Here is a 214,718-nt window from a genome sequence, read left to right as displayed (position 1 = left end):
CGGCTTTATTATTTACATCGAGGGTGCAGATATCGTACCTACTATCAACCTTTGATTAAAACACATTTTATACCTGGAAGCCAGCGGAGGAGCACAAGCGTGCGACTGTAAATGTGACAGGTTCGATTTCTACACGGGAGAATTAAATATTTAATATTTTCCTTTTCGCTATGATGAAGAAAAAAGCAAAGCGCGGTATTGACTTCCGCCACTCAACACACATTGCCTGCAGAATTGGGTAAAAACTGTCTTAACATTAGGTTCTTAGGTTCCCTCTAATTACTCAGCGTGAAGCTACAATAAAAAAAGGAAACTTTAAAGAACCTCGATCTGGTAAAACCAAACTTCACAATGAGTTCCGCTACACGTAATTCTTGAATTTAGGCGTCCACCTAAACTGAGTGTCTTGCCACTAGGTTCTCTCTGCGAACCCAATTTTGCGGGAACAGCGTGAAGCTGAATAACAATTAAATACGAAGTAAGGTTAAAACAATAATTTTCAACAAAGGCCATCGACCGCGACTCCGCAGTCGTGACAACCTCACGTGCCTGAGCCTAGCCTAATGTTATACAACCAAGAATACCGATAATAAAAGTTTAGAAATAAAAAAACTTCGCAATTTGCTTTCTTATTACTTTATTGTTCATTTAAAATTATAATGAACTGATATTCAAATAAAAGCCTTATTACATTAATTTGATTTTTTTAAGGCTATTTCCAATTTTTTTATTTTTAATTTAAACAGAACAGATGTATATTTTATGTATTTTTTAAACAATTACTATTTTAACTATTTGTTTTAGTCTTGTCATATTATTTTATGTCTCATTATTTAAAAAGTTTAGTACAATCTTTTTAATATTTTTTTACATTATATTTATTTGATGTAGGCCGTCGTGGCCAGAGTTTAACTACAATCGACGGTTATAGGTTCGATCTCATTATTTAAAATTATTTCTATAACTTCGCTCTGGTGACGACGTAGCGCGATCAAATAAGATTCACCACTTAACAAGCAACATCTTGAAAATTTGGCGGGAAGTGGAGAACGGAGTATCTGAATTCTAGTTTCCTATTACGCTATATGAGATGAAGCTTAAAGAAAAATAAATGAATAATTATTTGATTTCACCGAAACAGCAGTTATAAGGATTTGTAATTTAACTTATGGATTTTGAATAGAATATTAAAAAGAAGGCAGACATCTTAATAGAAATAAAATAAAATATTTCAAATATACCGCTCATAATATTATTATTTATACGTTATATCTAATACCGTAATAAAATTCACCCCGAAGCAAAACAGATTTACTAATTTGTTCTTTCTCCGCTTTACCTCAATCATTATCGGCGCAAGTCTTGTCATTATTTTTTAACGTGTAACGCTTTTATCAAAACCAGAAAAAATACGGAAAAATATGAATGAAAACAGTGTTGGGAAAAACATTTTCGTCACACATGAAATGAGTCACATTAAATTGAAGAGTACGAGTATGTAGACGCGCGCGTTTCTCCCCTTTGTGTCTCATTTGGGACTTGTCGAGGTTCAAATATAAATGATTCATGTTTGAACTCTTGCTGCTGTCACTTGTTAGATTTTATTCAATCTTTCTTTCTTTTCTAGGATTGTGAACAATGTAGTGATGTTTTATTCTGTTTTCTATTTTCGTATAAATTAAGCCTTTAAGTACCTTCTATAAAAATATGACCTATAATTAGAATATTTTTTTAAAATTAAAAATTAACATAAAATAAAACATAAAACCTGCTTGTGCAATACTCTGCTAAAACATAAATATTAAAAAAAAATAAACATCCGTCAAATTTTGTCAAATTTTTGTATACCCTTCCGAATGAAACGAAGTATTCGTTGTTATTTTTGTTTGTTCATATAACTAACCTCATCATCATGTCATCAGCAAAAACCTCAGATGCAGAGGTCGATGAATTAGAAGATATAAATATAACATTATTAACGCTTAGAAAACCAACGGAACTGAAGAAAGTGATCGACTCTATACCCAAACCGTCTCGGGCCGTACCAAAGAATGGCTTACCACTCTGGTACAGACTTGGCTTGGAATGTAAATTGCCAGTGCCGAAAATGCCGGAGGGAAAGATCGTGTTTTCACGCGGAAAAATCGGCGAAGATGTAAGTTTACTTATTTTTAGACTTTATCATAACATATTTGACAGCAAGAGTCCATTATCGTTAGGTACAAATTATGCTACAGATATTCTATTTAATCCAGCACAGTTATTTTCAAGCGACATCGATAGGAAATTTAACGTAAGAATCTTATTTTAGTTACCTTAATTGTTAAATTAAATATAGTGAGACATACAAAGTCTACTTACATATATAAGAGAACTGACTTAACCTTTAACTATGGACGTGATTTTTTTATAACACAAATATGGACGTCGGGTCTGTCAGACCAGTGTATTTATTGGTCATATTCCGTCTGTTTTTTAAAGGAAGAAGACAATTTTATGTTTTAGTTTACATGAATAGCCTCAAATCAAGCAAAATCAATATAAATAAAATCGCTTTTTATTAAAGTTTACGCATCACAACGATTTAAGTAACTCAAAGTCACAATTTCAGTCTTTGGCCACATGGGATGACTCTTAAGAAAATAATACTATAAAAAAAGACAGATAATAAAATAAATATTTTTTTAACAAAATATAAAGTCTAACAAATATAAAAAATAAAAAAATTACATCTTATGTTATAAAATAAAAATTTTGACAACACCTCAAGATAAGGTATTATTGAACATCGATACACAATGGCTTTCAACATTGTTGGCTAACAGGACGATTGCAGTCAACATAAGTATGTGTTGTCTTTTTATATATCTTATGGGGGCAAAGTATACATGTTTTTCAAGAACCCAAAACTATTTTTTTAGCTTCATGTTCAATAAATGATAGATCAGATCGCGAAACGCGAGTCAAAGTCATTCTCAATTTTTAGAGTAGTTTAGTATACGAAACGCGTCTTTTTATTTGATAAAGTGTTATTTTCTTTATAAAATGTCGTCGTCCAATTCTTTTGATTGATGTTGATTATAAAGTACCGATATATTTGTCCCTGACGTGCTTGGTCGATCATTTTTTTCCATTTTATCATAAAAACTAAAAAAATTGAATCTTTTTTTAGGTAAATAATATTTATATTACTAAAATATATGACAAACAATGCAAAATAATATATGATATATAACAATAAAAACATTTGAATACAAATAATACAATTAAAATATTAAAGTATATTTTGTAATATTATAAAAATATATGGTGTTTTCAAATCATTATGTATGGGAAACATGGACGTCGGGTCTGACAGACCCAAGCCCCGTTTAGAAAGTTAAATACTCACGTGTTTTGGACCCAGAGACACAACCACTGCTATCTACATTCATTTTGGCATTAATACGAAAGGTACTGAGCGACTCAGTGGCGGAGGTCACCGAGAAGTGGCCGATTTGTAGAATTCGTAGACCTAGATGGGTCTGTGAGACCCGACGTCCATACTTAAAGGTTAATTTAGATGCTTCATATTTAATATTTTGAAATTAAGATATAATATAATGGCGTTTTTTAATTTGCTTTTTAATATTATTAGAATAAATTTTATACAATATAATTTATACAGTTGTATACAATATAATTAAATTGTATACAGTTAGTATATTGTATACAGTTGTATACAATATAATATGTTAAACTCTATACAATTCACCGTGGTCTAATCTGTAGCAAGGCCCTTCCCTACGTAGCAAGCTGCTACGTCTCATTTTCATATATTCTAATTGATTACACGAGACGTTTATGTGAGTCGACCTCAACCTTTCAACCTCTATATGTTAGAAAATATAGTTCATCATTTTAAAATTCACTTCACATACATTTTCTGATAAACGACTATTAATATATAAAATCTTCAATTTTTAACAAGCATACCAAATATTTAGTTACGTTTATATTTCCATTTCTTCGCTCTGGTATCGAGGCAAAGCGCGGCGTTGAGTAATGCCACTCAACACGCCATGCTTCCAGAATTCGGTAGAAAGTGGGGAACGGAGTGTCTTAACACTGGGATCCCTATGCCTACCCTGATGTGTGCAGGATACAGCGTGAAGCTGATTTATTTTTGATTTATTTAACACGCTCTTAATTTGCCGAGCTGTAACTAAGTAGAAATGTATAGAAATCTAAGAATATGTATTATCATCATAAAACTTGGCAACTATATGTAGATTAGATGACAATACAATATTAGGGTATCAACCAACTGGTCTGAACAAATTTGAAGATGGTTGACGGAACTCTGGACTACCTGTCAGTAAACATACCGAGTTTGGGCTCATTACATTCGTCTTATTAATGTGTTTTGTTGAAAAACATATTTTTAGTTTTTAACGTATTAAATAATTTATACGTTACTATGAAAATGACTAAATCATACATACGTTTTTCTAACTATATTATATTAAAACGAAATTTTTAAGCTACAATAGAACAAAGTATTAAAGGAACATTCTCTACAGCATACACGAAATTTATACTAAAATTATTTCATATATTTGCTAATGTTGAATTTATGGATATTCAAGAAGACTAAATCTATGTAAGCTCTACGCCGTTGAATACATATAACTTTGGCTTTCATCTAATGCCTCTGCTTTAAATACTGAGCTCGTGAAAACAACGTGTGATGACTGAGGCTATGGTAGATTATATTTTACGAATAATATTATTTCATGTTAATAATGGTTTTATTAATGGTGGTGGTGTTAATAATGGTGTCGTAAATGAGTGTTAATATTGTTGTTATTATAAATGTATTTATAATAACTACTATAAGTATACATTTTACATCGTTTAGATAAATACAAAACGCTGTACAAAATACAAAACCTGTAGCTTCTCTGGTGCTGCACGGGGTCGTGGGCGGCGATGATCACCATCAGGTTACCCGAACGCCCGTTTGCCTTGTCCTTTTTCCATAAAAAAAAATATTATTCTCAAACACGTTTTTCATTTATGATAATTATAGAAAATATAGCATATATTTTCTTGTAATGTTGATTCTAAAGGGATATTGAAGTATGTATTTATTATAAAAGCAATAGTTATATGTATATTTAGATTAGGGGTTGGTAAAGAAAGTGACGCGTACAGTGAACCTTATATACAATTTCTTACTTTATATACTTGCTATAGTGACATTGACGACTATGAAACGATTTTCATAAGACAATCGTTCAGTTGATCGTGCTATTTGCAAGAAGAACAGTCGGTACATTTATAAAAGTCTCGAAACATTTTTGGTAATAAATGGCTATTTCCAAATTACAGTTAATATACCAGGAACATGACCTTTTCATAATTAATGAATAACCACTAAAAGCTATTTCGTTGATGGGAAAATAAATTATCACAGCAAACGCTTCTTCTGCATTTTCACCGTCGGTCGGCGTCGCTTAAAGAAAATAACACCGGATATTGTTGGTTTCAACTTGAGTGACGCTTTTTACGTTACTTAAGGGACTTCCGCTCAAAAGTATCCAGATTTATTTTCACGTATTTTTTTAGGTGGTACTAGAAATATAGTTAATTGTATTTATCTAAAGACCAATGACATAGCATAGTAAAAGAATTGTTCATTGTGTTATATTATTTCCAAACTATTATCACGATTTATATATTTTTAAAAAGCCAGCCAGCAAAATACGTAGTAAATATAGCAAAAAGATAAACATACAAAAACTTTTACTAAACATAAAACATTTTTTTTATATGTCAATTATAACAAAATAAAATGCATATAGCGTTTTATATTAGCACTTAGAAAAAAACAATTTGTTTCATGAATACTAGTTAAATTCTTCCCCGCAACGGCCTAGATGTGGTTCCCGCGGGCTCTCAAAGAGTGTCACTTACGGCATATTTGATGTCAGCGTTAAACTAGATTTTCATTTTTAGTTTTTCCAGTTATGCTGTTTAAAATGCTTTTTTAATGGTAAAACATTCTTTTGTTTTACAATGGTTTTTTTATGTTTTTGTTTTTTTTTTTCGAAGGTTCGCAACCGTGACTATATACATTTATATATTTATAATTTTTTAATGCCAGTCTTATAACACAACCTAAAATATGAGTAAAACAATAAAAGAATAAAACAAAAACAAATCTAAAACAAGTCGTATTCAAAAAAAAGAAAACAATACTAAGTATTTCATTTGAACTGGAAAACAAAAGGAACTTTTCACTAGTTTCTTAAGTTTCTAAATACCTGAGACAGCTTTCACACGGATAAAAAGCTGCAAGCTTCCCTTTGTTCCAGGTGCGTCGCCTTGGCTTGGGTGATGGACCGCGTCCTACATTCGACTTAACCGACCCCTATTGCAACAATGTGTCCTACGACTACGTGCCCATGCACGATCCGCACTTAGCTCATCATTTCGCGCAGAAACCAGCAAGAAATAGAATGAAAGTTCTTGGTTATATTACGAAAGACAATCGAGCGGTTTGCTCTTTGAAGGAGTTCAATCAGTATAGAAAATATTTGTACAATCAGTTCATGGACCGTATTCATATGGAGATGCAGCGTTTGGTAATTACTTATATACAATTTTGAATATTTTATATAGTATTTTCTTTTTTATTTTCTAATTATTTTGCTTATTTATCGTTAAGTTACGGTTTTACTCCTTTTGGCTTTTTTAGTAAGGCCAGGGTTTGAGAACATCTTGTAACGTCGTAGTTTTAAGTAGATAGTGGTCAGAATAATAAACTTCCACAATTGTGACATACCGCCTGTAGTTAGTAAGTTTGTTGCAACTCACACGAGAATAATTTATATTTTAATTAAACATCTCCCATAGAGAAGTACGAACCACAGTCGTACAATGTTGCCTCATATCCTTCAATTGTTCGACATTGGCGTCTACTTTGTTTAAGTTATTTATATATTTTTTTTTGGCTTCACGCAGGCAGAGGGCGTCTAGTGTTAAGACACTCCGCCCCCCCCACTTACTGTCGAATTCTGAAGGCCTTGCGAGTTGAGAGGCGGAACTCAACGCCGCTGTTTGATACCAGAACGAAGAAAATAAAAATATAAAATATTTTATTTCCTCGAGTTGGAATCGAATCCACAATTTGTCGAGCTTACAGTCACGACTGGCCTCATATTTATATGTATATTGTATTTATTAATTTTAACACAACGTTAGGATGAAAGGGCTAAAGACGACTTAACTCTGAAACGCGTAGACGTGGACGTAGCGCGGCGACTACAAGTGTTTACAAAGGCGGAACGCGCGCGAGAACATTTAGAGAGAGTTGCCCAAGAACACGCTGATGAATGGGAGGAGAAGAAAAGACTGTACGTACTTATATTGGTTCTATTTGTAGACAGTTCCTGGTGGAGCTTGGTATATTGTAGAAAAAATGTGTTTAAGAAATTTTAACATATAACTAAATTGCAATTTAGTTTTTTGTGATGGAACATGGATCAACAAACGTAAGTACTAACTAAAAAACATACCTTGCCAGAAAATGAAAGTAGATAAACTATGACAATTACTTTTCATGTTAAACTGCCACGATGGTTTTATAGTTTAACTATACTAAATACAATTAGCTTTCAACTTTACTTTTTAAGCTTTTCTTTATAAAAAGAAGAGTGATAAGTTGAGTGCTTAATCACTTCTCAACTTATCACTTCTTCTGCTTCTTAATCACTTCACTAACAGATATTCTGAATAATGCTTGAAAATAAAACAATATACATATATTACCTAAAACATGAACGACTGAACTTTAATCGCATAACATCCTCCATAACTTGTCACTTCCTGTGAAATTATCAACGTGAATCGAATTTTACCGAGAGCTTCCTCAAAGTTGTGCTCGTTACTGTACGGAGAATAGAATCTAATTAAGCCACCAGCTGACCGGGCGAGATAGCGGGGCACGTTGCTTGCTTATAAAATATTGGACGCGCAGGTCGCTTATAAAATAGTTATCACCCTGTATATGATGGAGAGAGAATAGAGATGTAATTATTGTCTTGTTTCGTTTTATTACGTGGACTTGTAACATAGCTATGTTACTATGTCACTATACAATATAAGAAACAATTACTTGGCAGTTATTGATAGCTTAGCTGACAATATAATAATGTTATGGCATCTTCGAGCAAGTGTGATGATAAGACCAAAACCAGAATAGTGGAATTCTCCATAATTTCGTAAGCCACTCGTTTAGGTTTATATAATTTGAAGCACCGAATACTTAATAATATTAAAAAAAACTAATAGAATTAATAACTTAGTTTGAAGGATAATATCTTTCAACTGAACTTTCTAAGATAATGTCAGCTTTTTAACTGTTGACTTGTGATGTAAAAACTTAGAACTCTTGAACCAACTTCTGTTGTCACATTGTCGATATTTGGGACTTACTGACGTCAATTAGCTGTTAACTGATTTTAAAACGTTATATTTGTTAAGCGTCGTTCATTAAATACAGTTTTCAGAATATAACTACTAAAACTATTATTTAAATTTTCTTGAATATTTACGACAGCATTAAAACTAATAATAAAGGCATGACAAAAATGAAATATTTGTAAGTAGTGGTCTCCTTACGCTAGTTAACTTTGATGTTGGGTCCTTACAGAATTTGACCTTTTGGGAGGTTGCGTTAACAATAGGCTTTTATGTTATGTACTCAATTTGCTTTCACTAAACTTGTTCCTAATATTCTTTGGAGAATTCGTTAGTTTCTTCTTATTTTTTTTTGTTACTTAAATGGAAATATATAGCTTAATATTTTTAGGTATAAATTATTGAATACTTAAAAAATGTTAGAAAGGCCCAGATCCATTTACAATGTATATATTTTTTATACTATTTTATATATTTTTTAGCTTCACATTGGGTTTACTCACATAGAACAGGGTAGAGAGCGTAGTGTCAAATTCCTCCATTCTTTGCTTTTCTCTCTATTTTGAGACATTATCTCACTCTTTCGTTGGCAAAGCGATGTAATGGACTAATTCTTTTCCTCCGTGGGAATAGAACCGACAACCATCACGCTTACATTTAGACGACCTTATAAGTTATTGTATAAATGATTGGACAAACCCTACTGTTAGGTTCCGCCTTCCAAAGTTTTATTACTTTGTTTGAATGAAAAACGGAGAATGACGGAAATGAATGTATTATTTACTTACCTATGTAGCTCAAGATGCGAGAAGATTTTTGTGTAATAAATGATGCTCAAAAAGTTCTTTGATTTTCACGATTATTACACATTTTAAATAAAACTCTTTTAACCGAATTAATCGCGTACATTTAAGATTATACATTTTTGGAAAGCCGACGATTCGAACACTTTGCCGTCGGAGAAGTCCGCGGTCACGTGTAGACTGAGGTGAGGTGGCATTCGTCTGTCAGTTGACATAATTATTATATCAAACTACCGTCAAAGATTTCTTAATTGCCTCGCGTGCTGCCATGGATTCCTGCAGAATGAGCTGACTGTATCTTGTCCTCTGGTATCGTGAGTTGGAGACTTCTATGATTTTATGAGTGGGTACCAGATGGTAGAAAGTTTCCAGCCGTCTTTTCTATTGAAATTGGGATGTTTTTGTTCATTCTTGATATCGGAGATGTGTTCCTTCACCCTAGCACCGATGTTATTTCTAAGCGTTTCTAACATTTAGTTATTTCTAAGCAAACACGCACGAAAACGGAGCTGCGGGTAACAGTTAGTATCTCTACAGAACATAAATGAGCAAAACAATTATTCATCATTAATCTTTCATTCGAATTCACGTACATTCTCGTACAATAGGATCTAAGCTTAAATAATATTTGGGCAAGCCGCTACGTGAGCGGCGGTAAAGTGATTAATTGTTGCCGTTTGTGTTTGTTTATTTTCTACGGTATATTTTTAAAAATTACTGTAATAAGGTTCCCAACCTTAGTAGGTGCCCAGGTTTTGTTTTATAGGTCCCTTAATAAATAAGTACTAATAAATGTTGCAAGTATATTATATGTTCACTTTTATTATTTCTAATCGTTTTCATTTATTTTACTTTTTTGGAGAGAATGTTGTTGTTCTGAAAAAAAGAAACGGTAAGTGGGTACTGTCGCTTACTAATTAAGTAATAATTTAATTTCCTATGTAAAACGTAGCATAACTGAAAAAGTATTTTTTTATAATTCACCAGGCACTTTTACTGTTAAACGACACTTCGCGTGAAATAGGTTGGGTTAAATAAATCCCTCAAAGGTGCAGCGAGCGTTGAGCCTCTGTGGAAAAGCGAGACCAAAATTTTCCCAGCAAACACTTATCCATGTAATTTAAAGCTCAGAGCGGAAACAGTTTCACATAAGCCACCTGTATGTGTGTGTGTGTAGTCAACATGTGGAAAAATAAAATGAGCTTTTAAACGTTCCCTTTGGCCTTTTACTTTTCTTTATTGTTTTATAAAAAAATAAATGTTCACGCTGTATCACGCCGGTCAGAGCATTGCTGACAGAGGCAAAGAGAACTTAGTGTTAAGACACTCCGTTCTCCATTTTCCGATGAATTCCGGACGCATTGCGAGTTGCGTGGCGGAGCTCAACGCCGCACTTTGCCTCGACACCAGAGTGAAGAATTGAAAATATAAATTTAAATAAATATTCCATTTCCTCGAATAGGGATCGTACCCACAACCAGGCGTCTACCTCAGTCTGGTCTTTACTGTTTCATGTTGATTATTAAGTTGAAGATAAACAGTTTTATCATTGTTTTGTCTGAAATGGTTTTGCATATTATAAGGGTTTTCAAAAGGGATGTAAGAGGGAATTATACAGACCTCGGTATATAGCCACGTAAGCTGAACAATATTAATGATAAGTAAACAGTGTTATTTATTGCCGGTACCAAAATGCTTTGTTTTCAATAATTATTGACTTTTTATTTCATGTTGAATATATAATTATTTAGGAACTAATTTGAACTAAGCCATCGCCATCGAATCATAGCTGGAAAGTATTGGAATGTCCATATAGTATATGGGTTTCGTTCTGTGGATGTATTTTTACGCAAAGTGTCTTTTGCCCAAATGTCAATTGAAGACAAGAAAACGGAGATTGCAATATTACGTACTTATGTAGATATAAAATATTATCGTATATTCTCGAGACATCAAGTTTAAAATAGAAATAAATTAGATACATTTCTTGGAAAAGTTATTTTATCGTAGAATTGATCAGACAACCTCCAAGATAAAATAAATAAGCTTTCGTGGTATCGTTTTACCAATGCTGATATTTATTTTTTCTGAATACATTATAATGATGAAACACTGTTTTATTTGTGGGTTAGAATTCTATTCTAAGGGTATGTTTAAATATGTTTAATTAAGAAAAAAGAGTAAATATAAAATATATTAAATAGATCTAATGTTTGGTTATGAAATATTTGTTAAAAAAATAACATTAAAATATTAATTGTATTAGTACTACAAGTCTTTGAAATAGTGTTAATAATTTTATTATTGAATCCTAATAGCTTCACATTATACAATACTGTTTCCCTTCTATATGCAGGATAGCAGGGTATATAGCAGGGTAGGCAGAGGGAACCTATTGTTAAGACACTCCGTTCCTCACTTTCCATCGAATTTTCGAAGCATTGCGTGTAATGTGGCAGTATTCAACGCTCTTGCCATGGTACCAGCGCCAAGAAATGAAAAATATAATAAATAATAATTCATTTCTTCGAGTGAGAATCGAACACACACCGGTCGCGCGTTACAGTCACACGCTTAAGCCCGTGCGCCAAGACGGTCTAATGGTAGAACCACAACCATCCCGTTTACAGTCCCCCTGCACTAGAATGGCCTCGTTATTAGTAGTTAGTAAAGCTCAGTCAGTGTGTTTGCCTTTGTAGCTTAATTGAGTGCTCTATTGATCAGAGAGCATCTGTCGAGGCCCGCACGCTGATTGTCTAAGATTTCCATACATGTGTGTATTATGTGCATAAATTGTAAGTATACAAAGGAGTCTTGTGTAGTTAATTAAAGTGAATTATGTGTCGTCTGTACGTATTAATATTGCTTAGATCGACTGAAACTGAAAACGGAATCCTTACTTAGATTAACTTTGCCAGTTTTTATCTCGGGAAAGCGGAATTTTAAATGTTTTGAGTAAAAAATCGAGATTGTTTTGCGGAACAAAAAGAAATTGAAAATTGGAAAAACATCACTCACCACATTTAAACAGTAAATGTTTTGGTTTATTCTGTACGGATGCTGGTCTGTCTGTGTCGAACGGGACTATTCATTTTATTTGTTTATTATTCATTTATTTTAAACTAAAAATCGGAATGTCCCGCCAAAATCGGGGAAGACAGACTGACTTAGATAATTTTTTTTATTTTATACAGGTTTGTTGAATACTGGGTGGGCAGAGACACAAGCAATTGTTAAATCATTTCGTCTTAGAGACACTATATGTTGCATTAAAAGTGACTGAACGAAATTATATTTTTAAGCACAATGTATAAATAACAGATAAACAATAAACAGTACCCAACTGCCACGATAGCATTCTTTACTAATACCAATATATAAATAATTTATAATATACTAAGCCATTTCTTTAATATTATATGCATAAACTGCTTCAGTAATTAGGAACACGACATTTAAATGTACACCTATAGCAAAAACATAATTCAACTAGCACGCTTTTTTATTTACCGTAGCCCGCACTGGCGTAGAGCCAGTTTTTCCTACAAATCTACGGGCGCGCGGCGGCGACACTAAGAACGGCGACAATAATTTATATCCATGTGATTATGAACGTATATATAAACTAAAGAATTTGAGATATATGTATTTAATAAACTGTAAATAGCTTTGGATTAGTATATATGATAATAGGAATAGTGAATGATTAAAAAATTTAACTTAAATTTAAGCAATTAACTTTTAATTTCAAAAATTCTGTAAAGCGGTGGAGAAATTAATTCTATTATATACGACGTTTGCTAAGAAATGGAACATATTACAAAATTTCGTTATTTTAATAGTTTTTTACAACAAAATATAAACGAAATACGTGCCATATAAAAGAATATCCAAAGCGAATTCAACATTGTTTTTGAAATTCAATATCGTGTTATGTAACGCGAAGTATCGGGATTTAGGAAACAATCGTAGAACTCTCATCAATTTGCCATTACTTGGCGTTGTGGACGCTTGATATCCTCTAGGGGGTGGCAAATTTAAGAAAAAAAATTGATAAACATTAAAGCTGAAAAATAAAACCTGTGAAGGCTAAGGAATAAGCTATTTATTTATTTATTTATATATATAAACCTTAACCTATTACAATAAATGGCGTATAATTAACAGTAATACAAATACAAAAATCAACACGTAGAAATAAAAATATTACATTACATTTAAGTAAATAAAAAACTATATGATGCATTTATTTTATAAAAATAATATATTTACAGTGCCCGAGGGTTAAGCTTAACATCACAATGACGAATCAAAATAGCAAACGCTACAGCAAGTGTCCCAACACCTACATTTAAATACTGCCGAGGGGGAAATCCATTATCATTTGGATGTTTATTTTTCGCTTAGAATTAATATACAAATGTATCTAGATTGTCCCAACTCGTGCAGCGCAATCTAGGTTTAAAGCTTTCACGAAACTTGTAAACTCGGCTCCCATTTGCATAACCCATTTAAACGAGTCATTCGTCAAGCGCCGTCGGCACAACATTCACTTGTGTTAGATACTCGTAGTGCCTGCATTTTACACTGTTATTGTCGAGTTTGATTGCATCAATGCCGATTGGCTTTTGTTTCTGATGGACTGCTCTGTCGGTTGTAATTATTATTCTTGTAATTCTTCTGTCATTCTGAACTGATGTTTTACGTAGTAGTTAATTTTAATTGCGAACCTAAGTTTTGAACTACTAGCTTTATACTAGCGGACGCGCGCAGCTTCGGCTGCCTATTTGCGCCCTTAGGGGTGAACTCTATTAAATCATGAAACACGTGTCAATGAAATATTTTTAAGAGTATAAATTTCAATTTTTTACCGTCTGTACCGATATTTTGTAATCCTTTTATATTCCAAATATATACACACCCACATCTTCCAAACTACTTCACTATGAAACCTTTTCTTGTGTTAAATAATATTTTCAGCACCATTTGAACTTGCAAGTGACAGTGTCTTATTGCAATTTAGAATTTTCATCTGTAAATAATATACAAAAATCAAAGCAGCTGAGTCTCTAAGGCTTTAATTAATAAAACGAGTGCAACGTGACGTTACATCTGTGGGGAGTATAACCTTTTGCAGTTGTTAGGTTTTCACGTTTTCTATCATTTTGTTACGTGAAAAGCTTTTCAATTTTTTCTCAGTGTTAACAATTTTATGCCAGCATTTTATTTGTTCAAGTTTTTTCCCGAATATAACATACAAAAGGGAGCCCCCATTTTTTTATATTCCTAAAAAATAAAACATACATTTTTCAGAGCGAAAGAACAAGAAAATAAAATCCAGGCCAGAATGACGTATCTGGCGGAGTTCAATGAGAAACAGCGAAAAGACAGAGCTGCTCGAGCACACGAGAAAGAGAATAGAATAAAACAGAGAGTTCAAGCCGCCGCCGAAATGGAACTTCGCCGTAAAATAACTATGGTGCGACAGTGGCGAGCAAACGAAAAGAAAAGATTAAATAGACTCAAGCAAGAACGGGATGCGAAACAAAAGCGTTTAGAAGAGGATGTAAGTATTTAGTACATGTTGTTAATTATGCATTTATTTTATCAAATTTTATATAATTGTATTTTATATAAGACTAGCGGACGCGCGCAGCTTCGCTTGCTTATTTAGGGGTGAATTCTAATAAACCATGAAACATGTGTTCAATGAAATATTTTTAAGAGTCTAAAAGAGTCGAGAGAGGTTTAAGAGTCGGTGGCAATTTAAAGATTTTTCCATACAAACTTTCAACCCCTTATTTGCACCCGTAGGAATGTACATAATTAACAATAGAAAACCATGAAACATATGTTCAATTAAATATTTTAAAGAGTCTAAATTTCAAATTTTATAAAAATCGGTGCCGATTTAAATATTTTTCCATACAACCTTCAACCCCTATTTCACCCCTTTAGGGTTAAAATTTTTCAAAATCCCTTCTTAGTGGATGTCCAGATTACGAAAGTAAACATATGTAGAAATTTAACGTTTCTACGTACAGCGGTTACGGCTGTGCGTGCGTCTCACCTCAGTCAGTGAGGACAAGTCCTTTTATATATATAGATTTAGGCGGAACACGATTGAACTCGCCCTTCAAAATATTGTTCAATTTGTGTTTTTTTTATTTTATTTATTAAAATTTCCAACAAATTATTAATATAAAACGTCATTAGCTTATCAACAATTTATTGATATTAATTTAAGTTTGTTAATATTTTTTTATTACTTCATGACTTTTTTAAAATTATCTTACATAATCTATTCTGCGTAAATTAAGCTGAGAAACTTAAATGTCATACATTAATTTATTTTTAAATAAATAACCAGGCAAATAACAAATGGAAGGCGCGCGTTGATGCCCAGAATCAGAAGATCCAAGAAGAGGCGCTTCTTCTCAAGTTATACACTGATGACATGAGCGCCGCCGCCTGGAGGAGGACTAAGTAACAATACTACTCTTTTTATTCTTTTTTCATTTCTCTGTCTCAATCTTGTTTTGGCAAAGTGCAGAGTTAGATTCTTCGTATAATTAAAAGTCAGCGAATAATCTTATACTTATTATAGAAGTTAGTGGCCGTCGTGGCGCGCAGGAGCACAAAGGTGTGACTTTAACGTGATGGTTGTGGGTTCGATACCCACTCGAGGAAACGAAATATTTATTTAAATTTTGTTTTCCGTTTCTTGGTCTGGTATCGAGGTAAAAGCACGGCGTTGAATTCCGCCACTCAACATGCAATGCCTCCAGAATTGGGCGGAAAGTGGAGAACGGAGTGTGTTAACACTAGGTTCCCTCTGCCTACCTTGCTGTGTGCGGGATACAGCGTAAAGCTGATTTATTTATTTATTTATTTATACAGCTAACGTATACGAGTACATGTATGATAAACATTTAGGAAAGCGGAGGTGTACGCATACAACACCGACTTGAAATTGCAGCGCATTAGATTAGCTAATTATAAACTAATGCACGGCGGCACTGCGAAAGCTGCGAAGCTCGTCCGCAAAATGGGAATTGAATTTGAGAAGGTAATAACAAGTAAATTAAACGTGTATTTATTAAACTAATATGCTCGTATTTTGCCTTTTTTCTTGTTTGAAATATATACAGGTGGGTATTTATTTAATTTCTACTAAAATATTACGGCATAGAAATTAGATATATTACGCCATGTTTTAAATTTCGATTCCCATTCCTTAATTTATGTATACTCGATCTAGCGTTTGGTGGCGGAACTAAACGCCGCGCCTCGACTCGTTACCAGAGCGAGGGAATGAAAATATTGAATAATTAATTCCCCGAGTGGGAATTAATTATTCACACACCACGACGGCTTCAAACATAAATATTTATATATTTACATAGTCTAAACGTGGCGCCAAAGGCATGAGCCCAGAGCTAGCCCAGCGTTTGGCGGCTGAAGCTATGGCGTCAGCGGTGTCTACACAAGGAGATGCATTGATGACTTTGGGACAAGCACGAGCGAGAATGGATATAGAAACTGTGTTACCAACTCCGCCCATTAAATTGTTGGATGAGGTAATTTTATTAATATAGCTAAAAAATAAATAATGAGAGTAAAGTGAAAATAATGTTTATTTTATGAAGTTTATTGAATATATTGAAATTCCACATATATGGAACGCGTAATGACTCCAGAATTCGGCGGAAAGTGGGGAACGGAGTGTCTTAGCACTAGGTTTCCTCTGCCTACCCTGCTGTGTGAGCGTGATGCTGATTTGATTTGCTTTTTTTAAACAATACTTACCATTATCCACTCTTCACAATCTTACAAATATTGTTTTTAATATTCACTAAAAAGTTCTTTAATTTAATGAAAAATGACGTAACACTTAATCAGCATTAACGAATTTCACGAAAGGAAGTTTTTCGTTTTATTATGTTGTATTTTGCTGAGAAATAAATATTCATTAACCAAGTTATTCAGAAGTTAACAAGGCTTCGTGTCTCTGTCGCGTCAGGCAATTTATAAAATACTACAAACAGTTTTTCAACGTTATGCCTACTGATCATAAACTTAAACTATACTAAATAAATAATATATTTTTATTTAAAACGAAACTCTTTAACAGGATTGATCGCGTTTATTTAGTATTATACATTTTTTTGAATCTGAACACTTTGCAGTAATCCGTGGACGCGGGTAGACTGAGATGGCATTCGTCTATTTGTTAACATACTTATTATATCATACTACCGCCAACGATTTTCTAGATTTTTGCATCGTGACCTGACTGTATTTTACCCTGTGGTGGGTGGTGGGTTTGAAACTTCAAAGTTTTTACTTAGTAGCTGTAGCTTATACTTAGTAATTCTTTTTAGGTTGTAGAAGCTGCTATTATGGTATTTGCAAAACGACGAGTGGACCGTCTTCTTCAAGATATCCAAGAAATGGTTCACTCGAGAGCTGCAATTGTATTTTTCCAAACTATTCGACCCATTTCGACGAAAAAACGGTAATGTGTTTATATGCACTATTCCAATATATAAGCTGAATTAAATATGAAATATTGTAGTAAAATATTTATGTTGATTTATTAACAAACGATGAAAAAACGACATATAAACTTATACTGGTCCCGTGGTGTTGCTGTTCCGCTATAGAACAAAATAATTATATATTTTAACGATAAATATGTTGTACTATGTACAAATAATTACAAAATCAAGATTTTTTATAATCTGCTAAGCATGTTTAACCTGCATACTGACTCTTAGACTCATTATTTAAGCTATATCTGTAGAGATATAGCTTAAATAATAGTTATATAGCTAATAATAGCTATATATAAGCTACGTAGGTAGCTTGTAATTATCTCTAAAAAAACGGGAATATGCGAAGCTATAGTCATACATTTTAATGTATATCTAGTTAAGCAGCTATGGGAATCTATTATTAAGATTTTCGGCGCTGAATTCCACCATTCCACATGCAATGCCTCCAGAATTCAGCAGAAAATAGCAGTGGTAACGGAATGTCTTAACGCTATGGTCCTTTTGCCTACCCTGATATGTGCGGAATTTAGCGTGAAGATATTAAAAAAATATAATTAAGATTATTAGCGTTTTTCAATACCAGTGCAACAAAAGCACCGCGGTGGTCCATGCAAGTGGCCGCTGAGATGGCGCGCCAATACGCTAACATACGAGGCGCGGCCATAGAGTTTGGCGATATTGTGAATATACCAGCCGACTCTACCACCGACGTGGACATGAGAAGCGTGAAGGATCGACCGCCTACGCCTGTGGTGAGAATTAATTGTTTATTTATTAGATTTTTCTTTTATTTTTGTGCAGTTAATTATTAATTATTGTTTTTTTTTCTATGTTCAATCTAACTAAAAATGGTGGTAAATTAATTATTTATAATTTTCTCACTCCGTTGTTAAACAACACACACAATGTCTCGAAAATTAGACGGAAAATGGGAACGGAGTGTTTTAACTCTAGGTCCCTAGGTATGTATATAGGTCGTTCCGTTTTTATTTTTGAGGTATGGAACCCTGAAATATTATTCATTAAAGTGTATAAGGTATGTATTTATTTACGTTATACATCACACAAATAAGCATAACTTAAACTTAATAAAATTGGCTCATAAAGTTACATTAATTGGCAAATAGTCCTATGAATGTTTTCCTTGTATACTGTTACTCAAGTAAATCGAGAACTTTCATTAATTACAACTACCTATTTCCTCCATAAAAGCAAAATATTTTATGAAAGTTGTAGTACTTATAACTTTGTTGTTTTAACTTCGTATAATATCAACATATTGTATAAATCGTTATAGATAATATATAAGTAAAGTAAATATAGATAAATGTGTAACTACTGTTATAAATTAAAATAGCACATAAATATGTTAAAACATTTTTTTAAAAACAAAGCATTTTGATTAAGTAAAATTTTTGATTAAATAAATTAAAATATTATTTTGTCATCTATCACACAAACAATAAATAGATAACTAAAAAAAGCTGCTGGGGACAGAATCCTCCTTTTACTTAATACGTAATTTATAATAATGTATGTAAGTATATGTAATAAGTATCTATTTGTTACATCGTATATGTGAACAGTACTTTAGTATATGGGTGTAGTAAATAACTCTGTAAACATTTTACAAGTATGGGGTGGTTCGTGAACTAGGATATAGTGGGTCACACTAGTCACTTTAAACATTGAATATAAGCTACTCGTATCCACATACCACATATTGAATCTAGAGCACGCTCTAATGCAGTACACATAGGAGATATCAAGTGTACAAAAATTTTGTCATTTGTCTTTAATGTTACTTAAAAGGGGTGGTTGAATTCATCTTTCCCTCACTATTTGTTTTTTTTTTGCTCAAACTCTTTCCGTGCAGTAAGGTAGAAAGGTCATAGCGAAGTGGCACAAGCGTGTGACTGTAAACGCGACAGGTTATTAGTTCGATTTCCACTCGATGAAATGAAATATTCAATATTTTCATATCTTCGCTCTGGTTTTGAGGCAAAAGTACGGCGTTGAGTTTTGCCTGCCTGCAGGCAATGAGGCAGGCAGGGATACAATAAAAAAGATAGATGGGAAATACCTAATGTGAAAAAGCTGTTTCTTAACTATACCTTTAAATTCGGATCTCAACTGTCTGTCATAAAAATAAATCACTCAAAATGGACTCGAAGAAATAATATATTTTACTATTAACAATTACAAATGACTAAAGCTAAGGAAAAGTTGGGAAACAACTGGAGTATTACTATTTATCAAAAGAAGTAACTTGAAAGTAAATTAATGTAATAGTTTGTCAAAGTTATATGAATTGTGGGAAATATGCAACGCAATATATAATTTTCTCACTTTACTGGCGCAATCGCAACATAGATGACTGTATCCAGTGTTTGTGAGTTCAAATCCATTTATTTGTTCCATAGGCATGCAAAATAAAAATTAGTGGAAAATATATTATATAGGGGCGTACGCTAGAAAGAAAACATACTACAAATATATATCCTGAATTTTGGATGTCAATATTCACCCCTATATACTTTAATCATATGTATGAGTTTGTTTGAAACTACTACCATAATAAAATATTTTACCCTACAAACAGCCCTCTAAAACCAAACTGGCCGAAGTTACTTTCTCGGACCGCATAGAAGATTTGCCCGACCCAGTGTCTCTGGGAACTTATTTGCCTGAAAGGAGAAAATTGCTCGAGGTATTTCACGCGTATGGAATTTAAAGTAGTTTACATCACATCTTTTCTTTTGCTTTCATCATTTCAGTAAAGTATTTTAATAGGTTGCATTGTTTATAAGACATTTAGACTCGTGTTTATAAACCGCTCTCAACTCTGAGATCGATTTTGAGACTTATAATTTAAAATGGCAACTCAAGATCGATGTATTAATACTTGAGAGCGGTTTATAGCTATTAGTATTTAATTCTCTACAATCTTTTAGTACGTAGGTACATTTGTTATAAATGTTGCGTAGTATGTGGCAGAAAAATATTTGTGTATGGAAATATTTTTACTTATTCATAATATTCAAATTCCAACTATTTTAATTTATATCGGTTAATGGCCACGGTTATCAGCAGAATTTAAAGAGTTAACTGTAGCTATTAGTAGTGATTAATCGCCTATTGGAACTAACTTTTGCTTCCTTTTTGAACCCAACGCTTTAATTAACAGAAAAGGATGAAACCTGCAATTATCACAGAGCAAATTACTTTGCTAGTAAACGAATTAAATCTATCATTATTATCTATAGAATATTATAGTATTTTATGGATATTTTTTTAAATACTAATCTTCTAGTTCCGTTCTAATATATTGTATTTATAGGTGTGTATATGACAATGCCATTTAAATAAACACTGTTTAGCATTTAATATCATATTGTCTAATATTTATATCTTTAGTTATGAAAGAATTATTTTTAAAGTATAAAAAACCTGAAAAATAGAAAATATGAATTTTAACTAATTCACTCAATATTTACAGATGATAAATGTGGCAGCGAAATTGATATCTCGCTCTGTAAGTCAGAGAGTGCAGAAGGGCATGGATCCAATAGTGGGAAAAGTCACTTTGCCTCATATGAGACATCCGAGTTTGTATTAATAATAATTAAAATTCTTCAAACTTAATAAAATATAAATTTTATTAAATTTATAAAGAATTTTAATACTCTTTCCAAGAATTTCGAAATCCAAAATTTTATTAAGAAATAAATTTAAAGTGTTTATAAGCAGGTATATAGATATACGAGTACATACATTTATACCAGTGGCAAACTCAACAAGTTGTGGAGTTGATTCCCACTTGAGGAAATTAAATGTTTAATATTTTCATCTTGCTTGCGTTGGTAGCAAGGCAAGGCGCGCCGTTGAGTTCCACCACTCAACACGCAATGCCTCAAGAATTCGGCGGAAAGTGGGAACGGAGTGTCTCAACGTTAGATTCCCTGTGCCTGCCTCTGATGAAAAATAGGCTTCACTGCTATTTTGTGAATTTTATGTTTAAAATATGAAGATATATTAGATATTTTCTTATAAATCATTTATTATCAATTAAAAATATGGACATATAAGTTCATATATTATGAGTAGGTAATAGTAAATCCTGCCATCACAATTATTCGCTGAATGTGGTCGTGGGCGCTATTCTAGTCTAATGAGGGAAAACCGCCAAAGCCTTCAAATAGGCAGAGAGTTGTTTTTTGTAAGCCTATATTAGTTCTTTTATACAATACACTATTGTATCTATTTTTGGATATCTATACGCTATGTTCTAAGACCTATATATAGGCCATATTACCAATAATATTTATTCTACAGTGGATTGGGATGAAGCGGTGGAAGGCCTGTCGGGTGCGGTGGTGGACAACAGAGTGAACGTGGAGTGCGCGGACGTGCGACGTACCTGCGAGTACCTGGCGCACCGTGTATTGCGGGCGTTGCTCATTGAAATGCGACGACTGAAACACAGGGTTGGTTTGAATTGAGAGTCTCTTTTCGACTGAACACGTAGAGTTTAGACTTTCATTGGATCTGCATATTCTTCTGGTTCATGATTTTATATTAATTTCCTATTTTATTATATTTATTGTAAACAATTTATTATCCTTTTACCGATATTTAAAAAAAACATATCAAATAGTTAAAGTTGTGAGTGATAAATAATTTTTGCAAATATTGTGATTTAAAAATTTTAAATAGCGGCCAAGAGGTTACTTACTTTTCTTATCCATCGTCGAACGTTCGGTCACCTTTGTTTTTCACGCCAATTTCACGACAAATAAAGTGTTATTCCGTCGTTCAGAAATTGATGCATAACAAAAACAAACAAAAAAGATAATTTAAATTATGTTACTTGCATGTTATTTTTTAGTAAGATTTATTTTAAAAAATCATAATCCATTCAAAACTTATTATATTATTAGTATATTACCATGAATTATTATTGTAATTAAGAATAATCCCAATTATTATTTTAATTTAAAATTATCCAAAACCACCTTAATTATACATAAAATTAAACTTATTAATTTGCATACTTTTATCTCATCACAAAATGTTCTCAAATTTTCAGTGCGGAGATGCTCTCTCGTTTCGCTAAGTTTGTTTCACTCAGTTTATACATACTACAAATGTTTTCGACATGTGCAATTACGAATTCAATTGAAACTAATGGAATATTTAGTTAGCTTACGAGTAAAACCCGTTTCAAGATTAAAAATTTAAGCGAATTCGAATTTAGGAATAGATTATAAAATAAAATAAAATAAAATAAATCAGCTTGACGCTATCAGGCACGCACACATCAGGGTCAGCAGAGGGAACCCAGTGTTAAGACACTCCGTTCCCCACTTTCTGGCGAATTCTGGAGTGGCAGAACTTAACGCCGCGCTTTACCTCGACACCAGAGCGAAGAAATGTAAATATAAATAAATATTTTATTTCTTCGAATGGGGATCGAATCCACAGCCGTCGCGTTACAGTCACACCCTAGTGCTGCTGTACTCTAAAAATATAATAATATACATATACATTTATTGGTCTAGATGTCTTCCTAAGGGAATTAATCTTTTTACACAACATCGGTACAAGGGTACCATAACGATATAAAGTTCATCAGTTTGGAAGAATTGAGTATTTAGCTTAAAGGATTGTTAGTTCGCAATCTACTTATCGGCATATTTCGGCTAGGAATAGTATATTGTCCCAATCCTAAACATCATATACCTAATTTAAACCTGAACAGGATTTGGGTAGCCTATGAGTTACGTCCTAAATGAACAGACGAGGGAAAACAATGTTATATTGTTTATGTCCTATAATTGATTTTTTTTTCCAGAAAGTGACCATAATGACGGATGAACAAAAGGACTTTTATGTTCCTGGTCAAGTCTCTGCAGGTTAAAGAAGGAGAGAGATAAAATGAAAACGTGTAACTAACATAGATTGTACCGTCTATTTTGTTTAAAAATTTAATAAAATGTATTTGATTTTTATTATTGTTCATTTGTTAGAAATTCTTTAAATATTTTAATAAATTGTTTTTCCAAAAGTTTCTTTTCTTTTTTGATTACTTTGAATAATACAAGTTATTTAATTATTTTTTAACAAGACGACACGACGACTAAGATGTTTTCTCGCAACTATTACGAGAACGAGAAAACAGGATATTTCTTATTTTTTATAAACGGTTAGTATTATATGAAAAAACTAAACATCTCCATGGAAAAACTTAACGTAGCAGTGACATAATGACGTGTTTCCGCCAAGTTACAGCGTGGCCAAGGAAAAAGGCTGTAAGTGGGCACTCATTGTCAGCTTCAAAGTACTTTCACCCTAAGAGTTTGACTGAAGTATCGCTACGTGATCCGCATTTGATATCTGCCTCTTAATAACTTTTTACTTATATATAAATTATGTGTAGGTATAGGTAGGTCAGTGCTTACATGAATATGGTGCGTCTTTAGCTTTTTTTAGTAGTAGCTGAAAAGCCGCACTTTGCCTCGACACAAGATCGAAGAAATAAATGCCCCTGCACCATGACTGGCTTCTAGCTTTTAGGATTTTGGTTTTAAGTTTTGTTATTTACTTAAAATGTAAATGCCTTTAAGTGGAATTATTTACATTGAAAATTATATGTAGTATCAAGATTTTAAAATTTAACTATCTCTTTAATAGAAATTAGGTAGGTAGGTGTAAATTTTACAATTTAATTTGAATTTGTACAAAACCCGGGTTTAACACTAAAGAACATGATCTACTGTAGCCAACCAAAATTGCGAATACGGATGTTTATATTAACTAAAACCTTCTTGCCTTAATATCAAAAAGTTATATCAATCAAAATAATATCATTTTCAAATAAAGAAATGTCAGACAAGCGTTAAAAATTCCGTGAACTGTCGGACCCAAACAAACGAGGCCAGACAAAATTTTACATAATTTCTATAAAAATGCAGCTATTACATGAACTTTCCCCCGTAGTGACCGTTAACAATATGAATATGAGAGACGTGTCATCAAATAATTTTGACATTAAAGAAAAAAGATCTTCAGAACGATCGTCAGATTCCCTTTTCATGATGAACCCAGTCGCGAGTGGGGACAATGTGGCCGTAGATCTAAATGCAAATCAAAAGCATAAAGAGGAAATATCTTCGTTGCCACCCCTTATTCCGTGTTGTGAAGGGAAAGAATTACAGGTAATTTATTTTTAATCTTAATTATAAATTAAAAAAAAATATTTAATATAATATAATTATTTTAAAAAATATATATATTATTTTCTTATAAATAATATGAGTTACGTAGGATAAGACTCGACCAGTTAAGAAAATTTGATGATATGGCAAAATAATAAGCAAGACAGTTTATGGAGCCAACCTGTCATGCGCAATCCTTGTAATGTAATATTAATGAAAACTTAGGCCTAATAACCTTCTCCAGACTAACGCCGATAGATGTTCAACTAAAGCGTTTATCTAAAACATTCTCAAAGCCGTCAATCACGTAGAAAAGGAACTTCTTATCAAGCCTCCATTTTTTCCATTTTATACAATCTTCGATCTTTCATTGTATTTGAATGAATGAAAACACGGAAATAAGCTTTCTTTATGTTAAAGGAAATTCAATTATGTTACAGTTGTTGTAAAAATAAACTTTTAAAAAAATTGTTTTACAATATAACATTAGCCAAATAAATTAACGAATTATTTATTCTACGTAAAATTTTACACATTACAGAATACATATAAAATATTGTTTGGATTCGGCCGCTTTCAAGAAATTCCCACGTAGATTCTTATAACAAACATTGTAAAAATCGTAAAATAAATGTCACAAAATGACTCAATAATACATTCTTACTTGAATACAATATTTAAAAAAAATACTAAAGTTACAATAACTGTCACTTGATTTATATAGATTAAGGAAGATTTAGTCCACAGCGGCTTATCGGCGATCTCTGTAAGGCACGACGGTGTAATACATTGCCTAAGTATGTCGTCTGCTTCTGAAAGACCGCCGGCACCGCCTGGACTTATAAAGGTATTATTTGTATTAAAAAAACGAAAGAAACGAAGAGAAACTAGGAGTACTAAAATACTAAAATAAATGCTCCATAAATCTTTAATTTTCCATTTCCCTTAAGACGAACATCTTTGACACTCTCCCAAAACTCCTCAGTTCGCCTGAACAACGCTGTGAACAACTTTTATAAAATATACTTCCTGTTGACCCACAACCAAGAAATTGATACGGAACCCTTGGTGGGCGAGACCGACTCGCAATTGATCGGTTTCTTAACAATAATATTACTAGCAGTTTAAGCACTAAAATATTCATCTTTTGTTTAGCACCGAAACTCGTTTCGATCCCTTCATCGTCCAGATCTCAAGCGAGTGCCGTATTTACGGCGCTTGACACCCGACGAGCTCGAACTACTATTTCGCGGGTATGCTGATATTCCTGCGAAGACAAAAAATGGTAAGCAAAATGGCTTAAAAGATCAAGAATTTAAAGTTTATTTATAAATATATTATTCATACAGCAATAATAATCGTTATTTTAATGTGGATTAAGTAATCAACTTCACGCTGTATCCCCCATATGGGTAGGCAGAGGCAACCTAGTGTTAGGACACTCCGTTCCCCACTTTCTGCCATGCAATATGCATGTAATCCTCAATTAATTGTGGATTAAGTAATTTTTTGAAAAGCGATTATCATCATGCGCCTTTGACGCCTGCTCGATGAGGTTCCAAGAGTTCCAAGGCTTCCTACAGTTGCGGCTACGAGCCACTCTACGTTCATATTTTTTTACTTTTCTATAAATGTATGTAATGTACGAGTATATGTATTTTTTTTTATATTAATCATTTTCATAAATTTAGGAGCTCCGACAAACAATCAAGATTTAAGAAACTTTCATGAAAAAAATGCAGTCGACCTAAATGATGGTAAACTATTGTTATTTGCTTGCCGTCCTCGATCAGACCGCTGCTCTAGGCCTATGTGGCACGGTAGAATAGCACGGTTGTGGGTTTGATCCCCTCTCTCAAGGGAATATTTAAATTATATATATACCCGGTCTGGTAAAAAAAAGCGCGGCGAAAAATGGAGAAAACATTTCATAAGACTAAAGTCTTATCACTAAGATTCTTCTGCATACAACGCTATATAGAAAAAAATGTGAATCCAATTTATTTTTTTATACTTAAAAGAAGCTCCTTTCTTATTAAGTTTAAGTATTCTTAATAATTGATTTTTATTTGCTTTTCATGCTTCCGTATCGCAGCTTACGAACCCAGACCTCTATTTATAAATAGATGATTAACTACTACAAAGATTACAATTTTTAAAGAAAAACGTTATTATCACAATATTAATAATCATGTTTACATATAAAATATATAATACATAGGCAACGGTGCTATATTACATCCTATCCCAGAAGCTATATCCGGGACGGAAGACATACCGGCCGGCATGAGGCTGCACGGCACACGAGCTAGACTTTACACATCCGTGCTGGCTGGAGTGAAAACTGGGGATCAGTTAGAGTGAGTTTTAAAACAAGATTTTGTTAAATTCGCAATTCATATTGTTCCATCCATCAGTCTTTTCAGGTCCACTGCTGGACATAGGCCTCCCCCAATGCTCGCCACTCCGTCCCTTTGAATCCAGCGGGTTCCCGCTGTCTTCTTAAGGTCGTCGGTCCACCTGGTTGGAGGGCGGCCTGTACTCCTTTGTATTCATATTGTTATTGAGTACTAATTGGTGTTTATTTTCTGGATATTTTCTTTATTTGCAGCAACGCTTCAGTAAATGAGAATTTTGAAACCCACATCTCAGAAATTATACCAGATGAAGAAATCCAACTTCATGAAGAATTGCAGATCTTACTGCCGCCTCGATGTGATGATACTGTTGGGGAAACTTCAAAATCGAACTAGGAGACCTTCACCTAAAAAATAATATATTAACTATTGCAGAAATTTAATATAAGTTATAAAAATATCAATAAAATTATGTAAATAGATGCATATTTGTAGAAATTATTAATGAAGATCTATCTGACCATAATCCATGTTTTTTTTAAAATGTTAAATGAAGATGTATGACTACGATAAAAAAATAATAATTTCCTTAATAGCATGAAATTTAAAGTATTCTTACGTTTAAAAATGACTAAGGTTATTAACGAATCAAAAAATAAATTTGGAAAAATTGCAATGTACCTCCATTGGATATTATATGATTTGGTTTACTGAAACATGTTGTATTCATTAAAATGTACACTAAATTACGAAACAAATATTATTACAAGAATCGTTTTATTTGTTCGCACCTTATTTATTCGAAGCACCACTTGTTTCATTTCTTTTATTATACTTCTTTTTCATTGTGCCTTTTGATAGAAAAGTGTAACAGTGGAGTTTGTTGCCTGCTTTGTCAGTAGCTTTATGTTCATTTGACAACTCAAAAGTTCTTGCATAAGTATTTAAAATAAAAAATATATCGAATTTGGTATTTAATTGCGGAGGTCAACGCCGTCCATTATCCAGACATAAAAAACAAAAGAAAAAAAATAGGTTTAGAAATAGTAAAACCAGCATTATAAGTGTGAATTTATATTGAATAACGTTTCTACAATATTATACAGCAGACTGTAACTCAACCACGCGTCCACGAGATAATTTACAACCAAGCGACAAAACGATCCAAATCAAATAATACATTATCATCATATTCTTGATATTTAAGCGCTTTACATCTAATACAGTAGAAATACAACTAAAATATATAATTTTTGCGAATTTTTATATTTTTTTACACACGCCGCTTTCTATTATTCATATATTTATAAAAAAAATCTAAACTGATAGTGAAGTAGCTTAACGTTTATATAGAAAAATATATGTTGTGGTTTTGAGCACATTTAATTCTACATATAATAGCAGTAAGTTTTTAAAATTAACGCTTACACAATATTATATAAAAGTATATTGACCCAATTATTGAAACACAGAAAACAAAGAAAGGCAAGACATGTTCGATCTATTACGCTATGTAAGTCAGTCTTTTATCAGACCACTTTTTATCTATAGTGTGTAAGTCGTGTTCAATAAAAAAATTAAATATGTTACCATTCGAATCCAGTAATTTTAATAAAGTATTTAATATGTAAATATAATTATGCACATTTTTTTATTCCACCAATTGCTCGATATTAATTAAGCTTTTAGGACAGTACTGAAATTTTCAAAACAATAAAAATATTATATTATACAAGTATCAAACAGTAAAAATTAAATGTGCCCAACCAATAAATAAAATTTCAATCTTTCTTCATATACAATTCAAAATCTATTTATGATTTACAAAAATAAAATTAATATACATCCAACTTACAAATGTTACATAATGGAAGAAACAAATTTTAACTTATGTATAAAATAACAAAATAAATCGACATACAAAAATAAGAAAAAAATAATGTTTTACGTACGTAATACAAATAAGTATTAATAAGCAAAGGCATTTTTAACCAAATTTATATTTATATTTATTAAAGCAAATTAATGTTATGGAGTGACTATTATTATATTAATATTAAATCATTTAAAGTGTGAGAACCTATAGTACAGACGTGGGCGGATCTAGACATATTTTCCAAGGGACCTAGCCTTCAGTAGTCACGTTTTAACATATGGAATGAAAATCTTCACATGAATCGTTTTACTATACAACAAAAAAAGGAACATTTAGATGTGTGGTTGACACATTGTTGAATTTTACAAAGTACTAAGAAGTTTTATTTATTACAGAAAAAATGTCCACATTTGGAATAACATTTAATGGTATAGAAAATCAATCAAGAACATAAATAATTTATCATGTCAAAGCGGCTTTCATATTTAATTTTTTTTCCTTTTAAATTATGTTTTTTACGACATGACATTTTGAGTTGTGTTTATAGAATTTTATATTCTACTAACTATTAAAGTTTTGATTTTTTGCTAAGAAATACAGTAATTTTACAATGGATGTAAAGATTTTTTTTTTAATTTCTTCCTTAAGATCTATAATAGGTTCCCAGGCTTTACTTTTAATATCTTTCATTTTCGCGATTAATACATCCTTTAAATGAAACTCGGCTTAATCACATGTTTTAATATTATACATTTTTTAAAACGGAACGAACGATAGTTTGCGACCATGGATTGCAGACCACATACTTGAACAACTGCAGTATTCGAAAAATCTGGTTTCCAAAATTTTATAATACTAAAATAAAGATGATTAATGCGGTTACAGTTGTGCTTAAAATTTATTTTAAATTATTGGCAAATAAAATTGTGATTGCTCAAAAAAAAGCCATACTGTTGCCATTTCAATTACACTTGGAATGAAATATAAATAATGAGTACAAATAAACACTAGCCCAAAATTGTAAAGAGGGATTTATGATTAAACATACTTTCAAATAAATATTATTTGACAACAAAATAGACATTTTATATGGAATATTATAAATTTCAATTTAAATGTGAGTCCATCGTGGCACAGCGGCACAAAGGGTTCAATTCCAATTTGGGGGAATTAATTATTTTCATTTCCGCTCTGGAAAGAAGACGCAGCACACTCTTCCTTCTGCATATCCTGATTTACGCGGGATACAGTGTGAAGCTTAAAAAAATATTTAATTGTTATGTAAAAACCTCTACAGTATATTATAGTAACTTGACAACTCGATGGAACAATTTCAATTGTATGGTCCCATATAAATCTATTAATGAAAAATCAAGCCAAGGTCTAAAGCAAAGCTATTATAAAACAAATTTGTTTTAATACTATAATAATATTTATTTTACAAAAGCAACATCTACTATCAAAATCAACACACATAAAGTCATATATATATCTAATTAAATTTTGTATTTTTTTTTTTCAATTTAAAGAATGGGAAGAAAATTAATAACATATATTTATAATATTGCAATTAGGACTGAAGCAAAAAAGGTATACGTCATAATTTTAATATTTTATTAATCAGTAATAATGTCGCACTTTTACAATTTTAAGTTGACAGTTAGTTTTGTCCAAAGAGACAAAATTTTATGTCAATGCATTGTGTCTAACAATGACAAGTATAAATAAACAAAACATATTGATTAGTTTATTTGAATAATTAATGAATACCTAATATTTCGATATAAATTTGAAATAAATTATTTTATTTTAATGCATTGACATAAAACTAGTCAAATTAAGAAATCTAAAGTAGTGTAGGTGTGTAGTATATACGGCATAACGTGTTTCTCTTTAATTTACTCTATTTTATCCAACATTTTTTCACAATTTAGTACTAAATTCATTAATAATACTAACAATGCCATAAATTTCAGTCTGTCTCGAGTCACACTGTATACGCATACCAATTTAGATAAGCTACTGTACAATATTCTATATAACGCAGGCGTGCTCGTATTGCTTTACAAATACTCGTATCCACTCGTTTATAACTATAATGTTATCTCATACTACTACTTACTATCATACAAAAAAATGGAGGTAAATTATAATAATTAAAAAAAAATCATTTACTCTATGTAATTCCTTTTAAATAAACAATAAAAAAATAATCAAAATATTTCGATACAACAAAGCTCTAATTTTCATTTAAATAATGGAATAATTGATTTATCATTTGTGTGAGACAATTTGTTCACGTACTAACTAGTATAGTCCACTCGGCACAGTTTGTTCACTCGCGTATTATCGCATATTATCGCGTATTATCGTGTATTATCGCACGTAGTCGTACATTGTCGTGTGTAGGGGGCTTATGGGCGCGTATAGTCCGATCGACACTGGTTCACATTGGTTTCTATATCCGACAGGCACGGACGCAGCTTACTTATTATAAATGGCATCGAAATCGTCACCTGGAAAAATAATAAATCATAAAATATTATTCACATTACATTTTCATATATTTAACATTCATTTTGTATGGTTAATAGTGCTACTAAGTCCTTAATAACTCTGTATATATATTTATTTATTTAAGACTTTATTACACCAACAAGTATTTATGTGTGTATTGTGTAAATATAACTGTGTACCAATGTACACAGTTATATTTACAGTTACAGTTACAGTTATATATAACACAATTGTTTTAAGAGTTAGTGACTTACTTGACAATATCATACAACTCTGTGTATAAAATAAGTATTAAAATACACGTTATTTAAAAATTAATATACATATTCATTACATTCAATTATTTATAATTCTCAGTTAAATATAAAATTCAGTTATCAGTACCCACCGTGCACTCAACAGACGGCGCTCAACGCCGCCTACTCCGCAGCTCATAATTTGTGGTTGGTGGTGAGCCACGTGAGCCCCTCGTACAGGCCGTCGCCGGACGTTGCGCACGACGGCTGCACGTACCAGTTGCGGTCGCGGATGCGCGTCAGCCCGAGCTTCTCTTGGATCTCGTGGGGTTTCATTGCTGATTAGAAAAGAGATTTAAGATTAAAATAAACTAATATTTTAATATTTTTTCCTTTCTTTTATTTATAGCACAACATTAAAGTAGTGTTAACATGAATATTTCACATTTAACAGTATTACAATATATTCAATCTGATCTGCTTTACTAAGTGTTAAAAAGACTTACCGTCTGGCAAATCCTGTTTATTAGCAAATATGAGTATGATAGCATCACGCATCTCCCTATCGTTGATGATCCGGTGGAGCTCCTGCCGCGCCTCGTCGATGCGGTCGCGGTCTGCGCAGTCCACCACGAAGATTAGACCTTGAGTGCCTGGAATTTCAAATACATACATATGTATTTATCTAAGCAGTAGCAACAAAAATATTTGTTTGGCATATCAAATAATTATTATATCAAAACGTGGCGGCGAACTACCTGTACCTTATTTTTTACTTTTTAAGAATAATTCAGAAGTCAAAAGTATTTTAAAATAAAGAACACCTCTACTGCCTATTTAATAGCTATAAATATCTTAATCCATTCAGTAGAAGACGTTAAAGATCAAGAAATTCATGCTGTCTTACTGTATTGTATTATAATTTTTCAAAGTTTTTTTATTATTGTTAATTTTCTTGACTTATATCAATAGAACAATTAGATACGATAAGTTATAATTAAGAAACCACATTGAGGAAAATACATATGTTGCAAATTAAAATATAAAAAAATAAACTATTTATACCTGAAAGGCATATATGTGTGTATAATCAACACTTGGTTTAAACATGGAAGCTTATTAACGTAAACCACCATCTATATTACCTACTATAAAATAAGCAATATTAGAATACAGAATTTAATCATAGCATTGTGTAAAATTCATCAACAGGAAACATTTACCGTAATATAAACTTTAGGTACATTATATATACATCTTCTATATATACATTTGAATAAGTAAACCAATAAGTTATTTTGCTATTTTATACAATGGAAGATATTTCCTTACTTCCTCAATATTTATTACAATAAACCAACATGACGTTGCGAACCTCTCAAATTATAGATGTTAAAAAAAAACGCAAAGGTATCTCACGGACTATTAATCTTACCTGTATAATAATGCCTCCAAAGTGGTCGTATTTTGTCCTGCCCGCCGACGTCCCAAACGTTAAATTTGACATTTTTATACGTCACGGTTTCCACGTTGAAACCGACCGTAGGTATCGTTGTGACTGACTGACCTAATTTTAATTTATATAAAATAGCTGGAACATCTTGATAAGAAAATATCATGTAGTTTTTTTTGCGGCCCTTTTTTTGGGGTTACCTGAGCGCATAAAATGTCGGTGTAGTAAAGTCATGCTTTACAAAGATAACACAATAATGTATGGTAATTTCTTTTTGTTTATTTTTAAACTGAATTCGCTAAGATTTACTACTAGTATATTAAAATATTCATTTAAGTAATATATGTAGCAGAGTATATTTATTTTTTCTTATACTTAATTCTCAGTGAAATAACTGTTAAGTATAATATAAGATGTTATGTTTTAAAGGATACTAGTCTTTCCAGCAGCATCAAGACCCAGCATCAATATCCTCATCTCCTTGTTGCCGAAGATCTTCGACAGCAGCTTCCCCATGTTGCTGAGCTCGCCTCAACCGCACAACTGAAAATTTATTAGAGAGTAGATTAGTATAAAAGTAGTATTTACGGCAATCTATACTGTTTTTTGATACATGAGCTCTCGAACATATTGATATATAAGCACGATTTAACCTTTAATATAAAATTGTACTTAGTTCATTTATTACCATAGACAAGCAATCTGTAATTGTTTAATTTTATTGTTATTATCAACAGTTATTAATCATAGAGATACTTCATTTTATTATTGATATTTCATATTATTACAATTTCAACATAATACATAGTTCATTTCCTTGAACTACTTGGTCATCTAGGTATTAGGTAATACTTAGGTATTTTATTAAATCATCTCTCACGGATTTATTGTGGTGAACATACATTCCAGATGGAATACAACAACAGCATAATTTGATCGAGAAATAAAATGTAATATTGCATATATATATATATATCACAGGTATAACTTCTACCTATAATCATTGCGTTTAGCCAAACATGTTTCGCTTAAGCCATGATGACGTCTATATACACAAAAAAAATAAAATATGTAAAAGGTACATAATACGTTTAGTCTCTTCACTTTCTCATGTTATATTTAATTTTAGTCCTATTTTAAATGGCTCTACCATCAGAGGCCAAGTAACTTTCGAGAATAATTTCTAGTTGTGCTAACTTTCTCTTTCTTGCAAGTTTGTTTGAATAAACACCGATTTTGGTCATAAAACTCTTAACATTTCTATTTATTATACCTTTATAAATAAAAAGTATACTATAATATGTAAGTATTATCGTGACATTTGGGAATCTAAAAGGGGTTTGCCCCTTGCCCTTTGTCACGCGCCGTCGACCTGCTGATTAAATAACTAACGGTTTTGCAAAAAGTCGAAATACATAATTACATTGATAAATTATAGCCACACACATGTTAGCACGTGGACTCAGCCGTATTTGAGCTCGACTACATAAGAGACATGTATATTATTATTTATACTTTATTGCAAAAATTTCTAAACGATAACAATCGAGAAAATTTATAATTTTATTTATTTAATATACATAAGATCGTCATGACGCTGGCGCATATGCGTGCGACTGCAAATTTGACGATTATGGGTTCGATTCCCTCTAGGGAGAAAGAAATACTTAATATTTTCATTTTCTCCCTCTGGTAACGGGGCAAAGCGCGGCGTTTCACATCACAATACGCAATCCCTCCAGAATTCAGCAGAAAGTGGGAAACGGAAATGTACTTAACATTAGGTTCCCAGGTTCCTTCTACCTATTCTGCTCTGTATGGGATACAGCGTGAAGTAAAAAAAATATGCCTAAATGTTTAACACATAAAATAGTTCACACACAGTAAATAAAAAAAAAGATACAAACAAAAAAGCTCACACTTTCATAGCGTACAAAGAATAAAATATATATAAGTGCACCTATATGGGCCCCATTATCATATGTACGACACAACCCCAAATGGACAATGGGGGCTTAAGTCACAATCTATAAGGAAATCTCGCTACGTCGGCATCCCACAAGAAACCTTCCGCCGGCCTAGATTCCGTCGCGCTAAATATAGGAGACAAGAGCCCTCGGTGAATTCTTCTGTCGCTCAATACAGGCCCGACACTAAAACTTATTTTGTCGCACGTAAAATTCACACGAGACCGCGACATTTCACACGCAAGGGAAAAGAGAAAACAAATATTCGTACTGCGTACATTTTATAAGCAACTCTTACATTTAATTAGCTAGTTATGTTCATTTCAAGAGCCTCTCGAATGCGTACGCGAATAAAGCAATGTAGGACGATCACATTGTTAAGTTTACTTATCAATATATGAACAATTTCAATGAAGGCATAAAGTTATCTACACATTTTTTCATACATGCATGTAATAATTTTTTTTTAACCTTTGCAGGAAAAGTAGAATGAACTAGATAAATAAATTTTAAATTTTTTTAAAATGTTATTCTGGATAGGAAATAAAAAATATGATTTTAGAAAACGTGTCAAAATTTGCACGAAGCGATATTTGAATTTTCAAGAGCTCGGGAGATACCGAAGAACACTGGTTCGCATCTCTCGCTACATTCAAACTTTAAATGTTTTGTAAAAAAGATAAAATACTTTATCAATTATTTATGTTATAAACATATAGCATAAGTAATAGCAAAACACTAACTGGGCCAATAGTCTACTTCGAACAAGAAGATTATATGCAAGTGATTGCATTGGAAATACATATAGTGCCTATCAAACGATATATTTTTATACCAATACAACTTAAATGCAGAAAACTAGTCTCTCCGTTAATACACATCCGTTCTCCGCTTTCGTCCAAATTCTAGAGGCATCACGTGTTGCGTGGTGAAACTCAACACATAGCTTTGCCTCGTTAGTGGCACATCCTCGTTCGAGCGAGGAAGTGGAAATATTAAATATTTAATTTCCTCGAGTGGAAATCGGACCCACAATTTGCCGTTCATAGGCACTCGCTTAAGCCTTTACGCCAAGACTGACCTGCAAAATAGCCTCTTATGTAAAATAAACTCGAATAAATTATGTTATAAGAAAGATCAATGACACAATTCCCTATGAAACGATGTTGGGTCGATTACATTTAGAAGTTAACAGCGTGTACTGCTCCCATAAAAGTTAGAACGAGGCAGTATTGTACTTGTACACGGAACCCTAAATTGGGTCGCCGTATAACCAAACATATTTCGTGGGACACATGGAAGCAATTATTAGGGAACGTGGATGAACTTCGGAATAAGCTTGTAAATAAAATGAGGTTATATGGAAATTTCTACAGCTTTAGAAGAGTATGAGGTCTACTGAAAAACATGATATTTTATCAAAATTGTTATATTATATTAGTAGGTAATACGAAAACCACTTTTCCTTTGCGAAGTTTATTTTAATGAACATAGCCTATACAAACCACATCACCAAGGGCACGTTACGTTTCTAAATATAAAGAAGAAAAATCAAAAGAAATAGCTACGTACTTTTTAAATATTTACGAATTCTTCGTAAATGAAAGGAAACCGCTGTAAAATCCAGCCTAGCAACGATTAATAAAGCAAACATTACTAGTGTAACAAATGACGTAAGCCATTGAAGTCCAAGTCGAATGACTACAACGAGGAAGCGGCCCTCGCACTATTAGAGACCTTATACAATAACTAGAATGTGCTCGGGACTTGCCTCAGATATAGAATGTGCCAATTGAATTTGACCTTAATATGTTCTATCGCCTCTGAAGATAAACTAATGTTATTCTTAAAATCCACAGCAAGCCGAATAAGCCTAATAAACGACAAGATTGAGTTATAATAAACCTATATTTATATAAGCCGTCGTGGCGCAGTTCCTCGTGGCTCGCTCCGGTAACAAGACATAGCGCGGCGTTAAGATCTGCCACACAAAACGCAATGATTCAAGAATGCGGCGAAAAGTGAGGAGTGGATGTGTCCAAATGGAAACGGAGTGTGATAACACTAGGTAATTAGGCCCCGTCTACCGGATTACCATCCTTGTATATGTATGAAGATAACAAAATTCTCCTTTAATTAGTGTGTAGCATTACGATTTACATAGAATCCTTATTTAACCTCTTACTTTATACACATACGAGTACAGTATTATAAGAAACAATCTGTGACAACAAGTTCAAACAATCTCCTATACAATTTGGAATTAATTACGAATTAAATCACCAAGAGTGCCTATCCCGTATAGTGACATGGCGTGAATAGCTAATTGTAACGAAATTGCTTTTCATATCTCGACGTCTCAAGGACCCCATATAAAATACTCAAGATGTTAATTAATACGTAACGCCGTTAATGATATTGTTTGGTCCCTTTTAAACATTAAGTAACAAGGATTCAGGCTTTATGTAGTGTAGTATAATTCAATAATTAAAAATAATAATATATTTTTTTAAAGTAAATTTGGGGCGTTAGCACTTGAGAGAGGCGTTAATTGAAAATCTATTACGTTATAAAACAATAATTTGTTCCTGTCGTAAAATAATACTTATTTAAAAATTCTTATATTACGTATAATAGAAACCAGAAAACAAAAGCATATTAAAGCGAACTCTTTCATAATTTATAACTGAAACGTCTTCATCTTTCAATATGTAGTACGTAGGTACATATATATGACGGACGTGAAGAGGCCGGACATTCAATACAAGTAATTATAAAACATTATGACGTCGGCCACTTCATTACAGTTAGTTTTATTGTAGTAGATAGGTACTTTATCGCTTTAAGCATGAATGATGAACATACAACTATATTAAAAATGGCTTATACTAACGAGAGTACATTTAAATGTTGATAGATTAAAAGAAAGATACATAATGGCAGATGATAACCAAATACAGGATTGTACAGCCTGCCTTTATTCGTTTAGGAAAAAGTTCAATTACAAATTTAAAAATTAAATGAGTATATCCCATACAAGCAAAAACACTAACCTAAATTCTTTTTAAAAGTTTTTATTGAACTTGCAATGTATGTATGTTAGTTCCGGTGGAATCTTCGAACTCAATTTTGAAAAAGACATGTTTTTAAGTAAAATTAATGATATTAAAACTAGAGCACAACCACGAGTGATTCTTTATCGATGTTTCTTTTGAACTACAATTCTAAGATTATTCTCTAATACGACTAGAGCTCTAAACGAAAGCATCAAACTTTTGTATTGTAATCGAAGTTACGTACTATTATATGACATTACAAACATAAGTAGAAGCATATTAAATTAATTATATTAATCTTAAACCACGATAGAGTAAAAATGAACATAAAAAACACAAAAAAAGTCACTGAACAAAAGTGTGAAAGCGCATATACAACAGCATTTGTTCCATTTCGTTTAAGTTCACCCTTCCATTTCCGGCGGGTCCAGTAAAGGGCGTTACACGATTTCCGCACCATTTCCTTATCCTAGCTAATTTGCGTTTTTTTCCACTATTATTACTATTTTTTTTGTTTGTAAACAGCATAAAAAATCGTAGTGTACGAGTGGTAAAAATCAAGAAAAATAAATTCATTTTTAAATTAAGTAATTATTCAATAAATAATTTATATGATATTTAAATATTTACCTATTTATATGCTAATGTATAATACATACCTACAATATAAAACTTTATGGATCGATGATTCGGCTCGTGATTGAGACGAGCAAAGAACAGTAACTATTCCAATTAAACGGAATGGAAACGGTCCGTTGCCAAAAAAACAAACGTAGTAGTTTATTCTGTAAAATGTTACCATTACTAGCAAAGTACTTTCTACTTATATAAATTTGACTTGATGGTAGGAAATTGAAATTTAAAGAATATAACGATTATACTGACGTACTATTTATTTCACGTATTCGATATATTAATTTTATTGAAGCAATTGCCGTAATCAAAAATATTATTAAATCTGTGCATGATGGATGTGTGTTCAAGTCCCACATTCGGAGTATCATACATCGTACTCGGCACAAGTTGTGACGGTAAACTTGATGATGTACTCGTAGGTTAGATTTCCAACCGAGGATAAAAAAACTATTTTCATTGTCTCATTCTGAAAGCAGTCCGACATTATGTTCCGCCACTTAAGAGGCAATGTCTCAAAAATTAGGCAATATCTTTGAAAAATTAAAGTGGATGCTAACTTTTAGCTAAGTAATTTATAACTAGAATATCTCGGCCTACCACACGTAGTATGGACAAGTGTACCTAACACCAGATTTTACAAAATAATATAATATAATTAATTTATGAAAATATTATAAAATTTTATGAATATAAATAAATTACGAACGTTATCACGGTTAAAGTCCCGAGTAACTACAGAACCTGTTCGCTAATTCGTGTTTCTTAGTGGGTTAGCAAAGAAAAAAGAGCACTGGCAGGCCGTGACCGCAGACGCCGACTGGGGCCAGTCTTTTAACGGTAATGGAATTTTCGCTTCTTAAACTGAAGAATACTTTTAATAGATTTAACTTTGTAGGGAACTTGGTGCAATTAAGTACGAGGTTGACATTTTCTAAGAAAATGGTAATTAAAAATATGTTATAAAAGATTTTAAAAGTATCTGACTAAATATATCAACTTCCAATAGCCATACCTATAATTTTATTATAGATGTTTTTATATACCTATATAGATATTTAGTGTACGTCTTAAGAAAACTCGTATGAAATATAAGCTACGTCCGCGATTTGGTCTACTGACTGTTGAGCGTTTCGCCTATAACTATGATGGTTCCATTAAGCTTCAAGTTGATGTTATCTTGATATACTTTACAAAACTCTCACGATATCATTTAATACTAAAATGCAATTCGTTTTATTTCCTTTTTGTGTGGTTTCGAAAATTGGTAAGATATATTTCTTCTAACAATAATACTTATTTTTAACCTTTCTGGTAAGAAGAAAGAACTTACCTCATTTATGCCTCATATTTTCAGTAAAACTTAGTTAAATGTAAAATAACTTCGTTCAATACTTTCTACTTGCTCACAATTCGTGTGCCGAGTCCATTGCCCCATTTTGCGTAAGCGGAAAAGCGCCCACTTAAAATAAAAATATACACTTGAAATAAAGTTATTGGCCTAAGCCCGATTTCTAGTTGTATCTACAGCCAGACAAATACCACGAAAACGTTATATATTTAACGAATATAATAAAATATTATTCACGAATACGAGTATATTTCTGTCGACAATAAAGAAGTAATTGATGACAGGAGGGTATTTGCTGCTTCCCTTGAATTACACCGGAAACGGGACAAACATTGACTATTCAACGCTTATTATAAAAGCATCATAATCGAGCTTTTTATGACTCACTAGTAAATACTGGTGTTGAAGGCGTGAGCGGTCATGTTTTTAAACTCCATACTGTTGCAATTTAAAAATAAAGAAAATGTAAAAATATAAATGATATAATCCACTTCTAGAGCTCAAATACCTAATTAAGTTTTCAATATAAAACATTTACAAAAAAATATTTTACCATATATTGTGCAAATTCTCACCCCGCTATAAAATGGTAATAACTTAAAAGAATCCCGAATAATAGTAATAACTTAAAAGAGCCGAACATAACATAACAACAAATTTAAATCCGCATTTACATCCGTTCAGAAAGGAAAGCATTCAGCGTCTCAGTTATGGTTTACGCTGCACAAGCACTAATGCTATCTTTGGACGACTGTCTTTTATGGCATCGTTTCCCCTCTACGTCCCAATAGTTAGAAAGATTTAGGTATAGCGCGCACTAGTGATTTTTGTCACCGTGACTGTTGCGTGACTGTCACCGTGTACATTACACTTAATGAAGGTGCGCGCATTTGGATACGTGACAATTGGGTGACTTTTTGTCCGCGGAGGACGGCGACACGCCGGTGACGCAACTGTCACCGCGTCCATAGATTTGTATGCCCGTGCGCGCATTAGCAACTATTTGTCACCTCCCCCTTGCGGTTTCCATACTAGTCGTCTTCCGCATAAACATGAAACAGCAGCGTGTTGCATTGCAGCACAGAATTTTTATTTCAAGAATGGCGTCAAGTTCATCACCAAGGCAAAACGTGTGTTTTCATGAAGATGAAATAGACAATGACAATACTGATTGACGAAATTGAGTTGAGGCCATTGCTCTAAGACAAATGAAAAGTTGAAAGCCAATATTTTCTACATTTGCTTTTTTTTCTATTTCTTAATATAAGTGCACAGACAACCATCTCTTCGAGATCCATTTTATCAAATGTAAAAAATTTCGTCACTGTCATCGCAAGTGCGCGCAGTGGCGAAAAGTATGGTGACATGTCAGTGACAAAAAGTTTATTGTCACCGTGACAAAAGTTACCAGTGCGCGCTAAGCCTTATAGAGCAAGGGAAGCCGTGTAGGGGACCATGCATCTAACGCGGCTTAGCTTCGTATCAAAACATGTACAGTACGGTTAACAAGTCGTGGCCACCCTGAAATAGGGTTTTCTGAACTTTTTTGCGCATTGTTCACTCGAGAACAAAATAATCAAAACTAAGGGGAATCCTAAAATCAAATCTGCGTAGCCATCTACAGCAAACTTCAAGACGGCCATATACTGAAAAGTTCATTGGCCAAAATTTAAATATTAATGCACTTACTTATTACAAAATTTATTTTGAAATATTCATGTTTATTTTTCACCGCAGTTGGTCATTCTATCTGATTTTAGGATCATGTTTCCATGTTTAATTTTGTGTATAATTAAAAACTCAATGAATTTGCTATATCAAGTGTCTGGTAGAAGTCTGTTGTATGATATAAAATAAGACCTTCTCAACTTCTCATATGAATAGGTACCTACTAAAATCGGTCGGATTAATTTAAAGTATTATGTACATAATATTAACAATTTACATATTTAAAAAAATACTAACTATTGAGACTCATTTAGTTTTCTGGCACTCGAAGATAGCACACTCGCGCTGCCATTTAAGGATTTACGTAACGTGGCAAATTAAGCTTTGTCGTTTATAGAAGCGCTCGAGAACTCGGCCAAAAGCTCTTTAAATTTCACCGAACCCCGCAACAAAGATAACTATGGTTCAGTGGCTATAGTATCAGTTTTAATCAAGTTAAAGTTAACACATTTATGGAGCACAGTGAGTTAGCTTTGCACATTTATGGTTCTAACTTTTGTAATGGAAATGTTTAGTGTTTCCTAACTTAGAAATAACTAATAACATTATAGTGTATTTATAATATATAAAAATGAAAAGATCATGAAAATAACAGTACAGAAATGCATAAAATTTCATTCTGACCAAGAGCCAAATGTCAAATATAAAACCTCTAGCATTGCATAACATGCACCTATGCCGCCGCGTATTCGCCATCTTGGAACATTTTACAAACAGAAGACTGCGGACATGAGTCCGTACGAATAATGCATTATGGTCGACAGGTACTTGACGATGCTGAAACTTGATACAATGTTTAAGTGTTGTTAGGACTATCCTAATAGTGACGAAGGCTTGACGGCAAGAATCCCTAAAAATACATAAAATATTCAAGTTACTCTTGGTGTATCAGTTCCTTTGAGTTTGGATGTATAAAATCAATACATAAAATTATTTTTCATTCATAGATGTAGAATTTTCAACAAACAAATATATAAAAAATTGCGATAAGTCCGCCCATTTGTACATTTTTATAGATCAAATTTTGTGCAATAAATAATTTAAAAATATATATAGTGTGCATAAATAAATATTAAAAATATGTCTAAAATTCAAATGAACTATAGACATTCAAGTGTTATCTAAAATTTTGCATGGCAGTATCCGTTTTAGATAATACATAATATAATATGTAAGTATATATAATTTATAAACGTTTTTCATTCACATATCAAAATAAATATTATTACATACCTACATAGTTTATATGTACAATAATAAACTACAGAGAGCTAGTACTTTCATGAAACACTTTTAGCTTGTATCTTTTGCCAAATATGAGTTTGAAATATTGCCAATTTTTATTTCATAAGGACTTTTTTAACATTGAGAATGGCAACTAAAATATTAATACTTATTTAAATAAAATCAGACACAATTAAATAAAGCAGAATAAAATCATTTAAAATTCTAGGTCAATAATCACTTTCTGTTCATTGTATCTAACAAGTTCAATTAATAGGTCAGATACACCTTGTCAGTTCAAGATATAACGTTTACTGAACCCCGATACGATATGTTTAATTAAGCTTGTTTGTATTATAACGGAAATTATCTTTGTTCTAATACTTTGTGTTAAGAAACAAAGCCAGCGTATTCATTTTTATGATAAGAAATTACCTACTTTTTCTACAATAATATAATTTAAATCACATTTACTGTACATTTAAATCTTTATAGAAATATGTAAGAAACTTATAAATTGTAATTTATACTAGATATTTATTATAAACAAACACCTTAAACTTCACTACAAGAAGATACAGTTTCGAAGATTAAGGTGGTGCATGGCAACAAGAAATCCACACGGCGGAAACCATATCGAAACGTAGCTCTAAGCCGACGAGGGGCTGATGGAATTCGTGTCGTAACCGCTCAATCAATGTGGACCGCAAAATGGATTCCAACCCGAGACTCAAGAAACCCAATATGACGGACAATTTAACACAAATTTTATTGAAATTAAAGTTACAATTGCACCTTCTCTGGATAATATAAGAAAAATAATGATTAATGAATATTTTAATTTAAATACACTAGCGCCCCAAACACTAAAAGTTATTGTGATATTGTAGCCAAATTATACAAAAACTTATCATTAATTTTACCCTATGTGTTATTCTGATGTATAAGCTATATTACTGTAAAGTTTCATCTAAATCTATTCAGTATTTTTGCGTGAAATTGGAAGAAATATCCACCCATCCTCACAAACTTTCACATTTATAATACCAGTGAGAAATAAGATTTTATATGTGTTTGCCCTGATTTAAAACAAGATAAGTTTTTGAAATGCCTCACGCAGTCTTGGTACGATCACAACAATGATATGGGTACAGGTACTGACAATCTCTGCAACTATTATCGAAAGGTAAATTTCAATAATGGCCTTAAACTCCTTTCAACTTTGAGCTTACGTCACAAACACTGTATAAACTGGCTCGATAGTTTACCTAAATTAATTAAAACTTTAGAGTAATAGTTAATTGAATAGAATATCAAGTACATAATTACCTATGTTATATTCAATAGTAGCCTAATTTATAACGTGAGTTTGGCTACACATCAAATTTCACAACTATACATTCGGCGGTACGTTTTTATATCGTCGTAAATAAATATGAGTACGCCAAAAATATATTAAAGAGCAGCTAATACTAGTTAAGCTCCTAGAATAAACAGGTACAAAATGCATAAGATTAATATGCATATATGTAGATCAAGAGGCCAGTCGTGGCGACCGTGGCCAGGGGCATAAGTGTGCGTGATTGTAAGCGCGACAGATTTTGTTGGTTCAATTATCCGAGATTTTACTCGAGAAAATGCAATATTTAATATTTTCATTTCTTCGCTCTGGTATCATGGCAAAGAGCGGCGTTGAGCTCCGCCGCTCAACACGAAACAAACAAAAACAAAATAAAAATTAAGTTAATTTATTTTTTTTGTACACCCAAATCAGACTTTACAGAGCTAAAATAAGCTATTTTAGGCACTAAAAGTTACAAATGTTTGTCTATTAAATTTAGTTTGGCACGAGCAAGGTGAACAAACTTTACTGTAAACGTCCCCTCGGAGCTCGTTCAGCTGGTGTAAACACCACTTGTCCAGGCAGGGTTGACGCTTTAAATATATTTTAGACGCGCGTAACACCGTAACGTGAAAGTGGCTATTTATGGTTTATCGCTGCAATATATTCGATAACACTGCGCACGCGCACACGATTGCCTTTTTTGAAATATCCATTCAGCATGCAGTTTAATTACATTTCCATTACGGAATGTATCTAATTATAAGAATAATTTATCGTATCTTAGTAAGAGCGCCAAGAATATTTCAACTTAGTTGTGCTGTATTTTTAGAATTACTTATTGTATGGACTATTAGTTGTGTTATTTATGATATAGCTACAACGTTAATAACAAGTTATGAACACTTTGGCGTCATTGTAAATGTGATGATTGTGGTTTTAGAACTTCTTTATTTTATAACGAATAACATAAGTAAGAAAAACTGTAATCAAAGTGACTTAGCATTACCAATGATTCATTATATTTATCTTAAAAGCGATAAATACGAGAACAATCAAATGACATTAATCATTCTACCATCACCCACAGGTCCACACAAAGCCCAGTTCACGGTCCGGTGCACCATGTAGGCCAATCACACCTAACTTCATTAACCCTGCCCCTGCGAGCAGACAACAGAGAATGTGGACGCGCATTGTCATAATGGGATACTAATCATATCTCTGAAAACACAATGGCCGTAATTATGTTATCTAAACACGTGTGTAACGAGATAAGTATCGTTGCTTTCTTAACGACGCCGCTACACCGTTTCCTTGGAGAAAACGTAACGAATGCAACGGAAACATCTTTAACATGAAAGTACTACAATATTTAGTCTATTTAAAATTATTATATATAATTAAAACGGCACGCGACTTATGACAAGCGCAACCACTTTCGTGACATAGATAGTATAAGAAATAATCAACAATTCTTATCATTTTAATTGATCTGATAATCGAGTGTCATAATAATTTCTCGATTGAGGAATCGATTTCTAATCGATGGCAATTAATTACAATTTCTCCACAAGCTTTCGTTTAGAAACCTTAAAAGTACTTTAGATATAATTTTCCTTGTACGATTACAAACTATCTAATAAAATAACAGATAAAGATGAACAATCATTACCAAATCACCACCAAATTACCACTAGAATAACATCATTAAATATTATTTTAACAACAACAAATCTAAGCATACATCATGTAATGATACCTCATTACAACCAATTAAAACTGCACTAAGACCTCAACATTCATGCAAGTAGCCTCTAAGCGCACGTACTTAAGATCGACTTGACGCGTACCATGTGAATGTCTACAACTATAGAATGAACAGTGTAATGGTGGTCCACAAGCACCTACAACGTAAACTAGCAAGACAACACGCCGTCAGCGAGTGTGACCGGTCACCAGCGCGATGAATACTAATTAGATTTAACGGGCTTGTAGTGAAATATTTATGTCATTTCGATTAAAGCGTATTTCGAGTAAAGATTTATGTTGTTCAAGTGTTTTATTTCTAGTTTGATAATACTTACTTTTAAAAAAATCATATACAAGGTAATTTTCATCTTTAGAATTATTTCTGTAGCCCGCACATAGGTAGAGGCAGAGGGAATCTGGGATATTTTGTTCCCATTAAAATTTTCGTGACCCAACTTCCGCCAAATTCTGAAGGTTTTGCGTGTTGATTGATGGAATTCAACGCCGCGATTTGCCTTCCTTACCAAAGCGAGGAAATGAAAATATTATTTTTTTGTTTTGTGTGATAAAAACTCCAGAATCCAGAATTCCACGCTTTTAAATACAAACTGTCAGCCAATAAATATTCAATACACATCACAAAGGTAATAGACAAGTAATTGGATTCAGTTTACACTCCAAGGTAAAGTGTGTGATTGCACACGGAGCGAGCCGCGAGCCGCGAGCCCGCCCTGTCTAAATTAAATTGAAATTACAGTACCAATTTTATTGCGGCATAATAAAATTCTTATGGCTCCGCTGAGATTCGAGATTCCTTCGCCAGCTTATTTAAGATACGACATATGAGTTAATAATATATTTAATATTGATCAGAAAACAAAATGGAATAAATGAAACAACGTAATGAATAACAGAAATTCTAATATTAAAATAGGTAAAGAATAGTTCAATCCCGTTCACGATTGAAGTGTAAATCTATATTCCGTTCCGTTCACCGTTACTTAACGTATTTGTAACAAAAACAAAAGCCTTTGAGGTTACATTTTTTGTGGTTTAAAATTGAAAGACCCGATATCCAAAGTTGTGTTTTACCTTTACAACGGTCTTGTACAAAATAATAGTTATTACATAATATTCGTAATATATCATATCATAATATTCGATAAATTAAATTAGTTACAGTAGTAATTAAAAAATAATAGGGATTCTCCTCCAATGTACAATTGTGCTAAATAAGCCAGAAACGAGAAATCGAATGTCACAAGATATTTAAGATAGCAAATACAGTCAGTTTATCTGACCGATCATGAAATACACGTTTCATTTTCATCACATTGTATCAACAGCGGAACAGTTGAGAAAACCGCGAGAAATTATACTTTACATAACAAATCTGAGAACAGTCTTGGCGCAGAGGCACAAGTGTGTAACTGTAAAAGCGATAAGTTGTGGGTTCGATTTCCACGAGAGGAAATTAAATAGTTAATATTTTCAATTCTTCGCTTCGGTATCGAGGAAAAAGCGCGGCGTTGAGCACCGCTACTCAATACGCAATGTCTCCAGAATTAGGCGGAATGTGGGGTAAGAAGTGTCTTAACTACTAAGCTCCCTCTGCCTACCCTGCTTCATGTGGTATACAGCTTGAAGCTGAAGAAAAAACAAATCTGTGCAGCTGGTGTTATAATTGAGACTACCTTTTTCTCAGTAGCCGTGCAACACAGCACAGAACAATAGCGTTTAATTAACCATCTTTATAATTAAGGTGATAAACTCGACTTTACCTCAATGGTATCATATTTAATTAAATTATGTATTTCGTTTAGATAAATTTAGTATTGTATTATTTATAGTGTTCAAAAAATTTAAAGTGCGACGCGATCTTATCTATGTAATTTTATTGTTTATATTTATAATTCTTTGTTTGTGACATAATATATAATTAGTGCAGTTAAAAATAGTTTAAATTTCATTTGAATAAACCTACATTGATTCGACAGGAAATTGCATGTTACTTAAAGTAGATTGTGTATTTAACATAATAAAAAAAGTAAAATAGATTCTAAAGCCATAAGATTAGCCATTTACAAGATTTTGAATATTGTGAAGATTAATGTGTGCAATAATTGAATTATTTTCTAAAAATTTTATAAACAAAAATAGAAAATGACGCATACAAGACAGCCTGAACGTGAGCGACTATACAATTGCAAATATAGGATAACTTTTGTAAGCCCAAATCTCTCTATTTATATTTGTTAAATTATAGCTAATTTCTTTGACTTGATATATAATAATACGTAATGTCTCGATTGGAAAAGAGGAGGGCCGAAGAATAATAAGTCACTAACTTCTATTACCCATCTAAATAATACCTACATAAATATTAAATATAACTAACTAACTACTGACATATCTGACATATAGTATTTTAAAAAAATAATCATCACATATATATATTTTATATATGAAGTATATTTATCCACTTACATCGACAAGACACCGCCGACACACCGGAACCATTCCACTCTGTTAGCTTCAGAATTCTATCACAGCACTACTTATCTAAAGATACGCACACATAACCTGCAACAATAGAACACGCTATGTTAATTGTATATAATATGTTATAGTACCAATCCACAAAGGTACATTTTCAATAATTAACAAAAATAATTAAAGATTGCCTGTAAAACAATGAATACGGGGCACATGATGTAAATTGAAATTACAAATTTTGATGTTCGTTAAAGGTATTTAAATTAAACACAATTATTTTAAAGTATATACTTTAAAAAAACTACACTTATGAACATATAACAAGATAACAAGAATGTAGATATTTTAGTACGCAAGCTATTTGCATTGCCAAATGTTCAAGAACGACTTTGACCATTAATTAATAACGTTCGACATATTGTGAGAGCATTTTGGTGCTAATTCCATCTAGCTAAAGTGATTAGGGTTACCATTAAGCCATAATAGTACCTTCGATGTACGGTAAACGTGATTTTAATCCTTATTTAAAGAGATGTCATGTGAAAATTGTAAATTTAATTGTGTGAGGCCGTCGTCGCACAGCGGCACATATGCACGACTGTAAACGCGGTGGTGGTGGGTTCTACTTCTACTAGGGGAATTACTACATTAAATATTTTCATTACCTCGCTCCGGTAAAAAGGCTAAGCGCAGCCTGGAGTTCCGCTACCCAACATGCAATGTCTTTGGAAATTGAAGAAAAGTGGACAACGGAGTGTCTTAACTCTAAGTTTCCTAGGTTTATTTTGTCGGACGCTATTCCATTGCGCAACGACGACATCGTCTAAATTTACGTAATTAGGTATATTATAAAAAAATCAAAAATGGTCAATCAAATAGCCATTTTTAATGATATTTGGCTAAATAGTGTATTTTTTGTCACGTAAAAACATAGAAATCAAAACAGTCAATATTAACATGACAGTGGTCAGTCGAGTGAACATGTGGGTTACTATGATATTCACATGACCGTGTCAATTGAATTGAAATTTCACAGTACGCGGTCAAGTTAGGTCATCCAAATAAACATACAAATAATGAAAACATTGTATGAACAAAATATTGACACATGGATAATATTCTTTTATGAACAGATTTTTTTATATTATAATTAACTATCATTAATAAAATAACTAGAAATAATAATAATTCATTCATTCAATTAATGTTGGAACTATATTCTTTCAAAGAAAAAAATCAATTGATATATAATTAAGTACCTATAATCGCAATAATTAACTCAATCTATTTTCAATGAATCGCACATTTTATACAACGCTCGATGGTTATACATTAACTCGTTAAAAGAAACCTTTCATTATTATCATATTAAATATCAAAGATTAAGTTGAACTAAATCATTGAATAGTTTAATTATAAAGTTAACTGTTATACTCGATGTGCAAATAACATAATTATGTAGGAGTACACAAATACACAGTACGTGGCTTTATGAACATTCGTAACCCTTTATGAAATAAATACACTAATTTCATAAATGACGTTAAGCCACTTTACAATAGATCTTTATAGATTTTTTTTAACAAGACAACATACCCACAAAATGTGGATAACTAATCTATTCTATGTTTGTATTTTTTATCAGAGCTGGCGTATGAGCGGGCGTAACACGCCCGCAGCCTCGCTGATAAGGAATTTAGCTTCCGATCATCACGCGTTAGGAACGCATCGATAAATTTCATACTATTTTAAGATTAAACATAGAAATTTTGCGAAGTCAAAAATACGGCAGATACATCCTATTATACAGATTATTTTTACATTTTGAGTTATGAGGGACATAAAAATACAAACATTATAGTCGATCTCGTTTCGAGGAAAAAGTCTCCATCGGCGATATGAGGAAAAAATTGTTTAAAATATCTCTAAGCTAAATTTTTGAACAAAATTCATTAAAACGTGAAATATTTTCGAATATTATATTCATAAATAAAAAAAAGTTAATTTATACTGGCATGGGTTATAAAGGTCATATTTAAGTGGACGGTATCGTTAATCATTATAGGCAACATCCGATCTAGGCATCTAATTTAAATAGAAGGGGAGGAGACGAGAGCCCCTTTTTATATATTAAAAGTGCTATTAAAAATAAGCATTATGACTATAGATATTTTTTTAACTTCTCTCATGTTCCGCATTTAGCAGAGTAGAATATAACTTTGAGGACCTTTTGAGTTAGGTAAGCTAACCCAACGCCGCGCTATCTTTTACCAGGATAAAAAATAAACAGAAAAATGGTAGCAATGGTACAGTAGCGCCATGCGACTGTAAATGCAAAGGGGTTATGGGTTCGATTCTCATTCAGGGGAATTAAATATTTAACATTTCCTCTCTCTGGTGACAAGAAAAAGCGCATATTGCCTGTCGCCTACCATGCTAGAAGTGAAAGACAGCGGTCAACTAAAAAAAAGAGAAAACAACAAAAAAAAATATAGTATTTCTACAGTCATTCAATAAAAAAGATGTTTAATCGCATCTATTCGTAACTCGCATCGAATTCCGTGAATCAGTCGCCATCCGCTGCGAGCATCGTCGCGCATGACAAACGAGCACGACGCATGTAACCGAAACAAAATGTACTCAATGATCTGTACTCGTAATATTATGCTAAATTGCCAGTATTTTTTTTTATAACGTGTACATAATATTACAATACCGTATGTCCTACAATGAAAGATAAAAAAAATGTAGTCTTTTTGCGCTTCTGCGTTGAAAAAATATAGGGTATTGTTAGGTGACGAAGCTAAAGCGTAATAAGATTTATTGAGGCCAGTCGTGGCGAAGGGTCATAAACGTGCGACTGTTAACGCGACAGGTTGTGGGTTCCATTCCCCCTCGAGGAAATGCAACATTTGGTATTTCGTCGCTCTGGTAACGAGGTAAAGCACGCCGTTCAGTTCCGCCAATCAACACGCAATGTCCCCAATTTTAACACTATCTTCCCAGGTTCCCTCTGCCTACCCTGTTATAAGCAGGATACAGTGTGAAACTAAAAAAAGACACTTTAGTTTTTAGTACTTGAATGGAAATAAATAAGTAAAATATTCAGAATAGCTCACATTCAGTCTGCTTTACCGTCCATTCATGTGCTATTCTCACACTTTATTAAGAAGAGTGAAAGTGTACATAGCTAAGCAAGATTACAGCACTAAAGGAAAAGTAAAAATATAGTAACAGTTGAAATATTGATAAAGAAACTTGGGTGAAGGGTACTAAAGTACTTTAATTATGTTTTTAAAATACAGAAAATTCAATCCACTAATTATATTTTTTTATCCATTGACAATTAATCTTGGTTTTTCATAAAAAAAAATATTTTTCTTCTCATAATTTAAAAATTTATAGAAAATATGTCCTATTTCTGATTATTAATAAACATGGCAGTAATTATTTAATGTCAGACATGTACTTATATAGATATATATTTATGATATATATACTGCGAAACTTTTTATCAGACATGATTACAAGCAATTGAGTAGTAGAGTTCAACAAATTCTATTGAAGGCCTTCATAATAGACTAAATTGGTAAATGATTATAACCTCGCAGACCTTTGCAATATAGACTTTAAGTTTGTCATTTTATTTGAAAGTGACTTCATTATACAGATATTTCTTCTACCAACCTAACTTTTCAGCTTCACACTTTCTTTATATGGTAGGGCAGGCAGAGAACCTATTTTCAAAACACTGCCAATCATTTTCCACCCTATTGAGATAATATATCTTATTTATAATGATTTATGATATATAATCTTTATATCATGCAATGTTTTATGTCTTCACAAATAGAATAGATCCTAGCTTTTTCCCCATATCTTTGTAGGATTATCAATATTTTATTTTTACCTTTGATAAATATTGCACTAATATACCTAATACTGAAAATAAACATACATTTTAATAAAAAAAAAATGAATTCAAAAATAAGTAAATGTTTTGATATTTCATTACAATTTAAATTCTTAAAAAAACATATTGGTTAAAACTAGTAGAATTTTAAAGTTGATATTTCTAAATCTAACATTTCCTGCCATTAATTTACATAGATTCAACATTAATACAATAATAAGCAGATTAAGTGCTTTGCAACTGAAATTCTAATTGGTCTAATTATACATGGGAATGACTAATACACCTATGCAATTGTATTAAATTGTAGTATGTTACATAAAATATTATGTATAAACAATAAATACGTGTGGTAAAATATCTACAAAAAATTTTTTATTATATTTTACTATATTTTGTACAAAGAGAGAACTATTTTGAAGTATTTAGCTTTTTATATCAACATGCAAATATGTGCTAACACTAAAGTCATTTTTTTTAACTATTAAAGTAACATTAAGCAATTTTAATTACAAGAGTCAATTAAAAATTATCACGTGTCCAATGCACTATCAATTATTACAGAAATTACCTAATCTATTGATTGCACGATAAAGTTTTGAAACATTAAACGTCATGATTCATCGGCGCGAAGGCGGTAACTAAAGTATTAGACATGGGCGTTACGTAGCGTCACTAGTTTCAGAAACTGCTTACAAGCCAAATCACGGCATAACTAGTTTCGGGCTGTCCTCGAAACTAGTGATTGTGATGATTCGGAGCTACGCGGTGATTGTGAGCTACGCGGTTATTCGAAACTACATACATGTTGCGTTGTGGTTATGTGTCTGTACACATAGCCATTATTTCACATACGTAGTTTCATGAGAGTAAGCAGTAACCACTAATCAAGTTACATCGACACTAGCACGGTTGTATCTCGCTCTATTATAGTACGTACCGCAACAAAAATAGAGACGAGAATAGGCGAATTTGATTGAAAAGCTACAAACATCGTACTTTTTTGTATTATACACCCAATGAAACGAAAAAGCGATTCTAAACTGTAAACGCAGAAGTTAAGCTATATTATTTATAGTTTTATGAAAATTCCAAGAAAAAACCATATTATTTTTATTAGCTACATTGACACTTATGTAGTTGCATCTTGCTCTATTTTAGTACGTTCCGCAAGAAAAAAAGAGACGACAGTAGTTTAATATGTATGCATTAATGCAATTTGATCGATTATTATTTTATATCGATAATTAAAAAATAAATTCTGCCTCGCCACCAGTGCGAAGAAATGAAAAAATAAATGTAAATAAATATTTAATTTCCTCGATTGGGGCTCGAACCCGCAACCGTCGCGTTACAGCCACGCCCTTGTGCCGCTGCGCCACGACGGTGGATTTTAACCAATTCCGAGTTTTTTTTGTTTAGCGTGACGTAGCTTTCCTAATGTTTATTATTTATTAAAAGAGGTTCGGTTACAATGGCTTGCGACGTTCACTTCACACTTGTATATCTTAAGCACATTGGGATTTTTTATGCGATCTACTAAGACTTTTAAGAATTCCGAGAAACGAGGTTCGCTACAAAAAATTGAGGCCTACACCCATCACTTAATAGAACTTTGAATGTTGATAATAAATTAGCGCAAAAATCTGAATTTGATGATTTTAATGATTCCTTACGTTTGTATAAAGCTCAACAGAAAAAATATTTTATATACGTAATAAAGAATCCATAACTGAGCTTACAATTTTTATAACTTTTTTTAAGATCTTAATTTTGGTTTTGTATTTTGTTATTTTTTTTTGTTTTATGTTTAGCTATATAGCAATAATGCAGGCTGCTAAAATTAATTACTTTTTAAATGTTTTTAATTTTAAGTCTTTTAAATTTTTATTGTATACTTTATTTTAATTATGCAAACAAAAATTCTGAAATGGTCAGCGAATAAAGGCTTTATTTATTTATATTCAGTAGTAAAATTTTAAAATTTAATTTTAATTTAAATACTAGATAAATAAATCAACTTCACGCTGTTTCCCACACACAGCAGGGTAGGCAGAGGGAACCTAGTGTAACACTCTGTTACACTAGGTTCCCCACTTTCTGCCGAATTCTGGAGGCATTGCGTGTTGAGTGGCAGAACTCAACTCCGCGCTTTACCTCGACACCAGAGCGAAGAAATGAAAATATTAATTTAAATAAATATTTCATCTCCTCGAGTGGGGATTGAACCCATAACCATCTGGTTTTTACCTCAAGTTTGGTCTCAAGTTTCATCCAATTTTAAACCATAATATTTTGCTATTACGTGTCAGTTTCGCGTTTATGTTTTATTTTTTGTATTTTTAAATTTCTTTTTCCATTCTGTAAGTGTAAAATTACTCTTTTTGAATGTATTTTGTGTGTAAATTTTTTGTTTTCACTTAATTTGGAATTTTAATTTCACTCCGTAATGAAATATATCAAATATTATTAAAAAACGATCAGCGAAAAAACTATATAAAATTCTATATATTAAGAATATATAATATAATAAAGTGTATATAAAAAAAATATATAAAAATAATTGTATATAAAATAAATTAATAAATAATTACATTTTAGTAGCAAGATATTGTAATTTAACCTAAAACGTTTTCAATCATAACTATAAAAGTAATCGTATTAAACTTCCAACTGCTTATGAAACATTTGTAACTAGTTACAGAAATAACTAGTTTCTGAAACTAGCTACGCGTAACCCCGAAACTAGTGATCACCGGTTATGCTTAAAAGACGTTATGGCCCATGTCTATAAAGTATTAACAAATCTAGTTTCTATGGAACGACTTCTAAGGAGGTAGACGTGATCGGGTTATAGCGTCACTTTTTATATCAAATCAACCCCATTTTAATAACGTCATATACTTTATAATTATAGATTAATCTGAAATTCAGTTATAGTTGAAAGGTGGAGCCGCTCGTCAGTCGTCAGCAGGCTTGGGCGATGGCGGTCAAATAACGGCCGGGTAGGCAGCCAAACTAAAATTTGTTCTCATACAAGCTTATTTAGTAATTAAATTTAAAAATTTAGTATTTAAATAGTAATAAAATAAATCTAGCTTACCACATGACAAATAATATAGCGACAATTCCTATAAGTTAGCATTCACTCACAACACAAAACATTCCACATACACGATTGACAATCACAGTCACACTATGACGGAGAACACTAGCGCCACGTGTTTCTATGGCATCTTTCACCGAAACTACTCTGCTGTGAAGTTGTGCTAGTTTACAATCAGACCAATATGACAATAGCTTTGACAATCGGATACTTGGTTACTATTATTTACTTTTTTTCTTACATTATGATACCGTACGGTAATTAAAATATACTTTACTTGGTTTAATTTGTATTTTTATCAAATACATTAAGATTTTTTATGATTTCTTACTAATCAATTAATTAAAATGTGGTAATTATTGAAATAGTAAATCATTTATCCAGGTTCCCTCTCCCTACCCTTCTATGTGCAATATACACCGTGAACCTAAAAAAATAAATAATACACAAAATTATGATAATAATTGATTCTAATAAATTCAACTTATGTAAATGTTTTCGCAGTATAAAATATTCCACAATATAATTTTAAATACATTTTATAATAATTACGTTTACGGTTCATTATTATAATGATTTTTTATTTTTTAAATTATTATTAAATATTTTTCTTTAACTATTATTAAATATTTTTTGAGGTATTATAAATTTAACATTTTAATGTCAATGTCATTTGTCAATTCTGTAGTGTAATTTTAAAAATATTTTTTTTAATCAAAGATTTTGTTTAAATACCAATAATGTTAATTAGACAGTGTACTAAATTATCAAGTTCCATTAGAATAAGTGCTTATAAGAAATTACCTGTAAAGAATAAAAATATCTTAACAATATGTTGTCCCTGTAGAGAAACTCAGAATAGGTTAATTCTATAAACTATATGTGGATGTTATATTTTAAGTTTTATTCCGTTTAATAATACTTTGATAATTTAATATAGATTCTTAGCATCTGAAAACATTACGAAAACATCCTCAAGTGTCAATAAAAGACAAGAAATTCTATTTTCTGCGGGACCTGTACATAATGAGACTCAAAAGAGTAAACTATCATCAGAAGAATTATTAGAAAAATCTATAGCGCATTTATCGACTGATATTTATCAAAAGAATAGAGTTTATAAGAATGATTTAGTCAGAGTGATAAACAAAGTGAAGGAATTAAATCTATCGTCCAAGAGGCAAGGCTTATTATTATTGAAATGCTGTACAGAACTTCTGCCTGATGAAACACCAGGGTCTAGAATGGCTTTGGTTGAACAAGTTTGGAATACCATCAAGTAAGTAATGAGTTTCATTATTATGATAGCTACTTATTTGTTAATGAATTACTTACTGATTTTTTTTTGTGTTTAATTGATATTATTGAACAGTCCATTTATGAGGGGCATTAAAGGTTTTAGGCAATATGTGTGACCTATTTTACCTGTACTCTGAGTTATCATTTACCATTTAGAATGTTATGTAGAAGGTAAAAAATATTTTTAAAAATTTTAATAAATTAGTGTTTATTTTGAAATATTTTTTGTGCATAGGGAAATTGTTATAAAATAAATAACTATATAGTCATTTCTTAAAATTTTCAGGCCCCATACAACATTTGAGGTTGAGCATTATAATGAATTACTTAGAGCATACATAGCAAATAATAGAACTGTTACTGCAAGCACTTTTTTAAACCAAATGAGAGATGTGAAACCAAATTTATCTACTTTTGAATTGATATTAAGGACACTTGGGGAGGTAAAATAAAAACTAAAATTCTGTTATAAAATATTTTATATTTTGTACAAATAATATGCACACAAGATGTAATTTAGATACATGGATAATAATTATATATTTTGTGTCTGCAAAAAACTGTTATTTTTGTTCTATAATTTTTACACTGAAATTTCCAAGTAAACAAAGCAAACAAAGTAAATAAACCTTACCTGGTTTAAATATATGTTGTATTTTTTTTTCATTTATATTAGGCAGGTGACATAAATCAATGTACAGAAGTGATATCAAACATGAAAGCGCAAGGTCTTCCTGCTACAGAAAATGTATTCAACTCTCTTATAATATGTCAAGGCAAAGCTGGGTAAGTTTTAGCTTAGTGAAATATATTTTACAAGTAATAATTTGCTTCTAAAGGAAAGAAATATACTTTACATTTAGACCCATTTTGTTGTTACAGTGCAATTTATGGCATCTTTTTTGCAAAATCATTTACTTTTTGGTTGATCTTTATGTATCTTAATTTTCCAGTAATTTATCTAACATTCAAGAAATATTAACAATGATAAAGTCCCTTAAGTTAGAGCCTTCAGCCAATACATACACTTACACAGCGAGAGCTTATGCTTGGAATAAAAAGAATGATCTTCTAATGGAAGAACTTGTAAAAGCTCGAAATATTGGAATCCAATTTGGGGAGATACACATTATGGAGATATTGAAGACATTGGCGGCGATTAGCAATTATGAACCAGTGGCTAAAGTAAGCTCATTTTGTTAGATATGTTAACTAACTAACATATTATTAGCGTGTAAATATATATTTATATATTTTAATTAATTATTATTAGCATTTGCTTTTTGTCTTATCATTAATTTTGATTTAGCTAAAAAATATAGCTCCATGCAGTATCCCACACAGAGCAGGGTAGGCAGAGGAAAGCTAGTGTTATGACACTCACTTTCTGCTGAAATTTAAGGCATTGATTGGCAGAACTCTAGGCGGGTTTTGCGTTGGTGCCAGAGCGAAGAAATGAAATAATTCCTTTCCTCAAGTGGGGAACTCTGTGGCGTTACAGTCACTCCGTAAAAATCAAGCAATAAATCTAAATGAAAATTTGCAGGTACTAAAATTCTTACCAGAAGAAATATTGGAAACACCATCCATTTCCCCTTACATGCAAAGTGTGGCGACTTTACTAGTGTTCCAAAATCATCCCATGGTTGCTTTGGAGATTTACAAATGTCTACCGTTACCGTCATTTGGACCTAGAGATGATAAGGGCTTGCATGGGAGGAGTTTAGTTAGAGATTGTGTTAAGGCTTCCATGGTTTGTAGATTTATATTTTTATTTTTCTTTATTTGTATGTTGTATCCCGTAGCAGGGTAGGCAGAGGGAACCTAGTGTTAAGACACTCTATTCCCCATTAAGACACTTCCATTTTCTATTTTCCGCCGAATTCTTGACGTATTGTGTATTGAGTGGTGGAACTTAACTTTGTCCCGTTAACAGAGCGAGGATATAAAATACTAAGGATATTTCTCGAGTAGAATCGACGTTTTCTCAAAATAACAACTTCCTAATAATATTTTTTCGCGATTTCTACCCATTTAAATGAAACTCTAAAACCAAATTAATTGCGTATATCTTTTTATTTATTTAGTTTAATTCGTTACAAAATTCAAATTAATTTTTAATTATCAACTTTCTTTCCAGCCATCAAGCGTAATAAGCCTGATAACACAGGAGCTAATGTCATCAGGTAGAAATCCTATAGCAATGCACAATGCAGCTGAAGCGGCACTCCAACTGGCCAAAGTACCTCTGGCTTTAGACTTGTTTACTAGAATGAAACAACTTGGTATGGCTCTACGTCCACATTACTTTTGGCCTATTTTGATTCATACTTCGAAAACATATGGGGAAAAAGGTACGTATTTCGTGTTTTTTTTTGGAAAAGGTTGTTGCAAAAAATATTTGAAATTTATTAACGCATTCCTAGTTTTTTATGACCATCATAGCAAAATAATTAATGTAATAATTGAAATATAAGTTTACAAGGCAAAGAATTTAGTAGAAGTTGAACACCCTATGCATGTTCCACCGATTAAGAAACATTGCATACAAAATGTAGTAATTTAATAACAAAGGTATAAAACTTAATTCTTAAAAAATAGAATAGGCTTGATTGATTGGTTTGGCTACAGCCATTTGGTGCATCATGGATGTGCACAAATTATATAAAAAAAACTAGAACCTAGTGAGAGGCCGAATCTTGTCCTGCTATATGTATTAAACAATCATTTTTATAGGTATAATGAACACACTATCAACGATGGTAGCAATGGAAGTCAAGCCTGATTACGAAACTATATTGGATTACGCTTTACCATACGTTAGTTTCACATCTCCACAGAATTTGATGAAAAAGTTTCTAGAAACTGGCCTTTCTGTTACTAATGTATTGACACCCATGATGGTTACCTTGTTGAACACTGGACAAGTTAGAGCGGCTAGTGAGATTTGTAAGTAATATTGTTTCAATTTAAAATAATATATTTAATTTAAAAATACACCTATCCCCCGATTTACACGGTAGATACGTTCCTGAGAAAACTGTGTAAATCGAAAATTAAAAATTTTCAAGACAAAACCGTGTAAATCGAAAATTAAAAATTTTCAAGACAAAACCGTGTAAATCGAAAAGCTTGCAGAAAATGCATAATCTTGCTATTTAACAGTTGTGATTTTTTTCAATATTTTTAGGTGTACACAGAAATAAAAATAAAATGCATTGTCAGGTTAAAATATGTAGTATATTACGGAAACACAGTTTTTTTTATTTAATTACAATACATTAAACAAAAGAACAAAAAATAAAACCAAAGGTGTTTTATTATCATTCATCACTGTCAGAAATTACTCTCCTTCTTTTTTTCGGAATCGAAGGTTCGAATTCACTTTCATCACTCGAAGTTATTTGTGCCGATTCGATGTTTGAAGCAGAAATATTTACATTATGAGAGATGGTAATAAAATCGGTTATTAACAATTGCTTCGAATTTTTTGTAAGATCTTTGTAAACTTCTTCATATTGAGCCTAGCAGCGATTTATGTCACGAGTGCGATAAAAACAAAAAAAAACTTATTTGGAAAACCGTGTAAAAGCGAAAACGTGTAAAAAAAGTACCGTGTAAATCGGGGGATAGGTTATTTTTCCATTTCTTACAGAGAAAAAAAATAGTTTTGTATTATAAATTGTTTAAAAATGCGTATAAATATATTCATATTTTTACTGTAGTAATTTGTAAGAAAAGTATGAAAAATCTAAATCAATTTAAAATATGGAAAATTAACAGATAACAAATATACTTCATTTAATCAAGATTAAACAACAATACAATATAACTAATATTGTATCGTAATTCTTATCCTATGTATATGAAAGTTGCACTTTCACACAAAAGTGCTGAACACATACACACATACATATCTTATACATCTTAATAAGACATAGGCTTCAATTTATATAAAAAAATTGAATAACATGATTATAATATAACAAAAAAAATTAACAATTTTAACATTCTTTTTCTTTTCATTTCTTTTCCAAGGTGAATTATTCCAAGGCAAAGTAGACGTGGAAATGTTACTAAATTCCCTAGTAAAAGGATATTTAGTAAGTTCAGATATAAAACACACAGTGCACATATTAGAAGACATGACAACTAAAGCCTTAAATAAAGATAAGGACTGGGTTGGAAGGTTCTTATGTGCATTTGTACGGAATAATAGGATTAAAGAGGATTTGTCAGATTTGATTGGTTTGTTGAAGGTAAAATTTGCTTTTTTTAATGTTTTTTTACCTTTTTTTTTTTAGTAGTTCATATGTTTAGTTATTATAACTGTTAATTTATATTATCAGTACTACAAAAGACGCATAATTATGTGAAATGAATAATCTGGAAACACCATCCTGCTGTAATTTTGTTATAATACATAATTCATTTTAATAAATTGTGGCCTAACCCCTCTGTCTACCCTAATGTGTGCGGGATGCAGCGTGAAGCTGATTTAATTTAATATTAATTTACCACAGGATATACAATCAACCCCTATAAAGATTTCCACCGCGGCTGCCGACTATTGCCTCTCCCGTATACCGGAGCATCACGGCCAGAACAAGAGAGAAGCAGTCAAAGAAAGTTTCATAAAAATCACAGATGACAGATTAATAGATGATGGGGAATTATTTACACAGATTATGCAACATCCGGTTAGTTATTTTTTTTTGTATTTTTAACCCAGTCGAGATTCGAACTTATGGTTCGTAATGGATGGATTCCCATTGATTGTTTGTATATATTTTTTAAATATATGCGTGAGAATATTACCTACAAGACAAGAGACAAGACAAGACAAGAGAAATAATAAAGTATAAGATTTTAAATAAGTTATATAATTTTTTTTTATGTAATAACATCATTTAAGGGTAGATACTATATATATGTACTTTATCAAGTATATATAACATATCAAAATTAACTGCTCCTCCATAAAACTTATGAAATATTATTCATTATTTGTCCACTTCATACTGTTTATTGTGAATATGATTTTAAAAAGTTAAGATGACTTACATATAAAATACTGTAACAACAAAGTTTTTCAATTTCATATAAATTCAATTTATATTTATTCTTACAGAAACAAATGAACGAAATCTCTCTAAAATCACACCTAATAGAATTAGAAGCTAAAGGCATGAATACAAGGGGTGTATTGAGAAAATTGCTTCAACAATACTGTAGAGAAGGTAATTTGAATGCTGCGAGGGAAATTGTGGATAAATGCGAGAAAGAAGGGGTTAGTATTATTTGCAGCTTCACGCCTTATCCCGCATATTAGTGACATTCCCGATAAAGCGCCCCACTCTGTGTCCATGTGTGTAATATTTTACTAGTGTTTTAGTTTCTTCAGTTAAGTGGCGGAATACTATGTCGCTTTTGACTTATCAGTGTGTGGAAATGAAAATAATTACATATTAACTAAATCATTTGAATCATCTCTCAGAATTGCGGTCGAACCCACAAGTAGCGTTTTAACAAATAGACGCTGTTCTACTCCGGTACAAAGGCCTCAAGTATCATTTTTAAATTATATATTCAAAAATATTTAGAAGACAAACATGTATGGAATTAATGTCTATTGAATGTAATGCAGGATAGCTGCCAACTAATGTAATAGATTGTACCATTGATTTTGAAAAGAGCAACTGTTGAGTTTCTTGCCGGCTCTTCTCAGCAGAACTGCCTTCCAGAACCGGTGGTAGCTTTTTGTTCATATGTTCATTCGACGATTCAAAAGTGCTTATAATAAGATTATTTGAATAAAGAATATTTTGAATTTGAATTTGAATATATTCTGCAAAAATATCTCAAAAAATAAGATTCCAAAGTACGATTGCCATGCTTGCTTTACTCTGTTATAAATACTTAAAGAATGAATATTTTTTCAGATCTTTCTATCAGCCGGTATGAAAGCGTCGATATTCGATTTGCACGTCAAATTAGGTGAATTAGAATTAGCAGAAATAGCTTTAGCCGATTTAAACAAGTCTTCGCCTAATTTTACATTGGATGAATTTAAAGTTATTGATTTTGCGACTCTTATGGTGTATAGAAAGAAGATTAAAAAAGCTCTTGAATTGATAAATGAAGAGGCTAAAAAGAGGTTTGTTGTTATAATATTGATGTTTTTATTTAGCTTCTAGCTGTCTTTCTGGCCTATTTTAGGACATTGCGTGTTAAGTGGCGGAATGTCAAGCTTTGTCGTCTTATTAGAGTGAAGAAATGAAAATAATTCAACATTCGTGTGGGAATAGATGTCACCACCATTGTATGGCAGTCACACGCTGTTTCACTGCACCACGAGTGGATGTTAGCGTTGGTCTTGTTTTTTTATATTTTAATATATAAAATAATGTATAATGTAAAAACACTAAAATGTCATATTGGACGGAGAGTGGAGAACTGTTAAATAAATATATATTTTTATATTATAATTGCATTCATTAATTTGTATATAAAAACAGGCGTATAACAGGCGGTCGTAACATATCAATGAACTGCTGGCGTCTCCTCGACGCAGTCGCGGCACAAGGTTCCTATCCAGATACTAAAAAAATGTATGAACTGTTAACCACGTTGAGATATTGTAAACCGTCTAATATTATACTTGGGCCGTTGGTGAGAGTGCATTTGAAAAGGTACGTAGGAAGATATGAATATAGGAAATTATCATGATTTGTTTCATAATTAATTCTTTTTTTACAACATTTGTTTTCATAGCAAAGTAAGGAGAAATTAACTGGTGTCTATGTCACTTTACTTCTCTTGCTGCCAGATATCAAGTTATTACGCGTTGAATTGTTAGTGCCGGAACCCAACGCCGTAATTTGTTTTGTTACCGGAGCACAGAATTAAAAAAGCTTCACGCCGTGTCTCGCATATAGTAGGTGATGAACCTACGACCATTGAGTTTCGTTTCTCACAGCATTACAATGACCTTTTCCGATATAAATAATAGACATTTTATATGAAATTCTTTATCGCGTAGCGGATCAAAGTGTGTGTGTTTGAAAACGAAAATATAACCCAACAACAATGTTGTTTAGTTTTATATTAAAGTAATATGTGGAAGTATTTTTTCAGTGGAGACATAGAGAAAGCAGTCCAAGAATTCGTTCGTCTCGCAGATAAATACAACAAAACACCTCTCAAGCATGAATTATTATGTAAAATATTAAGGGATATGAGTGATGGCAAATCTGAGGAGGCTTTTATAGAAAATGAGAAAAATAATGGGAAATTAAATAAATTAGTACAGACTATACTCAATGTTGATAGGAAAGTGCATGGTGCTAGTGATGTGCAGGTATTTTTTTTTAGTTTGTGATAGTGTATCTACTGTTACTTTGCTTTTTCCTATTTCCGTAAAATATTCCCATATATAGAAGCACTTTGTTATTTGTAATATAATGTTATATTCATATTTTATGTAATATTCCGCCGAAGTCAAGTTTCTGTAGTCAATGAAGCTAATTTAATATGGAAATTATAAATTAATTATTTAAATAAAAGTTTTTTTATCTCATCTATTCAAGTAAATAAATAACATTGTACAAATTTTTAATTTTTTTATATGAATATTTTTATATATTCGGCGGAAAGTGGGGAACAGAGTGTCTTAGCACTAGGTTCTCTGTGCCTACCCTGCTGTGTGTGGGGTACAGCGTGAAGCTGATTTGATTTGAATATTTTTATTACACAACCACTAACATCACAGAACTATGACTAATAATTTAAATAATTTTCAAAAAACCAAATACCATTCCCTATATTTCTTCCAGTTAACACTTATAGCGGCATTAGCAGACGTTGGTTACAAAAAGTCACTACGAAAGCTTTTATTGGACCCTTCAATAAAGTTCCACCCGGAAGCATTACTGCGTCACTGTGAACGGTTCGCGCAAGAAAAGAAGGTGGGAGCCTTGGAGATTATAGTGGAAACCGCCAAGGATCTACGCCATGTCGACGTGGAGGCGATATGTAATTTGATATTGGACGTTTTCCGTAAGTTTTTGGCTGTTTTTTTGGTTTGTTTGGTTTGGGCATATTGTGAATATAGGAGCAGAATGATAAGTTCGTTACACATCGTTATAACCTAGTGTTAAGACACTCTGTTTCCTATTAAAACACTTCCATTCCCCCTATTTTTCGCCGAATTTTTGAGACGTTGCGTGTTCAGTGGTGTTACTTGTATGAGGAATGAAAATAAAAAATATTTCATCCCCAAGTGGGAATCTAACCCACAACCGTCGCGTTTACAGTCGCACGACTTGAGTTATTCACTATATTAGACTTGATTTATTTTTCTAATCTAATTCTATTTTTCTTATAGAACGCGACGACAAGTGTCAAGAGGCTCTATCCCTGTGGTATACAATGCAGGAAAATGAAATAACACCTTCACAAAAATTCGTGAAGAACATATGTTCTCTATGTAAAGCTAATAACAAGCAAGTACCGTCTGAACTTTCCATACTTTTGGATAAACAAATTAAATCTAAATTAGTTATATAGTGCGAAACTGACTTATTTTTTAAATGTTAAATAGATTAGTACTGTTGTTTAGTGAATTGTAATTCTTTAAAGTCCTTATTTGTACTCAGAGAATGTACGTGTGAATAAATTTGCATGGAAATAAATTTAATGCAGTGATGTTTTACATGTTTTGAAAGATGATTGCTAAATGTACGTAAATTGTTAGTAATATCTGTGATATTGTTTATTACATAATATTATAGTTATGTTACGTATTTTATTTTTTATCATACAAATCCGTTTTGTATATTATTGCCCCTCGATACGTTTGAAGTACAAGCGTGTGACTGTGAACGGGTATGGGTTCCATTCCCACTCAGGGAAGTGAAATATTTGATATTTACATTTCCTTGAGAGCGAAACCAGTGGGATGACAGGGCAAAATGCGGCGTTGAATTCTACCACTCAACAGGTTTTCTCTACCTATCCTGCTAGGCTATCGTGAAACTTCCTTATTTACATATGGAACATAGATTTATATTTTCCTGTGTTATTCTAGGTACGAGTTAGTAGAAAAAAAATAAGTTCATTTAGAGAAAAAATGTAATTGAAATATTTAATTAAGCATACACACATTTCACACAATATTTCACACATATTACAATGTTAATAAGTTTTATTATTATTAAGATCTTCAATAAGTTTTTTGTTTAAGGCAGCAATTTCACTCATTGCCTCTTTTTTCAGTGGTTCATAGTCCGCTTTTAAAGTTATAGATGCGATGTCTTCTTCTAGAATGGTCTTCCTACTTTCTAGTTGTGCTAATTCTTCCTCAAGACTGTTTAATTTGGCATACATTTCATTTCCGTCAAGACTTTCCTAAAAAAAAAAATAATTGATCAAGTGATATAGTTAGTGAGTGATAGGTATTCAGGCATTTGAGAAAAATATTTTTAAAACAAGTATGAGCCCGGTCGTGGCACGGGAGCACAAGCGTGCGACTGAGTTTCTCTACTCAACATTCAACTTTAGAATTCTTACAACGGAACGGATTATCTTAATACTAGGTTATCAGGTACCCAGTTTTTTTCGAATAACTGATAATTAAGTAATATATGTATTCTATACTAGGGGCGCGAACCGGAACTGAATTTTGACTCGCTGCGCTCGCAAAATCTCGGTAGTGTTAACATGTTGAGCGAAGCGAAGATTTTTTTTTTCGCCTAAAACCATCTACGACATGGTCATATCTATATGTTTGCAAATTTTTATCTCAATCGGTCAAACCGTTTGGGAGCCTATTGATGACAAAGAGTGTAAAAAGTCTCTCGCTTCGCTCAATAAAAAAAAATATAAATTTAACTAAATATTTAGTAAATTAAAGATTTTTTTATAGAAATAAAAACTCACTCTTAGTTACTTATGTTAACAATAACAAGAATGTTAATAAATTATATTTTTGCATTTATTACCTGTAGTTTTTTAAGCTTATTCGAAGCTTCTATAACTGCGCTCTCAGTTGGTGCTAACTTTTCTTTCAGGATTTTCGTTTCGCTTTCCAGAGCCTTCTTTTGCTCCTCTCCTAATAAAGCGGAATAACTTTTTCACTAATTTAAAGATTGTTGTACATTTAAGTATTTTATCGGTTATTGGTCCAAAAGTTTGCCATTTTTTAAGATAAATGTATGAAAGGCAAAGATGTCAATAAAACCAATGAAATTATTAAACATCAGTTAAATAAACACAATTTCACTTAAAAAAGACTTAAAAACCTAAAACGTATTTAATAAAGTTTTACAAATGTAAATTTTAATAAATTTAAACTATAATAAAAACCTTCATCTCTCAGCTTTTCCAAATCAGATAATGTCACAAGTTCTCCTTGCATGACGCTTGTTTTCTCCGGAAGAGTTTGTAATTCTGTTGCGAGACGCTCACGCGTTGCTTCCACCTGGATTATTATACAAATATAAGAAAATATAATACAATACTACGATACGATACTTTTAATTTATTGATTCTTTAACACTATTTACTCTATGTAATACTAGTGAGTTGAATATAGCCTTTCCAGATGGACTGGCTTATATAAGAATAAATTTTCAATTCGAACCAGTAGCCTCTCAGATCAGCGGGTTTCACCAAACAAATTCTTCAATTTTGTAATACCTTATTTTGTATAGATTAAATATGAACTGTTTCTAAGTTTAATAAGATAACGCAAAAAAGTAACTGAAACATCTTTAATGTTACCTTTTTCAAATTAGCTTGAAATCTTTCGTAGTCTTTAGTCAAAGTTTCAACTGTCTTCTTACTATCATCATAAAAGGTCGAATAACCTTCTCGTTGTTTTAATGAATCTATTTCACTTAAATCTAGATCTATATTAGAACTGCTGTGTTCTAAGGCAAATACTATATCTTTTTCCAATTGATCGATCTTTTCTATTTCCTTTTTGAGATTATCCTCGTAGGTAGACATAAAAGCGTCCATGGTTTCTTCTCTTTTCTTCAATTCTCTGTATTTTTGGTGACGTTCTGAATTACCCTCCTCGAGGTCCTGCGATGATAATGAAGTGGATAAAATTTATGAGATAATTATACATTTGTAGATAGATACAGTCTGTTCGGACCAAAGTGAGCTTTACATTTGTGTAAGTGTTCATATATAGTGTAGGTGTAACGTCGGTAATTTACTGCTTTTAGACTTACACCTCTTGTATTGATAGCAGCATTATATATTTAATTCTTAACATTTTATTTTTGTATTGGATTTACTACATGTTAAAGATTGGTGGCATTATCTCTGTACAAAAACGCAAACATGTATGTGAGCAAGCAGTTAATTATCTTTTAGTTCTTAAAAGATTGTGAATACAACGCTGTTCTTGTGAACAGCGGATCGGTTTATTAGCAACTCAAACGACACATCAGACGAAACTTAGGAAAATTAGGAGAAAGCAATGTCCAGTGTAGAACAATTGCTATATTTTTATGTATGATTTTCTTATTTATCTTTAATAGTAAAATTTACTTTAAAACAATTTTTTGTCTACATTTTTAGAGAGGCTCACACCAATACAAAACTCAGCTTAAACTTAGCGTATTACATAGGCTTAACATAAGTAACTAGGAGTGAGTAGCAGAAACTAACTTTTGCTTTTGTTACTTTATAAAAAACGTTAGAAAAGAAAATATTTACTTGTTCAGCTTGTTCTATATATTCTTGTACTTTTCGAATCTGGTCTTTAAGATTTGAGGCATTGCTGTCCAAAGATGCTATAGCTGCATTATCTTCACGCACCTTAAAAACGTTTAAAAAAGGGTTAAGTATCTTAACATTTTTTTCAACTTAATAAAAGTTTAGCAATTTAAAATAGTATCTATACGATAGAACTTAGATATATTATATCTAGGTTTCACTTAAAGTGCTCTTACTTGTTGTAAAAGCTTCTCTCTTTCTTCTTGAGGATCCAAACGATTGTTAATTTCGTTTTTTAAATTATCACGCTTCTCTTCGGCTGATGCAAGTCTACGATGTAATTCCAATAAATGCATTTTTATCTGAAAAAATATGTATTGAAAAACATTTTAAATGTAAAATTAAGTGTGGCTTACTTTTTTGCACTACTCTATATAAGTCTGAAAAACGCTTTAAATACTTATATTGTGGAAAATATTAAATAGTATAATAAGGTTACCTGAGAACCCGATATTTCTTTAACGAATTCTTCTTTTTCTCTATTCAGGTGATCTATTTGTTGCCTTGTTTGTTCTACTTCTTCACGCAGAGTCGAAGCTGTCGCTTCCAGTTCATTATACTGTTCTTTTTGTTCTGGTGTCATTTCTGATAGCAGTTTCGTTATAGTTGATTGCTCCTATTATAATAAAAAAGACATGCTACTGTATGCAACGGAGACAGCCTCCAGAGAGTGGAGTAGCGACACAGGGCCAAACTGCAAAGGTAATGGTTTTGGGTTTGATTTTCACTCGGAAGAATGGATTATTTTCATTTTCTCGCTTTGGCAATAAGACAAAGTGCACCGTTGGGTTCCGCTACTGTCAATGCCACAACATGCAATGTCTCGAAAATTAAAGAAAATAAAAACGGAACGGTAATTTTTCATACCTTATCCATTTGCTCTCTTAGTTGGCGTAACTGATTTTCTTTCCTCTGCTTTTCTATGAAAACTTGTTCAACTTCTTCTTGTAATTTCTTGTTGCTCAATTCAAATTCCCTTGTTTGCTCTTCTACGGACTGTTTCGACGCTTCACCATTTGCTATCCGAATAGCTGTATTGTAGTCAGCTAATCTGCCTTGTAGATCTAAAATAATATAACATTATAAAAATATAATCTATATTTTTTTTAGCTTACACTTACGTCTGAGAAGTAAGAACTGTTGACGAGGATGTTTTAATTACACGAGAGTGACACCGAGTTTTAATTTAGCGGTTAATCGTTGTTTTATTATAAACAGAAAATGGAGATATAAATGATATATTTTCTTTTCTTTTTGCGAAGATAAAAAATAACTAAATCATTCTATTACTCCATGATGTAAGGATTATATAAAACATCATTTACCCGTCAACTCTTGCGCCAGTTCCCTAACTCTTGTCTCATAATGTTTCTTAGCAGACTTCTCCCTTTCCCCTGCCTCTGCTTTCTCCGTTAGTCTCACAATTTCAGCCTTCATTTCTCTTACTTTTACTTGCATCAGCTCTTCCCAATAACGTTTGTCTTGCAGATGTCGTGTGCGGAAACCTCTTGCAGTACTTGTTCGAAGACCCGATATGCCTTGTTGAGTTATCGGTCTGTCGATCTGAAGAGATTGCAAAATAAACTGACTGGAAACTGGCAAAAGGAAGTGTTTTAATATTAGGTCTTATCTGCTTACCCTGTTATACAAGAAATGTAATGAATCTACTTTAAGTATACCGCGCTTGTGTTGAAAAATTTTGGATAATAATCTTACCATAGAAAATCCGGTCATAGAAGAAGACTGCTTGTTCGCAGTGGGCGGTGCTGGGCCAAAGCCCGCTGTCCCCATGCGGGAGGCAGTGCTTCCTCTATATGCTGATGTTGGCCTCATTGTCCCGCTTCTGTGAAATATTCACGTTTAAAAATTATTATTAGAGGTATTAGTTGTGGAACACACATTTTAAACGATGTAGAGGGAGATATATTGAGTCTGTAATTATATATGTATAGTTAGTATAGTTTAATCGATAGTCAAAGAAGTCCTTCACGATAAGAAAATTTATAATAAATATTAAATTTTTCTTCAATTAACCATTTAAATTCAAAGCTACAATAATAACGAAATAATACTTACTATTTACTTTCTTTTCACTTACCTGGATAAAGCAGAGCCGTTATTTGTATACTCTCTGAAGCCTCGTCTTGAGACCGGGCGCGGCACATCTGCCCTCCGCCCTGTACTAACACGCTCTGAATCCTCGGAAAAATCCATAACCACTTCAGCTAATTAATTTTTTTCACATCCAATGAGAAGGAATACATTAATATTGTGTATAATACGTTCACGCGCAGTAGCTATGTTGTTTGTACGTTGCTATGGTAACGTTATATACAATAGGTTAAGTTAGTTTAGAAATTTGATGGTCTCTATGGTACCTTTATGCATTTGATCAAAACATTTAAATCCGTTTATTTCAGCTGGCAAATGATATTTAAAATTTAAAGAAATTTCACGAAATTTTTAGTAGTATTTTTTTTAGATATTTATGAGAAAATGAAAGAAAATGTCTAAAATAGTACGTAGTATCTATCGATTTGAAATTTGTATTCATAATTTTTAAAAAGTAAAGCTAATTGGGAAAAAATCAGATTTCTGTAGGCGAATGTATTATTTATTGTATAATTAGTTATTTATTTAATGTGTGAGCTGCAAATGTTTAAATTCATAAATATTTTATTGGCTTTATAACCAATTTCATAACTGTAATTTTCACTCAATAAATCTATGAAGCAGGTTAGACAAATAAAACATATATATTGAAATAATTGTATATTGATTTGATTCTTACAAATTGCTTAAATTTTCTTAAATTAGGTTACAGAATAACCAACACCCTACGTTACATTATGTATGGATGTTGATAAACTAAAAGTACACTCGTCAACAGTAAATTCATATAAAAATAATAATTTATTCACATTATAAAAATATATATTTATATTTCTTTTAATAATTACGTAACACTTGTTGACGATTTTACTTGAAATATATGTATTGAAGAGAATATAATGCCGAGTAGTAAATATTTAGAAAAAATATATAGAATGTTGTAGTAAGAAAGTCTTTAAAAATAGTAAATGATGAATACTAGTATACCTGCACTATAAACATGTAGTATCAGGCTCCAGGCAGTTCTACAGTATAATTATTCTAAAAACATTATATAAAACAGAATGGTAACCTGTCTAGCACCGAAATTATTTCATTTGAAAAATCGAATAAAATCATAACACGAATAATTTTGCTTTTCTTATAATTTTCGAGTCAGGTGTTGTAACTAAAAACTTATATATAAGTATACCTAAATATTGACATTATAAAAGTACAAAACTGTCAATACATTGTACAAAATTACTTCTAAATATAAGTATACTTGAGTATTTATAAAATATTCGTATTGGGAATAGCAGAGTCATATGGTTCAATTATTTTAACACTTAATGTACTTAGATGTACATAGAAAAATAAGAACACTTAACTATTTACAAATTTAAGAAATATTAGAAATAATAGCTAGAATTTACAAGTTATTTATTAATAAATTCATTAAAAAATATATAAAAATAGTAATTCTTCTGATTTTGTTCAAGAATCTATTAAATCCGATCCATAGTTTCTTTTGCAATTTTTTTAAAATCCAACCCTGTGCTGACTAGGATTGACACTTTATCTTAAGAATACTTAACTTTAAGTAAATTAAGTAATTTTGTAACTATCACCACCGAATGACGAAAATGAAAAGAAAATGGCGTCAAAATGTGAAAGTTACAAAATCATAACGCTTAAAACGTATATAAATATGTATATTGGCAGTGATTATTGAACGTAAAGCACTTAAATTCACATTACGATTACAAAACTATGCTACTTGGGTAAACACATTAATCGTTTATTTTACAAAGTCGAGTCGAATAAGTCAAATACACAGTAAATTATGTTGATAATTTACAAAAAAATATATTTACAGTTTGATACGATCACTTCAAACAAACAATATTTGTTGCAAACTCGATATCGTTATCTATTCTTTTTAACACAAAAAAAACTACAATTTACATACCTAATTACTATATAAAAATTTCTCATTTACAGACAGTTACATATACCTATTATATTAAAAACATTAATAAAAAAGAATAGAACGATATAGAATTTATTATAATATCAAACAATCGAAGTGATATTACCAAAATTAGCCAAAATATTTCGGTTTTTAGTCCCATTCCCCGATGAACATGTGACGCGCGTTGGGCGCGGGTGGGGGCGGGAAGCGGCCGGGGACGGGCAACCTGCCGTACACTGCGTAAGGGTCGTAGGGATCACCATCTGCAAGTAAGTGTTAAATTATGTTAATATGAAAACTATGAGGCCGGTAGTGGTGTAGGGCACAAAGTGTGATTGTAAATGCGACGAGTAGTAGGTTCCCGCTCGAATAAGTGAAGTATTTAATATTTTCATTTTTTCGCTCTGGTGTAGAGGCAAAGCGCGACGTTGAGTTCCGCCGTTCAACACGCAATGCCTTCAGAATTCGGCGGAAAACGGGAAAGAAGTGTCTTCACTCTAGCTTCCCTCTACTCTCTAGTTAACATGAATGAATGACATCACGGCTAACTCTTCTTAATTTTTATTATAACAAAAATTAAAATAAAAACTAAATTTGGGAAACATAACATCAAGTTAAATTTTCAGAAATAAAGTGTACATGGTTTTTATAATTGTGCGTTAAGAGTGAACCGTGTATAAAAGTAAAATAGATATCATGACATTTTGGATGATTTATGCATGCTATCATAAAAGAAAACTAGCAGCATGCATATATTTAATAAAATAATATTTATCATATAAAAATTATTATTAAATAACATTGTTGAATGTTAATAATTATCAAATACAATTGTGAAAATAAACGCTTAAAACGGTACAATTAAATTATTAAATAGCTCATTTAATAATATTAAATTACTTTTATTAAATGTATAATAATTTTGTAATTTTTATATTAAATTGTACTAGTATTAATTATAAAATGTTAATATAGTTTGGTTGTTCGGAGGATTGCAAAACAAAGTCCGATTTAGGACGCACACGATCACGAACTTATGTGGGCACGCTGTACTCGTATACAACAATTGTACCTTTTCAACTTGTGAAGTAATTTTATAGTGTTTATTTTTTATGCTTTACGAGGTATTCCACATGTAGCAGGGTAGACAGAGGGCACTAAGTGTTAAGACACTCCGTACCCCACCTTCCGCTGAATCGAACCCAAAATCGTTGTTTTTAAAGTCAACACGCTATGCTATTGCGCCACGACATGTCAGTGTTTAAAACTAGTGTTTAAAATGTTTAGAAATTGTAATGTATGTATAAGAATTTGAAATTATTTTATATAGCATTGTCATATTTATGGCATTATATGCCATAAATGAATTGGTATCATTTTATTTTCTTGGAACAATTAAATTTTTATATCATAGTAGTTCAAAATAATATTTATAGTGTATATGTAATATTTTTCCTTACTCTTAATCTTCGTTAATGATTACAATAAAGTTTTTAATACTTAATCAGCTAAATATTTGAAAGATTTTTTTTTTTAATATTTATTATTATAATATAATATATTAATATTTATTCATTTTATTAATTATTTTTTGTTGCTTTGGTATTTACTCCTATGATTATAATAAAAATGGATGAAGCGAAGCCATGTTCAAGTCCAGCGACGATCTGATGTCAATGTAATCTCATGTAATGTTTTATATGAAAAAAAAAAGATTATTGGGAAATAGGATGGGACAAAAGATTTGGGCTTGCAGATCGAAGCGATTGTTTTAGTTAGGATAGTAATAAACATTAAAAGAATATTTTAAGCAGTTGAAATAGACATTCTTGATAAATATAATAGTACTGAATATATTACTTTAGTTATAAATTAGAAGGAAACAGTGATCGATAAATCTTAAGATAATAATTAAATATTAAATATAAGAGTAGAAGACTATAATCCAAAAATAAACTAGCAATCTATTAAAGGTAAAGTGTAAGTAATTAGAGAAACTAAAGTGTATCAGTAATAAATAAATAAAGTGAAGGTCAAATAGAAACGGTATACCAAGCGTGATGCGTGCTACCAGAGCCGAAGGACCGACTTAGTCGATATTACCATAGCATTATTAGGAATTGAGTGGAAGTACTTTTAATTTGAAAAAACTATCCGGTGAAAGGACACAAACGTGTGAACCAACTAAGCATGAGGCGTGCCAAGCGAAGTGAATAAAAAAGGGGGGTAAATACCAAGATTGTAGCGTAGATTGTATTGATTAGTTAGCGGGGCTGCTGTATCACTAGGGGCCGACGTTCCCTGTTGGGATAGAATTGATACATGAGCTTCTCTTTTCTGGGACGGTACGCACCGATTCCACTTTCATATGAACGTGCGTGCCATATGGGGGCTTGAATGGGGACGAATGGGGGGTGGAAGGGTCCCTGTTGGACCACGCTGTAACGCTTGCTCGGCACTGGTGTCTCCTTTAGAGTGAGGCGTTCTGTCATCGCTGGGAGAACGTGCTTGCCTGTGGCCTTCACGAAGTTGGGCACACGCGCGCGAAGTCCACAGTAGTAGGGGTCATCTGGAAATAGAATTTAAAGCAAGTTAGATTGTTTTAAAATGTGTTATTAGTTGTTATTTTAAGGTCACGTGGTAACTATACTGTATAGACAGTTAAATATAATATATTAGCAATAAAATGTATAAATCACTTAAAATTGCGGGTAGTCAACAGTTTGTGTCATTATATACACATAAACAGCCTTAATGCCTTTGCCCTTATTTAAGTATTATAATTCCTAAGTAATACTTAAATTCCACATAAGACAATACGACATATCAAAATATTATTATTTACTAATCGATCCAGCATGTCACACGTTTTTAGTCATTATTTATTTATTACTTGAAAAAACATTTGTGAATGTTAATAATATATAATCTGCATCTCATTAAAGTTGTTTATATTTATCCTGCATCTATAGTCTATACGCACTAAAAACATTTTATACTAAAAAGTGTTACATATTTGCTTGTAAAATTAGGAATTCAAAGTACCTACTCTTATACTCTTTAGTATACACAGGTAACATTTAACGTTTCAGTCAGTATCTTTCCCACGAACGATTGTCAAATCAAAGATAATTGCATTACCTTTTAAGTCTCGTATAATTTACTGTCAAAATATGTTTAATATGCTTAATTTTAGAATTAAAAATTATATGTAGAAATATTTCTTCCTGAGTCCAGTTTTCTTATTTTTTACGCATTTTCGTATTTTTGGGTAAGATTATCTAACTACATCGTTTCGAATGTTTATCCTATTCAAAAAAATGCTTACAGTCAAAATTCAATGTATCATTTTATTTAGTTTAGCTTAGTTAGCTAAGCCAAAAGAAAGAAAAAATAAAAAAAAACTAAGTAGAATCAGAAAATAATCACAAACATGACGTCAAAAAGTCCTAACTGCACCAAAACCTCACTAAACTTTCGATAGAAATACCTATTTACAACATAAAAAAAAGACAATGAACGCGTGCACTTTATGTTCCGCATCCTACGCCCGCAAAGAACCGTCTATTTAAATATCAAGGATATGCCCAAATGTCAGCTGGAGGTTGCGAAAGAGTATTGTCTGGTAACCTCTGCTCTCCTCCATCTGTGACATTTGGGGCAAACGTGAACTTATATCGGCAACCACGTCATATACTGCACGCGTAAAATTAATTGATTTTCAATACTTATTTATTGTTATACTCGTTAATATATTACTAGTCATAAATCACGGTTGCCATATACTGATAGTAGAACAAAAGTTAATTACAATATATGAATGAAAAATAATGAAGTCTACGCATTATGGTACAAGGGAAGGTTCGTATGGAAATCTGAGAAACATATATTTTATATTAATTCAGCATTAGAACAAATATCCAAAAATAGAATAATGTATGAAAATCGAAAATAAAGACATAACAAAAATCATTAGACCATTATTATTTCTATATAATATAATATACCTGGGCGATATTTCACACGTTCTGTCAAGTAAACGGTAATCCCATGATGAGATCACGGGCTCAGATCAGGTGGATTCTACATCTATTTATGTAACATGACTTGCTTATCAAATGTCCACCTACTTAGTATTCTTACACGGACGTTCAAGATTTGACATAAAATACAAATTAAGCTTCGTTATTACAGAATTGTAAGTAATATTGTATGTAGGTCACACATCTGCCCCCACAGGTATCGGTAGAGGTATCGGTAGTTTTTGAAAAAAATACCACTTAAAACCGATACAATATGTTTAATTATTAAAACAATTTCAGTTTTTTTATTGAAATATTTACAGTAAAGCTTGGCCTTGAAACCGAATGAGCAAAATTTAATAAGATGAAACTCGACAATAAATAACGATAAATATAAATCTTTATGTTTAATATAGGCGTATTACATTGAATCAGTATTTTGTAACTGCTTAATAATCTATTGTTTGAATCGATTCCTTTCAAAAAATGTTTAAGCGTATGTAGGTATTTATTCATTTCTGAATCTTTGTATTTGTTTGTTTTTTTAGCTCTATTCGGTTATATTTTATTTATATTGTTCGATTATTAAACGATTTCAATTTACTTATTAGGAAGTTACATATTTACGTAGGCGCCTTTGCTAATCAACATACAATATATACATATAGAAGTTCTATAGAAGTCGACTTGTAGGATGCAATACGGTGTAGGCGATCAAAATGTTACTAAAAACTGGGTCCTTTGCTCCATACACTTAGAGCTTTCCTAGCTGAAAAACTTCGATTTGCGCACATCGCATTTCTTGAAGACAATTTATTACCTTGAAATAATTAATGCAACTATTGTAGAACTATTTTTTTCGTATCTCCTGCTTAAGTTAATTAAATCCCACAATAGCTCCGTAAGTTTAGTGTTTTGTGTTCCTAATTTAATGAGCGTTCCAAGTATTTTAATTAGGGACCAAAATGTCTTGCCTATTTTATGTAAAAGGTTAAATCTCGGATACTCACAGAGAATGGCGTTGACAAAGATATTTTTAACATAAACAAACCTTTAAAGGGGATTTTATAAAAATATTTTGAATAATTCTAGTACTATAGCAATAAAAAAAAATATATGGCTTACCGTATTTCTTGTTATCTTTTCCTTTATCTGACTTTCCTCTCGGGAACTGCGTTGGGACGCGTTCATTAACTTCAATGTCATCGTAATCCGGCTGTGAAACAATAAATAAAGATATTTCATTAAGATTTAAACATTTTTTTTCTTATTGTATTAATTTGTTTGACCAAAAAACAAAAGTCCACATTATCCCTTGAAGGTTAAATGCAACAAATTTATTTTCTTTTATCTTATTTAGTCTGATCATATTCCTAAAGCGATAAATCTTTCTAGACTTCGATTCGAGCTAACTCTCTTTAATAAACAAGTATTGACATGTTTCAAAGGGTAATATAATAAACAGCGTCACTTCGATTACGCTATTGGAACACACAGAATTGTATTAAAACCAGATTGTTTGTAGCAAAACGTGAAAAAACATTTAAAGTAATGCGTGGGTACGGAGAGTCAAGTACACCTTATCTGCTTACAAGGTAAAACGAGATCAATGGAGAACTTATGTTGATACGACACTCATATTGTAGGGGAGACTTATTGACTTAAACAAATGTTCGCCACCCCGACTTCACTATACTTTCGTAGTTCGTTTAGAAATTGTAGTCGCTTTATATAACGTTAATAGATGCAGTCACTTCTGCTGAACTAATCGCTTATTATTTCACTTTTAACGTATTTATCGTTATTTTCCTGACTTTTGACTAATAATTTAAGATATAAAAATTACGAAACCAAAAGAAAAATGCAATTTAACTATAATTTCTGCAACAATTTCTATGCAAATTATAAATACATCTGAAATCTTCAGATCGGAATCAGTTAAATCGATTTCTATTGTTATCTATAGACTGACACGAATATGCATTGAATTAATAATAAAAGTAAGCAAAGGAGACATTCCAGATCTTTGTCATGTCATAGCAATGCTATTTGGATAAAGCAATAAAAAGGCAGAACTTCACGCCTACTGACATTCATCTTTAGCGGCAATGATATCTTTGATATTATCGATATACGTTCCACCTTTGTTAACTTAAATGGATTAAATGTATATGATTTTTTCAGTCACAATTGACCATAATATATGGTACATGGTTTTGATTTTCACAATAAAATGATCTCTCTTTGATCGATCTTTTTATCATATGATTTGTTGATATTTGAGCCGGTAATTCAGAATAACGAATAGATTTGAGGAACAAAGTTAACAGTTCCTTTAAAACGTTATTAATATATCTTAAATGTATTTAAAATAATAACAAAACTTGGGAGATTTTTAAATTAAACCTTTTTAGTTATTAGTTCATTTCGTTAAATCATTCACCCAACTACCGTTTGATTCTAATTACCAAATGAAAAAAAAACGCAGACTGGTACAACTACTGGAACGCCATATTTCTATATACACATCTATAAAAAGATATCTCATGTCGGATTATTAGATGAATTCCGAGCTAACAGGCGTTAAATGACTGAACTTTCACTTCGGCTCGAGCATACTGCATAACGTTTGTGGGGCTTGATGAGTTTGGTAATAAATTTCTATTAATAGATATGATAGTAAGTATAGTATATACTATATTTACCTATATATTATAACATACATGCTGTGTATTTTGATTTTGTAAAAAAAAATTTTTTTTTTCTCACATAGCAGGACAGACAAGTGGAATCCAAAATTAATACGCTCCGTTTCCCACTTTTCTAAATGATTTAAGTGACATTATGTGGTGGAACTCAACGCCGCGCATCACCTCGTTACCAGAGCGAGGAAATGAAAATATTAAAGATTTCATTTTCTGGGTTTGAAATCGGGCTCACAACCATTTGTCGCACGCTTGTGTCTGCTACACGACTAATTCTCAAAGACAAATGGACGTCGGATATATTTTATTATTCTTCAAATAATCTAGAAAGTTTAAACTGAAATTTATGAACCAAAATGTATATCATTGTGGTTTTTTACAATTTTTTTTCAAATGAAATTATTTTATTTTTTATACTACACATTTTATCAACCAAAGTCGAAATCTGAGTAAATATAATATACAAAATTCATTATTCACGTCGAGGCACGTCACAAAATCACTTTGCGTAAATCGGTCCTTTATCAATCTATATATAATACATTAAATGTCCCTTTTATTTTAAAATTCCTCTTCATTTATTATTTTCTTTCGGAGGGTCAAGGTTTGATTTCCATTAAAAGCATTTGTGATTCACGACACTGATTCCAGTTTAAGTGATTTGTATCCTGCTTCGCATTAAAGATTAAGGATTTAGAAGCTTTTTACATATGACAAGTAGTTGATAACTTATTTCAAGTGCCAATCTGCGTAATAAATTTGATATGAAGTTTGTTAGCGAATAATTGGAATTACTTTGCATCGCACGAAGTGAAATCGTGGATTTATTTTAAGCAAACGTTATCAAAAGTCATAATTTTGTTCTTAATATAGTCCTTTACAAATAAGATCGTGATAGACTAATTACGTGGCGTTAGATTAATGTATATTCAATATTGTGATAACTTGAAATCTTTATTATATTCTGCAATACAAGTTAAAATGCAAGCTGATTATTACTTTTCTTCAAAGGCAGGCTATGCAGAGGGGGTAGTATTACAGAGACACTTTGTTATTTTCGAGAAATAGGGGGCACAGTAGGAAACGTTGAAGTTGTCGAAGACATTGCATCTTGAGTGGCGAAACTCACCGCTTTATTAATTAGAGCGAGTAAATAAAAATAATTAAAAAAACCACCGAACAAAGATCGCACCCAAAACTATCGCATTTAGATTGAGAGAGCTGCACCACTGCACCAAGAAGGCCTAAAAAACAAGCAAAAGAGAAAATAATTGCTATAAACTGTAATAATCTTAAACATTATTCATCAAAGTAGCGAAGTAAAATTACGTTATTACATGAAATATTGCGCTAGAGTGGCAATACGAGTATAATCATTGTGAGAATTTAAAAGGCCGTACAATGAAAAAAACACAGACAAATTGATTTAAAAATACATTACAAACTAAACAGTGGCAACGTGGATAGCAATAAAGATAATGTAATTTTCACTATAACAGAAATAAGATTACACGGTCAGTCTGTAACCGCATCTAATATATAAGAAATTGGGCATTATGTGTGTTTGTCGGTTATACTTTAATAATCCTTGGTGTGAACGGTTTCCATTAAACGTTATTAGACCTAGTTGAAGGGCGGCGAGCGCTCTTGATAAATCGTGATTGCAATATGAATAAAATCTTATGGCATAGAAAGGAATTGTTACAACAAATACAATATATGTGAATCTGTAAATCAAATAAAAAAACGATTTTTAAAGAAGGTTATATTTCAAAATAATTTTTAAGCGCTCGCGCCTTTGTGTGCGTACCTACGTCACTAAATACGATAACTACTTTTTTTTAGTTTCACGCTTTATTCAAGACTAGCGGACGCGCGCATCTTCGCTTGCGTATTTAGGGGTGAATTCTAATAAATGACGAAACATGTGTTCAATGAAATTTTTTTAAGAGTCTAAATTTCAAATTTTATAAAAATCGGTGGCGATTTAAAGATTTTCTCATACAAACTTTCAACCCCTTATTTGCACCCTTAGGGGGTGAATTCTAGAAAACCCTGAAACACATGTTCAATTAAATATTTTTAAGAGTCTAAATTTAAAATTTTATAATAATCGGTGGCGTTTTAAAGATTTCTCCATACAAACTTTCAACCCCTCATTTGCACCCTTAGGGGGAAAATTCTAGAAAACGATGAAACACGTGTTCAATTAAATACTTTCAAAAATCTAAATTTCAAATTTTATAAAAATTAGTGCCGATTTAAATTTTTTCCCATACAAACTTTCAACCCCTATTTCCCCCCTTTAGGGTTAAAATTTTTCAAAATCCCTTCTTAGTGGATGTCCAGATTACGAAAGTAAACATCTATCCAAATTCCACGTTTCTACGCACAGCGGTTACGGCTGTGCGTGCGTCTTACCTCAGTCAGTGAGGACAAGTCCTTTTATATATATAGATATAGCGGGGTAAGCAGGCTATAGAAAGACTGTTGTTTCCGCTCTCCGCTTTCCGTCCGAATATAAGACACTGCCCGGTGAGTGGCGGAACTTAACATCGCTAGTTGTATACTGGAGCGGTGAACGCTCTTATAGGGCAGTTCATTCGTAGAGCAGCGATCATTTTTCATTTTTAACATCATTAGTCATTATAATGTTTTTAAGAGCCCTTTACTTAATTATATAGCCGCTAAGATTTAGGTGATTTATGAAGTTGCCAGTGTAATATTTAATATTTGAAAGCATTATAAATGTAGCATAACCAATAAATATCAGAATAAGAGTATGTCACAATAAAAAGCAAATCTAAAATGTCTTTGGACAAACCCTTTTACACTCCTCCGCGTTCGTTTAAGCAGTGTGTAGGATTTGAAATTTCAAGCCCCTGTTGCGTTCAGCTAAATGATAATTACTAAGATATTTTGTATATTTAACTACGTTTAAAACAAAAAAAATACCTTAGGAATATCGGCTGGTCCGTAACCATTTTCCCTAGGAGGTAGATTGGGAGGCTTTTCACCTCTCCTCTGTCCCATTTGCATCATCAGCTGTTCCCTGGTTGCGGCCACAACACCATGGCCATTATTTCCATTATGACCATTGTGGCCATTGTGACCATTGTGGCCATTGTGGCCATTGTGGCCATTATGACCATTATGGCCATTGTGACCACTGTGGCCGTATCCACCGGAGCTGCCGCTAGATCCTGATCCGTTAGCGTTAGAACTGGCAATGCTGTAGGGATCCTCATCAGGTATAGGGATGCGTGGTCTGTTCTTGATGTCCATTGGTCTTTGAACTGTTGACAAAAATATTTAATATTATTGACAGTTTTTTCAATTAAATTTAAATAAAACATATATCATAATTAAAAATATTCTAATTTATTAGTATCTATTAAATTCTAATGTTATAAAAATAATATTTGTAATATATACACTTTAATAATGAAGATTATACAATAGTGCAAAAATTGAAGCACTGAAACAGGCTACAATGTGTGTAGTTCGAAGAAAAAATTACAAAAATAAAAATATATGAGCTGACCTATAATTTAAATAACGATTCTTTTTATGTCCTCTTTTAAATTCTAAATTTAGTTTAGAAACAAGGATAAGCTAAATTAGTCTACCGAAAAGACTGGATATAAGATTGAACATGATTTCATGACCTTTACTGCAGGTAGTTCCATAGCTCCAAGTGTGTCAATTTATAACTAATGTTTCAAAATTAAACCTTGCAAGTTTTGTTTAGGACGATTTCAAACAGTCTAGATTCGATCGAAGGTTGACTCGAATATATTATTTAATATTAAAAAAATAATATTTAAAATGTACATAAAAATTGTCATTACGCAAACTAATATGTAATTTATTCAGCAATTAAAAAATATGAATTCGATGAATGGATTTGCCGAATGTATGTCAAGGATTTTGGTGCATATTTCTAAACTTATTTATAAAGATCAAGTCCAAATCTGGTATAAAAATAAACCGAAAAAAAAAACAGCAACACGCTTTTTGCGCATAGCAGGATAAAGGAAACATGCCAACTATTTTAGAGGCAATGAAATTATTTTAAATATATACTCTCCCGAGTGGGGATCGTCATTCTTATCAGAGTCAATGCGCCAGGATGGTGCTAAAAAGAAAAATAAAAAGATATATCTGGTCTATCATTATCAAAATAAAAAAAAATCTTTGAACTTTATATTTACTATTAATTATATATGAATGCTAAAGATAACAGGTTAAAACAATTCTGTTAATAATAAAACGTCTAGTGGATCATATTATCTAACACTTTATGCATTCAGATAGCATTTTGCAATCGACCCGAACGTAGGTAACGTCGTGATGCAGCGATCGGATGGCAATCACTCGCCACGACCAGAACCTACGACGGTAGGTTGTGCGACGGTAAAGGTCGTACAAACTAATATAGGTATTCGCATTTAACACCAGCTGTTTATGAGCTTTTAAACCTAATATATTACTTATACCGCTACTAATGTTTAATAGCAGTAATAACAAGCCTAGATAGAAGTTTCTAGAAATCCAAGGAAATGTTTGCGAAAATTGACACAACATCACTAATGTTGAGAAATCTTTATTATTACATGAGTACATATCAAATTACATTTAAATTACTTGTCGTTTATTGACAATTCCACAATTTCGTGATATATTTATGAAACTAAGAATTCGGTGTCTTCCTACGTCTATCATTTTAAATTAAATCGAGTGAGGCAGCGGAAATCACTTAAAAGATTTAGTTGTACACAGTAGGCAGCGTTTATTAATTTCTAATAACCAAACGCTTCAAAATGACTGGTAGAATTGAGTGGCTATGAGGCAATTTTTATCATAATGAATCTATAAATTACTTCAATACAATTTAAATAGTTCAACCTTAATACTATTAGATGACTGACTTACCTTCTAATAGTAATTGTAAAACATGATTTATAGTATTCCAGTTTAGATATGTATGTGCATGTTTAATACAATAACAAATGTAATAAATTAGATATTCTGATTGTGATTTTATTATGAAAAATTTTAATAATAAGATAGCACTTAGAAACAGCATTCGTTTAAGTGAAATAAATCAAGAAATACATCCATTCAAACCAGTTTAATTTTCATTAAAATGTAATAGATATTTCTGGGTGCAATTATCATATTTATTATGATAGAATGCATTTTAAAAGTAATAGAAATCCTAAACACAGTTTTTACGTTAAGCAAGGACAGGTGCACTAGTGCTGAATACGATAGGCGTACATATTATATGCATATCTTGATTCTAGGCTTGTAAAGATCAACGTGTTTTCACAGCGAACACAGTTCGCAACAGCATTAGAATCCAGATTAGCTTCGTCAATGACCTGAATCTTTAAATGGTACAAAAGTTTTTAATGTCTGAAAAGGTGATCGTAAAATTTAAGATAAGTCTACTTCAAAGGTTTCTCCGACCAGTGCAGATAATCTCAAAAATAAAAAGAAAAATAAGAAAGTAGTAAAGATTTATTTAACACATATCTATTATTAGTATTTACGTTGCCAACAATTGAGTATTCCTAAAAGTATATGAAATTTTGTTACCCAATGCTTCCATTACCTTGCATTTGCATCATCAAAATCACTTTTGCTTTTTTAAACCGTATTAAACTTCCTATTGTAGGTTATTCGCGCTATTTTGCATAATATCAGTCACGATTTGTTTGACCAACTTTAAAATTTCGATTGCTGCTAATCTAAAGTTCGAAATGAGCTCTCTAATGAGATATAGGTAAATGGTTCTGTTCTGACGATCTAGTTATGCCACAGTTAGTCACGAACGCGTCCGACCTTCATGTCGAAATCGAAATTTGTCGGTCCACGGAACATAGAGACTACGTTAACAAAGAATCTGATCTTATTACACACACACATTAAGGAACAATGAGGAAAGGTGTTAGAGGAAGATGTCATTGCAATTATTTATAAATTATTAAATTTCATCCTCGAGATATTTCATTAAAGTATTTTTTCTGCAAATAACTCGTAATTCACAACTTATGGTTTAGTTTGTTAAAAAAAAATTAAAAATAACTTTTATTTCATCATTGATCGAGAGTAGTATATATTTTAAGCAAACTATTCTTAAAATAGACACAAAATCAATAAATTTATTTGCGCTTCACATCCGATAAACAGCGGTTAGACCGCGTAACCGCTGCAGGAAATCTAGAATCTTATCAACGCTGGGAAATCACGGGAATCTCATAGTGCGGTTTCTTTCCCATAAATTTAGTACGATTTGCACAAAATCAATATCGAATATGGAATTGTTGGCAAAATGGTTAAGCGGGGTTAGAAATTCATAGTACACTTGAGTGAAATGAGGAGTGCATCACGAGATTCCAGTTAGATAGTATTGTTGCCTAACAATAAGCGAGCTACTGAGAAATGAGCCAGTGCATAGTTGATGTGGTTGCGTGCTATGAGAACTAAATCAGATTCGCAATTTATAATAAAATTGCTGGAAACAAAAAAGTTGTTTGTTTTATACTTATTTTGTGAAAACTGTTTTCTGATTGCCAAAAGTAAACGAAATTATATTTTTTTTACTAAATTACAGAAAGTAAGGTGATCTAGAAACTTGATCTTCCTAATAAATATAAATTGTTTAAAAAAATTACAAACAAGTTCTTGATAAAATTAGTATTAACAGATAACTTTTGCAATTACTCTGCGATTATCGAAGCTTCACTGTACAAATCAATTTAAAAAGAATTACAAATAAAACTATATGTTAATAATAAAGTTGAATTTCCTTAACTTACAATTTTTTCTTACCAAGGTCGTAACGACGTTGTTTAAGACATATATTTAGTTTGGCGTGAGAACGTTGCATTATAAAAATTAAAATTTTGTTCGTTAGCGGTTTCTTAATGATAAGTGTTGAGGTCGATTCATTGTTATTGCATAAAGCTGGGGCTGCGCTCTTTGGAGGTCTGAGGCAAGGTAAAATGTGTAATATTAGATCGAGAGTTAATTAAACGAAACATTTAAATTATTTGCTTGGAAAAAAATATTCTTTAACTGTCTTATATATCTAGTATGTAAAAAACTTCTATATTCTCTCATATGTAACATAATATATTCTCTTTGTCTTTTTAATTTGGATATACTCAAAGATAATTAATGTCTACATCGATGACGCGTGACCGATGTTCGATAACGTCCTTGTAGTTCCTACAATAGCCATTTTAAAAGCGACGCTTAAACGTTGAGGAAGGTGCGGATTATCTCACGAGTTTTGATTCATTGAAAATGACACCAATTCCATCTCCAGCCAAACTGCTTACATTGTGAAATATGCAAGAGATGTTTTGACAAATGCGTTTCATGGTACATTATTGAGATGGTATTCTTTTCTACTTTCAGATAAGAAATAGCAGCGTCTTCAAAACATTGTGTCTTGGTCATGGCGATTCGTGTTAGGTAATTTGTTTTGAACAAATTGTATTGTGAATTTATGTCAAGTTTGCAAGGCGAATGTGATTGTCCACCTGATTTGGCTGGCGCGGTGCGGGAAATAGACCATAGCGTCAAGCCTAATGATCGAGCACACGCTATCCGATATAGATTATTGTATGGCAGACCACAATTTACATTAAGCTCAGGGCTATGATTTTATCCACAGCTCGACCCTTCATTCGTTTTTTTAATCATGTAAAACAATTTATATTGTGGCCGTATGTTTTCATTTTATTTTACATTATAGAGGTTTTAGTATGCGGAAGTGCCTACATGGTCTTCGTCTGATTAGTTTTTAATTTAAACATCGAATTGCTCCAAGGTAATAAAATGGGTTGGACAAAATGGTTTCCTGTTCTGTTCTGTAGTTTTTGTTGGACTTGTACCATGACAAATGTATGGCCAGCTTCAATTAGTACACGATTATTTATCACGTTTTGAGTTTTTTACTACATTTTCTTTATCAAATCTAATATTGTTCATGTGGATGATAGTAAAAAAATAAATTATAATAATACTTTTACAATTTAGATTTTTTTAAATAATTTTCTCTCAATTGTGAAGTTAAGTATGATTAAATATTAAATTGTAACGAATACTGAAGTTACAAATTAATTAGTTGAATTTAAGATTTAATCTTACAAAGGAATTTTAAGCATCAGTGTTACAAGAGCATTAGCGTTTTGCAATGAATAAATCTATTGAAGTATTTTTACACGAAAGGAAGGATGTTTGTTAGGCATAACTTTATAATATGTACAAAAAAGTTACTACCGTGTTAAAAAACAGATTTAATAATCGCAAATTAAATTGAACGACCTAATGGAAGCCATTTTTTCTCGGATACTGTTTTTATTATCGATTTCTTAATAATATAAAAACTATTATCATGACTCAGTTGTAAAATGTCTAGCTGTTCCACAAGGTGTGCGTGTTCAAGTCCCACTCTGGGGAAAACTTACATTTAAAATGTTTATGTATTGTGTATTGTGTATGTATGTTAATGTATTTCTATGGCTACTACCTACTATTAATTATTAAATAAATAATACCTATAAATTATTGTTATTTTAAATAGTGTCTTAATCGATTTCATCGTTTAAGAGGTAATTTGGTTATACGCTTTAAAAACTATAGGTACTATATTATTATGGTGAGGTCAGTCCACTTGTCAGCCGGATGTATATCTATTTAGATCCTGTACTAAACATTTTAAAGAGTTAAATAAAAGTTAGTTAACAGTCATTCGATTGGTCGACATTTGTTTAAGTGACGTCATAATATACGTTTCTTAGATTTGCGTACTGGTAAATTTTTGTCCGGAAGTAGATAACTTAAATAAGGATACTCAAAAATGGTGTAACTAACTTTTAGGAATTTCTGTAGCCGGAATGATTCAGTCTGCACAACTAGGGGAATTCTTAATTTTTTTTAATACAGACACGTCGAAGAATAATTTTTAAAAATTTTTTTTTTATGGTAAAAGGACAAAGCAAACGAGCGTTCGGGTCACTTGATGGTGATCACCGCCGCCCACGACCCCGTGCAACACCAAAGGAGCTACATGTGCATTGCCGGCCTTTGAGGTGTTGATAATTGAAATGAAGACCATTATTTTTAAAAATATTCAGTTATTATGGCTAAAATAAGCTTACCTGGAGGCAATTTCGATTTCAACATGTCCATGGCAACAACGTTGATGACCAACACCCATATGGGACACTCCAGTAGATCGCTGTCTGATTTGACAAAAGCGACCGCGCTCAAGCATTGCGTCTCCAGTCTTCTACGATCGGGGTACGAGCGTCGGAGCTCCCGATTCACATTTGATTGGAACTTCTTCATGTCGAATAGCTGTTAACAAAAAGCAATCATTAATTAATTAAAATGTATTTTTCTTTATTTTAATCGTTCTTTAGTTTCAGGCATTTATCGATATATTTAAGGACAATCCTTGTTGAGTCAAACTGTTACCGGGATTGACACATTGGACAAAGATTGGTTGATTTAAGATTGGTCTCCATAATCATTTTATGTTTCATTAAAAGACAAAAATAGAAAAAAGAACGGAGAGTTAATAAAAGTTAAAGTTAATTTACTTACAACTGATAACTTATTATAATTAAAATGTTTTATGTTTAATCATATCATATAATTAAACCTTAATTAAATTAATTTCTCATAGCAATCAGTACTGAGATTCATTGTTTATATATACGCCCGAACGCATCTCGATAAATAGATAGAGCCAGACAAATCAATAGACTTAGAGATGTTATCGAATTAATATTACATAACAAGACATCGGTCAATAGAAAATGAAAACGCTCGAGTGCATAGCAGCTTCATTTGATGTTGCTCCATCGTTAGTTTCTCTTTAACGTAATTATTTTCGTACGAAGATAACCCTTCGTTATTTTTTTGTAATTATCTCATAACTAAAAGTAACTAGATAAGAGAAGATTTAATTTGTTTTTGTTTTGAAGATAGCGTCGGGGTATTAAGAAATATTTGGCTGTAGCATGATGGTTGTTTTTTATTATAAGGATTCCTATGATGTACTATTTAAGTATGTAAAACGTTGTATTACTAGTAAGTTAGAAAGCGGTCCAAAGACCCAAAATCCTCACTAAATAAACGAATTTAAATTGTATCCAAAGCTGCATTATCACAGCAACAGTGATTTAAATCAGATTTGACATTGACCAAGAGAAAGATGGTATCTACAAAAAAATGACCGCCACGCATTCGTAAGTCATCAGTAGTCTTTTCGCCTTCGAACGTCACCGAAATTGAAGCTCTGTCATGATGAAAAGTTATTTAATTATTATGATGGGTTGGTAGAGCATTATTGTCAACTTATTTTAGAATTCTTATGTTTATTAAGACAAACTAGATACTGTTTTTATAGATTATATATTAAAGTATGAAAAAATAGAATTGTTTATAAATAAAAAACACAGTTCCGAATTAAGCAAACAAAAGCAATTTGAAAAACAATGTTCAAAATATTGAATATAGAGGCGCAGGAGAACAATCGACAGTTGTGGGGAACGGAAGTGTTAACAGAGAACGTAGTATCTTAACACTAGGTTTCTTGGTTCTTTTTGACTACCCTTCTATAAGCAGGATACAGCGTGAAAATACGAAAACATATTAAATGAAAAAAATAATGATCAATTTGATTTTCCTTTTTTAGAATGAGATATTTATATTTTACATATTACTATTTAGGTATGATCACCTTATTAATATTCAAATCGGTTCGATCGATTTAATATAATAACTTTTTACGACTATTTTATACAAAATACTCGAAAATACTATATTTTATAACAACAGTGTTTTGATATTTCATTATATACGGGAACTAGTCATCGCCCGCAACTTTGTTTGCGTGGACTTTGAAATGTAAAATGGAAAATCTCGTATTTCCCGTTTTCTCAAGAATTTTGAACATCCCTACACTCCCTAACCTACCTACATGCCAAATTTCAACTTTCTAGATCCATCTGTTTCATCTGTGTGTTGACTGTCATTTACTTAGTAGCGGAAGAGTTTTAACTAAAAGGAATATTAGCGCAGTTTCCTACATTGCTACTAAAACAGTACTTTAATTAATTAATTTAATTTTAAGAGCTCCTAGGGTCACTACAGCCCCCCACGCACTTTCATACAGACCATTCTCACGGAAATTGAACAAGAATGAAATTGAAATTAAATAAGTGAAGCAATGACCGTTCTTTTCCTGAACAGTGCTATCTTTTCGCATTGTTCTTCAGTTACATAAACTGCGGTTAATGGAGTATGAATTACTAATTAACGTTTTGCTGCGTACTAGGAAGTGAGTCCCCTATTGTTTGGATTGACCTAATTACTATATTTCAAACATATGAGTATGTTACGAAGCCGTCTTCCATATGATAGTCATATGTAAGAAGATGTAACTGCCTTGATGTTGAGATCGTCTTGAATTTATTATGAAGACCTATGTAAAGGAGAATGTTGTAAGTATTTTGCAAAACAAACGGAGAATTTATTGAAAAATATTTTATCATTTTTCGTCATCTTCTTTAGAAAAATATTGTTTTAGATCATAGTAAAGCTGTGTCCCGTACGTAGCAGGATAGGCATAGTGAAACTGGGAATCTAGTGTTAAGACACTCCGTTTCGAACTTTCTACCGAATTTGGGAGGCATTGGTCCTTGTGCCCCTGTGCTACGATTGGCATTTAACATTTATTCACATTTAAATTTAATTGACAATACAACTAATAGAGACATTCATTTAAGTAGGATTTGTACCAAGATTAAAATTTCGACACTGATAAGGTTCGCTTTCAGTTAGACATAATGACAGCAACGAACGATGAATTTTCCTAATGAAATAATAATTTTATTTATTTACCAGAAATTTTAACATTATAGTATTAATTTAGAAGAGATGTATTTGGAGATTTCATAACTCCATCAAGAAATTACGTAGCAATGTCACGGTCAGAGCAAGTCGTGCATGTGCTGGTCGTGATGCACTTGAAATGACCACTGCAATAACTTTATAAAATTAGATGTTACTTTTATTGCACTTAAGTATAATTGCATTTAATATTTTGTTCCCAAATTTTTCGTTTGGGAAATGTAGTACTACTTTTTTATTTTCGAAAAAATGGTGCAATATAGTATATGACTTGACTAGAGAAATGTACTTTATTTTAAAGATAGAAACTTACTTTTTATAGCTTCGTGCTGTATCCCACAAACGTATAGCAGGGTAGGGAGAGGGAATGCAGTGTTGAGACACACCTTGCCTTACTTTTCGCCTAATTTTCGAGACATTACTTTTTAAATGTCAAGCTTTATATTATTGGGACCTATAGTATATATAGACCTGTAGTAGTTCTTTATTTGACAAAAACACATCCTACCATCCAACGTGGAATTTTTATAAATGAGAGAAAAAAAACTAAATAAAATAACCTTGAACACAAAAACATACACTCACTTTCGACATAAAGAATAAAGATGTACTCGAATTTCTTAATGAAATGAAATGAGTGTTTAAACATTACCATAGCTCGTAAGAATGTCTTGTAATTATGCGGGCAGCCGTGAAATTAATAGAGCATGTTTCGAAATTTCACTACGTAAAGGCATCCGTCCGTCTTGACGGAAATGATTGCAGGTAAACACTACTCGTTACACTTGGCCCGAGTGGTATTAAAAGTGCACTTGTTATTTTATAATTTATCTACTATAAAAAAAATGTATTTTTTATAGTACAATTTTTTTGAATTGTTATTTTTTTTATGATGTACAATTATATCAATCAATATGGCTACAGCCACATTTGTTAAGTTTTAAAAATATTCGTATAGGGTATTTAAAACACACATTTAAAACAATTGAACGTGGCGGGATTCGAACTCAAGCTTCTTGAAAATCGCTCTGACCACTAATCCATCAAACATTTTCTAAAATTATTTTCCTATATACCTTTCTCATATTTGCATAAAAATCCAAACACACGGAATGTAAGAAATATACATATGTATATTACCTTAAATATTTTCTCTTGTTCCAATGCGTAGCCAGGCAGCTTTACAATGTCCTGGCCTATCGCCGTCTCTTCGTTGCTGGTGGCGGCAGTACTCTTCACGAACACGCTACTCTTGGAATAGCGTCTGATGAGTATATTACCGGCGTCGTCCATTTTGATTTTGACGCCCTGTTAACAAATGGAGTTGAAAATAAATATTGATAATAATCATTCGCTAATTTTCCATTTTTTTATTTAATAGCTATATTGTCATTTAATATTTTAAAAGTGTCTAGAAACTAGGTTCCCTCTACCTACCCCGCAATGTGAATTGTGCTATGGAATACATAATTTCAAAATTGGGATATTATGAGACTTGAAGTTGGTAGAAGGACTGCACGATTTAAATTAAACATGCCACTTCTATGCTATTTACGTGTTTATAATACAAAATACATGTTTAGGGGCGAAGTTCCAGAAAAAAATCAAACATCCGTGTCTAATAGGGAAGTAATAATATAGTCAGGAAATTGCAAAATTAATAATAACTAGGTTTCTATTTATTCTGTACGCGCTAATTAGTGTATTGCTGTATTATTAAACAATTAATTAATCATCAATAATTTTAAAAAGTTACTTTCTGTTGGCCTAATGCCTTCCTTTTAGAAATTTTTTTTTGGATTGGGTTTCAAGGATAATCTCAGGTTACGTAGGGTGAATCACCTTTAGCCGAAAATGAACGGTAATTGTTTTTTCCAAATCCGTTATCCATATTGGCCTTGAGTAAGATATACGGTTCATTCAGTACTTGTATGTGATTTATGCTTTTAGATAACAAGGACATCTGACAAAAGAGAAGGTTCTATTAACTATTTTAGTTGTTACGTTTGCTAAATACACTACTTGGTTAATTTTAGATTGATTGTGTAGTGAAATATTTTTAAAGATTTTTTTAAATATTTTTAATATGTTTTTCCGCACTCCATTCATTCTTTTTGGGAAGGAAAAATACTTTTTTAAAAAACGTATAAAAACACTATAGATTTTTTATAAAAGTAAAAAATATATTTTATATATGATTTTGTTGCTAAGGTAGACTTCAAATATAAAGGATTCAAAAAAACAACCAAACTTTTGAGTGGCAAACATAAGTTTTAAAGCTTACATGAGTAAGTCGACGTGCAATTGAGGCAAAAATTTTGATTCTACCAAGATTAAATACTACCAAGTATTTAATGAGGCCCGTCATGGCGCAGTGGTATACGCGTATGACTGCAACCGCGACAGGTTGTGGATTCAATTCACATTTGAGGAAACACAATATTTAATATTTTAATTTCTTTACTCTAGTATCGAGGCGAAGCGCGGTGTTGAGTTCTGCCATTCAACACGGTATACCCCCAAAATTCGGCGGAAAGTGATCTTAATAGTAGGTTCCCAAGTTCCCTCTGGTCACCCTGCTAAAAAAATCCTACTAAATACGTTACAAAAGAGCAAAAGTTTTGAAATTAAGCCTAATAATCGTCGCTTCGAATACCATCGCGGCAGCCGCCCGTGCATAATGCATGCGTACAAGGCGGACATAATCGGACATGTAACGTAACGTTATTTATTTTGATAATCAGGCTAAAATGAACCAAAATTATTAAGCACGCCTCAAATAATTTGCAAATGTAAATTATAATAAAATTTATGTAATACTACACTATTGAAGATTTTGTTTGGTTGATCCCGCTAAACTCAGGACTTCTTCAAATGTTTCGTGTCATATGATATTATTAATTATTTTCATTTGAACATGCGAGCGAAGCAGAAGGTAAAAGCTAGTAACTAACTGAAACTAACATTACTGTTTGTTCAATACAAAATTATAATTTATTCATTTAGTGTTCAGTCAACACCACAGGTGGGCTGGCTGCTGACTCCGGACTCATATCTGATACAAGATAGTTACTCATCAAATCAAATTTGTTCTACATCATTAGTTAGAGGAACAGGTTGTTTTTAGATGTATTATTTTATTTCACACATTGTTGACCTTCTCTGACCATAGAGATATTTGGCCACGAGTGATTTAAGTCATCAGATGTTAGCCACGGGTAATATAATGTCGATTACTTGTCATTTTCTTGGTGGCATGTATGTAAATTATAAATTTGAGACACAAAAATGTGTATATAAAAATATGTGTACATACGTGTAATGTTTTTTTTTTTTTTAATTTCAAAAACGTCAGATTGTGTTGAGATTTCAATGGGTTACTAATTCTATCAAATTAGCTCTAAAAATAGTGTTTAAATAACTAAAATTTACAAAGAAGTAAAATTTGGTAGAGGTTTTGGATACACCATTCCAAAGAAATATTAAAAGTCTATGTATAACGGTATCATAAATGTGCTAAAAAGTTATTCTAAATCGAGAATTATGATTTTTGGGTTTTTTCTTGTAAGCTATCGACAAAAGTTACTGAAACTAAAAACGTTAAATATAACTAAAAATATTAAAAATTCTATATAATAATAGAAAGTGAAAAATCAAGTATGTTTATTTATTTCTGAGTATTTCGTAAAAATATTTAGTGTAATTTCAGTAATGAATGTTTAAAACTACAAAAAAAATCGACTGCATACCACTTGTTTTTGATAACAAAAAATATGTATCAATTTCAATCCAATTAAATAGACTCACTAATATTAGTATATCTATACACGAGTAGCGCCAAGAGCCAAGACCTCGTGAATTATTAAAACTACATTTATGTAATATTTTACTTATACGAGGTTAATGTGTATATTTCCAAGTATTGGCTTCAGATCGACCTTCGGTGTGACAGCTCGTTACCTCATTTACGAATGTCAGATTTATTTCAATCCTATTGTTTGTTTCGTTGTTTACTTCTCGATCACACGTTTTTATATACCAAAAGTATGTTACATCGCTTCCTTCAATCACTTAGGATTTATCTAGGCTTAGATCACGCAATTAGAGTCCTTTTAAACTATCATATTATGATTATATGCAAAAAATCTATCCATGCATATCTCCATCCATACCTATATTATAAATTCGAAAGTAACTCTGTATGTCTTTTACGCAATCAGGGCCAAACCGCTAATTTAATTGTGATAAAATACTCATATAGATAGAAGCTTGAAGGTCTCAAGATGAACATAGGATACTTTTTTTTCTCATATTTGTAATATTTTCGATATATACAAATATATTAAAATATTTATTAATTTGATATGCAATTTATTGTGTCGCTACGTGAGCGTTGCTAATCAACGATTTGCACAGGTTGTTGTTAGAAAACGTCACCCAAAACGAGCTTGCTTAAAGCATCTCTCTATTGAAAACTGAAAATAATTTCATAAATATATTTAATAAATATTCGTATAGTTCAAGCGGGCGTAGCCGCGTTCGGGTGCACTAGTAATAAATAAAGGATTGGCTAAAATCTATTCTTTGCTAGCTACTTAACCAGTCGTGTTAATATACGCTATTGTATACGACAATGGCACCTAATTATGATGAGGCATTTTTTTTGTGAACAAAAAAATTGTGACTGTTTTGATTCTATTAAACAGATATTGATTGTTAGCATAGTATTCATATATTATTATTGAAATTTAGTTTTGTTTAAGGTAATTGATATTTTACCGACAACGATAATAATGAATACATTTTGTTGTTGTTATGAAAACATAATATAGATTTTGAATAGGCTATCTACTTCCAAACTAAGTGAAGACTTAGAAAAAAAATCTTATAATACGTTATATATAATAGGTTAAAGAGAAATCTACATAAATATATTTAATTGAATCGAAATAATATTCTTAATCTTAGTAATAATTTTAAAATATACATTCGCTTGATTTCCTTCTTCGCTGACATTCCTACACGCTTCGGTGGAATTTATCTATTTACAACGTAATGATTTATAACTAGCATTTTATGTTAATGAGAGTACCTATGGATCATTTTAACTTTTGGATGGAATATAATATAAATCAGATATAGGTAAAGGGAATCTAGTGTTAAAAAACTCCGTTTCCCACTGTCCATCAAATTTGTCGAGGCCTTTCGTGTTGAGTGGCGGCACTTAACGCCGGGCCTTCGCCTTGTTGCCAGAGCTATAAAATATTAATAAATAATAATTCATTCTCTCGAGTGGGGATCGAACCCACAACCGATCCGTTACTGTCACACCCATGTGCTCACGCTGGAACATTGAAATATACATTGTATTTAATTTAGCCTAAATTTGTATACGTTCTTTTTTTTAAAATTAATCATTCAAAATTGAATTCGGCAAGTTCCCAGGTCACACGTGAAGTCATCACGAGCTTGTATTCATCAAACATCTCTAATACTCCAACATTACCGGTGATTCGTACCTAATGATCTTTTGTAATGCGTGGGCGTATCCTTAACTTGAACCTGCGCCATCGATCAGTTCATCTCCATTCGTAATATTACGTCATCTTTTTGATTTACTGGCTTTTACGTTTAACGTAAAGCAGGTAGCTATTAATATTACCATTTTATTATTATATTAAAATGCGTCTGGATCAAAAATTTTTGAACTATAATAAAAGTTTTGGTGGGAAATATGTAAATTTCTTTGATTAGAATTTAGAAACGTGTCGTATACGTGTCAATTATGTTATTTATAGGATTATATTCTTACTTACAGCCTAATTTCTTAGATAAGATCAATCATTGCGGAGAAGATAAATAATGTTGTTATTTTTTCGATCAGAGAGACATACCGTAGCGTTAGCTTCTGTCAGAGGTCTTATAAATTCGCCTAGTGGATTCATTAGATAATTATTATCATACTAGCGGACGCGCCCAGCTTCGCTTGCGTATTTAGGGGTGAATTCTAATAACCCATGAAACATGTGTTCACTGAAATATTTTTAAGAGTCTAAATTTCAAATTTTATACAAATCGGTGGCGATTTAAGAATTTTTCTATACAAACTTTCAACCCCTTATTTGCACCCTTAGGGGGAGAATTCTAGAAAACGATGAAACACGTGTTCAATTAAATACTTTTAAAAATCTAAATTTTAAATTTTATAAAAATCGGTGCCGATTTAAATTTTTTTCCATACAAACTTTGAACCCCTATTTCACCCCTTTAGGGTTAAAATTTTTCAAAATCCCTTCTTAGTGGATGTCCAGACTATAAAAGTAAACATCTGTGCAAATTTCATGTTTCTACGCACAGCGGTTACGGCTGTGCGTGCGTCTTACCTCAGTCAGTGAGGACAAGTCCTTTTATATATATAGATTATTATACTAATAAATAACTTTATTTAATAACCGTTTAACAATTTATCAAAAAACACTTTAATTAAATATTGATATCCTCTTTAAGGGAATAAGCGTGACGCTAATTAATATCACAATACTACGTTCTAATTCTAGAAGCGAAACTCAATTCCGCATTATGTCTTACCAGAGAGGAGAAATTAAAATAGTTTCTCCAAATGCAGAGATAAACCACAAGCATCGCGTTAACAGAAACTGTTCTATGTGAATTAATGAAAATTGTAGCTTCTATTATAACACAGTAATTTTGTATTACATTACCAAAACTAAACTAATTAGAAACTTTGTCGAACATAAAAGCAGTTGTAATCATAAAACTTTATAAGGAATGTTAGGATAATTAGAACGACTCGCTATCAAAATGTTCCCTTTTCGGTCACAGTTGTATCACGTAACACATTTGGTATGAAAATTACAAGGTTTCGTACAACAACTCTACTATTTATACTATACTATATTATAAGAAATTATGTTTATAATATAGTATAAATAATATAGTAATCATAATTTTATTTAGGTTATGATATTTATTATTATTTGTTACGTTTTCTTTGTTTCATAAACGTAGTGTCAAAATATTCTGTTTCTCCTGTTTAGCATTTAAATCGAAGTAAGATAGTAAAGATGGTATTAAATTTTTATCAAAATTATTTGACAAATAAAAATGTTGCCAACATAAAAAAAAGAACAAAAAAAAATTACCTGTCCTATGTGTTTCTTTAATTCATCTGTCTTTTGATCTCTATGTGGGTTGTCGAATCCGCAAAGACCAATTCTGTAAAGAAGAAGAAAAAACAATTAAATCATGTATATTAATACGAGTATATGATAGCAGGGCAGGTAGAGACAGCCTATTGTCAGAAACCTAAGTCTTCCGCTTTCGATTGTAAGATATAGCATATTGATTTGTGAAATTCAACACCGCACTTTGTCTTGAAAATTAAAATATTTCATTCTCCTTAGCCGTTATCGAACCAGCAGCGACGGCGCTTACAGTCACACACCGAAGGTGCATGCACCGAAGGTACCCCGAAGGTGCATCATATATATAGATATCCTTGCTAGATACATTCAAAACACGTATAAAATATTTTATTACGATGATTACTTTATCTGGAGAATAGCCAAACCATGTTAGAATGTCACTATATGGAAATCCCGCTTATAAAAATAAATTATTATATCTTTTATAAAAACAAAAGATAATTCACATTGTCCCGATGCAGTGCATAATTTCACTTGTCATATAAACGTAAATACTCAACAGATATTTGCATATGTAGATATGTATGTAATGATCGCGGATACCTCGTTAGAGTAATTTATAAGAGAGCTTAATGTTATAAACAAAAATTATTGTTTTTTTTTTAATTGAAACAGGTGAAGAGTAGGAACTGAGGAAGATTTTAAAGATATTTATTTACATCAGTTTACTGCATATCGGCGTAGTAATTGATAGAAGCCAGGTCAAAAGCAACTCTACTCGAGCCTAGCAACAATAATCCCTTTCAAATTGAATTTCTTCTCATTTTGATACTATAGGTACCTACTTATAAACCTATTATGGGCAATATTAGGTATAGATTTCTCTTTTGTTGGAATTCAACCCTGTATTTTTCCAAGCCAGATCAGAAATAAGAAAGCGCGTAAGTCATCAGGTCTACATTTATAATTGCCTTCCGTAATTTTTTTCAGGATTCTTAAAAATCTATCACAAGAAACATGTCGTTTCTTAACTAAACATCTGAAATTAGAATTCAACACGTAATTTCAATTCTATTTGTGTTTTCCGTATTTAAATACAATGCTTAATTTGTGTTATATAAATTCTGTTCATCTCCTCCACCGTTAGAAGTGCTAATTAAAACTAGACTAGTAACTAATATCAACTTGAGTAGGTTTAGTAAGACCGATATTGATTTATATAAGTATTTGTATTGAAAATGTGATTGAAAAAGGAAAAGCTAAATGTACTGTTATTATTGTATCTGTATTTCATAAAAATATTAATTAATATATTTTATAATTTACAGATAAGACTAGACTAATAAATAATTAATATCAACAAGAATAGGTTTAGTAAGACTAATATTGATTTATATAAGTATTTTTATTGAAAAATTAAATTCACTCCTTATTGTCTGTGCCTAAATCTGATAATATTATTATTTACAGACATTTAGTTTTATATATAACTTATAGTGTATTGAGGAATGACACCAGAGGAATTTCTGGTGCATCAGTATTTCCAACACGTACTCTATCGGAATATTGTTTTCTCAAAACCGTTCGCTTGCCCTGAGAAATAAAACTTGTCTCATTGTTATTCTGTGTGTAAGGCTGCATGGCGGTGCTTGTACTTAGAGCATTTCTATTCGACTATACTGCTTCGGTTCGAGGAACGATAGATCAAAATTAACTGTTTAAACGATTAGTTTTTCTATTGAAAGTCCAAAGGTTGTAATAATTTTTCTTGTGTATTAGAATTTTAATGGATATCCGATTGGATTTTCAATGCTTATTAGCTAGTGGTTATTTAAAATACAAACGTGAAGGAATACGATTTTTTGTTAAGTAATATTTAGGATTGTAGAAATTTGTAATAAGTACTAAATAACATTATAAGTGTAAAATATTGTTTAATTTAGTTTATTTAGGCCTGAAGTTTATTTCTAAGGATAATTCTGTTAGAACGATTCAATTCGCTTGTTCTTTACCAGAGCGAAGACATGCAAATATAAGATATTTCAAATGGGAATGGTACCCTCAACCGTTGTATTTACAGTCACACCCTCGTACCACTGGGATACGACGGCAACGAATATAATATTTCAAAAAACTTTAAATTCAAACGCCATAAAATAAAAACACAGTATACTTAGCGACTCGCTTGCACGCGAATAAGAATTATGTTACGAGTACCAGAATAATAAGGGCTTTGGTATGCGCGATATGTGTTTAGTGGAAACAGAATGTAGGTCAAGCTGAATGCGACTTGTAAAAGGACTGGAGTCAAAATTAGGTAAAGTTATGTATCTGATGATTAAAATATTTAAATTATTATTAGGTCTGTTTGTGTGTGTTTGTGGTAAATATCTTGTAATAAGGTTTTAAGTTTGATATTTTGAAATGTTTGGAGATACTCTATATCCAAGGTGTCAGTTCAAGAAAATCAATGCATCTAGCTTCGCGCTGTATCCCGCACATAGTAGGGTAGGCAGGGGGAAGCTAGTGTTAAGATTTTAACGCCGTGCTTTGCTTATATAAAATACTAGAGAGAAGAAAATGAAAATATAGATTTAATTTCTTTCCTCGAGTGCCTTCTATAAGTATTGAATTTAATAAAAAAATAAAGTAACTAAGACAGTATTTAAAAATTTGTTACATAAATTTTAATTTTTAAAAAATTGTTACATAAAAAGTGGCTAAATGTTCAAACTAATAGCAATGAAATGAACTTTTGTATTAAATACAATTTTATTCGAAAACCTTTAATATGTTAATAATCGCTAGCTATTTATAGATTTAGCTTGAACTATGACGACATACAGTGTTGAAAGATCAATGGGTTGGCTTCGATCGCGATTATCAATAACACCTGCTTTATAAATGTATATATTAAAAAAAAAAACATATTTCCCAACTGTGCCTCGCACATAGCAGGGTTGGCAGAGGGAACCTCATGTTAAGACATTCTATTCCCCATTTTCCGCCGTAATCTGGAGACATTGCATGGCGGAACTGAGCGCCGCACTTTGCCTCGACACTAAAGCGAAGAAATAAAAATATTAAATATTTATTTTTAGTAGTCGTCTCTGCCCCTGCGTTACGCCGACCTCCTAAAATATATATATAATTCATAGATCCCTTCTAACTATAAATATTTAACAAGTGGATGAAATCTAAAATTCTTAACTAATTATAACATAGACATATCGATAGTTCGTCGAAATACTCGCGTCGTACAAAGTGAGCGGCGGCCTTGGCGCTACTGTCGTTGCGCGCGTGGCGCTCTTTAACTTATTATAGTCAGTTTACTATTTGCCAATCTATCTATTTATAGTTTATTTGTTTGTTTGTTAAGGTTTTATATTATAAGTTTAATATATTAAAGTTCGGCGTTAAATTCCGCCAATCAACCCGCAATGTCTCGGATCCTGACAGAAAGTGGAGAAGAGAGTATCTTGACATTACGTTCGCGAGAAAGAGCGTGTTTATAGATTTAACTATGCTGAATGTAGTTTTGATAGTCATAACATTATTATTTTTCAGCTTTCACGCGTCATCCCGCACGTAGCACGGTAGGCAGAAGGAATCTGGGAACCTAGTGTTAAGACAGTACTTTGTAAGATGGATATAGAAATATCTCGAATATATTTTTTTAATATAATATTAAAATATATGAGATATTCGCTAAATTTATACGAATAATAGGTAAAAAATTGTCACATTGTTCAAAATGTTTGACGTACGATTTTTTTTGTAGTTTTAATATTGGAAGAAAACTGAGTAATCTTACAAAGGTCATTTTTATAATGTAAATAAAAATGGGCTAAAAATGTTAGTTTGCAATAAATCGCTAATTATATTGTAATTTAATATGATTGTATAGATAGATTGATTAAATAAATGATTTTATTGATATTGTGACATAATAATAATTATGCATAAAATACGGTAACATCAATATTGTGAATAAAATACGATAAACATATATGTATATGTCATGTCTCTCATCAGATATTGGTGGAAGTACATTTTTCATGAACTACTGAACCGATTTTGATTAAATTTAGATTATTTCTTAAGTAAATTTTATCTAAGTAAGAATAGTTCATTTAATTCAAAAAGAATCATGTCGACATGTCTCTGGATTTCCGAGAAGTACACCTAATAAATTTGGCTTATTACATTTCTGGAAGCCTAAATAAATTATCACACTCCAATATTAGACAATTCCAATAATATCACACACAAGTAGCTAAAGCCAAGCTCATATTATTATTTTTTGAGATCGGTTAAAAATGTAATTTAAAGTGCACAGATGCAAAATAACAGTTATCAAGTCCAACCATGGACATGCCGCATGCGTGACTTACCCAAGGCTGTGTCATAATGAAATGGCCTGTAACAAGTGGGTACTAATTCGTTACTGTTCTCTTATCTAATACAATAACTAGTTATTTCGTTATTAATGTTACAGTCACGAACGAAATGAATTCGCAGTTGCGAAATGTAAATCATATGTTATCATTTTTCATAATTATTATATGTTCAGGGCAAATTTGACTGATTATTGGAAGTTTCTTAGTGGTCTTAATGATATATATATTTCAGTGTATACGTATATATAAATACGTACAATTCGTTTTATGTAATACATTTTATTGTTTGGAACAAGAATAGTTAATAAAGTTCTAAAAGAAGTTGTAAAACCTGTTTTAAATATAAACAAAAAAACAAAATTATATTTTAAATCAACACGTGAGACTTCAAACTTCAAAGAATTCTATGCAATTAAAATCTGTAAGTGATCAATATTTTGTTTGCTTTACCTTGAAGTTAAGATTGACTGCTCTAATAAACTAATCAATAAGAATGCAATGTCGATTCAATTTATGTACTAAGTTTTATAATATCACCCAAGAGTCAGACTCACATACGAAAGGTTCCGTACAATTATGTAGAAAAACAGAATATTTTTTTAAGGGGGCACATTTAAAAAAATATTTTATTCTGTTTGGTGTATTTGTTGCTAAAGCGGAAATAGAAATACATCATCTGTGAAAATTTCAATTATTTAACTGTCACGTTTATGAGCTAAACCTAGTGACATATGGATGAACGGACAGCGGAGTCTTATTAATAGGATCCCGTTTTATCCTTGCGGTACAGAACCCCGAAAACCAACAGCGTAAAATAAAATTTTCATTTTAGAACATCAATTATCTTGTTATTGGCTGAACATAGTAAAAAATATATTAATAAGAAAAAGTTTTTAAATGTCAAATAATGCTCCCAAACAAGTTTGCAACCATAAAATTAAGGCGCCATGTTTTTACCGCACCTAAAATAACAAAAAAATTAAGAGGACTTGACCACCCGACATTTTATTTACATAAGCTTAAAAAAGTTAGTTGATTAGATTCGTTCTGATATGAGACTCCAAATGGGTCCTTAATTAGCATAGTATTATATTTTTTATTTGAATTAAAATTCCTATAAAAAAAACTTATTTATTACTTTTATTTAATTTTTATTTATTTGTTTCCCTGTACTCTATAGTATTTTTTCAAATTTAATAGGATGTTTAAATAACATATTTATAATTTATGGAAGAAATATAATTATAGTTAAAATTCACATAGAATGAATTATCCTTGATAAGACATATACAAAGATTAATCGCAAGACTTTCAATTACATATAATTTTATACAGGAAGCTCTCAGATTTTTTTTTTATGTTCTCTTTTACAGAATAAATGATAATATTATTAACATATATAATATTTTATTAACCATATGTAGATAATATATAGATAAGTAAAGCATACCGTGTCTATAATTGTAATGTCGTGTCGAGATTTGCGAATGCTCCGGATATCGAGTGACGGAAGTCATCGAGCGATTTACTTCGCACTTTTATTTTTAAGGACAATGACCATAAAGTTTTATGCTGATTTCCGTGCATTTTTTTTAAATTAGATTATTTAAAAATATAAATATTATATTCTTGTTTTTATTGTTGTTAAAAATATTGTCATTTTTCTATTTATTTATTATAGCATTTTGAAGACGTAGCAAATGAAAACAAATATTGTCAATTTGCTTGTCTTGCTTGGTCAACAAAAAAGTCCCCTAGGTTATTATAAAAGTAAAATGTTTGTATTTTTTTTTCTTTTTACTAATGCAAATAGTAGAGCAGTTGATGAATGAAAGTTGTTAAGTATCAATCTCCGTTATATAACATGTGTACTTAGCTGTGATTGGAATAAAATATACATAATATCGATACTCTTACAATCGATAACAGAAGTATATTTAATTAAAATATTAAATAATTATTTTAAAAGGGACAAATGACTGTATATTCTAAATACTTTATCATTCCTGAATATATAAACACACTACATTATAATTAAAAAAATAATATGAGAAACGAATACTATACAAACTTTGCCTTATATCAAAAACACAACTAAAAAAGATTGAAAAATGATTTTTATAACACATATAATTTTATCGATAATCGATTAAACTCGATTGGAATCACTTTCGTACGCGGAAGCGTAAGCGCAGCCTCGTCGAAAGTAAAAGCTGATTGGTTGGTACCGGATTTACTTACAATTCATACACTCTATAATCACGCGTAGGAAACATTTTGTGGAACGTTGACATGTTGGTATTTCCTTGATATCTTGTCTATAATCACAGTAGTATCACAGTAGTATCAAGTATCTTTTGAATTTTTATTTTAATAGCGGAATTTAACGCCGCGTTTTGTCTTATTAGAGCGTGGAATTGAAAACAATTTATTAATGAACATCGAAATCACAACCATTATGTCACAATCAGACAGACCAAAATGGCCTCTTTTTTAGTACTAGTTAAATAAATTAGATTTGCATATTTATTTGAAATATAGAAAAAATGAAGCAAAAAAAAATACTGTAAAAATATTTTATTCAACCATAATTTATTTAATTATCAAAATTTTAATTCATATTAAGATAATACAGCGTCCTTGTCACAAGACAATTGGTAATGTAAAACTAATTAGCGATTACAATACGTTGTAAATAACTTAAGTATGTAAAGGATTGTTTGGCCAAGTTACTGAAGTTCAACTTAGGTCAACCTTTGTGATAGGCCTAATGAATTGCCAAGGTCCCTGAATGCTAAATAAGTTAAGATTAAGTAAATTCTGTAGATGATGCGACAAAATGTGTTTTTTTAAATAAAGTTACATATTATATTATTATTTCCACTTGGGGCAACGAATGGTTTTAATTCATATTTCCTGACATTCAGCGGTGTTGAGTTAAAGAAAAATAGGGAAAGAAGCTCTCTCTGGCTACTCTGCTCAACTGTGATAAACAGAGATGCCGAAAAGAAACGTTTCATAGTATATTTTTCTATATATTTCCGAAATCAAGGCATATTCAAAGAATCACAATATTAAACGAAAAATGACAAATGGTAGTATGTGGTTTGATTAATTTTCTATATATTGTACATAAATAATTTTCCAACACTTTGCCAAACTTTACTGATCTAATGAGACAAATTTCTAACTTAAGATTTCTACCAAAAAGTTTTAAATAAAATACACATAATTATGTAAAACTGCTAGTATTTGTTTTATTTATCCTTGGCCCCACCCTGTTCTCAATAAACCAAAACAATTCACTAAATCGTATGTGACCGTTGTAGGTCGATCTTGAGACAATAGAACTAGTGATGTGATCCGTGTCGATGTTTCGTGCCAAGGATCGTGATTGTCCGGATGCGTTCTGTCACCTTGCTTTTACAATTAGGCTGATCGAACATCTTTGTTTTGATTTATTGGATGCGTTTGTATGGATTTTGGGATGCTAATATTAATATAAAATGATTTGGCGTATTAATTTATGATGTATCATTTATCACAGTTTAATGAGGTGTAGGTAATTTGTTAATAAAATGTCATATTAAAATATTTTTTTTATTGATATTCATTTAATTTGTATAAATTGGATTGGAACCATGACTTAGTATTCTAATGAACTTTTAATGCACTTTAATACTAACAGTATTTTGTAAGACATAGATACTCTCTCTCTACTCTATACACCGATATTCTAAAGCTATTACTTGTTAAGTAGCGAAAAACCTCACGGCTTATTTAAAAAATGGAAGAATATTTACGTGAAATAATATAAAGGTATTCAATATAGTTCGAACCTTATCAGAAGTACCAAGTAAGGTCTGACAAATTACAAATTTCCAAATAAAAGCGTATTTATAGTATTGTGTTTGTTAGAATCCATTTTGTCGAGCGTAAAAATGAATTCAACGTGCATCACTACTTACTTTCTTTTTTTCATTATTCCCTTTTATTATCAATTACAGATGCTCCAGTTATTTTCTGTGTCAATATCACTTATTTAAAATACTTTCTTTTTACTCGTTTATAAACATTTTATTATTAGATGATCGATTTTTCATGGTTAATGAAGGTGGTCATTGTGGCTTTTAAGACAAAATTTTGATTAGAATATTTTTATTTATAACATATTAATGTAGGATATAGAATAGTAGTTAATATAAATGAGTAGATACATCATATAAACTAGATTAATTAAAAATAACAAAGAAACATATCGACCGATCTATCAATGTACCTACATAATTTAATTGCTCTACAGTAATAGACGTTCTTTTCCTACTTTGCCTGTCCTTAATCTTATTAATTTAAATTAATACATATATTTATGAACATTAAATAAAATATTGCTCAAGGATAAATAAAATGATATATTCCAAACAAGTAGGCACTAACCTTTCATACAATCCATTATTTGATAAAATAAAATAATAATTTGTATTCGCTACGGATAAAATAATACAAAATTTATTGATCCTAGATAGGCGTAAACGAACACCGTGTCTCTGTGATTTATTAAGTATTTTATTCATTGGCGAGGAGATGACATAAGTAAGGCATTGGATGCTGGATCATATCTCATTGAACTACAATGGACCACACAAGTGTTACTAATGTTAGTGTAAATCCTACTTTGTGCGAGAGAAGTGTGAAGTAGAGCTCAGATGTTGTTATATGTATGTATATGATTGCAATTTTTCTTTTATTTTCTTTATTCTTTTTAGCTTCTCACTGTATTTTAGGGTAGGGTAGAGGGTACCTGGGAACCTTATGTTACAATACTCCTTTCCAATTACGATACTTCCGTACGTCTCTTGCCGCCGAATTCTGAAATTATTCATGCAAATAAAATAAACTAGAAATACCCAGTAGCATTGTTTCACAATATATAACACGAGGGCCGATTTAGAAATTATCACCTTTTAAATGTCCATGTTTTACATAAGAATTTACTTTCCTTTTAGAGAAAGTGAAATTGTCCTATACGCGTTGCGATTAAATATCGTAATCGTATGTCAATACTATTTAAGAAATAAATAAATCGATTTTTCTTTAAAATAAATCGATTATCATGTTATCATTATTATTGCCTTGCTTGCAAGCATTGCCTTGATAAAAGTAATGTGGGCAGCAAGCTTCTTTAGTTAGCAAGTTCGATAACAACTTTACATATGTTAAAGCATTTACACGTTTATTGCCTAGCATATATCAGTCGCCATCTTAAACTGTTTAATTCCATTCAAAGCGAACAATGTTTAACGAGTTCAAGCACAGAATCGAACCTGGCGACCTTCGCCACTCCTACTGAGCCATTGATAGTATGTAGCAGGATGTGGTCGTCACGAATTTTGTTTCATATTGACATACCTTCCTAGAGTGACATTTTTAAAAGGTTTTTTTAATATATTTTTTAGGTATTAATAAATGACCTTATATTTATATATGTGTCGAACTTAATTGTAGGGCCTAACCCTTTAAATGTTTATTTTTGTCTATGCAGATAAAAATCCACATATAAATAATTACATTTAATATTGGGATATGTTTTTGACAGGCTTCCCTCCGTGGTCAAATGGAAACATGTAAGTTGCTTCAACACATTTGCAAACCAACATGATGTATCACTGGCTTATCCGACACAAAAAGCTCTGATTTTTTGCACGTGGTCATTAATTGAGTGAGTATTTTTCATTTCTAATACAATTGTAACATTTACTTTAGTTATTGTGGCATAAGCCTACTTATTATGGTATTTGGGTACCACAGTACTAATGGCTAATTACTAAACTATGTTTTACTAATTTAATTTCAAGGATATGTCGTACGCAACCTAAAAAAATTAATGAAAATTTAATGGTTGACCTTAAATTATGGTCAAGTCCAGTTTCTTTTACTTCCTCAGTACTAGATGTCAAATTGTTTTGAACTTTGTCATTTGTCACAATAATTATAAATATGGAAAGATTGCCTTGGTTGGAATCTTCATAAAGTCAACAAAATTTAAAAGACTTATTTTTATTCAATATTTAATTTTTTTAAACTATATTTAAATTTAATCAATAAATTTTTGCTTTAAGCTAGGTATCTACATCAAAACAAAAATAGTGCTATTATTTACATGTTTAACATATTAAAGTAAGTTTTATTGCAAAGACATTTGAAATTCATTAGCATTTTGCTGCATTATAATTATAATATGTACCTAGTTGCAAATTAATTTGATCGACCTCCACATCTTGCTCAAGCGAGCAGACGAGCAAAAGGTTACCTGACCAATTTAAGGAGTCAAAATGACAGCGTTTCAACATAAGATGGATAATGCAATTAGAAATTGAACGCGCAAATGTAGGTCATACGACATTGAAATAAGATTTAAATTTATATAAAACTTTTTCTTGTGTACTTTTACTAGCTATATATAGATAGTGTTAAAAATATGTAGTTACATAGTATGCACATCCAAATAAGAAGTTAGTTATAAATCATGTCAATTTTACTGATCACTTACTACTATTTTTTGTGAAACATAAAAAGAATATAAATTTATACCTATTTTTTTCAGATTCACTCTGTATTCCGCTTACTCATCCCCCATTTCCTAGCCTGCAAGGGTAGAGAAGACGGTAGACGTAGACGGTAAGACATTTCATTCCTCGGTTTCGTATGTTAATTCTATTTTTGGGATTTAAAATCGATTTTTCTTTCTTACTCAATCGATTACCATGTTGGCTATGAGAAAGTGTTATATAGAACTACCATTACGCCCGAATTCAAAACATCGCATTTTGAGTGAAAAGAAAGCGAAAAGAAAATAATTCAATTTTCCAAGTAGCGACCGAAGCTCCAATCACCTCATCTATATATATAAAAGGACTTGTCCTCACTGACTGAGGTAAGACGCGCGCACAGCCGTAACTGCTAATAGTAGAAACGTGAAATTTGGACAGATGTTTACTTTCATTATCTGGACATCCACTAAGAAGGTATTTTCAAAAATTTTAACCCTAAAGGGTAGAAATAGGGGTTGAAAATTTGTATGGAAAAAAAATTAAATCGGCACCGATTTTTATAAAATTTGAAATTCAGACTCTTAAAAGTATTTAATTGAACACGTGTTTCATGGTTTTCTTGAATTCTTCCCCTAAGGGTGCAAATAAGGGATTGAAAATTTGTATGGAAACATCTTTAAAACGCCACCGATTATTATAAAATTTGAAATTTAGACTCTTAAAAATATTTAATTGAATATGTGTTTCATGGTTTTCTAGAATTCACCCCCTAAGGGTGCAAATAAGGGGTTGAAAGTTTGTATGGAAAAATCTTTAAATCGCCACCGACTTTTAAACCACCGACTCTTTTAGACTCTTAAAAATATTTCATAAAACACATGTTTCTTGGTTTATTAGAATTCACCCCTAAATACGCAAGCCAAGCTGCGCGCGTCCGCTAGTATTTACATAAAAGAACTAAATAAATATACAGACGACATTCTATTATAATGTAATTTGTATATATGAAATAGTTTATCATACGTTACAACATTGAGGGTATCACACTCAATCAAATGTGGTATGAGTGCGCGATCGTGACACACGTAACTCTTATCAATATGTCATTACTTTGAAAACATGCGAAATTTAATTAATTATATAATTGCGAAACTAGGTATGAACCTAAATTTAAAATTTCTTTTTAAAATATAAAAACCATTTCAAGTTTTTTCCTTCATAGCAAAGTAGGCAAAGAACCTAGAGTTAAAACCGTTCTCCAATTTTATGAATATTACGTGTTTAGTAGCGGAAATCAATTCTACGCATTGAACCCGTCTACTAGAATGGGAAAATAAAAATAATTTAAATATCGTTGTTCCTCCGAGTGGGAATCGAACCCACAACTACTATTTAACAACCAGAAGCGCCACGTATATAAACTATTAAGCACACAAATAACTAACTGTTACACAAGTAATTTCCATGCAATATTGTCCTAACTGTGCCCATACGAGTATTACACATGGGCATAGGTCACCACACCATATACTCGCTGTGTATAGAATAATTAACACATAACTGCAGGGTTTATCACAATAAAAATTACAGCAATCTATTTATTATACACCACTTTATTGTTATGCAATTATAAATAATGTTTTATGAAACTAGTTCTTGCCCCCATCTTTGTTTTTGTGGATTTTTAGAGATGTAAAATGGATTTGTATATATTTTTATAAACTAGTTTTTGTCCCATCTTTGTTTGTGCGGAATTTTAAGATGTAAAACGGTTCTAGTAAGAAATGCGAAACTTCTCTATATTTTGTACTCTACCTTCATGACAAATTTCATTCTAAGTTTCGTTTGTGAGTTGTCTGTCAGTTACATAGTAAGAAAAGATTTTCATATATGTATGTATGTACATATAATAATGCTTTATAATCTACACAATATACACCCACAGGCGATTTTAGGCTAACAAATTGTAAGCCATTATAACGTATATGCGCCTAATTGTGCTGTTACAAAAGCTTTTTAGTAAACCACAGCCATTTTGTTATTGAGCGTTAATCACACGGGTGAAATTAAATCTCTATATGGAGTTATTTGTTTGGATTAATTGAGAATTATGACTAGGAATTACGTAATCGTTAAAAATTGATGAAGCTAATGATGCAATGAATTCAATGGTTTCAGATTTAAATCTTAAAAGTAGTGCACATTAACTTACTAAAAGGTTCAATAGTGTTAGAAGAGGTCACAAGTTCCGCCCTGGATAATGTTTTTTTTAATATGAGAAAAGTGAATATCTCAATCAATTGCATGCATGCATGTACACTTTGTATTTATTACTGTAACAAATTAACGTGATTGGACCAAAAATAGAAATTTCAAAAGTAGCAATTACGCAATTATATATTAGATTTTTTTAAGTCACACTCACCTTTGAGCTACTTCTAGTTGACGGTTATATAAAACAATAGACTTTTACTTCGCTGAAGCGAGTCGGATATAATCGATATATCATTGAACAATGTAATCGATTAAATAAAATTAGGTCAAATATATTTCATTCGTTTATCTTTTTGTATCATAGATAAGTGTACATTATTAATTATAAGTAGGCTCATTAGTCGATTCCATTGATATTGGAAATAATGATTGATATTTGTAAAATTGTTTAAAGAGATATTTATAATTAAATTTATACAAGTTATACATATAAAGAGACTGTTAAATAAGTTATGTAACTGTATAGCGCAGTCAGCCAGAACGCTAAAATTAAATAACTAATGGCCGCTCTCGAAACACTGCATTATATGCATTAATATTAAGAAATTCATATTTTACGTATCAAAACAATCATAGGCACGACTATGTTAAACATGACGGACATTCTGTACTAACAAAGCAAAAGTGATCGTTAGGCGTGTAATATACTGGCGTGCAAAATTGGAGTATGACAACCCTTTACTGGTCGATAAGGAACGAGGGTTCCGTGGGTCGAATCTACACGAGTCATCAGTAATAAAACACAGAAGCGACTCTAAATATCCCACGTGCAGTCGAAAATCAGATTGTGAGCATTTGCATATATTGTCAGTTACAACATTTATGGTGGCCGTACAAAAATGACCACTAGTCTAAGGAATTACGGAGCGTTCAGCTTTTGTAGGATTGACTTCTTTAGAAACAATGTTAGGCGTCACGAAACCGTCGCATGCGCGAAATGCGTTAAATCTTAATTGAATTCTTACGAGTTAGGAGGCGAATTGGCCAAATTAAATTAAATTAGATCTGGCATGCAACCTTCTATTATCTAGGGCGTGATTAGATAGATAGTGTTCACGAAAGCATAGCATAATCGGTAGAACTTATTGAACCAATATTATAGAGAAATTTAAATAATGAAATTTTTAATCATTTCATACTTTTTTGTTAGCCAAAATATCTCATAAAAGTTTCACAAAACGTAGAGCATATAAACATTATCAACTTTTTAGATTAAAGAAATGATCGCGTAGGAGTAGAAGGTCGTATTGTACAAACTACGTGCCCACATTTGATTTATTACGCTATCAGAATTCAGATATTGTTACATTTAATATAACAAAGGGTATTGCATAATTCTGAAACGAATTCATTGACACTGACCAATAAGATCGCTTGCAAAAGCCTACCTCAATGTCGTCCCACTTTCGAATCGTAACCGCAGATGTAACGGAGTGGACAATACACTAACAGATAATTATGTCACACTACTTATGATACAACACATTACACCTTTAATTTCAGTTGCGTAAAGTTCAAAGTTTAATTTGGTCGTGGAAATATGTCATTGTGATAATAACTAAAGGATAATTTTAGATTTAAATCAGTTGATTAAAGCAATCCTTGTATTGAATGTTATATCTAAGATATAAAGTTTATATTAACTTGTATTGTCAACCAGGATCTGTGGTGGCGCCAGTTGTTTTATTGTCTTGAATTATTCACGTAGGAGTTAAACTCCTAATGTAGATTTGACAGGCTTGTCTATACAAATGTGACCAATGTATAATTTTATTGTTTCTAAAATATCACAACCATTTTGCCTTCATTCCTGAGTTATATTAAGACAATATTTTCCTTATTTTAGTAAATTTTATTATGTACTTTGTACAACTTCTTAACACGACAAAAATGTCATTCGTTTTAACTAAAATCCTTTACTTAAAATAAGAACAAAAAAATCCCAAAACAAACAAAAAAAAGGAAATATACACATGACAACCATACGCATAATTCCATATACCCAATCAATGAAAATCTAACTACCATGTTTATTTCCACAAAAAGCAAGGCCCCCCATTGTGCACGTATTGTGCTGCGCGGGCGCACGAAGTTCCGCGCGAACTCACCGCCGAGATATCGATAAGAACACAATAAACAATAACATTCAGCTAATTCTGTTGCAACACATAATAGTTATGCGACCGTGGATTGAGGATCTTTTACAATGAGCGACTGTTTGTGACAATCTGTTGGCAGATATGGGATCTTAATGATCTATTGAAGGAATTATTAAATAGTTGCTTAGATTATACTTAAATTTGTTATAAAGTTTAATTAAATATATATTTTTATATGTATATATAATAATATAGTTCTAAACTGAACTGTTTAGAACTATATTGTTTTAGATTTTTTTTCTGTTTATTAATGATGAATATATATATCTATGTTAATAATTAATGCTACAATGTTTTAAGAAATTTTGAAAAAAATACTTTAGTTTGCTTATTATATATAGAGTATCAACTATATTCACATATTCAGGCTAAATAGTTTATACAGACTTATTATTACCTTATATAAAGATAAAACAGTTTTGCTTGTCCCATATGTTAACTGAGAAATATTTAAGATCGCATTGTAAAGAGACGTAGACGCGTGTCGACTACTTGCAAATATTATTGATGGGCACAGTGCAAAACAGGATCTTTATAAACACAGATAGTGCGTTGGCGCTTAGCCGTTTTGGTCTTCGATTTCCATTATATGAAGTTTTATTTTTACTTTATTTCACATCTTAATAACAAATACCTCGTAGCAAAATCAATATGTTGACACTAATTGCTCATGAAAACATGTTCATACTTTCTTATATTTCTACAATGACTTAACTTTTTTCTTTTGATATATATCAATCTTACAATTTATTCTGATGATAATTTTCAAAGCATTCAAAACGCGGGGCTCAACTGTAAATAAATGAATTACACGCTATAAAATCCGTGAAAAGTAGTTTTGTTAAACAAGCAACTATTCCCTTCTAATGGACAGATATTAAATACTTGACCTCTGTGTTTTACAGCCGGTAGTGTCATTATCACTAAAGTCGTTAATAATAACAATTAAATATTATTAAAATAAATTGCTAATTAAATATGAAAAACGAAGTGAAAAAAATGCATTGCTGAGGCATTATCGATGAGGTTGGGCATAGAATTAGGGCGACAATACACCTGGTCTATTTACTAATACTTTAAACTGGTTATAATATATTAGAATTTAGTTATTTTTCAGAGAGTTATTTTTTACTACAGAGGAAAAGTTATGTATTACTAAGTATTAGTTATGGATTCAAATACTATTCAGCGAAATATGTGGTTTACCTTTATCCTGTATCCTGAAATTAGTAGGGTAGAGAATCTAGAGTCAACTTATTCCATTCTCCGCTTTCCGCCTGAATTCGGTACACTATACTAGGTATATTATTTTTTATAATAATGTAAACTTAGAATTTCAAGGACTGTTAAAGCTTCTCTAAATACAAACCTAGCTATGACAAAGGGGGTATTGAATTGGGATTCACACATAAATAACACAGTATCAGATACATATCCAGTAACCCTGTCTCCCTAACCGCCGACGGGGCAGTGCATTGTAGTTTACACCATTTTTGCTCCTAAACAATGTTTATTTCCTCCCTATTGTAAATATATCGATTATCATCACCAGCACCTTGCGTGATTTTATTTATTGCCACCTAATACTTTTTAGAAGTTTATTATTTTTTTATTTTGTTAATAAGTAATTATTTTTAAATTAAACTAACTTAAGTATAACAGGTTAACAAAGTTATTCAACTAAATTAAAGTTATTTGTAAAATTATAAAAAGATATTACTTGTTTTTTAAGCAGTTTTCGGCTTGTAATTTCTATTAGATAAAATTATTTATAAATATCGACAACAAAATCCACGATTTCCTAATTAAAATACAACTAATATACAAATAAATACTGACAGTTTACCATTACTTAATATGTTTAAGTTTTCTATAAAAGAAAGAAAACAAAACAACAAAATGAATGAACCTGAAGAACTGCAGCGAATTTATTTCCTGCGCACCAAACTCCATTAATTGAAGCAAAATGAACGTCGGTGCGGTTTCCCTATCACAGACGTAAACCAGTCCTAATTATTAGTGGGAAATGTTCGATCTTTATTGTTTGTGGCTCCCGTACTGATCTGGCTAATTAAATCTATGTGTAGTTTCATTAAAATAGTGAAATTCGTGTGTGTGCATCTGATAGCCGACTTCAGCGAGTCTACGACACTTCCTAGTGGATGCTATATTTATTTAGTTAGGTACTGTTCAGTGTTATCGGGCTAAAAGAATTTGATAAATTGGAATTTGCTTTAAGTTCTATGAAGTTTGAGTTTTTGTGGGAAATTGTTGTGAAATTGTATTACAGATTTCTAATGGTGTTTTATGTAATTAATGTAATGTGAAAAATAGATGATTGGGAATAGGACAAAGTTTTATGTAGTAAAATAAAACTTATTTTTTATTCAATTCAAGTAGATAGTAACTAAACATAGTATAAACAAAAAAATAACAAGAACATAAAACAACTAATCTATTGAGAAGAACGGGCATAGTGCATTGGAAAAAAAAGAAAGACAAAATAGCAATAAAGCGATATTAAGATATATAATATTCACATTATTTATTTTGTGAAAAAACATATTATTTATTAAGTATAATAAACGATTCCTCCTTCATATCAGTTGTAAAGGTAAAAGTAAATAAAATGGAAAACACTAACCTACCTCAATGTTTTAGACCTGAGCGTCATTACGACGCTGAGATGACATCGCGCACTATCCGCCATCTCAAAGTGAATAATAGTTTTATTAGAGTTGAAAAATGTCTTTAATATATATAAGACATTTAATTTATTTACGAAAAATCGAAAGTAACACTTATTTATGCAATGTTTTTAATTCTCATCTGGTACGTTTAATTTTTTTTTTCAGGGAAACAGAATTTCACCCGCAATTTTTTTTTACTAATTTTAAATTATTCTTCTTTTAAGTCGCGAGTCATGGACAAGTTATGTTAAACTAAATACAGAAGAATTTTTATACATAAAATCAAGACTTTTATTTTAATAAATAAATAGTAAAGTGGGTTATTCTTAACATTTCGAAATATAAATGAAGACAAACGAAGACATATCGTTAATTGTTTCTAGGTAACCCTGTACCTGGGGTCAGAGTTACCTCGGATATTTAGAATATGCCATAGCGTAATTAACTTTAAGTCGGGTGATCGCGTGTTTGGTGGTTTAGTCTTTCCATAACAAAATTCTGGAGGTATCCCGGGAAGAATCTCCAGAATTCTCTAATATTAAACAACGTAAGGCAATAAACATTAAAATAAGACATACTATTAAGTCGCTCCAATCGTCAAAATTCTTTAATTCTAAAAGAGCAGATTTATTTTTCTAAATATTTTTTTACAATTACTAAAATTACATTAACTAATATTTACTTATAAAAATAAATGCAACATTCGTGGCGACCTTGTTTGCGCGTCGTTGATTTTATTTCGTCGTAGTGGCAAGTATTTTTACTTGGGAAAGGAAATCTGGCGATTTAAGCAATTTGTCTTTTACGGCGCGTTGTGAAACCACGTGGAAGTTTATGATAGCTACGCATGAAATTCTTTTTTTTTATTTTTTTTATTGAAGATAGGTAAGCATTTGTCCGCTATCCCAACTGGTGGTAAATGACAATGCGAACGATGGTGGAGCATGCTTACCCAATTACAGTACGTTTTAACAAAATATTACTTGGAGAGATTTCTTTAGCAATAATAACTGTGCCCATCAAAGTGCAGCGTTGTGTTCCGCCACGCATCACGCAATGTCTCCAGAATTCAGCGGAAAATGGGGAACGGAATGTCTTCACGCTAGGTTCCACCTATCCCTATCTTGCTGTGTGCGGGATACGGCGTTAAACATGGCTTCGTTTGTCTTTATTTACATTTCGAAATGAAAAAAAAAATATCCCCTTAAACCGAATACCACCAAAAGCTATAAGGCTACACCGAGTTGAATAAAAAAATTAAAAATGAATAGTTCAAACTTAGTGCGTAGCTTCAAAATAATAAATTTTAAAACAAAAATAAATACACAAAAATAATATCCAACCTTCCATAACATTTCAATTATAAATGCAATATTTTCCAAATTCCACGCTTTTGTTATATAAAGTGAGTTACATAGACTCTAGAGATTTAATCTAGCCCACTAGCGATTTGCAATGCAACCAATTATCACACCGGGGATTGCGTCACGTAATTGTGCCGCCCCACTGAATAGTGTGGAGTACCGTAGTGGGTGGAAATGCTCTCGCTTGTATTACAATTTGGGTGGACTTTTAGGGGTGTAATGGGTTTTTTGTTCTTTGATGGTATTTACTTCTTTTTTTATTTTGTTTCACACTGTATCTCGGGTATAGTCAGGTGGGCAGAGAGAAGCTAGTGTCAAGACATTATGTTTGCGGATTTCCGCACAACCTTAGAGACATTGCGGGTTGAGTGATTAAATTAATATTTCCAATTCAAAGATACCGATGTTAAATCACTCTATTCTGACACTTCAAGTCATTTTGTACTTATTATAGAGTATACGAGTGTATACTCGTATATTATTATAAAGTTCATGATAGGAGTAGTGACTCAAATCGTGAACTTGTGTCGAATTTTACTACTTATATAACCTATCCTTTGCAGTCGGGTAAAAAGACTAATTAATTTAAGTTGTGATTTTGCTAAGAGCTTCAAGCGATATTTTTGCAATGACATATTTAAAAGTAGTTACTAATCCCAAATCTTCTTAACATGTTTATTTTATTTGGACTAAAGTAACACTGTAAGTCGAATTTCAACCCATGATCATCACTAAGAGGCAGATACATATCTTCTAACTGTTTACGATAACATTTAAAAAATATAATATGAAAAATTATGTATGCAATTCTAAGTTTATACAAAATTTAACATTCACCTCGAGATAGTTGACTGATACAATCGTATAATTAGTCGTAAAGTAGGGCGCCACGTGCCAGGGCTTGGTTGGTCGGGATTTTGCAATATGAATAAATCATTGTAATCGCCACTCTAATATAGTCTTGTCGACCACTTTACAGCTTTTGAGTGTGCAAACTTGCTTATTTTGTACTGTTGAGTTATTTAGTTTGTGGTATATTTATTTGAGGATTTAAATTCTATTTATATACTATATATGATACTAATATTAGAACGTATGTATGTAAAATCGTGACTATTTTATGACTCTATTTGATAGTAATTATTTTCAAAATCGTCATCACTCTGGAAAACTGACCTCTAATGCTAAAAATCCCACCCAAATTGGTTTATCCGTTTCATTATCGTTAACAAAAGACTACTAACTGCATAAATTTCTTCAAAAATTGTTAATTATTAAAAATCAAAAGAAAGCTACATCAGTTGTATTTAACCGCATAGATGTGAAATGCATCTACATTTTAAGGTTTTCTCTGAAAACTGCTTGCTTGCAAAAACAATATTACAAAACAGTACGAATATTTAATTATTCATTATGATTTAGCTATTTCTCCAAAAAAACTCTCTTCTAACTTAACATACTAATATACAAACTTACCTCATGCCGTCGAAGCCGTCATCTGATCCATTGATAGTGAGCACCGGCGCGCGCGCATATGCCTTAGCCACACGTCGATTTTTCTCAAACACTATCACTTTCGCCCAGATTTCATCGTCGATTTGTGTCCATTTATCCAGCACTTCTTGTATGTGTTCCTGTAGACAAAGAAATTAAAGAGTTAGAAATATAATTAAAAATATATATAATTAAATTACTGTTAAATTGGTTTTGGCTTTCAGTTAAAGTGCCTACACTTCTCATGGAAATTGATTCATCCTTAGACAATCATTAAAAAGATTAAGTTAACCAAAGCCTAACTAATGGATTTTAAAAATAAGAAAACATAAAAATGTAATCGATATCTATTAAGTAAACAAAAAGTAATATTTTTTCTAATTGTATGTAGAAACGCAATAACATTTAATAATACTTTACAAATTATATTAATCATTCAATAAAAAAATAATCTAAAATTGTATCAACAAATTTCCAAATGTAACCTTTTTGGGAAACCTTTTTGGCGTTTTTATGGGAAATTACCACAATTTAGACATAGGTATACCAATGTAGCAACGATTCGCAATCAGACGACATACTAGCGTAACGTTATGCTCTAGTAAGTCACTTCCAAGAGATCATAAAGAGCAAACTTGAAGGCTTAAAATAATCATGCTCATTTGAGGCTCCACGCATGTAAATAACCATATATTTAATTCATACTGTTGTTTAGCAGCTTCAAGCTTCTTCTCGCAAAGCAAGGTAAAGGAAAGGGAACCTAGTGGTAAGACATTCCGTTCTCCACAGGCTAATTTTAGAGATATTATTGATTGAGTGGTGGAACCCTCGCTTTGTCTTGTTACTGGGACGAGATAGTGATAGGTCATGCCGTGTGATAATCAAACCGACAAAGATTGCCTTTGCGGTTAGACATCATGGCGGCCTTTCTCTTTACCTATGTATATATAGCACTAATGTCCTATACGAAGTCAAATAGACTTCGATGTACTTTGGCTTAGGAAGGAACCTTCCACCATAAATGTGTTCACCGAAGTTAGGCTTATATTGTATTTTTTTAATATTTTAAACTTACATATTACTATTTTTTTATTTGAACTATCAGTATTTATTTGAAATACAAGTCCATTCTGTCTAGTTTAGGGTGAAATAACATTATTTTATTCCTTAAGTAAAAATTTAAGATTTTAAAAACCGTAAGTGTAAAACTGTTAATAATAATACCATAAACATCCAATCGCAAACCTCTTATTATTTTATCAACCAATATAACACTATAATTTGCTCATATAAAGCTATTTCCAAGTTAAATACAGCTTGCCTTAAATGTACAAAATGAAAAGGAAAGTACATTTATCGTTTTATTAAAGTTGTTAAATAATTGCTGTAGCACATGTTTTTCCTCGTTTCCGCCTCGTGGCGACGTTTCACTTCAATTTCTAACAGTTGTTCGCTAAAAGTAAATTTTGATTACTGTTATTATTTTGTAATAGCTTTTTGTTATTCGTCATATAGTTTCGTTTTTCAATTTCGATTTTCTTTTCATACTTAAGTTATGCTTTTAGGTTACATTTTAGAAGCAAACTAGTTTCTAATTAGATTAATTGTGGGAACATTTATTTATTCGTGTGTAAATCTTATTTTATTTAAATATACTATATACTATAAATTTCATATACATGTCAATCATCTACGTACCTACCTATATTGTACAATATATATATGTATGTACTAGTCTGAAAATACGCGCTATGTCAAAAAGTACTAAACTTATTTTGATGAAACTTAGTCTGTTCTCTAAATTGAAATATATTTTGTTTAATTTAAAAAGGATCATCTCGAAATGGCTTTTAGTATTGGGGAAATTTGTGAACAAGCATACACTCCAAAGGTATACGCGCTTAATTTCATTCTTATCCATTAAAATATTATTTTTTTATGGCTAAGAATAAAAAAAATCGCATTGAAAATAGAGTTCGTTATGTATATTGTTTATCTATTAAAAATGTATGAAACATTTTTTCTATGCATTATTATACAAAGGTCATTATTGTACATGTCTATATACATATGTACTTATTATTACTAGATATATCTCTTATTGTAAGTTCAGTTACAAATGGCAATAATATATATCTCGTCTAATAAATAGCGAGTACTTTCTCTCCGTCACATTCTGAATCAACTTCATTAATATCGTTTTACATTGACATTATATACATTATCGTACTATTCATACTATTCATGGATAGATTTCCCTAATCCTTCAAAATATACTATTATAAGGATGTTTTTTTACTAATATATGAGATCTATATATTCAAAAGTTCTTTAATGTAATAAGACTAATATTATAATTGTAGAAAGCAACAATTTTCAGTACCTGGTGCATGTAAATTTTCAATTCCGAGCGAGCGAGCAAGTAAACGTGTGACAGTTGCTCCCGAGTATTTAATTGTTTTACAAAGAAAAAGTGCATATAAACTATTAAAAAGTGCAATTATCTCAACTTGAATTCTTTATCTCAGTGACAGTTTATGTGGTTAAATAATATATGCAGTGTATAGATCTAAACAAGAAACAATCAGTTTAGTGCAGCGGATCTTTGTTTTTGCATATTACCCTCGCAACTTTTTATGCGAGAGCCGTTATTACTGCGCAAAAAAAATAAATATTATTTTTTGATATCTTCAGAGCATTTATTACTGTATAATAATTTGTTACCAGTTTTTTTTTTTTTTTTTGTGACATTTTTTACTTAAAATTTAAAAATGTCTTCGCGATTATCTTGGGGATGTTGCATGAATAAACATAGTACGAACGAGAAATTCATACGTTGCTCTGTGTGTAACATGGCGTATCATTGGAGTTGTTTGTACGGTAAAGAGCACCAAGAATATGACACTACTGTGGAACTAACTTCGGAATGGAAATGTCCGCTGTGCAAATCCAAAAAGAAAAATATTTCTTCTGATAATACTCCTATAAAAGTGAGACCGGGATCCAAATATAAGGAAGATTCTAACATAACCAAGAGATCGAACAAGCGGCTAGCAAGCTCTTCCCCTCGCAGTGAAGAACCTAGCTCGCAAGTTACTGCAGAAAATATGCAACATATTATCGAAGAAATTATGGATTCTCACAAAATCGAACTAGTTACGGAAATAACAAACTCAATGAAAAGCCTACTCTCTGAAGAATTACAATCGGTACGTGAGGAGTTTACAGATATGAAGAATTCCATAAATTTTTTAAGCAATCAGTACGAAGATCTTCTTAAGGAACATAAGTCAACCTTAAATACGCTTAAAACATTACAAGAGGAAAATAGCACAATGCACTCGACTGTAAAAAAATTAAGCTACCGAATTGACTTAATGGAACAGCATGCACGTTTAAATAATATTGAAGTACAATGTGTCCCAGAAAACCGACAAGAAAACATTATAGAGATAGTTACTAAATTAGGTAGTGCAGTGGGTTGTAATATTACGGAAGATACAATAGCAGCATGTAGCCGGGTTGCAAAGTCTAATCGATCCAGCAATCGCCCCCGTTCTATAGTTGTTCAGTTGACATCTCAAAAAATTAGAGACAGCTTATTGGCAGCTTGTATAAAATATAATAAATCGCACCCCGCGGATAAACTGAATACATCTCATATTGATATCAAAGGACATAAACAAGCTATTTATGTAGTTGAACATCTGTCACCCACAAATAAGGCATTACATGCTGCTGCAAGGGTAAAATCTAAGCAAATTAATTATAAATATGTATGGGTCAGAAAACAAGAGATTTTTATTGTAATTTATTGTGTGTGAACGCTGATATAATTGTGCTTACGGAAACCTGGTTAAATGAAACTGTTTGTAGTAATATGTTGTTTGGGAATAATTATAATGTTTTTAGGAGAGATCGGATGATTGATAGTAATTCTAAAAAGAAAGACGGAGGTGGTGTCTTGATTGCTGTAAAAAAACATATTTCTTCTAAAAATATGATTGAATGGCAGAGCAATTGCGAAGATTTGTGGGTTGTTATAAATACACCTATAAATAATAAACTTTGTCATATGGTTTTATGTGTAGTATATTTACCACCACCAGTAAATAAAGCGTTACTCGAAACTTTTTTAGCTAATTATAATAGAGTATCTGAAATCCATAATCTTTACACTTGCCTTGTTGGAGATTTTAATCTCAGTAACATAAACTGGAGTACATCTAACACTCATTACATTCAACCGATCTCTTCAATTTGCCAGTCTTTAGTGGACTTCTGTGCAATGAATAACTTACGACAGTGTAACAATGTAATGAATTGCTCAAATAAAATTCTTGATCTTGTGTTAACAGATATACCAAACTGTAATGTGACAGAAACAATTGACGTTTTATGTAAGAGTGATCCATTGCACCCACCAATTGAATTTAAAGTAAACACGGAAACATCAGATAGACTAACAATTAATACAAATCTCGAACGATTAAATTTTTATAAAGCTGAGTATGGTTCTATAAATAAATATTTAGCGGATATAGATTGGCATACGGAATTTTATAAGTGTGAAAGTATTGATGAAATGGTGTTAACATTTTACAACATACTAAAAAAATCTATTGACATGTTTGTACCTTTATCTAAGAATAAATACAATAAATTCCCGATTTGGCTTCCTAAAAAATTTATTAGACGTCTAAATGAAAAAATAAAAATAAAAGAACGATATAAAATATATAATAATCCTATGGATGAACTAACTCTGAGATTGCTTAGCAGACGTTGCCAGAAATTAGCTTCTGAATCATTTCTGACGTATATTCAGAACACTGAACAAAGTATAAAAAAAAATCCTAAATACTTTTTCAATTTTGTCAAAAATTCTCAAAAACATCAGAGTATATATCCAGCTGCTTTAAGTAACGGCAAAGTAACTACTAGCAACGGGGAAGATTCTTGTAATCTCTTTGCTCAATATTTTGCATCTGTTTGTAATTCTCCTTCAGGTTCCAACGATATTAATGCAATTAGAAATGTTTATTCTGTTCAAAAAAATAATACCCCATTATCTTATGTAGAAATTTGCGAAAAACTTATACTTGATAAGCTCAAAACACTTGATATTTCTAAAGGAGCTGGATCAGATAATATTCCTTCTAAGTTTATTGTTGAGTGCGCGAGTAATCTTTCATTGCCACTTTATTACTTATATAATGAGTCGCTTAGGTCTGGAGTATTTCCTGTAAAGTGGAAAGAAGCTAAAGTCGTTCCTGTGCATAAGCAGGAAGATGAAACTATGGTCAAAAATTATCGACCGATATCAATACTGTCGCACTTTGCAAAGGTATTTGAGGATCTTATCTGTCCTATTATCAATTCCCACTTTAAACCTTCCTTGATAGATCAACAACACGGATTTGTAAAAGGTAGATCAACTATCACAAATCTTGTTGCTTTCACCGATTCTGTAATTCAAGCGATTGATGAGCGATTACAAATAGATGCAATTTATACTGATTTGAGCAAGGCATTCGATCGTGTGCCGCATGATATTTTATTAAAGAAACTGGCCGCCTATGGTTTTATGGGTCCATTAATAAAGTGGTTTTCATCATACTTAAAACGTCGTTGTTTTTATGTTGTATTAAACGGATATAAATCAAATATTCAAGTATGCTTATCAGGAGTACCTCAAGGTTCCCATTTGGGTCCTACTCTGTTCAATATTTTCATAAACGATATTATAGTGTGTTTTCAGAACTCAACTCCGTATATATTTGCTGATGATGTTAAATTTATTCGAGCCGTAGGAACATTGGAGGACTCAATTTTACTTCAAGAGGATATTGACCGCCTAGTTGAATGGTGCAATAATAATGGCATGAGCGTAAATGCAGCTAAATGTAGACACATAAAATTCACACGTAATGCACGATCTGTTCCCTCATTTTACTCCATTAAAGAAATTATACTCGAAGAGGTCACAGCATTAAAGGACTTAGGCGTAGTCTTAGATTCAAAACTGACTTTCTTGCCACATATTGAACTGACGATAAAAAAAGCATCCAAAAAGTTATGGTTTGTAATACGCATGTCAAAAAATTTTCTCAAACCAAACACTAAAATTATTTTATATAATAGTCTCATAAAAAGTATTTTAGAATATGGCAGTGTAGTGTGGCGACCACATTACGCCACACATATTTTGAGACTGGAACGTCTTCAAAAGCGTTTTTTGTGGAATCTGTCATTTTCTACAGGAAACGTTAAAAAGTTAACTTCGTATAGCGAGAGGTTAAAGTATTTTAAAATGATGTCACTGGACAATCGTAGAACTTTATTAGATATTCGCTTTGTTTATAAAATATTAAATAATTATATCGACTGTCCTCAATTGTTAAGTAGCTTTAATTTCAGAGTCCCTCGTTGCTATCCTAGGTCTAAAATTGCACCACTATCTATCCCATTTCGTCGCACTGTACTCGGTTCAAATTCAGCAATTCCTCGTTTGAGCAAACTTCTAAATGACTATAGTATGGTTACGGATGTATTTTATGATTCGATAAGTAAATTTCACAATAATATCTTGAAAAATCTCAAATAAGTTTCATCAACTAGTGGCTAGCACTTAAACTGCATACAAGTTGATTAGCATTTAATTTAATAAACATTAGATTTAAGTAAAACAATTATGTGATTGCATGCTGTGTTTACCTTTGTATAGTTGTACAATTAACTTCTTTTTTTGTGAAAGTGAATGTGTTAGATTATAAGTATTATTGTAACAACTGCTGGTGAACCTTTTTACAAATAAAATAAAAAAATAAAAAAAAAATTCAATTAAACATTTGCACGCAGAAGAACAAACCAATCCACAAAATAAAGAAACTAATTTTAAATGAAAGAAAGTTAATTTCATATGAAAAGATATCTATGTACATCGGATAAAAGTAATGATTAAAATTAAATATATATGAAAATATTCCTCTGGTCTTTAGTCAATTTTTAAAAAAATATGAGGTTTTCCATTTTACGTCTTAAAGCCCAAGCAAATAAAGAAGCAGCCTATATATATATCTAAATATAATAATATAATAATATACAATCTAGTGAACTATAATCACTAACTATTTGTGAATACGGCTCGTTAGTGCCAAGTTTTGCATTTATTCGTATCGAATCAGTCATGCTCGATCATTGCACTGATTTATATATGGCTTTTATGTCACACATGAGGTCCCTGAATAGTGCCTTTTGTACTGTCACTTTACTTATAGACCCAGTTATTTTCGTTTTATATGTACAGATTAAAAAAGAACTCTTTTTGTAAAACTTAAATTACAATATATTTAACTTAAATGATGACTGTCATGGAAGGTAGAATAGTAAAAAACGGAACACATATAAATTAGTCTTTTCTATCTGTCTCTCCATTCATATGTCACAAATATTTTGCTAATTTCTTTGGCTAATGATGACATCCATTCATTATTTGAGAGTCAATTTTTATTGAAGAATATAATCAATCATTATCTAATAAGTAAATTATAATAAAATTATTACTAATCAAAATACTATTAAACGCATTCCTTTATACTCATTTAATATGTCAGTAAAGTGTCATACTTATAGAAAATGGGTATATATAGATAGCGATGTAAATAAATGAAAACGATGTTGGCTTAATCAAGGCCTACCACAAGTTAGTAGGCCTTCTCATTAATATGTAATAAAACATCAATTATAGAAGGGACTGGTGTGATTTATAACTATCAGATAATTATAATAGGTTTTAGACATATTATTAAAACATAGCTTAGAAATATTTGTTGCTGTGAGTTCGTATTAATTTTTTTTATAAATAGTTTAAATAAATAGACATGCCAATAAATGTCGCAATTGAATTAATTTTTAAAGAAATAATTTCATGATTAAATTTAATCCGTAATAGTTATTGTTAAAAAAGCAAATATAATTTTAAATATTTTTTTAACGTTATATTTGTGAATAAATAATAAATTCTTTTTCCTACCTTAGTACAATTTCAAAATGTTACTCATTAGATTTTTGAAATATTTTAGTAATTTTTATACAGGTAAGGTTTACGTAAGCTTTTAATAGCTTATTCTATGTGAGACAAGCATGACATTAAGAATAAATCTTTTCCATATAAGGCAAGGACGTCCAAGGCAATGTATACAATTAAATAATACTAATACCTACCAAGTCATATTAGTAATGATTTTTTCATAATTTCACACAGATTTCTTTGTAATCTTAAAAATAGATTATAGATTATTTTCTCTATATGATGACTTCGAAATCTTTCATAAGCTATTAAAAAAGCATTACTTTTTTACAGCAGCGCCTTTGTGTTAAATGTGAGTAGTCATTTGTTGCACATAATTTTATGTCACTTTTATAACTAGTAGAGCTATTTATAATCAATCATTTAACTCAAATTGAAAGTTTTCTTTTGGAGTTCTTTAAGTTGAAATTAAAAAATATATATCATACAGTCTCACACTGTATACCAATTTTAGCAGGATAGATTTTATGGAGTATCCTGGGGAACCCATACGGGGTACTATAGCGAAATATTATTTATTTAATTTCCCGACTGGGAATCGAATCAAGAACCGTCGCGGTCACACTCGCACGTTTGTGGCTTTGAGCCATGGTGGTGTCATTATTATTTATAAGTTACACAGTAGAAACCTGAGAGAAGAATTTGAAGAAAAAAATTAATTATGTAAACAAATATAAGGCATTTATATTCTTTATTTGACCTAATTGCTTATAAATTGAAAAAGTAAAATTACCAATTTCATATTGTAAATAAAAGTTGCCTTTTGTTTTAAAACAACCTGCTTATTTCAATAAGTTAACATTTAATGAATATAATTAATGCACTCAAATAAGTCAATTCTATAAAAAAAAACTTGCCACGACATGTGTCCAAGAAAGAATAGAAATGATATGTGCATGTTTCTACACCTGTAGGTTGTTCTTTCCGCATTCTTAAAATGCATTTAATTCGTCAATTGACAAACAATCTTATTTCTTGGTGATAAAGTTTAAAATATAGAGACAGTTTCAACAAATGTTGCTCTACATACAAACAGTTAAATGAAGGCCTTGTGGTCAAGTTTCCGTAATGTTCTTATGTTAGAGTGGTCCTGATGATGTTGACAGCGCTTATAAAAAAATAAATAAATCGATTTTAAGCTTTAATCTAAACGAATAACGTTTATTCTTGAAAGTCAAATAATTTCATTGTTAAAAGCTATTCTCATGAAAATATATTGTAACAGTTAGTTTTTTGTATCGCAAAGTGTTATATTTAACTGTTCAAGAAAAATAAAAGTAAGCACGCCTTTTAAAATAAATAAATAGTTACAAAAATAGTGAGTTTAATAAGTCTGTATTCTTTATATAGCTTTTTTTTAAATATTGTTTTGGAGAAAAAGGTATTATAGTTAATTTCCCGAATACTAATAATCGATTTATTAAAACATCCTTTTGTTTAAATTAATTGAAGAAAAATGTTTTTTTTTTTAAATCTTAAACCTATATTTCGTCGAAGGCCATATATTTCGGCTTTTGTTTTTACTTTATGTCATTTAAAATTCAAAGATTAAATTGTTATTATAAAAAACATAACCTACTAGTTAGAAACATACTGTGTGAATTATAATTTACTATATCCATTTTAGGTTAAGGTAAGGTCGTCGCAAAAAAAGCTTTCTGCAACATATACCTAAGATCCGGGACGAGGTGTTTTACCTTATTACTACATATATGTAGAGCTTTTCGTGTGTAGAGTTTTTATCGTACCCATAATTAAAATATAAACCTTAAAAAAGGGTCAACCACTAGCAGTAATAGTTAGCAATAATTGATAGGTATTATTATCTTAACGCTAGGTTCCCAAGCTCCAGGTTCCCTTCTGCCTAGCCTGTTATGTGCGGAGTGTAAAGTAAAAAAAAAACTACCTTAAGTTCTGCCATTCACACACTGCTCGAAAATCAAGCGGGAAGTGGAAAACAGAGTGTTTAACACTAGTTCCCCCCTACCTACTCTGGTATGCGTAAAAAGGGAGAAGCTGGTTTTTAATAACTTCCAAAGAGACAAATCGTTTTTTCGTATTTCATTTATAGCTTTATCGAGTTAGGTAAAACCCAGTTTCTTTTTCACTTAAATATATTAAGAACTTATACCAAAAACCCATAAAATTGATGACTCTTTTATACCCATCGCGTTAGAGTATTCGATTCGCTAATATTTTTTATGGGTCACCTCTAAATTAAACTTATATATCTTTTGACAGTTAAGAAAAATCACTCAGCTATAGGATGGAAAAGATTGGATTGTGTTTCAAAGGTGAGAGTTCAAGGATAATATTTAAACTTAATTTACCGAAAAATTTGCATAGAATAATACAAGATGAGGTTTACAAATACGGGTTTCATATGACAACCAGTTTTAAAGTATTTTTTATATATGTTTGTACCTTTTATATTCTCGTTTCTTAAAAGGCGTCAAAATATAAAAACATTATCTTTATTCATCTTTAAACATAGCTAGTACAAAACAAAGTCACTTTCCACGATGTGCATTTTAATTTTAATCTTTCGAATTACGGATCGGATTTTAATGTGGTTTACACTTAAAGATATAATGATTGAGAGAGGAGAGAAGAGAGTAAGAGGAGAGAGAAAAAGGTAAGGTTAAATATTAAGAGAGGTAAGGTTATAGTATATAACCTTACCTTTCTTCTATAGGATAGATATATAAAGTACAATAAAATATGGAGAAATTGATAATATCAAAGATTTGCAATGTGACACAGTGTTAAGAGTCGATGACGGTTCAATTCCCACTGGAGGAAATTATATATTAAATATTTCCCATTTCTACGCTGTGGTGTCGAGGCAAAACTCGGCGTTGAGTGCCGCCATTCAACACGCAATGCTTCCAGAATTCAGCAAAATGTTGAACAGAGTGTCTCAACACTAGGTTTTCTCTGCATACATCAACATGTGTGATTCATATTTTTAATGGGAAATAGGCATAATCAAAATCATCATATTAAAGAATATATTATGTATATTTATGCCTATATCAATACACGTTTGTAAATTTGGACAACATTAAAGTAAAATTTAGAAATCTGAAGATGTCAATGGTAATATATTTTGAATATATTATAATACTTTGAGTATTTTATGTTATTTTATTTTGTATTTGTTATATAAAAAGTTTATAACAAGCTGTCTTAAAGTTGCAGCTTTATCTTTCACAAAAAATGTTTTTTATTTGAACAAACATGCAGTTGAAACTAATGGTAATAAAGAGGTATGTTTATAACTTCTTTAGAATTCTTAATTTGTTGGTGATTTAAGATATTGCGAGTAAAAACTAGGAAGACTAGAGATATATTTTTCTGGGGCACTTGATGGAATTAAATATTTACCGTTTTGGTAGACTAAGGGCGGTGTTAAGTTCCGCGACTCAACGAAAGTGGAGTGTAAAATATTCTAACTTTAACAACCTCTACCATAAATATGTATGATAAATACATTCCATTATAATACAAACACAAGTGAAAACAGCTACTTGAATAAAACATGTTTATTGTTTGTTAACAGGTACTAGTGATTGAACTACTTTTTTATCTCGTTTATATGACGCTACATTATCTCTAAGTGAAAGCGTTGATTAAATTCACTTTGTTTCTGTAATGTATGTAGGAAAGTCAATATAATTATATTTTCAAATAGATTTTTCGTATAGAAATGTATTATTGTACATTTGTTTATAGTATTTATTTATATTTTATAAATTAGAAGGTTGTGGCTTCGATTTCCGATGGAGGGTTAAGTTAATTATTTTCTTTACTTTGCTCTGGTAACAAGACGTAACGCGGCGTTAATGTCCAAAAGCGAGAGGTTAGGAAAACAAAAATATTTTTCAATATAAATATTTTCCCAAATGGTGATCGAACCCACAACTATTGTGGACAGTACAGTCCGAGCTGCGCCACGATGATATGTACAAATATTCACGATGATATTTACAAATATTCAGCTTCTTATTGTATTTGAAGCAACTACTTTATTTTTACCTAGATCTATTTTATCACTAAGCTACAAGGTTGTTATCGGTGTTAATTGAGACATCTAGCAAGGACCGCTCCAATGTGGTCCACTTGGAGATGGGAAATATGATAGTCAGATCTAGATAACCACTGATGCACAACAAAACAAAAATCATTACAAAATGAATATTTTTATTAGAAACATAAATAATTTATAATTGTTTTTATTATTAAATAGTAAAAAAATTAAGAAGTTCTTAATCTTTTCTAACTAATGTCGATATATTGATGAATATAAATTCAGTCTGTTTATTTGTTGTTTTGATATTAATATTATTATTTTCTTTTAGTGTCGTTAGATCACTATCTTCTTAAGTGTTTGTGATCTACAAGTGTCAAAATTATCAATATAGATCATCAGTTTGTCATAGATAAAAAAAATAGCATTACGCTTTCTCTTAGGAAAGTGAGTGTCACCAAACGAGACATTACATACTAAATGAGTGCCATTGCAGAGCTCAACGCCGTGTCTTACCTTCTATCATTAACACTTCACAAATAAATTGGCACTATATTAAACATATCAAATGTAATTAACTCCAGTATAAAGCAATACTAGACGACCCTTGACTTCATCAGCCGCTCACCGATCTACATACCGCCTAAAGGTCAACAAGGGATCACAAGGCTGCTCCGTTTGTTATTCAAATATATTCCGATACCTCGATAGATATTATAACACTTAATAAAGTTATAAACAAAGAAATTTATTGTTTACTTAGTTTCCCTTAGTTAATAATAATTTATGGACTTTTTTATAATAAAGAAATACTGAAATTAAATAAATGAATATGTTTTTTTAGGTTTTTGTACAACACCTACTCAAAAGAAGTAATTTCATTTGGACAGCTTTGTTTTGATTAATTGATTATTATATGAAATTGTGAATAAAATATTTCACGCCTTCTTACTTAAAACCTCTTAATTATTATTATTGAGACTGCAAAAATATATTATATAAAGATATGCTATATAAGAATTTCATAATTTCTTTATTGTCTAAATACAACGAACTCTGTTATATTACAGCCGTCCGTTGAACATAACTTACTTATTCAAGTATTCCGTAATACCATTTCAAACTGACGCGTATTCACAAGTAATTTTTAACAGAGACATTTGACGTTAACAGGTGTTATTTTTTTTTCAGCTATTCAGAACTGACACCATCATTTGCCGGTACAATCAACCATACTAACTTGACCTCTATGGTAATATTATAAGAGTTATTATTGTATGCCAATGCATATGTCCAATTGAGAGTGTAGTACATGAGTGACATGGTGTAACAGTCAGCGGTATAGAAACAAAAGTCCACGTGCCCGAGTTTTGATGGATGACTTGGAATTCTTTTGGTAAACCGTTAAGAGGTATACAGTTAAAAATAAGTAACAAAAAATATAAGTTGAAATGTTTATTACTTTTTGTACTTAAATATTTTTTATGGGAGCTTTAAAATTGCTAAGAAATTTGGTGTTACCATAACAACATTTTCTTGGTCTTTCTAAATTACGGAAGATGCGTGAAGACGTGTTAAAGTTAATTAAGTAAGCTTATAAAATATATAAATTATAAAGGTACATATGACATAGCTCTCAAAATCTGCAAGCTAAAGTGGCAATGGGCAGGCCATATTGTCAGGAGGACCAACAACCGATGGGGAAGAAAGGTCCTCGAATGGCGACCACGTTTCGGCAAAAGGAGTACAGGCCGCCCTCCAACCAGGTGGACCGACGACTTTAAGAAGACAGCGGGAACCCGCTGGATTCAAAGGGCGCAGGACCGGACGGAGTGGCGAGCATTGGGGGAGGCCTATGTCCAGCAGTGGACCTTAAAAGGCTGATGGATGGAAAGGTACATATGTAATATTGTTATTTTTGAAGCCTGTTTGTAAAGATTTTCATTCAACATTAGATATTTATTGGCCATTATATGCATTTTAATTCATCAAAAATCGATCCCACGACCTTGGATTTCTATACTCAATTATAAAAGAAATATATTCAAAATTTCACAACAGAAGTTGTAAACTAGCGTTATTAAGTAACATAATTAAAATACAATTTGTGAGCTGTATTCATACTAATTGTAGACTACAAAATGGTTGGATTTATAATTAACTGACTCCAAAAAAGGAGGTTAACAGTTTGACATGATATTGTTGGAATTGGAGATTGTATAATGTTTGAGTAAGATGATCTAGGACCTAGTATTCCATGCATATGTGCTAAATTTGTATGTCTGTGTGTTTGAATGTCTGTCTACAACTTTCACGGAAATTAAAAATTATATATGCTATTTCTTTTGTTTAGATGAGGTATATTCTAACTAAGGATGCAGTCCAAGTTTTACTAAATCAATTTCAATAGTTTTATCCATGTACTTCCGGGGGATATCTGAAGTCAGCTTTTTTTTAAATAACTTTTATTATAGCATATTACGAGAGATTGTTCAATATGTTGAACTAGTGATGTAACAAAGTCATTTGTTGACGAAAATGTGTCAGTTTATCTTAATGCCAGCATATAACCTGCCGTATCGTGTGAAAATCAGCGTGCACGCACTGCGTACGCGCTCGTGAAAGCCCACAGGGTGTTACGTAAAACATTTAGCAAAACTGTGAACACTGTCCTTTTGAAGTTGTGAAAATTATGAAAATTTTAATATATAATCGTTTACATATGCTGATTTATTTGTAAGTGTTGAATTGAAATTTAATAATCGCATTAAATAATATTGTAATTTTACTACATAAGTGGTTTTTAAGTATTTCGTAAAACAAAAAAGGCATAGTGACATATAAGTACTTCATTGTCCAATGAAAGTATATGAATACACCGAGTAAAAGTAATCGATAAAGTACGAGTCGGGCTGGCCCACCTAGGGTTCCGTACCAGTCAGTATTGTAGGTCAACGGGAAGTATAATTTATTATAGTTGACATACATAAGTGCGGGCGTTTGCACTTAATTGGGTTTTTTTTTTCTATAAAATTTCATAACATTTTCTTATTATATCGATTGTGTTGACTTAGAAGCTTGATATTTTTGTGATTTAAGGGAACGTTAACCTGAATATTTGATATTCGGCTTTACACTTATATACAACTTTATGTTTATCTAAGGATACAGGTACGATGCCCTAAAAATTTTATATAATTATCCCTTTTATGAATTCTTCACCCCACCTCTGCAAGATAATCAAAATATCTTTTTGTTCAAGAGAACTTTAACGACATTAACAAGAAAAGAATTTAAGAAGGCTACAGGATCAAGGAACTTAAAGCAAGAAACGATACGTAACTGAAGAATTCTATAAAAACTAGCATTACATTTTGGGTTGACAACCAATAAACTGCATATACGTATACTGCACAAAAAGTCGTAAGCGAATAAAATACGCGTTTTTGCATTGCTAGAGCAACGTATAGCATTGGAAAATTAACCTAAATAGTATAAAATAGAGTTTATTATTGTTTATCGTGATTGTGCTAATAATAACGCTGCAAGACAAGACAGGTGCGCAAAATAGAAAGTTGTCCGCTTCCTGGTCACCAGTTCGCCTCGTCGCATGTGGCTAAGGCTTTAGATGCAAGGACATAAGAACAAAGTAAGTAATTGATTCATATTTAAATATTTAAGCGATTTTTTTTACATTTTTGTTTAACAAATTATAATTATTGTTTCTATACTCATATATTTTATAAGCAAAATAAGAATATTTTTATATGTTCTACCATCATACAGGATAGGCAAGTAGTGTGTTACAATGAGTAATTCCATTCTTATTTTGCACTTATTTTTAGAGACATTGCATTTTAAGTTGAAAAGACTAACGACAACTTCTTTAGAAACGAAAATATTTTAAATAAAGTAAATTTTTTCCCTAACTATCTGTATGTACAGACAGAGATTAGAATATATTCTTAGAATATCAATATACTTAAAACAATAATATGAAATAAATATTTCCAGCTTTAGTGTTTATTTAATGACGAACATGTATTCGTCTTATATTCGTACTAGTGTACCCGGACGCGGCTACGCCTGCTTCAACTATAAGAATATTTATTAAATATATTCATTAAATTATTTTCAATTTTTAATAGAATTAGTAAGAAAATATAAGTTTAATAATCAAAAAGAATAATAAGTAGATACACATTATTAGAAAAAATTATCTGAGTTATTGAAATTAACCAACAAAAGGATTAAAAGTAACTAAAGGATAGATATTCTTAATATTAGAAAAAGTACCTAAAGTTTTCCGTGCGTGCGTACATAGATATCGACTCTACGAAATAACAACATTTCTCTCTATTAAGCAGGATAATTTTCCGGGCAATATCAAATAAAATAAGAAGAGAACCAAAGTGTAGCTTAAATTAATTATAAACAGCAAATAATTACATAAAAATTTACAATAGTTCGAAAATGTATGAAAATTTATAAAACCGTCAACGTCATCTGCCCGTTCGCGTCGGTCATACTATGCCGCCCGAAGGCTAGGTCATTTCGAATCAGTGACATCTCCTTAATTATTTATTAGAATGTTATACAGTAAACTATAATTTCAATCTAGATAAAATGTTAATAGTGACTATTATATTTATTTTCATAAGGATGAATATCAAAATGTCGCGGTAACGGTTGCGTAGCGACGCGACGGTTGTTATTAACATGGCAGAATAAATTGCATGTCAAATTAGAAAGTATTTTAAAATATATTAGTATATATGTGTAATGTAATGTTATATAGCCTATAGCACTTCTGAAGAATGCAGCTTTCATACAAAACAAAAACAATAAAAATCGGACCAGTAGATCCAGAGATCTTAGCGTTCAAACAAACAAACAAACAAACAAACAAACAAACAAACTCTTCCGCTTTATTATATTAGTACTAGTGGACCCGGACGCGGCTACGCCTGCTTCAACTATAAGGATATTTATTAAATATATTCATGAAATTATTTTCAATTCTCAAAAGAATTAGTAAGAAAATATAAGCTCAAATAATCAAAAAGAATAATAAGTAGATACACATTATTAGAAAAAAATATCTGAGTTATTGAAATGAACTAACAAAAGGATTAAAAGTAACTAAAAGATAGGTATTCTTAATATTAGAAAAAGTACCTAAAGTTTTCCGTACGTGCGTACATAGATATCGACTCTACGAAATAACTAAACATTTCTCTCTATTGAGTAGGATAATTTTAGCGGGCAATATCAAATAAAATAAGAAGAGAATCAAAGTGTATTTTAAATTAATTATAAACAACAAATAAAGTTCGAAAATGTATGAAAATTTATAAAACCGTCAACGTCATCTGCCCGTTCGCGTCGGTCATACTGTGCCGCCCGCTAGGTGGCTAGGTCATTTGGAATCAGTGACATCTCCTTAATTATTTATTATTATGTTATACAGTAAACTATAATTTCAATCTAGATAAAATGCTAAAAGTGACTATTATATTTATTTCATATTTTCGGATGAATATCAAAACGTCGCGGTAGCGGTCGCGTAGCAACGACGGTTGTTATTAACATGGCAGAATAAATTGCATGTCAAATTAGAATGTACTTTAAAATATATTAGTATATATGTGTAATGTAATGTTATATAGCCTATAGCACTTCTGAAGAATGCAGCTTTCATACAAAACAAAAACAATGAAAATCGGACCAGTAGATCCAGAGATCTTAGCGTTCAAACAAACAAACAAACAAACAAACTCTTCCGCTTTATTATATTAGTATAGATAGATTAAAATGCTTCGTTAAAATGGTTAGCAGCATTTTAGTATTTTAACATAGGTATTTAAACATATTCCGGAAAAATCAATTCGTACCGGTTTTGTTGAACCTACTTCGACCAGACTATTGGAATTATACAACCGTGTTTTATACTTTCCTCTGACAAACGAGACCTAGAAGAAACTAGATGTCCCCATACACTACTTAGCTACCTTTTATATATATTAAAACTAGTACTGTATTAATAGTATTTAGTAGTATATATATTAAAGTATCCATATTGAATATAATTATTTGATTTGCATGGATTTGCAATTGCAAGTCGAGAAAACTTATAAATTTTCTATTAAATTAGAGAGTGTTTATCATACATTATGATCCACTTAGCAGAATATTACATTACAAAACGATTGCTAATATTTCGCAATATAATAGGTACAACGGTGAAACGAAAGGAAGAGTTGGGAGCGAAGATAACGACTTTCACTGCAGACGCTAAAAAGTGAAACTGGAATGAGCGGGCGCAAGCCAAATTATAACTGAATTGCAAATTTCAGATTTTTGGACAAAATATTTAACTACGTTATTATTTTTTGTCGAGTACAGGTATAACTAAAAGTAGATTCTTTTAAGATTTAATTTAGATCTTTCTTTTAGTTATCTCTTGCAAATTCACACTATTCTTGCAGCTAGCGACATGTTTTTACCCAAAAAGGAATTAGTGTAGGACTCTTTCACAAATGTGTATTTGCGGCTTTCAAGGTCGCTTATTGTGGAATTTGATAATGAAAACCCTTGCTTAGTGGGAAGATATGTCGAAGTTGTAGAAATTACGAGAACAAAAAAAATAGACTTTTCTATTTAACGTTTTAAAGTCTACAAAAATGCAGTAGCGCGCGTCAACTAGTAGATTATAGGTAGGACTGCTTATACAAAAGTCTTATAAATGTTAAAACCTTAAAAAAGTACAATAAATGTAAAACAACTGCCGTCACAACAGCTGGTTAATTGATATGAAGGTCAGTACTTTGCGAAGTGTAGACTGATGGGTGGGAAAATGAGGGCTAATTTAATATATGCAAATTTGTAGCAAGGTAGTTTAACCTTGAAAAATACACGTACGAAGAAATAATAATAAAAAATACTTAAAATTTTACCTATCTAATTGTGTATATTTTAATAATTTTACATAATACAGTTATTTATATTGTACAAATTTATTATTTCCATAGTTTTAACTTCATTAGGTACAGGCGTTAGTCAATTTTGAGTCGCAATAATTTTTTTTAGACTAGTCTTTGAAGGCAATTTTGTTTGTGGAATCTGAGACTTAAAATGGAAAATTCCGTAAATTTCAATTTAATTTCGTCAGTGCGTTGTGTGTCGGGCACTCAGTAACGGAAGGATTATTAATAACTGTAGATACATCAAATCTAACAAGCTACGTAAAAAATATTTATAAGGTATATGACTAAAGTTAAATAAATGCTTAGTTAAAGCTTAAAAACCTAATAACATTTAATACGATAATGAATACCTTCAGCTCAACTAAGTTGCTAGCTATCAGTTTTCCGAATTGAGCACAAAGCTATAGTTCAGATATTACTACAGAAGGACACGAATATAAATGTCAAAAATATATTGATTTACTACTAATAACAAATTGTATATGTTTTTCTTAAAACTATTTATTTTGGAATTACTTACAATAAGAGTTTGGTCTCTAAAAGACGAAATATTTTTTTTTTTAGTTCAGGGCTACAAAATATTTTTAATATACGAAACACAGGGTTAAGTTTCCCCATTCAATACACAATGACAAAAGCTTTTTCTGAATTTGAGTCTGTAACCATATGTTTAAGAGTTCTAAATATATTTAACTTAGATATAATTACAATAATTTAATTACCTGCTTACGAGTATTTACAAAATACGATAATACTTTAGCAAGTCATTGCGAAGGTTGGGCCAGATTGTTTTATAAAGAATTACTAAACGTTGTCGGTCTGAAGATACAATCTGAAGATTTCAAAAATGTTTTGTGTTCTTTTATTAAAAAAATTATCTCATCCCTTCAAATGTCAATATATGAACATTTAGTTTCATTTAATACTGTTAATTGTTCAAAATAAATAAAAACACAATCTTTATTTACATTACACAACTCTATACACACATAAAAAGTAAAGAAAAAACTGAAAGAGTAGTATTAACCATATGTATATTTCTTGTAACATTAATTTGTTTTTAAATCGAAACAATTAATCGATATATTCGTTAAAACTTTAAAATACTTAACTAGTCAATAATTTTCAGTCCATAAAAAAATGTATGAATCATGTATAATACCTACCTACTTTTTAACGACAACATTGTATCCCTACAATAATTATTTTAATCAAGGCAATAATTTCTCAGAAATTCTTGCAAAAAACATGATATTTTAAGACGTCAAAAATGGTTCGTTTTGCCGGATGTGGGAAGGTCCGCAGTCGTTCGTGCAAGGACACGGCGAATACCCCTAGTTCCCACATTGTTAAGGTCATCAGAACGAGGATGGTTCACATTAAACACTTGGTCTACACGACTCGCCCTGAGCGTTACATTTAGTTTTTTACTGGTAACGGATTTAAGAGAGACACTTATTTTTTTGGACTATTATACATTTTTCAAGGTTTATTTTCGTTAAATGGTTTTTATAAGCAGTAAATTTTAAAGATTTTAACGCTATCTTGTAATCAAATAATTAAAATATTTACATAGACTTAACCAATCATGCAGAAGTGGCTGATGTATCACAGTTCGTTTTCTGTCTTTATATCTTCAAAATATAAATGTTACCAACAAAAAAATATTTCAAATTTCATTGTTGCCATTTCATTAGAGGTAAAGTATATGTCATCATATCATTACAACTGTTAAGGCATCATTAGCATATATGACCTCTTCTAACATTTCATTATCTGCATGCGACTAAATACCTCTATGAGGACATGCAACTTATTACGAAAGTTAATTTATTGATGATTTTCACACAAAACTGTTCAAGTCTTGCCGCAAGAGTAAACAAACTTACATAGTATCTTATGATACTATGTTTGAAATAATATGTTTTTAAAGTCATTGTGATTTTTTATATCTTCATTTTTTTAGAGTAAAAGAGTCTTTAGTGAATTACTTTTCATTATCGACCATATATATAATGAAAAAACTTGTCTAATTTTATTGAACATAATCCAAATATTTTGGGTTTTTTTTTTTGGAAAAGGAGTTTAAATCATATTCAGAATATTTAGGCACATATAAAATCAATTCTTGCAACATGTAACACATGAATATTAAATATCACTATTATATATCAATATTGTAAAGAATGTATTGCGACAAAACAAACCTTATTACGAGTGCTTAAATGTCAAAATAATTTGATAAATAACCTGGGGTTACACTTACGTATGTGAGTACGCAATGAACTGAATGAAATGCCAAATATTGCTTTCGGATATTCAAAAGTATACTTACTTCCTTTATTAGATTTAATAATATTATTATATCAATGAGGCCATTATGGAGAAGTAGGACAGCTTATGACCGCAAATGTGAAACGCGGGAAAATTAGATATTTTCATTTTCTTGCTCTGGTAGAGTGCAAATGGCGGCTGGAAGTTCCAATTATTTTATATTGTAGGATAATGCTTATATTATAATATTGTATTACAATGGTTTAAAATATGATCTTCCATTCATTATTTTATGTGTACAGAGAATCAAACACTTACATAATAATCGACAATGTCGTAACTTTTACAACAATAATTCTATACATTTGAACTATTCAAATTCATTTCCTTATAAAATTCCATGACAGAACATAATATCGTGATTACAACTAAATTGATTTACAAATACTTCAAATGTAATATAAGTAATGTATAATGTATGCTATGTGCAATAGAAATCAAAAGTCAGATGAATATCAAAGGTTGAAGTTCATTAGATATGTCTATTAGATGGGCCAATCAAATTTACTTTACTTAGGCTAAGGAGCTCATTTACACTTCTTACAAGTAAGTAACATAATCGTTGATTATTCTAATGAATGTTTACTTGTTTAAATTTCATTTAACTGTTTACTTGTTTAAATTCAATTTTAAATTTCAATTAAAACGGTTTTAGATTCGATTCCCACTTGAGAAAATGAAATATTTAGTATTTTGATTGCGTCGCTCTGGTAACGCAAGGTAAGGTAAAAGTGCGAGAAGTTCCGCTTCTCAACACACAATGCCTCCAGAATTCGTTGGAAAGGGGGGTAAGACATTCTTAACGGGAACAGAGTGTATTAACACTAGATTCCGGGTTCCAGGATACCCTAGTATGTGCGAGATAGAGCGTCAAGCTAAAAAAAGAAATATATTAATTACTATACTATATTCACGATCACGTCATGGCAAAAAATTTACAAGAACGTAAAACTTAGTTTCACTTTCGGCACGCATCACGCAGCTGAGGTCGTTGGAACCTTATATGAGAATTTATCTTTATACAATTTTGAACTTTAATAACATTAATTTAAGATTTATTATTGAAATTATTTTTTATGTTATTCGTGATTTCTTTGCAATTAAACTATCCAAACAACGGTGGAGATGAGAAATGTTAGAAACGTTATGTAAAACGGATTTAATTTTTTTTCTTTATTGTTTTTATTTACTATTTATATTTATTTGATAGTGATTTAACTGTTTTGGAATTGGTAGCATAATGAAAGTAATAGCAGTATTTCAGAATAGTATTTTAGATTTTTTAGTAATATTCTAGTAGGTATATCTTCATTAACGAATTATTTTAAAATTGATCAAATTATAAGACGTGCGTTATTTAAATAAATTTTACGCAACAAACATGCAATGTAGTAGAGTATGACAAGGTCTCATACCTTAGAATCTATAAACACACAGAAAAATACAATTTTAGACCTATAGATAAAATCAGAAACAGAAGAAATACGTATTTCATATCTTTAGCTATATTAAAAAAAAAAACTTAAATAAATTGCATACCACAAATTACCAGACGAAATTTCTATCTAAAAAAGAACTGTAACACTAAACAAATAGGCCTGTCTAGATTTAATTACAACTACATTTCGCAACTCAGGTAAGCTATAATATACTTTGACCTAAGTCAAACCAATGCAGCCAATCACATTTATCATGTTACAAGTGACCAGATAGGTATTGGGCAATAGTTGAGACATGTCCACAGTGGCAATGCCAGTGTAATAAGGACATGCTTGTATAATTCATTCGGTTTGCTTATTGAGTGTGTTTGAAAATTTATGATTTTTTATTTTTATTTTAGTTTCAAAGTATCAGGTTAGCTTAGTGTTGAGACACTTCGTTCACTGCTTTCTGCCTAATTTTAAACTGAGTGGTGAAACCCATTACCACTTCTTGTCTTAATAGAACGTAGACGCCAAAATCTTTTGAGAAATATAATTGAATTTTAAGACAGGCTCTAAGAAAAAAAAAATATTACTTAATTTGTAGAAAGTAGGGGAACATAAATATCAATATGCTGTTAGTTTAAAGGTTCACTACACAAGTAAGCGTAACGATGATAAGATTGAATTGGATTGACCGCCTTATGCTCATGATGTATTAATTTTAAACAGTTATAGAACTTTATACTTTATTACAAAAGCTTTAAGCTTAAAAACTTTTTAGAATATAGTACAAGGGATTTATAAGAAATAATGAAGTTTCAACGATGATTTTTAAAATCTTTTCATACTCGAACTCGTATTAAGATCGTTTTAATTTTGTGAAACATAATTTTTCACATTCCAATCGTATTAAAGAACTGACGAAAGTCAATCAGTACTTAAATTTTTACAGTAAAGTTTGTCAGTCGTTGCCCTTCTTAATAAATCCATGTCATATAGTGACAGCGTTATTTTTCAAACTCGTTAACTTGATAAATTTTGTCAAAAATTTTATGTACTTGATTGTAATAAGTCAAAAAAATATATGATAAATGATATTTAAGATCAAATATGTTTTTGTCTTATTTTATAAGATACCTGCACAGATAAGATTCTGTTTATATTATCGAAATATCTACTTATATTTGAAAGGATAAAAAATTCTAAGCTAAATATAATTTTAAAAAATTATGATATAAATAAAAAAGTCATATAATATATAAAATATAATAAATAGTCAGTTCATAGCTGATTCAATCTCATCTCTAAAGATGAAATAGAATCTGCTGTCTCTCACTGCTATCCAGAGACTGTAGGTACTTGAACATATTTGTTATAATATGTATCTTCTTAGTTTCTTCTTCTTCTGAAGAATTTCTTAGTTCTCTGTATCTTTTTAGTTTTTATTCATTTTTCTTTTTCTTGTTTTGGATTTATAATTAAACATTTTTATTAATATTTAATAAAAAATATTTTTATTCGGGAAATGATCTAACTTGTCATGACATTGTAGGGTACGTAAGGTCAAACTTCAGCCAGCTTTCCGGACGATTTGCAGTGCTGTAACACTCATTGTGCATTGTTGTTGATCGGTCACGATCTCTATCAATGGGTCAGAGTTGACCCGCATGTCCAACACTGACAGATGGTCACGAAGACCCTGCGCCTGAGTTTCCTTTACATTGTCTTTTAATAGATTTTAGATTTTACTTACATTTATCTTGTTTAGATATGCAGAAGCTATTTCTAGTGTTGTTATGTCTGTTTAACTTTAGTCGATGATTATAGATTCGATTATGTTTAATAATATTTATTATTATTTACATATAGTTGTGCTTAAAAATACTAAAACAATACTTATGTTAAATGTCAATTAAAATATGCATTTATTTCTGGTTGTATAAAGTACTATGTAAGATACTATCATCGAATAAGCAATGTCATATTTAAAGTTTTTATACAGTACTTATTCAGTAAGGAGAAAAAACAACTAATTAGAATATTAGTCACTGTCGTAAATATAAAAAGATGTGAAGTGAATCCATTTTGAATATATTAAAAAGAAGACGAGTAATTGTTTATATCTACCTATAGATTATTATAATGGGTTAATATAAAATATTTTTAACTAATTTATTCCACACATACTTGTTTTTATAACCAGGACATGTAAATTGTTTTTTATTTTTACCTAAATATTCATTAGTAGCTAACATCGTGTTTATCACATGATAGTTTAATAGATATTACGGAGCGAATAAATAGCAAAATCATTATTAAAATTTACGAATACTGCACCTAGTATTCAAATGATTGAACTTAAAACTGAATCCACGTCCCTATGAATAACTATTGAATGTAGAGTTACTTATCTACTACAGTACGATGGTGTCAACTTTATCTTATAAATGATATAATCAATTGAGAACGTCGAATCAAAGTGTAACGAGAACGCGAACAGTTACACTACATTCTCACGTCCTTAATAATTCTGTCTCGGAAACTGTTACAAAAAGTCAGCCATAGACAAAGGAAGTGATACTTGTAGAGAACAACTATGGGACCACAAAAGCTTATTAAATTAACCGAGTAGCGGAGTAAATGGCGAATGTATATACATACATGCATATGTATGACGCAAGCTGTTTTGAAATCTCGCACAACTTTAGTAAGCTAACGATTGAACATGAAATGGTTATTTGCATCCTAATTAGTTATTTATACAAAATTAGATAATCGTTTTGGCAAAAACTTGTATAATTAGATGTTTATAAATTACAAATTATATAAGTCTTGTTTTCTTCCTTTCTTCTTATAGACGGACAAGTACTGTCACCAAAAAAAATTTACATAATTTATATAAACTAAGTTTTATGATTAACATAAATAAAAAAAATATTAGTGTTTCTATATCCCGCATATAGCAGAAGAGAGAACATAATGTTTAGACATTTCATTCTCCGCTTCTCACTGTAATACAATATTCTACGTAATCTGCCAATACCTACGCAACGAGGTGATAATATGGCATTCCTATGATAATAATAAAAGAAATATTATCAAATATCTATACTTCTAATATCATAAAAATGGCTTTCTACTCATTTTCACCTATAAAGCTAGATATTAAACGCCAAATTGTTCTCCTCCCCTGTCATTTGTATATACTCGTACTGGCTATTATTACGATATCGGTGTGAACTCAGCCGTAACGTTACGTTGGCTCGTCGACCTCGTGATTGATGTATAGAAAGTAAGAAACCGATTAGGTGTTATCGAATAGCTATTATAATTTCATTGTTTTGTCATTAAATGATAGAATTTCTTATTATCTATGTAGGTGTAATTTTTTTTTAATTAATAATAATGATTAATTTTATTGTTCCATTTTTTAGTAGGTAAATTGGATATACAAATAATTTAAAAATTAATATGTTAAATATCTACTTAAAATATATTGACATCGGCGATTTTCAATATGTCATCATTGTTCAGATTTAAAATTTTATTTATAGTAAATGTTATACTTTGCTATTAAACTTATGAGAAATCAAATGAAACTTTTCTCCATATTTTTCATTCGCAATAGAAAATAATATTTTTTATAAAATATGTTTTTTATATATTTGAAACGGACGTCCCTTGCATTAGCGTCTTATGGTCCCGAGTAGTCTAAACTACATTTTTTAAATACATACTTTAAACACCTAAAATTAGTAATAATATAATATATCATACAAATCTTACCTTATAAAGTTTATCTTTTTGATACCACACATCCTCCTCCTCCTCCATCTGGGGGGCGAAGGCTTGTGTGAGATCATCGCGTGATCGCGACAGTATGCGCCTCCGAGAAACCATCTCTCCTCCCGTCGCCGCTTCGAATGGACCTAGGCTGTAAACATATTACTTAATTAGTAATAATTTAGAATTAGAATTAAGCTAATCATTAATTTTCAGAAGTAATAATGATATTCTACAGAAATAATTAGGGTGGATTTACACTACCCGGTGCCGGTGCCGGTGCCGGTCACGGTTCTTTGTTGGTCCGATCTCATGTTCTTATATGAGAAATATTCTTATTTGCGTGATTGGACCGGAACTATAGTATGCATGCTTTCATTATTTCTCATATTAATATTTTTGACAGACTGAGATCGGACCGAGAACGAACAGTAACTGTAAATATAGTGTAAATCCTCTTTTAAGAATAAAACAGTCATTTTATCTTTAAGTGGTAAGTTATATTTGAAATAAAAATTGAAAGCTTATAAGATATCCAGATAGTTTGTTATAAAATGCACTCTAAATTTATATTCCATTGTTGTTCTCGAATACATAAAAAATATAAAATAAGAAACGTACAGTATTATCTCACAACCAAATACTCTACGTAATACGTAATAAAACTACTTGAAGGTATCAAAATAAAATACCTTACACACGTTTACACTTTAATTGCAGCAATAACATCCATTAACGTTAATAAAAAGTAAAAAAAAAAGACAATTTAATGGCAGAACTGGCAATTATGATCCCGTCAACGAAATTGTCAAACTTTCCACTGGGATTAAGTTCATACGTAACACCTATTACAAGCCAAAACAATAGTTTTGTGAAAGCAATTCTTTTTTATTATATGTACCGATATCGCTTATAGCTGATCTCTTCATCAGAAGTCTATTCATGCGTGATATTAATGATCCGTCATTTGTCAATATCCCGCAGTAAAGGCTGGATCAATTTTAATGAAACTAACGTTATTGATGATTATAAATGGAATGGATATAAGCGGAAGTAATTGTCTTATAGTATTTGAATTTAATACTAATTGGACTGACAAATATGATGTGAAATTGTCTTTTGTTATTTCTTAGATATAGGTTGCTAAGCATTACTCTTTGTTTAGACTTCAATATTTCATATTAGCTAGTAAGTGATATACGTAAACAAATAATGGAAGCCGTCGTAGTTTCAAATCCGACTCCTTTGTTTCGGCAATGAGGCAAAGCGTGCTTGAATTCCGCCACTCATCACGTAATGCCTCAAGAATACCGTGTAAAATGAGGAACGAACTGTCATAATGGGAAACATAGTGTCTTAACACTCGGTTCTCACTGCCTGTCCTGCTTAACTAAATATTTTCCACAACGGATTATCTATAACCATAAAATAGTAAACAACCAAAATCTTGGCCAATTAAATGCAAAATTATCTAACACTAGCTCTCATCAGCACATCTTGTAAGGCTACATCTCGCTTCCTTCCGACTCGAACAATATGTGGCATTGGGATCGGCATTGGCATTATCTATACAGTTCCTCCCATTCATCGCTTTGTTTATCTTCTATGTAACAATGGCTAGTGTTGTCGGAGAAAGTATCGATAAGTGTCTTGTTAACACAGTAGAATCGATTTCTATGATATTTACGTACAATGTGCTTATGTTTAATCGATAATAGACGTGTTAAGCCATCACGTATTTCGTTTAGCAAACAAATTATATTTACAAACAGACAATTAAATAGTTACTCATAATCACAAAAACAAATCGATTTTTTGTATTGAAAAACGTCCCTAAGTGATGTAATTCTTGTTTATAACTATTTACAACAAAAAGATTGTTAAGTTCTTTGCAATTATAACATAGTTTTTGTATCGGCGCCCATCAGATATCTTATAAAAAGTATCAAAAATAAATGGATATTTTTAATGGATAACTAAGAAGTAATTTGATCTTTTTGTTGGTTACGCAGCAAGAGTGAAACTTTTACAGTTGATTTACTATGGTACGAAATGTTTGCGAGCTGTTACCGCATACGCTGATCGAGATAGCTTTGTGTCTCGTCCGCCACAAATAACATAAACATTTCTAAATTCTGCATTTTATGAATTTTTTTATAGTTTTGATAAAATATAAAAAAATACATAAGTTACCATAGATTTAACTTCAAACTTTATTGATATAGGATATAGGAGAAAAGGCAAAGGGAACCTAGTGACAAGACATTCCATTATCCATTTTCTGCCTAAATTCTCTTACGTAAGTTTAATGGGAGAATCAAATACTGGGCTGTGACTGCCAGAGTGGGGAAACGAAAATGATTCATTTTCTTGAATGGTAATCAAACTCACAACTATCTCGTACACGTCAATACTGTCAACTACGTCATAGTAGTCACATAGCTTATAAAAATTACTATTTTGCCTAAAATATAGGCAAATAACTTAAAAGTTTCAAAATAATTGAAGAATAATTGTGTAGCCGTCAACCCAACATCAAATATTCAACTTTGATATTTACAAAAGCAATTTCATTATTATAATACAAAATCTCTATTAAAATTAAGTTACAATTACGAATCACGGAGTCTATCATTATATTCGTATTAAACAACAAAACACTAGTTTATAATAGTATACGATAACGGTGACGGAGTGTATAGTGTTACGTCAGTAAGACCTGTTTACAAGTGGCTGACCTATATAAAGGCTAGCCTGAGGGTTAGCGGGACTTGCCCTTGCGTTGGAATTACAAACTTATTTATAAAAACGAGCCTTTATAACGCCATCATAGGGATGTGCCTGACAAAATACGATGATGTGAATTCTAACATCATTTTTAAATTTTGATTTTTAAGTACATTACATTACATTTTGTTCTACCGTCCTGTCCTAGGACTAAGGCGAGTAAATGAAAATAATTCATTCCCCTGAATGGCGACCCCTTTGAAATAGAATCAGAATATCTCATTTTTTTAATCGATCAAAATTAATTGGTAACTCTAATTGTTAATTGTGCTTATAAACATACTCATCCTTATATATCTTTTAGCAAAAACACGTTTCAATTAAAATAAAAAAAAATATTTCTGCGAAATTTATCATTAATCTTTCTTGTTAAAACATAAAAAAACAAATACAGTAACTAGTACTAGCTAGCGAATCTTACGTAATAGTTAGACGCTTTCGCTATCGCAGTGAATCCCGTTAAGTTGAGACGGCCAGTCATTACAGGACTAGCGGAACGGGTCTTCTTACTTTATTTTTATACGGTGGACGCATGCAATTACTAGGCCACGTGGTGTTATGCTATCGTTTTATCGTAAGTAGAATTTGTACTGTAGAACAGGATTCGAGATATAAATGAAGCCTATAGTGTTTATTTTGTTACATTTGTAGTAATAATAGTTGTTTTTTATTTGATTGTAATGGATTTCTTTTAAAGTAATTTGTACTTTTTTTAAAAAGAGAGAAGAGAGAAGGTAAAGAGATATGTAGGTAAGTTATTGCAACTATCCCGCGTATAGAGGTAGGCAGAGGGAACGTAGTGTTATAAGACACTCCGTCCTCCATTCATTTTCAAGACATTGCGTATTGATTGTATTTTACTTTATCTTGTTACTAGAACGAGAAAATAAAAATAATTAATTACTGCGTCAATTAATATAATTGTAACGCCGATATATTACAATATACGCATAATTAAAACAAATAATTAAACGTTAGAAGTTTGTGCGTAAAACATTACGACACTGTTGAAAATCGAGTAAAAATAGTCTACCACATTCTTCTCAACTACTTTCCAAGTCAAATGACAACGTGCTCGAGATCCTAATTAGACACTATTATATGAGGATACGTAGGTTTTTTTACGATTTTACAACTTATACAATATGGAATAAGGAATAGTCTCTGTTAGATACATAAATATGAATATTTTCGAAAGATTGGTTTCGTCCTATTTTTAAAGAATTCAAGTAAAATATTTTCGCAATGTTCTAACAATGAAAAGAATCGTTAGCTTTAGTGGTTAAGTAATAATGTCCGTTAGGTTCATGGTCATTTTAGATGTTTAATTCTTTAAATTTAAACTGTTTCTTAATTTAGTAATTGGTGAACGGATCTAGACGATTAGCTGGAAGGTATATGTTCGATTCCCAGGAGAGATAAATAATATTTTTTGATAATTAGCACTGTTGTATTTGGACATGACTGACTTGATCATGATTTTGAGTTAAATTTTTTCTCTCTGTATCTGTCTATATGTAGTTTTAATATTTGTTGAATTTTAATAATAAGTTTATATTTCAAAGCAATGCAGAATTAATATAAAAAAAAATCCTATAAAAAGTCCGGTAGTACTTAAAATACTATATTTGAACAAACAACCTAAGCTTTATAAATGACACCCACAATCAATTCTTGTATACAATTTGCATTAAATTTATTTGTTATTTGCAACATAATCCTTATAAATAGATAGTCAAAGTCAACCTCTCCGATTTGAGGGACGACGAACGGACTGGCTTATCATTAGGTTCTCGATTCCTATTCCATTGACTTTAGAAAAAATATAAGTAAAAAAGATGAAAAATCTGTACCTACCTATACAACTGAAAACTATAGTAACATTTATTAGCATTATGCTTTATGTAACAATATAATGAACGATAATGAATGAAGGAATGATGAAAGGAAGTTAGGAAAAAGTTGTAGTTTCTATATTTTTTAAAATTTTGCTTCACGCTGTATCCCGCATATACCAAGGTAAGTAAAGGGAACCTAGTGTCAAAAGAAATTCAGACAGTAATATAAGATTTTTAATAAAGGTGCATCTCATAACGTAATACTTGCACAGGTTACTGAGCAAGAAGCGCACTGTTACGTAAATCAAAGGTCGACCGAGTGTGGGAGGAGACCTCGATACCTCTCGCCGTTCATTTTTCATTATAATTTTAATATACTTGTAAATTATATAAACGTACACATGTATAAATTATAAATACCCAGATTGGGGTACCATTAAGTGGGATTTTTTATTAGCATTCCATTCCTAAAGGGTGCTAATTTATTTTTGTCTAACCTTCATATTAATAGACTGACAGCTTGGAATAGATATTTATCATTTTGATCTCGAATTGAAATTAATATATTATTGACGTTATATTACCTATAAATTACTTAAGGAAATGCTTATAGCTAAAATGTTCAATTTCCTCATTCTGGTTGGATTATTTGAAGCATTCGGTATTACCAATCAATATGTAATATCTTCTTATTAGGGTGGAAAAGTCGACTCTGTCAAATAAAAAAAAATATTCGTAAATATTCATTCGAAAGTATGAAAATATAATAGTGTTTTCTAAGCCCTATGAAGTGTTTTTAGATTATTATATAGTAAATGGAAAAGGGTAAACGCACGACCCCGCACTGCTACTGCACTTACAGATAGAAACAAGAAAATAATTTTCCAGTTAATTATTTATGCTTTTTTTGCAAAGTGTATTTAAAGCCAAGTTAGTACTAAGTTTTTTTACAAGAATAATTTAATTCTAAATTAGATAAAAGTGTATCATATGTAACGTCGTCGGCAAGTCTAACAAACGTCCACACAAGCCGATAAGGTTAGCACGTGCGAAACGTTGTGCGGACATCAAAAGCATTTGACCGAAACCTTTTTATCACCAACATATCTTTAGACAGAGTAGAAAAAGAAAATCTATTCAGGTATGCATTTTTTGTTATATATTTGATATATTCCTTTGAAGGGCGTACCAACTACAACTCTCGTGTACAAGCAAATATTATTTTCTTTTTTTCACGCTGTATCTCGCATGTCTGTTACTTGTGAGATATAGCGTGAAAAAAAGAATTTTAATTAATTTTCGTTAATTACATAAATATTTCACTGAAAAGTATCGAATCTGCAACCGTACTATGCAATAACATACCTATGCATATACATTATACATTTTATATAAAATTTTCATATACAATATATATTTTTTATATAAAATATATATTTTTCATGTAATTATTTCGCTACAAATAAAAACGTAATGCCGAACCCATTTTTTTGCCCGAACTATAATCGAACCCACGATCTAGCACAAACGGGACTAAAACTCTATAAAATAAAATCACAAAGCTAACATTAGATTATATTGTCACCCAACGTTTGTAATACAGTTACATCTACAGTTAAATCTGACAAAAACTAAAACTTCTTAAAACCTATAAAAAGTTGTATTTTGTATTCCGCTAAACATTTCTTTTATGTGACTTTTATCTAGTTTGCAAGGTGAGTTGTGATAGCGGGTAAAGGATATCTAGCCGGGTTATCAGTTGACCAGAGTTCAAGATGGACGTAAGGTTTAAAAGTTAATTGTACTATAAAACAACAGGTTTTGTGATAATAGCATAACTTTAAAACCGTCGTGGGGCGTCTGATGTCATCGCGAAAGTTGTAGGTTCGATTCCCACTAGGGGAAAAAAAATATTTAATATTTTCATTTTCCTGGCTCTAGTAACGAGGTAAAGCGCAGCGTTGAATCCCGCCAACTCCCAAACGCCAAACCCGCTCAACACGCAATGCCTCCAGATTCGGTGGAAAGTAGGAAGCGAGTGTCCTAATGGGAATGGAATGTCTTAACACTAGGTTCCCAGGTTCCCTCTGCTATACGGGGTACAGCGTAAAAAAATAATATTTGTAATCATTATTATATACAAGGATGTGGCGCAGGTACAAATTAACGTGCCTATTCACATAATGATATAATGTGATGTCACTAACCGCTACAGTTATCTGCCGTTAGAATCTAGATACACTCACGGTTTGCAAATTTTTCTTCTGATTTAAAATTCTTTACACACCCCAATCGAGTTAGTTTTTCCCATAACCTTATAGTAGGTCATGTTATCCAATGGAATATGGCTTATGGTTTATTTTTAATCCAAGTATAAATAATATATAAAAATAGATTTTTGTTACTGCTTCGATGTTATGTTAGAATGGAAATTATTATTTCGTATGACTACGTATTCTAAATAGTAAATAACAGAGTAGTTTGTTATTCGCGGTATATAGCGTGAAGGTAAAACAAGATTTATTTAAATTAGTAAAGTTAACTAACTCATTAGCTTTATTAAATTATAGCCAATGAAGCATAATTCCTATTTATGACATGGTTATCGCTGCGATTCCGATTCAGAAATTGGGGGATAGTTTTACTTTAAAGAAAAAAGGGAGAGTTCCGTCATTAATTATATTATAGCTTTTAATTATATATATTATTTATATATTTTTTATTTATATGTATAGCCAAAGAAAAATAAACTTAACAGGATAATCATTTTATATTCGTTTCGTTTCGAATTATTATTTATTACGTAGAAAAAACAAAGAAAGGTCATTTTTTGTTAGACATGTTTGTCTTTGAGCTTTTGACATTTTATATAACTATAAAATATATTTACAACTATTAAATATACGAATATTTATTATCTGATAAATGTGGATGACATGAGCTTTGCAATTTGATGGGCAATTATTATTTGTTTAACAAGATTTTTTGTTCTAACTCTATACCGAAAGCTATTTGAGTTATGACAATTAACAGATATTAATTTTGTTTAATAATAATAATAATCATTTTGTTAAGAAATAAATCAAATCAGCTTCACGCTGTATCCCGCAAGCATCAGGGTAGGCAGAGGGAACCTATTGAGAAAACGAAATACTATATAATAATATGTAAGATTATTTTACAAGCCATAATAGCAATTATGGATAAGGTTAAGTGACAAGCAAGTCCTTCACATAGCAGCGTAGGTAGAGTAGTGTTATGACACTGTGTTTTGTGTTTTTGTTCGAATTCGAAGTATTGTGTGTTAAGTGGCGACTTTCTCAATCCTCCTAACATGATAAACTATGTATAAATTAGGAGATAATTTAATATAAATAAATACTAAACAAAAAAATAATTTTTAGGTATTTGTCTTTAAACCTAATATACTAACAGTACACAAAATGGCGTCCTTGTGGCCTGTGTTTGCGAAGCTCATAGTCCGGTTATAATGTCAAGTACAGGCACAGATTACTAATGAATGTTATAAACACTTTATATGACGTACTATACAAATATAATACTTATTTTTTAACATATTAAGTAAACAGAAAAGCATTATACAGGCACTGTGTATAAGATAACGGAGCTAAACCCCGCAGTTTATTGGATCATATTTTTTACATAAACCTATTAAAAATTTCACGATTGCAAATTGAACCTGTAACTAACTTCTCTATGTAGACAGATATTTCTCTACGGCGCTAGTATGTAATGAATTCAAATTTAAAATATAATATTTTTTATATTACAGCAGTTATTCATACAACAATAAAGCTCTTAATTTTATCTTTAACTAACTTTAGCCAAAAGAGATTTAGTACAGTATAAAAATGCTAAGAGTGTATGGACGTGAGAAAACATGATTTGTACGCAAGGTTAGATACCTAGGTGCGATTTAGCCCAACTTAGTGTCTATTGTAAGTTTTTATCTCACATAAATATTAAGTAAATGGATTTTTGACTCCTGGCGCATGTTATTAAGAAGTAGATATTATATGTGTACGTATAGTTCAAGCTTATCATCTTCTTAAAAAATAGCAGTTAGCAATTAGAGGCTAGAAATAAGAGTGAGTTCCCACTCGAGGATATTAAACATTTAATATTTTCATTTCCTTGTGCTGGTAACGAGGCAAATCGCCATATTTAGTAGCGTCTCTGAACACGTAGTGACTCTTTCTACTTTTACCCACATATCAGGGCCAGTAGAGTTAAAACACTCCGCTCTCTACTTTCCACCTACTTTAAACGACAAACACAATAATCGCGTTCACAGTCACTCACTGTTCCAAAGTGCCACGACGGCTTCTTTTTCTTTTTTTATGTTCATTCTACGCATTAAAACAAAGATGTCATTATAACATACGTTTGTATAATATCTATTGACATGACATTTAACATTTTAGTTATGGAACCGTCTGTTTGACATACAAATATTAACACCTTATAAAAAAAAAATATATTTCGACTGTGTCGCAAAAATTTTGCGTCTTTTTATTACGATTTTATTGGTATATCAATTTGTATGTAAAAAAAAAACAATAATATTATATAATTTGCGGAAACAGAATTCGAATTCATCTACTATAATACCGGTCACAACTTTCACCAAAACTATGTATACTTTAAGCGCGAGTCTATTAATTCTGCTAATGTTTGACTTGCGTAAGCGCAGAACGATGGCACGTTGTCTTGAAAGTTAGAAGTTCTACAAATAGCTTGTATGTTTACCGACAGCTTAGTGTCTCTGTTTGTTTGTAGTAATTTGAAATTAATAATTTGAAACATTCTTTATTGAATAAGATTTTTTCGTATTCAGAAGGAAGATACTGTGACAAAATATGTTAAATTATAAAGTTCATGTAAACGAGTTGCGAGTGATTCTTTTAGACAATTTTGTTTAAATCATTAAGGAACAAATATAATTAATAAGTCGATAATGTAGTCATCTTCTATTTTGTTCAAATTGCTCCAATCATTCTATACTAAAATTACAATAGACTACTAAATACATACATTCTACACTCTCGTGGCTTACTAGCGGATGTAGAGATGTATAAACTGACACATGATTTTCATATTACAATTATTTCCCGTTTTTATAGTTGTTTACATAATTATGATAATAATATTTACTTCAATACTGTCAATTGCTGTCAATTTATTAGTAACTGGTTTAAATTACCGGTGTTGAGTTCTGCCACTCAACACGCAATGCCTCCAGAATTGGCAGAAAGTGGGGAACAGAGTATCTTAACACTAAGTTCCCTTTACCTACACTGCTGTGTGCGGGATACAGAGTGAAGCTAAGTTAGTAAGTAGTTCAAATTTGAAAAAAGTCAAGTGTATTTATTATATTTTTTGTTGTCCTAGTAAAGCACTGTGTAGATACGTTTTATATAGGGGTAATGTGAGAAAATGGGGTATCGTATCGGAGCAGTAAACCATTACTTCTATTTCTTTTTGAAAACGAAACTTAAGATCTTCAAACAATAATCTGATTTAAACTAACTTTTAATATTCTTTTGATCTTAACAATGCCAGCCAGTAGCCAACATTTGTTTTATTTCCACAAACTATAAAAGGGTAAGAATACAAAATAACTTCATTTATATTTATAAGTGTTAAAAATAGTTTTAAACGTATAAATCTTTTAAAGACGTCCCAATTGTTGAGCTGATGGCCGATGGACATCGACATCGAGATGTAGAGCAGACTCTATTGTAAGTCTACAGTGAATGGTATATTTATTTATGGTAGAAGCAGACGGCTGGCAAGACATATCACTTAGATGGATGGTTTAAGCGTACGATGCAAAATACAATGTGAACTTATTTTTAACATCCCATATTTTAGCTTGTTTAATATGTATGGGTCAAAATCGTTGTTGCGGCGTAGATATGTAAAATCTAGGGCAAAAGTGCTTATTTTTATTCTTTTACTTCTCTACAGTTTTAGGAACAAAAGAAAACACTTGTTTTTCTTTGAATAATATATCTCCTTACGACACCACCGTTTTGTTAGATGATATTTAATTAAAACTCAATTGCTTGGAAAGCACAATTTTCGTTCGAGAATATATATTATTAAATTGATAACAATAGAAATCTGAGCCACACACTAAAAGGCTATCAAAAAGTTCATGAAGCGTGAACGCAGTCGCAAAAAACCTAACTTTCTCTCAAACTCGACATACCTGGGTGTAGATATCGACGAGGACCTTGACAGGTTCGTCTTATTCCTCAGCCTGAACAACTTGTGATTGCGTAAATCCATATTTACTATAAAAAAACACCACTACACGACCACTCACCGCCCCCGACCACGGTTAACTAACTAGCAAAATAATTAGAACATTGTGCATCGCAATCTTATTAACATAAAAATTTCAAGTTTTAGCCTTATATCCAATCATTAGAAGCAAGTTAATTGTTAGATTGTTAGGAAATCCCACTCTATCCAACGAATGTAGTCATATGAGCGAAAGAGAAAGGTAGCGGTGAGCTTGCATTGTTGTAATTGCCTTTTGTAATTGTGAATGGCCGTATAAAAATATTTTTTCGTAGACAAGTTAATTTAAATTCGTAAAAGTGAAAAATTGTTGTGATGTAATCTAATTGGCGTATAGATATGAATGATAAGAGAAATAGGAGTAGTACAGAATTGATTTCTGTAGAAGTAATTAGTTTACATAAAGACTAATTAATAATTGAAATTGTATTTGTAGATTTGTGACAATGTGTACCTATATTGTTATATTCCCGGAAATAGTTTTTTTAAATAAAAAATATAGCTACGGTCATTCCTGTCTAGATCAACGATATGACCTTGAAAGCTATATAAACTTATAAGGGGAAAGGAATGATACGTCATAAAGAACTAAAGAACAATTATTTCAAGAGCTTAGTGTTGTTAGGTAAGTGATAGATGTATTTTGATCTTTGTGTATGAGCTGATCTATCTTGTTCTTATTTCGATATTTAAAACATATGCTTAAATAAAATATTTGGTTACCCAAATTTGCGGCGTTAAACTCCACTATTCAATAGGCAATGCAGGACAATATAATAAAAATATATATCATTGTTCTTGGTTAATGTCGATGGCCAGTTAGACGGACTCTGTTGAAGTAAAGCACCGTTACTGAACGTTGCTCGAATATAAAGTATATGTAAGTATAACTTACTTTTGGCACTCATATTAAATACGAGTAATTGTTTATAGCCGTGTCTCATTGAATTATTGCACGTAATTTATATAATTACCAGCAAAAGATGAAAAAAAAAACCATTTTATTTATTATTCATTCACATTGAAAAAGAACTGTCATACAGGTCTAGGGATTTTATTAGCAAAGTTGAGTAATAAATGATGACGACTTGCACAGCTATGTATCTATATGCTGGTATGTAAGCAAGAACACGTGTTTCCATGAGACTCATATAAAAAGTTCCTTTTTCCTTCAATATAAGGTATATAATACAAAAAAGTTACTACATATATCGTCATATTCTGCAAAGTTCATAATCATGGGAATATACATTTACTATATGGTTAGAGTATTTTAATTAAATTATCATTCGCACAGTAGGTATCTATTCTATTGATTTTATTTAAGTTGTAAATAATGGTTATTGAAGAAAAACTTTCTTGAATAAAAATAAATTTTAATTAATTACTTATTAACTAAATTTAAATCGAAATCATTAAATATTATTTGGATGAAATTATAATGATATTTATGTCATTAAAGAGGTATAGTTTGTCAATGTTATAAAATATTACTAAAATTATTAACCGTAATATGTTTAATTTCCATCTATCTTCCATCAGATATAACAATTACGTTCATCATATTGCCCTAGTCATTTTCTCTAACAGCTTAATATGTTATAAGACCACAAAACGTGCCTTATTTATCTACGATTATATATAAAATCATTTGTAAAGGTTTAAATTGGTAGCAAAGATGATTTAGTTGTATTTACCTACATAATGTAAAATATGACTAACTGACTATCACCTTTGCCTACTTTGCAATGTGCAGGATACAGCGTAAAGCTAAAAAAGAGAAAGAGATGTGCAGAACGGAACGTGTTAACATTACACATTAGGTTCCCAGGTTCTCTCTGCCTACGCTCTTATGTGCGGGAGACAGCGTGAAATTAAAAAAAAAAAGAAAGAGATATGGAGAACGGAATGTATTTACATTACATTCTCTCTATCTACCCTTGTAAAAGCGTGAAGCGTTTATCTCTAAATTAATCAACAATCTCAATAGTAAAACAAACAAGTCATCGATATAACAACGTCGCGTGTCCGACACTATCGGCCGCCCACCTTCCCCTCAAACAAAACAATTAACCCTGAATTAAGATTCGTTAAGTGTAAATCGATCGATTCTATTATATTAATGGGAGACTATTTACCTGCTTGTATGGGCGTATCTAGATCAGATAACTGATGAAATGTATTAAATTAATTACACTGTTTACGATTTTGCAAAGCTTCAAATATACACTATTGGGGCCGTTGTGGCGCTGTGGTCTGAGTGTAATAGAGGTTATGAGTACGTTTTCCAGTCGAAAAAATGAATTATTTTCATTTTCTCGTTGGTTGGTTGGTAACAAGACAAAACTTTATTATTACGTCATTCAACATTCCATGTCTTGAAAATTGGGCGGAAAGGTGGGGTGGGGAGTGTGTCAATATTAGGTTCTCTCTGCATATCCTCATATACGCGGTATACAGTGTTTATTGATAGTACTTACCATTTAATAATATAAACGTAAATATATTTTATATCTATACTACAACAAATATATAATATTCTAGAATTTTATGGATAATTCTATAATATTACATAAGAAATAAACATTTATTAATAGATCATTACATTATAGCACAATATCAATACAAGTATAAAATAAACGCTTCAGTAAAATATTGACACACACTTTGATACCCAGTTCCTTTCAGTTTATTCAAATCAATGTAAAATAAAAAAGAACCAATGGAGACCTTTTAAATGTCCGTGGGTTTAACATTCACTTCTATGCCGATAGTAGGCATTGAGATAAAAATATCTTTTAGCCTACGTCTCGACGTGCAGCTATTTAATCTTCTGCTATATAAATAACTAGCTTTTGTTTGCGGCTTTGCCCGCTTAGCCTAAAAATAACTAAAAATTATGTATGCAAGACAAGTCTGGTCGTAGGTTCTATGGGTTAAGTCAACTCGAAAAACCTGATGTAATATAAGCTGGCTTTCCTCGATGATTGGACTATCCAATAAAAAAATATGTTTTCAATTGAAAATAGTGGTTCATGAGATGCAGCACATTTAACCAAGGAAACTCTTCAATGTCATAATAGATATTAGTATAGATATAATATCTAGTGTTGCAATACACAAATATAAATCATAGTTTTTTTTATTTCATTTCAAATATAGTAACAGAAAAAAGGATAATAATATATTATACATATACGTCAAATTAATTTTGTAAATGCATAAATATATTTTAAAATACTCTATAAGTTAATTTATCAATTAAAGTTAGTATAGCCTGATTATCAGTCAGTTTATATAATACAAAACATGTATGGTGAAGCCGAACCCTCCCTGTTGAAGTAGCAAGCGGACGCGTGCCGCCGACACGCGTCTACAATCTGTAAGATCTAACAATTCAATGCAACGAGCACCGTCTGTCAGTGGCAACGGCTATTTCTATCCACTACAATGTCTCATTTTGATTTTATATTGATATTCCTTAGTTAACTCAAAATTATATTATAAGTAAGTATATTAGAGTTGATTTTATTTCTATAAGTAATTAATTAAGTATTGTACTAGTTTAATATTTATGTGCTTCTCCATATAAAAAGTCAAAAGTTTTGGTCCCAACGATATATTTAAATAGGAGCTATTTCAGTTCAAAACTTATATTTTATATTTTTTAAATATAAGTCACTACTAAAGCATATTTTTTTATGAATGTTATTTTTTTACGTTTATTCCCGCATAGGAGGTCCCAGACAGAAGAAACTTCGTGTTACGACACTCCGTTCCCCATTTTATGTCCATTTAGGGGGATGGGGATCGAACAGGTGTACCGATGATTTTTAAAAAAATTTAATCTATCTGTATTTTATATAGATGACATAAATGTAGATCACATCTGTGTTTCAAGAATATGACATTTTTAAACATACATAATTAAATAATTTTATTAAAATGAAATGGACAAAATATATTTAAATATCGATCACTATAATAAATTAATGATGAACATAATAAATAAAGATAAAACGAAGATGTGTCGGTCCAATTATAATATGTCACACATTTTGATTTTTGACCTTCAGTTAATTTTTGACGTAAATCTATCAAAATTTATATATAACGAAATATATCGTCTTAAAATGGTAAAATCGATATTTAAGATCCTACTCATTAACATTATAGCACTTCCTAGACCGCATTAATAAATTAGTGAAGATGAGTCCTCGAGAAGCCTAGCATATGTATATGAACGAGTATATAAAAAAAAGGAAATAAAAAGTCACGAGGCAAATCGAATAGTGTAGTTGATGTAGAGATTTTTTTAGAAATTGTGTATACACAAACAATTATAGATAGACATCATAACAATTATAAAATATTATAAAAAATTGGAAAAATCAATTTTCATATCGACATTTAACACCTATCATTACTTTAAAAAAATTGCATTTTAGCAAAAATACACGCACAAACGTAAAACGCAGGTATAGTAAGTAATGCATATTTTCTAAACTAACATATTATTTTCTGGGCGGACATTGCGGTGTTTTTTACACATATTAAACGTGAATTTCACTTGATTAGTATGCAATGCGGTTGATCAATCGGTACGTTTCATGCCTATCACGTCAGAGCCGCGGGGAGGCCACGTCACACTGTATGTATGTATGCATGCAATTAGGTAAGAACTAAGTTAATTATACTCTGTTAGATATTTTTTACTTTAAATAATTTATTTAAGCAAAAAAAGATTAATTGTGTTTTCAAATATACACCCATTTCTTTTTGATATAGTGTTCAAGAGCTCTATCCATCTAAATTATATCCACGTAGTAATTTTTCGACTGTCGTCATAAGTAACCTTATTTAAATTTGTTATAATTAATTTATTAATATAATGAGAAACCTCGAACTCTCGAACCCAGTCAGTCAGCGGCAAATTATATTTAAATTTTCAATGAAAGAAATCGATTTGTATCATACAAATTAACATATAGTATATACTTTATAATATAAATAGTAAATGGAGTAGTAGGTAATTGTATTATTCAATCGACTATTATAAGCAAATTAACGAGGCTCCATTCAAAATTATTTTATATAAGCTTCTTTATAGAAGTGTACTTTTATATAAGTGGGTGCATTTTGTATGGCTCACATACATTTTGTATTGAAAACTGATTTGTCATTGGTCGATAATAATGTTTTGTTACTTATAGAAGGATATTTTTTTCGCAAAGTCACTTGCCTTGAGTTCAGTAATCTCTTTGTATAAGTACATTAATTCTTAATAAATGAAAATAAAATTTTATTTGACAAAACTATCTCAAAGAGAGAAGTGAAAAGATAAATATAAGTACCATATATGTATAAACATGTACTTATGACACAAACAAGCTTCATAAACCCGTGTTCCGTATTAACTACAGTTACCTGTTACAGAGATAAGTGTTACGTAACAGTTATTACGTTAAAACCAAAGATCATGTGTCAAAACGTTAACCACCTTGCATACGTACCTGAAACAGATTAAAAAAACATCATTAATACATTGAAAAAAATCGATACGTTAAATCGATATTTTAAAACTAATTCTATAAATCATTATATAATACAATTTGTATGCACAAATCGATTACTTTCACCGTAACGTCACGGTCTGTACGGGCGTTATACAGGCGTGTAGGATCGTTTTAGAATAAGCAGCCAACACCAATCTCATGTTTGATCGAGGCCCGACGCTCACACGTCAAGTGGTCAGTGTAATTTATCATCAAATTAGAATTATGAACCACTATAGCCCAGTTTAAAAGTGACAAACTATGAACGACGATTCTGGGTTTGATTTTTAGTTGATTTTATTTGATAAGACAGATTGCTTTGGGCACTTATACGCAGTGTACGCCTTAAATGAAACGGAATTTGGCGAATAAAATAAAAAATGTGAGAAATTAACATGCTTTTAAGAAATGTAATATGTAATCATATATATTTTGCATTACTATATGATCCACTTTAAGGTAAAAATATTGAACACACTGTGTATGACACATACACACATCACATGGATAATAGATGTTAAAAATGAAGGTATTTTAACAGACATCCACTAAACTTCAGCCAAGATACGGTCATTCATTATCATTTGAAAGTATCTCAGTTGGAATATTGCGCTATATCAAAGGCTGTGCGTACAATAGAGTTGAATGACTATCGATATAATTCTAATACGGTCAAGCAATGCCATGAGTCGACATCAGTTCCGGTAAGTAGTTTCCGGTGACAAACAAAAGGTATAAACGTCGAAGTTATCTAAGATACATTACGTTTTTTCTTTTGATCGCGTTTTGATATTTTCCATAATTAGGTTCTTTTCTTTTTTGTTTTTCATTATTTTTAATTAAAAATTTTATATCCATAAAAATATAAATTCGAAAGTAACTCTGTCTGTCTGTCTGTCTGTCTTTTACGCAATCAGGGCCAAACTGCTAATTTAATTTTGATAAAATACTCATATAGAGATACTTGCGGGTCTCGGGATGAACATAAGATACTTGTTTTCCTCATATTTGTAAAATTTTCGATATATACCAATATATTAAAATACTTATTAAATTGACATGCAATTTATTCCGCCATGTCAATAAAAGCTGTCATTGCTAGGCAACGATTTGCAAAGTTTATTGTTTGAAAACGTCACCCAAAATGAGCTTGCTTAACGCATCTCTCTATTGAAAACTAAAAATAATTTAATAAATATATTTAATAAATATTCGTATAGTTCAAGCGAGCGTAGCCGCGTACGGGGCCACTAGTATGAATATAAAAATGCTAAATAAAATAGAAAAAATAATTTTTTTTTCTATACTTCGAATATACTTTTATACTTTTCTACAATTTATTAAAAAATAGGCTCTATATATACTGTAACAAAGGCAGTCAGCGGGAGATCACCATTCTTCTCTTCACTTGTTATAGCGTCACGAGGTGACAGCTGACTTTTGACTAATAGTTTTATAAGATTTCTCATAATTTCTTTATAAGTACTTGAAATTTGTCTAAAGCTAGTTATGTCGTTAATCGTACCCTGTTAATTTTTGTAAATACGTCTCTAATCGATTAATAAAACTAGTAATTTAGATAAAGTGACTAATACAATAAATTTACTTAAAATTTATTATAATAGGCGAAAAAAATAAACTTCAGAAATAATTGTATTTTGTTATTTATATCTGCATATGGATCAAGGCTGATTCGCTATATCATTTACCTATTTGTGGCCTGTCACACGGTATCTTTGTTTAATATAATATATTTCAGTAATCTGTATATAAAAATCCTCTGAGCGGCTGACAAGCACGTACGAAACTTCTGAACGTAGAAAATTAAAATTGTGCATATAAATATTAGGGAGTGAGAAACGAAAAAAAGAATTTCTCGAAATTTCTATAGGAACAGGAAAAAACTGAACTTCCCAATTAACTAGTTTTATAAATTATTATTATTGACGTCAAGTTACGTGAAAATTAGGCAATAAACTGAAATTCTAATTAAAATACTACGAAATTCTAAGTAAAAATATCGTAATAGTATTGCTATACTTTATTCAAAACATTTTTGTCAACGAAGCTTTTGTGTTTTAAACTAGAAAGCATATCTTGAGAATGTGCGGCAATAACTAAAAGTAATTATCATTATATAATTCGTTTGTATATGAATTTTATAACTTAATATTATAATTAATCGAAGTTATTTATTTATATTGTTTTTTATTATGTTTTAAAGTAGCAGTGTGGGCATAGAGATCCCTTACTTTAAAGACACTGTAGTCGCCACTTTACACCCGTATGTGTGACCTGGCGCGTTGAGTTACGAAACTTAAGGACGCTTTGTGTTACCTTAGCTAGTAAATTAAATTCTCGAGCAGAAACGAGCTCATGACTATCTTCTGTTTATTACATACAATCCTACTGCGCCTACTACAAACTTATTAAGTAACTAAAAATAAATAATCTCCAAATTTTTTACCATATTATTTACAATTCTTGACGGACGGTGACACTTTTGTAATGTTTTGTCGGTTATTAGTTCAAGAGGTCGTTTCTTGGCGGCGAATGCGGTTGTTAAAATTAAAAGTTTATTACCTGAAATAACGTTTTATTTCATGTTTTATAACTATTTTACATTCTTTTACGCATTAATTAATTAAATCTAACCAAATTTCAGATAGGTAGTCTAAGAGAGAAAGATACTTTTATTATTAAGAAAGTATTATTTTACTATATTTTTACAATACTACAGAATTAATTTTAATTATAGCGAAGAAAAAATATCTCTCCACTCATTGTTTTTCTTTATCGACTACAATAAATAAGTTGAATGTACATCTACGAGTAGGTATGTATATAGTATGTATGAGTAGGTATGTACTAAGAAAGGTAGAAATATCTATGGTAACGGTAAAAAAGGATTTTTTTCATTTTACATCCTAAATTCCTTGCAATCAAAACTGCAGGCCACAATTAATTCTAGTATATTATGAATAGATAGAGAAAAAATAACTAATGTAACTCATTATGTCACAGAACATAGCTAGCCGAGCACGCCGTTCCGCTACGCATGGGCGAGGCGAGGTACGGGCTTGAGTCTCTCCACATTTCTCCCGCTTTCCACTGCGGTTGAACAAACGCTATTATCGCATTAAGTCATTACATATTATATTTACAATGGAAAGAGAAATGTGAAATATAGATTTTTTTTATTTATTGTATGAATTTATAGATTTAAAAAAATATATATTACATTTTTGTGTCCATTTTGATTGTTTAGTCAGTCCTTAGTCGGGGGCGTCTAATACAAGTTAGTTGTTTTACAGAGCACAGTAAGTACATATGTAGGTGTATATATAATACATAAAAAACCGTTTCAATCGCCCACAAAATTCATAAAAGAGAAGAAACGATAGTGAATAAAACATTTGACACGAGTTAAAAGTGAAAACGAGACTAATACAAGCATCAAGGCACCTCACACATTGACTGGACTAGTCAATTAATACGTTTCATTGTTATGTTCCTAACGTTTTCTTCTTCGGAATCAATTAAATCTTCACTTTACTGTTACTTATGGTGTTGATTGATGCAATAACTTTTTATGATGGAACAGCTTATTGCAAGCTTAAGATACCTTCTGCATACGGCACGACAGGCTAAATAAATCATTTAACAGTATATTCAAAAGAATATTTTCTCTTTGTATATTTAAAATATAATTCTATTATTGGTTTTGTAAATAAAGTAGTAAGAAAAAAAGAAAAAAAAAACCACTATAATATGAATTTATCGATCGAAATTAATTACAAAATAAACCTTGTGGGTTGCACATGAGAAAGTCGAGATATAATTTTATTCCCTTTCTTATAGAAATTATGGATTTCTCTTACCACAAAGTCGGTTTGGTTTTTGTTCATCCACATAATCATGAGATTTCTTAAGATTTATATTTGGGGGATTTATAAAATTATTTCAAGTATTTATCTTTTTACGCTGTGTTTAGAAAACAGTTAAAATCAGAACAGCTATGTAATACAAATTTTCTTTTTTTTTTTCAATTTAATAATTATTTTTTTAAGCTGATTATAATTTACACACAAAAATATCCTGCTAATATTATAAATGTGAATCTATGTGAAGTAAAAATTACTGAACCGATTAAAATGAAATTTCATAATAATACAGTTATTGTACCAGACAAACACAAAGGCTACAATTTATATTGAAATTTAATATAATTTATCTATAATATAACAATAAGTTTCAGCGGGCGAAGCCTCCCGTAGGTCGATAGTTCTGTTAGTATTATATTCCCCATACCGAGTCTTATAAAAATTAAGACCTCTTTTTATTTATTCTTTGTATGTAACTTTTTAGCTTCATATAAAATGATCAAATATATGTTTATAGGTAAAGTTTGCATATCGCAGTGTAACATAAGTTAGAGACATGCAGGCATGCGTTGTAGCCTCGCTTTACATAAACATATGGTTTACACAGTAACTGAATGTGAATGGATAGCAACTAACATTTTACGACTCTGTTGCTGAAATGTAAGATAAAGTGTATTATCAGTACTGTTCATTCTATGTTTAATACTATGATATATGTTGTAGCTTTTACTTGGTACTTTTTGTTGACTTGTACATTCGTTTACGAGGAATTTAATGCGTAAAATGAAAAACGCAGTTTTTCGCGTTCCTGTAGGAATTTAGATTTTTTTGTTAATTTTCACCAACTCTCCCCCCCTAACATTCAAAATTTCGACTTTCAAAGTTTTTTTTCCAAAGTCCACAGGTTTTGTGTGAGCTTTGCCTGCCAGTCACATTGTAACGAAAAACGATCATGTACATTATCTAAATATATAAATTACAATCGCAATATAATACAAAGTTGTATTAATATATTAAATATATTATGTTTTTATATGACTTTAATAAATAAAAAAAACAAAACAATATCTCATATATGCATATAATATAACCCTTTTGTTAAAATGCTAATTTACTAAATTGTTTTAGTAGTATTTTTTGTTTATTAGTACCACACTTTGATTTGATTGAAGGATGATTTACGAACATCAATCAAATCCTACGCCAAACAAAAATAACATATTATAACACCATTCTAATTAAAATTTTAGTATCAATTCTGTTTAACAACAGCTATAGAAACTGATCTTTCTCAAAGATACATAGAAAGTGCATATAAACACTATTGCGGTGGAAAGAGGCTTAAGTGAAATTTCACAATTGTATTAGTGCTAAAGGAATAGTGCGTGTTTTGTTTCGTTCATCAATCTTTAAATCTTTCATTATCATTATTAAATACATACACGAGGCCGTCACGACACAAAAGATTGCAATTATAATATATGGAAGGCGATGACGATGTTTGTGTGTTCGATACTCACTTCAAGGGAAGGATATATTTAATAATTTGTTAGGTAATAACGATCGTAAGGGTAGGTAGACAGTCTAAGGTAAATACACTAAGTTTTCATCTGTATCTTATTAAATTACTTATTTTTTATAGAATTTTTGTAATAATTTATTTAGTTATTATAAAAACTGGCAATACTTCATTCCGTTCTACAACATAAATTTAATACGTAACTGCGCAAAATTTTGTCTTTCATTAAGCCAAATGCCATTCATTAATAAAACTTTTAATACTGCATAATCAAGGCCAAATCTAATACTAACTAATAAGTATATTGAAAAAACAAGTAATTATACAAAAATATTTAACATCGATATGTTGTTTGCAATGGAAGCGATTGTAGGCAGTGAGGCCGTCCGGTTTTACTTGATAGGTACCAAAATATGTCACATTCGATGTTGATTCGTGCCAGTGGGTATCAGCTCGAACTAAGATACCTAGATTTAAAGAGGTAAAATATCTACATTATTGAAAATAATTAGAAATATATTGATTAATATTTGAAAATTATTATACCATACCAGTTAATGGTATGTTATTTTGTTTTAAAACTTATAAAAAGTTTAAATTTGCTATTCACACTAGGATTTTATTATGATGTTTGTCCAATATGTATTTTCATAGAGAAAACATAAATTTATTCATACGCAAAATACTGACGCATTTTGTTACAACTTATAAGTTTAATAATTAATTGTAATATTTTAATGATGTAATTATTTAAGCTTATATTTTACTATAAAAAATCCATATTAAAAATTTAAAAATGTAGTCATATTTATGATTCTGTAATTGACTCTGCACTGAAATAAATATTGCAATAGGTGATAAAACAGAAAACAGTAATGGAACACATAAAAAAATGGTTAAAAAAATAAATTAAACTTCACCTATGTATATTTAAAGTAAATTATTATAATATTTATTATTATAAAATTTATATTTAAATAAAATTTAAGCTGCTTTCTATATTTACCAACCAGTTACTAAATTTATTTTAATTTTATCTCACAATAAAAGCTGTAAAGCTAGATATATGTATTTTATTTACATCTAAACACGTGAAGGCTTCGTGATATAACACGTAAGAGAATGTGGATGTAATACATACATATTTATAGACGTATATTTACATATAGATACTTAGAGCTTAAATATCGTCAATTAATATGAAAAATCAACAAATTTTATGAATATATTTTTAAAACGTAATATGCTACCGATGTATTCATAGTAACTACTTCTAAATATATACGTATGTAGGATATTTAATTAATAATTAAAATCAATTCCCTTTTTTAGCTTCACGCTTTATCTTCATCTTGCCACGAGGGCCTCTTGCCCTAACCTTACCTCCTAATCCTCTTAAAGCAATGAAATAAAAATTTCCATTGAGTGGAACTAGAATCCCAACCATCGCGTGGACAGACAAACATTGCCCCACAGTGCAACGTCAGCCTTAACATTCAATAAGTTATATCATTTTGTAAATAATTTTATAATGTGTAATTATAATATATCGAGATAAGAATCTAGTTTGGTGGATCCGGTTCATTCGATTTTCTACTGAAGATCCTCTTCATCATTAACATAATTTGCCATTAATTTTAAATTTTCAATATGTATACTAAATAGAACATTATAATATATCATTTGTTTTTTTTTTCATAGTGATTCTAATTTTAATGGGTTCATATAAGTCAAGGATTAATGCTTAAATTTGACCTCTTGCAAAGTTTATAAGACAATAATATAAATTATGTCATACTTATAATAGAACTGTGACTAAGTTCCAATATATGTGTCGTAACTAGATAATCAATGCCTCAAAAAAGTGGGGACCAGAGTGTTTTAACGCAAGGATCTCTCCGCTATATATGCGGGATAAAGCGTGAGATTAGCTGACATATGTAATTTTCGAAATAGAATTGAAAACACAAAAAATATTTGTTTTTATTTTTTCACAGTAACCAAAACCACAAAGTTTACTGCCTTTGGTGGTCATTAAAAAAGAGGCTTTTATTGAATAGAAACTTAAGTAGCAAAAGTGAAATCATATCTCTTAACATTTTGTGTTGTTAATATTCGTAAAACCGTTTTCTCGAGGACGTCTTAAGCAATGTTTGTATAAAATATTAGAGGTGGCTTAAAAATATTGTGACGAGTTGATAAATAAAGACATTTTATTCTGTTTGGTTAAAACAAGAAAAATTATAGATGTTTCAAAAAACAGAAGTTACCTAATGAGATCGGAGTGTTTTAACACTAAGTTCCTAGTTTCTACCCTACACCGCTACAAGTGGAATACAGTTTGAAGCTAAAAAAAATAATACACTAAAAAACCTTCACGCTGTATCCTGAACACAGGGTAGGCAGAGGATAGACCCAGTGTTGAGTCACTCCGTTCACCACTTCCCGCTGAATTTTGGAGGCATTGCGTGTTGAGTGGCAAAACTCAACGACGTGCTTTTGCTTCGACATCACAGCGAAGGAAATGAAAATATAAATTTAAATTAATATTTCATTTCCACGAGTGGGGATCGAATCCACAACCAGTCGAGTTTACAGTCACACTGGCCTGGTAAATAAAACACTAAAGACCTAGATTTTCAAAGCTAATCTCATCAATTTATTGCCCCACCTTGTTAACCTTTGAAAAGTTACAACAATAATTATGATTATAAAAAATTTAATTACATCTTTGTGGACTAAAACATTGATGGATCGATTAGAGCTCAAGCAAAAAAATGCATATATATGTTTTATTTTATATAAACAATTTCCTCGTTCTCTAATTGTACATGGTATTTACAAAAGTAACATATATTGGTTGTCTTATAGTAACATCCACAGCTAAATGTTATTTTTTTTAATAATAAATAAAGCAATATATATATTGCCATCAGACAATTATATATTTTATTATTAAAAGGATAAAGATTAGAATTATTTTTAGTTTGTGTTTGACCTTTTCATGTCAAACAAACTTGTTCATCGTTAAAGTTACAAAATATTTATCGAAAATATATTTTTAATAAACTTAAATATGTATGGTGCAATGGCGCAGCGTCCACCTCTAACCACGATGGTTGTGAGTTCGACCCCCATTGAAATGTATATTGTATAAATTACTATATTATAACTATTTTTTTTATTTTTTTGCTTAACTTTGCCATAACTTAAAAAAGCGTAGATTTAAAAATGAATCTCATGATCTATTCCTTGAGAAATTTAATTGTAGATAATAAATAAAAGTATGCATAATTCTTTATAAAAAGTTTTTGCTGTCAAAAACTCTATATCTTCTATTTTCGCCTTTTTCTTGTATTTAAAGTCACAACCCTCACATATTAATAAAATTCTAAATTTATCTAAAATAATTGTCAAAATTATCGTATTTTTTAATAATTTATAAGAGGGACCGTCGTAAACGTTAGTTTGATTTATGAATACTTAAAACTTGTATTAACCTAAAAGGCTTCTATGACATGAAAATAAAATTAAATAAACAGATTCATAAGCACAAAAGTGTTTTTCATGTCTTTCATGTTTATTTAATTTTTATTAGTAGCATTAAAAAAATTACCATTTTTATTTTTCTTTCAACAAAACCTTTACGTTTGAGATTATAGGTAATCTACAATATAGTTTGTGTGGGAGCCCCTTTAAATATTTATTTTATTCTGTTTTGTATGTGTTCATACAGTGGCAATCGGCTATCTGAGAAAATTTCAACTGTCATGGTTCATGAGAAACAAGCTGATGACAGCCGAACACACAGACAGACAGCGGAGTCTTAGTAGTCTTTCTTATGCTCATTGGGTACGGTATCGTAAAAATACATTTTTTTATAAGCCAAACAGAAAAATTCTCACAAATATATCTATTTAAACTAAGTTATCTATCTATTTATATACTGGTTCCACTTTCGTTAGCAGTAGCGGTCCTGCGCCTGCGTTTCGCAACACTGTGGCGCAACTCCATAGTAGGTATGCATAAACATTATGTTGTATCTTGATATCTTACACCCAAACGTTCTAGTTGATCGGTAGTGTAATATTAATCTTGTACACAACTCTTAATTTTCTTAATAGTTTGAAAATAATTATATAATATTTAAAGTATATTATGAAGCATTTTAGTCCTTTATAATACTTTTTCCTTTCCTTCCTTAAAATATATAAAATTGCTGAAACAGAAAATGAACCCAAAACTGCCATGTAATCTATCACAAACATCTTAACGCTATTCCCTATAACGTCAAAAAGAGAGATTTTGCATTTTTCACAACAGTTGTCACTTTCCCCACAGTACAAGAGGACAATATTCTCTAATAGTAATAAATCAAGAAATATAAATAAATTATCTACAATGTAAGAAGCTAGTATAAGCATTATAATTGTAGCGTTCAATAATAGCACGCAAATCAAACGTGAACAAATAAATTGCTCAAGTACAGAAACTGCATTTGAGAATAATTTGGAAAATCGTCCGAAAGTGCCGGATACAGACATGAAAACGTTAGTGCAATTTTAAATCTTATTAATACAACATAAAGTTCAATATTACATGTAAAAGAGTTATCACGAATCGGAAAATAGATAATAGTTCTGTTGTAAAATATACCCATTAAATCATGTTCTTCCGACGGCCTTAAAACTCGGAAATGTGTTTAACGAGTAACTATGCTACATGCGCCTCGAGATACGAACAATCTTTATTTACTAAATAGGACTAAAATTATACCACTATTTTTTTTCATATAAAAATCTTAAAAATAGGCTTTAGTTCTGTTATTAACAGTATTTTTTACTAAGCATCGCTTGAACTATTTAATATTAATTGTATCATATTTTTATTTAAGACCAGTCGTGGCGTACACGAATTGTAACCGTAAGCGCAAAATATTGTGGGTTCAATTCCAATTCCGCTCTGGTATCGAGGCAAAATGCGGCGTTAAGATCTTTCATCATTCTCAACTCTCAAATGGAAAATGATAACTTATCCATCCATACCTATATTATAAATTCGAAAGTAACTCTGTCTGTCTGTCTGTCTGTCTGTCTGTCTTTTACGCAATCAGGCCCAAACCGCTAATTTAATTATAATAAAATACACATATAGAGATACATGAGGGTACCGGGATGAACATAGGATACTTTTTTTTCTTATATTTGTAATATTGTCGATATATACTAATATATTAAATACATTTTAAATTGACATGCAATTTATTCCGCCATGTTAATAACAATCGTCGCTACGCGTTGCTAAGCAACGGCTTGCAAAGTTTGTTGTTTTAAGAAAACGTCACCCAAAATGAGTTTGCTTAATGCATACATGGCGCGCGCCGATATAGATTTGTATACATTAACAAAAATTAGATGATTTTCTATAATTTGATATTCATCCTTATGAAAATAAATATAATAGTCACTTTTAGCATTTTATCTAGATGGAAATTATAGTTTACTGTATAGCATTCTAATAAATAAAGAGATGTTACTGATTCGGAATGATCTAGCCTACGAGTGGTATAGTATGACCGACGCGAACGGGCAGATGACTTTGACGGTTTTGTAAATTTTTATATATTTTCGAATTACTATTATTTTTATGTAATTATTTGCTACTTATAATTAATTTATCTCAGTTCGGTTATCTATACCGATGTTATACACTTAAAATATCGTAATTTTAATCATTTCGGATTTTATTTAATATTGTTCGCAAAAATTAATAATTAATTAATATAGAAAAATGCGCGATAAAAAAATTTTAGGTATTTTTTCTAATATTAAAAATTTCCTTTAGTTACTTTTACTTCTTTTGTTTGTTCATTTCAGTGACTCATATATTTTTTCTAATAATAAATCTCCACTTATTATTATTTTTTAACTTATTTTAATTATTTAGGCTTATGTTTTCGCGGGTGTAGCCGCGTCCGGGCCCACTAGTATAACATAAAAATGACGCCTTGAATCAAACGCACGACCTCTAGCCCAAAGGCATCAAATCTATAAACTGTCAATCATGTCCACCTTCAACACTAGGTTACCCTCATTCAACATACACGCAAATCTTTATTCATATGTTTCACACACCATCAGGTATTGCCAAACAACCTGCCAGCGTGTCATTGTGAACGACGACAATGCCTAACGTTATTTAGTTAAACGGGCCATTAGCTTTCCTTTGTCAAATATCAAATTGTATCGAATTATTGAAATGTACGATTCTAGACCTTATGGTGTGGAGAAAAGGGGTATGTGAAGCTACTGGGAGGATTTGTTTTTATGTTAATTTCTATTCTTTAATACAAGTGACACGTGATATAATTTTATGTATGGGCGTGCACCGTGAGAGTCGACGAAGCCGCTAACAGAATGCTTATTGAGTTAAAAAGTTTTTTAATAAACTATTTTTAATAATAGTAAATATATTTTATTTTCAAATAATAAAGAATTTATATTTTTTCATAGTACAACTTACAATTTTTAAAAAATATAGTTACATACTGATAGAATCGATTGATCATTCGATTCAAAAATTAATCAATTAAACAATAAAAATCGATTTGTTATATTCTTTTCACAATAACTATGACATTAATATTGACCTCGTAAAAAACACATTACAATAAATCGAAAAACACGTAGTCAAGTTTTATTAAATGTTACAATAAAAACAAGTTTTCTTACTTTTCTCAAGGTTCCAATATACGTGGATTTGAAAATGTACACTTTATGAAACGATCGGTTATATCATCAAGTTTAGGCCATGTAAAATAAGGTAAAGCTATAAAATTGAAAATTTTTATAAATATTATATAAATAGCTTCAAGAAATTAAAAGAAAGAAGAAAGTGGGGAACAGAGTTTTATAAGCCTAGATTTCCTCTACAATATTTACAATATTTTTAGATATTTCAATATTTTTATGTTATCTAAAAATATTGTATGTTAATATAAAAAAAATCAATAATAACGACACGAATACCTAATACATATTTTTTCATATAATTACATAAAATAGCACACTGCATTAAGAATTGAATGTTGAACATAACCGGAATGTAATATAACTTGTATTCAAAGCGATTATAAAATACACTTTACTTGTTAATTAACTTTGTCATTATCTTTATCAAACATTTCATTTGTTCAGTTACGACCTATCAAAGTTTATTTGGAATTTGACGACGTGAGAGTTTTATCGGTGGTTTGACAGTCGATCAATTGTGGTCATCACACTTTTGAGATATTTAATTTATTTGTCCATTTTAATAAATTAAGTTTTTATCATATCGAAATACATAATTTTTATATTATTTTTATTTATATTTTAGCTGTATCTCGCATGTAGCAGGCTATGTAGAAGGAGCCTAGTGTTAAGACACACCACCAACTTTCAAAATATTAAATACTTAATTTCCTCGAGCGGGAAATGAACCCACAATCTGTCACGTTAACAGCCAGTGCTTGTGCCACTATGCCACAACTGACGTCATCCAATATAAAAAATATGTAAATTATTGGACCTCGAATAAAATTTTAATTTTAAAGCAGCTGTTGCTTTTAATTTCTCAATTAATAATTGCAACAGATCAAGTTGCGTTCAAAATCAGTGCAGACTTTGGCCAATACTTACGAAACGCCTGTGAGATTTCAAACGTTTACTCGGTTAATAATACGTATTAGCTACAAATTATTTACTGGAGAGAGATTCTATAGCATTCATTGAGATTGAAAAGTTTTTTAACAATATACTATAATATACTGATTTTTTTTTATATTTTTCTCATAACTGTCACGACTTGGTCTATCACCTGGTTTCGTTTTATCGTTGGCTCCTGGGACACCCTGTATATATATTTTATATAAACTTATATGTCTATGACTAATTGAAAATTAATTACGTAAATTTTAAGCACAACTTAATCGAAAGTCAGCAGAAATACATTAGAAATAATCGATGGTAATTATATTTAAAATACCACTTAATTTATTATTTAATAGATAAATGTTATTGTAGTATTTAATTGGAATAAGAGCATTATACACTAAAGAATTTTCCCTTAGAACACTTGCATTGTAAAGACATCAACGCGTACGTGACGACGTTGAAGTCTTTTCTTAGCCGCAATGTGGTACATGAATGTAATCTCAATTGCACAGAATAAATTAATATTGTTTTAATTTTACCTCTAATAATACGTTTCAATGATTTATAAATAAATCGTATATTTTTTATCAAAAAATAAACATTTAAATACTAAATTAAGTTCCGCATCAATTTGCGTATTGCGCTTGCGCAGATAATTACGTTAGTCCAAAAAATCTTTATTCCGTTTAACTTTGATTTGTTAAAATGATGTAATATTTGATTAAAAACTATTATAAAAAATATAACTTACTTGTAAAATAGTTGAGAATATAGATTTTTTGATAGTTACTTTAGTGTAACTTCACAATATATAGCACAGACACCACGCACTTTTATACACGGTTTATATTTCTTTGATATTTATATTTCTTATATGAGATTGGCGATTCGCGCTTCAGTATGGCGCGCGCGACTGCGGCGGGCGCACGGGGCGACGGGCGGCGAGAGACTGCGCTCGCTCCCACCCGAAATACTAATCACCTTGTATGATTGAGACACAAGTTCTTTAGGTGACGCGGGCGCATTATTCTTTTAAAATTATGCCTAATTTTATATTACTTATTTTAATAATGTTATATTAATTGTTGTAATAATTTTTTTGTAAAATAATAAAGTTTGGTAAGAAAATAATCTACTATGTCGTATGCGATTTACATTTAATAAGAAATATAAAAGCTATAAATTATATATATTTTATATTAACTACTCTAGTTTAATGTAAACAAAATCGATGAAATAAACAAAAAAAGTTAAAAAAATATATTTTTTAATATACAAACTGGATTTTTTGGAATTCAAGCAAACATATTTAAGAAACTGTCAAAAAGGCGCGGATTCATTCCCGCTATGTTAAAATTTTCATTACTTTTTCTGGTTTAAATTTGAAGTAACACTCAAAAAAATACATCAAATCGCCTAACCTTATAACTTGCACCACATCCGCGGTAACTCACGGATCTAAATGACGATTGTCATTTCTCCCACATCGATAAGGTCGCTAGAATCACCCGTCTCTGCCTGACGTGGAAACACCTCATATGGGTCATTGTCAAGATTACGCATTTTCCGTATATTTCGTAACATTGATACGTAATTCGGATTACAACACAAGGTCCTTTGTAGTTTTATTAACATTTTTTATATGTTTTTTAAATGAAATAATTGTTGATGTTATTTTTTAATTAATTTAAATTCTAATTTATTAAACAAAAAATCCTTGCTAAAAATATAATTTATCTATAATTTCAATTTGGGTCAGTAAAAGAAAATTGATTTGCAAATTAGTTGAGAAACTTTTATTTGGATTAGCGATCTTACACTTAAGTACCATATTTTATTACAATATTTCATAATATAGAAAATCATATATAACGACATTGAAATAACAAGAAAACTCTATCATAATAATATATATTAATTAATCACGAATGTACTGCAATTTACATATGCGTGAGTATAATAAATAATTAATAAATAAATAAATAACACCTTATAACAACTTGAACTTGTTGAAACTTACATACGCCCATACAATCTCAGACTAGATAGTGGTGTACGTATGTACATAATATTACGATTTACTGATAAACATACTTGTATTTATTTATTTCTCCGTTCTCTGCAGTTTTTTATACTTTCCGCCCATGTGCCATACATGCCATATATGCTAATTTAAGAAATTATATGTTGAGCGGCGGAATTCAACGCCACGCTTTGTATTACCATGAAATATTTACAGTCAAACGCTTTTCCATGTGGGATGGGATGGGATGGGATGGTGGGATGAGGTGGGTTCAATTCCCGAAAGTGGGGGAGGAAAGCGTTTTAATGGGAACGGTGCACCTTAACACTAGGTTAATCAATTAATAAATTAATAATAGATCATTAGAACTTAGATACAGAAGCTCGCAGACATTTTTTCGAGTTAGAGATGGAACTCATGACCTCCAATACAATATACATCAATCTTTTTAAAACTAAAATCTAAGCTTATTCTATATTATTTTATAAAATATTATTGTTTATTATATTTATAAAGTGTTATACATATATATGTTATAACGATACTTAAGATTACTATTTAATTTATGTATAGCAAACATTTTTACTAATTAAAATAAAATACTTACCAATGCCAAAAGAATAGCACTAATGTATCCTATTAATACTGATTTATTATTTGTTCTTTCTCACCTAACATGACTATAAATAAAAGACAGAAGTATAAATTATTATAGTTGACATTTGATAGATCTAGATTTCTCTATATAATTTGGATCTTTAAGTGTATCTTATCAGTATAAAACATGTATTATACGTGGGACAACTTTGGGGATTTTTTTTATTTAAAAATTTGCATTACGTCCGGTTCTTTGTCCTCTTGATGGTAGCAACGTATGGCGCTACGTTCTAAGCCTCATTATTATTTTTTTTTTTTATATTTAAATCTATACAAATTTTATAAAGCGGTTGGTTTTCATTTAACAATGATTATTTTGTTTTGGATGGCCTATTTCCCAGGGAAGTTACTTCACGTAATTTCTTTCAATATAAGCCTCTTTACATACAATCAAAGGTGGCTAGCTATTTATTAATATAATTTGTCATCTATTATACACAACTCTTAGTTATTTCCTTCCTTTCAATATTTAACCACAGGGGCGGAGCCGCGGGTGTAAGCTCGTCCTCTATATATGAAATGTTTATTTATAAGAAAGTTCAGTATGTAATATGTGTCTTATTATATATTTTTAACAAGATGAACTATTAATTAAGATGCAAAAAAGAAATTATTTGGGTTCTCTCGGTATAGGTTAGGTCTCGGTAGGTTCTTCTCCTTTTGTATAAGTCGACCTCTGATTCATCCTCTGCCTACAAGTGTTACCTACATACAATTACAATCACAAAATTGATGTTTACAGTAAGTAATTCTTCGTAGGATGAATACAGTGATTGCATATTAAACTAAAGGCTGCCTATACCAAAACGACTAAGTTAATTTAGATTTATTTGATTAGAAATTGTTAAAGTATACTATAAATATTAAATAGATGGATTTATTGCGTATATTTTCGACATTTTTGGAAACTCTACGCTTAACACTTTATAGTACCTAGTTGTTTCATTTTCACTTTAAACGTACAGACTGTATTGAAGGACAAATAACTCCTTAAATAAAAAAATAATTCAAGGATGTTACTTTCATCAAAATATCGTATTACTACATTATATATTATAACAATTACACAAATTCACACTATTATTATAAATACAAAAGTTATAATGTATATAATACGTAACTTTTCTATAAATAAAATAATAATTGTAAAGTAAAAAATGTAGGTTAACTATGTTTAATTATCTGTTAAATGTTTAAACGCAAAAAATAAGAATTCATTCATAGAGCCGTTCTTAATAGTTTTTCTGTAGGCAATATTGGCTTAAGCATAATAAGCTGACTGGGTGAATTTTAATACACGAAGATATTTAAAGTACGAAATATGTTCCCATAAGAGTTCTTCCTATAGAAGTTAGTCAGTTAGTAGGAAAAGTCAGCATTTACCATTTATTTACCATAATGAAGCTAGTGTTAGTTTTATTCGATTTTCTCTCTAGAGAATAACTATATTTGCTACAATTGGGCATATTCCCTCAGCCACGCTGTTAAGGTAAAAGCATAGTTTTTTTACTAAAATAAACGTAAAAATTATTACTTTGCAAATGAAAAAAACTGTATTTCATAAAGCGCTATATGATAATTAAGAATGCGGGTGGCCTTACTGTATCATCGCTTTGACGCGCGACATTGGCCCCGTTGTAGAGGATTCGATATTTGGTTACGACACACGGTGACGAACTTAGCACTTGAAACCAGCGTATGAGATTATTTCACAGTATTTTTGCATATTAAATCATAGTTGAATGTCAAAAATATAATGTTGGAAATTTATAACAAGGTCGTTTGATATATTTTTGATTTCGTTGTGACTCAGTTGGGTCTTATACCGGTGACTCTGAGTTTAAATCTTACTCAGGTAAATATTATATTAAGCGATTTTTCTTTGGTCTTAAATTAGAATAAGTATCAGTACTATTTTCACTCGCTCTGATGACAAGATACAAGACAAATAGCAGCATAGTGCTCTGGTACTTCTAGAGCTGTCTTAATAATTGGACGGTGCGTAGGAAACGGAGACTTTTAACACAAGGTTCCCTCCACCTACCACGCTATTCACGTGATATAGCGTAAAACTGAAAAAAAAAACATCTACTTATACAAAACAAAGAATAAAGACGATACAGTCATTATGCTCTCGTACACCTACCTACCTATGTTTGACAGCTATGATTATCGCTTCAAATGCCACGTCGGCGTCTTAAAGATATTGTAATGAGATGTTTAGAGTAATAGACTCTTAAGCCATATCAAAACTTTTTTTTTCAACTTGATTATGATATAGCACGAAGATTATTATAGGATAACAGGTGTAATGGGTGTATCCTAATTATAATTTAAATATTTTCATTATGTTGTTTATAAATATTTTTACAACTTCAGGTAATTTGAAAATGATTTTGAATAATAAAATTGGATATCGTATTAAATTTATAGACTTAGACAATATATTAATAAAGGTAGAGGGGTCCAACTTAAAGGTTATATTTATAAAATGAAAATTTAAACTAACCTATAAAACATTTTCCTAGAATAATAGGTATAATTCTTTACTCACTAGTCATGTGAAATCCAACAGTTATTGATGGATAAAAAACTAACAGTCATATTATAACAAAATGGGGACTTTCCCTATATATCATGTTTGACCATAAATGAAATAGTATAATTATCTTTTTTTTATATAAGTACACAAATTATATTACAGGAATCGAGCATTTTTAGTGATTATCGTCTCTAAAAAAACTAAAACTGTACCTTTTGTAAATAACCCTATATCAAAATATATCGTATATTTGCAGTTCTTTCTAAATATTTTCTGTATGTTTAAAGTTCATTGTAGTATAGAGTATATTTGTAATTTTTTGTTATATACATTGTATATGCATGTAATATGAGAATTCCTGAGTCTTATTTTTCCCCATGCAACTCTTAGTAAACAAAAAATATGTAATAAATAATTATAATTTTTAACAAAAACAACCGACATCTTAAATTTCGACAGGATTCCATTAAATTTCATTCAAAGAAACGAACACTTTAACTTTTTTTATATTAGTATTACTAGCGACCCTCTTGCGGCTTCGCCCGCTCTTACTACTGGATTATTCATATAATGTATGTTTGCAAAGCACTTAAGATAATTTGAAAATTAATTAAACCCTAATGCAACCCGCATTTTCGTAGTTTCAATAAGGATTTTCCAATTGTTTTACACAGCAAGGATTTTTTAGAAGGTACCGAAATTTTAAATCTGTGCAACTAATCTTTTCAAGTACTTATTAAAATATATTTAAATGACTATTTTTAGATAGTTAAATGACTATTTTTAAACTTAAGAAATTATAAACAAAAACCTACCTACTAATAACTACTACAAAAAATGTGAAACCAAATATATTGCGCTGAAATAATACATTCAACTCCAATTATCCAATACGTGCAAACGCATCTAACTAAATCTCCGTTGCTATAGAGGCAGCCGGGTTTTTTTTTTTCGAGCTTGTGGTTAATGCTGAAGGGGGTACACTGTCCCTGATGAAAAGCAAGCACGACGTGGCTGCCTGTGAGGAAAATTAAATAGAATGCATGGGCCGGGAATCGAACCCTGGCCGCCCGCGTGGCAGGCGAGCATTCTACCACTGAACCACCGATGCGTGTAAGGCAAGCGTGCACGGCGGACGCATGGCGAGTGGCGAGCCGTTTCGCAGCAAGGATTTTTTTGATATTGTAACAACTTCTAAAGTACTTATTAAAATGAAAAACAGTAAAAGACAGTTTGGTCTACATTAAATGGCCAACATAACTAATGTACTTATTTATATGCTGAGAGTAAGGGATAAGTGAAAAAAACTATTCGCCATTTCGAAATATTGTAAAAAGCAAATTTTATCTTCGTTTAACGTAGAAAATTAATAAAGTATTTTAAAGGATAAGGATTAATACCATTATGGAAAAATATCCCTCACAATAAAAAATATATTGAAATAATTATTTTTAGACAGAAAAATGATCACCACACGTTATTCTTAAAAGATACGAATATGCTCTTGCGGACTTTTTTGTAGATTTTATTAAGAGGAACAATACTCCAGTACATTTTTTTCATGTAGTACTTACCATTAGAGCAGCGCATGCGCGAAAGTGTCTCAACGGGTAGGACTTTATACATATTTATCGTATTTATGTTAATTTACATAAGAATGTACAAATAATAAACTATATATAAACCTTCTACGAAAAATACTCGACCTAATGGTGGAAACCGCATCAAAATCCGTTGGGTGGTTTAGAAGAAGAAGAGTTAGAAACAACAGACAGACACGAAAACCGACTTTGTTTTATAAGATATAGGATATTTAAAGATTTAAATATATTCTAGCCATGCTCTACAAAAACTAGTTTTCTATACATTTTATGGGGGTATTTCCTAATAATTAATACTAACATAGCGAATATTGCGTTAAGACAACTTGCCTACTCGCTTGCCTTCACAGTTCATTCCCACCTATTTTTGCGTTATGCTTTGGCCACGAGCGTTTAATTGATTAATTATATTCCACAGCAATATATGTATATCAGAACTTTGTTTATAAATGATTAAATTTATATATTTTACGTTATTTCCCATTGATCAAATGTGTTTTTTTTATTTAATTATTTGAATTTTATTTTGAATGATTATTAATTTGTATATTTTTTCCGTAATGATTATTTTATTTAATTTAAGAATTGTAAGTACTACGATATCACATAGTCAAGCATTGGTGGTGCAGTGAGATATAGAAAATCGGAACTTAGCCACGCGCTTTTTCTAGACCAGCAGGAAAATGAAATTCATTTAAATATTAAATTAAATTTTCATATTATTTTAAAATAATAAATTATCATATAATTAATTTACGTACCTTCGAGTATATCATCTCTAATATTTTAGTGACCTTAGAAAGGAAATAAAAAAAAATACCTACTTTAGGTAAAAATTCCGAGTAAAACCTGACCAAATGTGAATGAATCCACAAAATTTATAATGACAATGTATGAATCACATCTATTTAGTATAATATACGACCTTAGTACAAAAAGGCCGTTATCTGAAACGTTCACAGATAGGATTGAACTTCATCTTAATTAAAAAACGTGATTCACTTCGAAAAAACCGCCCAACTTATAATATACCTAATACATTAATTTTTATTAGTATATTTTTAAGGTTTTTGTAGATAAGTACTTGTATAAATGTCAAATAAACAATTTGTTGTAGAATGTATGTTTAGTCATCTGATATTTAAAATAAGAACTATGTAGGTATTTTTAAATACGTCAATTATTTAAGTATTGAATTGATAATATACGTACATACAGTACGGTAAATAACGTTTTCCGCAATTGGACTTGATGAAGGAAAAGACAAAAAATATTATTTTCTTTGATGATAATAACAAGAGGGCTTCGTGGTGCAACTCGCTTTGGGACAGCGCCTGACTACGAACGCGACAGTTGTGGTTTTTTATTGTGATCTCCGTGAGTTTTGCAAAGAGCAGTGTTAAGTTGCGCTATTTAACGCGCAAGGCATTGGGAATTTAGCGGAAACAAAAATTATCCGGTCCAGTAAATAACATAAAGGGCGTTTCCACCACTTAACATGCAATTTCTAGTACCTACATTTCACTGAATGAAAAATAAGAATTCTTTTATATATTTTTTCATTATTTTTCTAACATAAGCAGCCAATAATTGATACAATTTGTTTTATTTGAGGATTCATACTCGTTGTATTTCTCATTATATTATTTCCTGCGTTGCAGGTAAATAGTACTTTGTGTTGTAAGTAGAACGGGTAAAAGAGAATAACTGATTTCCCCTAATCGGAATTCAATCTACAACCGTCATATTTACTGTGCTACTGCGCCGATAGAGTCAACAGTATAATAGAACATGCTAAAATTATTAATATCCAAACAAAGCTTCGTCTGTAATGAGTGTGACATTCAGATTTCACAGCTGGCGACGTTTTTGGCATACGTTTAATTTCCTCCTATTCCGCAAATGGTCCCTTTGAGGTTAATATGACAGTACGTTGAACTCGGCTTAGACACATTTTCCTTAACTGGCATATGACATCATTACCGAGTCTAGAGATATGCAAAATGTCATATAATTATAAAATAAATATTATTTTATATTACTAGTTGGTAATGGTCTTATTCTTGTCTCATTAAAAAAATCTACACTAAATAAATATTATTATATTTTATAGAGGCACTGTAGGAGGAAAAAAGATATACAATCACTCAATGGAGTTATATATATCACGAAAGTAATTATATGAGAAGAAGAAAATAAATAATTTTCTAGTTTTGAGATGTTAGTTTGTACTTTAATATGCTACCTAGATAACTAAAGACAAAAATTAACTAACGGGACAGAAAATTGTATAAGGGATTAATATATTTAATTTATTTATAATCTAATTAAAAGTACAAATAAAAGCGGAAGCGGACGTTAAGAATATCAATACACACTTTTTATCTGAAAATATAGCAATTTAAAAAATAATTTTCTAATATGTCCTGCTTCGAATATGAATAATAAATCGATTAATCCAAAAAACGCATTCCATTGATACATATCGATTTGGTATGTAACAATTTAATTGCTGTAAGTTTTTTAAAGCACGCACATTAAACATGAAAATATTTAAATATTGGCAATTTATATCCCTTCATGTCGACATATGTTGATGTATTGCTGCGACGTTTAAAAACCTATTATTCTTAACACGGTATTTGTTTATAAGGAAGAGTATTGTAAATTAATTCTCAGTTTGCCTTTTAGTAAGTTTGTTCATTGAATATGCTAAGATCGAGATCGCTATGAGGCTGTAAATGCTAAAACGTTATAAATTTTAACCAAGAAGATTTAAATTTATATTTTTATTATTACTTTTGTCTTTATCAGATTAAAATAACTTAATAAATTTAATAAATAATCATAAGTTGTGATACAGTACATCAGTATCTAACTCTAAGCTCAGGTCTGGCTCTAAAGGGGTGTGGGTTGTGGATTCGATTTCTAATCGGAAGCATTATTTAGTATCGTTACCTCGCTCTAAGCAACTTCCGCTTCCTCAGCTTCCAAGCCTTACTATAAGCTTGAGGCTAAAAAAATGATATACTTGCACCAAGTAAATCCACAGATATATATGAGTATAGCAGAAAACAATTTATTGGATTACAAATAAAAATCTCACTTTGCCATCCAATTGTGAATCGATATCTCGTTATTAAAATTTCGGCTTCTCGATACCGCTATCACGCGTGGTTTAATTAAAGTAATATTAGTAAGCAATTTGTTGCCTGATAAAAATCATTTTGTATTGATAACCATTTCATTGTGCGTAACAATGTTTATTATTAAAATATGTATTTTATATTACACTAGCGGCCCGCCCGCGGCTTCGCCAGCGTGAACTACGTTATTATTAATTTCTGTCTCCATGAGTAATTACGTCCTATAAGTGACGTCCATGCAAAATTTGAGACTCAGCATTTGTAGTAACGAAGTTTCATATAAACTTTCAACCCCAAAACAACCCCCTGAAAGTTGAATATTGGAAATTCCCGTCTTAGCGAGCACCTACGTCCTATAAGTAACTCTTATGCAAAATTTGAGATTCCTAGCACATGTAGTTTCTGAGATTTCGTGATGAGTGAGTCACCTTTCGATTTTATATATATATATATAGATTATATTTAGATTTGTTCTTATATTTTAGCTCGTTGAATTTTTGCTGCTGTTAAAATGGCTTTCTCTTTTTAAGGCTCTATGTATGAAAATATTATTTTTCGTTTGTAAAACTTCTTATTATATTTTTTTATGAGAAGCTACAAATCTATAAAGTTAACTTAGCTATGTCTCTACGGAATTTACCACATACCTTAAACAAAGCTTACCTCACAATAAAAAAAATAAAAATAAGATTAAAAGTCGATATTGTATTATTATTAATAAATGAGTTAAGAAATAAATCAATTAAAAATTTAAATTTTATAATAACTCATTTATAGCCCAAGGTGAGACTTAGCAAACATATTTAAATTTTAAACGTTATTACTTCCGCAGTGTGTTTGTTCTCGGATTAAATTACAGAATGCAACGAGAATGTTTTTCTTAGCTTCACATGTTTTTAATTAGTGTTAAAACACTCCGTTTCTCACGCACCACCCATTAAGCAGATTGAACTTGAACTCCATTGAAATTTAATCTTTATCATTACTAAGTATCAAACCTTAAACTACCATATTTATATTACACACATATTTATATACACAGCCAGACACTGTACCTCTGCGCCAAGATTACATCACTTTTTTTATTCATTTAAAAAAAATAGCGAGACACAGAACAGCTCGACAGAGTACGATACAAATTACAAACAAGTTCGTAGAAATGCGAATGTTTGCCGAAAAGAAAGCTCGTACAATATAAGTATAATATATTGAATTATTAAACATATTTATTAGTGACAACGTGCAATTTATTGGTTCAAAACTTCCTTTAGTTACATGATAATTAAGAGATTTATTATAAAGTTATTAATAATAATCGGTGCTACTAAATATTATATTAATAAATGATAAATTATTATCTCTATATTTATATACATAATAAAGGATAGAAAAATCTGTACATTAATTCATTAATTGTTCGCGAATCACGTAAAAACTACTTTGTTTCCATTAAGATACTTCCATTCTTCACTTTTCGCGGAATTATCGAGTAATTGCGTGTAGAGTGACAGAACTCAACACCACGCTTTTGTTACTAGAGCGGGAATCAAACTCACAACCGTCGCGTTTACAATCGTACGCTTGTACCCCTGCGCTATCACAGCCTTATAGTTGTATTTCGTCCCCTATTGCTTCCACTGACCGAACTCCACGATTCAACACGCAGTTATGTCGCGGATCTCAACACCGCGTTTTGTCTTGATAAAACGTGAAATGAATGAAAGCATAGCATTACACCACTACAAAGTTATTATTACCACAAAAATTGTTACACACTATATATATATGTAGGAGATTGCTCGCAAATGACTCTTATTGGACCTGTGGGCTCCATTGTGGGTTAATGCAAGCAGGAATAACGCAGCAGATTCGTGACACTCGTCACTAGTCCTTCCTTTCTCCAAAACATCAGAAGACTAAATCATTTCACAATCGTTAAAACATCAGAAGGCTAAAACATTCTACAATCGTCAACTTCCTCCTTATTTTAAAATCGAATTTTACCATCACACGTCACGACTCTACTCAAGGCATAAGCCTCCGCGTTATTGGTCAAATTACCTCACTGGTCAAATAAAAGTCAAGTTGGAGTCTTTATAAACATAATCAGCCAATCGTAATTCTACAATAATCAACAATTAGTGTCTTTTCGATCATTTCCTCTGAAGCTATACAAATGTGTTGACAGTATTGTTATAGGTGAAGGCAGTATTTTAACTGGACCACTCTTAAAAACATGCATTTTTCTGTTGTGTAATATTATTTCTCTTTTTTTACCGTACAACCTCTTTCGTGAGTTCTCCATTCAACGTGACACTGGCGAAGTGATTTTGTGCTCAACTGGCACGCTCGGAACGCCATATTAGAAAGAACAGAACAGAACAGAACAGAATGTGTTGACATATTGTCTTTTTTACATGAACACAGCCAGTCATATTATAAACAGTTGCTACAGATAATAACATTAAAGCTAATCATTAAACATCTAAGATAATATAATATCTGTTCTAATCTCTTCCTTCTACATATATATTTTTCAATTAGGAATCGAATCAACAACCATTACTTACAAACAGTTTTCATCCAACTGCACCACGTTAGTGTCGTACAGATACAATAGGGCCAAAAATTTAAATAGCATGTAAGAGGTGGTATAAAAATGTCCTCTTCGCGGATCAGTTACGCAAATGGGCCATCATTGTATGCTTAACGGTTCATTGTTCACTTAATGTACGAGACAAATAACTCTTTTTGGCGGCAAAACGTGGGAGGTTTTATTTTTATAAATAAACATACGTATTCTTATTCTCAGTTATTTTGAACTTTGATACCAAAATTTAAGAGCTATTTTTGTTTGTACAATCTTTTGTTGTGTTTTCCTTAAATTTTATATAGAACCATGGTATTTTGTTAAGATATCTACTCGATTTTAGCATACCGTTATATAGGAGTGTCTCTAATATATTCATCATATAAACAATACCTTTTAGCCCCGTTTTTTTAATTGATAGGTTTGACGTCGTCGATTGAATTCTTATCTATAGCTGATATTTTGAATATAACAATTCTAACATCTCTAAGGCTACGCTTTAAAAAGCGATACAGATACAATGTCAATCACAGATAAAACAAATTAAATTACACCACTATTGCGTTCTTGTAATGCCTCTATGAAGATAGAAGATATTTAAAAAAAACCTTACTAAATATTAAATGTTAATTTTAATAAAAAAATAAAGATTAAAAAAAATAAAGAATTAAAAGCAGAGAAATTTAATTTTTTTATTAAAAAAATTGTACAGAATTTAAAAAATCATTAAAAATCTCTCACCTACTTGTGCCAGTTTAAATGAGCAATACTTCACGGTCCCGTAACCAGGTCCCGTCGGTCACAGGAACTGTGCCATCCCACCCGCGGCTCGATATACGATACATGACTACTCGTAAATTTTATCTCACGTAAGGTTTTTCTTTACTGATGCTCAAATGATATATATTTCAGGACTTTTTTAATATAAATTTTGTTACATTGTGATGGGAAATAAAACGGTGGTGTATCCCTAATATCCTGTTAACTTCCTCCTCCTTCATTTCCCGAATTGCCGAAATCTGGAAGCATTACCTGGTGCGCTTTACCTCGTTACCAGAAAGAAGACATGATAATATTAAATATTTTATTTCTTCGAGTGGATATCGAACCCATAACCTGTCGCATTTACTGTGGCACGCTTTTGCCCCTGCGCCACGACTGGCTTATTATTTATATTATTACTTAGACGTAAGTAAGCCGTCAACACCAGTATCTTTCATCATCCCGTCTAAGCAATATAAGTCGTTTAACGAACATTATATCTAATTTAGTTATATGAGTATTATATCAATAAAACGACATGACTTTTAAATTTCACTCATTTACTTTCTAAATTAGCTATCGCTAGAGGAAATTGTATCTCCAAGACTTTGACAGACGATCACAGCTGTCAGTCAGTGTTATTTTTTTTATTAATTTCTTAGAACCAACCTAATACAATTCAATATTATAATAAATTTTTAATATTTGTTTTTTTTTTGTTATAGGTGAAAGCTTCAGTTAGATTTTAATATTTCAATTTTTTTTTAATTTGTAATGTAACAAAACTTCCTTTAGACAACATGACGTTGTGGTAAGAACTATAAACTAAATTATTTAGCGTGCTATATTCTACGCTTTTCAAAGCTAAGTGGATAGTAAGCCTTAAATAAGGAGACAAGCAAAGGCACCCTAAAATAAGATACTTATTCTGGAATTTTGCAATCATCACTTTAATATAATATCCGTTGGTACTATCTATTTAAATCAAGATATTTTTGAATGAAATAGTTTCTAATACAGTAATCTAAAAAGGAAGCTTTTGACACAAGATACGAAGTGCCTTAACACTACGTTCCCTTTGGCTACCTTGCTTTGAGTGGGACATAGAGTAAGCTAAATATTTAAATATGAATTAACTTTTTTAAAAAATTATAATATAAATTAAGACTTCCAACATAACATATAAAACTCGTTCCTTTTCTTAATAAAAAGGTAATTAATTAATATGCAAGAATGTGCCCTTTCCTAAATCATCACTGCGATGTGTCTAATAAAAGATATTGGAATTTTCAATTTTCTAAACATATTTCTAAGTGTTCCTTTAAAAGGGCTGCTGTTAAGAGAAAAAGATATAACGCATATATATATAGACATATATAGACTACTAGCCTCGAGACCTCTTTATAAGGTTAGTCGAATGATAGTCCTACATCGGTATCACACCTACGATAACAACGTTACATGTATATTGTAATTAAGTGTAGAAAATGTTGATATCGATTTATTTTTATATTCTTTATTTATTCGATTTAAGATAAAATACTTTAAAAGCATTTTAAAAAATATATATTTAAGATTTTTTTTATTTAATAAACCTTAAATTTTTCTTTAACTGCTTTAAAGAAAAAATAGTTTCTATCATTTAAACTGAAATAAATATATATAAAGAGTATAAAAGCTTTATACCGCAATTTAAGTTTAACCATTAAAAAATAACTGATATAGACGATATACCGTTAAGACAAACAAAATGTTAAACATTGATAAACTTAAGTAAAAAATCGAATTCACTTATCGGATCCACAGGAATAACCCTCCAAGTTCCAATACACAAAATGACGCAATAACGAGATTACGGTACCCAAAATATTTATCACCGGTTACACTATAAATAACCTTAGTCTTAATTCAATCAATGCGTACATTTTATACCATCCTTGATTTATTTGATATATTGAACTGTTCCCAAAAAGCCTTATGAACTCCAAGTGGCGAATTGAAGAACGGTTTAAAGGAACGCCTTTAAGTTAATTTGGCTAATTTATAAAGATTGCTTCTTTAAGGCTTCTCTTTTGTGGATATTTTTACGAGATATGTACGGTGGATATAGACGGTTGTGAGTTCGAATTCCACTCGGGGGATTAAAGTATATTCATTTTCTTCGATATCGCTAAAATTGAGTGGAATGTAGTGTCTTCACACTTACTTTCTGTCCCGACAGAAACCCGAACTTATATGTGTTTCAACAAATTTTGTACAAATATAAACATCTTAATAGAAATCTATAAACTAAAATATTTCTTACTAAGAAGAGATACATATAGTTATAGAGTCATTATAACAATAACAACAAAGTCCTATTTATATAAATTCATCATGAGTTTATTGCATTTTTGTAAACTACTTTCATATTCACAGTAGCCAGTTATTCAAATTATTTTGTTTTAAGCCCAAGTAAACATATATTAAGGCTTGTCGCACAGTATTTATTGTATTCAAACTATAACTATATCATAGATCGAAGACCAGGGGTTTCGGACGCCCCACCGCAATGATGGCGTATCAAATTTATAGCACTTTAATACATACATTGTCTCTGTAAGTCGTGATGAATAGTGCATATGGTGAAGCATTTCTGGAGATGGTACACAAAACTCAAACTTTTCAGGCGATTTTGGATCCTTTAGTGTATTAAAATAAGTATCAGTTTAGTGTAAACTTTTGGTTAGATAGTGGTCAACTACATGTGTTTTATGGTGGGTGTTGGCACAAATAAATCGTGTAATACCAGAATTTAAACGTTAAACATGAACGTGATAACAGGTCTAGGTCTTATTTCGATGCGTTGATAGCCTGCGCCTGCGCCTATGGTATTTTTACATACAGAAGTTATTCAGTATATTGTAATTTAAATTGTATTTTAAAGGGTTTTTTTTGGTGCTATGACATTACAGATATTTGGCCCGTTTTAGTTTATTATTATTTTCTTTCTGTATGATGAATATTGATCATATTACTAATATTAATGTTATTTTTTATCAATTATATAAATTACTTATTTTAACTAGGGTGTTTAAATTTTCAAAATTTTCCAATCGATTTGGGTGTTAAAAATATCAAACATAGTTTTAGAAGTTGATTTAATAACGAAATCTTAGTTTTTAGAATGAAACAAAAATTAAAGAGTATTAGAAGGTATTATATGTAATAGTTGTTAAAGTTAAATTGCTTACATAAATTTAAATATATAGCAGGAAAGCCTAAACAAATTAGTTTCGTTAAACATAAAATCCTTTGGATTTTGTATGCCTCTACCAAGTCAGGTCTAAAATACGATTTAAATGCAATACTACATGATATGTAGAGAGTACCATTAGACAGTGTTAACACGAGCCTCGCTGCGCATAGATCCTCTTGTGAAGAAGATTCATATGAGAGCCGTGGTACCTGTTCAGCTGAATTGATTTTTAATATTTTATTATTTAATACGTGCAAGACAAAAAAATTATATATCGATTTTAATATTTATTTTTCTTTTATGCCTAACTAATATTATTTAGTGATTGCATTAATATGCAATCACTATTATACTAATGTATAGCCAAAATATTTTTCAATATAATGAAAATCTCATTATAAATTCTAAGATAATATTAAAAAAACCATTGCAATTTCAAATATACATGTTATTTTTTAAGCAGAAAGGCTACGTAGTATCAAGACATGACATAACTATGCTTGGCAATCCGTAAGGAATTCAAAACATTTAACCAACAAATCTTATATATTACAAAAATAGCAAAAAAAAAACATATGCTCAGGCTAAAAATAAGTATAAAAGCGTCAAAATTAAAAATATAGTAAGTCAAACGCGGCAAACACTCCACAAGCGACGGCGGTCAGTTCAATACATAGAGGTACAGGCGCACAATGGTCGCGCGTCGCATTGCGTTGTCACCAGCGCGGGCGCCCGTATTCATACGAGCCAGCAGTCTGATGGATCATACGTACCAGCTTTTAGTAATATATGAGATTTACTTGGTAGTGTAACTTTTGTATGTAATGTATGGGATGTGATTCAATTTGTCATACTGTTTATTTGGTACCACGGTACGTTTTTCTGCTTTAAGCATATTAATGTTTCTAGTAAGGATTGGGATATAGAGTCATAGATAAAAAAATATTAATTTCAAAATATAATGAGGAAACATGGCACGGGCTATTTAAACTCCTAACCATGATCACTATGATAACCATAACGCTCAATCAACAAAATTGAATTTTAAAATAGATCACGGCGGATTTAAGAAGCGCCTGACCCCAAATTTTCCCGTTCTGGTAGGCTGTACTGAATTCCACCATACAAGTGCAGTGTTTCAGAATCCGACTGAATGAAAAACGGAGAATAGGATATCTGGACACTAAGTAATAATGAGTAAGTACTTACTCAGCCATATGCAAAGAAGCAAAGAATGAACTCATAAACAGTAAATATATTAAAACATTAAAACACTTTTTTTTAATTAAAAATCACACATACACAAAAAAGTAAAGCGCAAATACCATATACACATATCGAACATATAGTCTAACCGATAAATCCCATACGCATTTCTATGCTAAACACGATTCAAATAAAACAGCTGAACACCGACATCCTATCTTGCTACATTTGGAAATTATGGACATGTACGACTGTACGTACAGCGGCGAAATAAGATTTCTTTCATAGCATCGAATATCTATTATAACGTCAATTGGGGACCTCCGCCGTTCTGTATACAATTACAAGATGTGTTCATCCTTCCACAATCTGTCAGGTCGCTTGTGGCCTCTCTCTCTCTCTCTCTATAAATACTGGTAAAGTGGATTTATTTGTAGTGCCGCCCGCTATTTATTACTATTTTGGTTTAACGTATCGCTCTTACTTGTGTTCTTAGTGTAATGCCTTATTTGGATGATTTAGCGTTTGTGTGTTGTGTTGTGATTATATTGAAATCACTTGTGTGTGTCTAAATAATTTAGATATAATATTATATGTTTGAACTAATTTTGAGAACTGTAATGATTTTTTGTATCTATTTGTTAAACGTTTTTTTAACCCTTAAAGGGCCTGTTGGGCCAAATTATTATTCGCGCCTTGTTTGGCCGTGGAAAAATGAAACCTTTTTAATTAAAATAAGAACTGAAATACTATCAAGCACATACTGACTGATAACAAAATTCGTAGAACATGATAAAACTACTTATCAATATCCAAAGTAACCTTATCAAGTTCAAATTTCTTTAAGTAATATAAATATAGTGTTAAACAATATATATTCAAATTCAAATATTTTTATTCAAAATAAAAAGATACAAGCTTTATTTTTTGAACGTCAAATAATTTACCACCAGTTCACAAAAGTTAGTGCCTCAGACCTGAGAAGAACCGGCGCAAGAAACTCAGCGGGACTTATATAACTTATATATAGTGTTTAACACTATAACCACCAACTAACTCACGCTGTTTTAATGTTAGGCAAAATATAAAGGGCGTGAGATAATGCAATGGAAATGTTTATATTAACATATGTATGACATTTGATGAAGTAGGTTAAAAAGATTCTTGATAAAAAGCCGAGTTTTAAAGTTTTTCGAGAAAGCGGAACGGCTTATGGGCCGTTTAGACCAGCCCTTGACAGGTTTGTTGTAATATAAAAGCGATTTAATGTACTATTACATTTTTTTTATAGTCGCACAAGATAAATATCAACGTAAAGCGCACTGGCACGTTTTGATGCATATTTGCACTTTATTTATTGCTCTTATAAAATATATTTATTAACAAAATTTGGACTTTAAAATACAAGCATAAAGATGAAAATTAAAAATTAAATTTTCCTTTTTAATTTAATGTAGTATTTTAAATTTGTCTAATTTCCTAACAATGTTTTTTACCGCGCTTATTATCCGGAAACTAATATTTACTATTTTTTTCAGATTGACATTTATGTCATGATTTCAACATAATTTTAAGATAACATAACATAATTTGAAGACACTACGCTCCCCGCCAAAATTCGAGACATTTCGTGTTGAGTGGTGGAACTCAACGCTGTGTTTATCCTACTATAGCAGGGAAATAAATTAATATTATCAATGGTATCTTCATTCATAATCCTAGATTGGGTAGCCAAAGTGAACGGGGTGCTAAACGCAACTATCTCTATTTACCTCTGTTGTGTTGCCCACTGTCATCAAGGCACATATGCCCTCCGGTCCTCATGTTTATATGTGACCCTCTAATATCACCGCTGCTGTGTTCTCGAAGGTCAACGGAAACCTCCCCCTGAATCTTTTACCGCTTGTTCTACCTTCATAAATTTATTTTTGGCCAATTTTTCATCAGTCATTCTCACGACAACCAAACTTGTAAAATTTGTACTTATTAGCAGAGTACTTTTTAAAATGAAATAGAATAAACCTATTGAAACCTAACATACATGAGGTAAAATATTCTCATAAAAAATAAATTACGTTAGGTATAATTAATTTTGTTATGCTTAATTAGCTATATTACATATTTGTATCGATGCTTCCTATTTTTATCGACTATTTCCATTAATATTCAAATTATAATAATAACATACAATACGTAATTTCTTTGTATCATTTTGCGTTCTGTTCGTCAAACATAGAATTAATAAAATAAATAATCATTTATTCGTTGCCCTTTTATCCCGGTAGTATTGGTACAACCATTAGGTTTATCGTAATAAAATTAAGTTATTTCCTATAATATTTATTTGATAGTTTTAAAAATCTTTAAAGTTTTACTATAACTTTCTAATTATTACGTACGTTACATATAATATATAATAGCATGTTAATGGGACACTAACTCTTGAACTAGCTCCTACGTAAGTATAAAAGAAACGCCGAAAACGCCGAAAACGCCGCGCCGCATCTAATTGACAAATAGATAAACCCTTAAAGGCTTGACTTTACTATAAAATTTCAAAACTATGAAAAAAAAAAAAAATTATATGATCATAAATTTCCACACTATCTCTTGTTTACCGTTGAAAATAACAGTATCGTATATTTTTCAGGTTTTAAATATTTAAATAATATATGGCCACTATGTAACGCGGTTAGTATAAACACGAAGAAAGTAGCCAGGTTAATGCACAAAACGAATACGCCAGTTTTCATGCTTATCAAACGAACGATCGTATGTATTGCTTCGCATTCTTTCACGATGTATGAATTCGATCAGTGACATTAATTTACATTGTTAATAACGTTTCATGTTATTATTGAACTAGTTATTACTTGCGGTTTTAACGTCGGGGAATCAGGGAACCTAGTGATCAGACATTCCGCTCTCATTAAGACACTTTCGTGCCCTCGTGACACCACCAAAAACCAAAAAGAAGCCATTGTGACCAGTGATACAAAATATGACTATAAACGTAATGGGTTTGATCCACTCGGGGGAATGAATAATTTTCATTTCACGGATAAGCCGCAAGAATTGCGCTTTATCTTGAATTCGAGCAGAAAATCGAGAGCACGATATACACAAGGTTCTGTGATCTACTCTGTAGGGATAAAAAAATGAAACAAATTAAAATATTTATTCAACTCCAATTTCGCTTTAACAGCACAAACAAACAACATTTTACTAATTAACATAGACATAAAAACAAATTATAGTATAAAACGTTAAAAGAGTACTTATATTATTCGTTTGCACCAAAGCTACCCTATCTCGAGTAAGCGCGAGCGGTGTTTTAAACCAACAATTATAAAAAGATATACAGAACTATTAAAACATTAATTCTCACTTAACATCCATTATCTCGGAGGCATTGTTAGCTTATCTACTTGATAAGGCCACACCAATTAAAAATTTGTTCTAGTGACAAATAAAAGAAAAAAGTTGATTAACTAAAGGTACGCCGTTGTTAACTTGATGATGCAGATTGTGGTCTACGTTGATTGCATATAAAAACACTTTGAACGGAATTTGATGATCACAGGAAAGGGATAAACTTGGCTTTTTTTCCCATATAATAATATTTTAATTACGTATAAATGAAATTTAAAATTTTTATATCTATAGATATTGTTAATATTTTATTAAACATCCACATTTAGAAAGAAAAATACTTAGCTTAGACTTTAAGGCGCGGGCTCAAATCCTATTTCGTTCAAATTTTGTTTTAATTATGAAAATGTAATAAAATAATCATATATAACTTATAAATTTTCATCACATCTTACTCTGATATTTTTTTTCGTTTTAATTAATGCTTGCTGACTACAACCATTCATGTATTACAACGAAGATTATTTCTTACATTTTCAAAAATAGTGGTCATCACGATAAAATTTGGACTCAAACCCACGGATCCTAAAACTGCATTGCTTTATGAATATTAATAATTTTCCAATTTACATAGTGGGTGGGGCCGAACTGCCCACGTTTACAAAACTAGGAAGCGATGAGGTTCACAGAGCCTATTGTTACCGCTGTTATGCTACCTGCAGGGAGATGTTACGTAATATCTAATACAATGTTTAATGTAGCGTTATATTAAATTTATCGTTATATCTAATACCTCTTATTTAGTATAAAACAACGTTTAAAAATATCAGATTTTAGTACCAGATTTTTAACTTATATAGCCATATTGTACCGTATTGTATTGTATTAAACTAAACTATAAAAATTATAAGTACCACTTCCAAACAACCTATTATTCTAGGGTCGATACAGCATTTGGTGAAGTCATCATCTTAATTACAAAGTACACAGATTTAATTACTCAATTATGTTTTTGTTGGTCTCTTTATATTCTTCTATACTGTATCGATAAGACGTCAATATCTGTTAACAAGATAATTCTTTGAATCAAATATACCTGTCAAACTATTTTAGTTCTAATTATACTTGGAAGATCTGACGGCCATTGTCTGTGGTTCTTGCAAGAAATCTAATATTGTTATATATTTTCATAGTCTTAAATTATGAACAATAAGTAACTATGAAGTGTTCATTTCTTTGGATATGATCGGTTTATTTTGATTATAGTTAATTAGTCGTTTATTTTCTTTATTTTACATATACATAATATAAATAATTATTATTTATAAGATCAATTATTTATAAGATTTTTTGGTGGAAGTTAACATAGCTTTTTCTATAATTAATTTAATAGGATAATGAAAATATTTTATTATGTACTATATTATTATAAACATATTTTAATACTAGCGACCCCCTTGCGGCTTCGCCCGCTTATACTACTGGAATATTCATATAATGTATGTTTGCAAAGCACTTAAGATAATGTGAAAATTAATTAAACTCTAATGCAACCCACATTTTCGTAGTTTCAATAAGGATTTTCCAATTGTTTTACACAGCAAGGATTTTTTAGTAGGTACCGTAATTTTAAATCTGTGCTACTAATCTTTTCAAGTACTTATTAAAATATTTTTAAATGACTATTTTTAGATAGTTAAATGACTATTTTTAAACGGAAGAAATTATAAACAAAAGCCTACCTACTAATAACTACTACAAAAAATATGAAACCAAATATATCGCGCTGAAATAATACATTCAACTCCAATTATCCAATACGTGCAAACGCATCTAGATCTTCGTTGCTATAGAGGCAGGCGGGTTTTTTTTTTCGAGCTTGTGGTTAATGCTGAAGAGGGTATTCTGTCCCTGATGAAAAGCAAGCACTACGTGGCTGCCTGTGAGGAAAATTAAATAGAATGCATTGGCCGGGTATCGAACCCGGGCCATTCGCGTGGCAGGCGAACATTCTACCACTGAACCACCACAATTTAAATATTGATGACTGCTCATGACGCGCTTGTATAAGCAAAACGTCGCGGGGCGCGTTTCGCAGCAAGGATGTTTTGATATTGTAACAACTTCTAAAGTAATTATTAAAATGAAAAAACAGTAAAAGACAGTTTTGATCTACATTAAATGGCCAACGTAACTAATATACTTATTTATATGCTGAGAGTAAGGGATAAGTAAAACTTGAGTCGGCACAGCTGATGAGTTAACGGCGGGATGTGTCAACAATTAAATGCGTTTTTCTCTAAAACTATTCGCAATTTCGAAATAGTGTAAGAAGCAAATTTTATCTTCGTTTAACGTAGAAAATTAATAAAGTATTTTAAAGGATAAGGATTAATACCATTATGGAAAAATATCCCTCACAATAAAAAATATATTGAAATTACTATTTTTAGACAGAAATATGATCACTACACGTTATTCTTAAAAGATAAAAATATGCTCTCGCGGGCTTTTTTGTTGATATTATTAAGAGGAACAATACTCCAGTACATTATTTTCATGTAGTACTTACCATTAAAGCAGCGCATGCGCGAAAGTGTCTCAACGGGTAGGACTTTAGACACATTTATCGTATTTATGTTAATTTACATAAGAATGTACAAATAATAAACTATATATAAACCTTCCCTGAGAAATACTCGACCTAATGGTGAAAACCGCATAAAAATCCGTTGGGTGGTTCAGAAGAAGAAGAGTTAGAAAGTTCAGACAGACACGAAAAGCGACTTTGTTTTATAAGATATAGGATATAAAACAGTAGCTCAAAAGATGGAATTCGATTTTAATCTGTCCAATATTTCAACTATCTTCCAAAAAAACCTAAATGAAATGTAATAATATTAACTTATTTACATAATGGCTGCTATTTACTTATCTAATAATAAATAAGGCAAGAGGCTCCATCTATCGCGACAGCGGCTAACTAATAAGCCGATATACCTTTTAGAAAGTTAACTTGTAACTTTGACGTGACTTAACGGCTCTCGTAACGGCGTATACTCATAGATGGCCGTTCACTTAGATTGTGTTCAAATGTTGTAAAGTAAAACTATTTAATATAGATATCTGAATCCTAATTAGTATGCATTTTAGCTTTTACTTCGTATATATATATATATATTCTTTTCATCATTTTAAATATATCCATTACAGTTTTTTTCATGTTTATTTTTATAATTCCTTCAAATGTCTACGCACACTTACACACATACAAGGACATGAATAAAATAAAAATAAAATACTGTAATAACTACCGGGTTATTCAATTTTAATAAAACGCAATCTTTTTTAAAGTGGCTATTATGTTTTCTAATTAACACCATCATCCCATCCCATCTTTGTTGTCGAACCACAGCTAGAATTGAATTCATGATGATATGATATTTCTTCAGTAAAATATTTACTTTTTATATGGTAGGAAAGGTAGAGAAAACATTATATTAAAACACTACTTCCCACTTTTCATTCAATTTTCTACCAAAGCTAGAAAATTTAAAACTTTATCGACATGGTTATTAACATCGGAAATAATTAATATCACATAATGCCTGTTTTTTTTTAATATTTTTAAGTGATAAAAAAATCTTACATTTATTTCTACTAATCACAGAAATAAATTGTACCTATTTAAAAAAAGTGTTATTACCAGTACCTACGACTACAGCCGCATTTTCTTAGACAAGCTCGCTAAAATTCAGCAAATTTTAACACAACCTAAATGCGTAATATTTGATAAGAACCCGATTCTAAATTATCACGTCCAGATAAAACAGTATCAACATTGTAATAACATTCCTAGACCAGTTATTAAACAATTACATATTTCCAAAGTTGCGAAAGCGTGTTCCTTGTAGAATTTGTAAGCCAGATTACTTGAAAAGGAGGTTGAATGACTAAGAAAGGGCTATTAAACAGGCTTATTGTATAAAACCCTTAAATAGTTCTATTCAGTTAGAGTTGAATGTAGTGTACTGTTGCGTTAAATTTATAGAATTAAATTTTGGAAAACTTATAATAATTTAAACTCGACGCGCGTTTTCTTAGCGTTTTTCATTTAATATTACATTTTATTTATTTGGAGGATTATTAACAAAAAATAAACATCAAGTCAATTAAATTACACTCAAAAATGTGTTATGAAAAAAATATTATTTAAATATAATAGTAAAATCTTGACGACGAAATAATAATACATAATTCTTCTATCAGTAATTAATAAAAAATAAGTATACCTTCTCTCCCGGCGCTTCCTCTTCGATGTACTCGTCCCCTTAATGGTTCTGTATAGGGTCATCATTTTGCCAACAAAACACTCACAACACTAAACGCAAATTATACACAAATATTATAATTAGCTTATATTGAGAGCACTTGAACGATTTTTGTACTTTCAAATTCTATTGACATTATTTAAAAGAAACACTTCGTAATCACTTCACCACCAACAGAATCTGGAAAGAAGAAATACAATTTTCATTAATTATATGATTTTTTTAATTAGTTTATTTTTAATTTTTATTAATAAAATAAATTGTCTAGTCGTTGGCAGGGTTTGACGATGTTTCCCACTAACTAGTGTTGGATCCAAAGTTCGAAATATTTCGTTATAACCATAAAAAGACTGTTTTCTACGTTATTCTTATAATCTTTATATGTTTTCAAATATATAAATACAAAGCTATTTTAAAACACAATGATACCTATACCTAAGCCTATATAAAGAATTTATATCAAAAGTATTACAATAATATTCCTTTGGTCGTCGACAGTATTAACCAGTTCTATGACCCAGTAACCGAATGCCATAGCTGGCTAGATTTACGAGCTGTCCCGCTGTTAATTGGTAACGAAAATAAACCCACTTAGCTTAGTAACTATCAGCTAGACGGTAGGCTTTGTTCTAATAGATAGGAAAATATAACTTTTGTAAAGTGAAAGTATAGACAATTTGTATATAAGAATTAAAATAAATAGTATAAAAATAAATAAAATATGAATATAAAAATAAATAAACGACTTAGATTTTTTGGTTAATTTGTTAATAAGAAATCTTGATTATTAATATTTCTTATTGACAATATCTTATTAACAATATATAATTATTGATATTAATGTGTTAAAATCTTATTTTACGTCTTACGATTGTTTGACTAAAAAGCTTGATTTTGACATACGGAGTACCCTAGATTATATTTTAAATAATTTAGCTTTCGCCCTCTCTCTATCTCTTCCCAGGTTCTCCTTACTTACTCTGCCGTACAGAAAAAACGTGAAATTTAAAACAAAACCCCTGAATGAGATTTAAGCTATAGACTTTGGAATTCTGCCAAAAATATTATAACTCGTTTCATATTTTTAAAGTACAATAAGCAAACCATGTTGACCTTTGCAGCCCCCTTTCTTTCGTTAGCTGTCAGTTTTTGTTGCCACGAGCGAAATTTCTCTCAACTGTCAACAGTTTAACCAAGAAAGTTAATGATTACCTTGCATTTAATGAACGTTTACTTGAAGAAATCTATTCATATTCATGGTACTATATAACCTCAATTTTTTATGGGAAGATTTAAGGGGATCTCAGATCTGATCTCAGGTCTTTGTGTTTTTGTACTTCTCTATTCTCTTCTAGTAATGTAGGTGAAAACACAAAAGCAAGCGTAAAACTATTTAAATTTCAATTATTTTTATCCCATAGAACTGTGAACGCCAGTGAAAATTACAAGCAAAAACTATACGCAAGGGAAATCTGTTGAACAGCCTTCTCCATTGTTATTTACTTATATCTTTCTCACATCAATGTCTGTTTCATCTTCCTGATGTATTAGCAGATATTACTTTCAATCAGTACCATTATGTTTGACATAAAATTAGCAATGTGTATGTATTAATTAACTTATAGCATTATTAAACTACAAACTAAATAAAAAAAATCGATTTACGGAAAATAAATTTACGTTCTAAGAAAACATTGATGAAAATTGAATTTTAATGACTGAATTATCATTATTTTGTATAACATAAAGTATTTTTTTTCGATATATTAACGTTTATTTGCACTAGTTAATTCACATATATAATCTATATATATAAAAGGACTTGTCCTCACTGACTGAGGTAAGACGCACGCACAGCCGTAACCGCTGTGCGTAAACACGTGAAATTTGGACAGATGTTTACTTTTGTAATCTGGACATCCACTAAGAAGGGATTTTGAAAAATTTTACCCTAAAGGGGTGAAATAGGGGTTGAAAGTTTGTATGGAAAAATTCTTATTTCGCCACCGATTTTTATAAAATTTGAAATTTAGACTCTTAAAAATATTTCATTAAACACATGTTTCATGGTTTATTAGAATTCACCCCTAAATACGTAAGCGAAGCTGCGTGCGTGCGTGCGTGCGTCAATAGTAGAATATTACATATGTAAAGTTCTCTTTATATAACGTCCTAAGAGACGGATTTTAAAACTAAATAATATTTAACAAAAAAATATAACAAATTACTACTTTTACAGAATATCTAAAGCTAAACTAATGTTTAACATATAAGTAAATTGCTGTACAACATGTCGTTTATCTAACTTAATTAGTACAAGATTGCAGATACCATAAGTCGCTCGAATCCGCATTTCTCTTATAAAATATGTATAGTTAGTATCGTGCAGTAACAATTACTCGTGCGGAGTATCACGATTTAAATAAATACCAGACCGACATCTGTAATGCTACTAGGAAAACACATGTATGCATATTTCAGAATATTTTAGTGGGATTTAAATAATATAAGCTTCGTTCTTCCCCCTACAAGCTATGTCTGAAAATGTAAGTACATAGATAATTCTTCTGTTTTCCATATAATTATATTGGAGCTACATAAACATACTTATTAAGCTTATTTGTTTACTTTCATAACCACGATAGAATAATTGGAAAAAAAGTCAACGTTATAAATATTTAAGATAAAAAAAATGATTTAATAACTCACGTCAATTCAATTGAACCATTTAAATTTCAAGTTAAATATGACTTTTGCTTTATACTCTACTAGCGACCCCCTTGCGGCTTCGCCCGCTTTTACTACTGGATTATTCATATAATGTATGTTTGCAAAGCATTTAAGATAATGTGAAAATTAATTAAACTCTAATGCAGCCCGCATTTTCGTAGTTTCAATAAGGATTTTCCAATTGTTTTACTCGGCAAGGATTTTTTTAGTAGGTACCGTAATTTTAAATCTGTGCTACTAATCTTTTCAAGTACTTATTAAAATATATTTAAATTACTATTTTTAGATAGTTAAATGACATTAAATAATACATTCAACTCGAATTATCCAATACGTGCAAACGCATCTAAATCTTCGTTGCTATAAAGGCAGGCGGGTTTTTTTTTCGAGCTTGTGGTTAATGCTGAAGAGGGTATTCTGTCCCTGATGAAAAGCAAGCACTACGTGGCTGCCTGTGACGAAAATTAAATAGAATGCATCGGCCGGTAATTGAACCCGGGCTGCCCGCGTGGCAGGCGAGCATTTTACCACTGAACCACCGATGCGTGTAAGGCAGGCGGGCGCGGCGGACTCGCTTGTATAAGCATAACGTCGCGAGGCGCGTTTCGCAGCAAGGATTTTTTGATATTGTAACAACTTCTAAAGTTTTTATTAAAATGAAAAACAGAAAAAACAGTTTTGATCTACATTAAATGGCCAACGTAACTAATATACTTATTTATATGCTGAGAGTAAGGGATAAGTGAAACTTGACTCGATACAGTTGATGTGTGAACGGCGTGATGTGTCAATAATTAAATGCGTTTTTCTCTAAAACTATTCGCAATTTCGAAATAGTTTAAAAAGCAAATTTTATCTTCGTTTAACGTAGAAATTTAATAAAGTATTTTAAAGGATAAGGATTAATACCATTATGGAAAAATATCCCTCACAATAAAAAATATATTGAAATTACTATTTTTAGACAGAAATATGATCACTACACGTTATCCTTAAAAGATAAAAATATGCTATCGCGAACTTTTTTGTAGATCTTATTAAGAGGAACAATACTCTAGTACATTATTTTCATGTAGTACTTACCATTAAAGCAGCGCATGCGCGAAAGTGTCTCAACGGGTAGGACTTTATACATATTTATCGTATTTATGTTAATTTATATAATAATGTACAAATAATAAACTATATATAAACCTTCCCTGAGAAATACTCGACCTAATGGTGAAGACCGCATAAAAATCCGTTGGGTGGTTTAGAAGAAGAAGAGTTAGAAAGTTCAGACAGACACAAAAAGCGACTTTGTTTTATAAGATATAGGATTATACTCGTTGTTCAAGCGAGACAAATCAACGGGCGGTAAAATAGACTCTATAATTGCTCTGTAAAGCGATTTTCCAAATAAAATTGTTCATAATTAGTTTACAAAATTTGCTAACAGTATGTTGTAAGATACATAATATCGACATACTGCCTGAAGGTGTGCTCCTATTGATTATATCCATACACCTAATGGTAGAAAATTGGTCTAAAACCTTCAGTAATTGGTTTCGGAAATTATTAACAAACTATGTATGTACATTTGAACATTTTAAATATGAAATAAGTAGTAAAATTATAGGAAATTGGGCAATTAGTCTTCAAATAATAAAAATAGGGTTAAAAGAATATGATATAAACATTTGAGTTGATTCGAGGAACATAAAAAATCTTCAAGTGTATTGTAGTGCAATACGAGTATTATTAGATTGAAATTGATTTAAAAAAAAAGTAACTTTTGTTTTTTACTAAATTCTTATTTTAAGATTTTCTTACAAAATACAAAAATTATAATTTTCCGAGTCAGTTCATTATAATTATGAATATGCTATAATATATATGTATATGTAAAATATAACACAATATTATATCATGTTACTGATTCATCTTTTTTAACCTTCGTCCATTATGAAAAATTTTGAATAATAATATTGACTTTCCATTTGACTAATGCGTTATGTTGCAAATTTTTTCTTTATATTGTTGTAAAATAAGTGACGAAAATTATAACAAAAGTAGAGCCCTTTTTGATGTACTACTTTAATGGAATCAGCTTTTACTAATTTAGTCTTTTAATATTAAATTAATTTTATCTGTAGGTCGATACATGACAAACATAAATTTATCAAACCATGTCTGGAAATACTTATATTATAAACATTTCTCTAAGTGGTAAAATTTAATAATGTTATTTTCAGCTTCCCGCTTTTCCGCGTAACAGAATACGTGAGGACCTAGAGTCCCCCATTTCCGCTACAGTTTTAGGTATTGCATGTTGTAAGACAAAGCTCAACACCACGCTTTGCCAAACCGAGAAAATTTAAAATCTTAGATATAGTAATTGCCCAATCAAAGATCGTACCCACTACAATATTGTTTACAGTAAGACACTGTCCCCAGTGCCACGACGGCCTTCAATCCATGATGTTAGATATATAAAAACCGGAATCCATTCAATTGCCAATTGCAATTTTGGATATTTTGCACAACCAGGTTAAGTTGCGCCTGTCTTAAAATAAGTCACGCAACAACGCTGACTAACAATTTATTTCGTAATGGAAAGCCTACTTCTGAGCTCTGATTCATCTGCCGCAAGCCGGGGGCTGTTTTTAACATAACTTTTTACTTAATTTACTTACATTGTAGGTTAACGAGAAAGAACAGGCAGTAGCAAACGAAAATATGTTTATTCATATGCCAAAATTATATCGACGTAAACCCAAACACAACAAAAGTTCCAAAAAAGGATATTTGTTAAATTCTGTTGATTAATATTAGTCTTAACAATTTAAAATAAAAGATTATTACTATTGTAATCACTTCGTTCAGTTAATTTTATTGGTAGGTATCGGAAAAAGAAATTATAGGAAACTTTTCTTTTTCATGATCATTTTCCATCAGAATATTTTATTATCAAAGATTATAAGTATCAAAAACCGAACTGTATTTATCTTCGATATTGTCAAATACAAATAATTTAAAATGCTATCAATATGACGTATGTACAAAAGCCTACGAATAGACCAATGACCTCTAAGATTTGAAATATTATACAAATATATGTATGTATTATATATCTAACGTATATAATTCTAAGTACAGTCCTGATAGTACGAAAGGCACTAAAGGACATGTTACTGTGCCACCATTAATATTCTCATAGCGTTAACGCATCCTGAGCCCGCGATCAGAATATCATATACCAACTAAAACAACTTGATCCATGAAGCCATATTGTTTGTTTGTCAACATGGTCTTTCTTTTTGACTTCCATTGCATTATTTGCATTCAACTGCATCTTCAAATGAAAAATATTTTGTATTCTATTATATACTTTATTTCTTTGGCTTAAAGTAACTATATTATAGATGTTCATATGAAGGTTAAGAATTAAAATACAAGCTTAGGATATTACGAGGTCCGTTCAAAAGATTACGCAAGTGGTATTTATGTATAAAATGTATATCCTTTGATTAAAAATTAACAGCAATCGGATACTAGCTTCTTGTTGATACTTTGATTAATTTCTGAAATTAATATGTAAAATTGTTATGAAGGCAAGTCACAGGAGGTCAAAATTGCAATAAGAACTCTAACAATGCAGTTTTGATTTTTTCTTAAGACAGACACGAAAATATAAAAATATGCCGTCGTGACATAGGATTGAAATTCTAACCTAACCTAACCCTCTGGTCTACTTTGACATATTAAATATATTTCATTTCCTCGCTGAGGTAACGAAGCAAAGCCCAGCGTTGTGTTTCGCCAATCAACACGCAATGCTTTCAGAATTCGGCGGAAAGTAGATAACGGAAGTAACTCAATGGGAACGGAGTGTCTTAACACTAGGTTCCCTCTGCCAACCCTACCATGTGCGGGATACAGCGTAAACCTAAAAAAATATATAGCTTGTGGATAAATTTACAGCAGTATATAAAATAAACAAAAACGTTATTTTATTTCTAAAATAAATAAAATTTAACTGACTTGTTTTTAACAACCACTTAATAGAATAAACACGAATCTATTGCGGTGACTCAAAGTTGATAAAGGTCAAGAATTCTTTTAAACGGAATTTGCGGTTTTTAGTTCATTTGTATATTTTTTTTATATATGCACAACCTTCACGATGGTCTAATGTCATATTTAAAGTACTATTATAATTTATTGCAGTATATTTTTATTATTCAATTTATTTTATTTTTATTTTAGCTAATCACAATTAAAATAATTGAAAAAAAATGTTATTGACAAAATATAGATAATTACCAAGAAAATGAGTTGCACAAATCTTAACTAAAATATATAAAGCATTCCGAGTTATTTATTCTGATTATATCATTAAGGTCACTCACCAGCTTTCGACACTCGATATGGCACATCAGTTTGCTTATGGCAAACAAATCGCCATACGATTTCGTTGCCCCCGATGAGGTACCGTTCGCACGTCCATGTATAGACAGACGAGTTTTTGGAATTAGTACGCGGATTATAGTACTATGATCTTAGTTATAACCAAGTTGTTACTAGTAAATGCAAAATTTATGATAATTTGGACAAGTTGACAGAAAAAATAAAAGATTGGTAGTCCAAAAATGGTGAAGGTCAAGTAGAAAGCTTGATCTCCACATCCATGACTCTTGATGTCATGAATGTGTTGATGTTTGGAGTATATTCGAAAATAAAAAAATATATTGCTATATTAGGAAAGAAAATGTTCAAATAGTATAATATTCACACACAAATAAAAGCCATAAAAGTCATTCAAATATTTTTTTAAATTAAATTAATGTTATTTAAAAACAATATTTCAAATGTAATGGCAGACTGAACGACCTCCATAATCCATTACCAAATTCACAGGTTTTCACATAAACATATAGTAATAAAATTTAACAGCAATATTACGCAGACGGTATGCGTGAATGCGCACTCATCTCGTCGGTCACTTTCGATGCGCTTGCGCAATTCGCGAGTCGAGATTTCATTCATCATTTCTTGGCAACAAATTGAAGCCTAATTATTTTATAATTTATGGGTGATGGGTGATTTGATGAATTTCATATATAAATTTACTTTGATTGCAAATCTGAAGCTTAAAATTAATAATTGAACGAATTTAATCATTTAATATCTTGTGGTACATTTTGGACATGTATTGATTGATTTATTTAAAGGGTTTTTTCTACTATAAAAAATTTGATTACAAATAGGTTGATATTTTAAATAAAAATGTCTATTTATTATAATTATAATATTTTTTTGGATTCAAATACACGATAAGTTACACATTTGTATTTTTCTTAGATAACTTTTATCAAATCTTTATAACAACAAAAATAATACGAAAAAATAAAAATAATGAGAAATTAGATACTAACTTCCTCTTATAATACAGCCAAGTGTTAAAAATCTATTTTTAGCATTTAAAAAATCTTATGATAATATTGTTTTATATTAATATATTCCGTGTCTACCTCGACTATGTCAACAATATCACATCTAAGTATCACTCTACTCAATGCCAATATTCATCTGTTTGAAGATGTCATGTGAACTACAAATTCTAAGACTTGACACATATAGCAAAAGAAACGAGTTTCTTTATTTATTTTTTTTATATACAATTCGTTATATGTTATAATGTATACATAATGAATCACTTATTGGTCTAGTGTTTAATAAAATATTGTCACACTTGAGGCTGAAACATTATTCAAAACAAATATTTATTATTGTAAGTTTGCTTTGCCTGGTTGTATTTTAAATATTTAATTACTTATATAAAATATTATTATAATATGCAAAATATTTTACTATATATTCCCATTATCACCATCTAAACGCGTCTTAACGCAGTGGCACGTGCGTGCGACTCTAAACACGACGGGTTATGGGTTCGATTCGCACTCGAGGAAAGAAATTATTTTCATTTCCTCGTTCTGGTAAGGAGGTTTGCCTCCTTACGGTGTTGAGTCCCGCCACTCGTACACAGTTCCTCCAGAATTTGGAGGAAATTGGAGAACGGAAGTGTCTTAATGGAAATGGATTTACTTAACATTAACACTGGGTTCCCAGGTTCCCTCTGCCTACAGGTTATGTGGAAACTATAGCTTGAGGTAAAAAAAACTGTTTTATGAATATTGCCAAATATCCATGTACACCAGGAGAACATAGAATCTTAAGAAGAAGTTAACAAAAAATATTTATTTATTTTAAAAATGGTAAATTCAAGTAATTACCAAAAATTAAGCGTAGGTACATATATAAAAATATTATAGATACGTGCGCATATTTAGTGCACGCGTGCATATATTACACGTAAAAATATGTTCGTTATTCACGACTCACGACCGAAACTAAAAAGTTAAACTCTGCTGGAAACGTCAACCTCTTTTCATAATAATTAACTACTTAGTAGCTGCGGACTTTCTCTATTAATTTATATGAAACTAAATTAGATGAATTTAAATCAGATGAATTAAATGCGAGTTATGTTATAGTAGCACGTTAAGTTTATAACCAAACGAGGAACCCGGTTTGATATTTGGAAAATTATGATATGATAACTTACATATATAATTTTACAATCATATATTAAAAAATATACAAAAGTATATAATAATAAAAGTATATAGGAAACCCAAAGAATATATAGGCTATTCCTTACTAGTTCGAGGCTACATCAATATTTTCCTATTCTAAGGTGTAATGTTCTAATGGATATGAAATCATAACTTTTATTACAAAGCACATGCAAACACGCTTCTTTGGTTTTCATTAGTATGATAAGTACAGTGTTTCTTTTTCTACCTACACCCATAGCGTACACAATGAAAATCTAACATCAAAACACTATTCTCTATTTCCTGCCGAAATTCAAAACATTGTACGTGGATTGGTGGAACTCAACGCCGGATTTAGACTCGCCAGAGCGGGGAAACGGTAATAACAAATTATTCCAAATGGAGAATGGAACCCAAAAACTATTGTAATTACAGTAACTCTGTTCGATTGCGCCTCGTATAATATCATCTTAATGTGTATATCATTACACAATCAAGCACATCAACATCTCAAGAAACTATAACGGATATAGTTAATACTATGACAGCGCAAGTGTTTTGCTAAACTTTTCAACGTTTAGACCTCACACGAGTATAACGTAACGGAAATGGACACCTTCTATAAGGCAATTGATTTCGCAAAATTCCGTCTGCGAGTTGATTTAAATAAAATGTTAAATCTACTTGATTTAAAGATTTTTCCTTAAAATATGCTGGTTTTAAAATTATTATTTAATTATAATGTGTTCATATTTTTATTATTTTTATGAACATGCCTATAAATTCGATTACGCTATGTCCCGCGAGTGGGAATCGAATCCATAGGTTGCATTTGCCTCTATGCTAAACACAATAAATTAATGAAATAAATTGTAAATTCTTTAATTTTTACTCCAATACGAAATTAATTTTTAAGGATAACTGCTTTCCTTTACAGTTAAAATTGTATTATAAATATGGTCAGCCTAGAAAAATAACATAGACATCATCATTGGTCAAACAAGGAGAAGAATGCGACCATATTACTATATGCACATTCTCTTCCTGAAGACTGTTTCGGTGCATTATGTACTTGGAAAGTACCATAATAAACTGTGATATAACTTAATGTTTATTCATTTTGAACAGTAAATAGGTACAGATAAAAGACCGAGATTCAGAAGGTGTTTGTAACCTATGATTTTTTTCTTGCTTTTATTGGTATTAAAAAACCAATCTAAATGTAACTGAAACATGGGGTGGGTTCGATGTCCACTGGAGGAAATTATTTTTTCAATAATTTTCATTTCTCTACTTTAGTAAGATAGAAAGAGGAAAGTGGAGAATGCAGTCTCTGATCACCAAGTGCTCTCTGCCTATATATGGCTGTGCGGGAAAAAGCATAAAGCTAATACAGAAGTCGGTTAAAAAGTACAACTATGTTAAGAATTCCCCTGTTCTATTTTATTGAATTAATATTTAAAAATTCAAATATTTAAAATATGTGATGAATAAAGAATCAATTGCGTCATTCTAAATTAATATAATAACATGAAAAATCGATTCGGCTTTTTATCCATTGACCTTTATCATCTAAGTTATCCGTGACTCATCGAATGGATAAAAATTATGCGTTTTTTAACCAAAAATCTGCTAAAATAAACCTGATATAAAAACATGATCACAAATTTATATTTTTAAAACTCCATCTTAGTTTATGTTATAATTTGCATAAAATATTCGTAATTTGTTAAATCAGTATGCTTATGGTGTTTAACCTTTGGAAATATGTTAGTTACCCTTGAAATTGATGAGATATATTTACCATTACCTGCCTGTAAACGGTGTTATTTTTTTTAATTAATGGGTACAGAAAAAAAACATTTCCTATTTCAATGTATGGTAAAAGAATCTTTTTATTGACCCTAAGCGTTTAAAGTTTTTAGCCATACAGGAAATTTTCATTGAAAATAAAGAAAAAAATGCGATGCACTCATTGTACATAAATCTCAGTAATTTCTATTGTGACATATTCTTGACATTTTTTCTCAGCTGAAGAAATAACCAATTCTTTAATTATTTACATATCTCAGATAACAAAAAAAATATATATTAGATAAATCGAACCTACATTATCTCAATAAAATAATTCAATTGACTCTATCTCTATCACTTTATTAAATTGATTTCCTTAAATAAGTTATATTATATAATAATAATTTTATGTCTTTAAATGTAAAAACATTTTCCAAGATTATTTAGGTTTAGCTTCACACTGTATCCTGCACATAGCAGAAGGGAATCTGGAAACCTATTTTTATCTTTAATTAAATTATATAAATCACATCCTATACTATAAATGACAATATAACCACAATAATAATTAAATTTAATTACACACTTATTAATTTAACTAATTAATTTGGCAGAATTTGGCGGAAAGTGGAGAACGGCGTCACTTAACACTAGATTCTCTCTGCCTACCCTGCTGTATGCGGGATATAGCGTGAAGCTGACTTATTATAATAAAAAAATTATAATTACCAGAAAAACAAAAAAAATCCTGTTTAAATAGTCAAAAAAAATCACTTCACAATAAAAATCACTGTATCTATCGCAAAAATTGACTAAATAAAAAAAAAATAACAAACTGTCACTCGCTTGTGACGTGAGATGCGCACGCGTGGTTGCGGTCCCGAGTGTAACACTACTTTGAACACCTGTATCGCCCACCACCCAGTGGTCGAGGTGAAGCTAACGAAATACTCAACTTCTTTTAATGATATATCATTGAATTGCTTTTACTAATGATTAATTATGAAATGTATTAAATATTACACCAATATATAGAATGTTAGATATATGTAAATATAAAGTAGGCCGACTTAAGAAAAAGATAATAATAGTTCTTACATTTTGTACATTATGTGTTAATATGTTATAATTACAATAAAAACCAGTATCAGATTACAATAAATAATTAATAATCCATTAATAATAATTTTATATACGTTAAATCAGATATAACACATCTCATATCATATTTAGAAGTTATTTTTATAAGCTACAAAACCAAAAATTAAGAAAAATGAATAGGAATAAAAACATATTTAAAAACTTTGATATATATTTAACTTTATTTATTTTTTTCTTCCAAAGTAACCTAAAGGCTTTTCGTATAAAAGAAATATTCAATTGACCTCGTTTATCAAAAGCTGCACCCACGAACTAACACATTCGTGCATCTCTACGCTTACGCTATAGAAATCTTTAAATAAATATATTTTACGGACATTATAACTATTTTATATACATACATTAGAGAAGTTTCTACAAACATATGTACATTTTTAATATTTTATGATTATGATTTACGTATTATTTAATGAGCTACTGTGTACTAAGATGATATTTAAGAAATATACCTACAAGCAATGCTTGTTAGTTCAAATTTAGTTGAAGTATATTTCTCCGTATAAATTTTATTTCATAGAAAAAAATCATTACAAACTTATACTTATTACTTTCACTCTCATGTCACTTTGTGTCACTCCTTGGGAGACTACCAATTTTTGCTCTATTTTTTAAGTTTATTGACAAAAAAATAAATTTTATATATCAATATAAACATCGCAATAAGAAGAGACAAATGAGAATTTGCAAATTTTAATGCGCTCTGTCTAAGTGAGGATCAAATCTTATTACGATGCGG

General features: G+C 30.9%; 6 protein-coding genes across 9 annotated transcripts; 3 read left to right on the top strand and 3 right to left on the bottom strand.

Annotated features, from left to right (window-relative positions):
- The first annotated feature begins 1,912 nt into the window (after window positions 1-1,912).
- LOC146535479 (uncharacterized) lies at window positions 1,913-23,894 on the top strand. The gene is made up of 13 exons (XM_085191169.1): window positions 1,913-2,155; window positions 6,360-6,629; window positions 7,249-7,400; window positions 14,583-14,835; window positions 15,640-15,755; window positions 16,206-16,338; window positions 16,676-16,849; window positions 17,654-17,787; window positions 18,411-18,579; window positions 20,430-20,537; window positions 21,327-21,435; window positions 22,163-22,314; window positions 23,682-23,894. Exons 1-13 carry the CDS (start codon window positions 1,913-1,915, stop codon window positions 23,745-23,747), a joined length of 2,079 nt encoding a protein of 692 aa, XP_085047295.1. The 3' UTR covers window positions 23,748-23,894.
- A 581-nt stretch (window positions 23,895-24,475) lies between these two features.
- Window positions 24,476-28,186, top strand: LOC146535478 (uncharacterized). The gene is made up of 6 exons (XM_085191167.1): window positions 24,476-25,044; window positions 25,769-25,891; window positions 26,200-26,329; window positions 26,736-26,801; window positions 27,266-27,404; window positions 27,656-28,186. The coding sequence occupies exons 1-6, from the start codon at window positions 24,796-24,798 to the stop codon at window positions 27,795-27,797; spliced, it is 849 nt and encodes a 282-aa protein (XP_085047293.1). The 5' UTR covers window positions 24,476-24,795; the 3' UTR covers window positions 27,798-28,186.
- Window positions 28,187-28,459: 273 nt separating this feature from the next.
- Window positions 28,460-56,206, bottom strand: Arf6 (ADP-ribosylation factor 6). Its single transcript, XM_085190897.1, has 7 exons — window positions 56,049-56,206; window positions 49,024-49,119; window positions 33,918-34,026; window positions 33,466-33,621; window positions 32,537-32,683; window positions 32,183-32,368; window positions 28,460-31,793 (listed from the first exon to the last, which is right to left on the bottom strand). The coding sequence occupies exons 3-6, from the start codon at window positions 33,997-33,999 to the stop codon at window positions 32,226-32,228; spliced, it is 528 nt and encodes a 175-aa protein (XP_085047023.1). The 5' UTR covers window positions 34,000-34,026; window positions 49,024-49,119; window positions 56,049-56,206; the 3' UTR covers window positions 28,460-31,793; window positions 32,183-32,225.
- Window positions 56,207-56,716: 510 nt separating this feature from the next.
- On the top strand, window positions 56,717-66,145 carry LOC146535476 (leucine-rich PPR motif-containing protein, mitochondrial-like). Its single transcript, XM_085190720.1, has 16 exons — window positions 56,717-56,913; window positions 56,992-57,330; window positions 57,637-57,793; window positions 58,027-58,136; window positions 58,304-58,535; window positions 58,897-59,103; window positions 59,491-59,704; window positions 60,087-60,299; window positions 61,389-61,609; window positions 61,874-62,050; window positions 62,482-62,640; window positions 63,293-63,507; window positions 63,869-64,042; window positions 64,488-64,710; window positions 65,186-65,408; window positions 65,737-66,145. Exons 1-16 carry the CDS (start codon window positions 56,792-56,794, stop codon window positions 65,916-65,918), a joined length of 3,168 nt encoding a protein of 1,055 aa, XP_085046846.1. The 5' UTR covers window positions 56,717-56,791; the 3' UTR covers window positions 65,919-66,145.
- Window positions 66,146-66,473: 328 nt separating this feature from the next.
- LOC146535475 (intraflagellar transport protein 74 homolog) lies at window positions 66,474-71,586 on the bottom strand. Its single transcript, XM_085190721.1, has 11 exons — window positions 71,239-71,586; window positions 70,857-70,983; window positions 70,466-70,703; window positions 70,008-70,204; window positions 69,580-69,756; window positions 69,317-69,442; window positions 69,081-69,182; window positions 68,133-68,438; window positions 67,716-67,830; window positions 67,352-67,461; window positions 66,474-66,758 (listed from the first exon to the last, which is right to left on the bottom strand). The coding sequence occupies exons 1-11, from the start codon at window positions 71,352-71,354 to the stop codon at window positions 66,546-66,548; spliced, it is 1,827 nt and encodes a 608-aa protein (XP_085046847.1). The 5' UTR covers window positions 71,355-71,586; the 3' UTR covers window positions 66,474-66,545.
- A 313-nt stretch (window positions 71,587-71,899) lies between these two features.
- exp (expansion) lies at window positions 71,900-213,688 on the bottom strand. 4 transcript variants are annotated; one of them, XM_085190724.1, is made up of 11 exons: window positions 213,551-213,688; window positions 201,657-201,875; window positions 146,624-146,771; window positions 119,954-120,111; window positions 99,037-99,109; window positions 93,014-93,181; window positions 89,113-89,311; window positions 82,889-83,229; window positions 78,354-78,444; window positions 75,560-75,775; window positions 71,900-73,469 (listed from the first exon to the last, which is right to left on the bottom strand). In XM_085190724.1, exons 2-11 carry the CDS (start codon window positions 201,719-201,721, stop codon window positions 73,357-73,359), a joined length of 1,572 nt encoding a protein of 523 aa, XP_085046850.1. In that variant the 5' UTR covers window positions 201,722-201,875; window positions 213,551-213,688; the 3' UTR covers window positions 71,900-73,356. The 4 variants fall into 4 exon arrangements, with proteins under 4 accessions (XP_085046850.1, XP_085046852.1, XP_085046851.1 ...); XM_085190726.1 differs by lacking the exons at window positions 201,657-201,875; window positions 213,551-213,688 and adding an exon at window positions 176,979-177,184; XM_085190725.1 differs by lacking the exons at window positions 201,657-201,875; window positions 213,551-213,688 and adding an exon at window positions 157,481-157,618 and having other exon boundaries at window positions 75,441-75,775.
- Window positions 213,689-214,718: the final 1,030 nt, after the last annotated feature.

This window comes from Heliconius melpomene, chromosome 10, assembly GCF_056956725.1.
Source record: "Heliconius melpomene rosina isolate 202511_hmr_F chromosome 10, ASM5695672v1, whole genome shotgun sequence".
NCBI classification, from domain to species: Eukaryota; Metazoa; Arthropoda; class Insecta; order Lepidoptera; family Nymphalidae; genus Heliconius; species Heliconius melpomene.
Note: the sequence above shows the minus strand (reverse complement) of the source record. Positions and strands in the feature narration are given on the sequence as shown.

What these genes read in the sequence shown, in the direction of transcription:
- LOC146535475 (XM_085190721.1), bottom strand. Translation starts at nt 71,354, where the DNA reads ATGGATTTTTCCGAGGATTCAGAGCGTGTTAGTACAGGGCGGAGGGCA. An exon ending in AAGAAATATCGGGTTCTCAG is followed by an intron (nt 69,443 to 69,579) that starts GTAACCTTATTA and finishes ATATTTTTTCAG; the next exon opens with ATAAAAATGCATTTATTGGA. An exon ending in GGAAAAGCTGAGAGATGAAG is followed by an intron (nt 67,462 to 67,715) that starts GTTTTTATTATA and finishes CCGCTTTATTAG; the next exon opens with GAGAGGAGCAAAAGAAGGCT.
- Arf6 (XM_085190897.1), bottom strand. Translation starts at nt 33,999, where the DNA reads ATGGGGAAGCTGCTGTCGAAGATCTTCGGCAACAAGGAGATGAGGATA. An exon ending in TTGGAGGCATTATTATACAG is followed by an intron (nt 32,684 to 33,465) that starts GTAAGATTAATA and finishes TTGAAATTCCAG; the next exon opens with GCACTCAAGGTCTAATCTTC. An exon ending in TAAACAGGATTTGCCAGACG is followed by an intron (nt 32,369 to 32,536) that starts GTAAGTCTTTTT and finishes TTTTCTAATCAG; the next exon opens with CAATGAAACCCCACGAGATC.
- LOC146535476 (XM_085190720.1), top strand. Translation starts at nt 56,792, where the DNA reads ATGTTAATTAGACAGTGTACTAAATTATCAAGTTCCATTAGAATAAGT. An exon ending in GAAAACATATGGGGAAAAAG is followed by an intron (nt 59,705 to 60,086) that starts GTACGTATTTCG and finishes TCATTTTTATAG; the next exon opens with GTATAATGAACACACTATCA. An exon ending in AATGAAGAGGCTAAAAAGAG is followed by an intron (nt 63,508 to 63,868) that starts GTTTGTTGTTAT and finishes ATATAAAAACAG; the next exon opens with GCGTATAACAGGCGGTCGTA.
- exp (XM_085190723.1), bottom strand. Translation starts at nt 157,560, where the DNA reads ATGGATTTACGCAATCACAAGTTGTTCAGGCTGAGGAATAAGACGAAC. An exon ending in TAAAGAAACACATAGGACAG is followed by an intron (nt 93,182 to 99,036) that starts GTAATTTTTTTT and finishes ATTTGTTAACAG; the next exon opens with GGCGTCAAAATCAAAATGGA. An exon ending in GACCAGCCGATATTCCTAAG is followed by an intron (nt 78,445 to 82,888) that starts GTATTTTTTTTG and finishes ATTGTTTCACAG; the next exon opens with CCGGATTACGATGACATTGA.
- LOC146535478 (XM_085191167.1), top strand. Translation starts at nt 24,796, where the DNA reads ATGCAGCTATTACATGAACTTTCCCCCGTAGTGACCGTTAACAATATG. An exon ending in TGCAGTCGACCTAAATGATG is followed by an intron (nt 26,802 to 27,265) that starts GTAAACTATTGT and finishes TATAATACATAG; the next exon opens with GCAACGGTGCTATATTACAT. An exon ending in AAAACTGGGGATCAGTTAGA is followed by an intron (nt 27,405 to 27,655) that starts GTGAGTTTTAAA and finishes CTTTATTTGCAG; the next exon opens with CAACGCTTCAGTAAATGAGA.
- LOC146535479 (XM_085191169.1), top strand. Translation starts at nt 1,913, where the DNA reads ATGTCATCAGCAAAAACCTCAGATGCAGAGGTCGATGAATTAGAAGAT. An exon ending in TGGGAATTGAATTTGAGAAG is followed by an intron (nt 16,339 to 16,675) that starts GTAATAACAAGT and finishes ATATTTACATAG; the next exon opens with TCTAAACGTGGCGCCAAAGG. An exon ending in GCCTCATATGAGACATCCGA is followed by an intron (nt 21,436 to 22,162) that starts GTTTGTATTAAT and finishes TTTATTCTACAG; the next exon opens with TGGATTGGGATGAAGCGGTG.